At 57.7% G+C, this 244,564-nt stretch overlaps 9 protein-coding genes, 1 long non-coding RNA gene and 1 pseudogene across 22 annotated transcripts; 6 read left to right on the plus strand and 5 right to left on the minus strand.

Moving 5' to 3' along the window:
• Positions 1-3,611: 3,611 nt before the first annotated feature.
• On the minus strand, positions 3,612-18,863 carry LOC112542939 (uncharacterized). Of its 6 annotated transcripts, none has more exons than XR_015795802.1 (7): positions 18,730-18,863; positions 12,478-12,912; positions 12,303-12,378; positions 10,471-10,800; positions 9,601-9,734; positions 5,851-9,011; positions 3,612-3,940 (listed from the first exon to the last, which is right to left on the minus strand). It is a non-coding gene; the product is annotated as an uncharacterized LOC112542939 (long non-coding RNA). The 6 variants fall into 6 exon arrangements; XR_015795804.1 differs by having other exon boundaries at positions 5,851-8,403; positions 8,881-9,734; XR_015795803.1 differs by having other exon boundaries at positions 5,851-5,984; positions 6,432-9,734.
• On the plus strand, positions 17,530-24,714 carry HIC1 (HIC ZBTB transcriptional repressor 1). 3 transcript variants are annotated; one of them, XM_088138660.1, is made up of 2 exons: positions 17,530-17,661; positions 20,672-24,714. In XM_088138660.1, exon 2 carries the CDS (start codon positions 20,680-20,682, stop codon positions 22,831-22,833), a length of 2,154 nt encoding a protein of 717 aa, XP_087994786.1. In that variant the 5' UTR covers positions 17,530-17,661; positions 20,672-20,679; the 3' UTR covers positions 22,834-24,714. The 3 variants fall into 3 exon arrangements, with proteins under 3 accessions (XP_087994786.1, XP_087994785.1, XP_087994787.1); XM_088138659.1 differs by lacking the exon at positions 17,530-17,661 and adding an exon at positions 19,024-19,336; XM_088138661.1 differs by lacking the exon at positions 17,530-17,661 and adding an exon at positions 19,343-20,416.
• Positions 24,715-25,710: 996 nt separating this feature from the next.
• Positions 25,711-100,066, minus strand: SMG6 (SMG6 nonsense mediated mRNA decay factor). Of its 3 annotated transcripts, none has more exons than XM_088138657.1 (19): positions 99,772-100,066; positions 87,905-89,483; positions 86,640-86,832; positions 85,534-85,644; positions 85,067-85,173; positions 82,685-82,763; positions 82,234-82,344; positions 81,967-82,158; positions 77,941-78,002; positions 74,336-74,481; positions 55,444-55,560; positions 53,509-53,671; positions 48,657-48,858; positions 36,114-36,293; positions 34,915-35,061; positions 31,411-31,564; positions 29,184-29,395; positions 27,542-27,623; positions 25,711-26,925 (listed from the first exon to the last, which is right to left on the minus strand). In XM_088138657.1, the coding sequence occupies exons 1-19, from the start codon at positions 99,875-99,877 to the stop codon at positions 26,795-26,797; spliced, it is 4,074 nt and encodes a 1,357-aa protein (XP_087994783.1). In that variant the 5' UTR covers positions 99,878-100,066; the 3' UTR covers positions 25,711-26,794. The 3 variants fall into 3 exon arrangements, with proteins under 3 accessions (XP_087994783.1, XP_087994781.1, XP_087994784.1); XM_088138655.1 differs by having other exon boundaries at positions 53,509-53,668; positions 99,772-99,935; XM_088138658.1 differs by lacking the exons at positions 81,967-82,158; positions 82,234-82,344; positions 82,685-82,763; ... (3 more) ...; positions 87,905-89,483; positions 99,772-100,066 and adding an exon at positions 79,056-79,074.
• A 1,453-nt stretch (positions 100,067-101,519) lies between these two features.
• On the minus strand, positions 101,520-111,915 carry POLDIP2 (DNA polymerase delta interacting protein 2). The gene is made up of 11 exons (XM_088138662.1): positions 111,365-111,915; positions 109,997-110,078; positions 109,247-109,344; positions 108,595-108,691; positions 107,065-107,140; positions 105,866-105,973; positions 104,108-104,244; positions 103,730-103,756; positions 103,478-103,603; positions 102,457-102,536; positions 101,520-101,978 (listed from the first exon to the last, which is right to left on the minus strand). The coding sequence occupies exons 1-11, from the start codon at positions 111,529-111,531 to the stop codon at positions 101,864-101,866; spliced, it is 1,113 nt and encodes a 370-aa protein (XP_087994788.1). The 5' UTR covers positions 111,532-111,915; the 3' UTR covers positions 101,520-101,863.
• A 58-nt stretch (positions 111,916-111,973) lies between these two features.
• On the plus strand, positions 111,974-117,155 carry VMA12 (vacuolar ATPase assembly factor VMA12). The gene is made up of 6 exons (XM_088138663.1): positions 111,974-112,317; positions 113,721-113,794; positions 114,667-114,756; positions 115,420-115,462; positions 116,033-116,145; positions 116,541-117,155. The coding sequence occupies exons 1-6, from the start codon at positions 112,131-112,133 to the stop codon at positions 116,634-116,636; spliced, it is 603 nt and encodes a 200-aa protein (XP_087994789.1). The 5' UTR covers positions 111,974-112,130; the 3' UTR covers positions 116,637-117,155.
• A 6,134-nt stretch (positions 117,156-123,289) lies between these two features.
• On the minus strand, positions 123,290-128,270 carry VTN (vitronectin). The gene is made up of 8 exons (XM_088138664.1): positions 128,148-128,270; positions 127,210-127,329; positions 125,844-126,200; positions 125,105-125,244; positions 124,645-124,801; positions 124,282-124,434; positions 123,894-124,187; positions 123,290-123,460 (listed from the first exon to the last, which is right to left on the minus strand). The coding sequence occupies exons 1-8, from the start codon at positions 128,206-128,208 to the stop codon at positions 123,348-123,350; spliced, it is 1,395 nt and encodes a 464-aa protein (XP_087994790.1). The 5' UTR covers positions 128,209-128,270; the 3' UTR covers positions 123,290-123,347.
• A 5,329-nt stretch (positions 128,271-133,599) lies between these two features.
• On the plus strand, positions 133,600-142,866 carry SARM1 (sterile alpha and TIR motif containing 1). Its single transcript, XM_088138665.1, has 9 exons — positions 133,600-134,229; positions 137,625-138,243; positions 138,799-139,011; positions 139,428-139,519; positions 140,422-140,657; positions 141,240-141,342; positions 141,778-141,967; positions 142,104-142,225; positions 142,603-142,866. The coding sequence occupies exons 1-9, from the start codon at positions 133,796-133,798 to the stop codon at positions 142,730-142,732; spliced, it is 2,139 nt and encodes a 712-aa protein (XP_087994791.1). The 5' UTR covers positions 133,600-133,795; the 3' UTR covers positions 142,733-142,866.
• A 1,377-nt stretch (positions 142,867-144,243) lies between these two features.
• Positions 144,244-152,559, minus strand: SLC46A1 (solute carrier family 46 member 1). 3 transcript variants are annotated; one of them, XM_088138667.1, is made up of 5 exons: positions 152,006-152,548; positions 146,558-147,410; positions 146,087-146,170; positions 145,512-145,668; positions 144,244-145,015 (listed from the first exon to the last, which is right to left on the minus strand). In XM_088138667.1, exons 1-5 carry the CDS (start codon positions 152,288-152,290, stop codon positions 144,826-144,828), a joined length of 1,569 nt encoding a protein of 522 aa, XP_087994793.1. In that variant the 5' UTR covers positions 152,291-152,548; the 3' UTR covers positions 144,244-144,825. The 3 variants fall into 3 exon arrangements, with proteins under 3 accessions (XP_087994793.1, XP_087994795.1, XP_087994794.1); XM_088138669.1 differs by having other exon boundaries at positions 144,244-144,907; positions 152,006-152,544; XM_088138668.1 differs by having other exon boundaries at positions 145,015-145,145; positions 152,006-152,559.
• A 19,701-nt stretch (positions 152,560-172,260) lies between these two features.
• LOC148216211 (AN1-type zinc finger protein 2A pseudogene) lies at positions 172,261-172,749 on the plus strand (annotated as a pseudogene).
• Positions 172,750-174,509: 1,760 nt separating this feature from the next.
• Positions 174,510-193,008, plus strand: SLC13A2 (solute carrier family 13 member 2). Of its 2 annotated transcripts, XM_007443010.4 has the most exons (12): positions 174,510-174,657; positions 182,782-182,910; positions 182,996-183,132; positions 184,445-184,653; positions 188,277-188,481; positions 189,032-189,154; positions 189,431-189,652; positions 189,860-189,957; positions 190,823-190,944; positions 191,436-191,597; positions 191,832-191,969; positions 192,341-193,008. In XM_007443010.4, exons 1-12 carry the CDS (start codon positions 174,565-174,567, stop codon positions 192,470-192,472), a joined length of 1,770 nt encoding a protein of 589 aa, XP_007443072.1. In that variant the 5' UTR covers positions 174,510-174,564; the 3' UTR covers positions 192,473-193,008. The 2 variants fall into 2 exon arrangements, with proteins under 2 accessions (XP_007443072.1, XP_025031925.1); XM_025176157.2 differs by lacking the exon at positions 189,431-189,652.
• A 28,786-nt stretch (positions 193,009-221,794) lies between these two features.
• Positions 221,795-242,638, plus strand: FOXN1 (forkhead box N1). The gene is made up of 9 exons (XM_007442974.3): positions 221,795-221,914; positions 222,664-223,170; positions 225,774-225,881; positions 231,603-231,733; positions 232,304-232,400; positions 239,126-239,333; positions 240,555-240,668; positions 240,801-240,977; positions 241,420-242,638. Exons 1-9 carry the CDS (start codon positions 221,795-221,797, stop codon positions 241,695-241,697), a joined length of 1,740 nt encoding a protein of 579 aa, XP_007443036.3. The 3' UTR covers positions 241,698-242,638.
• The last annotated feature ends 1,926 nt before the right edge of the window (positions 242,639-244,564 follow it).

Consider the following 244,564-nt stretch of genomic DNA (forward strand, 5'->3'; position numbering starts at 1 on the left):
GTTCTGGGATTCCCATTTTTCTGAGCACTTTCCACAACTTGATGTGATCGACACAAAGACTTTTCTATAATCGACGAGGCGCACACTGACTTCTTTTTGGTATTCTTTGGCTTTCTCAATTATCCAGCGTGCATCAGCAATAATGTCTTTTCTAAAGCCAGCTTGAACATCTGGCATTTCTTTTTCCACGTAGGGCTCCAATCTGGGCTGGATGACCCTAAGCATTATTTTGCTAGCATGTGAAATTAAGGACCTTGTATGGTAGTTTGCACACTCTGTTAAGTCTCCTTTCTTTGCTACTGATATGTAGACTGATCTCTTCTAATCGGTTGGCCACTGTGTCATTCTCCAGATCTGTTGGCATAGTTTGGTTAGAACTTTAACTGATTCTCCTGTTGCTTGCCATATTTCTGTAGATATACTGTCAGTCCCTGTAGCCTTCCGATTTGATAATGTTTCAGTGCTGATCTAACTTCATTTTCTCATATTCGAGGTTCTTAACATCTCCTAAGTATATTGCCATCTTCTAAATATGTTGGCATCTCTACTGTACAGAATTTTAGTACCTCTTCCTTTGATCTTCTTTGAATCGGTTACTGTCTGTCCATTGACCTCCTTCAGCATATCAGTCTGAGGCTGGAACCTCCTTCTGAGTTCAGAGATCTTCTGGAAGACTGTCCTTGCTTTTTGGTGTCTGTTTCCCAATCCTAACCTCTTGAAAACGAAATCAAGAACAGGCCAGTCTCAAACAAAACCAGCGAGGGGGAAAAAAGAAACAGAACAGAAGACACCTTAAGGAGACAATGAGCTTCATCAGGCAGCTCATGAAGAAGCTGGGGGTAAACAAGGGGGCTTACTGGAAATGGAAGAACCAAAGAAGCTCCAGCCCAGAAATGAAGGAATGAGGTCAAAAAGGCAAAGGTAGGAAATGAAGTAAGGCTAGGAAAAGAGGCAAAATTCAGCAAGGAGGGCTTCTTCTGATGTGTCGACAGCAAGGAAAAGACAACAGACATGGTGGGCTCACTGCTAACTTCAGATGAAAAAAAAGGAACAGGTGGCCAAGAAAAAGCAAAGGAACATTATTTTGCCTCTGTCTGTACAACCAGAGGGTGGGCGATTTGAGGAGCACAGATTAGAATTAAAACAACGGGGAAGTGTGCAGTCAGTGAGGCTGTATGGCATCCTTTCGGGAGTTGGGGTGGGCATCACCGTGCTGGCCGCTCTCCTCCTGCCTTCGAGGCCGGTTCCAGTCGGTGTTGATAGGAAGGGAGAGGTCCAGCCCGTGGCCCCTACTCTGTGGGGCGTGCAGGCTCTCTCCCCTCGTTTAACATCAACGTGAGGCTGCTGGGTGAGGGGTGAGGTATCACCAGGATGCTGACGATACCCGGCTTTGCATCTCCACCCAGGCCGCCTGCGTGATGCTGTGGATGTCCTGCCCCACTGCCTGGAGGCTGTGGGGCCTGGATGGGGCGCAGCAGGCTTTGGCTCAACCCGAGCAAGACTGAGTGGCTTTGGGTGTTTGGGCCTCCCATCCTTGGTTCGGGCCGGGGTGGCGCTGCCTCAGACCCCGTGCGCAATCGGGGGGTCCCCCTGGACTCACAGCTCCTGCTGGAAGAGCGGGGGGCAGCTGCGGCTAGGAGGGCCTTTGCGCACCTTCGGATTCTGCGCCAGCTGTGCCTGTTCCTGGATGGGAGGCCCTGCTCACGGTCACTCAGGCCCTCGTGACCTCCTGCTTGGACGACTGGAATGTGCTCTACCTGGGGCTGCCCTTGAAGAGCATACAGTAACTGCATGGATAGCAAATGGCGCCGGTTATTCAGTGCATGTACCACCACTACTCCATGAGCTGCGCTGGTTGCTAGTGTGCTTCTGGGTGCAGTTCAAGGTGCTGGTTGTCACCTTTAAAATCCTTCAAGGCTTGGGGCCGGGTAACTTGAGGGACCATTTCTCCCCAGTGGTTTCTACCTGTCTGGTCCAATCCGGTCAGGCAGGACGGGTTAGGGTTAGGGTCCGGTCGGCTAAGGAATGCCAGTTGGCGGGGGCTGGAAGATGTGCCCTTCCTGCTGTACTGCCCGCCCTCTGGAGCATTCTCCCTCTGGAGAGCAGGGTGGCTCTGACCCTCCTGCCTTTCCATAAACCCTTAAAGATCTGGCTCTGTGCCCAGGCCTGGGGCCCTGCGGGGCCCCGTTATTGATTACAGTGTATAATTTATTCTCGTCTGCTATGTCTTTTAATTTTTGTATTATTGTGATTGTTTTTATTTTATTTTTAATTTTTTTTGCCACCCAGAATCACTTGTTGAGATGGGCAGCCATACAAATTGAATAAATAAATAAATAAATAAATAAATAGAATATGGTAATTTGTTTACTTAAACTGAAGCTCTCTAGGTGGTTTACAATATAGCCCATCAGAAAAAGAAAGCAAAACTGAGTTTAAATATATACAATAAAATAAAATCAGCTATAAAATAATGGCACTGTACACATTAGGCAGCATCAGGGTGGTTGACAAAATCTAAAACAATAAAAATTTAAATATAATTAGAATAGGATTAAAATACAATTAAGAAGCCTGGGAAAATAGCAAGGTCTTCCCCTGGCACCCAAATGATGCTAATGTGGGTGCTTGTCGAATCTCTCTGGGGAGGGCATTCCATGGGGGCCACCGCAGAGAAAGCTCTCCCCCTTGTTAAGACCTCCTTTGGTGGTGGTGGGGACCTGGAAGAGGGCCTCCTTAGACGGTCTCAAGGTCTGGCTAAACAGCACTTCCTTCCTGAGCCACTTGAAGCCGTTTTGAAGGTCAAAACCAGCCCTTTGAATTGGACCCAGAAATGGACCAGCAGCCAGCATGGATGGGTGAAGTGCTGGCAAAATATCCTTGTATCTGCCAATCCTGGCAAAGGAGCTTCTAGTTAATATGAAGGTCCTCAAGTCCCCAGGCCCTTCTGATGAAAGGCCCTCCAGAATCTTGAAGGAATTGGCTGAAGAGCCACCAGGACCTCTGTCACTTATCTTTGAGGAGTCCTGGAGAACTGAGGAGGTGCCAAAGGACCGGAGAAAAGCAAAGAAAGGGGGGGGGGAGGTTTCCCAGTAATTATGGCCCAGTGAGCCTAACATTAATTAATTAATTAGAGCAAGTAATAAAGCAGGCCATTTGTAAGCATCTTGAAGACAAGGCTGTGATTGCTAAGAGCTAACATGGCTTTGTCAAGAATAGATCATGTGAGACAAATCCTGCCTCCTTCTTTGACAGGGTAACCACTCTAGCGGACAAGGGGAATGCTAAAAATGTAATCTCCCTTGATTTCAGCAAAACTTGACGTGGTTCCATGTGACCCTCTCCCTATAAGCTGCTGAAGTGCGGTTGGATGGCACTACAGTAAGATAGGATCCCAACTACTAATGACCTGGATAACGGGGTTGAGGGCCACTTACTAAATTTGCAAATGACACCACATTAGGAGATCTGGCCAAGCCTCGCATGACAGAATGGGATTGCAATCTAATACAATGGACAGGCTGAAGGCCTGGAGAGAGAGGAAGGAGATGTCCTTCAACAGAGAGAAAAGTAAGGCCTGACATTTAAGGACGAAAAATTTAGGGCATACATACAAGATGGGCGATTTATTGCTTGATAGCAGTACATCAGAGGGACATCATAGACTACAAACTGAACATGAGTCGACAGTGTGAGAGAGCTGCTAGAGAGGTTACCACCCTTCTGGGCTGCATCAGAAGAGGCATTGTGTCAAAGTCCTTATTCCTCTCTGCTCTGCACTGAGGAGATCACCCCGGAATACCGTGCATGATTCTGGGCACCATATCTTTGCAGGAATATTGGCAGGTTGGAACAGGTTCAGGGGAGGGCAGTGAAGATTATGCAGAGACTTGAGGACGTGCCCTTTGGAGACCGGCTGAAGGAACCTGGGGTGTCCAGACTGGAGAAAAGAAGAAGTAGCTGAGACATGATAGTCATGCTCGAGTACAAAAAGGGAAGCTACAGGGTCAGGAACTCTTTTCTGTCGCCACTGAGACCAGGACCAGAATAGGTTGCAGCTATCTAGATGTTCTTTAAATGTAAGGAAGAAATTCCTGACAGTAAAATCCATACAACAGTGGAAAAGTTTACCTATGGAGGTTGTCGATTTTCCATCTCTGGAGGTTTTCAAGAAGAGCATTGACAGCCACCTCTCAGGAATGAATGACTTAGTTGATTTCTGCACATTATTATTATTATCATTATTTATTTAAATGTATTTTGCAGGGGATTGGACTAGTTGAACCTCATGGTCCTTCCCACTCTACACTAGTATGAGTCAGTGATTCCATGAACACAGTGTAGCTCAAAAGCTGTAGGAACTGTATCAGAAAGGCCAAAAATCAGAATGAGCTGAGGGTTGTGAGAGGTTCCAGAAACAACATAAAAAAGGGTTTATAAATGAAAGGAAAGCCAACATGGGAGGAGAATGTGGTGAAGCAGTAATGGGTGACAGCGAGAAAGCAGAACTGCTTGCCTCCTATTTTCCCTCTGATCTTGATCAGAAGGGAAACATAGCTCTAGCTGGTAACTTCACTAGAGGAAGGAGGGAACCGCAGCTTAAGACAAACAAGGAGAAGGTAAGAGAGGACATAGATAATTTAAATGAAATCAGGTCTTCAGGATCAGGTGGGTTGCACATCAGGGTATGGAGGAAACAAGCAGAGATGATTGCAGAACCAAACTCAGTAACTTTTGAGATCTTCTGGAGGATTGGTGAAGTCCCAAAAGAGAAGAGCAAGTGTGATTCCCATCTTCAGAGAGGGGGAGGGGGGGACCCAGGCCTGTTAGCTTGGCATCTACAGTGGGCAAAATCCTTGAACAGATTATCATGCAGGGTTTGGATAGGCATTCTACAATGAACAAGATCCAGCAAGGGTCTGTCAAACATAGATTGTGCCATACTAACCTTACTTGCTGCCCAGAGTCCAATGGAGTTGTGTGGCTAATAGATTTGAAATAATAGCAGTAGCAGTAGCAGTAGCAGTAGCAGTAATAATAGTAATAGTAATAATAATAATAATAATAATAATAATAATAATAATAATAATACAGTAACACTTGCTTTTTCAGAGAGTCACTAGTGTAGTAGATCTGGGGAATGCTGGAGACATAATTTACCAGGTCCTCAGCAAGGCCTTGGACAGAACACCGCATGAGGTTCTCCTTCCTAGAGAAAACATTTTTCTTGGATGGACTCATTAGGCTGGAAGGCCACACCCCAAGAGTGTATATTAATGGGTCCACTTCAGCTCGGTGAAAAGTATTGAGTGGAGGGCCAGAGAGGTCTCTCCTGGGTTCTGTGCAATTCAATATTTTTATCAAGGGCTTGGAGGAGGGAGTTTGTCACGGAAAAGGTTGAAAGGAAGGCACACAACACAAAGGAGAAAGAACCAAACTTTTATTCAACAATTGTTGCTTCCCAGCTCTATGAGAAAGAGAAACCTGGGACAATAGAGAAGCAAGATTTTTATAGAAATTTGGGGGCTGCAAGGTGGGAAATCCTGAGGGGCTGATTTGCTGGACAGTTTTCAGGGGGAAAGACAAGCCCTTGTTGATGCAAATGTTGATGCAAATGTTGCAAATGTCCTGTTGTTGGGCGGAAGCCGCACTTTCAGATACCTCCCCTTGTTAACCAGAGAAAATGGCTGTCTCCAGTGCTGCTGCCACCGCTAAAACATGTGGTTTTCCTTAGCAATAACACGGGAACCTTCCCCAGTCAGTTTTCCTTATAGGTTCCCAAGTTCCTGATGGCAAATCAGAGCCCTAGAATTTCCTGCTCTACAATTAAATTATTACAAAAAGTCTTACCTTTCTATTGTTCCCAGTTCCTCTTCCTTTGTAAGCTGGAACGCAACAACTGTTGTTTCAGTAAAGTGTGAGCCTCCTCCTCAGAGCTGAGTTTGCCTTCCGTGACACAATTAAAGGATCTGCAGAAGAGGTGGCTGAGGGGAGAGATGATAGCAGTGTTCAAACATCTGAGGAGTTACTGCACAGGAGGGGGAGTGGGCCTGTTCTCTGGGGCCCCGGAGGCCGGGAGCAGAGCCCGGGGTTGCAACCACAAGGCAGGCGGGACACCAGGAGGCGCTTCCTGGCCGCGGGAGCTGCTGGCCGGCAGAACCGGCTGCCCCGTGGGGGGGGGCGGAATTTCCTTCACTGCAGGACTCCGGGCAGGCCGGACGGTCGTCGGCAGAGATGCCCTAGTGGGGCGTTTCTCCACCTCAACGACTGGAAGACGGGTGGACTTCAGCTCCCAGAATTCCCCAGCCAGCAGGAATTCCCAGAATTCTGGGACTTGAAGTCCACCCGTCTTAAGTTGCCAAAGTTGAGAAACGCTGCTCTAGTGGATCCTGTGGTGAGCAGAGAGGTGGACTAGGTGACCTCTGAGGTACCTCCAACTTGATGTTTCTGATGGGAAGCGTGCCTGGTAGAACTAGGAAGTGAGGGAAGCTGTGGAAGAGAAAAGAATCCATGTAAGAGAAGGTGACACAAAAAAAGAACGTAAGAAAGATGCGTGATGTCTGCAGAAAGAAAAAGTTGTTTAAAATTAATTTAGTCAAAGAGAGCAGGACACATTTAATATTAAAAGGAGCGGAAGGGGGCCAGATAAAGGAGTTTCTAGCAGAGGAACAGAATTCACGATCCAAGTGGTTGGATCATTTGGGATGAAATCGAAGTGCAGGCATGATCAGAGCCGAAAGGAAAGCTACCTGTGCTTGTGTCCAGGAAAAACGGGATGAAAAGAAAATCATAAATGCTATGAGAACATTGGAAACAACGTTGAGGTTGCTGGTGCGGACTAACGTACAACAGGATTTAGCTTGTTTGTGGAGTGGCGGTGCAACTTGCTCAACGTCCCCTGCGTCTGGGAAAAGGTTGCTCTTCCTCTCACCAGGGGCAGCTGGGAAGGGGAGCAAAAGCGAGTACAAAACTTGCTGCGGGATCCGCTGTGGGAGAGGAGGCAACTTTACCTGGACAGGCGTTGCCTTTAGCAGGCCAGAAAGAAATGTACGAACGTTGTACATGTCTGGTTTGCAGAAAGAATGTGATAGAATGAACAGGCTTAAATTAAGGAATATTTGTATGAATATGGCATTGAAAGTTGGCTATTGAACGTGATAGTAGCAGTGCATTTTGAAAGCCAACCATCATATGAGAATATGAAATGGTTCAGCACTGAGCATGGAGCAAAACGAGGCTCTGGTGGTCTCCGTGGCTGCTTGTGTGTGTCCTGACAAAAGTATAAGAAATTCCTGTGGTGATAACAGGGGATATGAACATACATGCAGTTTTTTACGCAGATGGTGCCACGTTGCTGGTTGAGAATCTGACTGATTTGCAGAAAATATTAAAGCGAGTGTAGGATGCAGCCAGGAGACTGACTCTGACAGTACCAAAGGCCAAGGTAATTGGGTCTGACTGTGACAACCGTTTCAAGGTACACAAAAGGAGAGCAACAGAATCCGTATACAGTCCCTAAGAGGGGAATGGATAGAGAAGGTCAAGGCGTGGATGAAAGGTAGAGGAATGAATGTTGGTTGGAAAAAACAGAGCTGTCTGGGTACGAGGGTGCGTCTCTCCCCATGCTGTTACAGGGTTGTGAGAGAGAGGTATGTCGGCTGAAATATAAAGGCCAGTAAGTTGAGCACATTGGGAAAAGGGTACTTGAGAAGCTGCGTGATGAAACAAGAAGAGCTTTTATTTCTTTCTGAAATGTGTACATCACCACAATCCAACTGGACTCTAAGTGGTTTACAGTGTAAATGATCGTCATCATCATCATCATCATCATCATCATCATCATCATCATCATCATCTAATATTTACACTACATGTAACCATGACAGGACTAACAATTGCATTGATGGCTCCAGAATCAGTGCCCAAAGGCCCTCTGGAAAAGCCATGTCTTTACAGCTTTCTGAAGGGGCATAAGAATGGGATCCCTCCTCACCTCAGAGGGTGGGATTCCACAGAAGGGGAGAGCACCCACCTGGTCCCCCTCCCATCAAGCCCCCAGGCTGGCAGGTGCCATCTTCACCAGCCAGGTGGGTCACGGGCCCAGCGCACAAGTCCCAGGGCACCTCCAGAGGCTCAATAGCCTCCAAAGAACATCACGAGGCATGACCTCCGCCATCTCAGCCGGTTCCATTCATTGGTCCTCCACCTGGGAGCAAATTTTGCACAAAAGGCTTGCACCATTAGGGTCAAGACTGAACAGATGATAAATGAATGTAGATTGAATACAGAAGGAGTGACCAGGATGGAGTTCCACTGAGGTGACTTGGCCAAGGAGAGAGAAGGCATCAAACTGCATTGCAACACCAACATCTGAAGGCAGAGCGAATGGGTGGAGAAGGAAGACTGAGGAAGTCGTGGTTGGGTGGGGTTGATCAGATCCGAGAGAGAGACAGACAGACAGACAGACAGTGAATGGTGTAGACCGATTTTAGCTTCTTTTTTTTTTCCCTGGCCTTTTTCATTCCTTTTCTTTGCTATTTCTTGCGTGGCCCAATGGGCATAATACTGCTTACCCCCAAGGGTATTATTCCTCCAAAGGGAATAAATAATATTGTGATGGGCATGGATGATGGAAGGGCAAGGAAGGTGCCAGGCTGGCAGAAGACCCTCGCTGCCCGGAACAGCCTTGGCTGAAGACTGGGACACACAGCTCAAGCGGCATTCCTTAAGCACTCGCTGGAGACGGTCCGGGGTCCGGGGTCCGTCCATCGGCCCTGGAGAGGCCAGGCAGCCTCTCGGCCGAGGGTTCCCCCGAGCCCCTCTGCCCGGGTGCGGCCTCTCCGCACAGACATCCAGGAGCTCTGAGGGGCTGTAACTCACCGCGAAGAAGATCCCGGGGTCGTAGCGGGGGCGCGGGCGCGGCTGCGGCGGGAAAGCCGACGGCCAGGCTCGGGAGCAAGCCTCTCACGCAGATCCGTGGCAGGACCGCGTCTGGAATACCCTCGCCGCGTCTGAGCAGGAAAAGGATGGGGAAAGGCCGAGGGGGGTAACGCCGCCTCCCCTCCCCCCGGCCCAGGAGACGCGGGGGCTCCCGAGGCGCCCGCCAAGCGCGCGGCTCCGGCTCCCGGCGGCGGCCCGAGCGCCAAGGCTGCCGCCGCCCGTCCCCGTCCCCGTCCCGTCCCCGTCCCCGCCGCGCGCGCCAGGAAAGGGCGCCCGCGGGCCGCCCGGCCGCATCGGCGGCGTGTGCTGCCCCCCGGTGGCCGCAGCGGGGCATTGCGGGCGGGGCGGGGCAGCCCAGAGAGGGCCCGCCTGCCCGCGGCCGGCCGAGCTTCCGGGTGCTGAACGGAGAAGCGGCGGGCTCTTGGCTCTGGGTCAGGCCGGCGCTGCGGGCTCCGCAACCTTTCCTTCCTCTTGCAGGGACCGAAGATGCAGGGAAAAGGTCTGCACCGTCCTCGGATGGCAGGAAAGTGGGAGCTTTCTGCTACCCCCTGGGGGCCGTCCGGATTTTTTCACCTCCGGTCTGGGAGCTCGACTTTTATCCTCTTCGACAATGTTTCAAGCCCGTGTCCGATGCCCTTTCACGGGCCCATTTCTGCTCACCTGGAGATGCCTTGAGATACAGCAGTTGCACCAGTTGGGTTTCTGGCTGATAGCTCTCGGTGAGCGGGGGGAGCAATCTCATTAAAAAATGGGCCTTTACTGTGGGATCGCTCACTGGATGGCCTGGCTTGAATCTGGAACGAAAGAAATAGCAGGCCGCCCCTGAGCATACCTAGAGTAAGTCCCACTCCCCATGAATGGCCGCGCCTGCCGCTGGCCAGTCTCTCCTTCCCGCGCGCCATCTGCAAACGACGCGTCCTCACACGCATCCCGAGGCTCAGCAGCCGCCAGGAGAAGCAAGCGTGACCGTGGCTTTACACGCACAAGCCAGAGAAGGCCCCCCAAACATTCTGCTGCGCGAGGCCCACCGGGAAGGGACGGGCACTTTGCCCAATTCATCAGGCCTCACGCCCTGGCCGTGGCAGGGCTTGGCCTGAAAGGTTGCCCAGCGTGGGTCAGCGCTTGGAACTGGCTGGCCTCGCCCCTCGCCCTCTCCTGCTCGGTGGCCCGTCCAACAAGCCCTTTGTGGGGTCTCCTTTCCCCACCTCCCGGGCCCAGGTGATTCAGAGTGACGTGGCGGTCCTTGCTGGGTCTGGAAGCCGCTTTCTTCGGCAGAGGACCGCGGGTGGTGGTTTCATGCTGTTGACGCGGAGGGCTGAGGAGGGCCGAGGAGTGCAAAAAGCTCAAAAACATGGAAGCGCTCTCCCTTCCGGGCTAATCGGCCAGTTCCCAGGGACTGTCAAGGACAGGTGGCCTTGGGATGTGCCTGGAGCATGCCCCAGTCCCAGAGGCCTCCCCTGGGAGCCTCCCTCCCGGCCAGTGGCCCTCGCTTCCCCGGCCGGCCCTCCTGCTCCCCAAGGTCTCTCTGACCTCCGGATGCATCTGTCTGGCCGCAGCCGCTCAGCTTGCGCACTCCTGTTCCGACTCCCCTCGCCAAGGCCCTGTCAGCTCTGCGGGTGTGAGCCAAGTCCAGAAGATGGGCCTCTCCCTGGAGAGCATCAGGCTGTGACAGTGCAGCGGGAACGCTCCTCTCCCCGCACGCGGAGCCTCCCTCTTTCCGAGAGTCTTGGAAGCGGCGGGAGCTTTCTGGGTGCCCAGAGAAGACCGTCTTGGTCCGCGCTCTTCCAACCCGGGGCCAGCTGCGAAAGGATTATGTCACAGGGATGGGGGGGGGGCGAGGGGAGAAGCGATCTGGAGGTCCTGGAAGAGAGGTGGGGGTGGAGACGGGGAGTGTTGACACATCGGAAGCCAGCAGGCTTCCCCCCCCCCCGTCCCCCCCAGAAGCATCCAGCCTCCTGGCGTTGTGGGCTCTGATGCTGCAGAGTTATCCTGGCCGTGGCTGGGCTTATCCGGAGCAAGAGCACCAGCCGGGCGACGGCCCTTGGCATCACCTACACAAAAGCTGCCCTCCCCCCAAACAGGGCACGCCTCCGCTGGCGAGGCACCAGGGCAGCCAGCAGGAAAATTAACAGCGCGTTGCCCCAGGGGCTCCAGCCTGGCTGCTCGCGGAGAGCGGTTTGCTGCGGGCAGCCAAGGCGCTGTTAATCGAAGCCAGGTGTGGGGGCTTTGGGGAAAGTTCGGAAATAGGGGCTTGTATCCTGTCCAAGAAGGCTGTCCGGGCTGACATCGGAGCATGCGCCCCAACCACAGCTGGCTGAGAGGCACAAGCTCCCGGCATCTGGCGTGGGTTGCTTGCGCTTTGATTAATTGTGGGGAGGGGGCAGAAGCAGGAGTCACTCCAGCCTAGACCTCCCCACCAAGAGTCGCTCCAATGTGCTGAACTCATTACAGAAAGCGTGCCCTCCCTGTGCCCTTCCCAAAGCGAGCCTCACTCCTAGTGCAGACCACGGCCAGGGGGCAAGCCTCCGCGTCCGGACCCTCCCCTGCCCGTTATTTATTATCACACAGTTGTATCCGCAGACTCATAAAGGGCTAGTCTCCCCCCCCCCCCCCACGTATGCGTGTGTCCCGGAGCTGGCTTGCGGGGCGGAGGGCCCCGGCCCATATTCTGCAGCAACGCGGGATCCCCTTGGGATTGTTGGGGGAATCGCCCTTTGCCTGGGGAGGGGAAGTGCTGCTGTGATGGGGGGGGGGGGGACCACCGCGTGCCCCAGGCCCGGCTTTGGAGGAGGCAGATTCTCTTCCGCGCTCCAGAGAGACACAGGGAGAGCCGGCTCTGCCTCCGGAGAGAGGGAAGCCAAGGGCGTGAGCCCTGAGCCCGGCCTGCCCTTGGCACTGCCAGAGCCGGGAGGCCTTTTCTGGCGGCTTAGGGTGGCCCGTTGTGATGTGTGTTTGTGCGCTTTGCTCTTGAAGCTTGGGGCCGGTTCAGACCCTCCAGGAGCATGCTCTGCCCCCACCGGCACCCCTTCCTCTCCCACCGGCCTCCTACCCACAGCCCCTCCCGGGCAAAGGCGAGCCTCTGCCCGGCCAACCTTCCCCTTGGAGGGGGGGGCTCTTCCAGTGATCCTTGACGCTGCAGCCTTGTAGTTTCTCCTTGCCCCCCGCCTCCTCCCCAGGAAGCAGGAAGGCATCTGGCAACGGGCAGGAAGCCTGCTGCGGGGTGCCTCCCCCTCCCTCACTCCCTCCCCGAGCAGGGCAACCTGAGATGTCAGTCAGGGGGCTCCACAAAGCCTCCGGGAGGCAGCTGTCTCCAAGTTGCAGGAATGGGGGGGTGATTTATACATAACAGGCCAATAAATTACCTGCACGGGGCCTCGGGGAGCCATTCCTTACACCAGCCGCTGCCAGACCTTTCCAAGGATTGTTTCCAACAATTAGCTGAAGACGAGGCAAAGGCAAAGGGAGGGCGAAATCAATTTCCAAAGGAGTGTGGGGCTAAGCCCATTCCCCCCCACGCACTTCGCGTCTTCAGCTCACACTTTCGTTGGCTTTAAAATGGTCCTGCCACTTGTCACATGCCTACTGGTCATTCCTGCCAACTGGACTGTGTGGGTCAGACCTTCGGTGTGTGGGGGTCTTCCTCAGAACCCCTCCTCCAGGAGCGTTGCTGGTACACAGGATTCAGCCAGTCATCTGAAGCGGCCGCTTCTTTGGCCCGTCCCGAGATCAAGTAGTAGAGGTGCTGTCCGTCGGAGCCCGAACCTCGGGATGCTTGGCGGCCTTGGTGGCGTGGTGCCCAGTAATGTTGCCACACTGGCGTCTTTCCAGTCGGAGGAAGTCTGTCTCTCCTGCCCTCTGCCCAACTGATGGAGCCCTGCTTCACTTCGCTTTCTGGCTCCTTCACCCCACGAGGCTCCCCGCAAGCTACAATGAGCTCATAGCCAGAAGGTGGTATTCAAAGGTAGGCTGCTCCTAAGGAAGAAGCTTGATTTAAGCTTCTGTTATGGAAGATGGGTGACCAACTAGTGTTAGCAGATCAAGAAGACTAGGTGAACTTTGACCGTTGGAGTGAAAGAGGTTTTCCTCTGCACGTCCCCCACCCCCGCCCAATAATTGGGACTTTCTTGCAGTATTTCAGATGTGATAATGTTGAGTCTCTCCAGGTCAGGGAAGAGGGGCAGAGAAATACCCCTGAAGCCCTTTGTTGTCTGAATCCAGAGACCCAGGGGCTGATTCTGCACTTCCAGGCCCATTTGACCATTTGCAGGGCTAGAAGCCGCCAGGAGCCAAAGTGCCACTCTGCTTCCAATAGCGCCTTTATTTATAACCAATATTTACAATCAGTATTAAAAACACAACCCGCTTCTCCCAAAACAAATAAGCCATCCAAATCACCTCTTTGCTTTTTTCCCTCTGTTTTTTCAGGGTCAGAAAAATAAGAAGTATGGATCCGACGCAAAGTGAAAAAGAAGAAGAAGCAATAACATGTTCCTATGGAACATCCTGCCTCCCGAGGTCCGGTGTGCCCCCTCCCTCATGGCCTTCAGGAAAGGGGTTAAATCCTGGCTCTGCCAGAAGGCCTGGGGGCCGGAGGGGGGCCTGCACCTGTGGAGATGGCTGGTGGGGTGATGGGTTTGTCCCCCCCTCCCAGCATCTTGCAGGTTTTTAGGGCTAAAAATTATAGGAGGTTTTAGGGCATTTTTAAATTATTTATAGATTTTATCCATGGTTGGAGGGACCTGTGTTTTTTCTTTTTTATTATTGTGAGCCACCCAGAGTCACCTGTTGGGGGAGATGGGCAGCATACAAGTTTGATAATAAATAAATAAATAAATAAATAAATAAATAAATAACCAACCAACCAACCAACCAACCAACCAACCAACCAACCAACCAACCAATCCGAGTGCTTCTTTCCAGTGTTGTGAATATGCACCAACACACACACTCACCCACATATCTACCACTGAGGAAATATGCACAATTTTAAATATCTCCAACTGTGCAGTATTGTGCAGCTGAAGATGCTCTAAGAAAAACGATTAACAGAGCTAGAAAGGGATAACCAGATTTGTCCCTCGTGTTAGACTTTTTCAGAGCTCGTGGCTGCAGTCTGCTTTTTCCTCCCTTCGAAATACTCCTGAGCGGCAGGGTCTGGGACACCTCTAACGCTGGAGCTTGACAGGGAGGAAGAGGGGGTGTCCCCCCAGGAGTTTTCCTTCTCCCCCAGGGCTTCTGGTTCTTGCTGCTTGGCTGTCCACAGCTTCTTTGCCAACAGCCCTCCCAGACCCAACAGGCGGCAGGGCAGCCCAGCGCCGCTCAGGAGAAAGAGCCCCGATCCCAATCCTGTACTCAGGTCAGACTCGAAATGAGGACAGCTGAAGCCCCGCAGACCGGGTGGGCTCCCTCCCTCCTGGCAAAGTGGTGGGGCTGCTGTCCACTGTTCAAGAAAGCAAGGCAGTGGCAAGATGGGCTTGTGGCCCAGCCTCGTAGAGCGAAGCAGAGTGGCAGTGGCGAGGGGACGTGGCACCCCGCCTCGGCTCACCTGGAAAGGCCAGCAAGGCCAGAACCCCCGGGGGCTCCCGGCGGTGTGGACTGGGGGGGGGGAGGAGGAAACTGCCCAAGAGAAGATGGGGGAGCCATCCGAGAAGAGAAGAGAAGAGAAGAGAAGAGAAGAGAAGAGAAGAGAAGAGAAGAGAAGAGAAGAGAAGAGAAGAGAAGAGAAGAGAAGAGAAGAGAAGCCTCCGGGGACCCCAGGGGCCGGGGGAAAAACTTTCTATTGGAGCCCTCCCCCTCCCACCCCCGGGGCTCGTGCAAGCCCCTTCCCCTGGAGGAGGAGGCTCTTGCTGCCTGCCTACCCAGGATCTGAAACAGGCCCGGAGCGGACTCCTGGGGTGCCCTCAGAGGTCCCTAGGCTGAGGGAGCCCCACGATTCTGCTTCTGGTTTTTGGGGAGCCTTCAAGGGACTTGTCTGGACAAGTCCCTGCAGTTTTCTTGCCGCCTTCTTGCTGGGCCGGCCAGTGCCCAGCTGGATTCAAGCCTGCAGCCAGACTCCCGGCTTCTAGACCGGCGCCTTAACCACCTCACCAAACCGGCTTTCCCGGGTTGTGCTTCGGAGAGGCGAAATCGAGGTCTGGGCAGCGTCCCACGTGCAACCCGAAGAAGTGCGGTCCTTTCCCCCGCCGGCGCTGATTGAGCCGCCTGGTTCATCGCGGCCCTCCCAGGTGGCCCTTCTGCGTCTCGCCATTTCGGCCACATGGTCGGGAGGGGCGGGGGGTCAGTGCCGCCTCGCTGCTGGGCATAGATGCGCGCAGAAGAGGCGGCCCTTTGCCTTCAAGCGCTGCGTCGGTACAAGAAGCGGTGGGAAAGGGGAACGAGAACCGCGCGGCTGTGGAAAGCCCCCCCCCCCCCGCCGCAGCTTCCTCTGCCCAGCCCCAGCCTCCCGCCCTCCTTCCGCACGCCCAGCGCTTACTTCCGCAACGGGTCGGGGAGGGCCGCAGACCAGGCGACCCCCAGCCCCGCGCCCGCGGGGTCGAGACAGCCGGTTTTGGGGAGGCCGGCGGTTTCCGCGGAGCCCTCTCCTTCCAGATAAAGTAGGAGAGCGGGGAGGCCACGGGCGGTGGCGGTCCGTAGAATAAAGTGCGTCTGAAGCCAGACAACCTGAGGCCATTGGAGGATGATCCTGCCCTCCCGGGGCTTGGGGGCGACGGAGGCGACTTGCCCCCGCAGGCCCTGCCACTGGCTGAGACTGAGGCTTTTCACTCAGTGGGAGGCGGCTCCCAGGGCTGCTGGCTGGCCGTCCCGTCGGCTGCCTAGAGAGCATCCAGAGCCTGGCGCAGTATACCCGCCCGCTTGGTGTCTCCCGGCGGCCCTGCGAAGCACCCGCAGAAGTCTGTCCCGGGGTGGGGTGGGGGCTCGACCTTGCGCTCTCGCCAATTCCTGTGGCCCAGAGGCGAAGGGAAGGGGGCTGCCGGGCCCCGAGCGGAGGCTTCTGCATTCCACGGTCCTCGGGTGCACTCCCGGCAGAGCCCAGCCGAGGGAGAGGCCGGGACTGGAGAGGGCGGGCCCCCGAGCGGGCATGAAGCGGGGGAAGCCCTCCCGAGCCCGGTCTTCTTCCCCGACGGGGCCCAGAACGGACGCGCGGAAAGAGTCCCTTCAAGGAACTCGCTAGCCAAGCTCGGCATCGGCCGGCCTCACCGCTTCTCTCTCGCCTTGGCCCAACGCGGGAGAACCGAGGCGCCTCTTCGGTGCTCCTTCGAGAAACGGGCCGTTCAGGCGCCAGACTCCTTTCACCTGGGGAAACTCCGAGAGAGGAAGACGAGCAGAAGGCCGGCCCAGCCTCCCGACCGGCGGCCCGCCGTTGAACGGAACCGTAGCTCTCCCCACCCCAGGCCAGAAGGACACCGGAGGTCGGGGGCCAGGCGAGCATGGAACCCACAGCCCAATCCATTCCCTTATTTATTTAGCGATGTATTTATTTATTGAGGAGCGGCGTTGCGGGGGGGGGGGGCGGATTCTGGTCCGGCGGGTCTGAAGAGTCGGTGGGAAGGGCTCGACCGCCGCAACGGTTATATTCGCGTTACAATCGATCGGAGCCGAAGCCGCCTTTGGAGTCGTATTTAACGTTTCAGTTAACGAGGAATTAGAGCAGCGGAGCAGCCAGAAGTCTGTAGGACTCCGACAAGCCCGGAAATTTTCTTTTCGCCCCCCGAACCCAGACCCCCTTCAGAACCGCATCTGCGGTTCTTCGTTTCCTTCTAAAACCTTTTTTATTCTCTGGGTTGGATTTTAATTGGTGTTGCTTTAATGCTACTTCTTAAAGTTATTGTAAGAAACCTTGTTTGTATCGGATCGAAAGGCGAGATATAGAAGTTCCTAAACTTCATACGTTTTAAAAAGATTACTATATTCGACAATATTTGGAGGGCATCACGGATGGGAATAAAACTTAACCCCCCCCCCCCAATAAATTAAACAGGCCACGAAACTGGAATCGGTTTTTATCCGTTAAGCCCGGAACGAGATTTGTTTTCGGTTGAATAAGATTATTCCGCTTTCCGGTTTTAAAATTTAATATACTTTTTTTCTTGACTGCCGGTGAAGGCGACTGGTGGGCACCTTGAAATAGGATTCCCAGTCAGAAATGAGGACGTGATGGAAAAATATCTCAATACCAGAAAATCAGGAGTTATGTTTACTTGTTGCCTGTCCCCTGTTCTACGACCCAGAACATCGAATGACAGCAGCAGCTACGCAGCAAAGAGGTTCTCGTTTTCATTCTCACCACAGGCCTTTGTGGAACTCTCCGAAGTCGGGGGGAACCCGAACCAACTCTATCGTTTAAAGGCCCTACTAGCGAGCACGGACCCGGAAAGCGGGGTGGGGGCAGGGATTTATCAAAGCTTGAAGGGGTCTTTCAGCCGAAGGGAGTGGGAGGCGGCGATCCTGTCCTCGCGGAGAAAGCGAAAGCGAAAGCGCCCTTTTCTTCGAGTCCCCCGGCCAGGACGCCTCGAGAGAGACTGCTGCCCACTCTTCTGCGGAATCGGAAGCCCGGGGGCATCAGCCACAGACCCCCCCCCTTTTCCCTTCCGAGAATCCATTTAAGGAGTTTTGTTATCAGCTTCGTAACTATTTTGCGCAGAAGCTTTCCTTTTTCTTTCTTTCCTTCTTTAATTTCCCCTGGAAATGCGTGAAATCGAGGAGCCGTTCGCTCCACCGCAGGTACGCTCACCCGACGCTCCTTGCCCTGCTGCGATATTTGGGCCTGAAAACGAGGGAGCCCCCCGAGGCAGGGCATTTGCTCCAGACATCGGTGAGGCCTTTTGGCTGGAAGGAGCCCCCGCAGCGCCTGGCTGCGCTGTGCCCTCCCATGGAGGGGTCCCGCGGCGTGGCCAGGCAGGCATTGCACGTTTTCTGCCCTGGCAACGTTCCGCGATCCTCGCCTTCGCGGACGGAGAGGTAAACCGCCCGGAACGGGGAGGGAGGCCCGTCCAGCGGGACAGAAGCGAAGCGAGAGCATCACCGTTTGGTCTCCGCAAGCGACTTCCGTCGACTTGCTCTTTGAAACAGTCCGGGGAGGGGGGGGCAGGAAGGTCTGGCGAGGCACTTCAGGTTGCCGGTCCCCTCCTTGCCGCGCCTGAAGCCCCCTGCCCTGCGCCGCGCCTGTCAGGCGACGTTGTCCTGCTCCTGCAAGGGCCTCGTGGCAACGGAGGGCGCCTGGGTGCGACGTCGCCAGAGCCGGAGGGGCCCCAAAGCGTCCGGCAGATTTCCCAGCGGGCATTGGAAGGGACACGGGGAGCCGAGAAGGCCCCTCTCTGCTCAGCGGCCTCGTCCGCGCTCTCCGCGGGCACGAATCAAGCTCGAAACGCCGGAATCACTGGGCTCGACCACAGAGGAATAGCTCCCGAATCAAAGCCAGCATATTTGGATGGGGGGAAATTCCGCCTCCCCCAATTGTCCATTTCCCTCCAACCTGCATCGCCTCTTGGCCCCGGGAAGCGCAGCCGGGCCTCCAAAGCGGCCCAGAGCCGGAGATGCCGCCGACCCACCGAGTCCCGCTGTGGCCGCCAGGGGTCGCCGCACCGGCAGGAATTGGGGGTCCCTGGGGGTGGGCGGGGAGCGAATTTCTTGGACGGAGGCCGCGGGAAAAGGCAAGACCACCAGGGCCCGAAAGGGAAAGGCCTGGCAGAGGAAGAGGCAGGAGGGAAAAGCGGACAGGCCCAGACAGTACCAGGCGGGGGAGAGGTCTTTGCCCCGCTCCGCCTGCCCCGTCCTGTCCCGCAGACCCACCTGGTCGCCGAGCAGCCGGGCGCCTTGGCTCCCTCCGCGCCGTCCCAGTCCGGCTCTCCCGCGCGCTGGTCCCCCTCGACGGGGCGGTCTGGGATCCCAGTAGAGCGCGGCGGGTCCTGCTCCGATGGGCGCGCCGCACTGGCCCCGCCCTGCTCTTGGGGGCCCTGCCTTCCCCTGCCTGCCCCCTTCGCCGGGAGGGGGGTCGCGGCATCGTCTCCTCCTCGGGGCTGCTCCTCCGGGACCCCGCCGGTAGCTCCTCCTCCTGCCGCTCTCTTCCAGCCCCGCCGCCCGCCCGCTCGCCTGCTAGCTCGCGCGCTCGCTGGCTGGCTGGCTCGGAGGCGGAGGAAGCCGCGGCGGCTCCTTTAACACGCCCGAGTTCAGCCCGGGGTCAGGCGGAGTTCGCGGCCCGGCCTTTACCTTTTCCGCCGCCGCTGCGCTCCCGGCACATGGGGGCCAGCCGGCGCAGCCTCCACCAAGCGGCCTGAGGCGCAGGCGAAGGGCGCAAAGGAGCCGCCGCCGCCGCCGCCGCCGCCGCCGTGGCAGCCGAGAAGAGCCATGCGTGTCCACACGGACCTCGCCTGCCTGGCGGATCCGACGGGGCTCCCAGGTAAGCCGGGGCCGGGGCCGGGGCCGGGGCCGGGCAGGCAGAGCCGGAGCCAGAGCCAGAGCCAGAGCCACCGGACTTCGCCTCTTCTCTGCTGTCCAAGGCTGACTCTGCCGGGCAGGAAGCGGCCCGGGCGGGAGGTCTGGCGGACGGATTCCGAAGTTAGCAGTAGTGAAAGGAGCGGCGCGTAGCCCGAAATCTCAAGGGTTTGGCCCGTCCCCAAGCCGCGGCTCCCTTCCGGAGAAGCGGGTTTTGTAACGGGACCGGTCCGATGGGTGGGGGGGCCTTACGCCCTTCCTCGTTCGGCCGCGGACCCCCGGAAGGACCCGTGAGCCGCCCTCGCTCGCGCCAAGGGGCTGCTGCGGGCCGTGCCTCGGCTCATCCACCCGCCGTGCCTGTGGCGTTGTCGCCCGGCCGAGGCGGCCCCCCAGTCCTTCGCCCCCGACTTCCACCCGGCGAAGCTTTGGACCGCCGGCGGCGGCGGCTGCTCCGGCTTCTCCGGCCGTATTTCAGAGAGGCTCTTCGGGTTTGGGCGGCCTTGTCCGGCGCCCGGAGTCCCTCTGCGCTGGCCACCCCGCCCTCTCCCGACGATCCGTGTCCTGGGCAGCGATGCCGGCAAGTCGGCGGGGCTCCGGGTTGGGGGTGCCGGAGCAGATAGCGGGGGCAGGAGACTTTGGCGAAGAACGGCCTCAAAGGCCGCCCGGCACGGGTAAGAGGAGCTGGGCTGCCCACCCGCCGGGCCAGGGCCGCAGGGCGGTTCCCTAGGCAGGCCGGTCCGGGCCTTGCGAGCGCAGAGCCACCCTGGCTGCCGGGGCTCTCCCGTTCTTCCCCGCTCAGGCCCGCGGCCCGGGAGGGACCTCTCCGGCCCCCCAAATCCGGCAGCTGAACCTCCCAGCAAGAAGCAGAGGCCCGCGAGGCAAACGGCTCTCGCGCTCCTCGCCTCCGGAGGGCGACGGGCAGGGAAACCCGCGTCAGGATCCAGCTCCTGAGCACAAGGGGTCCGCGGCGGTGTGTTTGGCCCAGCCAGCGGCGGAGGGGGCGGGGAAGGCGATGCGTGGAAGCTGTACTGACGCTGCCCGCCAGGTGTGAAGCCCCACCCGGAGGAGGGCGTGCGAGGCTGTGATCCGGGAGCCACCGGGGCTGAGCCCCCTCCTCCTCCCTTCGCCGTCTGCGCGGGGAAGCCCCTCTATAAGGGGAAGCCGGCGGGGAAGGCAAGGCGGAGAAGAACAGAGAGGCGCCCCGCTTCCTGGGCCTCCGCGCGGCGGGCGAGTGCGGCCAGGCCGGCTAAGGCCCGCTCGGCTCTCTCTCTCATCCTCCCGCCCCCCCCCCCCCCCCCAGGCGCAGCGATGTTGGATGCCTCGGAGGCGACGGGCCACTCCCGACAGCTGCTGCTCCAGCTCAACGCCCAGCGGACCAAGGGCTTCCTCTGCGACGTGATCCTGGTGGTGCAGAACGCGCTCTTCCGCGCCCACAAGAACGTGCTGGCGGCCAGCAGCGCGTACCTCAAGGCCTTGGTGGTGCACGACAACCTCATCAACCTGGACCAGGAGATGGTCAGCCCAGCCGTCTTCCGCGCCGTCCTCGACTTCATCTACACGGGCCGCCTGGGGCCGGGGGCCGAGGGCGAGGCCGACGCGGCCGGCGGCACAGTCGCGGAGCCCGCCTTGGGAGCCATCCTGGCCGCCGCCAGCTACCTGCAGATCCCGGACCTGGTGGCCTTGTGCAAGAGGAAGCTGAAGCGCTCCGGCAAGTACTGTCAGTTCCGCGGCGGTGGCGGCGGCGGCGGCGGCGGCGGCGGGAGCTATTCGGCCTCCGCGCCCTTCGGAAAGCTGGCCAGGGGCCTCCGCGCCGCCACGCCGGTTATCCAGAGTTGCTTCGGGGCGCCGCCGCGGCCAGTGGAGCCGAGCAATCCGCTCAGCACCCACTGTGGGGAGCTGTACGCCGCCGCGGCAGCTCAAGGAGCCACGTTGCACCCGCACGGCCTGTGCCCCCCGCTCTGCGGCCTCGACCTCTCCAAGAAGAGCCCGAACGGGCCTTCCCCGCAGCTGCCCCCGCCGCCCCCGCCTGACAGCCGCCTCCGAGCAGCAGTGGAGAACCGCGAGAACGTTCTGCCGCCCCGGCCAGAGAGCCCTGCGCTGCTGCCTGCCCACGCGGCCTTCGGGGAGCCGGCCTCCGCTGCCCCGCTTCAGGCCTCCTACCCCCACCTGCACCACCGCAGCGGCGGCAGCAGCCCCGGAGCCGAGCCGAACGCTCGTGTCGAGGTGGCGCCCGAATTCCTGTACCGCTGGATGAAGCACGAGCCCCTGGTGGCGGGCTACGTCGAGGACGAGGACGAGGACGAGGACGAGGACGAGGGGCACTGTGGCGGCGCCCGGCGGGACCAGGGCGGCGGCGGCGGCGGCGGCGAGGGTGAGCTGGAACAGCAGGCTCAGTCCCCTTCCGGGCCGCCGCCGCCGCCGCCGCGCCACTACCTGGAGAGCGCGGAGCCCGACGGGGAGGCCGAGGACCTGGAACACGACAAGAGCACCAGCGAGGAGACGGGCTGCAGCAGCGGCGGCCCTTCGCCCGCGGGGGGCAGCCTGGAGCGCTACCTGGGCTACGAGCCCGAGAGCTTCGGGGGCGACAACCTCTACGTCTGCATCCCCTGCGGGAAAGGCTTTCCCTCCTCGGAGCAGCTGAACGCGCACGTGGAGGCGCACAACGAGGAGGACGAGCTGTACCGCAAAGAGGCGGCCGAGGCGGCGGCGGCGGCGGCGGGGCAGGGCTCGCCCTATCTGGACAAGGCGCCCCCGCTGCCGCCGGCCCCGCCGCCCCCGCCGCCCTCGGGGGGCCCGCCCGGCTGCGACCTGCTGCGCCCCTACCGCTGCGCCTCCTGCGACAAGGCCTACAAGGACCCGGCCACGCTGCGCCAGCACGAGAAGACGCACTGGCTGACGCGGCCCTACCCCTGCTCCATCTGCGGCAAGAAGTTCACCCAGCGCGGGACCATGACGCGCCACATGCGCAGCCACCTGGGCCTGAAGCCCTTCGCCTGCGACGCCTGCGGGATGCGCTTCACCCGCCAGTACCGCCTGACCGAGCACATGCGCATCCACTCCGGCGAGAAGCCCTACGAGTGCCAGGTCTGCGGGGGCAAGTTCGCCCAGCAGCGTAACCTGCTCAGCCACATGAAGATGCACGCCGCCGCCGCCGCCGCCGCCGCCGCCGCCGCCCCCGACGGGAAGCTCAAGCTCGACTTCCCGGAGGGGGTCCTGGCCATGGCGCGCCTGGCGCAGCAGCCCCCCGCGGACAAGGAGCTCTTCCAGCACACCTCGCACTTCCTGGCCGCCGCCGCCGCCGCCGCCGCCGCCGCCGACCCCAAGGCCGCCCTGGAGAGCCTCTACCTCGGGCTCAGCCCCGACAAGACGGCGGAGGTGCTGGCCCAGGGAGCCGTGGCGGCCGCCGCCCACCTGCACAACGACCACCACGCTCGGACCATAGGCCGCTTCTCGCCCCCCTGACACGCGCTCTCCCTGGGCCGGGGGCGGCTCCCCTTCTGACCAGGGGAGCGACTCGCCCTCCCCCAGTAGCTGGCCACCTCGGGGCTACCACCAGTGCCAGGGGCGGCCCTCGGCTGCACGCCCGGCTCTTCCGCTGCGCTTCAGCGCTGCTCTCCACTCCTCTCCCCCCTCCCGCCCAAAAGCGAGGGATAGCCAATTCGTCCCTACCTCAAATGCTCCCCTCCGCCCCACACCTCTTCCGAACCCGGAGGTCTCTGGCGGCAGAGGAAGGGGCGGCGGGCGGCGCCTCTCTCTCTGGCAGTGCTACGGCCAGAGCCTCCGGCGCGGGGCAGCTTTGCCTGCCGGGGCGCGGTGCGGGCAAAGCAGATGGGGCCTCCCTCCCCCGGGCGGGTGGGAGAATGACCGTTTCCACGGGGCGGGTTCACCCCTCCCCCCACCGGCTGGAGGACCCTCAGCGGTTAAACTTGTAGGGGATGGAGAACCTCAAGGTATGGGACTGGGGTGGGACTGGTTCTGTTCCCCGGAAGCTGGGCCCCCCATTTCCGCTGTCAGGTCGCCCAGCTGGGGTTCGGAAGCTGCAGCCCCTCTCTGGGGGAGGGGTCTCTGAGTCACAGGGCCAGCCACTTCTGCCTGGGGGAGGGTGGACAGGTGTGTCAGCTGGACCCTTGGCGGACCCCTGCTCAGAAAAGCTCCTGAACAGGCGTCCCCTCCTCCGGAGGCAGAAAATACCCCAGGCAAGGAGGCGATTCTGGGCCAGGGAGAGCCGCCTGCACCGCCCAGGAAGGCCCTCCGGCCTCAGAAACGCCGCCATGAGCCCGACGCGCAGGCGGAGGAGCCTGTCGAAATGGCCCAAGAGCCCTGCCAGCCTCACGGCCTGAGAAACCCAATTGGGGGGGGGGGGGCGAAGCGGGGCAGGCACCCCGGACCGGAACCAGCCGACGGCCGGGGCGCCTGGAGGGTGCTTGCCGCTCGGCTGGAGCCGGCTGCCTTGCAGGGAGGGAGGGGCTCCGGAGCAGCAGCTGGTCAGAAACTGCTCACCGGGGCTTCGGGGGCGTCCCAAACCTGTCTTGCAATGTGAAGAGGAGCGGGTATCCCTCCTCCCCCAGCGGAGATTCCCCGGACTGTGGATCAAGGGGACAACGGGGGGTGGGGGGCATCTCTGGCTGCCCCGGAGGTGGCAGCGCCTTTCTGTGGGCTGGAAATAGAGCCCTTCCCCGGCCTGAACTGCCCCTGAAGGCCCCGACTTGCTTTTGGGATGGGGCACCCAATTCCGTGCTTCTGCCCCTACCCCAGGTATATTTGACAAAGACAAAATTCCATCTATTTGTCAGCTTCGTGGAGGACAGGAGAGAGATCCAAGCTTTATCTGGGGCTGCAGGTGGGGCAGCCTGGGGCTTCTTGCCCCACTCCCTGGGCCCCAGAAGGTCCGTGCCTTACCTCTGTGGCGCTAGTAGGAAGCCTCGCACCTGCCGCCCGGCCTCTGCTGCACTTGTGGGAGAGGGAGGGAGCTCTAGGAAGCCCACCCAGCTGCCCTCCCTCTCCCACTCTGCCCTTGAACCCCAACCAAGGAAAAATGTGAAACTACTCTGTCTTTGCACACACCACCTTGCCCCCTCCCCCTTGGGCTGTGTCTTCATCTGAGCCAGCTGCCTCTCCCCCCAGCCCTGAGAGGACCTAGCAGGAGTCTCCCCCCAGGGGGGACACCACCACAAAGAAACTACGTACCCAAGGGGTGCTCTATTTGCCTCTTGTAGCATCTGGGACAGGGGATGTCTTTTCTTTTGTATCAGATTCAGAGACCAAAATAAAATTTAAAAATCCCAAAACAAAACAATAAACGTTTTTTTAACACTGCTGCCACCACAAAGCCTCTGCTTCCTTGAGTGGGTTTGGGATAGACTGAGAAGGGGGTACGCCCAAAGCTGGGGTGCTGCTGTGGAACGGAAGCGCCTTTACGGAGCGTGGGACGGAAGCTGCTTCAGGGGCCCCAGGAGAGCCAGCGGAATTGCAGGCACCACAGCCGCCCTCCTGCCCTCCTTTTGTGTTGTGCCCGACAGACGAGGTGCAGAATGCCAAGATGGTGCCCGTTGCTGGGATAGAATGGTGTCTTTTCCCTTCGTGCCAGGAAAAGCTTTGGAGCCCCTCCCTCCAGGACTGTTGGGAGCCGTGCAGGTGCCTTGCCCCCTCCCTGTTTGCACAGCTGACACAGGAAATGGGAAGGGGGTCAGTTCTCCCTGCGGACCCTCGTGCCTAGCTGCTAAGAGGAAATTCTCTTCCATTTCCTTGGGATGCTGAAACCTCCTTCTGGCTGAACTGGCCTTGGGCACTTTCAGCCCGAGCACTGCCGGCATCGGCCACCACCGGCCACTTCTGCGCCGCTCTTCTGTGTCCTCACCCAAAACGGGGCGACGTGCTCCTGTTTGACGTGTCTAGCACGAAACTCACGGCGCGCATCACTCAGCCACGGCTTGACCATGATGGCTGCTGGCTCGATTCACATGGTCCGTGGCATTGGGTGCTTCAGCCTGATCTGAGCAGCTATCCTCAGGACTGGGTTCATTTATTGCAGCAATCCAGTAGTTGGTTGGTTTGGTTTGGGCTCCGCATGTTACACATGCCAGAAACCATGGCTAGGAAAATGGGCTTTCTGCTCCCGTGTGCTGTACAAACCCTGCCAACTGCAGCTTGGTGCAACTTAGGGTGTGGAAGCAGCCTGATGGCGCTTTCCCTTCAGCAGCGGACTGCAGAGGGGCTCTCGGTTCCCTCAGACCTCCTCCTGGAATCGCCTCTCCCCACAGGAAACTTTTCTCTCTCTCTCTCTCTCTCTCTCTCTCTCTCTCTCTCTCGGCCCCACAGCCCCAAAGGAAGCAGCAGAGGAAGGTTTCCTACCAAAAGTTTATTAAGAAAACAACAGAACAAAAGTGGGCATGAGCCCTCCATCCAAGCCAGTCTGGAATGGGCAGAAGAGACCTCCTCTCCCCTGCAAAGGGGCTGTACCAAGGCTGGGGGGCACTGGGCGCAGATCCCATCGAAAGGGAAGACGGCTGGGCTCTTCCGCCCTCCACACATCAGCCCTGCAGCAAGCCGGTACTCCCGCTCGCAGTCCCTGTACATGGCCCCATGGGGGCACTCAGCCCCCCCCACGTCGGCAGGAAACTCTTCCCATGGGGAGGGAGCTCTTTGGGAAAGCGTCTCTCCCCACCCACGGCACCACTCTCAGAGCACCAAGGGGAGATGCTGTGCCATGACCTTGGCCCTCCTTTTCTGCCTGCCCCTCCGCTCTCCTCCAGAAGGACTTGTCCGGCCTCCTTGCTCCCACCCTAAGAGTTGTTCTGATTCTTGACTTCTGTCTTCATGCCCCACGACAGGTGACCCCACGGCAAGAGCTGGCTTGGTTGGAAGGTGCGCTGGGTGGGGGTGGGGGTCAGTCCATGGCACATGGGGAACGAGGGACTGGGAAGTGGCATGGATGGGGAAGGGGCTGAAAACCTGAGACAACCACAGACAGACGGGCAGGGAGGTGGCCGCTTGGCCCCAGGCGGGGGCAAAGAGCAGCAATGCTGGCTTCAGGCAGAGGGCGGCACTCTGGGCGCCCGGTTGCTGCAGCTGCTCCAGCTCAGCCGGGGGAGGAGAGGCCCACTCGGGCTCCTCCGACCAGCCTCGCCTCTCCTCTCCCCCTCGCCCCAGAGGCCAGGGACCCTGCTCGTTCTAGCCTCCCTCCACAAGACCACCTGCCCAGGGGCCTCCTTCTCCACGCGTGTGCTTGCACCCACAGCACGGCCATTCCAGGTGGAGTTGAAGACGCTGCATTTATTGTTCTTGGGGTCTCCTGGAACGATGATGGTGGCGGTGGGGCAGCAGCGGTAGCAGCACAACAGCCCTGGCATGGGGCAAGGGCACGCCCTGAGGCCACCCTCCATGTTGGCAAAGAGCTGCACGGCTTCCCAGGGAAGGTGCCTGCTCAGCCCTCCTGGGCCCACCGCAGGAACGTGGGGATGTCCCTCACGGGCACGTTGCGGGTCAGGGCTTTCACCCGCAGGTTCCGGTCATCTGTCAGCAGCACCACCTCCCGGAGCAGGCGGATCGGGTCGTCTGCAAGAAGGCGGAGAGCGCCGATGGGTCCCCGCAGCTCTGCCTGGTCCTCACCGGGAGCCCGCACGGCCCAGGATCCGGGCCCCCCTCGCGGAACCCTTCTAAGGGCTTAACAATAACCATCCCCCGGGCCAGCGATGAGGCGGATTGTTACAAACCAGAGGCTGTCAGATTGTCAGGCCCCATCCACCATAATCCCCTGATCGTCTGATTCCGCCCCAGCAAGGCATAAACACTCCGAAACGCCTTCTCCGTCAAGCTGACAAGTTAAGCTGCTCAGAATTTGGCCCGACAGGCACAGGCTTGGGCTGAGCAGCGGCTGCCCCCACTTCCAGCCCCCCGGAAATGGCTCCACAACAGCCAGGAGGCAGCAGAAGGCAACGTGGGACCGGAGGGGCCCCCTCAGCCCAGCCACGTTCCAGAAAGGAGGCGGTGGGAATGCCCTGAGTCTGGGGACCAAGGACCGGCACCGAGCAATTAACGCCCCGCCTCACTCTTCCCGGCAGCCGTAAACTGCCCCCCCCGCCGCTTTCTGAAGAACGGCACCTCTCCCCCTCCAAAGCGAGCCCTGCAGCGGGGCCTGGTGGCCCCCTGGGCCCTCCTCCACCCCGCGCACCTTTCTTAGCTGGCATGAAGTCCTTGGCTCTGTCGTTGCAGTAGTGGAGGCAGCAGGAGAGAATCAGGTCATCGTTGTTCCCCTGGGCCAAAGAAGGGAAAAGAAGAGAAGAGGCTGAGCTTCCGGGCAGGCAGAGGAAAAGCCATTCTTCTTCCTCGAGAGGGGAGATGGCGCGGCCTGACGCTTTGGCACGTTACGAACGACATTTTGACCCACGCTGCCTCTCATCAAGGGACAGCCGAGTGGCCTGCTGGGGGTGGCTCCTGATCTCACGGGTGAAAGCTGCTGCTCCTGGTTAGGGGCCCATCCAAGGCACGCCCCAGGCCTCACCCCGGCCTCACCCCCCAAGCAAGAGTGAGCCGTGCGGGATGCAGCGGCCCAGCAAGAGCCGAAGGGAGCAGGGCGCAGCTGCCCACGGAAATCGAAGGCAGAGCCTGCCGGGTGGGGCCCAACTCAACTCTCGCTGGTGCAGCAGCAGGGAAGCCCCACTGCTGGCGAGGAGCAGAGGGCTTCCCACCAATTCCCAGGGTCACGGGGTGACCCTTTGACACACCCCAAGGACAGCCCTGAGCTTCCAGGGTGTACTTGGAAGAATTCCTGCTCCGGGGCAGAGCAGAGGCCCCTCAGAAGAAGCTGGTCTTGATCTGCCCCTTGGGAATGAGAGCAGGGGGTCCCACTGAACCCCCCAACGAATGGGAACAGCTTCTTTGTTGCCCTTCTCCTGGCCTCCAGCTGAAGGCAACTTCCTTGCCATTTAAACCCAGTTTCTTGCCTTGTCTTCCGGAGCGACCCCGAATGTTTCCACCTCGTCTTCTAACGACACTGAAGGCAGTTATCGGGTCCCCCGAAGACTTTCCTTCTCCAGCTAAATCTACCCAGTGCCTCCAATGTTTTTTCCCTCCAGGCCCCACCACCTTGGTTCAATCCTTTGGGTATGCTCTAGTTTCTCCTTGACCTTCCAAAAAGGTGACGCCCAGACACAATATTCTAGGTGTGGTCTGACCAGCCCAGTACAGAGGAACAACAGACCCTCTTGATCTTGATGCTACGCTTCTGATGATGCAGCCTAGAATTGCATTTGCTTTTTTTGCAGCAGCATCACACTTCGGGCTCTTGTTCAAGGCGTGATCCAGCAAGGCACCCAAATCCTTCTTTCATGTACTCCACACAACCCTGCCATCCTGAACTCACGCCTTCATATTTTCTATACAAATGAAGGACCTCAGTTTGTCCCTGTTGCAATTCCCCTTACTTGTTTCTGCCCACTGTCCAAACCCCCCGGAATCTTGACAATGACCTTTGAGGAGCTTGCTATCCTCCATCTTTGTGCTGTGTGCAAATGTGACAACTGTATTTCCTTACCCTTCATTCAAGTCATTCATCGCTATAGTGAACAGTGCAGGGCTCTTCAACCCTTCCCTCCAGCCAATGCAGAATCTAGGTTTAGCAGTTCGGCCTAGGGCCTTCTGCACACAGAGCAAGGTTCTTCCCTCGGGCCATCGGTGGCTACCCCATTCCCACAGCCTGGCTTCTGCCTGCCTGCCTGGCAGCTCCAGGTATCTTTTGAATTGGAGGTTCCTACTCAAGGCAGCCATTCAAGGGTCTTCCGCCCCTTTTCCCACCGTGCCAAGCTCCCAGGTACCTGCTGCCGGGAAATGTCCTCGCTGCGGAAGGAGATGGACTCCAGCTCGTTGCCCCGGCTGGTCAGGGCCCGGATGTAGCTGTCGCGTTTCTCAAAGCAGGCCTCCAGGAAGTCCACGGCCTTGCGGGCGCGCTCCTGCAGCGGGCGCGTATAGCCCCCAACTCGGTGCTCTGATTCGGGGCCTTTGGCCAGCCCGTCCAACTCATTGATGACTGGCAAGAGGAGAGAGCGGGAGGGAGGATCTGCGTTCACGTCTCACTTCCCTCCCGCCCCGGCAGCCCTAAGGCGAGGGGGTCCTGAGGCCAAGCGGCCGTTCCAGGGGCGGGGAGCAGCAGCGAGAGGAAGAGGGAACGGGGCTGGCCTCTGGAGAAGGGAGGCGAGGGGCCTTCAGGAGGGCCTGATGTGTAAGGGGGGGCAATCCAAGGGGCCCGGGCGCGTCGGACAAAACCAAGGGCCTAAGCGACCCTGCTGCGCCCACGGGGAGCCTGTTGGGCCCCCCCGAGATGGCGAGGCCGCCTGCCCTCGCTGGCAGTCTGGCCAAGAGCTGAGATCAAGTGGGAACTATGCGCTCCTTGGGGGCGGGGCCGCCCCTCCCGCTTCTGGGGCCAGTGATGCTGCCCCTCCTGGGACGGCTTCCACAGGGTTGTCCCCCCACTCCGCAGTTCCCAGCCAAGGCACGGCGGCCCGCTTCTGAGCGCGGGAGGGAGCGCCGCGCACGGGACATCAAACGGCCCCGAAAACGGGAGAAGCGGGCACTGCATCTGAAGTCTGTTCGGCAGCCGCGTCCAAGCCAAACAGCCTTCAAAGGGAGGTTTGTTTGCGCTCCTGCCCAGGCTGGCTTCTCCACAGCGGGGTCGAGTTGAGGGGACACGGAGGAGCGGGGGAAGAGCTGGGGAAGGCGGCCTCCGCGGGCGGGCGGGCGGGCGGGCAGCGGCCAGGCTTCGGCTCTCGGCCGCCCAGCCCGCCTGCTGGCAATACATGGAGCCCTGAGCCGGCACCCAGGCGCGGGGAGGAGGCACGGGGAGCACGGATCCTCCCGCAAGGGGCCTGGGCTGGGCTGGCTGCCTGGCAGGGGGCAGCGCCGGGGGCAGAGTGGCCGCCGGGAAAGGAACCCAACCGCTGCAGGGAGCTCTGCCTGGAGCAGCCTGGGAAGAGGAGTGCCGGGGAGCCCCGGGCAGGGATCAAGGCAGGGGAGGCCACGCTCCCCACCCCAGGAGCTCCCCCCGCCAGGCAGGGGCTGCCTGCAGACCAGCCGGGGGAGTGCCTCGTCCCCACAGACAGAGCTTCCTGCCTCCCGCGAGAATGGCCGAAGCCCAGTTCCCTTCGCACTTCAGGGGAGGGAGCGGGACAGGAGGGTGCCCGGCGCTTACCCCCCCAGCTGCAGACCACCCAGCAGCAGGCTGTTATCTGCCCAGGCCGGGTGTTTACCACTAACAGGAGCCAGCTCTGCTGAGTCGTTGGACTGCAGCTTTATAAGGAGAGAAGGGAGAGCCGAGCCAGCGGCAGGCCACGGGCTGGGTGCCCCGCCTGGCTCAAGCCCTCCCCTCCGGACAGCTCCTGCAGAGGGAGCCAGCCCAAGGAGGTCTCTGCCCAGCTGCAGTCAGCCCGGGGTGCCTAGCAGGAAGGGGTCCAACCCTGCCCGTCTTTCGGCTTTAGCATCTCACGAGGCCTGCCAGCCCACCACGCCCCACGCTGCTCCCGCAGTGGCCAAGTGGAGGCCCTCTGGAGGAGTCACCGGGGAGGACGGTTCAGGCAAGGGTGCTCGGAGCAGGGGAGACGGCAGGTTCCCTTAACAGCCAGCTCCGCAGGCTGACTTTGCACCCCACGTGCTCTCTGGCCTAAGGAAGGAGGGTCGGACGCCGGGAGAGACGGGCAGCTCTGGAGCTGAGGGTGCCCAGGATAGCGGGGCGGCTGCTAAGGCCACTGGGAGAATTAAACCTCTCCCCGCGGTGCAAGTCAAACAAGGGTTGGACGAAGCAGCGCCACTGGAGTGGGGAGCACTAACCTGTCCACCAAGGTTGTGGCAGCGAAAAATATGGGTGATGGCGCTGCTGCACCTCCTTTCGAGTTTAACAGGCAGGAGCTCGTTGTGCACGCGCACGCTGAGCGACCATGCCAGGAGGATTGTGGATAAGCAGGGCGAGCTCCTGGAGGCATCGGGACGCCTACCACTTGGGGACATGACCTGTGTGTGCCTGGTGTGGGACTGGGCCCCCTGCCGACTTACCAATCAGGGGCACCACGAGGATGAACTGCCTGCAGTCCAGAAGCTTGGCGAGGCTGCCCAGGTGGTCAATGAAGCCGTTGGTGTCCGGGACCAGGAACACGGGGCGGATCTCCAGCTCCATCTGCCTCACCTGGGCCTGGTCCTTTAGCACCGCCTGCAGGAGTTGTGGGGGAGGAGGCGCGTTTGAGGTGGGGAGGAGCACGTGAGCCGCCGTGGTCTCTCGGGGAACGCACGATGCAGGAGGCTGGAGCACGAGCCCCTTTACCCTTATCCAGACGGGACAAGAACTGGCTGGGAATGATGGGAGTTGTAGTGCTCCAGAATTGGAGGGTCCCAGGTTGGGGAATACCGATCTGCCCTCTCCTTCCTGAAACCTGGAGGGTGCTCTTGCTGGTTGTGCTGGCTCTAGCGTAAAGTACTCCTGTGAAGCCCCCGAGACCCTCAGTTCTGAGTTGGGCTGGGAATCCCCGGGCAGCAGAGATCAGACTCGTGACTCACCGCCCCCCAACCCGGGGGCTTGCAAGGTGGCTCTGGCGATGAGTGCCTGCCGGCTGTTTCGTTGGTGGCTTTGTGAGGATCGTGAACAGGCTGGCCTTTTCACTGTTTTAGGGCTCCTTGCGCCCCAAGTAACCCACAGATGGGCTGCCTGGCACGCGTGGGGGGAGTCGAGATACTGTGCGTTTTCATGTTCCTATGGGCAGGAACATGCCGCGTGCACACGTGTTGAAAGAAAAGACACGGCACGCTCCCAGGCGTCTGCATCAGCCGGCTCATTCCATCGCCACGGTGGACAGCTATTCCTCTGGGATGGGCTGAGGAGACTGGCTAGAAGGCCTCCGTGTCCCTTCCAATCCCAGGATGCTACAGTGGCCGCTCGCCCAGCCCCGGCACGCCTTCCTCTCCGGGGACTCCTCTGTGGGTGCCGCGACCCATGTGCCCAATGCCCTTCCAAGGCTCTTGGCCCGACTCCTGGGCTCCTGGCGCTGGAAGCGAGGTCCGTGCTGGCCGTCACGTCCCATCCTGCTCCCCTGGGCTGGCCGAAGAGAGGACGACAGGATGCGAGCGGCTGCGGGGACGGTGCCAAGTCTCCCTCCCCCGCCGCAAGGTCCAGCTCGAGGAGCCGGGGGAAGCTGGCCTCAGGAGAAGGCCGTTTGCCCTGGCAGTGGCTGGCTGAGGGTGCGAAGACAGGGGGGTCCGAATGCCTGGACGGAGGTCAGAACCCTCCCGCGAAGGGGGCAGAAGCCGCAGAGTGTGTGCAGAACCGCTGCGTTCCTCTCAGGCCTCCTGAGCAGGTGGGGCCCGGCTGACGCCTTCCCCTTCCCCTGGGAGGCCGGGAGGCGGCCAGCGGGCAGCAGATCTCAACGTGTCCGCTGCCCGGTAGGACTCGTCTGCCACCAGCGCTGTGGAGCCGCCGGGTGGGGGTGCCCTTCCGCTGCTGGCAGGTGCGCAGCTGTGCACGGGCGCTGGCTCATTGTTTCCCAGCGAGGGGCCAGCCGGCCAGGGCTAAATTTAGACCGCAGCCTCTCCCGGCCCCGCGGCTGCGGGAGAGTGCTGGGCCTGAGCGCAGGAGCTCCCAGGGGAGGGACTGCCCCCGCTGCAGTGCCCAGAAAAGAATAGGGCCTGCTCAGAGGAAGGCATTGTTATGCTTCAGGTGGGGATGTTTTCTCCGCGCAGGAAATGCCGCTTCTCTCGCCTCTAAGCAGGCCGGGCAGCCTCGGCAGCATCTGGGGGCTGGGGCGGGGGACAAGGTCCTCCCCTGTTCCTGGCTGGATCCAGGCTTGCCGGCCTGCCAGGATGGTGGCTGGAGGCCAGGGAGGCCTTCTCAGCACCCCGAGCCCTGAGGTGGCCTACGCAGCCAGAGGTTGCGAGAGCCCCTCCGTTCCAGCAGACCGGCTGCCTGGTCACCCGAGGGGGCAGAAGCCGGCCCTAGGCAAGCCCTTTTCCCTGCTGGTTTCAGCAGAGGGCCCGGGCTGAGAGGAACCTCCTGCCTGGAGCAAATCCCCGCCAGCCCAGGTGCCCCAATTTTCAGCTTGCAAGCGCAACCCCTGTAAGGTGCAGAAATGCCGGAGCTGAGCTGGGAACAAGGGTGGGAAAGGGCTGCGGGAGCGCAAGTGAAAGGGGGCACGTGCTTGTGTCCCTGGGCTGAGGAAACTGCCTCCTCTGGGACCAGTACAAGGACGAAAGGGGTCTGGAGGCCAAATCCTGCGCAGAACGGCTGGAGGAACCGGGCACGCGTAGCTCAACGAAGAGAAGATGGAGGGGAGACAGGATCGCCGTCTTCCCAGCCTTGAGGGGCTGCCCCAGGGAGGAGGGCCTGGGCTGATTCTCCAGCGCCCCGGAGTGCAGGGCGAGGAGCAACAGGCGGAAGTTCATCGGAGGGAGATCGGCCATGGAACAGAGTTGTGGGTGCTCCACCGCTGGAGGCTTTCAAGAAAAGACTGGACAACCGTTTGTCCGGGATGGTCTGGGGACTCCTGCCTTGGGCGGGGGTTGGACTAGAAGACCTCCAAGGCCCCTTCCCTCCCGAGGATTCTATGACTCCACGACCAGCACACCTCACTTGCGCTGCAGGCTGGGCCCTCTGCTGCCACCAGACTGGGGAAGGGGCCCCCGAGGCCCCCACCCTTGTCCTTTTCCCTCTCGCCCCTGCAGGCCGGGCCCTCCGCTTGCCAGAGAACCCAGGCGCTGTCCTGCTGGCAGGCAGCAGGGCTCTCGCTGTGGCTGCAGCAGGCAACGGTGGGCCTGGAGAGCGAAGAGCGGCGGTGGTTCTGGGCCCGCAGCCAACAGCCGGCGGGTACACATGTGCACGCTCTCCCAGTAGGGCCTTCAGCGGCCCTGTTTTACAACCACTTCGGCACAGACTCCAGAGTTCACGCATATGGCTAGACAGATGTGTTTGGCTTGCGTTCAAGGCTGGGAAAGGAAGAGTTATGGAAGCGAGAGGGCCCTGGGCACTGCTGAGGGGGAAGGGGAGGGGGATTTTCCCTTGGCTGTCGGGAACCAGTGGGCCGGCAGGGCCGAGAGGCGAGCCAGGAGCCCACACGTGGGACGTGCTCCTCGGGTCCGGCCCAGAGAGGCTTCCCAGGACATGTCTGTCGCGACACCCCGGGCAGCGGCAGGAGGATCAAGCGGGCTGGCCTGTCTCTGCGAGGACCACGGTGTGAACCTGGCTTCCCTCACGCCACGGGGCAGGCGGATGCTGGGGGCTGCTCAGTGCGACGCCTGCCCAACCAAGGAGCCACTTAGGAGAGAAAGGGGACGGGCCTTCGCACGATCCCGGAGCGACTGAGGCCCTGGCGCCCTGGGGCCAGCCGGGGGGCTTCACAGAGGCCGGGGTCCCGGGGCATGGAGCACAAGGCGCCGAAGCTGCCGGCCCGCCTCAGGAGGCCCCGCATCCTGGCACCGGGGGCTGTGTGTGTCTCAGCCCTCTTCCTGGGGGCCTCCTGGTGAGAAGCGCTGGGTCGGCCCAACAGCCCCCTCCTCCCTTGGCAGGGCCGCACAGACCTGGATCTTGTCCTGCCGGCGCTGCTGCTCGGCCACCTTCCTGGCCAGCGCTTGCTTCTTGGCCCGCAGCTCCCTGATGTCCAGCTCGCCACCGCTGCCTTCCGCCTCTGAGTCGTCCCGCAAGGCCTCCATCTGGACGTCGTCCTCCTTCATGCAGATTGGGCAGGGAAGCGAAAACGGAGGAGAAGCACCATGGCAACCAGCACAACACTGAAAACGAATAGTCTGCCCAGCGCTTTTGACAAATGCCTTCCCACCATGGATCCTGGGAGTGTCAGCACATGTTCCTGGCTGGAGATTGCACAACCTCCAGGAGATTTTGGAAGCGGGGCTTACGCTCAGTGGACCCCCTGCCCTAAATGGAGGGGAGGCGCCACAAGTCTGTGTGCCAACCAAGCCTCTTCACCCCCAGCTCCTACGTGGCTCGCACAGGCAGGGGCCCCTGGAACCACCCCACACCACCCGCGCAGCAGAATAGTTCTGAGGGCAACATGGTGTGTCCAGACCAAAGAAGACTGTCGAAAGATCCCCCCTGGGCTCCAGGAGCCTGGGACCCTGGGCCAAGCGGATTCCGCAGCCCCTGCACGGTCCTCCCCAAGGCAGACTGGGCCTTGCAAAGTGGCTGCTGGGGGCGCTGAGCACACGCTCCCTCGCACACACACTCACACTCAGCCTGCCGAGAACCCCGGGCTACAGGAACAAGCTGGGGCAGAAAAACAAGAGGAGAAATTCCTTAATCACATCAGGATGTGAGAGAGGCGGGGGGGGCAGGGCGAGGGGGGAGAAAACCAGCACAGTCCCTCTTCCTGTACGTGTGCTGGAGGCTGCTGTGCAGCCTGCTCTCCCATCTCCCCCCAAACTCGATCCTGAGCCTGAACCCTAACCCCCCCACCCTGCTCCCCCTTCCCTCCCTCCCACCCCCTTCCTGCTGGGCCTGAGCTCCACATTATTAAAACTATGCCCCCACCCACCCCCGAACTGTATTTGCAAAGCGCATCTGGAACTCATCGCTGTTACCAAGAGAAGCGATTGGGTGGGACTGGCAGGAAAGGGCACCAGCGCTCGGTGCGCTCAGGGGACGCCATGCAGAGACCCCCACTATAAATAGCGGGAGAGTGCAGGCCAGGCCAGGCCAGGCCAGGCCAGCCCCCCCGGGCAACTGCTCCTCCTGCCGTGCGCACCCCCCTTCCTGCCACTACCTGATCTTCCAGTTGTTTTCCCTCCTGGCTGGCCGCCGCTTCCTTTCCCATGGCGTCTGGGACGGGGGCCACTGACACATACTTTCCACCCTTGAATGCCAGCAATGGCTCTTCTTGGCCACAGAGGGCTTCCAGGAAATACTTCAACACCGTGACCCTCTTGCAGTCGGCCGCAATAACCTACAAAATCAGGGTTGGGAAAGGCAGAAGAGAAGGGAAGGGAAGGGAAGGGAAGGGAAGGGAAGGGAAGGGAAGGGAAGGGAAGGGAAGGGAAGGGAAGGGAAGGGAAGGGAAGAGGGAGAGACATTGCACCCCCACCGTTAGAGCACCTCGAGGCTGCTGTGGAGAGGGCAAACCCAGCAGCCCCGCGTCCGGGATCCCCTGCGCTTCTCCCTCCATGGCCAGCCCAGAGACCCCAGGAATCTACTTCTCCCCATAGCTGCAGATGGGTCCCTGCCAGGACAGGGGGAGAGCCCAGCCCGCCCCCTCCCCAGCACCTGCCCTCAAGGCTGGAGCTCTATGGCTGGGAAAGAGCACCCACCCCGCTCAGAGACCCCTTTCTGCAAAGGGCCTCTGACCAAGCTCGGTTTAAAAATGCACTGAGACACCCAATGCACCCACTACAATAAGGCCCTGCCCTGCTGCGGGTGTGTGCGCATGGGGGGGAGGCCAGGGAGGCACCAGGAGGACCCACCCGTCTGCCTCTGCAGGAACAAGACCCTGCCGGGGACAGGATTGCCCACAGCAGCCCCAAGAGGACAGCTGGCTGAGGAGGCGCTCCTGGCATGGGGGAGCTGGGGAACGTTCTGGAGAAGAGACTCCAAAGCAGGGGTGTGTGCCTGTGTGCCAGTGCCGCCCCCCCAGCTCCTTTTCTTTCTGGGACCCCCAGCGGCCTTCTGATTCTGCAGGGCACCAAGGAGCATGGAAGGAACTGTCTGAAAGTGGTGCGGCACGGCGCCCCAATTCCTTTTTCTGCAATGCCGTGAAATTCTACCTTCTGCCTTGTATCTCCCACCCTCAGGTTCTTCTCCCCCTTCACGAGGAACCCCCCCCCATTTTTTCCACACCAGGCCTCCTACATCTCCTTGCTCCCCTCTTCCAAATCTAAGGACCCCTTCAGGCTATGACCTGCATGTTTTCCAGGTCCACAGATGCTTTTTCAGAGCGGGACTCACATGCTCAATATGGCCCCACCGCTGGTTTGCATAAAGTCCTTGCAACACGCAGAGGTCGCCTCTTTTACAGCAGCAGCAAGATTTTTCTGATCACTGCCAGCCGAGGTCCCCCTTTGCTGTGCTTCCTCGCTTGCCACCTGAATTCCCATTTCTCCCCTCCGCCCTTTTTGGGAAAGTTCTTCCATGAACTAGTCCAACCCCTTTTTAAGCCGTCTAAACTGGTGACCATCACCAGGTCCCACCATTTCCCTCTGCCTCGTGTCCAGATGTGACTGCCCATGTTTGGCCGAGTGGTTCCAAGCTCCACCCGAGAGCAGAAGACCCTCAGCCAGCAGGGGCTCCCACCACTCGCCTTGCCAATCTCACGGCCCCTGGACCGCGAGGTCCTCCAAGGAGCAAGAGCGCAGCCTGCCGGTCAGCAGGAACAAACGGGGGAGGCCCGTCACCCCTGCACACAGCCTCCCGTCCTCCCTCGGGGCCTGGGCGACAGAGGCTGCGCTGCTGAGTGAGTCACAGTGGTCAGGAGCACTGGCAAAGCAGCTCCGGGGTGGCCAGCAAAGGATGTCGCTGGGCTCTTCCCTCTCCGCTGCCAGCTTCCTCTCTGCGTGCAAGCCGGAGCTGCCAGGCATGTGGCGCATTGTTGCCTGACCCCACCATCACCCCAACCTCGTGCTCCTCCCTCCCGGCTCCTGCAGGAAGCAAGAGACGCTCCATGCTGCAAGGCTGGACCCCAGCCTCCCTGTGACCAGGCCACTGTGTCTGTGACATGCACACACTCACACGCACGCACACACACACGGGCTGGCCTGCCTTAAAAGGCTGAGGTAAGGAAAGCTATTTTTATATGGCACATTTCCTATTGCGTTTTGAGATTATCTCCCATTTTGATGCTGCAGTTGTCAAGGCCACATTCAAAACAGCACCAGCAACAATCATAAAAGCAATATGATCGAGTTCCTCTGAAAAAAAGCAGCAGCAGCAGCCGGGATGGGGGTGGGGGTGGGGGTAGGTTGAACTCAGGGACCTAAAACAGTCTGAAGGGCTGAAACACTTGCTCAAATCAAAAGCAAAGGCTTTACCTATCCTCTGAAACTCCTCGGGAGGCAGCTGCTCTGGCCGGACTGCACGTGCGCACGCGGAGGGTGGGAGAGCAGGCCTGAGGTCCCTGAGCTGCGCCCGGGGCCAAGAGAGAGGCCGCACGCCTGGAGAGGGGCTGGGTGATGCTTGAGCCCCTCTGAAGGGCGGCCTGAGAGCGAGGATGGAGAGGAAGGGCCAAGCCTGGCATGGTGCGGCTTCACTCTGGGGCAGCGGCTCCTCAGAAGTTAAGAGGAAGCTTGATGGGTCTGAGCAGGCCCTCTTGGGCAAGAGGGATACACTGTTGGCCGGCCAGCCAGCCGGCCCATCCACAATCTCCTTGGAGCAGAAGCCAGCTGGGCAGTCTCCGCTAACTCCTGGCTGGTGCCCTGAACTAAGGCCTGGGCATCGCTCCTCAGAGAGGCCATCCTGAGGTGCCAGCCTTTACGGATCCTGCCCAGATTGGCTTCCCGAAAGGAGCTGAATTCTGCATGGGGCTCCAGCCAACTGGAGAGCCCAGCTCAAAACTCCTGGGGACTCAGAAACAACGGCCCCTCTTCTCTATGGAAGGCTCTCTCATTAGGGGTGTCCAGGGAAGGGTCTCCAGAGGGGGCCGAATCTTGTCAACTGCTGTGGCCCTTTTCGGCACCACTGGCGTCAGAAAGGGGGGATGACAGAGGGAAATCTAAGCCAGACGCATTTTGCCCAACGCATGCCCTCCCAAGAATTTCCTGCCGTGGGACCAAGGCTGCTCTGTGGGGTGACTGCCGTCCTCTACCGGGAACCGAAGAACCGGCAGGTCTTCTTCCCCCGCCTTGGGCAGGATTCACCGAGCGTGTAACAGAGGCCCACCCGGTGAAGCAGAGCTCGCCTCTTCATGGGCCAGCCTGTTCTAGCGGCCAACAAATCATACAGTCAAAGAGTCAGAAGGTGCCGGTGGCTCTTCCAAGAGCCACCTGTACCCCCACTCCATGCCTGTTGCACCGACTGTGCCCAAACAGGTCCCCCCTGTGCATCTTGCAGGCACTGAAAACCAGGTTCCTGGGAACTTCAGCATCTCCTTTTAAACCAAGTTTGGCCTCTGTGGGTAACACCCCAGGAGCCAGAGAGGGAGATGAAGAAGTTTGCCAGTGTCGAAGGTGACCAGGCGGGGGAAACGGGTCTTCAGTCTCTTTTCCTTCTCCGACCAGAGAGGTCAGACTGACGCAAAACAGCAGACCGCCGACTTGTGCAACGGGCGCGCTTCCCTTCCTGGCCCGGAATTTCCTTGGTGCGGAAGGCGCAGCGCAAAGCGCGGCCTGACTGGAGAAACTCCCCAGGACGGCTCAGGCCTCTGCCCTGGGCTGCCCAGCTGCTCCGCAGGAGGCGCTGGGCGTCTCTCAGGGGACGACGGTCTTCTGGCACAGGAAAGGCTCAGCCCCTTTCAGGAGAGGGGTGCTGATGGCCGCCCAGAGAAGGGGGCCCTCTGACGCCCGGCCGGGCCCTGGTCCAGGAAGGACCATCTTCCGCTGCGGTGGCAGGTGCTTTTTACTGCCCTGGTCAAACCCTGAAAGTGCAAAGCAAGCCTGCCTGCTTGTGGGGGGAGGGTGGGGGGGCACCGAGGAAGTGCCTCTTCTGCCCAGGTGGCAGGCAGGCCTGGGCAGGGAAAGGGGGCTGAAGGCCCATGGGGGCAGACAGGAGCAGAAGGGGACAGCGAGCCTGAGCGAGCAACCCCTCTCGCTTCCTGCCAAGAGGCCTCAAGCAGCGGCTCCAGCCTCAGCGCCGAGGGGCATTTCCTAATCTGGGCATGGCCGCACCTCCCTCCCTCCCTCCCTCCCCCACCGGGCAGCGCGGTCTGCCCAAGGCACGCCTCTCCCAGGATTGCGGCCGACGGGGGCACCAATCCACCCCCTCCAGCCGCTGCCTGCTCTCCAGCAGCCCTAGAGAGAGCAGCTCAGACCCCGCCTCCCGCAACGCACCCGGCGTGATCTGGCTTTTGGCGGAACCACCGGCCAGACATGACCAGCGCTGGTGGAATTGAAGGCGGGCGGCTCCAAGAAGCTCTACGGAGACCCAGAGAGGCGGCGGCGGCATGGGCCGGGGGGGTGGGGGAGGCAGGAAAGAAATGGGGAGAGGCTTAGCTCGGGGAGTTCAAGAAGGGGTTGACGGGATCCCTCTGCTCCAAAGATCCATCCCACATTTCAAGCCGCAGCTCCACGCTCACCAGTCGGAAAGAGTCATCGGCAAAATAGCACCCCCCCGCAAATCTATGGTCTTGATCAGAATTAGCTCAGCATTTCCAAGCTCTGGAACAGAAGGGGGGGTGGGAAGGGGCTGCAGCTGGCCAGATGCAAGTTGGGTGGATTTTATTCCACTGCCCGTGGCCAGGCAGGACTGTTCCAGACAAGGCTGCTCTGATGCCAGCAGAGAGATGCGTTTTTCCAGCCGTTGTCTTTCCCGGGAGACACAGATTTTCCCTTGCTTTCCGCCAGCTCTGTTTCTCGCTTGGCCAGGAACAGCTTTCCTCCCCCAAATGCAAATACCTGCCATGGTGGCAAGAAGCTCAGGGCACAGGTTGGCGTAAAGGACTGAGCTGTGTGGACGATGCCAAGCGCAGAGCAGCAGCCCCAGCGCATGGGCTCAGAGGTTCCCTCTGGTGCTGGGCCAGAAGGACGCCCTGGGGTGTCCTGCTGCTGCTTGGCACAGGCTGCTCCATGCCAAGATGACACACGCTCTGCCTGGTACCTTCTACCAGCAGGCAGTCCCAGCTCAACAAAGGGCCACAGGGGAGGAAGTCCTCCTCAGCCACGACTCCAAAGACCAGATAGCAGGACTCTGCGGAAGGCGGCTTCCGGGTTCCCGTATTTATTCTTCGTGTCTCAATTTGCACCCCTGCCTTTCCATGAGAAGCACACAGCATAAAAAGCACACCAACAGTAGCATCAACCAGCTGAAGAGGAAGACCTTGACTGTGCCCGTGCGACATTCCAATGAAGTCGACCCCCGCAGGGTGCCCTGCCCTGGTGGAAAAGCTACCGAGCGCCCCTCGCTTTTGGGGAGGAAAGGAAGCGGGTGCCTTGGTTTAAGATTCAGTTATTGGCCGGGGGGATGGTTTATTGATGATTACAATTATTGGTGCCTCACCTATATGAACAATTCTAGGGTGTCTTGCTGTCTTTATACTGTCAACCACCAGGAGTCAACATGCTTATGGCAGCAGGCAGTAAATAAACTCTGGAGTACATTCTGTAACTTTTGGAACAGCTTCAAGGTAACCCCTCTTCCTGAGGGCCCCTTGCTTTACCCTTGGAACAACCCCACAAGGAGAGGCCGAGTGGCCCAAAGTCATCCAGGAGGCTCCATGGAAAGTGGGGACTTGAAGGCAGGTAGAAAGGAGTCATAATGATGACGATGATGACAATGGGAAGGAACTCGGGGAACAGCCCGAGCAACTGGGTGACTTTCCGGGTCTCCAGAAGGGGCATTTCACAGAGGAGAGCCTCTTCCTTGCCTTGAGAGCAGCCTGACTGCCAAGGCCTCAGAAGAACCCGCTGCTTTTCCTAACAGAGAGGAGCTACCTCTGCTAGAGAGGTGTGAAAAAGGAAGCACCCGTTAGGAGACGGGGCTGTTTCTCGACACTTAATTCATCGCCAGGCTGCACACCAGCAAGCCACCAACACGTTGCAACGTGAAGGGCAGGGAATGAGCTCCAGAGGAAAAACAAGAGCTCCCTTTCCTCCTGGCTGAAGCTCCAGGTTTATTCTGGGGGGGGGGAGGGGGGCTGCATGCAGTGGATGGGGACTGTTCTCAGCTGCATTACATAATTGATTCCTGTCCCTTAGAAGAATATTAATTTTCCCCAAGGAAAAGCCTCTAAATAAGCTCACCTTTCATTTTGGCAAGCGTGCTGGTTTCTGACATTATCCAAACTGCCTCTCAAGGAAGGCAAAATTACAAAGAAGAACCAAAATATGGCCCAGGAAGGTTAGGAACAGCAGGCCATCTTTCTGCATCCCCAATCAGCGCTCCTTTCGTGCGCAGAGGGGCGTCAGGGGCTGGGGGGATTCAGCCGGGGCTCCCCAGCTCGGGCAGCCTCTGGGGTGCGGAGAAAGGTCTTCTTGTTGCTCTTTGCAGGGCAGGCCCTACGGGCGGTTGGAGAAAACTCTCCTTGCACCTGCTTCCCTTCTGGGGACCCTGGCCTGTAGCAGCCCCCAGGTGCAACCCAGAGGCATCCCTGCTCCATCGAGGAGGCACCTCGAAGTGATTCCAGCCGAGGGAGGGCAGCGAGCTTCCAAGCGCAAGCCTGCTCGACTCTCGGGGGCTTTTCCGCTGCTACTGGCCTTGCTGGGGCCGAAGGACAGCGGAGGCTCCTCTGAGGTCCCCCTAGCGACGCTCAGGAGGGCTCCTGTGACTTCACAGCCCCCGGGCAGAATGAGAACCATAAGGGACCCAAGAAAGCCAGAAGGAACCTTTGTGCCAGAAGGAGCCACGTGAGGCAGCTGGCCTGCCTGGCTACGGAGCACGGCGGGTGAGCATGGCCAGGGTCCACGGCGGGGGAGGAACCTCTTCCCTGTGAGTTGCACGGGGACAGAAGCGCCTGCATGAAGGGGCCTGACTCCTGGAAGAGGGCGCTGCCTTCTCAGGAGAGCCTGGGTAGGTGGGCATACAGCTGCAGGCCAGGGGCCCGGCTAATATATGCAGGCGAGGGCCCTCCAGAGGCGTGGCTGCCAAGGGCCGGGCTGCCTGCTGTTCCTAAGATGGACCGGGCATTCCAACACTTGCCTAGGCTTTGCCTGCTGCCCTGCACCCTCAATATGGCCACCTGCCGGTATTTCTCACCGCCAAGGTCCCAGGGGCAGTTCCGGTCTGGCGGTTCCAGGAAGACCCGAGCATCCCCTGCTTCTTGGGAGGCTGAGCGATCAGCGGCAGGCTGGGACCCTCTCGAGCCAACAGGCCTGAGCGGCTTTGTCCTCTGGGCCGGGGAGCTGCCCCAAAGCTTAGCGAGGCCGGGAGCCAGTGGGGGCCTCGGCCTCCCCAACAGCAGACGCTGGGGAGACGGTGCACCTCAGTGGATCCAAAGGGCTCCGGAGGGGCAGGGGAGCCGCTGCCTTGGCGGGAAAGGCCCCAGGCTGTCCTTGGCAGGTGAAGTCTGCTGTCCTGACAAGAAAGCGCTTGCCAAGCCCATGCGCTCTCGCTCCCACGCACCCCAGCTGAGCCGCCTCCCTTCTGGAGCTGCTGACCACTGCCCGCCCTCACTTTCTCCATCAGACCATACCCGCTCTTCTCCTGGCACCTCTCTGATGGAGCCTCTCCTCCAGGGCAGGTTTCCAGCAAAGAGCAACTGATTCGAAGCTATTGCTGCCTCTGTGGCGGTGCCACCGTCAGAGGCTCGGTGGAGTGAACCGGCGGCATGCCTGCCAATGTCCCTTCCACGCCTTGAGCGGCCGGGAGCCTTGTGGCAAGGCCCAGACGCCCCAGAGGTGGAAAGACAGCTCGTGAGATGTGGCGGTGAGAGCTGGGCGCTTCTCAGGCTCAGGGATGGGAACTCTCTGCCATCGTGGGCAGGCGAGGGTTGGGGGAGACTCCGCCACCCTGAAGAGGGAAGAGATCGGCCGCAGCCGCTTGCTCCTGGCACCGGGAACCGTTCCCCCCTCCCCGAAGCCTCCCCTGGCCCGCAACGCCCCGGAGGATGCCGAAGGAGCCGGGTGCACAGAGACGCTCTCCAGCTCACACCTCAGCAGACCCAGGAAAGGGGGCACGGGAGGGGCCAGGGCCCCTCGCCTGCCCGTGTGGCAAGGGCTGGAGGCCGGTCGGCTCCCGAGACTGGAAGAGCCCCCTTGCTCTGCTAACTCTCGGGGGGCACCTCTGGCCACGGCCGCCAGCTCGGCCCTTGGAGGCGCGACGCGGAGCTGCATATTTTTTTAATTTGAGGTAATTATCTCCTCGGAATTACTGCACGCAGCCTTGCAGGATCCGAGGCAATTAAGAGAAGATAAATTTTGTTTCATGGAGCAAGCTGTCAAACGGATGAAGCAATTTCATTCCCCATTTGAAGTAGGAGCTTTGGGTCATGCCTGGCTTATTTGAAACGGTGCCATCACCTCAAGCGGCTGATCTTATCTGCTCCCCTCCCGCTCCCCTCCAATGGCAGGGCACTGCCGCGAGGGACGACACCTGGCTGGCCGCCAGCTCCTCCCCAGACAGTGCCGAGCAGGATGGGACCCAAAGGGGAAGCGGGGCAGGGGAGGGGGGGAGCCCAGAGCTCTCAGGGACCCGAGGACGGGCATCCGCGGCCAGGCGGGCACGGCTTCCTCTGAGCCCAGGCTGGGCTTCACACGCCCTGGGGCTGCCCCGGCCTCAGCCTCCCTTCCCGGCTGCCCGTCCCTCCCTGCCCCAGGGAGAAGGACAGGGGTGCCTCTGCAGCTTCCACCCGGCGCTCCCCCTGCCCTCCCCGGCTCGGGAGACGGAGTCTGCAACGCAGGGCTCCAGCTGAACTGCCCTGGTCATCCGGTCCTTGTTCAGGAGCAGGCAGCCTTGCCCCCAAGAGCTGGGCGGAAGGCTGGGGAGCCAAGCGGCCGGGCTAGACCATCGCCTCCACAGCGGCCTCTGACCAAGACGGCTCCTGCCAGAACCGAGGCTGCAACGACATTTCACAGCAGGCCGAACCCCAGCAGGGGGTCGAAAGGGAAGAAGGGGGGCAGGAGACTCCTCCTGCAACATCAGACTCCCCTTCGCTTTCACTTCCCAGAATACAGAAAGGGTCCCCCATTGCTCAACCTCTGTGCTGGGGCCCATGAATAAAAACGCACTTTTGGAGAAAGAAGCAAGAAATGATCACCAGGAGCACAAAGGAGGCCTTTGCCTGTTGTATCCAAGAGTGGTTGGGGAAGGCCTCGTCTAAGATGGAGCCTTCTGCTTTCTATCATGACGTGCGTTTATTTCTTAATTGTGTTTTTTAGCTGATGGCAATATTTTTCACTGGGTGGTTTGATAAATTAAAAAAACATTGCATTCCTGCCACACATCTACTTCTGATGTTCAGCTGAGACTGCCGTTGCGTAAATTGCCAGAAAAGCACCCTGCACGCATAAGGGGGAGTTCCCACAAACAATTCCTCCCTTTTTGGGTGGGAAGGGAGGACCCTGATATTTGAAGATGCCAGAAGCTTCTACAGAGAGAAAAGGGACCACCAAACAGACCACGGAGAACCGAATGTTCTTGCTTGGGACGGGACGGCCGGCGGGGAGTTGGGAAAACAGGCAGGTCCCACTTTCCGCCTGAGGTTATTGATCCTTTCGGTACCACAGCTGAAGACTCCCGGGTAGTCTGAGGGACTGAGCTTCGTCAGTCCAAATCCAGAGCTTGGTTTTGTTAGCTGAGGATTTTACCTGCTTGCGTTTAGGACGAGCGCTGAGAACCCCAGAACTAGATTAATGGGGCAGCAGAGGGGCCTGGTCTCCTCCGCAAACAGAGGGCCTGCCCCAGGGGGCCCCGGCAGCAATGAAGTTGGAGACCGGGCTGCCCTTCCCTCTTTGTGGACAGCCCCATCGTTCTCCCCACGTCAGACACCATCTGGCCTGCCTGGAGCAGTTCTGCGCGGGTCGCTTCCACAAGGGCCTCTTTGGATCTGCCAGGCCAGCAGGAAAGAGGGCTGAAAGAGAGTCCAAGGCCCCCGAGGCTGACGGCCACTCCTGTTCCCCCCAGGACAGGCTCCTAATCCAGGAGCTGTGGCGAGGGAGGAGGTGGGCTGATTCCTGCTGCCCTTTCCATCAAGGCTTCCATCCCGCTGGCCAAGGGCGGAGGGGTTTGCAGGGGGAAAGGCCCTCTCTACTGGCTGGGGGCCACGGGCCTAACCTGGAAGTTCCCTAGAGGCCGTGCCCCTTCTTCTCTTGCCAGGGCCCTCTTCTTGCTGTGGGTGCCCAAGGCTGGGATCCCCCAAAGCACAGAAGACGCTTTCCTCTTGCAGGTGCTGGCCTGGTGGAGCTCCAGGTGCCCCCTGGCAGGAAGGCAGCATTGTGTCATCACACCTGGATGGGGCTGCACAAGGGGCGCCCCTTCCCGTCCCCAGCAAGAAGCGCTCCGTTGCTGCCGGGCGACTTCCTTTCCCTGTCTACCTGCACAGCTGCTTCCTTCCTGGAGGCTTCAGCCCCCAGTGGGACGCAGGAGGCTTCTGTAGGTGCTTGGGAACAAGACGGAACAGACATCGCTTCACACCTGGCTCCGAAATTACAGAATGCTGGAGCGCAGCCAACACAAGCTGGCAGCGCCCCAGCTCCAACGGACATCAATTAAGCAGGCCGACAGCGACTTTGCTCTTCGCAACCTGCAGCGCCCCAGAACCCTTCAGCAGCCCCGGCACGAGAGACTTCCGGGGGGAGGGGAGCCCCAGATTTATCGCTCCACTCCATCTCCTCTCTGCACCGAGCCCCTCCTTCCTCCGCTTCCCTTCTGAGTTGGAGCCGCTCGCTCGGATATCTGCCCGGCCCAGCTGGAATTCTGCAGGCCTCTTTGGGCCCCGTGTGGTTGCTGGGGGAGGCCGTGCTACCCTGGCCAGCCCAGGCCCTGAGGTCCGAAAGGGGCTTGGTGGAAAGGCGGCGCTCGGCCTTGCAGCCAGACCTGCTACCTCACCAGCCTGATCAGGGCATAGAGGGTGCTCACTGGGAACCATCTCCACATCCTGCAGACCCCTTGTTCTTGGACACCTCCCAAGGGGGTAAAATCAGCCGAGGAGCCAATAAGCCTGGTGGAGAGAATTCGGATTCTGGAGTGCGTGAGGCTGGCGTGCGTGAGGCTCCGGGCAAGGGCAGGGCAGGGCAGGGCAGGGCAGGGCAGGGCAGGGCAGGGCAGGGCAGGGCAGGGCAGGGCAGGGCAGGGGAGGACGTATTTGGCAAAGGCTGACTGGCCAGGGAGGCCCACCAGGGGCCCCAGCACAGTCCGCTTTGCCATTTGCATGGGCCCAGGGAGTCACCCTGCCCACTGGCTCTCACACTTGCCCCACAAGCAGCTGCCGCAGGCTGATGGTGTCACTAGGCAGGGAAGAGCAGGGAGAACAGGAGAGCAGATCAGAGAAGCGCATTTCTCCAGGGTGTTTGCTGGGACCTGAGGGCCAGGCCAGATAAGAGAGGGCGGCAATTAAAAGCCTTTAAAAACCGACCCTTACGGGAGGGTCAGGTTTCAGCCCCCCGCCCAGAGCCAACTCAAGCACGCCTGCCAAGAGCATTAACCACTTCTCACCAAGACCAAGCTTACCCCCTTCAGCGGTGCTTCTCCTATGAAAGTCAGGCTCTGTCAGCTGCCCTGCCCACCCCCTCTGCGCCCGCAATCGTCTGCGCCTTGCCTCAAGGAGAGCACATCCGTTTCCCCTGGGGCTGCAAGGGCACAGCAGGGCAGGGACTTGCTAACCAACCAGCAGCCGCCAAAGGCTGGCAAAGGAGCGCAGCCTGCTCTGAATCCCAGCACCTGGTTAAGAAACAGGACTTCTTCCTGCCCCAGATCCTGACCCCCCATTGCCCGGGGCTGTGGGGACTACGCACTGCCAGGCTCCAAGTGAGCCCAAGCACCTTGGCCGGGAAAGGGGAGTTCTCCCATCGCCCCCCCGCTCCGTTCAAACTCACTGCTGGTCAGAATCGCAGGAGCCCTGCCCGCACAAAGGGGATGCAGAAGCTGTGTTGTGCCAGTCTCTGGCACGCAACAGTGGGTCCAGCTGCTCTGTTGGAGGGAGGCACTTGGGAGGTCCTCCCCCCACCCTCCAACGCGGGGAAGGGCCACAAGGAGGGCCAGGAGGTGGGCAGCAGCTTCCTCTGCCCGGCACAGGGTGCCCGTTGCTTCCCTGCCGGCCGGCCTCTTCGTGGCTCAGCTCTGCAGAGGAAGCGGCCCAGAGATCTTGCTGGCTTCCTCTCTGCAGCCAGCCCGGGCGGGGAAGGATAGGATGGGGTGGGATGGGGTGGGGTGGGGGAGAGCAGAGGGCTGCTCTGAGCATGATGCAAGCCATTTGGAGCCGAGGGGGAGGGCTGCCAAGGCAAGCTGTGCTCTCTAAACAAGGGAGGAAATGACCGTAGACACGGCATGCCAGCAAGCAAGCAAGCGATCTCTCTCTCTCTCTCTCTCTCTCTCTCTCTCTCGCACACGCAGCAAAAGGAAGTCAAGAGGGGTTTTCATGACACAGAGCTGGATGTCAACGGCTAAAAGGTCGATATTTTCCCTTAACACCCTTTCTCAATGACTTAATCGTGTTCCGTTTGTACAAAAATGCTTCCCAAGAAGAGGAGCCCAGAGGGCGGAGGGGGGAGGAGGGGCAACGTGCCCCAGCCCTGACCTTGTCCGAGGAGTTCTCCACGTAGCAGGGCTCCTGGGGGGCAACCAGCAGCGGGACGAAACCCGAGAGCAGCCGATCCTCCTCCAGGCCCAGCTGGGCCAAGTCCTCGTCAGGGTCCTTGTAGAGGGGCACCTCCGACTGGTTCACGGTGGTCAGAATGTTGCAGAAGTCTGCCAGCGTTGCCCACACGTCCACCGAAGCCCTGTCCGGGGGAAGAGGAGAGACCTCAGCTGCTGGGGGGCCCCTGTGGCCCCCAGCCCCCACTCGCTGCAGCGAGGAGCCTGACCCCCAGAGAGAGAGAGAGATGGGCCTGATCCTTCACCCACCACCCTGGGCCAGTTTCTGCACGAGGCACTTATAGCAACAGGCCAGTCCCAGCACTGTGAAGGGGACCCTGGAGACCTGCATTCCCCCACCAGCTGCCCCCTTTCGCTCAGTGCTGCCCCTAACTCTCAGAGAGGTTCCTGCAGATTCCTGAGCGCACAGGCTGTGTGCATGCCAAGCCCAAACCAACTCCAGGAGTAACTTTCTAGTCCTCACTGCCCTGAGAAAAATCCAGCGTTCTTCTGTACTCTTTGTCTGCCCCTCCCTTGCTCCCTCACTTTAGAAAAGTGTCCCCAATGCTGAATTATCAAAAAAGGAGAGAGGAGTTTTGAGAAGCAGACAATTCTGCACAAACGTAACCTGCTGACATACTATTAGTATAATATTAAAACATTTTGACATCAATAGAGATGATTCTAGCCCAGCACAGACCGAAGAGCAGCCTGAATCACTCTGGACAGCTGGAGAGCCACGTCCCGGGGGCCTTTGGGGCAGGCACCTGAAAGGCATGGGGGCTTCAGCCCCTCCCCAGGAGGACCTTCACTGGGCACCTGATGGAGGCGGGACCATCTACCGGTGGACAAGGAGCATGGTCCCAAAGCACCGGCACTGGGGAGAAGTGCCTGGCGACACAGGGCAGGGGAGCTGCCCCCTTCTCTCCCCACTTCCAGCACTGCAACAGAGCCTTTGGGGCACCCCCAGTGTTGCTTCTGTCCGTAGCTTCACATTTGACAAGCACCCGGCCAAGGTGGCTTTTCCCACCTCGCTGTGGGCAAGCTGAGAGTGAGAAGAGGGCCTTTTTCTCACAAAGGGGGGCGGTGGATGGGGGGTGGCAGGCTGAGGAAACCTCAGAAGTGGCTGGGCTGGCGGGGGAGGGAGGGTTTCCAGCCGTGGTACAGTGGGAGGATGCTGGGCCTTCAACGCTAAAATAGAAAAAAGAAAATGAAACGTAAAACACACTGAAAGCGTAAACATAAGCAGAATGAGAGAAATAGTGAAAATTTGCAAAGCGGGTATAATTTGCCCAAGGTTGTTAAACTCAGCACTGCCCCATTCCAGCTGCAGGGCGCTGCTGGGGACAGGCACAGGAGCTGGCGACGGCTCAGATGGGCAGGGCAGGGGGCTCCTCAGCCCCAGTTAAAGGGGGGAAACTCAAGAGGGGCCTTTTCACTGCAAGGCGGAGGGGGCAGGAAAGGGGGCTGACTTTGAGCTAACCTTCTCTGGGACAGGCTGGAAAGGCAGGGAGGAGGCTTCCAGCCAGGCCCCCCCCCCGCCAGAAAGCTGCTCCAGGTGGACAATCTGCACTCATTTATTTGCTGGAATAAATGTGCAGGACGGGTGGGGGAGCATCGTGCTGAAACGAAACATCTTGCATTCACGATAGTCCTGGGAGTGGGGCGGAATCAGCTGCCATAAATCAAACCCCAACTCTGCATCTGCACACCCAAGCCAGAGGGCCCTGGGACCCCTGCCCAAGCTGCTCCCTTCTCCCAATGGGTGAGAAGGCCTGGATGGTGGGGAGCAGCGCAGAGGAGGAGGGACGCTTGGCTCGGACACTGCAAGGGTTAAAGGAGAGACCCCCTTGTCTCAGGGTGCGCTCCTGCCCCCTGGCCCTGAAGCGGATGGGTGAGGAGGCCCAGGCAGGACACGAGAGCCCGTGGGTTGTCTGCCCGGGGACCTGCCTGGCCTTGGGAACCTCGCCTTTCATCCCGCTGGCGGTGTGACCCAGGGGCCAGGCTCCCTGCTGAACACCCCCTTCAGGAGCCTGGGAGCAGGCTGCAGGGCTATGGCTCCCTCCTTTTCCACTTGGTCTCAAGCTCTGGCTCGCCTGGCCACCAGCTTTTCTCTTGCTCTTCCTTGGTCAGAGAAGAAAAAGCCTGGGGGCCATAAAGTGCCTCCCCCACCTGACAAGCAGCACCCCAAGGGGTCCACTAGGGCCCCGACCGGGAGCCCCCCATGGCAAAAGCCAACCTGGGGGTGGAACAAGCAGGACCCAACGGCTTGGTGCCAGGAAGGGAATGTTGCATGCAGACCAACGTGGCTGGTGCCCCAGCGGCGTCTCTTGGCCCCTAGCCAGGTCCCTCGACATACCAGCTCCCGGCTCCCCAAATGCTCAACCAGCTGGGCCAACAGCCTGGTCCCCGTGATGTCTCAGAGCCACTGGCCCAGGAGAGAGGCCTGTCCCGGGAGAAGGCCGCTTCCCAGCAGCTCTCTCCTTCCGGGGCCCCGGGGGAGCCAAGCCCTGCGCCCCTGCCACGGACAGACCAGGCGCTGCAAAGGCACCCTCCGCTCTCCTGACTCCTGCTACGAGAAGCATCGCTGCCTTCTGAGCAAGCCTTTCTTTTCAGGCATCTCCCACCAGAATGCGGGAGACGTGGATTTGGGGACCGGTTGTGAGAGGCCTTGATGCCACAGGCAACGTGGCCTGAGGCTAGAGCAGAAACCAGTTTCTTGAAAGAAACCAGGCCAGGTAGGATTCGGTGGCCCCCGAGCTTGGCAGCCGGGGCCATCTTCCGTGCACCTCCGCAGCTGCTCAGTGCTGGGAGAAACCTTGACGGTCCATCCAGACTCCATGTCTTTAGATTCTGCTGTGAGGATGCAAAGTGGGGGCCGGAGAGCTCCTCCCACTTGGCTCACCTGCCTGCTACCCCAAACACAGGCTTCCCTCCGGAGCCCTGGGAAATGCCTGCTTCCCTTGTGCCCCACACCTGGCGTCAGCAGTGCCACCGCCCCCCTCCAAGAGCAGAGCGGGAGGGAGTGGAACGCAGCCCCTTTCCAGGCCGGGGAGAGATGCAGGCCAGCGCCAATTAGGAAGATCTATAGCATCAGGACACGGAGGGCCCGGGCAGCCTGGTGAGGCGCGGAGGGCTCTCCAGAGTCCCAGCTATGTTTCCCATTATGTAACCCTGGTCATGGGCAGGCCGCCAGGCTCCAAATGAAAAAGAGACTCTGGCTTGGCACGGGCTCTATTTTCCTATCCTCATTCAGGGTCAGCGGAGTGTCATACAGCTGCAGAGAAAGCTCCGGGGATTAAACCTGGGCATGGCTCCAAAGCCCGAGACCCGGGTTCAAGTACCAGCTGAAAGCAATAAACCAACTGCCGCAGCTGGGCTGAGTTTAGCGGCCACGGAGTCGCGCTGGCTCCCTGGGAACCGACTGCCAGCCGGGGGACAGGAGAAGCGGCTGCTGCACCAAGGCTGTGTTGGGCCGGCCACAGAGGGAGATCTGCTCTTTGCCCCTTGCTTGAGAGTCCCCCCCTGCCCTCCCCAGTGTTGTTGCTCTTCAGCGGGAGGCAGCAATGGGAATCAGCTCTATCTCAGCTAGCTGAGGAAGAGCAGGGGATGTCTCAGGTCCTCCCCCTCCAAAACCAGGGCAGGGGGGAGAAACGCACCCACCCATTCCTACAGCCCAATGCAGTGCCCAGGGTGAGGAACCAGGGGCTGCTCCGATCCCAGGGAGTGCCCTGACCGTTCCCAGGGCCCCGTCATCGGTGGTGTTGCAAAGGAGACCGAAGGGGGAAGAGCATGGAGATGAGGGCACCCAGACCGAGGCAGGCGGGCAGGCTGGCCCTTCAGCTTGAGTTTCCTGCCTTGCCAGGCAACAGTCCTCCCCCTCTCCAGACAGAAGAGCCTGGGGAAGCCCCTGGCCAGCCCACAATCTGGGTGGGTGGTTGCCTGCTGATGGGAGCCAGCTGTACTGGCCCCTGGGCCCTTGGAGGAGCAGCAGGAAGGCGCTGCTGCCCCACACCTGGCACCCCGCCTCTGCTCTGGGCCTGAGCTCCTGCCTAGGAGGGCCCACCGTTCACAGGAGAGGGCAGCAGCCCGCCCGCCCTCCCTTCTTCCCAGCCAGCCAACAAACAGAAAACAGACCCGTCCTTCTCCCCAAAGTGGGGCCCGGCACTTCCTGTGTGAGATTTCCATTTCCTCGGCCAAAATGAAAAAAAGCCAAAAGTGGCAGCGGGAAAAGGGGGAAGGAGCTGGGGCTGGACAGATATCCTGCCTGCTCTGCTCAGGAGGAGGAGGAGGACCCTTTCTCGCTGAAGCCCCCCAGCCTTCCCTACCACCCTGGGGGGGGGAGCACCAAGGGCATGCCTAAAAGGAACTGGGGAGGGGGCTTTGCTCCCCAAAGGAAAACTGAGTTCAGCAGAACAGTTAGCCTTCCCTAAGCAGTCTGGCAAGGCTCTCCCAGGACGACCCACCCCAAGAAGGGGGAACAGCCTTCCTCCTCCAGTGAGGGTGGAGTGCCAAGAATCACCTCGCTCTTCCAGGATCTCAGCTGAGAGGACGGGGCGCCATGCTGGGCTCAGAGAGATCGAGTTCATCCCCATTTACCCACAAAACACACAGTGGGTGTGGGTGTGTGAACAGAATGAGAAAGGGGGAGCATCAGCAAGGTTCAAATGGGCCAGGTCAGAGGGAGCAGCTGCTCCCTGGTGCCCATTCAGCGGGGCCCCAGGACGCCTTTCTTCTGGACCGGCCTAGAGTTGCGGAGGGGGAGAGGTGCCCAATTCCACAAGGAGCCAACGTACGACTGGGGAAGCTCCAGCGCGCTGGGTGGAGGATTCCAGGTGTCCGAGTGGCTGAGCATCCAGTCCGACCAGACCTTGATGCTGGGAAGGAGCTCTCTCAGATCCGGCGGAAAAGCGGAGACCTTGATGTCACCGTCTCCGGCGTCTCCCTGGGCTTGAGCTGCTGCAAGAAAGGAGGGGGACAGATCAGAGTGAGCCCTCCCCTGGCTTGTTGAGGCATGCAGGAAACCCTCTGGGGGGAAACTAGCACAGGGGCTCCCCAAGGCTGCGGTCACACAACACCCTTGACCAGCTGCCTTCCCACCACAAGGTCACGGGGTGGGACCCAGGATGTCAGTGCCTGCCCTCTGCAATACCCCTCTGAGATTCAGATGGCGGCCACCCCAGCCCTGTTTAAGTGAGCCCTTAAAACCTGCCTGGGTCAGGATGGAGGGGAGACCCTTGTGGGAGTCCTTTTGGATCATATATTCAGTCTTTTTTCTACAGTTAAATTCTGCAAGCAGCCCAGAGTCATACAGACTGGGGCAGCCTAAGAAATAAATACTTAAACAAGCAAGCAAGCTGGATGCTCTAAACAATTTTTTTTGCATGAACCTGGCTCAACTGCTTCCTTTGTAATTCAGAGCACTGAGCAGACCAGGAACCCGATTAAGCAGGTTGTGTGAGCAGCACCGTACGGTGTGGCTGGAGAGGGTGCTGAAGGCTTAAGCCCCCGTGCTGGAGCTGCCTCTCCCCACCCAGAGGGAGACTCACTGGCTTGGACAGAAGCGCCCAGCTCTGGCCATGACCGCTTGGGCCAAGCACAAGGCAGCAGAAGCACCAAACCGAAGGGAGGGACCCCCGCTGGGCTTGCAGGGCGCCGGCTGCAGAAAGACGAGGAAGGAGCAGTCCTCTGCCTGATGCTGCTGGGGGGGCAGCCCCCAGGGTCCCGGGGCTTGCTTGGTGCTGGCTGTCCTCGGGCCCAAGGAGAACCTCTCCTGCCCGGCTGGCCACGGGGGCCCCGCCCATCTGGGCTGGGGAATATGGGGCTGGTGGCCACTTCCTCACAAGCTGTTTCTACTCCTGAGCAACTGAGGTTGCTGTAGCTTCAATGAGAACCGCTTTTAAAATGCACTAAACCGAGCCGGTAGCAGAGCCCGGGGCTATTTTTATCGCGGACCTGAGAAAACCAGACTCCGCCAACTGCGTTCTGTCTGTGCTGTGTGGTAACATATAAAAACATATAGTTTTTAAACTTAAACAAGCAAACATTAGGCCGAGAGCAGGATGGTGTTTTCGCGCCTTCCTCTGCAGGTTGTGGGGAAAACACCTGCTCTGCAGACTCTGGCTGCAGGTTTGTGCCAGGACAAGATGGACTTGGGAAGTTGGTTGTGGCAAGCCGGGCACACCAGGCCACCGCATTCAGCCAGACACTGGGCACAAGGAAGTTACACAAGTGCAGTGAAGTCCGCTCTGCCCAGGTTTAGGGGCTGGCCCGTTGCATGAACACAGCTGCGGCAGTCCCAGCTTCCTCCTCGGCCTTTCCAGCTCAGGGCGTCTGGCCTTGTGCAAAGGGAAAGGGCCTCCTCTCCCTGGGCCCTGGAGAGGTTCACTGAATGCCAGAGGGATCTGATTCCCAAGACGGGCCCCACAAAGAGACTTCCATGTTGGCCTGACCCGCTGCTGCTGCGGGTTCCTCTCCAAGGCTGGATCTGTACTCCCCTGCTAGAGACCAAGACCCCCTGGCTAAATGGGTCCTGGACAGGCTGACCGGCATCTCTGCCCTTGCCCAGAGCGTTGGAGGTAGCAGTGAGATGGGGGTGGGGAAGTCCATGCCACTGCAGCCCCCCAGAAGAAAAGCACCAGATCTGCAGCACACAGGGCAAAGGTGCCCGAGGGAGTCCAAAGCAGCATCTCCTGAAGAGATGCGCTGGTGCCACCCGCCCCTTGTCTTACCCAGGGAGACGTCTTGCAACAGCCGGGCGCACCGCTTGACCAAGACGGCAAACATGGCGAGGCCCAGGGCGGAGGCCTGCTCCTGGATTACAGAGCGGCAGTCTTCAGAGAGGCATTCTAGGAGGCAAGCAGGAAGCTGGTGAGCAGGGGGGAGGGAGGGAGGCCAAGCCCGGTGGGCACTGTTCCCTGGTGGAAGGGCCTTTCTGGCTGCTGGATTCCGGCCCACCCCACCGGACCTTTCACCCCATCCAGGCTGTCAGCCCTCAACTGCCCAGAGAGGAAAGGGGAGCAGCCCCCAGCAAGACCCTACCCTGCGCCCCACTCTTTCTCAACCCATATCGCTTCTGGGGTGCTGGGAGGAGGCTCAGCTGCTTTACAGGGCATCGTATGGGATCGGCGTGCTGCCTTGTTTAATTGCCTTCTCGGTGGTTGCTGTCCTAAGATCTCTGACATTCGGCAGATAAAGGAATTTTTTAAAATTAGCCCTGCTAGTTGCCTAAAAATTTGCTCCTCCTCTGTTCTTATGAAGGATGGTAAAAGTGGGGAGGAAGAACCCAGATTAGCTCAGAAGGAGCACTTTGACCCCCCCAAGAGATGGGCCACCTATGCCCACACGGGGGGCAGGCACAGAGACAGGAGAGGCAGGCTTGGGGCTCCCGTACGCCACGTCGGCCCGTGAAGCACATGCGGGACGAAGCGCCAGCTCTGCCCCCAGAAAACATGACCCGCAGCCAGCCGTGGGAGACGTTTTATTATGATGAGTGCTCCTTACCGGTATTATTTATTGATTTAAACTCAGGCAAGACAGTTAGCATTTTTTTATATGCCGAAAACTAAAAAGTAAATATTGGTCAATTCAGTTAAACGCCAGACAAAGGCGAGTGGACGGAGCCAAAGCCAGCTCCCGAGGGAGCACAGGAGAAGGGAGAACGCCCTCCACTGCAGGGGCTTCTTCAAGAGGGCCTCTCCGCCGATATCCATCACTGGACAAGTTTGCAAGACCTGACACTCAGGCCCTCGGGTTTTCAGCGCTGAAATGATTGATTTCTGAGGATGTGCTCAGCAAACAACTGGCAACCAGGACAGATGTTCCAATACAGGTATCGCACTGTCCCTGGGCTCCACACAGGCTTGCAGCCTGGCTCCCACGTTTTCCACCAGATCCAACTTCCAGAGACTTTTCAAGGGGAGCCCCACGTGGACCAGGTTGCAGTAGCCAAGACAAGATGCAATCTAGGCGTGGATTGCTAGCCATAAGTGTGCAAAGGTGCTCCCTTGGAGCGGCAGGGAGAGCAGGATCCAAGGAGCATCCCAGGAGGAGCAAGCTCCATCCCCAAGAAGCTGGACCGCCCCCTGCAAGTCCAGTGTCCTGCCCCTTCTGCTCTGAGTTCCAGCTTCTCCCCTCTCCTGTTTCCAAGGTGAGGAACCATGCCAGGGACCGACTGCAAGCCACAGAGCTGGGTACCTTCAGCATGTGGATGGAATTGCCCCAGTGCCCCTTGCTAGCTGTTTCATGTAGCTGCCAGACAGCAAACCCCCCAGTGCTACTTTCTGGACATGGCCAGGAAGAAGGGCCAGAAGCACTTCAAAATGCAGCCCCACCAGCGTCCTGAAGGTTACGATACTGAGCCAGCTGCGTGAGAAGCCAGTTCTGGGCTGCCTGAGAAGAACCATTTCTATCAACGGGAGGGAAGTCCTTATGCCACCGAACAGACCACGCTTGGGGTCCTGCAAACACTACTGTCTTCCCAGAAGGACCCTGACAGGTTGGAGAGGACTCGGAGGCAGCCACAAAGCTGACCCAGAGGTCAAAGGACAGATTGAAATAAAACTCTTTTCCACAGGACCAGAAATGAGGACCAGAAATAATGGAGGTAAACTGCAGGTACCTAGATTTTCCTTAACTATAAGGAAAAGCTACTTGAGAATACGATCTGAACCCACCTCTGGACCTTTTTAGGAAAGGGCAGGACAGCGATGTCTCAAGGATGGCTTAACTGCTTTTTCTGGTCTTTGGGGCTTCCTCCGACTCCACAATTCTCTCGGTACCCGGCATCTGCGGCAGGAGGACTTTGAGTACCACTCCTCAGCCAAAAGGCCAACAGAAATGGGCCCAGACCATCCGTACGGCGGTCACCCGGGGAGTTTTCCCCAAGGGGGCTGGGAAGCCCACCAGCCAAGGGAGCCCAGGGGGCACAAGGGGGGGGCTGAGCAGCAAGCTCTGGGACAGGCTAAGAGGTGGCTCAAGCCATCCAGAAACCCCAGTCCTGCCCCAGTTGGAGGGGCTGCTCCCCACTGCCAGGAGAGAGGGGCCAGCAGCATCTCCCTCAGCCTCTGAAGCTTGAAAGGGCACCCTTACAGCAGAACAGCACGACTGGAGGACCAGATGCAGCGCCCCAAACTACTGCTGTCAGCCTGCAATCTTTAAGGGTAGCTGGTAGGAGTGCCTAGCAACTGAAGCATGGAGGAAAATGGCCAATGACACATAAATAATGGGACAGAAGGGGAACATCACTGACTATGCAGGAGGTAACTTCAGGAACTTGTATTGTATTGTATTAAGACACATTAAATCAAAAAGTGTGGCTGTGGCCCTAACCTGACCCTAGGACCCAGGGTCTCTCTTGCCAAACCGCCAGAGCCCAGGGGTGGGGCGGCCTTCCTCCACGGACTACTTCTGACCACGTAAAAGCCATTCTCGCCTGAATTTAATTTCTAGTACCTACAAACCAAAGAGAAAAGCCAGGCTGGGTGACTTGCCTCTTCCTTTCACGAAGTAGCCGCTTCCTAAAGTGAGAACAGCCCAATCTAGCGCAGCAGCGCTTTTTATGGGAGCGCCACGCTCCTCGGGGGCTTGGCTGAAAACCTTCCGAAGGCCACGCAGGGATGGGCAACTTTGGGAACGTGGCAGGGACCTGCTACAGGGTGGCTGGCTGCGCTTCTGGGCTTGGGGGAGAGATTTTGGGGTGGCGGTTATTTTCCTTTCGAAAACCGCTTTAGGCCTGTTCCGTGACCATCTCTATAATTCTGGGGCACCTTCTGCCTCAGAAAGACAGGAAGGCCGCTTTCATTTTCAACTACAGTGGCTAGGGAGGCCCGGGTGGTCTCGGGACCGGCGGTCAGCCCTGCCAGGCTGCCACCCGCCCGGGCAAGGGGCCGCTGGGCTGCAGCAGCTTCCTTTTGGCCCCCGCCGTGGAGGAGCAGCGGCCTTCCGAGCCAGGCCTGGGAGTTCCGGCCGGTCCAGTGCCCAGTCGAGGTCCCGCGCCCCTTCCGCCAGGCTACCTGGGCTGCCTCGTGCTGCCGAGAGGATTCTGGTTTCCCAGAGAACAAAATATTCGTGGAAAACATAAACCAACTGTCGTCAAAGCTGTCGGGTCTCAGGAAGCGGATCGGCCGGGAGAAGGCTGCCATGTGGCCGGATGTTATGCCTTTCTAATTAGCGCTATACATCTTTCAGCGGCAGCCGCAAGTGTCCTTTTGCTGGGAAACAGAGCGCCCAGCCTTGTTATTGTAACTGTCAAGGAGCGCTGAAACAGATCATCGTCTCCGGGAAAAGCGATAAGCGCTTTCAGCCCTCCCCAGCAGGGTGTGCTGGACTCGTCCGGGAGGACGAGGCGCCCTGCCTGCCGAAGGCACCTCTGCCAGGGAAAGGGAGCGGAGCTGGATGCCAGCTCAGGCTTCCCCTCCGAAACAGGAGACAGCTCCTGCTGCCGAGGCCCCTCCCCGGCTGGCCGGGGGGCAGGCGAAGAGGAGGACTCTCCAGCCGACGGGAAAGGAAAGGCGAAAGCCCGGCGCGCAGCACCCTGCTCCAGACCACACCAGCCCCTTGGAGCACGTGCCAGTCTTCAGGCCGCCTGGACCGAAGCAGCCTGGAGAGGGTTGCGCCCCTTTTGCAGAGCCCTTTGGCCACCGACCGGGCCTGCAGAAACGTCCTGGCACCCGCAACCTGATGGCAGGGAAGGAGCGCCCTGCTCCTGGAGAGTCTGCAGGTCCTGCCGCCGGGCCGGGTACCCGTGGCATGCCCAGAACTGCTGAGGGACCCTTTCTGCCCGCCAGCTGGCACGGCGAGGCAAGAGGAGCGTGGCTGACCCCTTCCCTCCCGAGCTGACACACCACCTGGAGGCAGGCGGCTGCTGCCGCTCCCCTTATCTCGGCCTCTCAGACGCTCCACACGTTTCTCCTGTGAGTCACTCCCAGCCAGACACTCCAGCCCGACACCCGAGGCTGCCCCCTTTCCCCACGGCCGGCCTTCCTACAGGAAGTGGGCAAAAGAAGATCCGAGCGGGGGGGCGGGTGAGCTGGCCGATAGGGTTCCCTCTCCCCGACACACCAATGCCCTGGGAAGGGAAGGGAAGGGAAGGGAAGGGAAGGGAAGGGAAGGGAAGGGAAGGGAAGGGAAGGGAAGGGAAGGGAAGGGAAGGGAAGGGAAAGGAGGGGGAGGAGAGGCCGGCGGGTCACCCAAGACAGACTGCAGGCCCTGGGGTGGGGGGGCGGAGGAGGAAGACTCCCAGCCAGGAGCGTCCTTCCACGGGCTCAGCACCGAGGGATGCTGCTACCTCCGCCCTGAAAAACGGGACAGGCCTGAGATGAGGCCGAGGCAAGCGGTGTGAGGAAGACCCCTCGACCACCAGAAAGGCAGGGAGGCCGTGGGGAGAGCAGGGCCCCCTGCAGATCCAGGGCAGCCCTGCCCCCAAGCCAACAAGGCTGACTCCCTCCCGAGAGAGGACCATCACAAGACGCTGCGGGGGGCTCCGCGCTGCCCCCAGCAACCTCCTTTTCGGATCTTCCCCAAAGTAGTGGGGCACAGCGCCAGCCCTGCTGCCCCGACCTTAGAACAGGTCTCGTCACTGGCCCCCAGGCAGCCCGCCGACCCAAGCCCTGGGCGGGAGACCAGCCCTGCTGCCAGGCCCCCTTGGCCGTGCCCGCAGACCTGCAGCCTGCTGTCCTTTCCAACCATAACCCCTGAGCCCAGCTGGCCCTAATTCCGGGCAGGGCCTCGCCGCCCATCCGGCTCGGGGAGGGGGCGGTAGAAGTGAAGCCTGCCAAAACCGGGGAAGGGGCAAGAAGAAGGACGGTGCTCCCAATGGAAGCCATTAGACACTCAACACTTCATTTGTTTCTTTCGCCCCCACCCCCGGGAGCACAACTCTCAGCTCAGGACGTAAGCTCTCCTCTGACGTAGCCAGGAAGCAGCTGCAAAATTGAGGAATCCCTCCTGACATCATAAAAAGGGCCGACGGTTTACAGGAGAAAGTCTAAAAATTAGCGTTTTCCCAGCCATGCCCAGGCTGGGTTGAGGCCTGTGCTGGACGCCGAGCTGCAGGAGGAGCTGCTGCGCCCTCGGATTGCCCGGGCAGGAGCTGGCCCCTCATCCGCCCCCCCGTGCCCTCCTCAGGGGCTGGACCCTGCCAGCTGGCTTCCTTTCCCCCGGGCTGCCAAGCGCAGAACACAGCAACCCCCCGACCTCCCTGCACACACGTACATACCGGCCTCTGGTCCAGAGGGCACGCTTTCCCCTGGCAACGGAATTAACACAGCCTTTTCCCGGAAGTATCTGTGGAATGAGGCTCCCATTTTTAGAACATGTTATTCCCAGAATTTCCTGAAAAGGCTCCTGGAGACATGCTGAGAAGCCATTTCCACATGCTGTGGGCAGAAAGCTGCAGCAGAGAGGGGAATAGCTGGTTCTGGGACGAGCAGCAGTAATCCTGGATGCCAAGGGACCTCTGCGCCACACGCACGTGCCAATCAGCGGGCAGTCCGGGCTTTGGGGGCCTTCTTTTGTTTGTTTTGAAAAGCTGAAGTGCATTGGGAGGTGCCCTCACCCAAATATTGTTAAATAATAAATAAAGTAGTACTCAGTAAGAACAGAAAACAAACCTATTAAGAAGTTAAAACATTCAGAAAAGCAGCAAATATATCAAAGCCCCAAGTAAAACACCAGCACCTTGAAAAGGATGGGGTCCTGTGCACAACCTGTGAGTACCATGAAGCCCCTGCAGCCCCCCAAGCTTTCAGAGCCCCCGTCTGCGAAAAAGCCACATTTCAGGCTGCTTCCGGGGTCTTGGGCGGAGATGGGAAGCCTCCCAGTCACACCCCCTTCCTAAAACGCCAAGGCCCAGCTGGGCCAAAGAAATCTGTGCCCCTCCAGAGCAAGAGGTTTGGGATCTTCCAGGTCAGGCTGCTGCCACGCGGAGCCAACACCTGCCGGAACCCTCTCGCTCTTCCGAGTCCAAGCCAGGGGGTCCTGCGGCTTTCCCAACGCGCCCACCACCACGGTTCGGCTGGCGGCCCAGCTCACCCACGACGACTTTAGCGGCAGAGAGGAGGAGATTCGGAAGGCGAGAGTGTCGAAAAGACAAGGCGAGGAGACAGCTGCCCTCTTCAAAAGCCTGAAGGAGGGTACGAGAGCAGGGCGGGCATAGAAGAGTCACGGGCAGGAAGGCCGGTTCCCATGGAGAGTTTGGGGGAGAGCAGCGGCAGCCTCTTCTTGGAAAGGTTTGATCCGGATGCCCAAGCGGCGCGGGGGCTGGATCCAGAGACCCTCTCCAACGTCAGGATTCTGTCCCTATGGATTTCCCTGGCCTTATGGCTGAAAATCAAGGGCACAGGCACCGGGCTGGTTCTGGTTCCCCTTACAAATTAAGCTTCTATTTATTTATTTATTTATTTATTTATTTATCTGGTTCCCCTTACAAATTAAGCTTTTATTTATTTATTTATTTATTTATTTATCTTGTATGCCGCCCATCTCCCCCACGGGTGACTCTGGGCGGCTCACAATAAAAACAAAGAAATACAATTCTCTCCAAGATGGCTAAAAACTATAAATAATTTAAAAACATATTAAAATACCGTAAAAAACCTCCTCTAATTTTGGCCCTATAAAAATCTGTAAGATACTGGGGGGGGGCAACCCATCATCCCACCAGCCATCTCCACAGGTGCGAGCCCCCCTCTGGCCCCCAGGCCTTCTAGGCCTGAAGACTCTTGAAACAGTGCTTGGACGAGAGCGTTCTCTGACGAAAGGACTCGGGGGTCTTTCTGAGCCGCAGAGATTCAGGGGCTGGAAAGGGACCAGGAGACAGGCTCAAGACCGTCCTCAGCCGCGAAAGGTCCCCGAGTGGCCCCGGAGCGGTCAGCCTCCCTCAAAGCCTACCCTCCCTCACAGGAGAAGGGAGCATTATGTACACCACCTTCAACTCCTAGGGAAAGGCAGGACATGCACCTTACAAACTGATAACAAAATTTCAATAATCATAATTCAATAATCGTAACAAAGCATGCCCTCGTGACCTCCTGCTTAGACTACTGCAATGCACTCTACGTGGGGCTGCCCTTGAAGAGCATTCGGAAGCTTCAGCTGCTGCAGAATGTGGCTGCGCAGGCAGTTAATGGTGCCAGCTATTTGGTGCATGTGTATGGCAAGCTGCATTGGCTACCATTTTGCTTCTGGGAGCAATTCATGGTGCTGGCAGTCACTTTTAAACCCTACATGGCTTAGGGCTGGGACACTTATGGGACCGTCTCTTCCTGGTTGTTTCTACCCGTCCTCTCCGATCCGGCAGGAGAGGCATGTTGTGGGTTCTGCCAGCCAAGGAGCGTTGGCCGGTGGAGCCCCAAAGAAGAAGAGCCTTTTCCGCCGTGGCGCCCGCCCTTTGGAATGTCACCCCGCCTGACATTAGGTTGGCCCGTGGCCTGCTGGCATTTTGTAAGCCTTTGAAGATCTGGTTCTGCGCCCGAGCTTGGGGCCCTGGAGGTGGAATGGAGCCTCTGTCTTGGCCACATTGAGGGCTGCTTACAATTCCCCGGTTGCTGTGCATTATTTTTTTTTTAATTTATTTTAATATCTGTATATATTTCAATTGTTTTAATCTTGCAAGCTGCCCAGTCACTTATTTGAGATGGGCAGCTATATAAATTGAATAAATAAATCAGTATTAAAATACTAAATAAACCCCACGATTCCACAACCTGCCCATCTTTAGCAGCCAGCTGTTGCAGGAGAGGCGTGTTAGTCTGCGACGACAAAAATCAGGAGTCCAGTACCTCCTTTTCCAACTCACCAGTTTGATCCAAAGGCAGAAGCATGCACAATTTCTTGGTCAGGAAAGCTTCCCCCCCCCCCAGCACCTCCTGATTTTTAGCAGCTATCCAGTGAACCCTGGGAACAAAGACCCCTCAGGCAGGATCTCTGGTGACGTTGCAAGAGAGCAGAGCAGTGGGCATTGGGCACCTGGCACAACGGACCCTGGGCTCACACTGCGCTTCCATTCCCCTCGAGAGGGATCCAGAAGGCAGAGGCCAGGCCAGGTGAGTCCACCTGAGCGGAACAGCTGTGGCTGGGGCTCGCTTTGCACCACTCCCAGAGACGGCCCAGAAGGTGAGGGCCTCTTGATACTACACAGAAACCACCAAAGCAATTATCTGGTAAAAGCAACTGCCTTCACATACTGCCGCAGCAGTACAGGTAGTCCTCGACTTACGACCACAATTGGGCCAGCAATTCCATCACTAAGGAATGCAGTTGTTAAGTGAGTCGTGCCCGATTTTACGACCTTTTTTGCTGTGATCATTATGTGAATCCAGCTTCCCTCACTGATTTTGCTTGTTGGAGGGCCCCTGGGAAGATGGCGATCACATGATCTTGGGATGCTGTAACTGTCGCAAATATATGTTGATTGCCAAATGCCCAAATTTTGATCATGTGATCGTGGGGATCTTGTGATGGTTGTAAGTGCGAGGACCAGTCATAAGTCACTTTTTCCAGCCCTGTTGTAACTTTGAATGGTCGTTAAATGAATGGTTGCAAGTAGAGGACTGCCTGTATGGTTTTTCAACCCCAGGCATGTCATTTAGAATGGTTGCTTTGAATATTGGTTTTATAATATATTTTATTTTATTTTTGGTTTCAATCTTTATATGCTGCCTAGGGTCACCATAGTGAGTGAGGCGGCTATATAAATACAAACAAACATGCATTGAGATGGCTCGGGGATCATCTGCAGAAAGGTGCCAGAACCTCTGAGTCCTCTGGGGGGTGTTTTACCCCCATGAGCAGCACTTGGGGGCTGGTGAGAAAGAGCAGCATGAGATGGGCCCGCTCTGGGTTGCCCCAGCAAAGGGGAGCTCCAGTGGTTACCTGGCAAATGGCTGGGAGCTCCGGGTGAATTGCATGTGCTCGAGGCTCTGGTCCTATGCCCGTCCAAGCTGCTGCTCTCCTGACTGCCAGGAGTCAACTGGTTCTTGTGGAAAGGACAGTCCTCGAGGCTGGGGAGAAGGGGCCTCCAGGCCTGGCCTGACCCCTTTCCTGACCAGCCAAACTCCAGGGAAACGAACACAACGACCACCACCTCAAGTAGGAGCCTCTATCCTTTTTGAAAAGGAAGCACACCTGTCGAGTTCCCACAGCTTATTCCTGGCCAAGAGTCTCGGGGGGCTGGCCATCTTCCTTGCAACCGGGGGCCAAGATTACCCAGGCGGCAGAGGAGGCTTTCCTGAGGCAGCCAAGCGCAGCCCAGGGGGCCCGGCTGCAGGCCAGAGGCAGGGGGAGCCCATCCTGCTCCCTGGCGACCGGCAGCATCCCGCTCTGGGCAAGGACAGGAGCCGGAGGAGCTGGCTGCCGGGGCTGCTGGCTTCTCCGGCTAGCTCGGGGAGGCCGTTCCAAGCCGGGCTTCAATTTCAACTCTGACCAGCAGCTCTGAGACTCTCCCTCCAAGTGCATGGCCGAGTAAAATATTTTTTCATAAATTTAACGCCAGCATGTCTGTGTTTGGAAACTCTGAAAGCCCATGTTGTATGGTTTACTGCACTGGAAAAGGTGCCAGCAGAGTTTCAAAGGAAGGGAAGTATATAACTGTTTCCTTTCAAATGCTTTTTCCAATGGGATCCATTGAGGGAAAAGGCTGGAACTAACTAAAACATTATTAAAAACTGCTATGAAGAGAGGGACGGAAAAAGATAGTCAAAAAGAGAAGCAAAGCCCACTGTGGAACTGAAAGGAGGAGTGGAAAAGCAGCGGATCTCTCCCTCTGCTGGTGGAGCCGAGGGGCCGGATGGCCTTCGCCCCGCTGCAGAGCCAAGGGGGACCCAGCAGCTGCGCAGGGTGACACGCGCACCAACGGCGGAGCCTTCATTTTTCAACCAACCTCTTCGCCAGGAGAGGAAAACTCCCCAGATCTCAGCTCAACTGCCGAAGGGGGATGGTCTGACCAAACCCGGAACTAATGCCCGAAGGACACGCCTTCCCTCAGGCCGTCACTCTGGGTCAGCTTGGGCAGGAGACCCAAGGCCCACGCTTGGAGCTCAGCAGGCTGGCCAGGGCAATACGTCAGACTGGTGTGCAGAAAATAACTTTAAAACGCTGCATCCTGAGGTGCCCATTTGCCACTTGCCCAAACATTCTTTGTGCCAAAGGGCAGGACCAGCCTCTGAGTGAGCTGGGGCCTGAAAGCTGCAGAGGTACACTCGCATCGACTGCCTGCCGCCATCTACAGCCGCACGGGAGCACAAATGCTTGGCCTCTGAGGCTACGAAAGGGCATCCCTCGCCTGCTTTCAGATCCATAAGCGCCAGAACTCTTTTTTGCTGTGACAGATAAAGAGATAACCGGCCGCTGCCGACTATCTGCCTTCTGAGACTTCCTTTCTCCTACAAGGCTGGCCTAACGCTTCACATTCACCAGAGCTCTTAAGGGCCTTCTGGCATTTTTGTGCTCCCTGACAGGAGGGTGAGAACGGGGGAGTCTGCAGAAAAGTGGGTCTGACAGTGCTGAACCAAGGAGGACATTAATACAGCCTGTGGCTATTGCACCGCTTGGCATCGTGAGCAGCAGAGGAGTCAGAGGAGCCAGTCAGTGGTGAGGAGAAATCTAGCGAGGTGTGCTTAACACAACGGTGGGAATCCACCACCACCTTCTGCCGTGCCCTGTGAACGTGGCTCCCCTCCAGAGTCGCCAGGGAAAAGAGGCACACCCCTTCCCACGGCCAGCAGGACAGAGGGGCAAGACCGGCCGTGGATGCGAGTTTGCGGCACTCCGTTTCTCGAGGGTGCCTTGGCTGCGGGCTGCAGCACACATGTGGAAGGATGAGGGGAAAAATAAACAGGCAGACAAAAGAATGAGGACGCCCTGCCAATTCCAATCGAGCAGCGTTTCGTTTAAAGGCTTATCAAGCTGAGAAAGAGCAGAGTTCTTGGAAGCCAGCGCTTCCTTTCTTCCAGGGCCAGCGCCAAACACCCTCAAGGACGGGCACAGGCCAGGCACAGTGGCAGGCAGGCAGGCAGGCAGGCAGGCAGGCAGGCAGGCAGGCAGGCAGGCAGGCAGGCAGGCAGGGGCCCCACCCGCGCAGCCAAGCCACCCTCCAGGGGAAGCTGGTTTAAAAAAAAAAGGGACACACGTACACAATTTTACAGTTATGAATCTCAGTTCTGGCTGCTGTTGAAAGAAAAAAAAAGGCTTTTACCAGCCCCAGCACAGGCACAGGACGCCTGCCATGGACCAGGAAGCCCAACGTGCCACCAGGCAAGGGGGGCCCCGCCTGCCAACCGCAGAAACCTGCCCCCTGAAAACTGGCACAGGCCTAAAGCCCTGGGCGGGAAAGCCAGCCCGGCAGGGGGGTGGGGGAAACAGACCCCCGCCTGCCCTCCACCTGCAGCCCTCCTCCAAGCAGAGGCAGCCCTCGGACAGCCTGTCCCAGCCGGCCCTCGACTGGTGGCCGGAGTTCAGGCTGAGGACCAAAAAGCCCCCGGCTGGGAGCCGCCTGGCAGACGATGCCGGGAAGGGCGGCACACTGCACCCAAGGCCCAGGCAGCCTGGCAGACCGAGGGTACGCGCCTGGTTCGTGACCAGGATAACTTTCATTTGCAAGTTAACCGGCTCCAGCTGCCAAGAGAAGGAAGGAAGGAAGGTGGACGGCAGTTACAAAAGCAAGCCCCGAGCGAGCGCTGGTATGAAGGCCAGCCGCCACCACCGCGCACACACGCAGCTACACGCGACGGCTGTGCTCCCGTTCATTCAAGGCCCGCAAGACCCGCGCCAGCAGGTCGATCCTTCGCCCTCACACCCTGTCCGCCGTTCTGGCTTCTTAAGATCGGGGGAGAGGGAAGATTGTGGGGGGGGGCGGGGGGGGAGAAAAACAGCAAAACAAAACAAAACTCCTGGCTGATAAAAGGAAACGAGGGAGACACGAACAATTGAAAACTACCTAAAAGCTCAAGAGAGGTTTATTTTATTAGTTCTTAATAAATATCTTGCAGATTTCCTGCAGGAAATACACCAGATCACATGTAGAATAGTTTGATACTGATGTCAACGGCATCAACATATGAAATCTATTAGGGGCGAAGCCACAGCAGGGTGATCAGTTGTGCAGAAAAGCTGCACGGCACCAAGGCAAGGGGGGGGGGGATCTCACGGCCCTTCCAAATTCTTCGAGAGGTAAAAAAGTCAGCCAAGACACAGGGAGAGAGAGAGGGAGAAAAAAAATCCCACATCCTGCTTTGGGCTGCCAGCAATCTGAAGTGCCCAGAGATTAATTCTTTGTCTGGCCTGGAAATGTGACTTTAAAGGGGGGGGGAGGGGGGGCTGGGGCTGGCACTGTGCCACTAACTCTTCCACCCCCAGCCATGTTTCAATGTAGACAGCAGTAAACCCCAGCAGACAGCAGCTCTGTGCACTGCCAGCGACTCACAGCCCCAGCAGCTGCAATGCGTCTTGCTCAGCAAATGCAGATGGGCCTGAGTGCGCTGCTTCCGCTCTGCACGCAGGGAAAGGGCGGGCGCCTTGCTGGCCCTTGCCTGGATGCTCACACCCCCTCCTCGCACCAAGCCCCCCCAGGGCAGTCCCCCACCAGGAGGCACCTTTGCTGACTGACCTGCAGATCCGGACAGGCAGAAAAGGCAGCAGGGGAGCACGGGGAAAGCATCTGGGGGGAGGAGGAGGATGCGGGAAAGTTCGCTGCTGGAAGCGATCCCTGGGACTCAGGCCCGTGGCTGGCTCCGGGCGGCCCCCCTTCCTCCCCCTCGAATCTGGGCTTCTCTGCTGGGGAAGCACAAGTCCCACCGCTGCGTTCTGGCTGGCCGACCCACACCACGACCCGCTTCTCGGCCTTCTCCAGCCCCAAACTCAGCTGGAAGGAAAGGCTGGCAGGGGAAGCTGCTGTTGGGTCACCCAGCTCAGCACATCCTGCTCTGGACCAACTCTGCACAGCCAGAGGCCTCCCCTTCCACAGCTTTGGGGGAGCAGTGGGGACATCACTGGGGTCTGTGTGTGTGAGTGTGTGAGAGAGAGTCGGGGGGGCATTTTCTTTTGTCTTTATGAAGCAGGCGGGATGATGGAATCTCTGGGCCCAGGTGCTCCCACCCAGCCTTTACTATCATTAAAACATCTCAGGCTGCTGAGTTTCTGCAACATGGCAGGGATGGGTCACGTGTAGCAAACAGGGCAGAGCTGCCCACCTACTGTCCTTGCACCGTTGGCCGCTCCCTTTCCTCCAAAGCAACTGGTGGAGCCATGTAGCCCCAGGATCCCAGGCAGCCTCCGCCCGAGGCCATCCCAACTCGCAGCCCGCATCGGTCTGACGCTCTTCCCCAATGGCGCCCGGGCTACCAGACGTCAGAGCAACGGGCCCTCCAGACCATCACCTTTGCCTGGCAGCCACCGAGCTGCTGACTTTCAGGCCCAGGGGGGACCTCCTTCCAGCCAAGGAGGGCTGTCCCACCAAGCTACACACTTCTCTGACTGTCCCTGGCAAGACAAGACTGCAAAGGGTTTCCACACCTTGAAAAGAAAAGATGCAGCACGCGATGCCAATTCGACCCGGCATTCATTTATTTATTGCACTACCGACTGCTCAATAACCACAGTTCTCTCCGGCGATGGTTCCGCTACACCAAAATTGCTCAACCAGCACAAAACTGCATGCCTTCACCTCACATTGCCCATGGCGTATTTCAATTGTCCTTGCTGAACAAGCCACAATGCTATGCCGTGGTCTAGGTTAGCTTAATGCACCGGCCCAGACGCCGAGAACTGCCTCTACCGGGTTCAGCCTCTTGCGTTCCTCCTGCTAGGCTGGCTCTTGGGTTGGGGTCCGGTCATCCTGCCAGGAGGCAGAAAGGGCAGGAAGGCTCTGGGTGCTCTCCTCAGCCAACGCCCACCAGCGACTGGAACCATAAGCTGTCTGGGGAGCTCCAGAACCACGGAGAAGCTGTGCTCTGAAGGCTTCTGGAGGGCAACATCCGGGCAGCTCCTTCCAATTAAGGGGTGGGCTTTGGCCGAAGCAGCATCCGGGGCTTGAAGCCCCCAGGGAACGGAAAACAAAAGGGAGGGCAGGTGTTGTCACTGCCTTGGAAGTGCTCCCATTTGCCACAGACAAAAGGGACTCATAAACTCACAGACCTCTCTTGATTCTGAAAACTGGTTTCAGCGCTTTTCACCCAAAGGTTCCAACATGCCTCACACCATAAACGACAAGCCATAGAATTAAGGGACCACAGAGCTGGAAGGGGGTCTTAAGCCCGGAAGCTGCACTGAAGCCCCCATGAAGCAGTGCGCGTGGCTCTGCTCCAACACCCCCAGGCAGCGCCGGGGAGCCCTACACCTCTCAGGGTCAGCAGTTCCCCCATTCACCGGCTCCCCATCCGCAAGGCTCCGCCAACTTCCCAACTGCTCTTCGGTAACCGAGGACTGGGACTCCAGAGAACAGGGCCTGACCTCCTTCTGCGTAACGTCCTTGGGCCCTTCATATTTATTTATTTACTTAACCAACCCCTTTATATGGCTGCCCACATATCCCTTCAGCCTTCTCAAGGCTAAAGACTCCCAATTTCTTCTCTCTCTCTCTCCTCTAACCACTGTTGTTGCTGTTCTCTAAATCAGATATCCAGTCTTTCCCAACCTTGGCCGCTTGAAGATGGGTGGACTTCAACTCCCAGAATTCCCCAGCCAGCATGGGGACCTCTGGCCAAGGCTGGCCAAGGTTGAGAAAGACTGGCTATCTGAAGACTCCAGCCCTGACAGGGCATGGACTGGAAGACCTCCAGGGTCCCTTCCAACCCCGGCCTTCTGGGAAATCCTTCCCAAAGGGCCATAGTCAGAGCTGGATACGGCATTCATAGAATTATTTACTTTATTTGTATTCCACCCATTCCCGGGCTCAGAGATGGGGTAAGCACACAAAATAAGCAGAACAATCACCTCCCGTGATTTGGGAATTATGTCCTTCCGTTGAGGCAACCTAGAATTGCATTTGCGTTTTTTTTGTGACCACAACGCGTTGCTGGCTCATATCCAGTACGCAGTCAACTCCTCTTCCGAGACCTTTTTCAGAAAGACCGTCCCCGAGCCAGGTATTCCTCATCCTGTCTCTCTCTCAAATTTTATTCTGTTGTATTTAGCACCTTTCTCTATTTTATCAAGGCCGTTCCAAATAAATTTGTCTTCCCGGTTATTGGCTCTCTCACACACCGTTGTTATCTGCAGACCTGATAGCCTTCCCTCCACTTCTTCAGTCACGTCATTAATAACTCTGAGGCGTAGCAGGCGGAACCTCGCAGCAGCCCATCCAGAGGATTCCCAGCTCCAGCTTAAGGAGGAACCCCCGGTAAGCTCTCCGGATGGTCCAGTCGCCCAGCCCGCAGCTCACAAGTTGCACTACTGTGAATGGCCCTGGGGGGGTTGCCGGCGGGGGGGGGGGGGCTGGAAGCAGAGCCTTAACAGAGAAAACCAGGTTCACCACCCAGGAGCCAATTCTGTCCCAGCGCCTGCAGGGTCACCCTCCGGACAAAGAAGTTGGCCGCTGGGGGTTCTGGTGGCTCTCCTGAGGATAGGTAGGGAACTGCCCTTACTGTATGCGCTTCCCCTCAGGACAAGCAGTCTTGGCAAAGCACAGAAAAGGAGAAAGGAAACAGAAAAGCCACCCAGCGACCAGCACGCCCTGCAGCCCGAGAGGACGTTGGCATCCCCCAAAGGCCTCCTCCTTTCTCAGTTTCATGTTATATCATGAGGATGTGCTGAACGACAACGCGGTCCCGTTATCTCCCCGATGGGCGGAACTGCCTCTCCCACCAGCCACCGGCCACCGTGGCCACCCTACTCCATCAGAGGGTGCCGGGTCAGAGAAACCGCTGTCCTTTAACGAGCACCCAGGAATCCCCCCTCCCCCTTGGGAGCCGGGCCCCAGCTTTTAGTGCTGAGCTCTGCAGGGACTCTGCAGCCAGGCCGCTGCACTTGACAACCATTAACGGGAGTCCACATGATGGTCAAAAGCTGTTCCTTTTTTCCCCAGGTGCAGCTGGGAAGACCACATAAGATACTCTCCCTTTAATGTTAAGTCAAGTCATTTAGGTTGACTAAAGCTTAATGGACCTATCCACCCACCAGTGAAAGAGCAAAAAAGTGCCTGACTAGGGAGCACCGCTCAGAGCAGAGGCCCTCCAGAGCCCCCTCCGCCTGGAAAGAAGGATGCTGCTGGGGGGGCAGCCCCCAGGGTCCCGGGGCTTGCTTGGTGCTGGCTGTCCTCGGGCCCAAGGAGAACCTCTCCTGCCCGGCTGGCCACGGGGGCCCCGCCCATCTGGGCTGGGGAATATGGGGCTGGTGGCCACTTCCTCACAAGCTGTTTCTACTCCTGAGCAACTGAGGTTGCTGTAGCTTCAATGAGAACCGCTTTTAAAATGCACTAAACCGAGCCGGTAGCAGAGCCCGGGGCTATTTTTATCGCGGACCTGAGTGAGCCAGACCCCGCCAACTGTGTTCCGACCCTGATATGCGTTATGTGGCTTCACGCCGAGCTACTGTGGGCAAAAAGAGGGTTAGAAGCTTCTAGGGAGCCTCATGAAGGAAGGATCCCTCTCTGCAGTGCCTCAAATGCCGTGATGCCAAGACCTGCCAGGCAGAGGGAGGCACACCATGCCAGTCAGAGCCACGCAGAGGCAACTGCAGGGCTGTGTCAGCTGCCGTCCCTCCAGCACGCAAACAAGGTCTTCTCCTCCAGGAGCAGCAGCATCTGTGCATACAAACCTTGACCCCTCTTCCCCACTCCTGCCCCCATGGGCAGAAGAAATGGAAAGGGTGCCAGACTGAAGATGGGGGCCAGAGAGCCCCCCTTGGGTCTGCATGCGCATCCTGGGAGGAAGACCCAAAGGGAAACATGCAGTTGCCCAGATGTCGTGTCAAGCCTGTTTGGACTTCCACTTGAGAAAGAGGCAAGGGACCCCCCAGGACCATGGCATGAATTCTGTCTCTGCACAGTCTCGGGGGGGGGGTCCTTCCCAGGAAGTTCAAGGGTTAAACCTGGGACCTTCTGCGCTGCCCTGGGAGCCTCGTGATTCTAGGCCCGTGCTCAGGAGGGGCCTGCACAGTCTCCTTCGAGGGCAAGGGCCATCAGCAGAGGAACACGGAGGGCTTCCACAGCTTCCTGCCCGAGGGGCGTTCGTGCTTGAGCTGTGCAGGGCATCCCTGCCTTCCTTCCATTAGCAAGGACAGGAAGAAGTCAAAGTGTGCCCCGAACCACCTTCCCAAACCTGGCGCCCCTGACTGAGCAGGCCCCAGTGGATCTGAAACAGACCCCCTTAGGGAGGCCGAGCCAAGGAGGACACAGCCGCTGCAGCCAAGCTCCCGTTCCAAATGCAGCCCCCCCCCCCCAAGCACTGCCAAAGAATGGCCAGGGCGGCCCACCCTTAGCCCCTTTGGGGGGCTGCCTCCTCCCCAGCTGGGAAGGCACCAGAAGACCGGAAGGGAGATCCAGAGATTCACGGCTCTGTGTGGGGAGAGATCCAGAAGAACTGGGGTGAGGAAGGGGGGAAGGAGCAGCAATCCCAGTGGTGGCCCATAAGCTCATCGTCCCATGAGTCATGTAAACCATAATCCAATAATATAGTAAAACGGAACAGTGCGCCTGAGATGGGTTTGATTCACACAATTATAAAACAAATTATTAAAGCGGGGGGGAGGAAAGCCCCCGAGTCCAGATCTGGATAAATTGGGTGCAGATGGGTGGGGGAGGGGGCTTCTGTTCCCCTCTCCAAGATGCCCTGCCACAAAGGCACGGCTTCAATTAACTAGCTTGCACACCAGAATGAGACGCCCCACTTCCCCCAAAAAAGCCCCCCCCAAAGGAGCATTCTCCATGCCTCTGTGGTCAGAAAAAAGGGGCCCCCAGTTCTCCTCTGCCCGGAGTTCACCCAGGCTGCTGTCGCCTCTTTCCAGAGAAGGAGGGAAAGGGGCCAAGGAACACAGACTGGGGGGCCGGGGAGGTGGGGCGGGGGCAGGGCTGTCCACCACTTCTAAGGAATTTGCAAGGGCACCCAGGCAATCCCCTTCTCTGGGTCACTTCCTCGGCCCTCTGTGGCGTGTGCCCACTGAGATGAAAGGGTGCTGCTGGAGGACCAGAGGCTGAGCGCAGAGCAACCTCGTGGCTGCAAGAGGCCCCGATCCAACCTCCAGCAGCCCTCCGGAGCAGGGCTGGGAACCAGGGAGCACCTCCAGAGCCAGACGGCACCTGGGTCTGGCTTGGGGAAGCTGCTTCCTCAGGAGCCTTTGAATCTCCTGGCAGGTGGGCGCCTGCCAGGCACCTGCCCACCACGATCAGAGGATCTGCTGCCAAACGGGGGGGGGGGGTACCTTTCAAACTAGATGGATCTCACCCACCGCCCAAGGCTTTTAGGTCCCCAAGAGCAATTTTACACACCAGAAGGAAAGGGCACCGAGAGAACCCCAAACTTCCAGAGCGAGGGGGGCTTCCAGAACTCTGCCCGCTCCTGGTTAGGGTCTTTCAGACGCACAAGGAGCCCTTCCCACCAAGCATGGGGACAGCACCACAGCCAAGGCCTCATTCCCCCGCAGGCACCAAGCCTGGGGAATCTTTTTGGGCTCCCGCCCCCGGCCTGCCTGTACCTTTCGGCTGAGAGTTGTGCACGGCGAACATGTTGATGGCCACGAGCTGCAGCAGTCGGGTGCTTCCGATCGGTGGGGGGCTGTGCTCCAACAGTGCCTGGAACGCGCTCAGGACCTCCGCTGCCACAGCAGGGAAGGTCTCCATCCTGAAGGGGTGCAGAAAGGCAAGCGTTAGCCCTGGAGCCAGAGGCAGGCCGAGAAAGATCTCAGGCGCTCCAGAGGCCACTAGCTTGGCCTCACCCAAAGAAAAGTGGGGGTCTCTCCCATCCCATTGCAGACAGAACCTGAGACATTCCTAGGAAGGCGGGGGGCTCCTGCTGCTCCTCTGGGCTGCCCGGGCCCCTTCTCCTTCTCCTTCTCCCAAGCCTGGTGCCTCGGGGCCCTGGGTCAGGTCAACGGAAAGGCAGCCTCAAGCCCTGTGACTACTACAGGCAGGGCTGACCCTGATGGGAGCCAGCCAGGCAGAATTTAAGCTGGAGGTCCCGCATTCACAGCCTGGGGGGTCACATGGCCCTCCCACGACAGTCTCCTCTTCCAGTGGCCAGTCCCACCCGGGCACAGCGCCACCCTTCTTACTCTGAAGCCACTGCAAGGGGCGTGGGGTGGCAGCGGTGCAACCTATGCAGCCTTGCCTGCTCAACCTCACCCCCAGACGCCTCAGGCAGTGGGGAGACCCCAAATCAGAGTGGGGTGGCAAAATCCACAAGCCTCTGCCTTGTGCAGGAGCCTGGAGTGGCAGCAGGGGCTCCAGGAGGGTCTGCTGCAGAGGCAAGGGCTTTGCCATCCCAGCTGCCCTCCGGGCAAGAGCCCCCCAACCACCCCCCCAACTGTCCCTGAAGAGGGGTGTGGGCGCTGCAGAGTCAGTGCGGGGTTCTTGCTTCTGCTTTTGCTCAGCAGGACACGGGCCCCCATTTGAAGTGAATAAACAGGGGGCGAACAGTAAAATTATAACCCTGTTTGACAAAGTAAAACTAAATAAAGCCCTGGGTCCAGATGGTATTCACCTGAGGTTTTAAGAACTGCTGATCTTCTGACAAAAATAAATGTCTTTTTAAGGTCGACATCTGTTCCAGAGGACTGGAAAATACCAATGTGACTTCAATTTTAAAAAAGGGAGTGAGGGGAGCACCGGTTATGTCAGCTTTGTTAGCTTAACATCCAACCTGAGGAGAATGCTAGAAAATACGAATCCGGCACAGAAGAGAAGAATGAGCTGCGCTGAACACGAGCCAGCGGGGCTTCGATGAAGATGCGACTCACCTCTCTCGTGCTCTGCAGACTTTGGGGAGGGTCACCAAGGGCGCATCCAGCAAACCGCACATACCTGGATGCGCAAAGGCTCCTACAAACCCTCCCAGGGATGGCTGCTGAGCAGCTGCAGAGCCACGAAGTAAGAGGACAGGCTCCTCTGGACTGGAAGCAGGAAACGCAGGGCAGGGGAAAGGGGCAGTTTGGAGAGACGACCGAAACAAAATCCATCGGTCTGAGGCCAGTTATTTGAAGCTGTGGCTGACCAGAAAGACGGCCAAGTTTGTCGATGATACCAATCAGCTGGAGGAACGGAATCAAAAAGGAATTGCAGGAAAGCTCAAAGGGATCTCGGTCCAAGATCGGGGAAACAGGTCTCAGAACAGCCAATGGTTCAGCGTAAGCAAGGGCTGAGCAAGGTAGAGGAACCCCAAGTTCACGTATACACGAATGGGATCTGGACAGGCAGTGATGGATCGGGAATCGGGTCTTGGAATCCCGGCGGATCGCTCGGCAGCAGTGTCAACTTCTTCATGAATTGCACTGGCTTTTAAAAAAGCAACTGCCCTGTCTTGAATCATGAAGAATGGGGTTGAAAATAAAGCGGCTGCTGTAACTGTGTATTTATATTTATCTCGGGGGAAACCAAGTTTAGAGCAGTGTATATTTGAACGAGGATACCGTAGTGCTGCAGAAGACGCAGAAAAGGGCAATCAGAATGATTAGGGGGCTCAAGCAGTCAAGTCTGAGGCAAAGGCACGCCGGGGAGACCTAGAAACTCACACACAATATGGAAAATGTGGGGAGAACTTTTCAGAACCAAATGGGGGAGCCACAGGGCTGGTGAAGGGAAGGGCCTATTTATGCAGCTTGCTGCTGGCAGGGGTGGTGATGGTCCCGAAAAAGAGCTTTAAAAGGGAGTGGGCCAGGGCGCTGAGGGTTGGGCTACTGACAGCTACTAGGCTGGTTCGGTCCACGGTCCTAAGCTGGAGACCCGACCTCCCCCTTGCCCCCTTTCCGCGTCTGTGAGCTTCACAGAAGCTCCTGGGGGGCCACTGTGGGATGTGGGGCACTTGACTAGTTCCTCACACAAGAGCGGGGGAAATGGGGAATCCATGGGGCCAGGGATCTCCCAGTCCAAGCCCTTTCCCTGCTGAGATGCTGGAGGGCAAGATGCAGTTCAGTGGAGAGAAAAGTCAGGCAGGAAACACCAGGTGCAGAGGCACAGGACAGGCAGCTCCCGGCAGGGATCCAGGCATCCTGGTGGACCACCGCGTAAGGATGAGTCAGCCGTGCGCTGCAGCTGCCCAAAGAGCCAGCGCGGTCCTGGCTGCATCCAGAGGGACAGGATCAAGATCAAGGGAAGGGATGGTACCACTCTGCACCGCACCGGTGAGGCCAGGTTTGGAATCCTGCGTCCAGTTCTGGTCACCACAATACAAAAAAGATGCTGAGGCCCTGAAAGAGTGCAGAGAAGAGCAACGAGGATGACGAGGGGTCTGGAGGCCAAATCCTGCACGGAACGGCTGGAGGAACCGGGCATGCGTAGCTCAACGAAGAGAAGACGGAGGGGAGACGGGATCGCCGTCTTCCCATCCTTGAGGGGCTGCTCCAGGGAGGAGGGCCTGGGCTGATTCTCCAGCGCCCCGGAGCGTAGGGCGAGGAGCAACGGGCGGAAGCTCGTTGGAGGGAGATCCAACCGGGAGATAAGGAGGAATTTCCTGACCGTGAGAGCGAGTCAGCCGTGGAACAGAGTTGTGGGTGCTCCACCGCTGGAGGCTTTCAAGAAAAGACTGGACAACCGTTTGTCCGGGATGGTCTGGGGACTCCTGCCTTGGGCGGGGGTTAGACTAGAAGACCTCCAGGGCCCCTTCCCTCCCGAGGACTCTATGATCCAGAGCAGCCCAGGCCTGGCTACGAGCAGAAGGGGACCGAAGCAGTTCCTGCCGTTCCCAGAAGTCCACGTGGAGGTGGCAAAGCAGGGTACTCGCAGTCCACCCTGTTTGGGGCCCGCCCCCGTGGAGGCAGTGCTGCTGAGAGATGGCCAGGGAGGGCTGAGAGCTTCCCTCTGAACGTCGGACTGGGGGCTGCTGAAAGCCAACTGCTGGACACGACGGGGTGTTTGCTGTGAGCCGGCAGAGCAGCTGCTGCAGCCCTGCTAGCAGCCCCCGGCCTCGCCCCCCAGGCAGAGCGCTCGGCCAGCTTGAGAAGCGCAGCCCTGCACCCCTCCGCGAGGCCGGTCATTAGCATCACACCCTATGCCCTCCATTCCAAGCACCAGCCCAGTTGCTCACAGGACTGAATTCCAAAAGGCCTCGTAATGTAGGAAAAATAAAACAAACATCCTGCAGGCTTACCCAATCCGGGTAAACAGCTTCCCATGGGCATGGAGAAAACTGAGGACGAACCTTTTGTTCAGCTGCATGGGAAAGAAAAAAGGGGGGAAATACGATGGAGAAGATGAGAAAACAATCCCGGCCCTCTCTCTCCCTCTTCCTGCGAACGAGCCCGGAGTCCCGAGTGACCGGAGAACCTGGCCAGGGACGAGGGGGTGGTACAGCAGATGGGAACCAAGCGGCCGTGCCCCGGCCTCCAGCCTTCGTCCCAGGCCCTTCGAGGGCCAGTGCCAGACAGCTGCAGGAGGAGGGTCGTGGCGCCGTGGCCCCCTCTGCTGGCCACTGGGACCTTTGCAATGGGGCCTGTGCCCCTGCTGCGAGACTGCTCAGGGCCAGAAGCTCCGGGACCGTTGCAGGCTGTGCTGGGGGCTGCTGCCGAGCCCCCAGAAGGCGAGGCCAGCCCCGGCAAGCAGGGATTGCGCCCCTTCTGCTCTGCCTCGACAGCGCCCACCTCCCCCCATCCTCTGAGCTGCAACCTCCAGAATGCCAACCGCCAGGCTGCCAGGAGGGAGCGGGGTGTCCCCAGGATAAACCCCGCTGCGCTCCCAGTTTGTGCTCCAGCCCTCAGCTGACCTGGGCCTCCCCCATCCTCTTCCTGAACAACCTGGTTGTGCTTCCAGGGAGGGGAGGCTGGATCAGCAGCAGGATCAAGGCAGCATCATGCCAAAGGAGAGGCGGGCTGGTTCTACTGCCGGCCCCAGAAACCAGCTTCGCTTCCAGGGACCGGCTAAGTCACCCAAGCCCCATTTTCCAAATGTTTTGGTGGGCAGAGAAGCCCCCGCAGAGCGGGGCGCTGAGCCTGAGGCTCCCAAGTGCAGGCCCCTGCCTGATTCCCCCACCTCCCCTGCAGACCCTCTGCAAACTAGGACCATTTCTAGGCTACCTTTGGCCTAGCCTACACCGCAGGAGCGTTGGGAGGGGGCCACGCCTGCCGTTTGGAACAGAACCCAGAGAGAAAAGCATGCGCTCCTCTCCCCCCGCGGTGCTGCCGCCGGGCCGCAACCTGCCGAGCCGCACCGCCTGAGAGCGCCTGCCGGCGGCCGCTCTCCAGATGACTCAGCTCCTGCGTGACTCACCTGCCAGGCAGGCCTCTGGGAACCTCCGACGCTCCCTGGCCCACAAGAGGAAGCGGCACCAGCCCACGGGCACTTCCTCAAAGTTGTGGCTGCGGCAGCTCCGCTCTCTCACAAGCCCTGCAGACGGGAGAGCTGCCCGTCCCTGCACAGGGGGCTTTTCCCACCTCACCGCTCTTGCCCTCGCGATGACCCTGGGAGGCAGGCTGCCGCAGCCTCCGTTCAAAGCCCTGGGGGAAAGGCAGAGGCTGACGGGGACCTGCCGGGAGGGCCCTGGGGATCCGAGGTAGGCTTCTGAGCATAGCCTGGAGTCCCCTCCGGACAGGCCAAAGAGCAGCTGGCGGCGGAAGGAAAGGACAGGGACCGAAACAGCTGCAAATTATGTCGGCCCAGCCCCAGAGAGCCAAAGGGAACCAGAGGGGCAGGCCAGGCGCCCCAAAAGCAGATATCCATCTGAGAAGGCAGGGGGTCCGGAAGAAGCCACCCAGCCACAGAGAGCAGAAGCTAAGGAGCAGGGGGACGCGGGAAGCTGCATCCTGCACCCGCTCCCCATCCCGGCACGTTCACAGGTGTGAATTTCAGCTCCCAAGATTCCCCAGCTCACATGGATCCGGCAGAGAATTCTGGGACTCGGCCCACGTGCCCAGAGGCAGCCCAGGGCAGGGAAGGCTGGTCTGTCACCCCCACGATGCTGCAGCGACACCGGGGGTGGCCAGAAAGGAGAAGGGCCGGGCAGGGGTACCTGAGCGCGGAGCCCCAGGCGGGAGCCGAGTTCCAGGGGAGGGAAGGACTCCCAGGCGGCTGCTCCAGGGGCAGGGGGCGGCCATTTCACGTGGAAAAGGTTTACTGGGGTCCGGAAGCACCCTCTCCCCCCAGCAGCTGTCATGTCCCTGCAGAGCAGAAAGCAGCGGTGGCGTTCGAAAGGGGCCACGAAAGGCGACCTCCGCAAGCAGAAGAGAGGCAGGGGGCTCCACGGGTCTGTTGGCACCTGGTGCCCCTCCGCACGAGACCCAGAGCTCGCCTGGCTGACAGCCACCCGAGGGCACCATTCTCGCAGCCCGCGAGGCCGCGCTGGGGCCCAAGGGAGCTGGGACTGTTTGCCTGACCCAGACGCAACAGTGAATCGCTTGGAAAGGAAGCTCAACAAATAACTGAAGCTCCCGAGCGCTTCCACAATATGTCAGGAGACAGAAGTCAGCTTCTCAGAAGGAGGCAGGGAAAAGCTGCCAGTCCTCATGGAAGCCTAGGCAGGTGTGATCTGGGGCTCCAAGTGCGCGGGGGGAGGGGGAGGCTTCTGGGGGCCGCAGGCGCAATCGCACGGCTGCCCTGTGAGGGGCGCAGGAACGGAGCCCCCTTTCCAGCAGGTCTAAACCCAGAAAAGGGACGGGCTCTGAACACGGCTGGCCCAGGGCAAAGGGGCCCACGCCTGTTCCAAGCAGGACCCCCCCGCCCCGCCCCGCCCCGCCCCAAGGCTTCCGTCTCAAGCGCTGACGAGTCTTCCTTTGCAGGCCTGGAAACTCAGCGTGAGCCCTACCCGGCCTTGTGGGTGGCAGCGAAAGGTCAGACGGGGTCAGGAGGGGGGAGGGACGACTTCAGAAAGCCTGAAGCAGGGCGCCCTGTGGGGGGCGGGGGCAGGGGCAGGGACACCAGCTTTGAAGGGGACTCCCCTGACAGCCTTTCCGTTCCCAAGCACCAGGGAGGGGGGCAGCCAGGGGTCCGGAGGGCCGTTGCGTGCCGTGTGTCACGTCCCCGAGCCAGTGGGACCGGGCACGTGGTTTTCGCATCTAACCACCCAACTGCAGCCTGGCACCCGCGGCTTCCTCCTCGAGAACTTCTCTCTCCAGTAGAGGAAAGAGATCAAACCTCGCAGCTGGAAACGAAACAGCTCGAGTCAAAATAAGGCTACGGGGTGGTTTTGGTGACCCAGGTCAAACACGCTCCCAGGGGAAGAGGGGAACTGGCACGCAGCAGCGTCGGCGGGGGGGGGAGCAGCCTCTGCAAACCAGCCTGCAGCCTGGGGCAGGCCTGCCGGGGACGCGCGCGGGGCTGGCTGCTCCCTCGCCCAGAGCCCCGACTCCTTGCGGAGTCAGCCGCACGCGGAGGGAGACCGGAGGTCTGGGGGGCGCTCCCAACCACAGCGAGCGATGCTGGCTCTTCCTGCAGCACGCCCGCGCAGGCTCAGGCCCCGGGGCCAAGACCCAGAGCGCCAGCCCCCCGGGCCCCACAAGCCTCCTGCAAGGCCCGATCCACAGGTCCCCCACCAACCCCGACGCCCCGATTTCTGCCACGGGGGAGGGTCCTTTGCATGGCAGGCAGCCCCCCAGCTCGGCACAGATCAGGACAACAAACTTGGAGACGCATACGCAAGGTCTGATTAACCATGGTTTACTGAATAAACCACAAAGGGCTGGGCTCACTCAACATACTCAGACTTTTCCGGAAGTGGGCAGCTCTGTGCAATTTTGCAGGATGTTGTAGGGCCTCAAAAGGTTTGGGGTTTTTTTTAGAAATTAAACCTCGAAACTTCAACATTAGAGCTGACAAAAATGCCTTAAAATCTTAAAACTGTTTCTGCAAGAGGCTGCTTGCTTTAATTTTTATCACACGTTTTAAATAACGTTTTCATGTTTCTGAGGCCTCCCGCCCCCTGGCCGCAGCCCGTCGCACTCCTACCTACGCGAACCAAACCACGTCAAACTTTGAGCGGAGAGGGCCAGAACCCAGGTGCCCCCCCCGTCTGCAAGAGCAGCACCTGCGGGGAAGGGCCGCCGCCATGTCCTACCCACCCTGGAAGAGCAGAGCCTGCCCCCCCCCCCCGCCCCCGGCTAGAGGAAGACTCTCCCGCCAACAAGCTGAGCAGCGCCACCTTGTGGCCGCCTGAAGCGCTGCGCTGCTCCGTGCCCCCAGTACTCACATCGCTGGGGCTCAGGCCCCCGAGCCCACTGTCCTGCTCCGAGTCACGGCTGGACTCGTGGCCCTGGCCGGAGCGGGGGTGGGAGGGGTGGATCCAGAGCTCCAGGCGGGTGGCGTCGTCGCCCGAGGGCCGGAAGGCTGGCCTCTTGCTTCGCCTGCGCTGGCCGGGGCTCTTCTGCTCCAGCTGCTCCGCCTGTGCGGGGAGGAGAGGCCGTGAGGACCGCGGGGAGGGCAGAGATGGAGAAAGGCCTGACCGGCCCCCCCGTACCTTCCGCTTGGTCTCCTCGAAGAGGCTTGCCAGACTCTCCTTGGCGGTGAGGATGGGGTTGCTGGCGGCCAGGCTGCGCATGTAGTAGTAGACAGCATCCAGCTTCCGCCTCTGCGGAGAGAGCCAGACACACGGCATCAGGCCGGCACCCCGAGGCTGGCCCGAGCCCCAGTCCGCCACCCCGCCTGCAAGAAGGGAAGGGGACAGCAAGCCACGGGGGGCGACGGAGGCTTCCGCCAAGCCTTCCGCTGAGGCCCTGGAAAAGAAGAATGAGCCTGGCGCAATGCAGGGTCGGCCTGGGGTCCGGATGTAACTGGCACCCGACACCCTCTACATTTGCGCAGACCATCCCCACCTACAGCGGCTCAAGTAGCGCACGCCTCCCCCGGCACGAGTCGGTGGCAGGCCAGCCGTGCCCAAGCCCCGGGGCTCGCTGGGGCCTCACTCTCACCGTGTAGACAGCCAGGAGAGCCAACTGGTTGTATGGGCGGCCGTTCTTGGGGGCGATGTGCTGGGCCTTCAGGTACCAGCTGGGGAAAGAAGAGACCCAAGTGAGCGACCGGCCGGAGCCGCGGAAGAGCCGTGCCAGAGGGGCACCTGCTGACCGCGAGTTCTGCCAGACTGCTCTGGGGAAGGGGCGAAATTGAAGTGAGAGGGGTCCGTCCGTCACAAGGGCTGCCTAAGGCCCGGGGTCCGCGCAGCTTGTGCTCCTCAATGGCAGGAAGGCTTTCCGAGGCCTCAGCCCTTCGCTGGCTTTTGGCGGGCGTTCCTCCAGGAGGACTCTCGCTGGCAGACCCGACTGCCCAGAAAGAATCGCCCCTTGGGGTTTAGGCAGAGCTGAACCCTCCCCTCCTGCCTCCTTTGCCCAGAGGTCGCGCTCGAGGCCTTCCTCCTGCACAGCACGGCCTCTGCCTTCCCTCTGGCGGTCGACACGCGAACCAGAACTACGCTCGTTCGGGAAGGGACAGCCTGAAACGGAAGCCAAGCTGGACAGAGGTGGTGCTTGTATGCTACGGCTCCCTGGCAGGGCTGGCGCTTCCTAAGACATCAGGTTTAGGGAGCGGGAGCGCGAAGGGTTCGTAAAGCGGCACCCAGCCTTTGCCCCCCTCCACCAGTTCTTGCGCTCGTTGGGAAGAGGCGCTGCCTCAGCGTGTTGCACCCTCCATGGCTGCTGGGCACCTGCAGGCCAAGCGCCAAGCTCCGCTCTTAAGAAACGCTGCCACTGACCGCTCAAGCCGAGCGGGCTGCTTACTGTGGCTTGTGCTCTCGGCAGCTGACCGCCAGCCCTCTTGCGTGCCTGCAGCTGTTGCACTCGCCCAGACGTCACTTCCCGCTTCCTCGCCCGCTTGCCGCGGCTCCTCTTCTCCCGCTCACCCCCCGCGCCCCCCGGCTTTCCCTTTTCTAGGCCAAGGGTGTGGGCGGGGTGAGGGGCGTGCTGACCTGGAAAGGCCAGGCCGGGCTCAGCTAGCCGGCTGGGCACGGATGCCTGTGGGCGAGTTTGTGCCATCCTCTCAGCAGGCTGGGGGGAACCGAGACCTTTCCCTCCCAGGGTCCCAGGATTGTAAAACTTTTACGTCTCGGGGGGGGGGATGAACGGAGATGAGCCTCAGGAAGGTTGGGGGGAGCGTTTCTGCCCAGCTGCAGCATTTTCAGCACTGCTATTCCCAAGCGCAGGGGGCCCTCTCAACCTCCCCCCTCCCTCCCAGGGCGTCCTCCTGGACTCGCAGCCATCCCCGGATGGGAAGGCTGGTCCAGGAGGACCTGGTGACAGTAACTTTGGGGCTCACCTCCAGCCTGTTCATTAGTCTACTGCAGTGTTGTCCAAACGTGGCCACTTTGAGATGAGTGGACTTCAACTCCCAGAATTCCCCAGCCAGCATGGCTGGCTGGGGAATTCTGGGAGTTGAAGTCCACTCATCTCAAAGTGGCCACGTTTGGACAACACTGGTCTACTGCAACACCCTCCATATGGAATTGCACCTCGTTCGAAGACTACTTGGAAACCATAATGGACACCGTGGCTCTTGTGCTGACACTAGACACCACGAACTGCCGCAGGTTTCCGAGGGCGATTTAAGAGGCACCGAGGTTCTCGGCAGACCACCTCTTCCAACCAGAACTGACCTGACGCAAGCCGCTCAAACCCTGCTTGCCGCCTCCACTACCGGGAGCGCCGAGCGGCACAGCCAGGAAGAGATGCATCTCTGTTACGGCCCCCGGTTTGAAGAGTTCACCAGCACACTTGCTCTTATCCTTTGGCTTTTCAGAAACAAGCCAGAACAGCTCTTCTGGGAGACTTTCAATTAATTGAGACAGCACCGTAGAGTTGTTTACGTGCTCCGGTTTTATGATTATTTTAAATATTTGCTATGACTGTTTCTGTGCTGTGGCGATTGGCTAATTAATTATGCACCATCAAGTCAGCATCAGCTCTTAGCAACCACCCAAACGGATTTTCTCCAGGACGATTTCTCCCTAATCCGGTCTTTCGACAGTGCATCCAGTGGTGCTGTAATCAAATCCACCCACCTTCTGCAGGTTGTTGCACACGATGGACGTTTTGCCTTATAAACTGCTGAGTGTCGCAATCGGGGTTTAAGCGTCTATTTAGGCAAGCAGGCGCTAAAGCAGAACCATGCCGTGACCCCCCTTTTCTGCTGAAAAGTGGCATTTGGTAAGTTGAATGAAATAATCTCCCCAGCATCTCTAAACCCCATCTTCATCCCCACCCCCAGCTCCATCGAAGATCCGCTCTGGCTGCCACGCCCCTTGTGGACCCCCCCCATGACCCAAGGCAGAGAGGCGGTCCCTCTGCCCCGGGCACGTGCCCTACCTGCGTGCTTTCCCATAGTTTGCCGTGTCACTGCCTTGCTCCCGGTACCTGCAGATGTCGCCTTGGCAAATCAGGCTCCTCTGAGCACTCAGGAGCGCGTATTTCACCTGGGAAAGGAACAGCAGCAACCCAGTGGAGAGAGGGGTCCTGGGGGCAGCTGTAAGCCTTTCCGGGGCAGAGCACGGAGAGGCCGGAGAAGCCGCTGCCCGCTTTCAGGGGGGTCGTGACCCCCGCTCCTTTTCTTGGCTCATGGCAAGGTCAGGGCTGTCACCCCTCAAGAAACAGCTTATTTCTTCAGCAGAGAACAAGGGGGCCTGCCGTAAGAGAGAGATTTCCAGCCCCCAACCACCCAAAACGTGGGCCCCACCATCATGCAGCTCTTGTGGCTCAGGGAGCTCCCGGGGTGCCCTGAACGCCCCACTGTTTCTTGTGTCATCCCCCCAACCCACTGAGGGCCTTCTTCTCACCATCTTCCGCAGCGGCTTGCTACGAACAGCCATGCCATCCATGTAGTCCTCCAGCTTGAACTGGTAGGTGACTTGCAGCTTCTGCAGCAAGCCATCGAAGAAAACTGTGCCCTGCGGGGGGAGAAAAGGCAGCAGGGGTGAGGGCAAGAAGCATGAGCCTTTGGGGGGGAAGAGTCTACACGACCTCTAGTTTGGGGATAAGGGAGGAGGGATTCAGATCTTCCATGCTGTTCCCCACCGCGGCAGTAACGGGAGAGCTGGAGACAAGATGGGCGGCCAGGTGATTCCTCGGCCCCGGTCCTTCCAGGGAAATCTTGCCCGGGCACATTTCACAGGAATGTGCAGGGCTCTGGATCAGGAGACCAAAAAAATCTTCCAGGCACACAGGCGCACCAACACAGCCCCTGCCTGCCCCTTATTAAAAGAGCTGCAGAGAATACTGGGGAAAAACGCAGCCGCTGAAGGGCTAAGCCTGCCCTCCCGAACGCAGACAGCATGTCCATCACGCAAATGGGGGACAGGCAAAAGTGGCCGGCAGGCTTCGCCTTGCTGCGGGCAAAGGGTAGAACGTTCTTCCCTTCCGTCTTACTTAAGGCAGTTGTCACCTTCATCTAAGTTTTTAAGCTCAGCTTTTGCCAAGTCCAGATGAACATGACATCAAAAGATACTATACTATCTTTAGCTATTGCCTCTTCCCAGGGTTTCCAGCATAGTTCTTACGCATCTCTGTGGACCTGAAAACATCAGCTCCATCCTCTTGCAGATTTTCTGCTTTGACTTTTGGTTAAAAAACGTACTTGCTCCCCAGGTAAATCTGTAAGTGCTGGTGCTGGGGAGCTAATTAATTTGCCCCTTAAGCCAGCTGCCTCATAGTTTTGAAAAGCACGTTACCCCCCCAGCCGTGATAGGGAAGCCAAGAACCACATTCTCTTCGACAGGTTCCCCCTCCTTCCGGGCCCCTCTGCGTTCACGCTTAAAAGCCACTTTTCAGGATGACTCACTCCACACCCACACAGGTATCCATTCAGCTTTCTGCTTCACTCGGGACAATCTGCCGGACGGAGTCCCAAGACTCTGGCCACCCCCCCACCAAACCACCACCTTACCTCGTCCAGGATCTGGAGCAGCTTGGTGCGGATCTCCTGGGCGTTCTCCCCAGCAGGGTCCTTGAGCAGTTGCCGGAACTTCTCAATCACCTGGTAGAAAGCATTCTTCCACAGCAGCGGATCCACGTTCTGGGCATCGGCCAGTTCAATGTCAGTCAGGAGGCAGTGCTCGTACAGCTGCAGCATCTCTGCCCTGAAACGGTACATGCCAGCGGTCGGTGGACAGGCTCTGCTGCCCAGCCACGGCTCACAGAAAGCCGCCTTCGGGCGTCTGCTGCACGACACACGTTGCTCCAGAACAGACCCTGATCCTGCAGCAAAGGCGCCACAGCTCAGTGATTCACAGAGAGAACATCTGGCCTGGCCTCTTCTTTCTCACAGGCCAACAGTGGCCCTCAAGAAATCCACAGGCAAGAGTCCCCTAGAAGCACCAGCAGCTCCCGCGGCTAACAGCTGCTGGCAAACCCACGCCCTCCCATCCAGCTGCCTAACATACACCGGGCCCTCTTCCCTCTGTCTCAAGGAAGAAGCCAGAGCTCTTGTGCTCCAGGTGGGTTTGCACAGCATCCTAGGCTAGGCTAGGCTAGGCTAGGCTAGAACAGAACGGGGTTGCACGCTTTCCAGTCGGCTGCGTGGCAGGAACAAGGCCCTCATGTGCAGCTGCAGTCCGCTTCGTTCTTTGGGCACACCATGTGGTGTGAACACAGAATTGTGCCATATTAACTCGGATACATTCAGGCTTTCGTGTGTTGTTCAAATCTAGTCACCTTGTTCCTGGCCAGAAAGCCCAGCTCTGCAACGTCCTTGCTGACCATTTCGGGGGCCGTTCTTGCCATACTTCCCAGGGGTTGACAGGCAGACGCCCCCCGGCCCCCCGCCCGTTAATCCTAGTGGGGTCAAGTAATGCTTCCAGAGCTAATGAGGCTCCTGCAGCACGGCCTGGGGGCCTCTGGGCAGCAGCTGCCATGACCCAGTGTTCAAGGGCCCACCGGAAAAACCATGGACCGATTGCCCTGGGCGGCCTGGCACAGGTCCTCCTCCCTCCCTCCCTCCCTCCCTCCTTCTCCTCCCCCTCCTCCCCGCCCACCCTGGAGCTGCGTCTTCCAGACCTTCCGAGGCAGCCTCCCATAAAGGCAAACCCTCTGAGCCCCTGAGCACTGCTCCTCTGGGAAGAGGTACTCGGCACAGCTGGGGCAGCGCCACAAGCAGGCTGGCACTCCCCAGCAGAGGCGGAACGCCTATGGCTGCCCCTCCTCCAGCCCCACCTGAGCTTCCCCATCTTCTCCAGGCCCTCAGGACTCAGCCGGTCCCGGGACAGAAGGTTGCTCAGCTGCTGCTCCAGGTGCCCAGCTTCTCGGAGGGCCTTGCTGAGCTCCTGCTGCTGCAGGCTGCGCTTCTGCTGCTCCACCTCAGGGCTGGGGGGCTCGGCCTGCTTAGGGTAGCCAGCGGGATAATAGACGCCAGGGTAAACCTCACTGCTGGTGCCCACCGGATAGGGCAGGGAGTATCCTGTGTAGGGGTATGGGGGCCCTCCATAGTAATATGGGTTGTCCGAGTTCTGGAACCGATAGTAGGAGGCTTGCGCCTGGCGGGCGTCCCCTCGGGGCACGGGGGCCACCTCATCGTCCGTGTCCAGGAAGTGCAGCTGGGCCCCCTGGCTCTTCAGCGCCGGCTTCTGCTCTGGGTTGTTGGGGTCCCAGAGCCGACGGGCTGTGCCCCCCCGGCTCCACCCTCGCGTGCCTTTGCTGCTGCCAAAGAGGAGCCTAGCCCCCCCCGCAGGGGGAGCTTCAGGAGAACCAGTGCTGCTGGTGGAAAGGTCTGTGTTGGCTGGGAGTACCAGGATGCCGCGGCCCCTGGTCTGGGGCTTTCCCTCCCCAGCCTCCGCGGAGTCCCTCAGGCCGGCCCCAGCGGGCTTGCCCTTTCGCCAGTCGGGATGGGAGGCTGAGAGACCCCTGCCTGTGGCCCGGCTGCCCCCCTGGGCTCCTCTGGCCTCTCTCCCGTCCAAGCTCCGGGACAGCCAGCTGTGCTCCGGGGGCCTCCTTGTCTCCTGGGCCTCCTCAGCTCTGTCCTCTTCGAGGGAGTCGGTGGAGGAGGCCGAGAGCTGCTTCTGTGGACGGGGCCTCTCCTGGGGCTTCTTCCCCGCCTCAGCCTCTCCACGGGCCCCGTCGGTGCTGTTGTTGCTCCCTGCCGAACTGGTGCTGCAGGTGCGGTAGCGGCTGCGACGCTTGTCCGAGCGTGAGTAGCGCTTGGGGGGGCTGGCCTTGCCATGGCCTGGCTCGTCCCTGGTCTTCCTGGGCCGCTCAGCTCGCCTGCCCTTCTCCCCCCACAGAGGCTTGGCCCCTTCCTGGCTCAGGTCTCCTTCCTGGTCCCCTGGCCTCCTGGGGCCCTCACCGCCCCTCCCAGAATCCTTTTCAGAGTCTGCTCCCCTCTCCTCCTTCACGGGGAGCTCCTCAGCTGCCAGTGGGGCAGCCACCGTCTCTCGGGACGAGATCTGCAGGCGTTTGCCAGGCTGGTAGATCTGCTGGTCGGGCTTCTTGGCCCGTCTAATGATCCGAGGGCACCAGTCCTCGGGGGTGCTCAGGCGGCCTTGGGGAGACCCTTCCGGGAAGCCATTTGGCGGCTGGCTGCTTCCCTCGAGCGGGGCCTGGGCGGGACGGGAATCCTCCCTGCAGGAAGCAGCTGAGGGCTCCCTGTGGCCAGGATCCTCTTCCTGGGCCTCCTCCTTCCTTGAAAGCTCTTGCTTTGCTAAGGCAGGCTTGTTCCGGAGGCGGGAGAGGCCAGGCTTATAGATTTCGAGATCTGGACGCCGGTTGTCTTTACGATGCCGGGGCTCTTTCATGGTCTCTGCAGCAGGGAAAACACAAGATGACCGTCAGTCCCACAGTAGGCAATTAAAGCAGCTGAGGTGGATGGAGGGTGAGGCTCACCAGGGAGCAAACTGGCTTATACAGGGGGTCCTCGTTTAGTGACCACAATTGGGACCAGCAGCTCTGTCATTAAGCGAAGCAATCACTAAGCGGGAAATCACATGTCCATAACAGTGCTTTCCTTTTCCCAACTCCCCTGCCCTTTGGAATGCTCACCCTGGCACTGAGATAATTAGCAAGGGGATTAAGGTTTGTATTTACATTCACTGGAGAGGAAGGGATTACAAGAGAGTAAGTAGGCACACAATGGGGAATACACCAGGCTGAGTGTGCCACCGCATTCCTTTCAATGTGTATTTCCCACTGTGTGCTTGCTTACTCTCTTGTAATCCCTTCCTCTCCAATCTCTCCACTCTGCAAGGGGAGGAAATATGATAAACCACGGGTCAAGCACAGGACAATGCATACTGACTGTAATGGCAATCACATGACTGAGGGACGCTACGAAGGCCGTAAATGCGGGCATTGGGCATAAAGTTATTTTTTTCAACACCGTCATAACTTCAAACAGTCGCTGAACGAGGCAGTTGGTAAGTGAGGTCTACCTGTAATGGCTTTTGATAGATTCAGGACATGACATGGCTTTATTAATACGAAAAGGTAGGAGATGCAACCCTAGGAAATTTCTGCTTTTTAAAAGTAAGTAAGTAAGTAAGTAAGTAAATGTGTGTGTGCGTGCGTGCGCGCGCGTGTAAATTGAAACAAACAAAAAACAGAAAATCAAAGATAAGCAAAACAAAGTTATGAAGAAAGAAAAAGCCCACTTTTGTGCTTAAATAAAGATTCTGAAACCACCAATGTTTCACCTCTCTTCCCATATTTATTTATTTTATTAAATTTAGATAGTTCCCCATCTCACACTTGTGACTCAGGGCAGTGCACACTATTAAAATAAGAAAAAAACCAAACAATGAAAAGAATTTAAAAAGCCATTAAAATACAATTAAAACGACAATAATAAAAAAAACCACAGGAGATGTTTTATGCTCTGTCTAGTTTTCTGCTATTATCTACTGCGTGTCCTGCGTACTTTTAAGCCAATAAGACGATTGATAAGCATTCACAGGCATTCTAAATAGTCAATACCCCTTCTGCTTTAAAGTCAGATCAGTGAAGCAACATGGGCGTTAGAGATCTACAGAAATCTATGTCAGGTAAGAGTCTCTGAGGCTCAGAAGTTTTCAACTCCGGTTGGCCCAAGGAATGGTATCTGCTACCTGATGGCACAGGCGGTGTCAATTCTGCTGGGTCCAACGTGCGGGTGCTGCCAAAAGCGAGAGAGGTCAGGGAGAGACAGGCTCCAGGGCTTTGCCTGCTCCTTCTTGAGTTACCTGCCAGCACCAGAACACTCCCTTCTTGCTCCCACCACGCTCATCCCTTCAGCTTCTCTTAACTTCCTCACCTGGGCAGCCATTGCTACTTGAACTCCTTAACAACCGAATGGTGGCAGTTATAAAACTGAGTCTTTTTTCCCCAAAGCATGACCCTGAGTCAAACGCTGCTGCTGCTTCTATTATTAGATGTCTAGCCTGCCATTAATTAATTAATTAATTAATTCATGTGGGCATGCTAACCAAATTAGCGACACGTATATTCACATCGTATTCCATGCTGAAACCTTTTAGAGTTTGACTTTTGGCCTGACTCACATAATCCGCCACTGGGTAATTCATTCTATAGGAAATATCAGCTGATCCAAAACGCAGTGGCCGGGAGGTGCTGACTGGGCAGCCCACCTCGCTATGGGGGCTGCGGCTGGGTTTCCGAGTGCAACCGTAGGGGCTGGTAACCCCGTTAAGCAGGGTGAGGTGCTTTTGCGTACCGTGTAGATTCTGTTCTTGGATAACCTGGGAGCGCCTGCTGAAAGTCCCTATTTTACGTGGTACAGCGGGAGGGCCTGATGGCACGCACTCTCTGTGGGGACTTCCCTGCTTTGGCGCAGCTTGCCCCCCCAAAGGAAGACGACCCTTAGTCTGGAGCCCTTCTGAAGGATAGTGAGACCTGGCTCTTTCAGAAGGCCTCTGGAAGCTGACTACACGGAGCCACACACCCCCCACTCGGTTTTTGTAGCGACTGCATCGTCACCCTCCCGGAGCAGCTAAGATACCAGGCACCAAGCAGTAACTCCCTACTGAGGCGGAGCCCCTCGGAGACCCCCCCTTAACCCCAGCGGCTGCTCCTTCCCAGGGCGGGAACAGACCTTCTCCGGGGGAGCACATCCCCACCGTGGCCGAGGACTCCCCCCGCTCAGCTCCATGGGCCATGGCAAGTCTGCGGGCTGCAACCAGGAATGCCCAGCCTGCTGCTGGGGGGAGGTTCCAGGTGGGCAGGCATCGGAACGCTGGGAGCTGCTCCCGCGGCAACGGAGCCTTGGCAAGACAGGCTCCGGAACACAGCGCCTCAGCCAGGGTGGGCAACGGAACCAGACGAGCCGCGGGTACTCGCCTGGCTCCCGGGCACGGGGGTCCGCACAGCCTGGCTGCCGGATCAGGCCAAAGGTCCCCAACCCCCAGCTAGAGTCAGCCGGCGTGCCGAGCACCAGCACCAGGCCTTAGCTCTACAAGCAAAGAACAGGAAGGAGCATCACGCAAGGAGGCCTTTATGTCCCTGCAAGCAAGCACAGCTAACTTCCCACTCAGTGTGCCACATGCCTGTCACATTATGATGAGGTTGATTTGATGGGCACAGCATTTTGTTAATTTTTCCTTTTCTTTGTCTGTCAGCCATTTGGGTGACACTTTTTACTAGAACAATAAGGTACCTCTGGATTCGGGAAACATTTTAGGCCAAGCTGGGCAGCCGGCCGAAACCCAGCTCATCCGAGAATCTTGTGCGAGCCAAACCAACCCACTCAGCCATCGAGTGGCTCCTCTGTTTGGGCACAGCGTGCTACGTGAATAAAGCTGCTGTATTAATTCATTAATTAATTAAACCAATTTATACAGCCGCCCATCTACCAGGAGGAACTCTGGGCGACAAACAGAATAAAAACACAGACCATTTAAACCAATAAACCATGTCGAGGCCCCGGTAAAACTCAAATTCATCCATCGACCACCCTATGCCAGCCCCATCAACCACCCTATTCAGCCCCAGTGCCCGGGAGAAAAGCCAGGTCTTCACCGCTTTTCCGAAGGCCAAAGGATCGGAGCCACTCGTATCTCCGAGGAGAGGCTGTTCCACAAGGCAGCGAAGACATGCTTCTGAGGCCCCACCAGGCAAGTCTGCTTCATCAAGGGGACACTGAGCATGCCCACCCTGCCAGATCTAGTGGAATGGGCAGAAACCATCAAGGATAGGTGGTCCCGCAAGTAACCCAGCTCCGTGGCACGCAGGGCTTTAAAGATGACAACCAGCACCTTGAATTGCACCTAGCTTACTGGAAGCCGGTTCAGCTCACACAGCAGTGGGGTTTCTGCCCATGTCGCTGCATTCTGGACCTACTGCAGCTTCCAATTGCTCTTCAAGGGCAGCCCCACGGAAAACGCATTGCAATACTCCAACTGGAAGGTGACTAAGGCATGAGTGACCATGAGCAGTGCCCTTTGACCTAGGAAAGGGCATGGCTGGGGCACAAGAGGTATTTGTATTTATTGGCCAGAGAGAGCAGAGCACTAGGTCGTAGCAGCTTCTTTGGAGTTTAGCCCCTGAATGTCACCCACTTGGATTTCCAAGTATAAATGTGTTTAAGGCGTTCTCTCCGGCCACTGAGGTTGAAAGAGGGAGTCCTTGGCCTGTTGTTCCATGCACTTGAACCCAGTATCTATCTCCCCCATGACTTCAACCTGTCCCACCCGATCACACAGAGAGGGCATGCTTCGGACCCCCTCAGTAAAAGAACTCCGATAAGCGGGGTCCAGAAGACGGGCCTTCTCTGTGGTAGCCCCCGCCCTTTGGAACATTCTGCCCTCGGAGGTGCGATTGGCCCCCTCACTCCTGGCCTTCCGTAGGGCTTTGAAGACCTGGCTCTGCCACTTGGCCTGGGGTGGGGAGGGAATACTTCAAGCGTGGGGATGGCTAGCCCCATAGAGGTCTGCTGTGTTCAGCCCCAGATTCTTCATCTTCTTGGACTCTCCTTTTCCTTTTTTAGTAATGTTTTTAAATTGATGTTTTATGTATTTATATATATTTATGGTTTTAATGTTTTGTGTGAGTCGCCCTGAGTTCCCCCATTGGGGGGAGATGGGTGGGGGAGAAATCAAATAAATAAACAAATAAATAAATAAATAAATAAATTTGTGCAAAGGCCCTTCTAGCCATGGCTGAGTCCAGGAGGACGCCCAGATTATGCCCCAGCTGACTAGGCGAGGGTCATCTTTGTTATCCAGGGAAAGAGTTTAGCGCAGGGCCGCCTCCTGCCTCTCTGAACCTAAGGAGGTGGCCAAGGGGCCTGGGAGAGTGCCACCCTCTGGAAACATGGAGGCGGTGGGCAGACTATTCCCCAGAAGCTGGTTTCCAGCACAGCCAGCACAGCTCTTTTCATCACACGGCATTTCATTAAGGAGCCCTGAAGCTGAGTACCGGGTTCAAGCGCATGGAACAGCAGGCCAAGGACTCCCTCTTTCAACCTCAGTGGCCGGAGAGAACGCCTTAAACACATTTATACTTGGAAATCCAAGTGGGTGACATTCAGGGGCTAAACTCCAAAGAAGCTGCTACGACCTAGTGCTCTGCTCTCTCTGGCCAATATCGTTCAAGTCAGGGGTTAACCGCTGTCGGATCCAAAGCCACCGAGCGATTTCATTTTCTGTCACTCCCACTGCGAAAGGGAACCACACTTTTAATTTCTTTTCATATATTTGATGTCTTTTCCTTTTGAAGCGAAGGGGTAACAGAGTGAATATAAAGCCATATTTGATATTAAAAAGCGTGTGCCTATTAGCTTTAGTAGACTTCTTTAGACTTGATAAAAATACTAAATGCAGCTTGCATTTTATGAACAGGACTAGAGACCGGCCCTGGGGAACCTCTCCCTCCTACAGGGCCTCCACCTCTTCTGGACCAGCACACCAGCATTCACTAGGAAAGGACCCTGAGGTCTGCGCTCCCAGCCATTAGGACGTCCTTTCTAAGGTCTCGTCTTTGCCAGCATTATCACCTTGCGGAACACACACAGGTGCTCTCACCGCTTTTCCACCAGAAAAGCAGTAGCGGGAGGTCAGGCAGAATACTCCAGGCTTTTTTCAGTTAAAACTGCAAGACAAAAGGCTTTGTTTCAGGCCTCTTAGAAAGGCCAGGGCATGCCTGGCAAATGTGCTGAGGAGCATCCAGGGGGCAAAAATACTTTTGGTCCTTTCGTAAATGAGGCCAAGCCTCAAGGCAGAGCCTCCACAAGACACTGCTGCCCCTCCCAGAGTCAACGGATGCCCCTCACAACCCGGGTTCAGGCCTGTGGCAGCCATTGCTTCAGTCTCCCATGAAGAGTCTCCTTTCCGGACAAGCGCGACTGTCTGCTGCTTGCCTCGCCTCCGGCCACTCTCCTGCCCTCAAGGGCCCTCCTCACTGCCTGCTGGCCCAGTGGCAGGTCTGTGACTTGCTCACACTTCCAGCCCCATGCCCGCCAATCCTTTCAGGTGCCTGTTGTGGCTAGCAATTCCTCCGCTCTTGCTCTCCTTTGAAGGTGAGGGTGGTTCAGTCTCAGCTTCCTCTGGGAAACTGCCTTTATATTTAGGGATTCATAAAAGCTCTCTTCTCCTTTGACCCTCTTGGCTGGCAGCCCACACTCCTAACCGTTAAGATGACCGGCCTTTACCACCAACGTCCAGAGATACCTGTGGTGACGGCTGCCCTCCCCAGCATCCCTTGGCTTGACCTGGCTGCCAGGTGTCCTACATCCCTCCTGCCCATCTCCTTCTAGTCTGCAACTGCCTGCAATGATTTCTCTACCTAAAGGGGACTTTGATTTTTTATTCAGCACGGCTTTTCGTTCTCCACTGAGCCTTTCTATTCACTGGCTCCATTGCTTCAGTGCCTCCTTTTTCTTGTGAATGACCACCCACTCTCCTCTTTAGTCAACAGGTTCAGTTAATCAGAAAAAGGGACTGCGCAATGCTAATTATAACCATTATTAATTTTAAACCACGGGCACAGCATGATCACACGTGTCAAAGAGGACAGGTTTATGACTTAGCTATATCCTGATCAGGACACATTTTAAGGACTTTGAGTGTTCAGGAAATATATTGTGGGTGGTCAGTTATTAGGTACATATATACCCCTTTGAGACTCAGCCGGGATCTGCTTCTCTTGGTCTGGGGAACCCTGGCCTGGACAAGTCATCCCATCTAAGTTCTTCAAAGAGCCATACCTTAATTGCAATGTAAATTGCAATCAGTGCACCTTTAATAACATTGGTTTGCATTGTTTGGGTGTCTTTTCAGCGTACCAATGTCCAGCAAACACATCTGATGCTCACATCACTTTCCTTGGCTGCAGCTGCTAGCCAAGGCCACCATTGGTGGGAACCTAGTAGGATAAAATGATTCTATTAATTCTTATGATTGCCTTCCCCATTTCCTCCATTAATTTGCTCTCTGAAGGGGAAAGGGCAGGGGAAAGGAGGGAGCAATCGACGATGTCACCACCATTGGCAGCCTCAAGGAGGAATTGCCCACCTCCATTCCTTTTGTACCCCTCACTCTCAAGACAGAGACAAAAGTTCCTTGATAGCCAAAGGTTCTGTACAGCCTTTCCAAGACATGGGTCACTGGCCAGCATACTATAGGGCACGAGGCTATACACAAGTCTAACTCTCCCCTGATAGCTGCCTGGGATGCCAACAGGCTGATCTTGACCCAGGACTTGGTTCTGGGACACCTGAGGGACCATCCCCACCCTGTTCATGCAGACATGCAGGGAGGGGATGTTCTGGGTCCCATCCTTATGACAATTCAGAGAGATAGGGGCCCAAAGGGCAGTCCTTCCCTCACTTGTACCTTTTCAGGGCCCTACTTGGCAGAGAATGAAGAGCTGGCCCTTTAAGAAGGGGCTCAGCTGTCTCAGGAGGAGGTTGTTAGCAACTGCTGTGCAGTGGCAAAAGGAGAAGTGCAGAAAGTACGCTGGAGGGAGGTACCATGAAAGAATCAAGTTGAACAAAGAAGGAAGGAAGAACAAAAAGAAGTGGAAGCCCAAAGCTGAAGATGCCAGGGAAGAACAGGGTGCCATGAAAGATGGCAGAGGGTGGCTGATGGAAAAGCCAGAAGATAGGCAGTGGCTAGTTAGCTGGGCAGCAGCAGAACCACCACTCAGACATACTGGAAGATGGAGGGACCAAGATGCTGGAGACTGGGAGACTGGCACACAAAGGCCCAGAGCCTGGCACCTGAGAGGGCTACGCAGCGGTTGTTGTAAGCAGTGCTGGCAAAGGCAACTAGAAGCCCAGGTAGTGAGCAAGGGGGACTGAGACAACGGCAGCAACTTGAGAACACCCTGTGGCATGTGGTGGGGAAATCGCCCCCATAAGCAAGGAACCAAAGAGGTTGGAGATAGATGCAACAAAGCGCCTTTAATTGGCATGCACAACTACAGTGATCACTGGTCTCCTTGCCAAAGGAACACAGAAGAGACCCAAAGTGCACAAGGTTATGGGATCTAAACTCTCTGAAAGGGTCAGGTGGTTAGATAAGCTCTGCTGTTGTCAATGGGCTTTTGTTTCTATGAGAAGGGTTACTGTTTATGTTTGAGCACCTGGATTTGTATATGTTTCGGGTTGTTCTGTGTTTTTAAATCTTGTAAGCCACCCAGAGTCATTTGGGTGAGATGGGCAGCTATATCAATCATGCAAATAATCAGAAAATACTGGAAGATTAGCTTCCTCTAAACAGCCACTTTTGGCTGTTGTCCATCTGACCAAAATGCTGAAGGTGATCTGGAGACAGTGAAAGAAATCGCGGAGGTGTACCACTGAGAGGTCATAATAATGGGAGATTCTGTCACAGGGCGTGGGTACAGTCACACTCAGCACATTGCAAAGAAATCTTTCTAGATACCCTAAGTGACTGTGCCTCTGGACAGATGGACTTGGAAGCAACCCGAGGTTTGTTCGCTGTTGTTCGGTCGTGTCCGACTCTTCATGACCCCATGAACCACATCGCGTCAGGCCTTCCTGTCCTTCACTGCCTCCCTGAGTTTGCTCAGTTTCATGCTCATTGCTTCAGAAGAGAGGTTAACCTTGACTTAATCTGAAGTGATGACCGAGACCTGGTGCAAGATGTAACTGTGTGGACCAACAGGGTACAGTGACCACAATCTCACATTTTGCATATAGGCAAGTGGAAAATTGCCAGAAGAGTCCAACAGGAAAAGCGAAGAGGGCAAAGAATTTATTTCAGACAACAAAGATTGAGGCTTAAATAGAATGTATTCCACGATCAACAAGGAGAAGGCCAGCTCAGTGTCCAGGAAGCTTTAAAAGCTAAGAAATCTTCTTCCTAGAAATGGAAAGCCTGTCTTGAGGAGCATAAGCTCTGGACTGAAGCTTGAGACAGAAACACAGTACGTATATCTTTTTACTCTGAAACTCCTTGGCCTAGTCTGGCTAAAACTTAGCATTAAACTTTAAGAAATCCTGGAAAACTGATTGAAAGGGAGCAAATATGGTCTTCAAAAAGGGCAAAACCAGAGACCAGTAAGAGCACATCTAAATCTGGTCAATCTGCAAGCACTGTGAATACCATGCAGTAATTTCCAGAAGTCCAAATGGATTTGTCCAGAACAAATCTTGCCAGGTTAATTTTATAGGTAGTCCTTGAGTTACGGCCATTTGTTCAGTGACTGTTCGAAGTTACGACGGTGCTGAGCAAAGGGACTTATGACCAGTTGTCGAAGTTCTGGCCATTGCAGCACCCCCGCAGTCACATGAACTCTTTCCATGGCTTCCCTGCGATTGCACACACGCACGCGCCAATTGCATGCGCCAACTGCAGTCGTAACTGCAGAGATAGGATACGACTCAGTGGTGACCCAGTATACATGAAAACGAAGCCGAAACTGAGCTGATAAACGGAATGTGAGTCAGCAATGTTGTCTGGCTCCTAGGAAGGCAAACACAATTCTAGGCTGCACTAGGCTTGCCAAGTAAGAGGAATATGCTGCGCTGGTTCAGACCCCGCCCCAAGTACGGTGGCCAGTTCCCGGGTCCCGCTGCAACAGACCCAAAGAGATGGGAAAGGCGCGCGGAAAGGCAAGGGTGCCCAGGGCGCTAGGCGTGAGGCTGCCGGAGAGCGGCTGGGCACGCGCAGGCGTGTGCCACGCAACTTTCCAAACACCCCAGGACCGTCAGTCACGCTCGCTCGCTCGCTCGCTCTCACTCCAGAGCCCGCAACTCGAAATAATAGTGACAGGAGGCAGATTCTGGCAAAAGGTCGGGGAAGACTTCCCACGCGAGCCGGCTCCCCTTCGCGGGTGGGGCCGGCGGGGGCCGGACAGCCACCCATCCCAAACGCTCAATCCGGATTCGCCTCATCCATCCATCCGTCCATCCATGTATTACTTCAGTTTCGAGCCCGGCCAGCCCCCAGCAACTCCGCCTGCCTTGCCGGGAGCAATCAGAAAGAACAGCAGACCGCGCCACGAGGCCGCGGAGGAACAGCCCGGAACAGCCCGGCCCAGCCCAGCCCGCCGCGCGGCGAAGGAGGAAGCCGCCGGGCCCCGAGCCCAGCAGCCCAAGACGGCGAAGGGCTCGGCCGCTTCGGCCCGGGAGAAGCGCCAGCGGGCGACTGCGGAGGGCGGCCGCCGCCACCGCCGCCCCGAGGCCCGCTGCGCGGAGGGGCCAGCCGACCCGGCCGGAGGGCGGCCCCCGGGCAGCGGGCCCCGTGCCGGGCAGGGCTCCTCGAGCGAGGGCCGGCGCCCGAGTCGCCCGCCTCGCCGCCGGACTCACGGGGCCCGCGGAGGCGCCCCGTCCGCCGCCGGGCGAGACCCTCCGGGCGGGAAGCGCCTCCCGGCGGGCCCCGCGGCGGCAAGGGATTGTGGGGGCCGTAGTCCGGCCCGGGCAGGGAGGCCCCTCCGCGCAGCAGGTGCTCCGGGAAGGGAGGGCCCCCCGCGCCGCCCCGCCCCGACCCGCCCCGCGCCGAGGGAAGAGCGCGCGGCCACGGGGCGCGCGCAGGTGGCTTGGCGGGGGAGGGGGCGCCAGCGCGCCACGCCCCCCGGCCGCCCTGCGCCGCCCTGCGCCGCCCTGCGCCGCGCCGCCCGCCCGCCGCGCGCCTCACCTGGGCCGCCCCTCCCGAGCGCCGCCGCCGCCTCCGCCGTGGCCAGGATCCCCCGCCGGAGCTCCGCCGCCGAAACGCGGACCCGCTCGAGCTCCGCCGCCGCCATCTTGGCTCGCCGAAGCCAGGGAAACAAACGGCGGACGGTGGCCGAGCGCGGCCAAACCGGCCAGGGCGCGCCAGCGCGCACGCGCCAGCCGCGGGCGGAGGGGCGGGGCCGGCGCGGCTCCCACGTGCGCTCCCGGTCCCCGGCGGGCCGAGCGCGCTGGCTGCCCGGCCCGGGAAAGCCCGAGCCGCCGGCGACGCTTGCTGGCTGGCGGAGCGACGCCGCGGGCAGACCCCCGGGGGCGGGCCGGCGGGAAGGGCGCGGAAGGCTTGGCGCGGCGCGGCTCCTCCGGGCGCGCTGGAGCGGGGCGACCCCCGCGTCCGGCGGCGCGGCTCCTCCCCGCGGGCTCGGACCGACGCTGGCCCGTCGGGGGCGGCCTCGCCCACCCCGCAGGCCCTTCCGACTCCGACTCCCCGGGGAGGGGAGGGATGGGCCGGCCCTCTGCCCCTCTGGGGCGCGTGCCCGGGTTTATGTAGCGGCCGCGCCGTCGTGCTGTTCCTTAAATCCAGTTGTCGGAGGTGGATGCGGTGCTCTGTAACCAGCCCTCGGAGCACCGGATAAGCCCGATAAATGAATACTGTACGTAGGCGGGCAAATCCAGGATGTTTAGAATAGCCGCTGTCAGGCTGCAGCAAGGGGAAGGGGCTCGTCTCCGGCTCTGCCCTTATTTCAGGCGAAGAATATATTGTCGTTTTCCTGGCTTCCGGGCACGTAAGAACGATGCGGCTGGACGGGGAGCAGGGAGACCCAGCTCGGCCGGGCCGGTCTCCCGCTCAGCCCGGCCCTCCTCGCGGGGCCGCCGTGGGGATAAAGCAGGAGGCAGAGGCGTCGCGCTGGCCGAGCTCCTGGAGGAAAGGCGGCATCGAGCACTAGCGGGGGCCATTCGCTTTTTCTGCACCGATGCACGGGCTGTAGCAGCGATGACAGCTGCAGGTCAGGGAACGGGCTGCTGGTGGGCGAGAGCCAGCGAGCCTTCACCCTTGCTACACCTCTTGAGATAGAGTTCACCTACTTCAGATAGGACCTCGTGTACTTAATCATAGACGTGTCATTTTCACACAGACGTGCCCCTCTGTGCAATATCTAGGAAACTGCCTCTTCAAAAGACGAAGGAAGCCAGACGATACAGACATCCTCATTTTATTACAAGTGCAGAGGCCCTCTCCATGGCACGGTGGACGCCTCCTAGAAGACCACAAAACTGGGGTGGCTGAGGAACAGGCGTCACAGCTGCGCACCCTGCAGTGACAAAGGTTTTCTGTATCTTGGAAACATGCCTGCCTCCAGATTGGGCACTGAGAACCTTTGTTCTGCCAGGTTTACCGGCCGAGGGTAGATAGAGGAGATCTGTGAGGTTTCAGCTGCTTTAAAACGGTCAGTTTCCTGGCTGTGCAGTCAGTCGCCCAGGCAGCTGCCTCTAGAGTCCCACGGCCACGATTTGGAACAGGTTAAGAGGAGGGCAGAGAGACTGCTGAAAACCAGGCTACGGAGGCGGTGGCTGAAGGAATCGGGTGTCTTTGGCCTGGCAAAGAGAGGACAGAGAGGCACGATACTGTTCAAACACCAGAAGGACCAGTGTGGACCCAGGTTTAGTTTCTGCTGCCCTGGGGTGGGACCAAGAGACAAACAAGTGACAAAAGGAAGATGGAGCTGCAACAGGGAGGCCGGTTTATTGAGTATAGAAACACCACCTCGCAACAGGAAGAGTCCACACAACACCTTCAGAGAGCTTTGCGGGTTCTGTCCACAGCAGCTTTGTTCTACGTGTCCCACGTTCGGAGGCCTGTGGCAGGAGGATGAAGACTGCCAAGTCAACTCATCTCAAAGTCCAAATGAGCCCACGTTTCAGCAGCTCTTAAAGGCAGAAATGGGGGTGGGAGGAACGTTCTCTTTAAAACCTAGAACTAGTTTCAGCCCTTGAGGAGTCAGGGTTTACAGGAGGAGAACTGTCCAGAGGGGCATGGGGGCAGCTGGCTTCCTAAGACTGCTCTACCAGTGGAGGCCAGAAGGGGGTGTCTTCTCATCCTTATTGCTTTCCAGGGAGAAGGGGGGGATCCGGACATCAAAATGGGAGCCGTCGGGCCGCTCAAAGCGAAAGGTGCCCCTGTGAAGGAAGGAGAGGTCAAGGTGAGGCCTCCACGAGATGGACAGGCAACGCACTCGGCCACTAAGGAAAGGATGCGATCCATTACCAGGAACTAGTTGAAGGAGAGGGCTACTGTTAGTCCTCACATGCCACATTCCTGAGAAGGCCCTTCCGGCAGCGCTGGATCTAGTCCAATGCTCCGTTCCCATACCAGATGAGGGCGGCAGGAGAACCACAGCCGTTTCCCCACCAGCTGGCGCTGAGATGCGGACCACTCGGAAGGCCCTCCTGCGCCAGCACGTTCTGAGCACCGAGACTCCCTCCCATCCATCCAGGAGTCCCAGTACTGGGAAGGGAAAACCCGCTTCTCTGCTCAGGCGCAGAAGGTTGCAGAGCGCCGTGCCCTGGTCCAGCCCCCCCAGGCCGAGGCAAGCTTTTCCTCCCTTCCCTCCCGAGGGGCAAGGATGGCTCCCAGCGCTGCTCCCCAGAGGCTCACCACATGTGCCCGCTGGATGCCTGCAAGGAGACGTGGCTGCTGTACTGGAAGGCCGGCTGTTCTTTGGACAAGACGGGTTCCTGAGGAGAGAGAGAACTGTCACGGCCAGGAACGGCCCTCCGCCAGCCCCATGGCTGCCGCTGAAAGGGAGAGCTTTCCGTAAGCCAGGGAGGCCTGTCTTCGTCGCAAATTGCCTCGCTCCTTTCATCGAACTCTGAGCCTTCAGAATGACTTCTCAGGTTTAATGGCACCTGGCTGTTTTTAATCTTGTGACCCCTGTGTGCGTCCACTCAACTGTAAATCAAATCCTGATTTATTATCCACTGCTACAACAGAATGCAACAATGAAAGGCGGGAGGGGGCTGTCCCTAAAAAAATTCTGCTTGTGGATGATCTTTTTTTCCCCACCCACATCAGCCCAGGAGTGGGGGGAATTGTCTCTGTCTTCCAGGGACCAACAGACGAAAGGCAGAAGACAAGCCTTCCCTGCTGTGGCCCCAACCTGATGGAATGCCCTGGAGAGACGCTTGGCCCCTTCACTCCCGGCTTTTAGGAAGTTTCTCGAAACCACCTCTTAAGCAGCAGCACGGTTCTGAGGCCTGGAGTGGAGAACAGAGGGCCCTCTTTTTAGAAAATTAGATTAGGAAAAAATAGATTACATAAAAAGAGTGAGTTATGTTGTAACCAGAGGGTAAGAGATAAATTTATGCTTCCTTTATAACTGCTGTGAAGAAAATCAGAAGCTATTTCTTTGTATTTTCTTTCTTTCCTTCTTTCTGCTCTGTTAGCTTTGCCTCTTATCTTTATTCTATATTAGCTTCTGTTCGTTTTTATCTTTCTTTTTAACATTTTTAATAAAAATAATATACATACAAAAAGGAAGCAAACCCATTTCTTCCCATGGAAGAAACCTCGCCAGCCCCGGGCAGGGCCGGGCAGGGCAGGGCAGGGCAGGGCAGGGCAGGGCAGGGCAGGGCAGGCCTCTGCTGTGACGTGATCACCAAGCGCCACCCCTACTCACTCGCCCCACGACTCCCCGGCCACGGACAGTTTCCAGCGTGCCCGACAAGCTGAATATCCTCCAGTGCCGTTCCCGGAGCTGCACAACTTCACTGTCGAGGTTTTCCAGGCGGATGCAGTAGCGCCACTGGACGGGAGACGGAGAAAGTGGGGGCCCCGTCAGAGTAGCCGGGGGCTCCCCTCACCCTTCCGAGGGCAGAGCAAGGCATCTCAGGCCCCGATCCGCAAAGGCAGTCGCAAGAAAAACACTCACCCAGTAGACATGAGAATTCTGTGCTTCCTGTTAAGAGAAGGAGGAGGCTGGTTTCCTGTGGCTGAACCCCAGCTCAGCCCCACCCTGCCACAATCTCACCAGGATGGTGGCGCTGCCCCCTTGACATGTTCAGCCCCACAGAGCAAAACCTGAAAGGGCTCACGCAAAGCCACACAGGATGGGCCAGAGCAGGATGGGTTATTTATTTATACCTTATGTAAATCAATCTATAGGTGTTTTGGTTTGCTGCGCTCTGCTTCTTTGTATTATATTTACTGCTGCCCTTGGTTATTCTTTCCTCCTCCTCCAAATGCAGGGAAATGCCAGGCAAGCAACGCCAGGCCTCTGGGGACCCCAGGCACAGAGACAAGCACCTACCCGCATGCCCATGTAGAAGGGAATGACAGTGACCCGGATGTTTTCGGTGGTCTCCCGGTGCACATCGGAGAGCTCCAGCCACGGGTGGTTTTTCTCCTGCCAAGCACACAGCGTATCCCTTGCCACAAAGGGAGGAACTAAACAAAAGTTTCAAGGGGAAACGATCAGGAGAGGGAACGTTTGCCCACAGAAATGCCCAACAGCAGAAAGCAAAATCCCCTTCGGGAGAAAACCGGGGAAGGCGCACCGGTGCTTGCTTCTTGCTGAGCTGAGGGGAAACCTCATTCCAACAGGATCACTACCACAGCATGGGGGGGAAGCGCTGAGCCATTGATCTGGCCAGCCACATGCTAAAAATCCTCCAGTGTGGATCTCTGGACTGGTTATTGCGGGGAGTCTAAAGGTCCCTTTCAGCCTGAGGGTGTTAAGAGTCTGCGGGGAGTTTATGCGGCACACAGGGGCCCTGGGCTCCAGTAAGCAAAACAGGCTACGCTCAGAGAGATAAACTGTACGATGCCCCCATTGATGAAATGTGTTGACACAAGATCTGGATCCCACAGGACTGAGGAGCTCCCCTCCAGCCAGGAGTTTCTTCCCAATAGATATCTTGCCTTCTCCTAGAAAACAGGTCCTTTTCTCCAGATAACTCAAATCCTACGGTAACGTGCTTGACGCGGGGCTGCCCTTGAAGCTGCAAGTACTGCAAAATGCAGCAGACAGTATGTTAACCGGAACACGTCAGTACTGTCGCATAACACCAGTATTTTAAGAGCTGCATGGTTTGCTGGGTTGTTTCTAGGTGCAATCCAGGGTTCTGGTGGCGTGGCTTGGGGCCTGGCTACCTATTCCACATGGAATCTGTCCACCGAACGTGCCTGTGGAGAGGGTTGTTAAGGGGCTACAGCTCGATGATTATAAACTCTGATTGTATTTGGTTTGATATGTTGATAGTTTTATCACTCCATTATTCCCTATTCCATGCCATTGCTTGTAAGCCCCCCAGAACAAAATGACAGAAGCAGCAGAAAAACACAGGTAATACATTAAATCTTCCCTCCCCGTAAAGTACGTCTCGATGAGCAGCTGCACCTTGTCCCTCCTAGCACCTGCCTCTCCTCATGGAGGCGTTCTGATCTTTGCACAGGTCGCTGCCTTCTTCCTAGCTGGAGGTCTGCCAGCCAGGGAAGACTCCTTTTCCTATGGGCCGCGACCCACCTAAGGACAGGTCCGCCTCTCCCTCCCAAGATCCCAGCCAACTGCCTTTCCGCCATGGCCTGGAGCAGCATCCCCAGGGGAAAAATGCACTGCTCCGGCCACATCTTGAGCACCAGGCCGTCTGCTCCGCGTGGGTGTTTGGGCGCGGTGCCTCGGACACCTTCTGCTTCCACTGCTCCTCTGACTCTCTCCAAGGCCAGCAGGGCACTGCACCTCCCAGGAGACACCTCTCTTCAGCAGGCAGGGAGGCAACCAGCCTGGCTCCAGATGCAGCTCAGGCTCAACTCAGCTTAGCCAAATGCCCCAGGCAGCCCTGTCTACCTGCCCTCCCCGTTTGCACCTCTGATGTTCTTTAGCAGACCCTGAATCAGTACACAGAGCACCTCAAGCTACACTGGCCCGGGTCTCTTCCCACTGGGAGAGGGAACAAGGAACTTTGCTTGGTCAGTGCGCCCCCAGAATCATCTGTCCACATCCCCCCCCAAACTCCTTTCAAAAGCCAGCCCCGCTCCTGGAATTGCGAGGGCCTGGGTGCAGAATTACCTTTTGTCTGATCATACACGAGAAACCGTTCAAAGAGCTCATGCTGGATGGGCACCTGATCCGTGGACGTATACGGGAGAATGTCCTCGTGGCTTACATAGTCAAGTCCTGAAAAGAAGCCCAGAGAAAAGTGTGTCTCAGTCACAAAACAGATTAATTTCTCAGACAGAAAAGTTGCTGTAAGACTTTTAAAGCCGCCAAGTGGGAAAGGCCAGCACCAGAGAACTGGGGCAGGTAAGTACGCATTAATCTCAGCTTCAGGGTATAATCTTGCCTGTAGGTGTAACAGACAGCAGCAGATTCGTAGCTGTGAAATACATATCGCACCTGATGGCACACACTGAAAAACTCTTAAGGTTCAAGTAAAAATCAGCAAGGCCCTTGCATGAAATGCATTGCTTCTCCCCATTTCTTTGTGCAAAAAAGGTTTCTTCTCTTTTCAGGAATCTAGTTACAGAATATTTTCCAGATTTTATAGTTCTACTCTCTAATTGTTTTGGAGGTCGTCTACCTGCCCACTGTGAAATCAGTAGCCCCAGGTTCTCCCCTCGCTCCCATTATTGAACCAACTGCTTCCAATGTTATCCATCTCTGCAACTAGTAACTGGGAACCTGACTAAAGACTAGCATTCACAATTCACTGGGTGCTTTGTCAGCATCTGCACTAACTAGGGCAGGGAGGAATAGTAGCCACAGCAGACAGCGCATCCCCTCACCCCTCTTTCCAGCTTAGAGCAGCAGGGCAGCCCTCTATTCCAAGAAGGCTGCAAACATTTGCAGACCACCTGGGGCAGGGCTAGTAATCTCATGCCCCTCCCCAACCAGCCAAAGGGGGCATTCAAGGTCACAGAAGCGCAGAGATAAGAGGGGACACCAAGTCCTGCTCAGGGCAGGCATCCAATTTTAAGCCTCCCAGCTAGATGGCTGCCCGGCCTCTGCTTCGACATACTCAGCAAAGGGGAGCCCATCCCCTCCCTGGGCCAGCACGCTCCTATCCAACCGCTTCTGCTCCTAGGCTGTGTTTCCTAACTTTCAATCAGCTACTGCCTTCCTGATGGCATCATTCCACATCCTGTGCTCTGGAACAGGTCTTTCCCCGAGTCCCATCCTTTCCGATGTGCGAAGGGCACTACCGCCTCCTTCTCAGCCACCTTTCCTTAAGGGTGAGAGTTCCCAACTCCTCGCCCCCTTTGGCTTACCTGGAATTGCATAGAGAGCTCTGCTGTCATCGTGGTTGGCCAAGAATGTCACTGCTTCTGTTTGGGATCTCTGAGACTGAGGAAAAAACAGGAAGGGCAGGACTTGAAGCTGCACTCCAATGCACGCAGACACAGGGGGACTGATATCTGAATAAACCTGCATGAGACTGATGGGAAAGGGATGGGATAGTCCGGCCGGGTTCCAATCTCGTGGACATCACGTTGTTCTCGCCTCCCGCATCCACCCATTGTTGGGACTAGAGCACGGTGCTAAACAGTCCCCCCCATACCCAATGCCCTCTGATATAGGGGTGAGAACTCCCATGGTATTAGCAGCAGTGGCCCATCACATTGGGAGGGAATGTTGGGTAGGCTGCCAGGGAAAGGCCCACTACATGGGGGGCACCTGCTCATAGAATGCTTTCACCCTGAGAAAGTTCACAGTCTGGCCATTTCCATTGCTGCCTTTTGGGATCAAAGCTCTCAAAATCTGAGTTATTTTAGAGTTCTTGCTTTTTTTAATTCTAACACAGGGAGTCCCCAGTACAAGAACAAGTTCCATTCCCAAGGTCTCTCCTTAAGCTGAATTTGTATGTAAGCCAGAACAGCATTATTGTATAATACGGTATAAGTAATATTGTGTAATGAAGTCGAACCATCATGTATTTAACTCAAATCATTGTGTATTTAACTTGAATTTTGCTACAATAGGCTCTGTTCTTAACTACGGGTCATCTGTAAATCAGGCGTCCTTAACCCAGGGACTACCTGCACCTCGAAGGCTTGATCTACTCCTATCTGCTAAACGAGCTGATGTTTCCCTTTCCTTTCCAAAAACGCCCCACTGCCAAAAGCTTGCCTGCCCAGTGCACAGAAGGCCACCTTCTCTGTGATCCAGAAGTATGAAATGCCCTCCAAAGATGTGTATGTAACTCACCCATCCCAGTATTTTGGAAAATGGTAGAAACCCTTCCTGTGCCCTGAAGCATTTGTTAGTTAGTTGTTAGCTGAAAATTTTGATTTTAGTAATACTGATTGCAGTTTTGCCTGAATTTAAATTGTACTGTTTTGTTTCTGTGATTTGTAATTTGCATGTTTGATTGCCATAATCCCCCATGAATACTGTACAGACAGTAAGGCAGGATCTAAATTTTAAAATAAATATATTTAAGCTTTCTGAGAAGAGCAAGAGATGAGGCAGGAGATGTCTTGGATGGGGGAAACTGCATTTCGTTAACATACTGACAACTGGGTCACAATTTATCTCTAATGACTTGATCAACAAGAACATCAAAAGGTGGAGCGCACAGTCCGCTCCAAGGCAAAGGAGAAGAGAGGGACTGCTCAAGTTTCTACATCGCCAGCCTAGGTACCTGGGACTGCCCGGGTAGCGGTTGCAGAATGGCAACGCTCCGCAGCTCAGAGCTGTCAGACTAACTAATTATGAGGAGGGCATCCTCAGTAACAGCTACATACTCCCATCTTCACCCACGCCACCATGAAGGGAAGGAGGAAACCCAAAGCGCTTACTATGTGTGGGCAGTCACGAGCATCAATCAGGACCTGATAGTAAGTATGTGTCTTGCCTTTCACTTCTTTGGACCCATGTCCAGCCGCAGTCTCACTCCTGGAACAAGATGGGCTGGGCTGAAAAAGCTGCTTTGTTAGCAGACTGACAGCAACTACGTTTCACCTGCAACAAACCAGCTGTACTTTGTGTAGAGCTGGATGTCACAGACACAGAACTGCCCCACGCCTTAAGGAAGCACACACGTTTCCCACTTCATATATAGGAAAACCCCACCTATTAGTATTTTGTAGTCTGAAGGAACCCAAACAGATCCCAACCCAGCACTGCCTGAAGTTGCTCCTACTGCTCCCTGCAAGAAACCCCCACTGCCTCTGCCCTCTGTCGAAATTGAGTCAGCAAGTCCCTGCAGGAATAGAGACTGACTCTACAAAAATAAAAAAAACAAATTGTGTCACACAAAGATAATAAGAGGCCAAACATTCGCAGCTTGTTATTTGCTCCGATTTCAAAACCAGTCATTCTCATCTCTGCAGCCTTCCTCCATCGCTCTCTTGAAAGCCCATCACAGTATGGTACATGGAAGCTTCTAAATAGTCCCCCTCCTCTGCTAGGTCAATGGCTGGTGGCTCCTGAGCGACCGCAAACTCTTACTTTTCAGGTACAGGGGAAGCGACGTCTCTGTCGTACAACCTGGCCTGCCAAGGAAAGAGGACAATCCCCCGATATCCAAATATACTGTGGAGAAACAACTGCAAGAGAAGGTGGGAGAAAGGGGTCAAGACAAGCCAGAGCAAGGGAAATGGGGGTCTTAAGAGGCAGAATACAACATGCCTATATTGAAAAGGGAAGAAAAACACCTCTGTGAAGCTAATGGTAGGAAAGGAGCCATCCAGCTTTAACGGAGCTCGCTGTTGCCTCTCCAAGGTTGGGAGGCACTGAAGGATCAAGGACTCCATTCCTGTTAGCTGAAATTTTACACAATGCAGAGGGTCAGAATTTCAGCTTCTGACAAGACACACACAACTCAAGGCAGCCTGGGGAAGTTAATACCCTTAAACCTTTCACTTTCCTGACAACCCTCCCAAACCTATTCTAATTGCTTTAGACAGTCAAAGTTTTAAAAAGCCATAATGTTATTTTCAGCTGCAACTTCTTCACTTTCCGGTTGCAATTTCTACTCACCACGGACTACCAAGCCAGGAGTCGTTTACAAAACATGTTATACAGACTGTCAGAAGATGGCTCCTCTTTATAGTGCCAACCAGGAAATCAACAGACGCATTAAGAAAAGTACTGCAGAAGCTTCTACTTGGACTCAGCTCAGAAAACCCAGAGACCAAGAATATCCTGAAACATCATAGTCAACCCAGTGACTTTGCTCCATCCACACAACCCACTCACCTGTCCTGTCTCGTATTTGCCATGCTGCTTTGGCACTTCAAAGACACCCACTGTCTCCAACACTTTGCCCTCAAGACGATTCCTAGGGGTGGGGGTAAAGGAAAGGGTGACGTCAGGCTCTCCTGGCATAGCTGCAAAGGATGATCGAGCCATAACAGAATCCCAGCTGGCCTTCAAGGCTCAAGTTCATCATTCAGACCCCAGCAGTTAAGCTCAGTCTGGCAACTGGAATACCAAGAGGCCATTGTGAAAGAAGCAGTAAAATAGCAGAGTTTGTTAAAGTTTAACCACAAAGCTAATTGCAGTCACAACGGCCACTGGCTCAGAATACATTCACAGAGCAGCAATCGCCAAACTCTTACAAGATCATCAGTAGCTTCTGAAGATCATGATATACATCGAGGATCAGCAACACAGCACTTGCGAGCAATACGGCACGCTTGCCCACCACCTCAACGTTAACATTTCTTAAGAAAACTTTAAATGGCCAAATCTAGGAAAACCACCAAACGCTATTCTACAAACCCTTGTGAGATTTGGTAATCTTCCAAAATTTGGAATGCTTAGATATTCATAACAGTTAAATGCAGCCTCCGCGTGGAATAGCCTCATATCTGGACACCCGGGGCTGGAGGCGAATGAAAGGACCATTTGTGGCCAGCTCTCCGCAGCCTGATTTTCCATCTTCTTGGATCTTCCTTTTTTTAGTATTGTTTTAAATTTTGGATGTATTATGTGTTTTAGATATATTTATAGTTTTAATGTTTTCTGTAAGTCGCCCAGGGTCCCCTGTTGTGGGGGAGGTGGGCGGGGGAGAAATCCAATAAATAAATAAATTTGGGAGCGTTTCAGTATTTCCCTCAAGTCCGCGGGGACCCCCGGCGACCGCCTGGCCGAGTCCCCGCAGCCCTCCCGGCCAGTTCTTCGGAAGCGTTTCGCCGTCGCCTCCCTCGAGGGCTGCGAGAGGACCGGCCCAAGGTCACCCCGCCGGCTCCGCACGCGTTCGCTCGCTCGCGGCCGCCCGGGGGCGGCCGGACGATGTTGCCCGCAACTGGCCCCCGGACTCGGATCGCCCTCCCGGAGGCGGCTGCGCCCAACGCCAGGCCGCCCGCCCGAAGCAGCGATCCGGCCACGGGGCGGCCGGGCGGCAGCGCCTCGGGGGCCCAACGCGAGAGGAGCGCCCGCGGCCAACCGGCGGGAAACGCGCTCGCGAGGGGTCCGTGCGCCCCGAGGGGGAGGGCTGGGCCGGGCTGGGCGGCCTAACCCCAACCCCTACAGGGCGGAAGGAGCGGGGGCCGGGGGGGCGCGGAAGTCAAGCGGTTGCCCCTGTCCCGGCTCCTGCCCCGGCCCGCCCGAGCGCGCACCCACCGTGAGGAGAGGCAGCGCCGCGGGGGCAGCTCCGGCCTCGCCCCCAACGCCGCCCAGGCCGGGCCCCGCAGTCCCCAGCGCAGGCAGCAGGAGGAGGAGGAGGCCCGGGCCCGGCCCAGCGCCGCCCAGCACCGGCTCCGCGCCGCCGCCGCCGCCGCCGCCGCCATCGCGCGGCCCGAGCGAGGAAGCGACTCTGAGGGCCCGCCGCGGCCGCCCACAATGCCCCGCGCGGCCTTCCGGGCCCCGCCTCGCGGAGCGGCTTTGGCGCCGCCGAAGGTAGAGCGCGTCTCGGCGGCGGACAGGCAGCTTCCGGGTCCGCACCAAAGGAAGCGCTTGCAGCCGCCGCCGCCGAGTAGGCCGCGCTCGCCCTCGCCCTCGGCGCTGATTCCCTGCGAGGTTCGTCAGCTCAGCAACGCCTGAGGCTCCCAGCACGGCGTGGGACCAGGAGGGATAATTAAACGCGGCTCCACAAGGGGGGCCAGGAAGAAGTAGCTACAACAAGGGCACCCGTCGCCGCCCCCGCGGCGCCCTCTCGGCGAGACCCGGCGTCGGGCGCTGGCCGCGGGTGCGTCTGGCGGGCACTAGGCCGGAAAGCGCGGCTCTCTCCCCGCCCCGGAAGCGGGCACAGCGCGGCCGAGGGGACCCGCGAGCTGCCTCCGCGCGAGGAGGCGTCCCCCTCTGCCTCTTCTCCGCGCTCCCGTCTCCCCGGCAACGCCTCCTCCTCGGCCGGGCGGCCCCGCGGGTCCCACGTGACCAGCCCGCCAAGATGGCGTCGTCTCTCCGCGCCGGGGAGCCGCTGCGCCGGTTCCTGTCCAGCCCCGCGCCGGGCCGCGTCCCCGAGGCGCTGGGGACGGAGCTGGCGGCGGCCCTGGCCGAGGGCGGCCGCGGCCTGCCTTTCGCGCTCGTCCGGAAGCTCCACCGGGCCCTGCGGGAGGAGGGCCCCCCGGCGCCCGGTGAGTCTCGGCGCCGCCCCCCCCCGCGCCGGGGCACCTCGGTTCCCGGCGGCCGGACCGGGCCGCCCCCGGCTCCCTCTGCCGGCGGGGAGGGGCCGCGGAGAGCCCGGGCGCCCGACCCGGGAGGCGCGGGAAGAGGCGCCGCCAGCCGCGGCGCGACCCGAGAGACCCGAGCGCGGGGCGGCGCCTTGAGGAAGCGCCTCAGGCGGGGCCGTCCCGGCGCTCCTGAGCGCGAGCGGGAGGCACCTCCGGGGCTGCCCGGCTCGGTAGCCCTAACGGCACTTTCGGGATCTCTGGCTCCCGAGCCTGGCGCGCCTCAGGGCCGGCGCCGCGAAGGGCGGAGCGGGCCAGACGGCTCTGAGCGGCCAGCCGCTGGGAGCAGCGCCTCGGAAGGAGCCCCTCGGAGGCTCGCGGGGGCTAGAGGCCGGGGGAGCGCGAGGTCTCGCCCCGCCTTGGGCACGAAGCCGGCCGGCCGGCCGGGCGACCGCGGGCCCGCCCCTCTCCCTCGGCCCCAGGGCCAGCCGCTCGCGAAAAACCCTGCCAAGAAAACTGCAGGGGCTCGTCCAGGCGGTGGCCGGGAGTCCAAAACTGGCTCGAAAGCATCCCCCCCCCAAAACCCTCAACGATGGGTTTTAAATTGCAGCTTTGTAAGAAATTGATACTTGTATTTTTTTAAGTAGCCCTCTGAGAAGGTGGCCTAGGGTTCATATCCCTGCAATTTAAAATCAATACCTTCGAGAATAGGATTCTTTTCCCTTTTCCTACGAGATTCTGTAACATGCTGAAGGGTTCATCCTGCCGGCCGACCACTAAGAATTCCAGGCTGGCGCTTATCTGCTCTTCAGGGCGGGCTTGTTTCCAGGGCCTAACCCAGAAGCCCCCGGCCTTCTCCATAATGGTCCCCAGGTAGTCAGTGGCTCTGCAGATGTCAAAAATGTTCTGCTTTCTAGGTGGCCTGTGCTTTAGTTCGCTGTACTTGTTTGCTGAGTGTTGTATTTTGAAAAGTAATTAGGGCATTGGGTTAGTTTAAGGAAAGCTGGTCTGATACTTTGAAAAAGTAAGCTATGACTAACAGCCTTGCAGACACAGCAGTCGGGAAAGGCCTCGCTTTTCATCATCTGGCTGTCCGGGGAGGCGTGAAATTTGGGGGGTGACTCCTTCTAACGTCAAAGGCGTATTCTTAATTGCTACACTTGCTAATCCCTAATCACAGTTTTCATTGCGTTCCACGGACTGCTGGGTTCAGGTTCTGCTTGATTATTAACTTGGAAGTATGCCAACCGGGTCGGCATGAGAAGACTCCCCTTGTGCGCCGGCATATTCCGCTGTCTGCCCTGCAGCTATTAAGGACCAGAATTCTTAATGGAAACATTTGCTTTAATTTTGTTTTGTCTTGCTCCAAGGTTCTCAGATATATCTTCACGAACTGTTGGAAGGCAGCGAAATCTTTCTTCCTGAAGTGACAAAACCACCCAGGGTAGGCCTCAGGCGCTATTAATTTTTTCCTAATGTCCAAGGTGACAGAAAAATCACCAGTTACTGAGTTTCTAGGTAAAATAAGGGAGGAGGACAACATCGGACCCCAAGGCTGCGCGAGTTTCTCTGCAGCTTCTGTGCCTTCAGACTACAGCTAACAAAGCCTGCCAGTAGAGTTTCCCCTGCTAACCTGAAACAGACTAAGCATAGTTTAAAACAAACCCTCATAACTGCCTCCAGAACCAAGGGGGCAAAAAGAAAGAAAGCGCAGCCCACCCTCTTTTTCTTTACCCCCCAAACATGCAATCCAGCTCCTCCGTGCCATCGCCAGGCACGTCACTTTTCACCATAGGTTGGAAGGGATAGAGGGTTCCTGACAAATGACTCTGAAGCCTCCAGTGAAGGAGACTCACCGCATCACGTGGTAGCCTGTTCCACTGGCTGACAACTCCAGTCTGACAATTCCTCCTGATGTCTTGGCTGAACCTTTTCCTTGCAGTTTTTCCCCCTGGTTCTTGTCCTGCCCTCTGGAGCAACAGGGAATGAGACCACTCCCTCTTCTGTGTGACAGCCCCTCTGATATTTGAGCATTGTTATCGTGTCTCCCCTCGGTCTTCCCTTCTGCAGGCTAAATTTACCCAGATCGTTTAATTGTTCCTCAAAGGGCTTGGTTTCCAGACCCCTCACCATCTTGATAGCGTTCCTCCTCCTCTGAACTTGCTCCCATTTGTTACTGCCCTTTTTGAACTGGGGTACCCAGAACTGGACCGAGGACTCCAAGTGGGGTCCGACCAGGGCAGAATAGAGTGGAACAATTTTCGTTAAACGTGTCTTTGTTCCAGTAATCAGTTTGTGTTTGTCTTTCTGTTTCAGAACCCAGAATTAGTGGCCAGGCTGGAGAAGATCAAAGCTAGGCTGGCAAATGAAGAATACAAGCAGATGACAAAGAACATCAACTGCCAGGTCAGGGTGACTTGCAGAGCTAAAGTGATTCCCATAATTGGTCCAGAGCACCAGTGTTATCTCCCTAAGCTCTCTGCAGACACTGAGGTCATCTGTGTTTGCCTTTGGGAAACACAAGGCGGCCCCTTTGACAAGGGCTGCAGAACAAAGAGTACGTATTTGGAATGCAGCCCAGCGTAGAGGAGAAGAACGCCCACGGGAGCCATAATCAAGCAACGCAGCCTGGACCAGTCTCCAGTCTCCTGTGAGGGCTGGGGAAATTGGCCCCAGAGAGGCTCCTCCATTCAACACGGTATTGGCCTTGGCCATCAGAACTGATTCCGCGTGAGGGAGCTTCCGTTGTTGCAGAGCCTCCGCTTTTCATGCAGGAAGGCCCATTCAGTCCCTGGAATTTCCCTGTGCTGATGCTCCAGAGTGTGACCTGTGATCTGCATCAACCAGAGATAGGGAATAGAGTGCCCACAATGTCTGGACCAGCAGATCCCACACACCTGACCACTGAGTGTGCGGGCCAGGGCATCTGGGGAAGAATTGCTCCTTGCGTGGGCTCTTGGATAGATCCGCCGCCTCATTCAGGATAAGGCAGAGCCCTGGGTTCTTGGCTAGCTGGAGTGAGGGCAGCGGGCTGAGAAGTGACAGCGCTGTTCTCCTTTTTCCTTCAAGGAGCTGAACCGCCATGGCACTCTGTCTGATCTTGGAAGGCAAGGTGAGTCCCCGTTTGGAAAGCAAGCTGGAGAAGCAGACGGTCGGGTAAGCCATCTGTCTCTTCTCAGCGAAGATGTGCTTTCGCCTCCCCAGGTGCAAATAACATCCTTTGGATGCTATTATAACTAAAGCTCCAGCACGTTTAGGAACCCTTTAGCAACTTTTGGTGGGGGTGATCAGGGAGAGCCCCTGGTGAATTAATACTTGGTGCAGTGCATTTCAGGATCAAGACCCAAAGGATTAATGGGAAGAAAAGGAGGACCACGGGGGTAGACAATATGGTGTGCAGCCTAATCCAGGGGTGGAGCATCTGCGGCTGCCCCAGGTGTTGCTGAACTGCAGGTCCCAGCATCCTTTGCTCTGGGCTGGGCTGCTGGGAGCTGTAGTTCAGCATCCTCTGGAGGGCTCCTTGGGTTTCCCTCTGAAACAGGATAAGGCTCTTTCGGTTCTGAGCTCAGTCACAGGCCTGGCCGCCAAGAGTTTGTCCGTCACAGGTGGAAGTGTGGCTGCAGAGGGACCCCGGTTCTGTTTCCTGGGCTCCTCACTCCGTTTCTCACCTCTCCTTTCCCAGTCAGGTCAGCCAAAGCTTTGATCATCACCATAGTCAACTTCCTTGTCACTGTGGGAGCCACATTTGTCTGTGCCTTTCTGGGCAGCCAGTACGTCTTCACCGAGATGGCAGCGGTGAGTAAGAACAGTGGCTGGCTGGAGGGGATGCTTTGAGCCCCTTTGGGGTGAAGGCAGCTTTTTACAGCCTCAGAGTTGGACGTGCCTGCGGTGGTACAGGAGGGGTGAGCATGAAGCTCTTGCAGTCCTTGTGAGTACACCCCACTCCCCAGCTACAGGACTGTATTTACCCAACTGAGCCGTGGTTTACTCCCTTAACCCAGATGCGGCAGGACGCCTGCTGCTGCCCCGCCAGCTGGTTTGGACAAGGCACGGAGCTAAAATGCAGGTGGCTGGTTTACAGTTCATTGTGAGGGTGGCCCGTGTGCCTTTGCCACCAGCACAGGGGCGCCTCCTGGCAGGTGTGCAAGAGGCAGAACTGATGCCCCTCCGCCCTTTCCTCTTTCTTCCAGCGGGTGCTTTCAGCTGTGATCGCAGCCTCTGTGGTAGGCCTGGCAGAGCTGTACGTGATGGTGCGGACTCTGGAGGGAGAGCTGGGGCAGCCGTAGGCCCAGAGCTGGCTCCAAAGGCCGCTCCTTTGGCTCCTCCCTGCGCTCCTCTTCCTAGACTCAGGGAGATGGGATCAGCATCTGCGACCATCCACAGATCCCCGAGGGGCCACTCAGGAGGGGGAACCCTCTCCCCCAGCAGCTTCCTTTGGGCAGAAAAGCAACTCTGCCTTCACCAGTCCTGCTTCTACGCCAGACGGGCCCGCGTCCTCCGTCTGCAGTGAGATGTCTCCTCCCCAGGGGAGCCCACAGCTGTGTGGGGCTTTTTCCTCTGGTGCTGGAGCTGGTGGACAGAAAAGCAGCTTTCCAGCTTAGCGCTCACATCTGTTGTGGAGGGGAGGGCCATCCGTAAGGGAGCCGCTGCCGCCCGTTGGGCCCTTGGGGACTTCTGTGTAGCGAGAGCCTCGCCTTCTTACCTGGGCAGGGTCTCACCACAACTTCATGCTCCTGCCACCAGAGTCTGGTTTCCTGTGATGACAGCGAATCTTTGTTGTGTGCAATAAAAAGCAGCTCGCAAAAGTGACGTGTCAGCCTCTGCAGGAAAGCTGCTGTTGCCTGAGGGGAAGGGACTCGGGCCCCTTCCAGGCCCTTCCTTGCGATGTTTAGCAACCCTCAGGCAGAGAAGAAAACAAACGGAAAATTCCAAGGGTGAGTTCTGGCGCCCGTCAAACATATTTCCTATTAACCCTCTGGTTACAGCAGGGGGCAGCACCTAGCCATCCTTGGCTGACTCCAGAAAGCTAAGCAGGGTCCGACCCGGTTTGTTCTCCAGTGGGAGGGCATCAGGAGATCCTGAGGTGGGAGGTGAGACTGGCAGCAAGAAGACTGCTAGGACATGCTGTGGGTCAAAAGTGCGTTCTTTCACTGATTAGGGCGTTAGACTTCAAGGAAGGGTGCTCACGCCTTTAGCTTGGTGGGATCTCCCCAGGAGAGCAGACAGGGAGAGCTCACAGCTGTCGCCTGGGAGGAACTCCCAGTTTTCCCTCTAAGCCCGGGAGATGCGCCTGGCTAGCGTGAGTGTTTGGGAGAGGACCGGGGGGAAAAGCAAAGCTGCTCCAAGAGGAACATCCAGAGATGGACAGGCAGGAGTTTCTAGTTGGCGACCTATATGTCACCTTGCCTGAAAACACCTGGGGTATCCTGAGCTTATAGCAGCCCTTGAGGAGAAAATCAAGGGGCTGAAGCAGCGAGTGGGCACTTGTTAAAAATGAGAAAAGGCCGTCAGGAATAAAGGAGGCTTCTCTGCGGCACTGGAACTTGCAAAAAAGGCCTTTGCCAACGCAGCAGGCTTCGAACATTCAGGAAAGACAAAGACCCCGCAGAATGGGAGATGGTGCCACGGGAGGAAAACGGCAGGCGTGTCATTTGTGATCCACCGCTGCCAAGAATCGAAACCTGCGTCAGCTGGACACATTGGCCTGTGAAGTGCGCTGCCTGCCTGAATGAATGTGGCAGGCCAAGTTCCCAGGCTTAGGAAGCCGAGTGACAGTCGCTGCTTCCTGGTGAGACGATGCCGGAAGGAGCAGTTACTGCTCTGTCCTTCCAGTTCAGGAAAGTGGAAAGAGGTCTCTGCAAGTCTGGTAACTGGTTACATACGTGGTATCAATGGGAAAGATTTGTTTCTGGGACTGCGTGTGAGTTACCCAGGTGGGGGACAGCTGGCCCCTTTATAAGGCCACCCCAACCCACATGGTAACCCTGGGTGGCATACCAATTAAGAACAAAAACCCTAAATCGGTTTTTCTGAAAAAGGCCATAGGCAGGGGAGCAGATGCACCCAAAAGACGCAGAACATCATCTAATACAGGTGGCTGTGCACCCACCCCAGCCTAACCCAGAATCTGGAGGAAACGCACTGAAAAGAAAGGGTTGGGCGGTCGGTACTGTCTGTCGCCCTCCTGACCAAGGAGATGCAGATGACGCCTTCCAAAAGCAACTTGTAGCACTTCCAAGGGAGTGAGAAGTTGCGTCACGCCCTGACTGAAGGCTGCTGTGACATCTCCCTTCAGTCTTTCCTTCTGCAGGCTACATGCACCAAGATCCTGTGATCGTTCCTTGCCCAGCTTGGTCTCCAGACCCTCCGCCCTCTTAGTCGCTCTCCTCTGAACTGGTTCCAGTTTGTCCCTGTAGGAAAACTTTCCCTTTAATCCCAATCAGCTAAGTCTTACTGATATGCAACTGCGGTGCTGTTAGAGGAGAAGACAAACGTTAGAAGGCAAGCCTTGCAGACATCACACCACCTTTTCTGGGAGCAAAGCGACTGACTTAGGGCAGCGGTTTTCAAACTTGGCAAGATGCGTGCGGGGAATTGATGCTGGCCAGGGAATTCTGGGAGCTGGTCCACACATCCTAAAGCTGCCAAGTTTGAAAAAAACTGATTTAGGAGAAGAATAAACTTGCTCTTGGTCACACAGAGTTATTTCTAACCTGATTCTTTCTCTGGTCATCGTGCAGTCAGCAAACAGAGCAGCGGCCACTGGTTTGTTGTGTAGCCTGGGCTCTGAATCGCCTGTCGCCTTCCCTGCTTTGGGCGCCTTCTCTGCTATCCAAGGCCTTCTGGCTGATCTTACAGGGTCTGCAGTTTGGCTTCGTCTGGTAACGCTCACTGACTTGGGGGTCCTGCATTGCTGTCTTTTGGAGCTGCAATGCTCAGAATGGCACGCAGGACTCCAGAGCGATTGGCGAATTAACGGGCCAGCAGTGTGATGAGCTACAAAAAAGGGCGGTGCAGTTTTACACTCCATCAGCGGAAGTGTAATTTCAAAATCATAAGTAACCTCCTTGGCTGAGGTCAGACCCCAACTCAAACACTGCCAATTGCTGAGACCATGGTTCAATAAGCATTAAACCATGGGGATGTGGCAGTTGTCATCTGGGAGTCTCTTACGGCTTTCGGGGGCGCTGCCCCACAAGTGGCTGGATGTGAGACCCCATTCCAGAAGTTGGGCTCTAGGGAACAGCTGGGATCGCTGCTCGTGCGCCAGCCTCCGTGCTGCCCACGTACGGCCTCCTTCCCTGAGCTGCTCGACTCGACCTCTGGGCTGGCGGTGGAGTTTCCCAGGCTTATGGTTCTGGGAGACTTCGATCTGCCCTCTCAGAGTGGGGTCGGAGACAGCTCAGTCGCCATGGTCATCCAGGGCCTGACTCGGGACAGGGGTCATACCCCTGACCTGGCGGCTTATCAGAGCAGCGGCAGTGTGATCTGCTACTGGGAGAGCTTTTGGTGGCTCCTCTGTCACGGTCAGATCGTACCCTGATAGCCATGAGATTCAGTGGCATTGCCCCCTGCTGCGGGGAGGCGGGACCTATTAGATCGGTCTGTCCCCGGCGACTAACGGGCCTGGATTCCTGATGATCTGCTGCACAGTCCGGCTGAGTCCTTGGCCGTTGCTGTGTTGGCCACAGGGTGACCAACTGATCGGGGCACGTTTTTACCCAGTGCGAGAAAGGGCCAAATTATGCACAGAGTAGAGGGAAGTCTTCCACACTTTATTTCTGTACAGAAGCAAAGAGGTGCACTTGGGACCAAAATCCAAATCGAGTGCGCAAAGGGGCGTTGTCCAAAGGTTTTTATACATTTCACTAAGCAGGTAACATTCATCACAATTCTTGCTGGCTAAAACAAATACGTGGGTGAATTACATCATGCACATGTGTACTACAACTGTGTACCCCATAATAAGCCATGAGGGGGGCTCATTAGCATCTCATGTTTACTCCTAGGGGTGTGTTTTTTACTATTATAATGAGGCAAAGAGTACTATAGTTCAGCGTTTAACTAGTCCCCTATCTAATCAAAGCAGAACAAGCAGGAGCAACACAGGAAATTCCTAATCCGTCGGGGCCCCACAAACACAGCTCCCAGTACACAAACAGCCCGTCAGGCCCACAGCTGGAATGAAAGGGCAGCCGAGGCTTCAGATCGGATCGTGCCCACGTGACCTCTCCCCTCTCGTGGATCCTGTCGCTCTCTGTGGTTTACGGAAAAGCTTAGGGAGTTGGAACGAGAGAAGAGATGTCTAGAGGGAGAGCTGCTGTTAAGGCCCATCCTGTGGCTTCCACGCTTCTCTGCCCTTATTGCGTCTGCGGATAGCCGCCCGACAGCCTTGTTTAAGGCGACACGAGCCCATCTGGGAAAGCAGGGCTCGGAGGTTTACTTGCAAGACCATTCAGAGGAATCTGCATAACACTTGATGGACAAAATCGCTCAGATTTGTTGCAAGCTGGACTCCAGGGTTAACACAGGTCCAGTAGAGGTGCCCAGAGCACAGTCTTGCCGTTATCTGGGGACAGTTTGATCCTCCTGGACCTGAGGAAGTGGAGAGGGTCCTGGGGACTGTGAGCTCAGCCATCTGCTCCTTAGACCCCTGCCCCTCCTGGCTCATTAAGGCTCCCTGGAGGGTGTCAGTGCCAGATCCAAGTGATGGTGAATTATTCTTTGAGAGAAGGGGTTATCCCATCGCTTCTTAAGCAGGCAGTGGTTCACCCCCTCCTCAAGAAGCTGTCTCTGGATCCAACCATGCTGGACGATTTTTGTCCAGTGTCTAACGTCCTGTGAGGAACATACATTTCCGGGTGAAGAAAGTAAGTTTTTAGAGGCCTCAGACGAATGGGAACGCCTTAATAAAACTGAAACGGAAAGGAAGGGCCGGCACCCCTGAAGCCGGTGGGAACCAGGCTGGCTGTAAATTCCTTACCTCAGACACCCCAGGACAGCCAGCCGAGGCGAGGCATCTGTCTTGAAGGAGGATGTGCCCTTCCTGGCCTGAGGCCCCCTGAACTGGTCTGTTTCTTCATCTCAGTCAGGCTGTTGTTTTCCTTTAGACAGCAGATAGCAGAGGGGCAGAAAGTAACTTGAGACCTGTTGCTTGCTTATGGACACCTGCATCATCATCTGAATACGCATGTATGCATCCTTTTCCCTTCCCCTTTTCTGAATGCATAAATACCGGGGCACCCCTTTTGCCCGCAGGGGAGCGTCTCCCACTAACCCTTGGTGCGCACTGCCTAATAAACAGTGCAGTGAAGCCTCGATGGTTTCGTTTTTGGGTCCTGCGTTTTGATTCCACGCTCCCTTTTTGGGGGAAGGTTGTGGAAAAAGTGGTTGCACAGCAGCTTCATCGGGCCCTGGGTGAAGCAGATTATCTGGACCCCTTTCGGCCAGGTTTCAAGCCCGGGTATGGGATGGAGATGGTGTGAGGAAAATATATCTTTGGGTGAAAGAAGCAAGTTTTTAGAGGCCTCAGACGAATGGGATCGCCTTGATAAAACTGAAACAGAAAGGAATGTGCGGCACCCTTGAAGCCGGTGTGAACTAGGCCGATTGTAAACCCCTTATCACAAACATCCCCAAGAGCAACGTAAGGGAGGGCGCCTTCTTCCTGGCAGCTGGCACCCTGAACCATTTGTTTCTTCCCCTCTGACACTACTGCTCTCCTTATAGATAGCAGTTGTCCCGTCCTTGTAGATAGCAGAGAAGAGAGGGCCAGAAAGTAACTTGAGAAGAGTCGCTCATTAAAACGTACCTGCATCGTCATATGAATACGTATACATATGTGCTCTTTTCCCTTCCCCTTCTTGTAGAACTGTATAAACGTCAGGGCGTCCATTCTGCCTGCAGGGGAGCGTCTCCCACTAACCTTCGGTGGGGTCCCCCTCCAGTATGTGTTGCCTAATAAGCACTGTAGGGAAGCCCTGGTGGTTTTGCCTTTGGGTCCCGCGTTTTGATTCCACAATGGCATTAGTCCTACTCTTGGATGATCTCTGGCGGGAGCAGGACGGGGTTATGTATCTGTCCCTGTGCGAAATTTGGCGCTCTCTTGTACCAGGTAAAAACATTCCCCAATTAGTTGGTAACCCCGTGGCCAGCACTGGCTCTTCTTGACCGTGGTATCCTTTTGTATCAGCTCCACAGGGTGGGAGTGGGTGGCACAGTATTGCGCCGGTTCTCTTCCTTTCTGCGGGTTGGTACCAGTTGATGTCGGCCCCCGCTGTGCGGGGTTCCACAGGGTTCAGGAGCACCGCAACCAGCATCGTTGGGCACAGGCGGGGTGGCCCTCCTCCCGTCCCGCCTCCTCCACGTACCGTACCTGATCCAAGCTCCATCGGTTGCTCTGCGGCCCGCGGGTCAGGGCAAAGGAGGGGTGGTGCCAGAGCAAGATGCACGCCTTCTCTCTCTTCACCATGCCCATCCCACTGACAGTTGCAGCAACGCTTTCCATCGCTGGCACCGCTTCACCCTTTTATCCCTTCTCGTCAGCCCCGGCCCCTGCTGTCCAGCTCCTTGACCTGCCCCTTGACCTGGCTCATTCTCCTATGGAAGTGGCCCCCACCGCTGGTGGCTTTGCCCTCGTCCCAATTTTGGACCCCTCCCCACCGGGACACTTAATTCTGCACCACCTTTTCTAGCTCAGGAGAGGCAGGAACTGGGAGCTGGGGAGGAAGGCTACTCCCAAAGGCAAGCTTTGGGCCACCCTATGAATGCGGCCCGGCCTGGAGACCCTCCTGTCCAGAGAGCACGCTTGTCATTGTTGCCAAGCACCCCCTGGCTCCCCCCAAAGACGGGTCCTCTTTCTGAGGCCCCAGTGAGGTGCGCAGGGGTCATTAGGACCCACTCTCTCCCCCTTGCCCAAGGAGCAGACACAGACTCAGGCTGGTGGGCACAGGCTTTATTTGTCGAATCAGCAGGTCCGGAGGGGTCTGTGGCTGGGCTCAGGCCAGATCCTCCGATGAGCAGCCCAGCCAGTATTTGGCGATGGGGCGCGGATACCTGGGGTATACCCAGTCCACCCGCTGAGTCCGCAGGTTGAACCGGTAGTAGTGGTCTGGAGGAGAAAGGCAAATGGCGGTCAGCCTCAAGAGCTGCGGGTCAGCAGCGCCCCTTCCCCACACCCCTCCTCCCCATCTGTTTGTGGCCATCTTCCCTCCTGCTAAGTTAGGCACTGCAGGGTTTGGTGTCTGTGGGAACGCGGAAATGCCATAACCAATATAAAGATGTTGAGTGATTGCGGCCTTTGCCATTACAAACCTGGGAGCATGGATGCCCCCCCTTAAGTCCAGCCAGCACATCTGTTGCACATGCAGGTGGGAGTTATGGGACTTGTAGTTCACCACCTCTGCCATGCAGCAGCTTCGGGAAAACTGGTGATCTTCCCAAGTTCTTGTGGCAATGAATTCCATAAGTGAATTAAGGAGACTTTCAAGGGGTGGGGGCTCTTGCTCTTTTTGCCGGTAGGAGGGGCCGGAACCTCGACTCACCGTCCACAAAGAAATAGGCACTCTGGAAGGGCTGGCACGGAGAGCTGCCCAGCAGCCAGTCCTGGTCCGAGGAGTCCGAGCTGCCCCCGCCCAGCGACTCCCAGATCTGTGGCTTCCAGCGGCCCCAGCGCCCCCGGTGATGGTACTTCTTGCGGTGCCGGCGGGAGGCCTTCTGCCTGGCGAGCGTCCTGGAGGGGCTCTGGGCCAGGTAGATCCTGCCCAGCATGGCAGCGTCCAGCTGGCCGGGCAGCCCTCGCCAGTTGCGGCGGATGGAGTGCGGTCCGCTGACCTCGCCTGGCAACAGGGAGGAGGGGTGGACGGAGAGGGGCTGGTGAGGAGTGCTGCTGGCAGGAGGGAGAGCAGCCGCCGGCCCCTCCGCTCCGCTCACCTGGCTGGGGGCCTTGGAAGAGCAGCCGGAAGAACTCCTCCCAGCTGTCGCGCTGCAGCACTGTGTAGTGGCCGAAGACCAGCGAGGGGGACGTCTGCTCGCAGTCCTCGCGGCTCGGCTGGTGGGCGAAGTGGTAGGACCAGTACCGGCTCCCTGCAAACGGCACATGCCCGAGGGACGTTCAGCAGGGCCGGTGGAGCTTGCCTCGGGAGACCGGCCAGGTGCCGTTCGGGGGAGCCACCGGCTCCCGCAGTGCCTGGCGCATCCTTTCGGAAGCAGGCTGGGTGGGGTGGGGTGGGGGGTGCACCAGCCCTTCGCTCGACCCAGGGGCATCAGCCCCTTCCACCCGCCGGCGACAGGCACCTTTGAAGAAGTAGACGTGCTCGCTGGCGAAGTAGTTCTCGGCGGGCAGGGCGAGGGCGGCGTCTAGGTCGTCCGGTATGCCCTGGAAGCCGTCGGAGATATTGCGGGGAAAGCCGTCCTCCAGGACGCCGTCGTCGAAGCGCCAGTAGAGGTTCCCCTGCAGGAGGGAGGGGAGGCGAGAGGGGGTGGGGGGCTCAGCGTGCCCGATCGAGCGGCCCCGGCCCCGCGCTAAGGGCCCGGGCTCGCCATCGCCTTCCCCGCCCGAGGCAGCCACCCTGGCCCTGGCCCGGAGCGGGAGGCGGGCGCGCAGCCCAGCCCAGCCTCGGAGCGGCGGCTGGGGGACGGCGGGCAGGTGCCGAGCAGGCAGCCTCGGGCTGGGCGTCCCACCGCCCGCCTCCCCCTCTCGGGCCGGGCCAGCCCTCAGGCTGCCTCTGCCGCGGCGGCGGGGTCTCCTCCGTACCTGGAAGAGGTAGGTCTTGCCCTGGCAGTTCACGCGGGTGAAGGCGGCATCGATGGGGCCGTCGATGCCCCACACGTCCGAGATCAGCTTGGGGTAGCCCGGCCTCACGCTCTTCTCGTCCAGCTCGTACAGGTAATTCCCTGCTCCGAGACGGGCCGCGGGTGAGGCGGCGCTCGGGAGCCCGCCGGAGCCCGGTCTCTCCCGAGGGGCCGCGACGAACCGCGGGCGGCCCCCTTGCGGTCCCGGGCCAGGCGGGCCGAGCCCGGCTCTCCTGCCGCGGGGAGCGCCGGCGCCGGCGCCCCGCCCCCTTCTCAGCTGGGCGGAACCCAAGCCGAGGGGTCGCCGGCCAGCTGGCTCCTCCCCCGGCCGCCCGCCCCTCCACCCCCCCCGCCGGCAGGTTTCCGGAGCCGCGCGGGCCGTTCCGGACTCCGCAGAAGCAGCTCCCGGCGCCGATGGCGAGGCGAAAGCGCCAGCCTTGGCTCGACCGGGGCTTGCGAGACTGCCTCGCCTGTGGCTCGGGGCCAGGCCGAGCGCCTTCCGGCAACCCCCCTCTAGCCCGCGGGGGGGACAATGCAGAGGGCGTGCGCCCCCAACAGGGGCTGCCCCCTCCCTTCCAAGAGGCGCTGCTCCTCAGGGGCGCTAGAAGGAGAAGGGCCGGGCAGCGGGCGAGGCAGCGGGGAGGGGCGTTTTCGTGTGGCGGGACTGGCCTGCCCTGGCCCCTGCCCTCCAGCTCGGGTACCTCGGAAAGCAAAGATGGAGCCGTTCTTCAGGCTGGTGAAGGCATCAAAGGGCTTCCCGCTGCACAGGGTCTCCTCCTCCTCCTCCTCCTCCTCCTCCTCCTCCTCCTCTCCCCCCTCCTCCTGCCCCCCACTTGGCAGGGTTGGAGGCAGAGGCTCTGCCTGGCCCCAGGTGGGGCCCTCCGTGGGGGCCTCCGACCACGCCTCGCCGCCTTCTGTCCAGGTTTGCTCATCCTCACTGATAATATACACAGTGGACTCTGGGGTGGGGCTGGTGGGCACCGAGCCATTGCTGCTGGCCAGGTCGTAATAATCCAGGTAGTCGTCCTCTGGCTGGACGAAGACATCTCCACGTGTCACTGCAAGGGGGGCGTCCAGAAGCAGGAGGTTGGCAGCCGGAGAGGCCCTGGTGACCTCTGGCCTCAGAACCCCCCTGGGCAGTTTAATTTGAGCCCGACTGCCAGGACTGGCTCCTCAGGCCCGTTTGAAGCTGCGTGGCCCTCTGAACCAGGGCGGGCCAGAGTGCCAGTCTCACGTCCAGAGGGGGAATCCGACAACAACAAGTGCTGCCTGGAACTGGCTTTGAACAGTTTTTTAATTCGTATTGTTTTCACTCTGCTGCCGCCTGGGGCATAGAGCGCTTCCATTTTGCCCCAGCATCTCTCCCGAGCCCATTCAACCGTTGGGCACTGCCTCCTCCCCGCGTGCTCCAGCATTAATCGGGACCTGCCACGCTGGGGACAGAGCACATGGCGCAGCGGGTGCCCTTCCTGGGGGAGAAGCCAGCGATGTTCCAGGCCGCTGCTGCCGGCTGAGGAGAGAAGGGAGGTCTGACCCAAGAGATCCAAATCAGGGCTAGGTAAGGAATGGGCAGAGCAGGAATGGCAGCCAATGGCAGCCCAGCTGGCCGGGGAGGGGGCCGCTCTGCTGCCCTCCAAATCCGCCCATGGCGAAAGAGCAGAGACAAGCCAATGGGGGCATCACTGGGGTCTGGTCACCGCTGGTCCAAACTGAAAGGCCGAGTCTGGGAGCAGCATGGCAGACCTGGGACCGTGCCCAGATGGTGGCGCCGAGAAAGAGGCACTTCCCCTCCTTTCCCCAGCAACTGCTGCATTTTGCCACCCTCCTAGTGGTGGCAGAGCCATTCGGCACGGAAGGGGTGTTCTTCCGGGAAGAAATGGGGGCCAGTTCCTAAGCCTGGGCCAAGAGCAAGGAAGGGGACACTGGCGCTGCTCAGTTGGCAAGCAAGGAAAGGCATGGAGCTCCCCCCCCCCCCAGCTCTGCAGTGTGGAATCGAGTCCTTCCCCTGCCAGGGAGCCCAGTCTAGCTGCAAATCCTGGTTCCGCAGGGGCGTATCCTGACCCCTACCTTTGGATTTACAGGTGCTGGCATAGTCACTGCAGCAGCTCTGGTAGTATATGCACAGGTCGTCACACTGGCACTTCTTCTCACTGTCAAAGCCCTTGTCACAGCGGCCCTCGCAGGACTCTGGAAGGAGACCGGAGAAAGGGGGCAGTCAGCAGCGGAGTTGGTCAGCCAGGCGCTCAGTCAGCTGAGCTGTTTGGCTAGGAATGCCTTGGGCATTTTGTGGGGAGGTCTCCAAAGCCTTGGAGCCTCTGAACCCGCCTCCTGCTTCTGGGGATGGTCAAACCCGCCAGGAAGCCCACCAGCCCAAGACCCTCCTTGGCAGCATGTCCAGGCTCCGCTGAAGCTCTCTTGACGCTGATCTGAGTCCTGGGGACGAAGGGCTCTTAGCCCTGCTGGCGGTGGGACTGCCCCTGAGGGCCCTCTGCTGGAGACTCCTGGTGGGCTTCCTGGCACAGTTGGCAGGCCACCGAGAGAACAGTCTGCTGGGCAAGATGGGACAGCGGTCCCGCCCAGCAGGACGCTACTTCTGCTCCAATCCAGCTGCATTAGGAGAGATCCTCCTGGACTCCCACAAGTCTGACGTGAAGGCAAATTTCCCCACGGGCCCTGATGCTCTGCTTTGGTTCAAACCAGGCTGCCTCTGAGCACCAAGGTGCTGTTTGGCCGCTGCAGGGCAGATGGTGGACTCCAAGGAGTCACCAAATCCTGAAAAAGCCAAGCTCCCCGAGCTAAGGGCCACCCCACCCCTAGTAAAACATCCATTTAAAAACAATGGGGGAAAGGTTGTGCTGATCAAAGGCGCTGGGACGGCGTTGCTCTCCGGGTGGGACGTGCAGAGGCACCCAGCTGCTCCTTCTTGTCCTCCTGAACTCCACGGAGGCTCCTGGGTGCCCAGACAGGGCAGGGGTGGACAGAGAACGGGGTGTCTGGGTACTCACCTTCAGCAGCAAAAGACCCGCAGAGGCAGCCCAACAGCAGCGCCAGACGCAGCAGCCTCATGGCGTCCGGATGCCAGGCCCTCTGCTTCTGACTGGGCTGCAGAGCCTCCCCCGGCACCAAAGGCTTGTTTGCTCAGCCCGCCCCTCCTCTTCCAGAGGGAGCAAACACGGCCGGGGAGGTCACTGCCCCAGAGTCTCTTGCTCGCAGCCCTGCCCTGCCCTCCTCCTGGCATCTCTTGCAGTTGGGGGCCAGTCTGTCTCCAGCCCAAACCCAGCACAGCAGTAGCCCTGGCTGTGGGTTGGTTGCTATGGGGAAGCTGGGGTCTCTGCAGGCCATTCGCCGTGCCCCTCCCCGAACCTCTCTGGCCCTCACAAGAGAAGGCACAGGCAGCAGTTCCAGGGAAGACTTTGAAAGGATCATGAGTTAGAGTTGGCCGGGGGTGTTGGGGGCTGCGGTCCTAGTCTTCTGCCGGCATCAGGGGTTGGGGGTACAGAGATCAATTGCACACCCACACCCAGGAGCCCAGGAAACGTAGGGCTCCTTTCTTGGCACCGAGCATGCAGCGAGGATCGTTGGGCAGATCTCTTGACAGCGAGAGGCTCAGTGTGTCCCCAGCTTTTGTCTCAGGGGATGTGGCGGAAACGAGCTCCTCCCTGCCCAGCTGCGCTGCAGGAAGCCCAAGGCAAGGCACCGCAGGTGGCTGGCGCAGGACCCCGAGAGGGGCCCAGCAGGATCCATGTCTGTGGCGCCGTCCTGACCTGAGGCTTCCCTTGCCAAGACAGACAGGCTCCCCGCTGGGACCCTTCCTTCAGGGAAGGGCCTCGGCAGGGCTTCTCCAGGCCGGGAAAAGTCGCTTGGACGTTTGGGCCTTCGGAGGGAGTTGCAGGAGGTGGGCAGTCCTGGAGAGAAGACGGAGCAGGCGGGGGGGGCTCTCGGAAGACCCCAAAGGAGCCAGGCCTGGCGGCGGAATAATGGTCTGAGGTCACAGAAAAGTAGATTCTGACGCACGGATTGGGGGAGAAGCCTCACAAGAGCAATTGGACGGTGGAACCGCCGACCCAGAGAGGTGGAGGACTCCCTGGGCTGGAGGGGCCCAAGCAGAGGCTGGGCAGTGCCAGTCTGGGCAGCTCTACAGCAGAGGGTTGCTCCAGGTGGCCCCCAAGATCCTTTCTATCGCTATTACTGATTTTTCTATAGGCCGAAAATTAATTCAACAAAAGGTCTTACTTTGTGTAGTTGGACACCCAGGTGTATTTTCAGGAAGAGAGCTGGGGGATTCAGCTCATGGTCGGTTAGCAACATGAATTCATCGGATGCGATGTTGCACTTGCGGTTAGAAAGTATGCAGATTTTGTCTCAGACAGCTCAACGGGTTTGTGCAGGTGTTCATTTATATATGTCCCAAGGGAAATGGAGATCATTTACCCTGACCATTGCCAAAACATCGGCATCCCTGCTGGATGTCAGTTTTATCCTGGCCTGCAGAAGCACCCTCTCTTCCGGAGGAAGCCTTCTGTCTGCAGCTGCGGGACCATTGAGAAATGTGATCCACTCGTGCCAGTCTATGTCTTTAATCGTCCACTTGCTTTTCTTTTTTAAAGGTTACATTGCTTTAAATGCCAACGCATTGACTATATTGTACGATATGAGCATATGGGTAAGACTTGAGTAGTCCTCGGGGTTGAATAGCCATGCCACTTCTTCCTTTTTCTTCTTATTTTTCATGATGTTAGCCTTTGCATACATTAAAAAAGGGATGAATGGCACGGAGGGGCCCTCCGCGCACTTAAGAGGCATGCTGGCACAGTGAAGCCTGGCGCGCTCTGCCTGAAATAGTGTCCTCCGGAGGCAGAGGTGGGACCCATCACAGCTGGCCTCCGAGCAGCAGCTCCCACCCTAAAGAGATGGGCACGGATGGGGGTGTCTTCCCTGCTGGGAGCCTCAGCACTACAGTGAAAGAGTGTGCAGCGTGATTCACTTTCTGTACAGACTGCCCCCCTCTCCCCCCCTCGGCAAACAGCATGCAATGGAATTTGCCCTGGATCCTCTCCTGGATCAGACCTGCTCAGTTATTGATTAATATGAACCGGTTGCCCGTCCAGCTCCTGCCTTGAACGTGTCCCCCTCTCCCCCGTGACTCCCGTCCCCGCAGACTCTTACTCATCTCTGGGGAAGCTGAGTGAATCAGCCCGGTCTCGTGGAAGTGAAGGCCAGACTGCCCACCACGGTGGTCTGTTTTGAAAACGGGGCAAGGCTCTCTCCAACCAAATGGGTCAAATTTTAAACAATGCCTCTTCCAAAACAGACTCCAGAGAATTTTCTTTTAAAGAGGAAGCTTAGTCCTTTGAAGTGCCCTGCAAACCAGGGTGATCCTTTAAAGTGTGATTAACTCACAAGGGCTGATTTGAAGCGATAAGGTGGTGGTGGTTGCCATCATTGTTGAAGCTAGAGTGGAGGTCTACTTCATACGTTCATTTTTATGCCTTAATCGAACCTCCGTGAGATTAAATATGGCATTCCTGTATCTCAAAAGCACAGTTTAAGAGCAATATCAGAGTTGGTGTGCAGAAAAGTCTTGCCACTGACTTTAAAAGGAAGGAACACGGGGACGTCCTCAGAGCTAAACTGTTTGGGAGGTCCCAGTGAATCTCCCCTTTTGAAACCGGCCTTTCCTGTCAATACCTTCTCCTTCGGGATCGTGATTGTGGCTCAGATTCTGTCACACTCGCTGTACAGCATTCGACAGTCTCCTGATCAACTTTCCTGCATTTGCTGTGCATTGAGCTCCCTTTTGCGAGAGCAGAGAATAAGCCCACTCCACCTGTTGCAGGGCGGCCCTGCAGAGAGTTGAGCCTTTTCTCCCAGAACCAACAAACCAGTGGCTTGGTCCAAAAAAGAGGCAACTGGTCTGGCAGGACTAATTCTTGGTAAGCTCCTTGTAATCAGTGGATTTTTTGTAGAGGCTGATTTTGAATTTTGCCCAGTACCTAGAGCAGTGTTTCTTAACTTTGGTAATTTTAAGATGTGTGGACTTCAACTCCCAGAATTCCCTAGCCAGCAAGGCTGGCTGGGGAATTCTGGGAGTTGAAGTCCACACATCTTAAAGTGGGCAAGGTTGAGAAACCCTGACCTGGAGTATCTCTTGGCATTGCGTCAGGAGTGGGTGGTGACTTCCCAGCACTAGGTTTCTTCTGGTCATGGAGATTAGGATGACATCGCTCCCTCCCTGTTTGTCATCTTTCTCTCTCTCTTGGCATCTAGACAACTGGGCCCTTTCTTGGATGGGGTGGGATTCCTTCTTTTGAATCCGCTTAATATATAACCGGGGGCAGGAAGGTCATTCAGAGCAGAAGAGAAATCTGGGTCAACAAATAACATTCCTACCTAGATTGGCCTGGGTGTAATAGACATTTGAAAAACCTCTAGTAAAAAGAGTAATCCATTCTACGTGGGGTGCGGGAAACGGCACCCCCTTCTTGGCCCAGAGTGTGTGGCTACGGTAGAGGATTTTTTGCTTTAGACAGGGCACAGCCATCTCCTGGGAGGGTCTGCAGCTGTGACCTCCAAATGCCTTCGGGATGGAGTGGGCTGGACCCACAGAAACTCCTCAGCTAAGCCCTTAGGCCAGTGTTTCTCAGCCTTAGCAACTTTCAGACATGTGGACTTCAGCTCCCAGAATTCCCCAGAAATCCACACGTCTGAAAGTTGCTAAGGCTGAGAAACACTGCCTTAGGCTGCAGAGGGTTTAACCCCGGGCACTTCAGGGACCCCTCCCTGTGCTCTGCTTGGGCCCTTCTCCCAGGGTGGCCTCCTTTTCCCCAACTCTCTAGCGGAACCAAGAGCCCTGAGGGTTCCTGGAGGTCTCCCATGTAAGTACTGACAGAGGTGACCCTGCTCCGGCTTGGGGGATCAGTCAAGGTCCCTGGGTGCTGCCGCCGGCTGTGGGGAAATCAGGCTTCCCTCAAGTCGAGCTTGACGCCGGGGCACTTCAGGGGCCCAGCCCCCTCGCGGGACAGAACAAGGTTTGTAGAATCCTTGGGGTTCTCTGAGATTGGTTGTTTTCTTGCCCTGTCAGTGTTGGAGGGGGCGTTGTTTTTTTCTACCAGCTACCAGGAAAAAGAAAACCCCCCTCCCACACTGGCAGGGCAAGCTACTGTATATAGACAGGGAGGAAACCCCACTCCCTTCTAGCACTGAAGGTGGTACCTGGCTGGGTAACGAAACGTCTGCAAGAAAACAGCCAAGCTCAGAGGGCACCCAGGACTCCCCAGTTCAACCCTGAGCCACGGAAATTCTCTTCTATTGGAACAAGGTTTATATCACTTCTGTCAAGCTTGTCCTTTTCTGTTGTGATCCCAGCCTCCTTGGTGGCATAGTTTATTTATTAAGTTGCTTATTAACCCAATTTTCATGGCCACCCATCTATCCAGTGAAATTCTGGGCGGCAAACATAATAACATCCGTTAATAACCAAAACAAACCCGAAGCTGAGGCCCTTCTAAAAATCTCAATTCCCTCCCCGCGCCCCCTTCACCCATGCCAGCGCTCCGTCGGTGAACAGCCTGCCCCCAATGCCTAGGGGAAGAGCCTGGTCTTACTCAACGGCGTCTGCATCTCCAGGGGGAGGCTGTTCCCCGGGGCAGGCGCCATGACGGAGGGGCCCACCAGACCTTCACCAAGGGTGAGCGTGCCCAGAGTGCTGGATCCGGGCCTCCTGCTGTGCAATCCTAGGCATGGGTCCACCCAGGTCCTGGTTACCTTCGGACCGACCGCTCCAGGTGGAACCTGCCTGGCTGGGGTGTGGGTGGAGGTCCACCAGGAGGTGCGGGTAGCTTTCCCAGTTGCAGCCCCCCGCCCCGGTCCACCCTGTTCCTCCTCTCCCTTCCCCCCGCATGGGGGCCCAACCTGTGCACATTAGGCTGCACGGCGCCCTCCGCGGGGCCCCTGGAGGGAGAGCTCCCCTTCCGATGGGGAGGCAGGCGCCGCGGCGGCTTCCATCAGCTTTGCCGCCCTTCAGCCGCAGAAAACCTACGAGCAAGCGCATCGACGAAGGAGTGAAACTGAAAGGCGAACTCAGGCTGCCGCCAGACCCGCCGCGCTGGCGCTCCCGTCTGCGAAGCGCTCCGGCGGCTGCCGCGCTTTCCCCGATGGGGAAGGGTCAGAGGGCGCGCGGGAGGGGCGGGGGGCGTCGCGCCCCGCTGGCCTGTGGAATTCACCCACGAGGGGAGAGGCGCCGCTGCCCGACCTGGCGGGCGCATTAGAAGGGGCTTGATGGCGAACGGCGGAGGGCCCCGCTGGCTCCCTTCCGCGCCAGATGCTGGTGCCGGCGGCCCGACGGGCGCGTCTGCGCGCGCTCCATCCGAGCCGGAGGGCTGCGCGCCCATCGCCCGTGCAGGGCTGGGGCGGGACTGCAGCGCGCTCTCGCTTGCGGGCACGCGCCGGGGCGGGCCGTGGGTGACGTCATGGGAGGGACGCGCGGCGGCGGCGGCGGCGGGATGGCTCGGCGGGCAGCGCTGGACCGGCGGGCATCCTCGGCGTCCCGAGGCGCAGGCAGGCAGAGCCCGGCGGCCGGGGCCCGGCTGCGCTCCCTGCGTCCCCGCCCCGCCACGCCCGGCCGGACCCGGCTGTAGGAGCCCCGCCGCGCCCCATGGTGCTCAGCCTGCTCGTGTCGGCCTACGAGCTGTGCCGCCTGGCCATGCCCAACCCGGAGGGCCCGGCGGGCGGCGCGGGGTGGTGGGTGGAGCGGCTGGGCGTCGGCGGCCCCGAGGTCGCGCCCGGGCTGGGCTCGGACATCCAGGCCGCCCTGGAGCGGGCCCTGCCCGACCTGCACCAGGCCGTCTCGGCCGCCAAGCAAGCGGCCGGCCCCGACGACCTGCAGGCCAGGCTGGCCGAGATCCTGGCGCTGGTGGAGGAGGCCTGGCAGATGCCGGCCGTCGGTCGCGAGGTGGCCAAGGGGCTGTGCGACGCCCTGCGCCTGGAGGGCGGGCTGGACCTGCTGCTGGCCCTGGTGCAGGGTGCCGAGCCGGGGACCCGGAGCCGGGCGGCGCAGCTGCTGGAGCAGGTCCTGGTGGCCGAGAACAGGTGAGCGCGCGGCGCGTCCTCGGGCCCTGCGGGCGGGGCCCTGGGCGCCCTCGGCGCGCCCCAGCGGGGAGCTGCGCCTGGAGAAGCCCGCTCCGCTCCGCTCCGCTCCGCTCGCGCCGCAGGGCCTTGCGGGGGGCGGCTGAACAGCGCCCGGCCCCTTCCAGGAGCGGAGCCGCGGCCGCGCGGGACGCCGAGGCTCCTCTGGCGGAGATCCGGCCAGTTCCGGGCGCACCGAGCCTCCAGTTCACCCGGGGCCGCTGACGGGATGGGGGCCCACAGCCAGAATCGGCTGCTGGTCGCTGAAGCCCCTCCAGCCCCCTTGGAAGAAGGCTGGTGGCCTGAAAGGAGGCCGTGGGGCTTTCGGCTGGATTGCAGCTGGGTGGGGGGGGGTGTTGTTCGTTCTGCGGGGCATGCCTGAAAAGAGGGCCTCTCTGCAAGCGACTGCCTTCTGCGTATTTCCCAGACCACGCAGAGTAACTGGGCTTTTCTTCTCTGCCTTAAAAGGGGAGACATGATGAAGTCGCTCTTTTCCCCACCAACCTGATCTCTGTAGGGTACAAAAAGCCGCTGGCTCTCTCTGCACAAGTCTTGGCGGCCAGCCTGGCCTTTTCTGCCAGCAAGTGATGCTTCTGCATCTCTGTGTCCAGGGAGCCGGAGCCCACCCTGGCCTGAGATTGCCTCGCCTAAGAAGGGAGGCAGAGCAGTGACTCATCCAGAGAGACAGCAGGGTGCCTACTGGATTTCCCTGCATCCTCCCAGCCCTCTCGGGGGCGGGGGGGGGGGGGACCAGTCAGTGGGAAGAGGAGGCTGGGCCTGGGTTGGCTCAAGGTAACTTTTAGGCAGCACTAAGTGGAAGATGCAGAGCAATTTTCTCCATTACTCCGATTTCATTGGTCACGTGGGCTGCGGATTCTGCCTGTCATGGTCCTGGCATCTGGGCAGCTGGCTGAGCCAGAGAGGGGAAACGTATTTGGGGACCGATTTTGTGCAAATATCGATAGTGGTTGCACACGTGCTTGTGGGAAAGCCCATCAGTCCCTCCTGCTCCCCGCCCCCCAGAGGCCTGCCGGGTCCTTCTGCTCAGCTGCGTGTCCTGCCTGGGGGCGGCCAGGCTGGCAGGTGGCGTGGATCGTCCTGGTCCTTGGGTGGCTGTGCTGCGTCCAGGTTGCTGCTTGCTGGTCTTTCAGCTTGTGTACTGTGCCAAACGGTTGCCTGGGTGGATTTTTGTGCTGCTGACCTGCTTTTAATCGATTGCCTGGAGAACTGAGGTGTTGCAAAGTACAGGGAAGGAAGGTACCACACAAACTGGGGCCACCCCTCTTCCTCACTGCACCCCTTTTTGATGCTTTATTCTCTCATGCGGAGGGGGCATTAGCGTGAGGGGAGCCGGACGGACGGGAGCTTTTTCCCGTGGGTGCCACGGGAGCCAGCCGAGCACGCGCCCTCTGGCTGCAGGGCAGTTTCCAGCAGGGCGGACTGCTCCTTCGGGGGCAGCCGGGGGCTTTGCTTGCCCCTGAGCTGGTGCTTTTGTCTCAGAGACCACTCTGAGGGCCCTCTCTGGGTGGACTTAATTGGGGAAATGGGTTAGGCCCGTTAGCCTGGCCAGGAAATGACCAGCGCCCCTCTGAGAAGGCTGAGCGGGGAGCCAGTACTCTGGGACAAGAGCAGGCACACCTTTGGCTCCAGGGGTCCCCTGGCTGCGGTTGCGGCTGCTCACCCCCCCCCCCCCACTGGAGAAGGCTGATCCTCAGAGCAAATGCCTCCGCGAGTCTCTCCCGGGGAGCCTGGAAGGAAAGTGACCCGATCTGCAGTCTCCCCTTGAGATTTTGGCTGCCTCGGGCCCCCTCCCTACTCAGGCATAAGGGAGAAGGGCCGTGCCAGCCAGCAGGCTGCTAAGTGGGTGGCCCTGTGCCATCCGTCCTCCCAGAAAGGGCGCTGAGTGCTTAGGGACAGTCCCCCGCCTTCTGATTTCTGCTGGGAGCAAAGAGCGGAAGCTTTTGTAGGGGAGGAGGTCCTGCAACGGCAGCCATAAATGTGGGGAGGGGCCGCAGGCAAATTTCTGGGTGAGATGTGCTGCTTTTTTTTTTCTGATAGTTTTTTTTCCCCAAAATAAAATCTGGTTTTATTGTGATGCTCGGGGACTGCCTGACTATGCTGATGTCTGGGAATGAAACCTACTCAGAGCCTCTGTAGTATCTAGAAGTAGAAACGGGAGGAGGGCTGTGTCGGCCGCCTCCCCTTGGAGCCGAGTCCCCAGAAGTTGAGCTCAGGTGAGGGGAGACCTCAGGAAGTTGGATGGGGGGGCAGGCCTGGTGGCTGGCTGGCTGGCTGGCACGACACCCGAGGAGGCAACCGTCAGCGGAGGAGAGACAGGGGACTGGCAGTCCGTGCCTTCCCTAAAGGCTGCAGACCGTGATCCTGAGGAGGATTTCGGAGCAGATCGTGATGAGTGTGATCCAGAAGCCCCTTGGAAGACGTCTGGCAATTACAAGAAGGCAGTGCGAATCCAAACAAGCCGTGCCTTATTGCTTGGTCAGATACCTTCCTTAATAGGTTGTGGGAATGCTGCATAAAGCCCACAGAGGTGGTGGCAAATGAATACCCCTAAAATATAAATAAGCAGTTTCTCTCGACTTCGAGAAAGCATTTGACAGAATCGCCCGATGTGGTGATTAGCAAGCTAGCTAATAACCGTGGATTAGAGTGGCCCCAGGTGGACATGTAGCTGGCTTGAAAATTGGACATCTGTGCATCTTCATCAAGTTGGAGAGGCCCCCGGCCGCAAGTGCTGGCTGGGGAATTCTGGGAGTTGAAGTCCACACATCTGAAATTTGCCCGGGTTGAGAAACACAGGGGTAGATGAAAGGGTTGGAGGCAGTGTGGATGAAGCTTGCAAGTAAGACAAGATCAGGTGGGACAGCGGAGAAGATAGAAATAGATTCGAAGTCATCGCGATAGGTTGGAGACAGGTTCTCTGCTTAAGAAACAAGCATCGGGTGCGTGGCACGGGACGGGGCTCGTTAGGTGCCAGGCAGCTCCACCCAGAGCACTGTGGCCAGTTCTGGGCATAGCTTAGCTTGGAAGAGAGAACCCCTTGAACCCCCTGTGGGCTGCGATGGAGAGGAAGACGCAGGCTGCCCTAGAGAACAAGCCCAGGGCAGATGGGTTAGCATGGCGGGGGGGCGGTCAGTTGACCATTGCAAGCATTGTCTCAAAATGAGTGTTTGGAAACGGAGCCAAAGGCCTGGGAAGGGGCGGACGTGAGGCCTCCAGGCGGAGCTCTCCGGGCTGCGTGAGCCCCAGCTGGATGCGGTCGGTCTACCCGGGCCTTCAGCGGCTTCCCTGGGGTCTCAGCTTTGGTGCCGCTGCTAACCTGCCCTCTGCTCGCCTGGCAGGAGCCGCGTGGCTCGGATCGGACTGGGGGTGATCCTGAACCTGGCCAAGGAGCGGGAGAGCCCACCTCTGGCTCGGAGCACCTCGGGCATCTTGGAGCACATGTTCAAGCACTCGGAGGAGACCTGCTTCCAATTGATCTCCAACGGGGGCCTGGACGCCATCCTCTACTGGTGCCGCTGGAATGACCCGGTGGTGCTACGCCATTGTGCCACGGCCCTGGCCAACTGCGCCATATACGGCGGGCAGGCCAACCAGCGGCTGATGGTGGAGAAGAAGGCTGCCGAGTGGCTCTTCCCGCTGGCCTTCTCCAAGGAGGATGACCTTGTCCAGTTTCAGGCCTGCCTGGCCATCGCGGTGCTGGCCACCAATAAGGAGATCGAGAAGGAGGTGGACAGCTCGGGCACGCTGGCCCTGGTGGAGCCCTTCATTGCCACCCTCGACCCGGGCCGCTTTGCCCACACCTTGCTGGGCAGCAGCGACAACAGCCAGGGACGGACAGCGGATGACCTGCAGTGCCTGGTGCCTCTTCTGGACAGCTCCCGCCTGGAGGCGCAGTGCATCGCGGCCTTCTACCTCTGTGTGGAGGCCGCCATAAAAGCGAGGCAGAAGAAGACAAAGGTGTGCAGGGCGGGCGGGGGTGGCAGGGTTAGCGCCTCCCATCCGGGGCTGGGGGCAGGAGAAGCCTTCCTGCCGGCCAGGGTGGCACTGCCCCCTTAGGCTGTGCAGGGCCAGGACACAGGTTGAAAGGCCCGATGCCGCAAGAGACAACCCGGCCTCTCAGTCTGGGGCAGAGGAGCCCCTGCTGTGCCGAGAGAGTGGATTGACCTCGGCCCTCTTCCTCCCCCGTCCCCAGCTCCAAAACCCTGGGAGGTGCCCCTGAGTTTCTGGCTCGGAGACGGGAGGCAAAGGGACGCGTCTGGCTTAGCCCAGCCTCAGGACTCTCACCTTAGCAGGGTCTGTCCCAGAGCAGTCCGACTGCAGCCAATTTCTTGTCTTCCCCAATGTGGCGCCCGTCCGTTGTGCCACAGCTGCAGCTGCCATAGTTCCCGCTTGCTTGCGATGGCACGGCTGGCCCTCCAGGACAGAACCCAACCCACCGGGGTGGGCGCCACTTGGGCCACTGCCACGTGCTTTCCTGCAAGGGGTGACCGGGTGCTGCATTGTGTCGCCCAGATTTTTGCGGAGATCGGGGCCATCCAGAGCCTCAAGCGGATCGTCTGCTACTCGGCCAACGGCACCACCTCCACACTCGCCAAGAGAGCGCTTTGCACCATGGGGGAGGATGTGCCCCGGCGGCTCCTGCCGACCGTGCCCAACTGGAAGCCCCTCGAGGTGCAGAAGTGGCTGCAGCAGATCGGCTTTGCGAAGTACTGCCCTCGCTTCCTGGTAGGGGTCCGGGGGGCAGCAGGGCAGCGGGCGGGAAGCCACACCCAAGCGGTGGGGCAAACTCCGAGGACAGGCGGGCGGGGGCTGGGCGCGAGGGCCGTTGGCCAACCACCCCGCGGTGGGCTTCCTGCTCCGGCTGTCATCATCTGGAGGAGGTGACGGGGCCCGGCTGCTCATGGAGCTCTGGGCTGGCGGTGCGGGATACGCAAGTATTGAGACTTTACAGGGGTCTCGTCTTGTTTTTTTGCCTTCGTAACTGATTGTAATAATTGTCCTTTGGTTTCTTTGCCACCTGGACTAGTTACACGGGTGGCCGTAGAGACTTATTGATTAAATAAAGAAGTACGCCGGTGAATAGAAGCGCCGGGCAGCGCAGTCCACAGAATAAAACGACTTTGGACGTCTTGCCTCTGCAGGAGCACCAGGTGGACGGAGACCTGCTGTTAAGGCTGACGGAGGAGGATTTGCTGGCAGACCTGGGCGTGAGCTCCAGCATCACCCGCAAGCGGTGAGAAGGCAGGCTGGGGGCTGCTGGAGGTGGGGGGGCGGAGCACCTGCCCCCCTCCAGTACCTTGGATTTGGATAAATATCCAGGCGTTTAAATCAACGGCACCTATTTCTCGTCCTGGTCCCGCTTCCTTTTGGAGGGCACCTCTTGCCCAGAAGCTCGGCTTAGCTGAAATAAAGGGGAAAGTGCAGCTCTTGGCAACCCTCTGGGCCACAGGAGCTGCAGGCCGCGCAGGAGCTGCACGTGTCTGATGAGAAGCGCAGCCTCCACCTTGCATCGGGCGCATTAAGGGGACCAGCGAGGGAGGTGGCGGTTTCCCAGCTGCCCTGTCCCCGAGTGGCCGGAGGGGAGCTGGCCAGGCCTCAGCCGTAGCGTTCCTGGTTGGGCTTCTCTCGCCTCGGCTGCTGGGAGGCTCCCCCAGCCCTCCCCACCCATCCAGGCAGGGTTGGCTCCAGGGCGGCTGCTCCCGCCTGCTGCCCGTCCATACCGGTGGGCGCCACAGGAAGAATGGCGATGACCTTGGAGGAGCCACCCAAAGCCATTCAGGCCACAAGGGGGGAGCAGAAGCAGGGCTTTGGCCCAGGGAGGCGGGAAGCGTTAGAGAAAGACTCGGACTGGCTCTCCCCGACTCCCTGGGGGAGAAGAGGGAGGGAAGGAAGTCACAGGAAGACTCGCAGGGTTCTCTCCCTGTAGCCTCTCTCGGTGAAGCCGGTTTCCCGATCTGGTCTGCCTCATAGGGCCGGCACCCTTCTCCTGCTCCCACGTAGCCTCGATGAGGCTGACTGGACGCGCCTGCCTGCCCGCCCGCCCCTTGGATCATCCTGGTCCTGCAGGAGCAGAACTGGGCGGATGGCCCCTCCCCACCGGCCTGCTCTCCTCTGACCCTCCCGCTGCTCCCCCAGATTCTTTCGGGAGCTGACAGAACTCAAGACCTACGCCAACTACTCGACCTGTGACCGCAGCAACCTTTCGGACTGGCTGGGCAGCATCGACCCCAAATTCCGCCAGTACACCTATAACCTGGTGACCCGCGGCATCGACCGGAACTTCCTCCACCGCGTCACGGAGCAGCAGCTGGAGGAGGACTGCCGGATCGGCGTGGGCTTCCACCGCGTCCGCATCCTCTCTGCTGCGCGGGGTAAGCGGGGGGAGGCTGCCGTTGGAAGCACCCAAGCTCGGCTTCTGGACTGCAGCTGCAATTACCCATGACTTGGGAATTGCACCCAAGGCTCACCCGGTGGGCCCAAATTCAGGGGGGCTGGCTCGGCCCCTCCCAAGACGTGCACCACTCCAAAGGGTGTTGGGGGGGCAGCCAGCAGCAGCAGAGCAGGGCACGTTGCTCCCCCAACTTCTGGGCCCGGCTGGCTGCTGAGCAGGCCTCTTCCTTTGCCTCCGAGGGGCAGAAGCCCCTATGCCTCTTCCCTGATCCTGGAGTTGGAAGGTGCCTGGGAGCGAGTCCGGCCTGTTGCCCAGAGGAGGAGCCCAGTTCGGACCTCCCACCTCCCAGCGGAGTAATTCGCAGAATATGCTTGACTCGGTTCCTGGGGTGCCCGTGATCTGTCGAACACAAATTTCAGCCGAACGCACCTAATCCTGCTCGGCACTCGTGTGCACGCAGCCGCTGGCTGTCTGGCTGACTCACCGGCAGCCTTTCTGGGCGGGGAGGGGCCCCAAAGGAGCCCAATCCAGCTCTTTGTGCCGCTCTCCTTGCTCCTCCCAGAGATGCTCCACTCTCCCTTGCCGTGCAGCAGCGGGAAACCCACCTCGGAGGGGACGGACGTTTTCATCAGCTACCGGCGGCGCACAGGATCCCAGCTGGCCAGGTGCGTGGGGGCTGCCTGGGGTGGCACCCTACGCCTGCGTGCAGTGCCTCCTGAGAGAGGAGGTCAGCCCCCCCCACCCGCAAGTGTCTCCGGAGGGCAGGGCGAGGCGCTCCCAAGAGGAGCCTCCCTTGCTAGGGCGCGGTTGCACCAGATGCCGGGCACTCAGGCGGCCCTCGGTCGCTTTTTCTTCCGGAAGCATGTGTCCCTTATGAGAATAAGCACAAAGGCAGTCCCCGCCCCCCCGCCAGCCTGTGAAGGGAAAAGGCAATCCCCACAGCCCTCTGCGTGCTTTAAGTCAGCCGTCTTTACCACAACCATAGCTAAAAGCAAGCACGGGCATGTCCATCGAGGGTCCAGAACGTGGGATTGGAACTGCCACGGGAAGAGCAGAGCAAAGGCTGCCCCTAAAATGCCCCCCGCTGTTCCCTCCGGCAGCCTCCTCAAGGTCCACCTCCAGCTCCACGGATTCAGCGTCTTCCTCGATGTGGAGAAACTGGAGGCCGGGAAGTTCGAGGACAAGCTGACCCAGAGCGTGATGAGTGCCCGGAATTTTGTGCTGGTCCTCTCCTTCCAGGCCCTGGATCGCTGCATGGGGGACGTGGCGTGCAAAGACTGGGTCCACAAGGTGAGGGGGAGCGGGAAGCAGCCGGGGGGGCAGGAGAGGGCTGGCACAGTGGCCCCCACAGGGGGAGCGGGGGTCCCGGCTGCTGCCCGGGGAAGGGGGGCGTCCAGGAACTGGCTCAAGAACGCTGCTCTTGCAGGAAATAGCCACTGCCCTGAGCTGCAGGAAAAATGTCATCCCGGTGACCGACCACTTTGAATGGCCTGACCCGGAGGTGCTTCCCGAGGACATGAGAGCCATCCTGAAATTCAACGGGATCAAGTGAGTGGGGGACTGGGGGGGCAAGGCCTTCCACGCCCCACGCTGCAGAACTGGGCACTGAATGGCCATCCTCCGGGTCTGCCCAATGCTTTGAAGAGCCCCCAGAGCTGGGATCACGTATTTATCTATCTAAACAATTCATATGGCCGCCCAGCTCACTCATGGTGACTCCGGGCAGCTTACAGGAATGAAAGTCCCCACTCCACACACCCCCAAACTCTCAGCCACGAAGAGAAGCGTAAGCCTCGGCAGGTCGTGCAACCGCGTTGCCAGGTTTGCACCTGGTTGAGCGGCTTGGAGGCTGAGGCCTCAACGGCCGGGCTGGGTTCCTGCCCCGGGCCTCACCCCGCCTGCGCTTGTTTCCTGTCCCCCCCCAGGTGGTCCCACGAGTACCAGGAGGCCACCATCGAGAAGCTCATCCGCTTCCTGCAGGGGCGCTCCTCCCAGGACTCCTCCGCCGGTTCAGACAACAGCCTGGAATGCGGACCTCCGCTGGGGCAGAGCTAGGACCGGAAGGGGGGTGGCCTGCCTCCTCCTGCCCCTCCCCACCGGGCGGCCTTGGGATCTGCCTTGGCACCGCTACCTCTCCCTCCTGTGCCCTCCAGCAGATGCCAAGGCCCCCCCCCCGTCCCCTCGCTCTCCTTCGGCTGCTGCTGGGCTTCCAAGTGATCCTTCCGGGGCAGAAGGCAATTCTGCTTCTCTCGGGGATTCAGCCGTTAACGCCTGGATTTCCCTACAGGGCAGGCCACAGGGCTTAGGGGCAGGGATGGAGGATCTGGGCCACCCAAAGGGCTGCAGCGAGCAGGGGCCTTGTGAATGGGGGGGGCCTCCTCCAGGGATCAACTCGAACGGCAGCAAAGGAGGGCCTTGCCAGCAGGTTCCTGGGTCCACCCGCTGCAGCCCAGCCCTCCTCCCCGGCCAGCCGCTGCCCCACCTCCGGTTGCAAGGGCTCTACTCTCCAGCTCCCCGCAGCTGCCTTTTCCTGCACCAGCCAGAATATCCAGCAAGAGGTTAGGCACCCCTGCCTGGCGCGCCCCATGTGCTCGGCTCTCGTTGCTCTGGGGAGATGGGCATCACTGCTGCCCCTCCTCTGGAAGCAGTCTGGGAGGTGGCTCTGCCGCTTGCAGAGGCAGCCACATGTCCCTTTGCTTGAGTCGTTCCGAGGGGGTCTCTGTGCTGTGGCCCTGCAGTCTCTGTGGCACAGCCAGCCGTCCTCGGAGCGACGGACGGAAGGGACTGAAGCCTGAGAGCATTGCGCCACCCAGTGACGCCGCGGCCCGTGCCTTCTGCCTCTCTGCCCCCCGCTTGTTCTCTCAGTTCCCACCAGTCGTGGGGAGACAGGCCCTCTGGATGATGTGCCTCACAGCCAGGGAAGCCTCTGACAGTAAATGCCAGGCAAGGTTGGCATAGGGACTTGTGTTCAAGAAGGGGATCCCTTGCATAGGATGGCAGGATGCCGACGGGAGCCCTGCTCTGCTCTCTCTTCCTCATGCAGTGAAAACAAAATAAAGGCTTTTATAAAACTTACAAATGGGGATTGTTGTGATGGCCTGTCTTCTCGTTTTCCAGTCTCAATCTCTGGGGCACGGGGTGGGGGGCAATTCTAGAACTACCGGAAGCCACCAAGCCTGGTGGCCTCTCTACCCCCTCCCACCCCGTGGGCAGCGGGGCAGGGGGGAGGCAGAAATGTCTTTTGCTCTGCTCCGTGGTGCCACGGAGGAGGCGGCACACACCAGCAGCGAAGTCCCACTAAGCCCCCTCGCCCAGCGCAGTGCAGCAAACCCCGAGGCCGTGGTGGTGGAAGGTCAGGGCCCAACGCTGCGGCGGGCAACCGCGAGGAGGGATCCTCCCACAGGGATAATCGGAAGACGAAACATCGAAGTGCCTTCCCACAAACCTATGGCGCACCTGCGCTTTGAAGCTTAGGAGCTGCCCTGAAAGGGGGAGCCCCAGTGACCGGGGGAAAGGCCCGCTGCAGCTCCCCTCCAACGCAATGCCACACTGAACACTCAAGCAGCTGAGGAAACATCCAGGCACAGACTGCGACTTTAATGGGCTGCAGGAAGATGCTCGTGGCACGCAGGGCTTGAGTTGGCCATTGAGGCTGGCTCGGGGGAGGCACAGCGAAGCAGCATGGCTGGAGGAGAGGAAGGGGGCGGGGGCGGGGGGCCATCGACTGCACCTCCCAGAATGCCGCAGCCTGATGCTCAAGCCGGGCATCCCTGGGGAACGGGGCCTCGTTTCAGGCCTGGGAGCCTCACCTCCGAAAGGGTCTTGGCAGTGCCCGGGGCCGGACAGGCCTCCTAGGATTCCTCCCCCCCGCGCCACGTGCAGAGCCCTGTTGGGATCCCTCCGGCAAGGACCAGCCGGAAGAGCCCCGGGCACACCCTCTCCAGGCTGCTTTGTCTCAGACCCCCGGAGTCCCCAACGTTTTGCTCAAGTTTAGACACAAGATGATTCTTCTGTGCATTCACAGGGTCCGCGAGGCCTGAACCCTGATTGGTCCCTTGGTTCCAGCCAGCCAGGCTCGATCCGCTGGGCGCCAGGAGACTGCGGCTCCGCTGCGCCAGGGAGGAGCAAAGGTTTCAGTCACATCTGGCTCACGGCTCGGCCTCTGGCGACGGCCCAGGAACGTCGGCAAAACGCTGGTACCTGGGTGTGGAATCCCGGATCTCTATCCACCTGGGCAGAGAGGAGGACAAATCCACGCGGTGAGGGATCCGTGGGCAGGGCCTGGAAACGGAAGTCGTCCTGCCGAAACGCCTGTTCTGTTTGGCCACTTTTGGAGAGCTGGAAGAGATGTCAAAGAGGGCGGCCCAGAGGGCGTTCAGGGGGCGCCAGGCCCTTCCCTGTGAGAAAAGGCTGGAAGGTCTCAGAGGCTCGGAGGAAGCCACCGGGACAAGGCTGTGGCGTAGGAAGCCTGGGGAAAGTGGACAGGGAGGATTTTTTCTCCCTTTCTCAAAACAGTAACTTAATAAACCAGTTGATTCATTAGTTTTTGTCACTAACTGGCCATCAGCTGTATTTTGGCCAGAAAGTGCAGCCAGGGCACATCATTAACCTGTGGAACTCACTAGCACAGGAGAAGCAAACCGGCCGGCTTTAAAAGGAAATTAAGAGAACTTCGTGGAGGAAAAGCTGAGTCCCTTTGTTAGGATGGCTCTAGATCATCCTAGCTCTAGTTCCCCCAAGGTGTGACTCCAAACCCCATCATCCCCACTCAACGCCACTAGAGTTGGGAACCACAGCCCACGGCATCTTCCCCCAGCGTGACAGGCAGACTTACCCCATGATGGTGGCTGGAACCAGCATGAGGACAGCTCCAAAAAGGAAGGGGAACCCCTTCATGAAGGACAGGCAGGCCGGGAAAAGGGAGCTGAACACCCCCGTGGCCACCAGGGAGCACAGCCCCTCCACACAGGCCACGGCAGCAAAGAGGGCACCTGGGGGAAGCAAGGTGGGGGTCAAGCAGCCTGGAAAAACTCAGCCACAGACGCAGGGCAGGCGTCAAGACCACCCCCCCCCAGTCGCAGCCCCCCCATGAATCGTGAGTCCCAAGGGGCCGGATTCATTCTAACCTTTTTGCAAGGGAGGGGCACCCTTAGGACAAAACATGGAGAGAATACAGAACCTCTCCCCAGCCCTTGGAAAGGACTCTGTTCAGTCCCTGGTCTCGGCACCAAGATTCACGCTGCCCAGGATTTCCCCCTTGCAAATCAAAGTGCAAGGAGAAAAGGAAAAATTTCCAGGTATCCTGCCAGTTCCGCTCAGGGTCTCCTCAGGGCAGCCTTGCTCAGTGAATGATGGCCTTAGCTGGGGGGGGCGGGGGGAGACATGGCCGCGCTTGCGCTTCCACCCTACCTTGCTCGGTCTCGCCAACCAATCTGGAGAGCTTGGAGCGGATCACGGGAGTGACCGTCATCGAGAGGAAGAGAAGCCCGTAGCCTGTTGGCAAGAACGTCCGTCACGAGGCAGAGGGCAGGCACAGAGAACGGGCTCAGGAGTCTCGCCTGCCCCGCCCAGCTCCCCACTGGCCCAGGCCCCAGTTGGGAAGGGGAGCCCCCGGACACACGCGCCTCCCTGTCTGCCACACCAACAGGACTTGGCTCTGTGGCCGCCACCACACTGGGCGCCCTCGGCAGCCCGGGTGGGTGCTGGGTTGGGGGTGCACTGCCGACAGGCTCCTGCAGCACAAAGCTCTGGACCCTCTGTGGCCCCCGTGACCCAGGCCATCAGGAGGCCTCCTGAGGACCCCTCGGGGGACAGGCCGTCACTCAACGTTCGAGGGCCCCCGCCCAGCCTCCTCTTGGCCAGGTTGGAAGCCAGCATCACCTGTGAACATCAGGGGCGTTGTCCCCGCCAGCGCCATGGTCACCAGCCCCAGCACATTGGAGAGCAGGCCCACCTCGGCCACCCAGGTGTCCTCCATGCACATCTGGAGCAGCCGCAGCCCCGCCAGGCTGCTGAGGTAGGTCAGGTAGTGGGCCGCCGAGCCGTAGCCGATCAGCTCCGGCCCCCAGCAGAGCGGGGCGCTGAGTTCGTAGAGCACCAAGATCTCCTGCGCCCCGAAGTGCACCGTGACCACCACGAAGAAAGCGAGCGAGTAAAGGAGCAGCTTCCGCCAAGCCTGGCCCCGGTCAGGGCTGGCATACAGCCGATACACCGCCGCGTAATGGCGGAGTGTGAGCAGCCTCCGGGGCTGCTTCTGCGGCACCGACTCCTGCAGGACCAAGGCGGAGTAGAGGGCAGCGGCGAGGCTCGCCGCAAAGACCAGCCAGAAGGGCGCCAGGTAGCCCTGGGCCTTGCGCCACCGCCCGCCCAGGACACTCGCAGCCATCCCCGCCAGGCCCAGGCAGGCTTCCAGGATGGCCACCCGGAAGGTGCGGGCACGCCTGTCGCTCACGTCGGCCACGTAGGCAAAGCAGCTGGCCAGGACCAGGTTGTAGTCCCCCGAGAGGCCACTCAGCACTCGGCCAACCAGGAGGTATCCCACAGGCAGCTCGGCGTACATGACCGCCAGATAAACGGCCGCCTGCAGGGCCATGCCCAGTGCCGGCAGGATCAGGGCTGGCCGGCGTCCCGCGCTGTCGCTCCAGGGGCCAAAGAGGGTCACCGAGAAGAGCCCCACGAAGAAGCCAGCCAGGTTGAGATAGAGGTTCCAGTGGGCCACCAGGGTCTCCAGCTCCTAGAGGGGGAGAGAGAGAGCAATGGGAAGATGGCACCAGGAGCCCCCAGAGGACTCCGAGCGGCACAAAGGCCGCCGCTGCGGCACCGGTTGTCCTTCCAAGTCCAGGAAACGGGGGCTGCGAAAAGGGCCCCGGAGCCGCCTTAGGCCCAGAGGCCCCCAGCCGGCATCCTGTTTCGGAGGGGGGCGACGAGAGCCCTGCCACCGTCTCACTGCTGCTGCTGCTGCTGCTGCTGCTGCTCAGGGAGGAGTGCTCAGGTCTGCGTTCACACAACGCTCTTAACCTGCCTACCGAATTCTCCCCTTTTTGGAACAGCACAATGTAGGAACCCCGATCGACTGGGCTTGCGTAAGAACGTCCTTCAGGATTACAGGACGAGGTAACGGCCAGCCAGCAATGGCTGCCTGACCACGCTGAGAGGAGAAGCCAACAGGGCTGCAACGTGCTCCTGGAAAGCAGGGGCTGAGCAGGAGTTTTGCCAAGAGGGTGTGAGGTTTGACAGGCACCCGTGGGCAAAGGCTTCCAAGAAGTCTCTGAGGCCCATCGCTCCAGGGGAGCAATTGCACCAACCACCACCAAAGATCGCTGCCTGGGCCTGTGCAGGATCCGGCCCATTCCAAAACGCACGGAAGGGAGCAGAGCAACCCCCTTGGCCGGCCCTCCCGGCTCCCCAAGAGCAGCTGATCCGTGGCATCGGGCTCTTTCCGAGGCCAAGCGGGCTGCTGAACGGCCCAAGGAAAAGAAAACGGTCCAGCGGATGGGGCCAAAGGGCCCCAGCAGCCCGAGAGGGAGGGCCTTGTTCCCAACGTCCCCCTAAGGGACCCTGGATTTGACCCACCGCAGTGAAACAAAACCACTGACTGATGGGGGAGGGGGAGGAAGAAGAAGAGTTAACTGAGCCAGGTTGGGGATGCACTTAGAGAGAACATATTGGACTAATCCTTCTGATGTTAGAGTAACAAAGTCTCCCTTTCAAGGCAGTTGGTTTTCATTATACTCTTTGTAAGGGTATTACCAGTTATTTGATCTGAATAAAAGCCTTTGGCTTTTCATACTGCATGATCGTTACAGGAATCAAGGCTACACGTGTTTGTATATTTAATTTTGCTTCTGCTACAAACGGAACAAGCTTCTTCGGTCCACACAGTACAGGTTTTGTGATTCCTCAGTGGACAATTATCCCAATAAACCTCCAAAACAGAGAATTACTTCCAACGGTTTTGTATGGATGCGATCTACCTCGAGGCTGGAAGGCGTCGTCTTAATATGAACGGCCGAAAAGGAAGTTTGCACGGGACCCAAATGCTGGACTTGTTCATGTCACAGAAGGTACCGGGTGGGAATTGGCCCTCCGAGGTGCCCCACTAAGGACACAGGGCTCCACCTTTGCCATTGAGGCCAGAGGGAGAGATGATCTCATCAGGCACATTGCATCGATTGGGAATAGGTGTGGGGGGCACTCACCCGGGTCGCTGTAAAACTCACGCACCCGAGGGACTAAGCCGTCGTTGAGCCGCTGAAGAATGCAATGGAACAGGAAGGGTTACAATCGCTGCATATCACACCCATCGCTAGCACAACAGTTCCTCAAATGCAAAATCAAATGTAGAAATGGCCTTGGACTTTCCACGCCGTGGAGTCAGAGTCAGCGCAACGGCCTCGCAGCCTGAAGGAACAACGCCGACGTTTGCCTTCGCAGGCTTTAATGGACCCTACAGACCGGCCGCCTGGTGCTCACCCCAGAGGGGCAGCAGAGAGAACAGGCGGGCAAGAAGGGGTGAACTCAGGTCACAGGGACAAGGGTAATGCGAGCTGCCAGCGGCCAGTGAGATGCCAAGGTCATGGCGTGCCGGAGATGTCCCCACGCAACGGAGACCCCTAACTGGGTTCGGCCCTGGGCCCGTGCAGGATTTGGGGTCCTTGCGTGAAGAGAGATTACGCCACAGCCCCACTGTGGGAATGAATGCGTAAAAGGGGAACAGGGAGAAAAGGCATGGCGGGGCTACTTTTGCCTTAAAAGAAGTAAGATTACATTCAACCTTTTAACATGTGTGCTGTGCTATTGTGTCATATGAAGAATAGACGCAGGGTGAACATTAGGGGCGGAGAAGACGGCTGGGCACCTGGTACGTGAGCCTGTTGGCTACCCACAGTGAAAAAGCGACGCTCTTAGACCCAGCTGGTGACACTCCTTCAGCACTTGGACTGAGCATGCCGGAATGCTGGGGAATCCTGGGAGTTGAAGTCCACGCATCTGAAAGTTGCTGAGGCTGTGAAACACTGGCTTAGACTGCCGTGCTCATGACGTTCGGCCTGGTGATTTCCAGCCAAAAGCAGCCCCTCCCTTGATAGAGGGAGGCGTATCTTTCAAAACAGAGGTTTTGAATATCCTCATTCCTCGCTCATCTAGCTCCCCTGCCTGTACAAGGAGCCCCACTTTCCCAGGCGTCTAAGCCTTCTGCACAGAAGGTTACTTCACCCTGAGCTGGCTGCAGTTTGACAGGCTGTAGGTACAAGTTAATAACCTCGAGGCTCTCTCGTTACCTAGCTGAGAGGTGGAAACGTTTATGGAGCAACACAGCTTTGGATAGTGTCCCACCGGAGCAGGTATTTTAAATCTTTTCCTTCTTCCTGGAGTAATTACTGCAGGTTTTCAACACTGTCTTAGTTGCCCTGCATGGATGTGTAGAAATCACAATGTTACACCTTTAAAGCTTTTATTGACTGATCATGTGTCACCAAGTTGGCACCGACTCTTAGTGACCACGCTGATAGATATTCTTCACGACGATCTGCCCCTAACCTGGTGCCCCCATCACCACCATGACTGAGTCCCTCCGCCTTGCTGCTGGTCATCCTCTTCTCTTCCCATCCACCTTCCTCAGCATTATGGACTTCTCAAGAGAGCTGGGTCTTCATGTGGATTGATTATGTACCGTCAAGTCACACAGATAGATTTCCTCCATGACAATCTGTCCCTAACCTGGTCCAGTGGTGGCCCCATCACCACTGTGACTGAGTCCATCCACCTTGCTGCTGCTCGTCCTCCTCTTCTCTTTCCTTCCACCGTTCCCAGCATTATGGACCTCCCAAGGGAGCTGGGTCTGGGCACTGATGGACTGATTACGTTCTACCAAGTCAGTTTTGACTCTTAGCGACCGCAGAGATAGACCTCCTCCAGGATGATGTGTGTCCAGCCTGGTCTCTCAATGGTGCACCCATCGCCATTGTAACTAAATCCATCCACCTTGCTAAAACTTTTATAGAACTTCTATTTGATGACTATTTAAACACTTTTCACATTTTCAAATTTTGACATTTTATTTGACTACTTAAACTACTATTATTATTATTATTATTACGATTACAATTACTATTACTATTATTATTCTGCTTTGGATTACAACATACTGGAAATGATTGTGATGAGTGAATGACTTAGGATAGGTTGGTTGTATGTTTTTATATATACAGTAATTCAAAGGTACGAAGAGGGGAACATGTTACAGGAAAAGCTAAGACAATAAAGGGTTAAGAGAAGCGTCACTAGAAAGGAAAAAAAGGTTCTGAGCCAAGTTATGAGAAGAAAGAGAATTCCTGAAAACCCTTTTCTGATCAAGCCCGTAGACTCCCTGCGGCCATGGAAGGGAACCCCTCGATCAGGCGGACAGTGACCAGGCCTTGAGGAATGGCCAGGGCAGCATCTGTGATGCTGAGGCAACCCAGTGGTCAAGCTGAGGTCATCCAGCATTGCTTGTTACAAAAGAGGTGGAGAGAAGTCCCATCCTCCACTCCATCTAGGTCAGTCTTTCTCAATGTTGGCCACTTGAAGACGGGTGGACTTCAACTCCCAGAATTCCCCAGCCAACATGGCTGGCTGGGGAATTCTGGGAGTTGAAGTCCACCCATCTTCAAGTGGCCAACATTGAGAAACAGTGGCCTAGATTCATCTCACAGAGTGCTCAAGGGCACAGAGGGGCTCGGGTGGGAGAGTGAACGTGAAAGGCTTATGCTGCTAAAATAAAGCTCTTCAGATCCACCAGGAGACTCTCCTGTCGGATGGCGTCTACAGAGTTGGACTGGCGCTGCCTAAAAGGCTCCTCTTTGCCACGAAGCCACCTCAAACAAGCTTCACTGAGCTAGTTCAGTATGTGGCATGAACGCGGCCACAGATAGCTTGCCTCTGAGCATGGAGGTTCCATTGTTACGGGGGCTAACAACCCCAAAAGGGAGCGCGTGAGGGAGGGGGACGCCCCGGCTGGTGGGGCCGCCTCAGGCCTCGCTTCTGACCACAGCAGCAGCCCGGAGGTCCTTTCAGCAGAGGGAGCGGCGCCGACGGGAAAGCCCCACTCCCCGGCCAGCCAGGGCGGAAGCGGACCGCTCCGGGGCCGAGCCCCCCTCCCTCGCCCGGCCCTTCTCGCCCCCCTTCGCGGCGCTGCAGGCGAGAAGCCCGGAGGGCGGCCAGGTCAGGGGAGCTCCCTGTTCGGGGGCAGTCTACCCTCGCGGATCCGGGGGCAGGCAGGCAGGCAGGCAGGGAGGGGCGCGGCGGGGCGGCGGCGGGGAAAGCGGGAACCGAAGCCACGCGCGCACGCACCTGCTGCCCGGAACCGGTGTCGTTGGGGCAGCCGCCGCCGGGGCCGGGGCCGGGGCCGGGGCCGGGGCCAGTGCCGTTGCCCGCGCCGAGGCGGTCCCACAGGAACTGGGTGCAGAGCGGGCTTTGCAAGCCGAGCGCCAGCGTGGCCAGCAGCAGCACCGGCTCCACGGCGCGCAGGCGGCGGCGGGCGCAGCCCCGGAGGGGGCACTCGGCGGGGTTCGCCGCCGCCGCCGCCGCCGCCGCGGAAGGGGGCTCAGGCGGGTCACCTGCCTGCAGGTCGGCCATGGCGGCTACGGACGGGGCGGGGCGGGGCGGCGTCCGGCTCTCCCCGCCCCGGCAGCGCGGCGGCGGGGGTGGGGCGAGGGCCGCGCTCTTGGGGGCGGGAGGGGCTGCACGGCCCCCGGCAGGCGGCCCCCGATCGCTCCGGCGCAGCGAGGGGCCGGGGCCGGGGCCGGGGCCGGGCGGGGGAGGCGGGCTTCGGCGGGATCCCGAGGGGCCGCGGTCGGAAGCGGATGGCGCCCAGAGGCGGTCGCGCGTGGCTCCGGGCGGAGTCGCCTTGCCCGGCGGGGGGGCCTCGGCTGAGGGCCCTCCGGCTCCTGCTGGGCCCGCCCGTGGAAACTGAGCCGGGGCCCCGCGCAGCCGCATCCGGGGCGCTCCCGAAGGCCGCCCAGAAGCCGCCGCTGGGGCACCGGGCAGCGGTCTGGGCGGCCGCCGACTCCCCGAAGCTCGGTTCGGGCTGCATCGCCCGGCAGGGCGGGGCCCGATGTCTCCGGCCGCCCTCCTCTGAGTGGATCCGCCTGTGCGGAGGTCTGCCGAAGGTCCGCCCAGCCAGGGAATGCCCCCTTCCCGGGCCTCGCCCTGAGCCTTCTTGCTGGGGGCCCTTCTCCTTTGAAGAGCTGCCCCCCCCTCTCCGGGTCAGCCCGGCCTGTAGCCTTAGAAACCGGGCTGCTCGGAAAAGCGTCTGGGGAAAAGCGATGGGGGCTGCTCTGAAGGGGGACGCGCTGGGCCGATGGACTGTAACTGTATTACAGCTGATTTTTGTCTTTAAACTTATATCGATTATATAAACTTTATTTATTACATTGTTGTTGTTGTTCAGTCGTTAAGTCGTGTCTGACTCTTCGTGACCCCATGAACCATATTGCGCCAGGCCTTCCTGTCCTTCACTGCCTCCCTGAGTTTGCTCAGTTTCATGCTCGTTGCTTCAGTGATGCTCTCTAACCATCTCATCCTCTGCCGTCCTCTTCTCCTTTTGCCTTCAATCTTTCCCAGCATCAGGGTCCTTTCCAAAGAGTCCTCTCTTCGCATTAGGTGACCAAAGTATCTGAGCTTGAGCTTCATTATCGATCCTTCCAATGAGCAGTCAGGGTTGATTTCCTTTAAGATTGACTGGTTTGACCTCCTAGCAGTCCAGGGGACTCTCAAGAGTCTTCTCCAGCACCACAGTTCAAAGGCATCAATTCTTCGGTGCTCAGCCTTCCTCATGGTCCAGCTCTCACAGCCATACATTACTACTGGAAAAACCATAGCTCTGACTATGCGGATCTTTGTCGGCAAGGTGACGTCTCTGCTTTTTAATATGCTGTCTAGGCTTGCCATGGCCTTCCTCCCAAGGAGCAAGCGTCTTTTAATTTCATGGCTGCAGTCTCCGTCTGCAGTGATCTTGGAGCCCAAATAAATGAAGTCTGTTACTGCTTCCATTTCTACCCCTTCTATTTGCCAGGAACTGATGGGTCCAGATGCCATGATCTTAGTTTTTTTAACGTTGAGTTTCAAGCCAGCTTTTGCACTCTCCTCTTTCACCCTCATCAAGAGGCTCTTTACTTCTTCTTCACTTTCTGCCATGAGGGTGGTATCGTCCGCATATCTGAGGTTGTTGATGATTCTCCCTGCAATCTTAATTCCGGCTTGTGATTCTTCCAGCCTGGCATTTCTCATGATGTCCTCTGGATATAAGTTAAATAAGCAGGGTGATAGTATACAGCCTTGTCGTACTCCTTTCCCTATTTTGAACCAATCGGTTGTTCCATGACCGGTTCTAACTGTTGCTTCTTGGCCCGCATACAGATTTCTCAGGAGACAGGTAAGGTGGTCTGGTACCCCATCTCTTTAAGAACTTGCCACAGTTTGTTGTGATCCACACAATCAAAGGCTTTTGCATAGTCAATGAAGCAGAAGTAGATATTTTTCTGGAACTCTCGTGCTTTCTCCATGATCCAGCGAATGTTGGCGATTTGATCTCTAGTTCCTCTGCCTCTTCGAAACCCAGCTTGTACATCCGGTAGTTCTCGGTTCACGTACTGCTGAAGCCTAGCTTGTAGGATTTTGAGCATAACCTTGCTAGCATGTGAAATGAGTGCAATTGCGCGATAGTTTGAGCAGTCTTTGGCATTGCCCTTCTTTGGAATTGGAACGTAAACTGACCTTTTCCAATCCCGTGGCCACTGTTGCGTTTTCCAAACTTGCTGGCATATTGAGCCAGCACTTTAACACCATCATCTTTTAGTATTTTAAATAACTCAGCTGGAATACTGTCATCTCCACTAGCTTTGTTGTTAGCAATGCTTCCTAAGGCCCACTTGACTTCACTCTCTAGGATGTCTGGCTCAAGGTCAGTGATCACACCAGCGTGGACATCAGGGACATTAAGATCTTTCTTGTATAGTTCTTCTGTGTATTCTTGCCACCTCTTCTTAATCTCTTCTGCTTCTGTTAGGTCCCTGCCTTTTTTGTCCTTTATCATGCCCATCTTTGCACTAAACATTCCTTTGATATCTCCAATTTTCTTGAAGAGATCTCTAGTCTTCCCCATTCTATTGTTTTCCTCGATTTCTTTGCATTGTTCATTTAAGAAGGCCTTCTTATCTCTCCTTGCTATTCTCTGGAAATCTGCATTCAGTTGCTTATATCTTTCCCTTTCACCCTTGCTTTTCGCATTCCTTCTTTCCACAGCTATTTGTAAGCCCTCATCAGACAGCCATTTTGCTTTCTTGCATTTCTTTTTCCTTGGGATGGTTTTAGTTGCTGCCTCCTGTACAATGTTACGGACCTCCGTCCATAGTTCTTCAGGCACTCTGTCTACCAAATCTAATCCTCTAAATCTATTCATCACCTTCACTGTGTACTCACAAGGAATATGATCTAAGTCATACCTGAGTGGTCTAGTGGTTTTCCCTACATTCTTCAATTTAAGCCTAAATTTTGCAGTAAGAAGCTCATGATCTGAGCCACAGTCAGCTCCTGGTCTTGTTTTTGCTGTCTGTATAGAGCTTCTCCATCTTTGGCTGCAAAGTATGTAATCAATCTGGTTTCGGTATTGACCATCTGGTGATGTCCATGTGTAGAGTCATCTCTTGTGTTGTTGGAAAAGAGTGTTTGCTATGACTAGCTTGTTCTCTTACAGAACTCTATTAGCCTTTGCCCTGCTTCATTTTGTGCTCCAAGGCCAAACTTGCCTGTTATTCCGATTACTCCTTGACTTCCTACTTCAGCATTCCAATCCCCTATGATGAAAAGGACATCTTTTTTTGGTGCTAGTTCTAGAAGGTGTTGTAGGTCTTCATAGAAGCGGTCAACCTCAGCTTCTTCGGCATCAGTGGTTGGGGCATAGACTTGGATGACTGTGATGTTGAATGGTTTGCCTTGGATACGCACTGAGATCATTCTGTCGTTTTTGAGGTTGTACCCCATTACTGCCTTCCCCACTCTCTTATTCACTATGAGTGCAACTCCATTTCTTCTAAGGGTTTCTTGCCCACAGTAGTGGCCAGATATAATGGTCACCCGAATTAAATTCACCCATTCCCATCCATTTCAGTTCGCTGATTCCCAAGATGTCGACGTTCAATCTTGTCATCTCATGTTTGACCACATCCAGCTTGCCTTGGTTCATAGATCTTACATTCCAGGTACCTATACAATATTGTTCTTTGCAGCATCGGACCTTCTTTTCGCTTCCAGATACATCCACAGCTGAACGTCCTTTCGGCTTTGGCCCAGCCGCTTCACTCTTTCTGGAGCTACTTGGAAATGCCCTCCGCTCTTCCCCAGGAGCATGTTGGACACCTTCCGACCTGAGGGGCTCATCTTCCGGCGTCCTATCTTTTAGCCTGACTTCCGGAGTTCCAGTCTGCGGGAGGAGTGGATGTGTGCAACAGGAAGGCAGGTTCTGATTGAATGCTGGGAGAAACTTCTTAAGTGGAGTTTTTGGTTCTGTGAATTAAAGCTAAATTGCCCAAAGGTAACTCTGGTTTCAACCCTGATTGCTCATTGGAAGGATCGATAATGAAGCTCAAGCTCAGATATTTTGGTCACCTAATGCGAAGAGAGATCTCTTTGGAGAAGACCCTGATGCTGGGAAAGATGGAAGGCAAAAGGAGAAGAGGACGGCAGAGGATGAGATGGTTAGATAGCATCACTGAAGCAATGAGCATGAAACTGAGCAAACTCAGGGAGGCAGTGAAGGACAGGAAGGCCTGGCGCAATATGGTTCATGGGGTCACGAAGAGTCGGACACGACTTAACAACTGAACAACAACAACAAGTGGGGGGGGGTGTGAGAGAGAGAGAGAGAGAGACGTAGGCACAAAGGCTTCCAGAATGTCCCCCCCCCATTATTTCACCTCTAAGTAATACAGGGGTCGGGAACCTATGGCTCGCGAGCCAGATGTGGCTCTTTTGATGGCTGCATCTGGCTCGCTGCCAAATCTTTAATAAAAAGAATAACGGGGTAAGGCGTAGACCACGCCTCCTATCCGCCCAGCGCAGGCCACGCCCTCCTCCGCGTCGCATCCGCGTCCGGCATCCTTGGGACCCACCCTACCTCGCCCCGCAGCATCCGCGGCCGAACGGGCCCGGAGCCGCATCGTCCTCCACGGGCGGCCGCAAATCGAGGCCCCGGCTTCGGCCTAGCTCCCGTCGGCGGCCCACGCGAATGCGATCCGGGTGCACCGCTTTGCATCCTGCTTCCGCTGCCCCTGCTCTGTTGGGCGAGTCCTCATCTTGGGCTGGCCCCCTGTGTGTGGCCCCAACGAGGTACGAGACATATTTCAGGCACGGTGCCGCTTTCCACCCGTGGCCGAAAATCGAGCCCCCGGCTTGGGCCTAACCTCCTTGACGGCCTGTAAGGGTCCATCCCACCGGCTACCCCCGCAATTGGCCACCCTGCCTTCATTACCTCTGCCCTGCCCCACGGACCACTACCTGGGGTGGTATCCTCCTCACCTCAGTCAGCTAGAGCTAACCAGACTACAAAGCCACCAGCAAAGCCCTGCAGCACCAGAAGTCGCATTAATGGTGAGAAGTACTTTATTCATCATTGGTTAGCAACAGCATAACAACGATATTAAAAAGAATTCAGAGGCTTATTGTACTTTAAAAGTGTTGGTCTTACATAAAATGCACACATTTACTTGTATTTAGTTTTAAACCTATTGTATGGCTCTCACGGAATTACATTTTAAAATATGTGGCGTTCATGGCTCTCTCAGACAAAAAGGTTCCCGACCCCTGAAGTAATAGATCAATACCTTGACAGTTAAGATTAGGCGTAGATGGAAAATCTGTCATTTTGATTCACTCTGTCATTTTTTCTAACTTTAAGTTCAATTTCTGATATTCCTTCATCAGTTTGCAAGTATCCGTGTTCATGTTTGCATAAAAATGTGCATTTACATACATTTCTTCTTGAAACAGATTTATATAACAATGGATTTTTGTTTGTTATTTTTAATAGCATAGAATTATAGAGGTGGAATTGTCCATAATCAAGTCCCACATCTTGCTCAATGCAGTGTTTCTCAAACTTGGCAACTTAACGATGTGTGGACTTCAACTCCCAGAATTCCCCAGCCAGCATGGTTAGCCGGCCTGTTTGAAGACCTCTAGTGAAGGAGAGCCCCCCGCGTCATGGGGCAGCCTGTTCCACGGGCTGGCAGTTCCTGCGGTCAGGAAGTTCCTCCTGGACTTCCCTACGTCACTTCACGTCCCACCTGAACCTCCTGCTTGTGGCTTCAACCCACTATTTCTGCTCCTGCCCTCCAAGGCCCTCCCCTCCTCTGGATGGGAGCTGCTATCGAATCCACCTCAGTCATGCCGGCTGCAGGCTAAACTTGGTAGCTCTTTGGTCCTGCAGTTTGTCCCTGTCCTCTCTGAACTGGGGTGCCCAGGACCCCATGAGGGGCGACCCAGGACCCCAAGTGGGGTCTGAGCAGGGCAGAGTAGAAGGGGACAGTCGCTTCCTGTGATCTGGACTCTGCGCTCCCATTGAGGCACCTGAAGAGTGCATTAGCCCTGTTGGCAGCTGAGACACAATATTTAACGCAGGATCTACAAAGACACTTGTAGATACCCTTTCATGTGTATCCCTGCCAAGCTAGGTCCCCCCATCCTTTATCTGTACCTTTCATTTTCCTATCAGGTGCAGAACTAACATTTCTCCCTGTTCAGTTCAATTCAGTCCACTGCTAAAGACTTTGAATCTCCTGTCTTGGGTCTAAAATATCAGCCATCTTTCCAGGGTTTTTTGCATCTTACGTTATCATTTTTTGTATTTCATTGTTATAAGCTTTTTATAACCTGAACCGCTGCATTGCAAAATGTAGAAAAGTATTAGAGCGTGGCTGCCCGCATTTAGATTCATGGACTGACAGATGGGCAGGGGCTGAGGTCGCCATCAATTATTTCTCCCCCAGAACAGCTGGGGCCAATGTGTGCAGAACAAGGACAGTCCCTTGTTCAGCCCAGAGACGTCTTTGCTCCTGGTGGTGTGCAGGGCTTTGAGTGGGAGAGGAAGAGGCGGTTCTGCTGAGCCAAGGGTTCCCGGGAATCAAGGAAGTGGAGAACTTCTGCCAGACGACGGATGGGCTGGGTGTGCCCTCTAATTGTTCAACTCTAACCAGCTAGCGTAGCCGAAGGTGAGGCATGGTGGGAGTCACAGCGCAAGAACATTGGAAGGGAAGCAGGTGGTCCCCCTAGTTTAGCCAGGGGTGTTAGGCAAGCAAGAACTCCCACAGCTTTTGCCAGAAAGCTGATCTCATTTTCCTTCAGCCCCACTGCCTTGTGCACTGTGCAGATTAGCTGTGGAGTCCAGTGTCACTATGGAGTTGGGTGGCCTTTACATTTAATCAATCAGTCAATCCATGCCCCCCAGGCTCTGCAAGACCCTTTGGTCATTCTTCTTGGAAGGCAATGTACGGCTACACCATCCTCTTGATGGCAATCCTCCGGTGCCCCGAGAGCCTACCACTGGCCATCACTTCCCCATCATGCTCTTTCCATTCAAGGGAATAATGGAGCCAACCAGGAGGGAGGGCAGCATGGACAACCAGTGGACGGGGGGGGGGGGGGCTCACATTGGTCATCTCCACCATTCTCCAGCTGGGCTTTGACCCTGACCAACACAGGCAGGGCCTCCGTGCTGATGGCCCCAGCCTTCCCCTCAGGTGTGCGTAGAGTACATGAAGGACCCAAACTTGCTCTTCGTTGGGGGGCTGTTGGTAGCCACGGCTGTGGAGCATCGGAGCCTACGCAAGCGCAGCGCCTTGAAAATCCTCCTGATCACTGGGGTCCAGCCAGCCTTGTGAGGATCAGCTGGAAAGAGGAGAGGACACACACGGAAAGCTTCAGCATCCATCTAGGTTTAGGATGCCTCCTTGCGAATTAGACTCCCCCTTGTGTGCTGCCTTCAGCTCCCAGCCAGCCTGGTTTTCTCTTCTAACGTAGGCAATTGAGAATGAAGGTTTGAAGAGAGGCAGGGAACGTGTATGTGCGAAAGCACATAACAACGTGGTTGTGGGACTCTTTCTCAACTCCTTGACTCCTGCTCGGGGCACCTGGACCTTGTTCCTCGTGGACTCTTCCTCAGCCGACTCCTGAGCTAGATGGATCTTTTCGAGGGCCCTGAGAAAGGCAGGCCCATGGCAGAAGGGGCAGCGCTGCTCCGCATCCTCTAGGAGGGTGTTTTTCAACTTTGGCTGCTTTGAGCTGTGTGGACTTCAACTCCCAGAATTCCCCAGCCAGCATGGGGAATGGCTGGCTGGGGAATTCTGGGAGTTGAAGTCCACACAGCTCAAAGCAGCCAAGGCTGAGAAACCCTGCTCTAGGAGCACCAGGCCAGGGCATGCCAAGGAAGGCCGCCCAAGGACCAGGACCATCAGGACCATGGACAGATCCCTGGTCTCGGCCAGCTGTTCCCTCCAGCAGGCTCTCCCCCTGCGCCCTCCTTGCTTCAAAGGGGAACGTTTCTCAGCTGGAGGAGAAAAGTGCTGACTGCTCCCCACCGTTGGTGGCAGGTGGGGCAGGAGACTGTGAATGAGCTGCAGATGTTTGAGGAGAAGAAGAAAATGTTTTACAGAGGGATGAGCCTGGTAACGTGCTGGTCATCAAGCATTGGTGGGATCGCCATGCTCATGGGCACCCCCACAAATGTGGTGCGGAAGGGGCAGCTGGACAGGTGAGTGGGGGGGGTGGCAAAGGTGTTCATTGGCCCCATCGGGGCCCTGGAATATCTGGGCCCTCTCCATCATAGCCAACCAAGGGAAGGAGGCAGGGGATTTTGATTGACTGCCTTGTTATCTACCCAGGAAGTCCTCCCCCCACAAATAACACACTCCTGAAATGTTAAAGTCTTTCTAAAAGCGTCCAAATGAGGCTTTCATCATTCACTCATCGAAAGGGTTTTACAAGAGACGATTTGTTTTTCCATTACTTCTTCCAGCACTGATCTCTCCCCAGAAAATCTCAGGAGAAAATCCCTACGCCAAACCTTTGGACAGGTCCGCAGTGAGCCTCCCCTTCTGAATGCACCTTCTTCAACAGGCAGCTCTTCCCTCCCCACTTCCCATGTGACTTCTTTCCAGTCTAGGCAGGAGGAAGAGGGCAGTCATCCCCCCCTCCCCAAATCTCATAGCACCAAATCGATAGCTGTGTCTTTCCTGAGGTTGTAACCTTGGGACCAAACCTTCTCTTGAATGATCAGAGAACAGTCCAAATGACTGTTGTTGGAATCTTTCTGGAAATGTTGGAGAGAGCCAGCTGGTGTGACTTCCAGGGCGTGGGGTATCCCTGCTTCTTGCCACAGTGAGACCACGGGATAACCATTGTTTATTTATTTATATTTCAAATTGGTCGCCGCCCATCTCACTGCAAAGATCTAGATAGCCATCCTTTCTTATGGCCAGGATCAGCGAATTTTGCTTTCCCCGACCTTCTCCTGGCTGTGGCTGATGCTGATGTTCCCAGGCTCCAAGGAAGGGTCTCACCCTGATGAGAAACCTGCTAGATCCTATGTCCTCTGAAGGGGAATCCCGTGTAAGTCTGGGAAGTACCATTAAAAATGGAGGGGAAAATGACGTCCCATTTCTGTTTCTTTGTATTCAGAAGACCCCAGGCTCAGCCTAGGCATCTGCTCCCTGGGTCTGGGCGTGTGCCCAGGCTTTGACCCCTCTCTCCAGCTGCCTTCCCCAACCTGGCACCTTCCACATACGTGCAGCCACCCATCTTATGGGCACGCAGACTAAAAGCGTTGAAGGGGATCCTGCACTGAGCAGACGACTCTGCTCAACAGCCTGCATGGCCCCTTCCAATTCCACGCTGAGGCAGGCCCCTGGGAGGTTGGGCCCTTCAGGGTCCATCAGTCAAAAGAGTTAAGGCAGCAGCTACAACCACGCAACCACACCCGCCCCCCTTTTGTGTCCATGGAAAGGGTGGGATTATCATCTTATGACTGAGCCTCCATCTTGACTTTCCTGACCCTGCAGTGGGTGTTGGGGAAACTACTGCTCTACCTGGTGGCTGGCGGGCTGAAGGCCGGTCTCCCTCCTGTCACCGTGGCTGGACCCTCTCGCTGCGCGGGCCCAGTTTCCGGCCTGGGGATGGGACCGAAGCAGCAGTGGCTACTCTGGTGGATGACCTTTGCTGGGGCCCGTGTGGGGAAAGTGCCCCTCCTGGGACCTCTCAGTGGCCTTCAGAGTTCACGGTCAGTGGCATCAGTGACCTCCTCCTGGATTCCTGGTGAGGGTTGGGATGGAGGGGCTCTTCTGAAGGGATCCAGCTCTTCCTCGGTGGCGAGGAGGAGGAGAGGTGGGCCTGATGATCCCTCACAGCAGTCTGCCGCAGGGTTCGAGTCTTTCCTCCTTGTTTCTCAGTATCTACATGACATGGAGGTGGTCATCCGTCAGTTTGGGATTTGTTGATAATACCCCACTGTACATTACCGCCCTAGACGACGGAGACCTTTTCTGACGGCCTTTAGGCCGTGAGAGTCTGGGTGGGAAGACACAAGATGAAGCTGAACCCCTGCAAAACAGAGACTCCGCTGATCCACTGCGAGCGTTGCCTCCGGAAAGAAGGCGTTGCCCCGAGTTCAATACCCTCCTGGACTCACTCCTGTTGCTCAAGGGGTAGGTGGCAGCTGTAACCAGGGCCTTGGCTGGCGTGCCAAGTGTGGCCTTAATTGGGGCATAAGGACTTGAGTCACTCATGCCCTCATCACTACCGTAGACTAGATGACTGCAGAATGCTCTACTTGGAGCTGCCTTTGAAGACTCCTTAGGAACTATGATTAATGCAGAATGCAGTGCCGTGAACATAAAGCCCCAGTGCCCTACATGGGCTGCCTGCAGGTTTCCAGGTACAATTCAGAGTCTGGGTTTTGACCTGTAAAGCTTGACATCCAGATACTTTACAGCGTTAGCAAACTTTGAGAGTTTCTGACTTCCAACCAGAGGGGACCAGCCTGGGAAAAACCTATTAATAATTCCCCGATTCCATGAAGTGAGGGAGGCCCCCAGAAATTAGACTGGCCGGCTGGGCCTTCTGGCTCTTGGGCCAGCTGGCAATCGAGCAGGCTGTGGAAGAAGTCCTGGCCGGCAGTGGGCCTGGGCTGAGGCTGGACCTATCTCCTCCCCCTCCCCTCCCTTGGCCAATGAACCCAACCAGGGGTGTTTATAACCATAATTGTAGCTTGTAAAGGTGGCAAATTGACTCTGGCTGTTGTTATCAGTGCTCAAGAAAAGACTCAGGTGGCAGATTGAGCAACGGCTGGGTTTCCTGGTTTCCTTTGGGATGGTTGGCTTTGTGCCCGTCCTGTGGACTCTGATGCCGGGCACCAATGCCACAGTAAATGGATGTGGCTTCCTGGTGCTGTGAAGCATGGCAGGATCAGGTGTCAGAAGGGGTCTTGAAGGCCATGTAGTCCAACTCCATTGAGGACCTGCCAGGGTCCATCCAGCTGGAGAGAAGGGCCAGCTGCCCCTTCAACCTGATGGCCTCTAGCAAAGGAAATCTGCCCCCCACCCCCACCCCCAGGCAAGCTGAATGCAGGGTTTTCCCCCAATGTTGAGCCTGTTCTTCCCTACAGGGTCTACCAGCTCCCCCTTTGCAAGGCAGCCTCTCAGCTGTTGCCAGGCTGCTGGGAAGATTGAAGATCTTCCGCTGTTGGAGGTCCCAGCCGGCCCCTCCAGGGCCGACCCTCTGGAGCTCCCTCCCTCCCTCCCGCCCCCTGGTCAGGACTCCTGGAGGCTCTCTGAAGAGGTCGGTCAGCTGAGGCTGTGCCTCTCGGGGTGAGGGTGGTCCGGGAGGCTTGGCTACCCTAAACACTGTGAAGCAGGAGCGGCCCCAACCCAGAAAGAAGAAGGCATTTAAGGAGGCAGACAGCAGTCCAGCATTCACGTAGCCACCACAGTGAGAGCGACTGGCCAACGGGAGCAGCCGTTTCTCAGAAGAAGTTTGGGCCGGCTGGGGAGGGGGGAGCCTTCCTCTGGCACCCACAGTCAGCCTGGAATCGGTCTTGGTGGCCCGGAGGAGGAGGAGGAGGAGGAGGAGGAGCGGTGGGAAGGTAGAGCGTCTCCTCCAGTTCGGGCCACCGACGGTGGGAGCGCAGAGCAAAGTCGGAGCGGCTCGCCGGCTTTCCTCGCCAGCTGCACCTTTGGTCAGGCCTGGCAAAGTCCGTCTGTTATTCCTCCCGTGCCGCCCCATTCAGCTGCGAGAGATAAGAGGCTCCCGAGCAAGCTCCGGCTTTCTCCGAGAGGCGCTTCCTGACTGAAGGCTCTCGAGCACCCTCCGTCCTCCCTCGGGGCACGACGTGAAAGCGCCGGCGACGATGACCGTACGGCGGAAGGCGCTCCTGGGGACGGCCATCGTGCAGAAGGGCCAGGCCCGTCCCGCGCGAGCGAGGGACGGTCTGTTCTAACGGAGGGCAGGGCTGTGCAGAGGGAGGGCAGGGCTCTGCTCTGCCCCTCTTCGAAGCAAGCTGGCCGGTCTCGAAAGCCCCCCAGTGGGGGACGTGGCGGAAGCTCCCGGAACATCTGAGTCCATCCGCGATTCTGGGCATCTCAGCTGAACAGGATCGGCGGGGCGGGGCGGGGGCGTCTTTGCGCCTGCCCTCCTGGAGACCGACCGCCGGGCAGAGAAGGCAGTGTGGGCTGGAGGGGGCAGAGCAGGAGACGTGGCGGAGGAGGAGGAGGAGGCCTCTTTCTGCGCTCTGGGCTGAGCACCTGGCGATGGCTGGACGCAGCTCCCGCAAAGGGTGCAGTCAGAAAGGAAGGACTCGCAGCCTGGGAAATGCTCTGGGGAGGATGTCCCCCCCCCGCCCCCCCCTGCACAGGCCTCCTCCTCCTGCTTTGCTCCTGGCCTGCAGGCCTCCCTTTGCCCCCCCCCCACAAGCATTTCTTGGGCCAAGCATTTAACTGCTAATTTATTTTAGTATTCCTGTTAGTGTTAATTTTAATTTCTGTTTTTAAATTTAATATGCTATCTGCGTTGCCTAAGTACACATGTTAGTTTGCTTAGTTGCTTTGAATACTTGCCAGGTAGAAAGGCGTAGTGTGAAATACATCAACCAAATAAATCACACTTGGACTACGTTTAAGGACAATAAAAGACAGGGCCTTACAGCCTCTCACAATAATTAAATGGTAAAATATGGGCCGGATGACACTGTGGCTAAAAGGGTCCACGTGTGATTAAATGACTGCACCCAAAAAGTGCTCAGGAAAGGCGCCTGGAGGACGTCTCAGCTGGACCTGCCCGTTCAACCCTCTGAGCAAGGAGTTGGCGTTACGGGGATGCGCTCCACGCTTGCCCACGAGATAAAGCGGGGAGGACGGCTAAGGCTTTAGCGGGGAGAGGTCAGGCTTGAGCGCTGGGCTAAAATGGACAGGACGGAATTGCACAAGGAGAAGCGTCAAGTACGAAAAATGCATCTGGGTAGGAAAAACGCGAGGCAGAAGGATAAGGCGGGGAAGTCCGGATCCAGCAGGAGGACTTGTGAAAGAGATCTGGACCCCTTTGTCGCCTGCAATGGGACACAGCTGCTATCGTGGGGTGTTAACAGGAGCAGAGAGCCCAAATTGGGGAAGTAATGACTCCCCTTTCCTTTGCTGTGGTCGGAGCCCACTTGGGGTCCTAGGCCCAGTTCTGGGCACCCCCCTTCAAAAAGAACAGCAACCATCTGGAGCAGGTTCAGAGGAGGAAGGCTACCAAGGTGGGGAGGGGTCGGAAACCAAGCCCTTTGACGAGCAGTTGAAGGATCTGGGTAAGCTTAGCCTGCAAAGAGGTGACTGAGGGGAAGCCCAACAGCACTCTTGGAGCAGATGGACAGTTGGATGAGGCCTTGGAGTCCAGCCCCTGCCCACGGCAGGAATCCTCAGGCCAGCCCAGACAAACGGTAGTCCAGCCTTGGCTTGAAAGCCTCCAGCGGTGGAGCCCCCATGACTGCAGGAGGGAGGCTGTCCTGCTGCCTGGTAGCTGTCAGGAAGTCCCCCCGCCTTCTCCGTTTGGTTCTCTCCCTGTGGAGCTTCCATCCGTTGCGTCTCCTCTGACCTCCAGGCATGACGGAGAATAAGCCCCTCTTCCTGGGGTGGCGAAGGGGAGACAGGAGCAGTCTTCCAGTGCTCCTGCCCCCCCTTCCCCTTCTCTTCCTTCGGCTAAGCAGACCCAGTTTCTTTAAGAGGACACAGGAGGTCTCTGCAGACCCTGAACCCGCCCAAGAGCTTAGGTGAGGGGTTCAACACGGAGAAGGAAGCTGCCCCCCCAGCAGAGATTCAGAGGTGAGCAAACCTCCCCTGAAGCATGGCTCCTCTGTCCCTTTGGGAATCTCAAACCCTTCAGTTTCCGGGAAGGGGTAAGGAAGGTTGGGGTGTGTGTGTGTGAAAGTGATGGGGGGGTTGTCTTCCTTTGAAAAGGACCATTAACTCCCTAAAGCCCTCCTTCTGACTTTGATTTCCCCTCCCTCCTACAGACGGACAAGAGAGGAGCAATCGCCATCCCCACCCCAAACCTTTACTTTGGCCACAGACCAGCACAGACCAGGCTATTCCCACCTGCAGCAGGACCTTCTGAAGTAAGGGGGCTGGAAGGTGGGGGAGGCTCTAGGGCCAAGCTGGGGTAAAGGAACAGCAGTAAGTCCCAGGCCTTACAGGAGAGGGCTGAGGAAGAGCCGGGCCAGCACAGCCTCCGGGGCAAACAAAGGCGGGCAGTGAAGAATATTCTTGTCACTTACAGATACAGCATAAAGCATAGGAAGGAGATCAGTTTGCGTGTAGTAGGCTTGATACACCAGGAGTGCATAGTCTGTGTAACACGCCTGCCTTTTGCCAGCACCAGAGGAGCTTTCAGCCTCCTGGTTTGTGCCCTCCCTTCGGGGTAATGCAGCCACAGCCTCCGAGCGCTTCGCCAACTTGGTCGCTCTTCTCAGCTCCCTTTCCAGTTCCTCAGCATCCTTCTTGCAGCGTAGCGAGTGAAACCGGACAAGCCTCCAGGTGTGCTCTGAGCAGGGCCGGGTGGTGTGGAGGGAACTGCCACTTCCCAGGATCTTGACTTTGCCCTCCCTGATGCCGCCCAACGTGGCACAGCTGCAGGACACTTCTGGCTCACACTTCCTCGGCAGCCTCCCAGGACACCCCCAAGTCCCCCTCTGGGGTGCCGGCTGACTGTGCGTCTGGTTTTCCTACTTAAGTGCAGGACCTTATATTTGGACGGGGTCAGGCGTTCAGTTATTTACAGGTCTGATTAGCACCCTTTTAGCCCCTCGTGGAAGTCACCTATGAAGATGCTGAACAGCAGCGGGCTCAGGACAGAGCCCCGAGGTGTCACCCTGATATGCCCTCCATGTTGGCGCAAAACCATTGAGGATCACATGCCGGGTACAGCTGCAAATCATTTAGTGGTGGGACCGTCCATCTCACACTGTTCCCTTTTAGCAAACACCTCCCTGAAGCACACTGCACTAATGCTCAGAGTATGGGGAACAAACAGGGAGAAGTCCTAGTACACGAGGGCAGGTATGATATTGTTGGTATAAACAAAAGTTGGTGAGATGGAGCCCATGGTTGGAACAGACTACTGGAAGGATACAATCTGTTTAAAAGAAACAGACCCAACAAAAGAGGAGGAGGAGTCGCATTGTATGTAAAGAATTGCTATACCTGTACAGGAATACATGATACCAAGGAGGAAAGCCTTCTTGGAAGTGTTCGGGTGAATATTAGGGGGGGAAATGACATTGCCATAGTGTGTACTACACCCAACCACGCAGAGGAAGCAGATGAGCTTCTTGTAAATCAGCTGAGGTGTCCAGGAAACACACCACTGCAGTAATGAGGGACTTCACCCTGGCATCAACTGGGAAACAAACGCCACAGCCAGCGGGAGATCAAGCAGCCCCCTGACCTGCCTTGCTGACAACTTCATCACCCAAAAGGTGAAGGAGGGAACCAGAGGGTCAGCTATACTGGACCTGGTACTTACTAATAGGGATGACGTGGTTGAGGGAGTGGGAGTTGTAGGAACTTTGGGAGAGGGTGACCAGCTCATGTTAGGACCCGCCATAATGCAGGCGAGGGTCCCTGGCCAAAGTCAGACTGATGTTGAGAGAGCCGACTTCAACAATAAGAGAAAGAATAGGAAGGACCCCATGGACGGAGATCCTAGAGGGAAAAACAGTTCAGGATGCTTGGGAAACTCTGAAAAACGAGATAATAAAGGCCCAGACCAAAGCAATACCGCAGAGAAAGGAAACCAAGAGACACCTGACAAGGCCAGCGTGGTTGCACAACGAGCTCTCTGACAAGCTGAGGGACAAGAAGGACAAGTACAGCAAAATGGAAAGAGGGGCTTGTCACTAGAGCCGGATACCAGCGAAGAGCCCGAATCAGCAAGGACGGAGCCAGGAAGGCTAAGGCTCAGAGCGAGCTAAGACTTGCCACAAATGCCAGAAATAACCAAAAAAAGTTTCTTTCAGTATGTAAGGAGCAAGTGGAAAGTCAAGGAAATGGTTGGTCCACTAGCAGGAAAAGATGGCAAGAAGGTGTTGGCAGCAGGGAGAAGGCAGAATGCTCAATTCTGTTTTTGCATCTGTCTTTACACAAAAGGAAAAAATAGTCCAGCCTGTCAAAAGCAGCACCGGGGGAGAAGGCAGGTCAAAATGGGTAAGGGATTGGTGAGAGAACACCTGGCTGCTCTGAACGAGTTCGTCTCCCGGACCGGGGTGCTGGAGGAGCTGGCAGATGTGATCCTCAGAACCACTGAATGAAATCGCTGAGAGCTCCTGGGGCACGGAGACTGGAAAGGAGCGGATGGGGTTCCAACCTTTAAAAGGGGGGGGGGGAGTGGGTCCAGGAAACTACAGACCAAGCAGCTTGACATCAGTACCTGGGAAAACCCTGGAAAAGGTCATCAAACCCGTCAGTGGGTTTGTGAGCACCTAGAAATGAACAAGGTGATTCCTAGAAGCCAGCATGGGTTTGTTAAGAACAGGTCATGCCAGCGAATCTTGTTCCTATAGTGGCTAAGTTAGTGGACCAAGAAAATGCTGTGGATATAGTATACTTAGATTTTAGCAAGGCATTTGATAAAGTAGACCACAGCCTACTTCTTGGCAAGATAGAACAATGTGGGACAGACAGCATCACTACCAGATGGATTTGCAGTTGGCTGAACAACTGCACTCAGCATGTGGTCCTTAATGGAACAACATCTACGTGAAGGGAAGTATGCAGTGGGGCACCTCCAGGTTCTGTCTTGGGCCCAGCGCTCTTCAACATCTTCATAAATGACCTAGAGGAGGGGACTGAAGGGGTGCTCATCAAATTTGCAGAAGAGACAAAGCTCGGAGGAATTGCTAATGCTTTGGAAGATAGATTCAAGATTCAGAAGGATCTTGACAGACTTGAGCATTGGGCCCTATCCAACAAGATGCAGTTCAGTGGAGAGAAAAGTCAGGCAGGAAACACCAGGTGCAGAGGCACAGGACAGGCAGCTCCCGGCAGGGATCCAGGCATCCTGGTGGACCACCGCGTAAGGATGAGTCAGCCGTGCGCTGCAGCTGCCCAAAGAGCCAGCGCGGTCCTGGCTGCATCCAGAGGGACAGGATCAAGATCAAGGGAAGGGATGGTACCGCTCTGCACAGCACCGGTGAGGCCAGGTTTGGAATCCTGCGTCCAGTTCTGGTCACCACAATACAAAGAAGATGCTGAGGCCCTGAAAGAGTGCAGAGAAGAGCAACAAGGACGACGAGGGGTCTGGAGGCCAAATCCTGCACGGAACGGCTGGAGGAACCGGGCACGCGTAGCTCAACGAAGAGAAGACGGAGGGGAGACGGGATCGCCATCTTCCCATCCTTGAGAGGCTGCTCCAGGGAGGAGGGCCTGGGCTGATTCTCCAGCGCCCCGGAGCGTAGGGCGAGGAGCAACGGGTGGAAGCTCGTCGGAGGGAGATCCAACCGGGAGATAAGGAGGAATTTCCTGACCGTGAGAGCGAGTCAGCCGTGGAACAGAGTTGTGGGTGCTCCACCGCTGGAGGCTTTCAAGAAAAGACTGGACAACCGTTTGTCCGGGATGGTCCGGGGACTCCTGCCTTGGGCGGGGGTTGGACTAGAAGACCTCCAGGGCCCCTACCAACCCCAGCATTTTATGATTCTAAGTCTAGGCACACGACACCCACAACGTTCCCTTAGAAGACCAATGTAGTCACTTTGTCAAAAAACAATCAGTAAGTGTTGTCTGACCCAACTTATTTTTAGCAAAGTGATGCTGGTTTCCAGCAATCACCTTGTTCCTTTCTAAATGCTTGGAAACCACTCTTTTGTGATCTTTTCTAGCATTTTCCCAAGGAATCACATAGATCTCACCACTCACACAACCCACAAACTTTCTAGTTCCAAAAAGTCCCACAAGTAAAGCATCCAGAAATAAATATCAACAACAAGTAGATGAACTAATGATGGACCTTATTGTAGAAGTCAGTGTTAGGTCTGTTGGGAGAAACATAAAAGGAATTTGAATGTGGTGGGAATGGGATACAGGTAGTCCTCACTTAATGACCATTCACTTAGCAACAGTTCAAAGTTATGACGGCCTTGGAAAAAGTGCTTTACAACCTGTACTCACACTTATGACCATTGCAACTGTCACACCCCCGCCACAGTCACATAATCACGATTTGCAGCCTTTTTTATGACAGTCATTAGGCAAATCATCATGGTCAGTAAGCGAATTCTGGCAAAAACATATTGGAGAAGCTGGATTTGCTTAACGACCATGTGATTTGCTTAATGACCATTGTAAAAGTCGTAAAATCAGGGCTGGTCATGTGGTGACTTGCTTAATGACCACCCTGCTTAATGACCAATTTTCTGGTCACTATTGTGGTTGTTAAGTGAGGAGTACCTGTACTTCGAAGAGTAAGTGGTAAAATAAGAGGACAGGGGGCCCATGGATGGACACACTGCAGAGGGTAGGACCAGACGATCCCTGGGGGTATCTCCCAACTCCACAACTCTGTAAGAGGAGGCAAGAACTTTAGAAACAAGAGGCCAGGCGTGGTGCAGCGTGTCGACATGGTGGAAACAAGGGTGGTTTGTGAGGACAGAAAGCCGTGGAGCAGTTCAGTAAATAAAGTTGCTGTGAAGTGGAGTTAGTTACGTTTCCTTTTCTTTTTCTTGTCTGCTGCCTTCGATTTCTTTGACTTACTATTTCTTACTCCTTGCCTACACTTGTGTGATGTTGCTTACCCTGAAAAAGGAGCCCCTAATGGGTCTACATGCCCGTCTGCGGGCGGCAGCAGCAGTTTCAAAAGTGGCTTTTCGAAGTGCACGAGTGCTGCCATTCTGCTCCTTGATCCAAACGGCTGCTTCGCTACGGGAGCGCGCATTTTGCGTGGATCCACGATGGCCCTCTTTGGGAGGCATCTGCGCAGAAGCTGGACGGGCCGGCTGAGGGCATTTCCAAGGCCCTTCTGCAGCTCGACATCTCCGGGGGCTGAGCTGCAGAGGTGTCCTGCGAGCTCTCCTGATCTCCCTTGGGAAAGAAAACCGTTCTTGGGGGTGCAGCATCTCGACTGGGGTCCAGGAGGGGCAACGGGACCGCTGTGCTCCGTGGCGCAGCAGTTCCTGACCCGGAAGTAAACACGTTCCTGCCAATTCTCAGCACTTCAGGGTTGTCGTAAGCGCCTCCTTCCTGGCTGGCGTAACCTTTTTCCACCCGGCTCCTTGGGAACTTGAATTCCCGCGAGGGAGAGGACAGAGGTGTGAGTTCACCCCGCTTTATGATTAAATATTGTAGGGTGGATTTCTTTTTATGCCTTTATGATCTTAAGTAATGTGTGAGCTTTGCACAGCCTCCCAACGAGCAGCAGCAGCAAATAGCAACGATGATCTCCAACCAGGGAGCGAGGGGTTCCTCAATGGGATCTGGCCTCACGCCGCCAGAAGTCACAGCTGTCTTCTCCCACCACCAAGGCCCCGTGCAGATGAGGATGAGGCCAGGTCAGCCTGGCACAGAGACAGCGGAGAGGAGGCGAAATCTCGCCCACCCCCCGTCTGCAGCAAGGCTACTATTAGAGGCCCAGGAGTGACTCAGAAGGAGCATCCCAAAGTGGGTCTGGCTGGTGTGTGTGTGGGAGGCTGCAGGCTGGCCCTTACTCTAACTTCCACGAACAAGAGGAGCAGAAAGTTCTGAGTTTCTGCATTTCTGGCAGTAAATAAATGCTGGCTTTGATTTTCTGGGCTGTTCTCCTGGGCCTTGAGTGCCACCCTGTCATTATTCTGCTCGCAGGCAGGATTCAGTGGCAGTGAACTGATAGTTGTGCTGCCCCCTCCCCTCTCTCCCCCTCTTGGGTCCCCCTTTCCAGACACCAGAGTGCTGCCCATCTGTGGGAACAGGGATGGGCAGAGCTCCCTTGCTTTTGAAGAAGAATTCAAATGGACACTGGGCACGGTGGTGACCAGTTAATTCTGAGAAGTCGGGGGCTTCAGAGTCATGCAATTCCCACAGCTGGGAAAGCCCTGCTGTGAGAAGACCTGCAAACAGCTGGACTTTCTCCCCCTGAGACGTGAGGCCTGTGAGGGGCTTTTCTGTCAAGACCGCCCGACACGAGCGTTCTTCAGCAGACAAGAAGGATGTGCAGTTCCAGACTGTCCCCTCTGCAGCTCTCCCACCCCAGAAGAAAGGGGGCAGATGCCAGGCGTAGCTGGGGGAGCCCACATGGCAGGATTCTGCCCAGCCAAGCAGAAAATCCTCACCCACAAATGCTTCAGATCAGGCTGCAAGAAGGACGAGATGATGCAGCTGGTTGGGGGCCAATGTCACCAGAACTTGGGTCTTTGACGCTGGCATCCTCTGCAGCACGACTTGGCCACTCGGCCCATCTCACAAGCAGGATGTGCAGCTGTGAGGAGGTCCCTGCAATCCAAGAAGAGTTCTCCCAGCTGCAGATGTCTACAAAACGGGTGCCAAGCAAAAAGTTGATGTCTACCTGGATCTAAAAGTGCCCCAAGCATGTCTATTGCTGCCAGTCTTCAGCTTTTACAAATCCACGGTACGATTTTGATAGTACTTTTGCACATTTTCCAATTAAACAAAAGAAGAATCCTGCAGCCGAGGCCAATGGGAAAGGATCACTCGGGGGATGAGTAAAACACATGCTTAGGAGCAAGAGTGCCTCTGAGCATGCCTCAGCCTCAGCTCTGCTTGCTGATTTAATTCAGCTCTGTGTCAGAGAGTGTGAAGGCTGATAATTCTTCTCCATGTTGCTCTTCCATTAAGTGCTGTGTCTGAAATTCGGGTGGGAAAGGAAAGCCGCCAGTATTAGAGGCTCCTCCTTGACCGGTCCCTTCCCTGTTTAAAATCATGGAATTGATGGTCATCTCAACTCTCTTCTGATGTGGTCTGACGGTCACACAAAAATCTAAAAAAAACCCCAAAAAACTGTGTTTTTCTTTTCAGATTTAGAAAATAAAAGCATCTTCCTGCTGTGCTTAATCAATGGGTAGTAACAACTATTGTTGATTTATTGGATATTGCTAATGGCCTCCGCCGGTAGTCAGCAGTGGGAAATGTGGCTCGTGGAGGCCGCTCACAGGGACTTCTCCGGCATGCCTGCCTGCGCAAGGAGGACTGGACCTGGGCGAGCTGAGCTCCCCCTTTCACTCACCCAGATGGTCCTGAGCAATTCCTGTACTCCCCTTTGGCCTCGCTGGGCTGTGAAGAATGAAGGGTGCTTGGAAGGAGAAGCGGAACAGGTGTGCAGGTATTCTGGGGAGCCACGTTTAAGAATTCTTGCGGGAGAGCTCTAATGCAGTGTTTCTCAAACGTGGCAACGTTAAGAAGTTTGAAAAACACTGCTCTAACATCCTGTGCCCCCCTCCCCCAGGCCATCACCCTGAAAGCATTGTCCAGGAGGAAAAGCACAGCCAGGGGCCCAACCTAGCACATATACAGAGAGTCCCCAGTTCAAGAACGAGTTTGTTCCCAAGGTCTGTCCTTAAGTCGAATTTGTAAGTAAGCCAGAACAGTATCATTGTATAATACTGTATACGTAGTATTGTGTAATGAACTCCAGCCATTGGGTAATTAACTCAAACCATTGTGTATTTAACTCGAATCATGCGACAATAACTCATGCCACAATAGGCTCCGCTCTTAACTACGGGCCGTCTGTAACCCAGTATTCTTAACCGGGGGACTACCTGTACACACATCTATGACACATTATGTGTTATCTATGGGAAAAATTCCCATCAGGATGGGACAGAGATGAAGTCATAATTTTTCCAGATCATATCAACATGGCACGCAATCCGCAGGCCGTAAGAGAATAGATCCGGCTCAGAAACGGTGCATGTTTGGACACGTAGACAAGAAGGGAGCCTGCCACGGGGGGTACATTCGCGTTCCCAGGTGACCCACTGTGGAAGAGGCTCCGATCTGCAAGGAGAAACTGGAGGCTGCCCAGCAAGTGCAACCTGGAGAGCAAGATGTTTGTTTCTGAATCATTTGAATGCCAGGGAGGGAGGAATGAACTGGGAGGCACCGAAGGATTAACTCAGCAGCTGCCAAACAGCCGACGTGACTTCATTCTGGGCAGAGAGGTTTCAGAGGATCCTGGCAGGCCCTTCCTTCTCCTTTAACCCCTCCCTGCATAGTGCGCCTCAGCCATGGCTCCAGAAGCAGCAGCAGCCAAGGGGCCAAGGTCAGCCCCGTGTGCACCCGAGGCTTGATATAGCCTGGAAACGCTGCTGGAGCTCCTTTAACCCCGGGGCTGGCTTGGGCACCATCTCCAACATGTGGCGAGAGATCGTGGCATACAGGAACTATCTGATCACCGTGCTGACTCCCCTGGTCTTCCTTCCTTTGCCGCTGGTTCTTCCTCACAAGGTACGTCGCTTTCCAGATTTGTGCCATGGGGGGACTTGAGCCGGTTTAATTCCAAAGAAGGAAAGCACTTTAAAAGAACAGAACGATTCGCTTTTGTGGGCATACGGGTGTGTAGCAATGCTTTCTTTGAACAGATGGGGAAGGTGCAAAATTGCTTCTTGGGTTTTATGCGTAGGTGGCCTCCAGGACTGCAGTGAAAGATAAACGAAAGCACATGCAGGGGAAGAAAGCTTCCTTGAGATTTCTAGTTCATGCTGAAGAGGCAAGCCAGGTTACATGTGGGGGATGAAAAATGGCTTTTCTCTTCAGCAGAATGAGAAGCTGTAGGAAGACATTTCAAGGGGGTTCTGGTTCTTTGTCTGCTGCTCCTTAAACGGTGGCTATAAGAGACAAATCAGGATGAGAGTTTGGAAACTTTCCAAGCATCTGCTGGTGACAGTGAGAGAAAACTCGGTGCCCAGGCAGAACAAGCAACCCGCAAACACGGCAAAGCCACAGAGCCAAATATAGGGAGCAAACATTCGTTAAAGGTGCCACTTCCCTCTGGCACTGGCGTTTAAGTTTCATTGGATCAGTTTAGTTCCTCAGCGTGTACTACACGCTCCCAACATACAGGCTGGCCCGGAGCAATTATCCTTAGAACCATAAACGACCTCGGAGACAGAAAATAAAGTAACACAGAATATAAACACAGGCTCATAAACCTGTCTAAAACCACAAACAGGCCTCTCAGAATGAAACAGCCGAACATTAAATCCAGAGGTAAATAAAAGATGAAAGTAATCCGCGGGGCTGTGCTGATCCACGGGAAAACTGCCGGCGAGAAAGCCAGCGAAGCTCCGGGAGAGGCCAAGCCCGGCGGCAGGCAGAAGGCTGCCCGGGGTCGGGGTCGGGGTCGGGGTCGGGGTCTGGCTGCGCCCGAAAAGGCCCTGGCCCCCTCGACTGCGGGCCGGCCCCACGCTGGGCAGCACCGGAGAGCACCGGGGCAGGGAGCGGCTCCTCGATCGGCGGCGGCGGCGCGGCCGATCTGGGGCCCCCTGGCCCGCGGCAGCGGCCTCACTCGCACCCCTCCCGGGAAGACCGGCGGGAGGGAAGAGCAGCCGCGGAGGGAAGCCAGCTGTGCCCGGGTCTGCCGGCCGAGCTCCCTGAAGCTCCGCTTTAAGCGTCGCTGTGGGACTGCTGGGGGAGAAGGACGCGCACCTTCCTTCGGCGCCGGCGGGGGGGAGCCGACCTGCCTTGACAGCTGCCCCCGTAATAGCTGCACGCCCTTGATGGCTCCTCGGCGCCCGGGCCCCTCCGTGTCTTTGCAGTACCATTTCCCTCGGTCCTGCTCGCATTTCGGCGGAAATGCTTAGCTTTTAAAGGCAGCTTCCAGACTGGGGAAGGCTGGCGCGGTCTTCCGGCTGAAGGGGGGCTGAGGCCGGCGCTTGCGGGCCAAGATTCGCCCCGGGCTTTTGCTTGCCGCTCTCCATATGCTTGCCACCCTGCGAGGCGAGAAGGCGCGCGTGGAGCCTGACGCGTGGGACTCAGCTCCCGCGATCCCCAGCCAGCGCGTCTGCCCCCTCCGGAGCTCCAGTCGTAGCCGAGGATCACGGCTGGGAGAAAAGCCCCTCTACGCAGGTTTAATTCATAGATATGGCCACACATGAGCATCATTGCCCGCCACTCTCCTTTTCTGGCTTTGAGGGAAATCTGATGTTAAAAGCTACATTCCTCTTCTTCTTCTTTTGATGATGATTTCATTCTCCCTTATTTTTGCCAGACCACCCCCCCCCCCACCAAAAAGGAAAAGAGTATAAATAAAATACACAATACACCAGTCAAAGAAAAAGCCCAGGGAACATTTTAAAAACTACAATGGATTCGGAGCATTTAGAGTCATCCCGGAATCAGAGGGGCTTCTCGTCTGAGCCCTGCATAGAATGTTCTCTGGGTGAGTGTTGATTCCAGGTTAGGGAATAACTAGAAATAATATCTATATATGTATATACGTAGATATGTAATCTTGGAAGGTAGCATGCTTTACTTTTGGACAGGAGTATTGTATAAATGTTCATATAACCACCACATTCAATATTCCCGCCCAAAAGAAAAATTGAACATATAACCTGTTAGGAAAAATATTAAAACAGTTAATAAATGATGGTGTCATTTGACTTCCTTTGTAATGTCTAGGTGGCTGTATTAATTTTTGGCCAAAGCCAGTTTGCATGTTCTTAAATACTACAGCTCCAGCAAAAGATAAACTTTGGTTTTCAAATGTCTAGCAGTAAACACCGAATCTTTTTCTTCTGCTGGCCTGATTTATACTAATTCTTCTTCTTCTTCTTCATCATCATCATCATCATCATCATTGCTACCGTTCATTCAGAAGCTCAGGGTGGCCTGTGTAGTGTTCCTTCCTCCTGTCCTCTCCCACTGTAACCTGTGAAGGAGGAAGGGGTTTGTTAAGGAAGGGACTGCGAGCCGGTGCAGTATTAAACAGACTGCAAGTCAACGTCAGGATTCATGATAAAGTCTCAGGATCATAGAAGGGTAAGGCTGGAAGGGAATGGACCTTACAGATCATCTAGTGAGAAGAATTCTGGGAGCTGAAGTCCACACATCTTAAAGTTGCCAAGTTCGAAAAACACGGATCTAGTCCAACCCTCTGCCCGGGTAGGAATAGAGTCCTTGGTTGGTGGCCCTCCAGCTTCTGCTTAAGGATCTCCAGTCATGGAGGGCCCACCACTTCCTCAGGCAGCCAGTTCCACTGGTGAACAGCTCTTCCTGTTAGGAAATTCTTCTTGGTGTCCAGCCAAAATCCATTTCTCGTTTAATTTAATCCCAGCGCTTCTTGTCTTGTCTGCTGGAACAGTTCTGTCCCCATCTTCTGCTTTGGAGGCACCCGTCAGGCCTCCCTGCCTGCAGTTTTCTCTTCTCCAGGCTAAACATACCCAGGGCTTTGTGAGTGTTTGCGTCTGATCCTCTTGGCTGGTCTCCCCTGGACGTGCTCCAATTTTCCTAATGTCCCTCCTGAACTGAGATGCATTATTCCAGGGCAGTCTCACCAACGCAAAATAGAGGTGCATTGAGGGGAAGTGTCCTCAATTCCTAAAAAGCACATTTGACCCAGAAGCTTTTGCCACCAGAAATAATCATATATTTATACTTTTCTGTCATGATCTTAAAGAACTGCAATTGCTATAGTTTTCTCTTAATGGAATACAATTCTCTCTGTGAATTATTGTTCTAGTCCCTTGAGGTTCTTGAAGACTTTCAGAAGAACCCGTTGTGCTTAACACAAGGATGAGATTTCCTTTCAATAAACAAAATAGAGACTTCCCTTAGCGACCCCTGACCGCCTTGGTGTAACTTAGAAACTCAGCAGATGGGAGATCACCAGGAAGTCTGCAGGCTAGGCTGGGAAGTTGAAAAAACATTCTGCAGGAAGGCAGACTGCCTGGATGAATCATGGAGTTACAAAATAATGGAATCCTCCAGTGGGAATCTTCACACCATCCCGGACAAAAGGCCGTCCACCTTGGCTTGAAACCCTCCAGGGCTGGAGCGCTCGCGACTCCAGGAGCAGGCTGGGCCACTGCTTCGTAGCTCCCACAGTCAGGAAATTCCTCCCGACCTCAAGTTTGGATCTTGCTCTATTGGTTCTCGTCTTACCCTTGGCTCCTCTGGAGAATAAATCCATACCTTCTGCCCTGTGACAGCCCTGTATGTATTGGAAGACGTGTCCACGTCTGCTCTGTGGAGCCACCATGCCTGGAGTCCAGCTGGAAGTAACAACCCCTTTCGGACATGCATTGTGGCGCAGGTCGTGGCCTGTCTTGCCTAGGAGTTTTGAGAAGAATGGAGGCCTGAGCTCAAAGCTCGGTCTGTAGGTTTCCCTTTCCCCATTTACCTTTCTGAGCAGATCTGTGTGCCTCTTCCAGAGCTGCCCCATGGTGTGGAAAAAGCCCTGCCAGGTGGACCCCAAATCAGCCGCCTCCTGCGTTTTGCACATGTTGGCTCACTGCAAAGGGTCCTGCTCCTCTTCTCGCGGTCCACAAATGATTAACTGCAGATCAGGAGCAAAGGCACTTTAAGTCTGCCCCTCCAATCCACCCAACCACGCTCCCTTATGTAAACTGGTACCCGTGGATCGGCCGGCACAGTTCGAGCCACCGCCACGGCCACAAAGCAGCCCCCCCGTGCCCCTGCTGCTTGTGCGCCGGTTCTGCTCCGCCAGCTTCTCCTGGGCTGCTTTCCCCACAACCCAGCCCCCCTTGCCCTCGGAGATCTGGGCAGGAAGGTTTCCCAGCGAATTGCTCCTTGCAAGGTGGCATTGGAGCTTTTCCAAAGGGAGAGAAGCCTGCCTGGCCTGGCTAGGGTGACTTTCTGGCTGTGAGCGGAAATAATAACTTCCAGCTTCTAATCGAGGGGACACCTCCAAGCCCTTTCCAAGAAGCAAAGTCCTGGCGAGATTATGTCTCCTCCAGCTCTCTTTCGCAGCTATCAATTTTTAAGCTGGGGGATTGCCTTGTCAACTCATCCAGGAACTGGAAGCTGCAACGGGCAAAGTCCACGCCTTGCCCGAGGAGAAATCCAGAGTTCGGGACAATCTTCATCATCCTTTCATCATCATCTCCTCAAACCCTCCGTTCTTTGTCTAGGCCTTCCTCCACGCTTCCCAGGTTTCTGAAGTTAGGGAGAAGTTAGGTGAACAAAGGGTCAGGCTGAGCTTCCCCTGTGCCGTCATTCCTTAAGCAAGTGGAAACAGGGGACCCCATTCCCCCCTAACAAGGATATCTCTTTAAATACCTTCTCAGTGCCAACTCCCCATCCATTCCAATATCATTTGTACTTGGCTTCCTACTGTCTTTCTGGCTTTGCCGGAAGCTCCTAACTTTGGCTGAGGCTCCTGCGTTGTTGTGGTTCTTCTGATCTAATTGTAGCTGCTGAATTTCTCTTTGCATTGCAAAGGGGCCCTGAGACTTTTTCCGAAGCTTATCGGTTCCTACGTTATTCGAGTTCATAAATACATCCGGGGAAATGTGCCAAGGAGGACAGTTAACCTGCCAATGGGTGAAACGCTTCTCCTGAAAGAAAAGAGAATCCACAGGCAGCTTCTTACATTAGGAGAAAAAGAGCCAAGGAAGAGATTATGAAGATTTACGGAAAGATGCATGAAAGTGGGGAGGGTTTTGCCTTTGGCTTTTGTTAAACCCAGCAGATTCTGGAGCCTCTGACTGATGCTAAGTTTGGTCTCTGACTGAAGGGGAGGTTTTTCTTTGTCCCAGGACATGAAGAACTTTTATAAATCTCAGAGAACGCCTACTAATCCATAAACATATTTGCAAATATAATAAAAGCATCAATAAAGCCGTAACAGCCCATAAAAGTACAGCAAAGCCACATCCACCTTTGGTCTGACCATCAGGCCTCTTTCTTTGTGTGTGTGTGTGTGTGTGTTGTGTGTGTGTGAGAGAGAGAGAACACAAGGGCCAGGAGCAAAGGCTTCCAAAGTGCAAGCACACCCCGCCCCCGCCCCCCCATGATTGCTACACCTCTAAGTAACAGATCAATGCCCTTAAGATTAGGGTTACATAGACAATCTGTCATTTGGACTCAGTTTTTCATTTCTTTCTTTCCCAAGCTTAAATTCAATTTCTGATGTTCCTTTATCCATGTGCAAATATTCAAAATGCTTGTGTGAAAACGTGCATACATTTTCTACAGATTTCTTCTAATGCTGTGTGTGCATTTTTGTCTGCATTTTGCTTAATGTGTGCATTCTGAAAGAAGAGTGATGGATTTTTATTACTTTCACAGAGGTATGGATTCCCATCCCTCAGTACTCTGCATTCTATAGGCTCTTTTGCAAAACCTGGTGAAGAATCAAAATATAGCTGAATTTAGGTTCGTGTCTTATTGGGGGGGAGGCAAAGAAGCTACAGTGAAGAGAAAACGTGAACCAAGGGAGGTCTCTTCCACGCCTGTGAAAGGCTCCGTTTCCTCCCTGCCAACCAGGAGGAAGAAGGAAGAGGAGCCAGCTTAGCTTTGACCCCACCTCCCTCCTGCCAGGAAAGGTGGCTTCTGCAGCAGTCACTGGGGCAGAACTGCGGTTACCTGGCTAATGACGGGTTTGGTCCACTCCTTCCGTCTCCACTTCTAACCCAGGAAGCAGCCCAGGTGCTCCACCGGAGCAAACACACCCAGGATCTGGGCACCGTTGTTTGCGACTGAAGAAGAAATGGGTGCCTTTGAAAGCAGACGATCACACGTGCACACACACACGCACACACACAGAATTGTAGCCTTAGAGTCAGCAGGAGCAGCGGGGCTGCGGCAAAGAGAATCCCGCAGGCAGACCGTGGCTGTTCCTGCCCTGCCCACCCGCCCCGCTGCTCTGGACAGGATTGCCACTCTCGGAAGTGGGGTGTTGCCCATCCTGGTGCTCCTCAGGGGCGTCTGCAGGGGTGCTTCAGAAAGCCAAGGCGGCAGCCGAGGTGGTGCCATCGGAGTGCTGCCCGTTCTTTAGGCGCGTCGCCATCTTGACCTTTTCAACCACACCTCGTGGACACCCCTGTGGCCGCTCCGTCCTTCTTCAACCGTATCAGTAGCAGATGCTCTGGGTGTTACTCACCCGTAAAACTCGCCTTCCGCCCTGCCTGGCTCAAGGGCTGCTCCGGCTCGGACTGAGGGGCTGCTCGGGAGCACCCGGGGTTGCAGATGGGGGCAAACAAGGCTGGCTTGGGCAGCAAGGGAAAGGGACTCTCCTGGCAAATGGGCCTGGCGCCGGGTGGCCTCATGGAGACACGCCATGGTGCAAGGTGGACGTGGGCCTCTCCCTTCTTCGGGGAAGTTGCTTTTGCCTTGTTCTGCTTGGCTTTCTAGAGAAACTCAGGCTTTGCTGGGACTCTCCCCTCCGTGCACCAGCCTGGCCCGATCCTGGTTAGCTCTCTGAGGTCCACCAAGGGCTGCCACCCAGCCGGACCTTCCGGAAACTGCTGCAGTGGGCAGACGCAGACCAGGGTTTCCCAAGCTCGGGGATTTCCAGATGTTCCCATTTCAACCCTCAGAATCCTCCGCACGGCCTCTGCGTCTGGGGAATTCCTGGAGCTAACGCCCTCATCCGGGGGTGCCCCGGTTACGAAAGCCTGCAGTAGGCAAATACTCTGCCTGCTCCCCAGCCCTGGGCCTCCGGGCGTTGCCAGGCACCTGAAGATCCCCAGTTTGGGACGGGCGCTTGTTCAGCCTGCGGCTATTCAGGCTCCCGAGCGTCCAGGGAGACCCAGGAGATCGGGAGGAGTCCGGCAGCCCCTCGTCCGGCCTTATTAAAAGGCAGAAGCCTTCGTGAGCAGCATCTCTCACGCCATCAGAGGCGGTGGCCCGGTTAGACTCACGCGGGACTTGGGTCGTACTTTGTTATTAGGCATTGTCCACCTTACTACTCTTTTGGAACAACGGTTCGTAATGGCTTTGCAAAAACCTGGAGTCTGGTAGAGCCTTTTCCCACTAGCAGATTTTATTAAAAGACAAGCTTTTGAAACTCATAAAAGCTTGCGTCTTTAATACAGTTTTAATAACATTTGTTAGTTGGAGAAGTGCTGCCCGACCGGCTCTGATTGCTTGCCATCCGAGACCGACACAGTTCTCCTCCTACAATGCCTCGATAAATCAAGGGTTCCACCTTCTTGTCTCAACAACCACTGAATGTATACTGTGGTTAATTTAATGCGCTTTAAAGGTGCATTAAAAATCCCCGATCTTCACTTTCCCCCTCCTGCCGCCAGGCCTGACTCGGAGACCAAGCCGGTCCTCGTTCTTCCTCCTCCGGTGGCTTCCTTCCTTCCTCCTTCCCCCCGGCCAGCCCGGGGGGTGAGGGCGGAGGGGCAGAATGCTTCTTAACCGGGAGGGGGGCCAGGCATGGCTTTGTGACGTTGCCAGACTCCAGCTCCCATCGGGCCCGCTCAGCGGGGCCAGCAGCAGGGGCTACGGCTGCTGCCAGGGCGCAAGTGTTCCTGGAGCGCCGGCTGCCTGCCCCGGCAGCTCGGCGCTGCCCCTTCCGTGCCCTGCAGCTCCGCAGGCCTCAGGCGTCCACCCGATGCCTCTCGCCGGACTGATCCTCTTGGTCCTCCTTCCCCCCAGGAAGCCCAATGCGGCTACACCATCATTCTGATGGCCATCTTCTGGTGCACCGAAGCCTTGCCCCTGGCAGTGACCGCTCTCATCCCGGTCCTTTTCTTCCCCCTCATGGGCATCATGGACTCCACGACGGTAAGGAACGGCAGCTGGGCAGAGGAGTGGGGAGGGAGGGAAGGAGCCCGCCCCAGCTGATGACGGCCTCCCCGCTTCCCCGCAGGTGTGCATGGAATACCTAAAGGACGCCAACATGCTCTTCATTGGAGGGCTGCTGGTGGCCATTGCTGTCGAGCACTGGAACCTCCACAGGCGCATCGCCCTGCAAGTCCTCCTCATCATTGGGGTCCGGCCTGCCTTGTGAGTCCTTCAGGAGATGGCCCTGGCGTCCGTCCCAGGCCAGGGAGGTCCTTCCCCTCCCATCAGTCCCTCTCTCTTCTGCATCCAGTCCTCAGAAGAGAAGCCCGGGCTGCTGCGTTGTGAACAGGCTGGCGGGCATCCTCCTGGCACCCTGCTCCTCTTTCCCGGCTGCCCCCGCCCGCCCACTTGGTGGGCCCTGCAGCTCTCCTAGGGAAGAGCCTCAGCAGGCCTGAAGCATCCGTGGGGTCGTTTCCATTGGGCCCCAGTGGAGCAGGAACGGTGGGGCTGGCCAGGTCTGGGGGGTCTGCAAGGCATGGTCAAAGAAGTCAAGATGGCGTGGTTGAACTCTGCTTGGTATTTATTTATTTATTTATTTGTTTGTTTATTTATTTTTCAAATTTCTCACCGCCCATCTCACTGCAGAGCAACTCTGGGTGGTTTAGAGTAAAAAGAATAAATATTCGTTAAAATAGAATACATACGAATTAAAATGCATTACAAGAAGACTTCCTATACAAATAATAAATACCTTAGATTCGGGGAGCGTCTTCAAGGCGCCAGCCGCCCCTCTCGCCCCACGCGAGTTGGCAGAGCCAGGCCTTCAGCCCTTTCCGGAAGGCCGGGGGGGCGGGGGCCCGCCTCACCTCTGGGGGGAGAGCGTTCCGTGGGGTGGGGCAGCGGCGGAGGAGGCTCTCCTCCTGGGCCCCGCCGGTTGACCTTCTTTCGTGGACGGGGTCTGCAACTGACCTCCTCTGCCTGACCGGGTGGGACGGGTCGATGTAATGGGCACCAGACGGTCCCTCAGGCATGTGCGCTGCGGCCGCCATCTTGACTTCAGACCATACCCTGTGGACATCCACGGCCCATTTAGGGCAGGGGTGGGCTGGTCTGGCTCCCTGCTTGGGCTGGCTCCCTGCCTCTCGTGGCCTCTCAGCAGCAGCCGGGATATCCGTGGCCCCCCAGTCCTCCCACTGGTCCGCTGTCTGCAGCCGGGAGCAGGAACTCAGCCACGCAAGGGCAGAGGAAGCCCGGCTTCCCGTGCAGGATCGGCCCTGGGAGCGCTGCCTCCCAGGCCGCCCCTCTGGAGTCTGGTGCGGAGCTTGGCGGCAGGATCGTGGCGTTCCTTGGGCCATTCGTCCTGCACGGTAGTGGCTTCCCGTGCCTGCAGCCCCGGCCCCGGCCCCGGTCCTCGGCGTGGGGCCAAAGAGAGCCCTGTGGCCGGGCTCCCAATCCAGCAGACGAGGCAGCGCAGCTCCTCGAGGGGAGCCGGGCCAGGCCCGCCTGGACTCAGCCCACGCCCTCCTTGCTCCAGGCTGCTGATGGGCTTCATGGGCATCACCGCCTTCCTCTCCATGTGGATCAGCAACACGGCCACCACCGCCATGATGGTGCCCATCGCGCACGCCGTCCTTCAGCAGCTGCACAAGTCGGAGCTGGAGCAGAGCGCGGCAGAGCAAGAGGGCGTCCCGAACGGGACCATCAACCGGGCATTTGAGTTGCAGGAGGCCCCCCACCCACAAGGTAGGAGCCCCGCCTGCTCCAAGGCTTCCTCCCTGGGCTTCTCGGTCTGCCGGGTCGCAGCCAACGGCTGGAGCAAGGTGGGCTGATCGGCCGGCCGGCTGGCCTGCTCAGCAGGGCACAGCGCTCGGTGAGGCTCAGCCCTGGGCGGCTGCAGTACTCCTCACGGTTCTGATTCGTGCCTTGCACTGGGAAGAGGAGGGGAGGCTTATCCGGTCCGCAGATGATAAAAAGGGAGCAGGATTGTTTAACCCCTAGAAGGCCAAACCCGTCAACATCATCGTTGCTAGTTTAGAGAAGTGGACCAAAAGCAGCTGAATGAAATTCACAGAGACAAGCGCTCAGGAGAAAGAAACCAGGGACACAGGCACGGGACGAGGGAGGCCCGGCCCGGTCACGCTCCCTGGGGCTCCGTAGAAGCACTGAACGACTTAGCTGCAGCTGCAGAACAGGCAAAAGTCCCGTTAGGAAGATCCAAGAGCTGGGGACAATGTAGTTTATTTTCATTCGTTTTCTTGTCCTTGTGTAGTCGGGAGAATTGGCTCCTCACCTTCTATTCATCCTGGATATGTATCCTATCCAAATTACCCTGGGGAGAAAGAAATGGGTGGAAGTAGAAAAGGGCATCAGGGTGGGGGAGCGGGAGGCTCCCCTGCTATAAACTGGGGACGGACAAAATCGTCTCCAACGGCTGGACGGAAAGTGGACTTGGACCCCGGTGGCAAAAGTCCCCCAGAGCTTGATGGAACAGTCCGTCTCTCTGAGAAGGATGCTCAGCCTACGAGACCTCGCGACGCCCTTTCAGGCCACAGAGCTGAGCCTTTTATTAGGTTAGGGCTATTATGACGACATCTCGCCCCTGGCTTGGATGAGCTCCCCTCCTGGAACGGCCCCTGCCTGATGTGTGTTCGCGCTGGCAGAACCGGAAGCCCCGAACCGCGCTTGGCGGGCCAGACGGCCGCCAGGAGCACCTGCAGCGGGCTGGGGCCGCTTAGCTCGGAGCCGTGAACCGTGATTTTAACCGCTGCTCCTCTGGCCACTGCGTGTCTTCGGGAGTGTCGCTGTGGCAGTTCAGTCAGTCTGGGCGCCCGCTGTTCCCTTTGGTGATCAGCCACGCTGGCAAAGGGAGTAAGGAGGAGCAAGCCGAAGAAGGAAAATCCATGCCGTAGGAAAAGAAAATGAAATACGGATGAAACTAGTTTACATCAACACCACCGGCTATCCTGCTCCGTACCTTTTCACGGAGAGGTTTTCCACCCAGTTCAGAGCAGGGCTGAAGGGGCTGGATTGGGAACCGGGGGGCGGGGCGGTGAGTTCTAGTCCCCCTCAGCTGGGGGGCTTTGGGCCAGTCCCTCTTTCTCAGCCCAACCCACCTCACAGGGGTGTTGTCGCAGGGAAACTAGGAGGAGGGAGCATTATGTACACCACCTTGTACAAAAAAATAAAGATAGGATATAAGTATCATCATTGGCCTCACCATCACCCTTGCAGGCCATCTTTGCTTGGACCACCTCCACCCACCCACCACTTTGAATGTGGCCTTTGCTCTTTGCCTTTCTCAGTGGTCCTCTCGCTTTCTGAGGACCTCATCAGCTCCTTCCTTCCTTCCTTCCTTCCTTCCTTCCTTCCTTCCTTCCTTCCTTCCTTCCTTCCTTCCTTCCTTCCTTCTCTCTCTCTTTTTCTTTCTTTCTTTCTTTCTTTCTTTCTTTCTTTCTTTCTTTCTTTCTTTCTTTCTTTCTTTCTTTCTTTCTTTCTTTCTTTCTTTCTTTCTTTCTTTCTTTCTTTCTTTCTTTCTTTCTTTCTTTCTTTCTTTCTTTCTTTCTTTCTTTCATTTGATTTATACCCCATCTCACACAAGTGAGAGGCTTACAAGGATTAAAGCACAGAAAAGCCCAGAAGTCCTAACCCCCAGCACCCAAGGGTTAGGCTTAAGGATAAACAATAACACACACACACACACACACACACACACAGAGAAAAAGCACACTAACCACCTGGCCTGAGGAAACAGCAACGTCTTGCTAAAGGCTAGCAGGGTCAGGGCCACCGAGATCTCGGGGGGGGGGGATGGTGCTCCGTAGGGCAGGTGCTGCCACAGAGAAGGCATGACTCGGTCCCATAAGGGGGCATGGCTTGACGGAAGGGGCCCAGAGCGTGCCCCCCTGCTAGATCTGTGCGGTGGGCAGAAACAATGGGAGAAAGTTTAGAGATCTGTTCAAGCACATAACGATTTGTCGTAAGAGTGGAGTTGGAACGGATGCCGTAAAGGTTAGTGCCCAAGAGAAGCATGAGTGAAAAGGAAGCAAGGATACTGAAAACGAGTTACGAATGCCCCCGTGCCCGCTCACCCAACGTGCGCTGCAGGTCAGCAGCCTGTCCTTTCCGAGTAGGAGCATTGCCCTGGCTCCCTTTCTGCTCGGCTCTCAAAGCCTACTTTAAGTGCTACGTCCCGTTTTGGGTACCGATTTTAAGAAAGAGCCCGAGAACCGGGAACACTCTAAGAGAAGAGCAGTGTGGTGACCCTGCGGACTGGGAATGAGGAGAAACTGAGAGGATGTCTGATGTTCAGCCTCGAGAAAAGCTGGGGGGGGGGCAGGACAGGCCGGCATTTTCAAATATCGAAATGGAGGCCATCCAGAAGAGCGTCAAGACCTGTCCTCTGTGACTGCAGGGGGGAGGACACAGCGTAACGCCTCAGCTTACGGGAACACAAACTCCAGTGGAGGGTTATTTCTTTACTGGTGGGTTAAAGTTACTTCCCGCCTTTCCTACGGGACCTCAGGGAGATGTGCTCGTGCTCCCTCCTCCATTTTTCCCCACAACAAGGCCCCGGGTCGGGCGGGGAGAGAGGGACTGGCCCAAAGCCACCCCAAGAGCGGAGGGTGGGCTGAACCGGGGTCCCCCCAGCCCCAGCCTGGCATCAAAACCAAGCAGCGAGAAAGGAGTGAGAGCGGTTCTCCTTCTGGGGAGGCGCCACCACCATCTTTTGGGGCGCTTTAATTTGGATTGCTGCACGAGCAGGGGGTGGACTGGGGGCCTCAAGGCCCCTCCCAATGTGAGACTCTATAACAGACAAGGAGACCCAATTCCTCATCTAGCCAGGAACCGGGATGACGAATCGTATAGACCGGGGCATCCTATAACCTAAGCAACTGTAATGATCGCAATCCTTGCCGCCTGTGCCCCGGGTGGCCTTGAGGAAGGCAGCGGGCTCCGCCACCCTCCTTGTCTGAGTGGCCAGGCTACTGGGAGGCCCCGAGGGATGTCCGTGGGCATCAAGAGGACTTCTTTAGAGCTGGACCGGATGCCCGCTGAGTGTCTCCACTACTGGGCGTTGGCAAGGCCTCCAGCCTGAATCTGGGTGAGCATCAGCGGGGGACGGATGCGCCCTCTCGTTGTGTGTGAGGAGGGGGCTCCTGGCATCCCCCCCCCAGAAGCTGGAAGCTCCGCGGTCCGTCCTGCCTTGGGACCAGAGCAGGGCCAGCATGTCTCCCACTGCCTGCTGCCCGAGAGACCCAGCCTGCCCTCCTCCCTCTTTGCTCATGCCCAGCTTGCTCAAGGGACCTTCTCCCCCTCTTGTGAAAACACTGCGAACGCAGCACACGCACATATTATATATATATTAGTGCAGGTGGTGGCAAAGGGGAAGGTGCCGGAGGAGCAGCAGCAACTTGGGCAGAAGCTGCAGGAGGACCAGATCCAGCTGCAGCAGAAGCACGAGACGTTTTGCAAAGGGATGAGCCTGGCCGTCTGCTACTCTGCCAGCATCGGCGGGATCGCCACCCTGACGGGCACCACCCCCAACCTGGTGATGAAGGGGCAGATGGACGAGTAAGGGTCTCTGCACCGGCCCTGGGGTCCCCGGCCACCCAGGCACGGGGTCTGCTTCCACCCTTTTTCCCACGTCCCCAGGTCTTTCTGGCCGCTGCCAGTTTCCGCGTCTCTTTCTCGGAGTTTCAGGGGAGACTCCAGAAGGGTCTCCCCACCCTTTTTCCCCATCACTTCTTCCCAAACAGCTGCCTGTGGCTCCTTCACACTGTCCGGCCTCTGCCTGCCAGCACAAGCCCCTTTGTTGAAGGGTGGACGATCCTTCACTTCTGGAGATGAGACCCCGCCGCTCCCCCAGGACTGTGTGTGTGTGACTGTGTGGTGCATGTGTGCGGGGCGGGTGTGCGTCCTTCCTTTTAATAGCTTCTCTTGCGCCACACCAGCTGTTTGCTTGCCCAGCCTCGGAAGGGCCGTGGACAACTCAGGGCTGCGCATTTTCTGGCACTGCCGTTGTATGACCCGTAGACAGTTTTGGGGGGAAGAAGCTGGGTGGGGCGCACTTGCAGAGGAAAGGCTCCGCTGGCCAAAGTGACAGCTGGTTTCTCCTCGCCAGGCTCTTCTGCCGCAACAACAACGTGGTGAACTTTGCCTCCTGGTTCACTTTCGCCTTCCCCGCCATGGTGCTGCTCCTGAGCGTCTCCTGGCTGTGGCTGCTGCTGCTGTTCCTGGGCTTGGAGTGAGTTTCTGGCATGGGCGGGAGGGTTCTCCTTCTGCCCAGGGGGCTTGAGGGACAGGTGACCTGGGGGGCCCGGGGGGCCCTCAGGCAGCACTTGGCCTCTCCGTCACCAAAAGATGCTGGGCCAAGGCGACTCGGCTTCCCGCCAGAGAGCCTGACTGGCCCAGAGAACCAGCAGGTGGAGAGAGCCCCTGCTGGCCCAGGGAACCTCCTGCTGAGGCCAGCACCCCAAGTGGCCCTTCCGGGGTCGCATCCTTTCCCCCTCTGGCCTTTCAGCTTCAGGAAGAATTTTGGCTGCGGCACCAGCGAGTCGGAGCGGCTGAAGTCTGCCAGGGCGTACGACATCATCAAGAGCGAGTACCAGTCCTTGGGCCGCATGAAGTTCTCCGAGGTGGCTGTCCTCGTCCTCTTTATCACCTTGGTGGTGCTTTGGTTCACGAGGGAGCCCGGCTTCATGCCCGGTTGGGCAAGTGCCGCCTTTAGCCACAAGGGGAAGAGGTGAGAGAGCGGCCCGTGTGGGAGGCAATGCGGGGCGGAGGCCCCTGAGCGAGCGGAGCCCCCGAGCTCTGGAGAAGCCGCCTTTGGTTCCCCCGCGGCTACGTCTGAGGCAGCTGCGGCCCCCCGGCACTTGGGCAGAAATGACCTCTCCTCCCCAGCCCGTGTCAACCGGAGGGGGCTGACTGATGCTGGGCTCTGTCCTTACAGTTACGTCACGGATGCCACCGTGGTCATCTTCATCTCGCTGCTGATGTTCCTGATTCCCTCCAAAATGCCCGGCTGCTCTTCCAGGGGCCAGCTGGAAGGTAAGCAGAGCAAAGAGTCCCAGGATGGCAGGAGGTGGGCAGGGGGGAAGGAAACGGCCAGGAGGGAGCCCTCATGACAGACCTTCTGGGAAGGGCCTAGCAAGGGCGTTGAGTGCCTTTCCCCTGCTTGCAAGCCCCTTACGACCTGGAGATCGGAGGGATCTGCCCGCACCTTCGCCAGGAGCCAGGCCTCCTCCTGCAATGCCCAGCAGCCGAGTAACACTTCAGCTGCCCCTATTGCACTGGTCTCTGAGCAAAGAGAGAGAGAAACCCTTCTAAGACCCGCCCTACCCGGGGAGAGGAGAGGGGAAAGCCTCAGCACCAGAATGCTGAGTTTAGATTTAGGACAGTCCCAGGAACAAGCTGTAAACTACATTGACTTATTCCCCCCTCTTCAAAAAAAACCAACAACCTCTAAGAAAAAAATTAGGCTACTTCTGACCAAATCAACCCAGTTTTGCCACTGGAGGAATGGAAGCTGGGAGGTCAGGCGAGGCCAGTGGCTTTTTCCATCTCTGCTGGCATGGCATCAGCCTCTTGCGAGCCCCCCCCAACACAAGATAACCCAGTACTACAAGGGGGAGGGTCAAAGGGAATTCAGTTCCTTGGGGGGGGAGATGGCCTCTCCAAATGAAGGCCTGGCTCTTCCCCCCGACTCTCTGGAGCAGAGCGGCAGCGGGAACAAGGGGCCCTGCCCGTCACGCCTAGCCTGTGCCGGTTCCGACTCTGCGCCCCACCTCCGCATTCCACCCCCGGCCCATTGCGGGCAGGTGGGGCGGCAGAGGGAGGCGGGCGCGCCCTTGTCTGCTTCGGCGCATGGGAGGAGGGGCTTTCTCCCCGCTCACCCCGCCCGCGTCTCTTTCAGGCAGCCCGGGGCAGGTCTGCGCGCCCCCGGCCCTCCTGGACTGGGCCACGGTCAACCGGCAAATGCCCTGGAACATCGTCATCCTCCTGGGAGGAGGGTTCGCCTTGGCCAAGGGCAGCGAGGTGAGCGGCTGCCGCTCTGAGAAGCCCAGCGGTGGGGCGGCCTCTCCTTTCCTCTGCTTGTCCCCGGCGGCAGAGGCCCAGGTGCCCGCACAATCCCCGGGCGAAGGGCCGGGCACGGCCTGCCGCTGGAACCCGGAGGGCGCCGCGAAGCAGAGCCCGGACTCGCGAAGAGAAGCCCTGCCCGCCACCAGGGGGCGACCGAGCCTCGCCAAACCCGCGCCCGCTTGGGCGCGCCGAGGAGCCCGCTTGGAGCTGGGGCGCTCGGGCGGCTGACCCAGCTGCCGGGGGGAGGCTGGAGCTGCGGCCCGTTCTCTACCCGGAGGTGCTCCGCAGTCTGTGCGCGGGCTGCGGGTGCATCTCCGATGCCCCGTTTTGGAGCAGCCTGACCCAAGCGGGCGCCTTCCGGAGGGGCAGCGCCGCAGGGGGTGGAGCGGGGCGGGGGGACGGATGCTTAGCTGCCATCCCCACCACTCCTCTCCGGACTTTTCCAGGTCTCAGGCCTGTCCAAATGGCTGGGGAGCAAGCTGGCCCCTTTGCAGACCATTCCCCACCCGGCCATCGCCTTCCTGCTCTCCCTCCTGGTGGCTGTCTTCACCGAGTGCACCAGCAACGTGGCCACCACCACCCTCTTTCTGCCCATCCTGGCTTCCATGGTAAGCAGAACAGGAGCTGCTGCCCCCCACCGGGGGAAGACCCAGCCCCTCTGTCTCTCGGCGCAGCCTTCCCCAGCTTTTTATGGAGGGGCTCAGGGAGCTGCCCCAAAGAGGGCCATGGACCTGCAGGCCCTGGATTGCCCTCTCAGCCTGCTGGGAGGGAGGCCCCCGGACCAGGCTGGCAGCCGCTGCCCCTCTCCCTGCCCCTTGGTCAGGCTCTCTCTGCCCTCGCAGGCCCAGGCCATTGAACTCAACCCGCTGTACGTGATGCTGCCCTGCACGCTCGCGGCCTCGCTGGCCTTCATGCTGCCGGTGGCCACCCCACCCAACGCCATCGTCTTCTCCTACGGCCATCTCCGGGTCATCGACATGGTGAGCCCCACCCCCTGGCGGTGAAGCTGGGGGCCTCCTCTCGCCCGGCAGGGGCAGAACCCTCAGCGTGGCCCAACTGGCCAGCCTTGAAAATCACAGGCCTCCCCTGTGGATTTCCCACTACTGGCCCATGGCTGGCAATACCATGGAGCCTCCAGCAATAGGCAGCTTCCCCTAAACATAAGATGCTGAGGAGCCACCGCAGGCGAGAGCTGCCACCTCTCCGTCCTGCCTGTGGGCAGGGCAGGAAACTTTGCAGGAGGAGCTGCCTTCTTTCACTCACAGAATAGCCTGAGGTATACTGCCGCTGGATATGGAGGCTCTGATGGCCTTGCATGTGGGATTCTAAGTGGCTCTTTCTTGCCCACCAGGTCAAAGCTGGATGTATGCTGAACGTCCTGGGCGTCCTGACCATCATGCTGGCCATCAACACCTGGGGCATCCCCTTGTTTGACCTGCACCAGTTCCCGTCCTGGGCAAGCAGCAATGCCACTCGCTGCTGACTGGCGAAAGAGGGTTACTCTGACTCTGAGCCTCTTCCCAGGCTCCCTGGTTTCTCGGGCATGGCATTGTCTCACCTCTGTGGCACAAAAGTAGCTCAGACCGACCCAGCCGTGGCACTGGTACGCTGCAAGCCCTTGTGGATGGCACCAGCCTCCCCGGCCCTGAAGGATCCCAGGCACGTCTTGTGAGAGCGAGAGAAAATGTGCTTCTCCTCCAAACCGCTCCTGTAAATGCAGCGCCCCATTGCCAGCAACACCGAAGACGGCCTGGCCCTGCTGATGCAAAGCTTATGGGGGACATTGGTGCACCAGCTCATGCACCAGCTATTGTAGCGCATTTCTGTGCCAGCCACAATCATTCTAATTGATTCTAATCCCCAACCACTGGATGCCATCTGTCTGCAGCTGCATGTCCAGAAACTATCCCTGGCACTTCCTGAGCAGCTGGGCTGCAGGTCCCAGGCCAGGGCAGGCCCTGGGGTCTCTCCTGGGCATAATGGAACCGTACCTTGGTGAAATAAAGTGGTTTTCAGCCAGTCCTGCCCCCTGCAGCCTGGTTCCTGGGCAGACGCCACTTTCACAGGAGTTTGGGGGTGTCGAAAGTGGACCCGTGGGACGCACGGGACCTCTTCCTTGCAGCCTCGCTCAGCAGGGGGAGTGGAAGCCCCAGCGATCGAGGTTGGGTCAAGCAAACGTGCCGGGGGGGGCGGCTCCAGCCCTGGCGGGGGAAATCTGGTCACTGTTCTGGAAGAGAGAGCTGGCTCTTGGCAGCCCCGAGCCCCTTTCCTGCTGCCCCTCTGGCTCCCCCAACTCCAGCTGAGAGCAAAGGGAGTCTTGCTGGCTTTGCTCTGGCCAGCGGAGGGCTGGGGGTCCAAATCTGCACCCTGGGCCCTGTCTGTCACCCCAGGGACACCCATCCCTGGGTCTTAACGCCTCTGCTGACCTTGCCGTCTTTCCCACTTTCCTGGTTAGGCTCAGTGAGCGGAAAGTCAGAACTGACACAGTCACACCCACGTACAATGAAAGGTGTAACACAGCCCCATTTTACTCTTTTGGCCCATTTAGTTGTAACAGATTGGGGTGGCCTATAAATGTGATAAATAAATTTGAACACCCACTTGGCCTTATAACATTCATTCCTGCAGCTCCAATTCTCGGCTCCGTTCGGCTTACTCCGCCATGGGGCTTTTTACATAAATATTCCTGCACGGGAATGTTTGCACTGAACCACACCCTCCCCCCCCCCCCGGCTTGATCCTAATCACACTTCTAGGCTGGTTGAACAAGTCCTTATTTGGCACGGGGAGAGTGTGCAGTGCCCCACGGGGAAGCAGCAGGTGCCTCCTTCGGAGAACCCCGGGCACCTCAGGAAGTCCCGCTGCCCGTTAGAAGGTCAGCCGCGTCATCCAGAAGCTCCCATCTGAAGGAAGCCTTGAGCAAAAGGTTTTGTAAGTCCATGAAGGGGAGCAGGACCAGCCCCACCATTCAGGTTGCCATCAAGGCCTCCATCTCTCCCAGTTATTTGAGGGCTGTCAGATCAAGAAAATTAGAACCTGGGTGTCTCCATTGGAAGGAAGTCCTTCTATGATGGCATCAGGATCCTACCAGACCAGTCCCTGGGAGAGACCTTGGAGAAGGAGAGGGGGACCTTCTGCCAAAGGACCCCCTTCAACTCAGCACCTGGGAGACAGTGCTGTAGAGCTCACAGGCACCCCATAGGATTCCCCATGTAAAATGGCAGGATTGGGAGGGGCACTTGAGGCACTTGAGGCCCCTATTTTATCCCCCCTCAATCATCCTTTCTCAAGGCTAAGCAGTTCTAGCCCAGTCGGTCATAGTCCCCTGGTCATCTTGGTTGTCCTTCTGTGATCCACTTTCTCTGAGTCCTTCTTAAAGTGTGGTACCCAGAACCAGACACAGGAGTCACGTGGAGTCTGATTAAAGCAGAGTTATATGGAACAATTGCTTCCCATGGTTTGGAAACCAAACCTCTACTGATGCATCAAGAGAGTCAGGATTTTTCTGGAGAGTTGTCTTCTCCTAAACGTGGCCGCTTACGGCTCCATTTCCTTACATTTTCTTCAAGCACTGCTGACAGCTTGCATTTGCTACAAAGACATGCCACGTTGTTTTCAGGCAGGAATACAAACATATTGCAAACTGGAGACCGCAGTGACTGCAGAATGATCTCCGTTTATCTACTGCTCTGTGGCTAGTGTTGATACTATCAAAAAAAGGCTTTTATTCTTCTTTTTCCATTCTTAGGCTCTGAGATTTACCAAGTTAATGACACTGTAATTTTAGAGGGGAAAACATGTAGGGACCCCTCCTTTCCCTCCTTGAACTTTACCACTGACTAGTTTTCAGGGATCTCGATTGAGAACCAGGAGCCTTATATACCTTCTATAATCTCTACATAACCTCTGCTTACTCAGGAGAAAGCAGTCACTCAGATATCCGTAATGGCAGTCAGCATTCTCCAGACATTTCCCTGGTCGTCAGAAGCTATTTCAGATTACTTTCACTCTTCACAGCCTCTTAATCCACGTGGCCGCTTTCTTCTCTCCCTTCCTCCTGATGAGCTCCACTGTCGACCTATCGGTTCAGCCCAATGAACTTGCCTCCTGGACACCCGCTGATTTCACTAGAAGGAAACTAGGGAGACTTGGCTCAGTCATACAGCCTCTGCTGCACAGTCAGTTCCGCCAAGGGCTATTGCAAAAGTCTGGGTGGCTACCAGACAGCAGCAAAGGGTTAAACCTGCTCTGTCTATCTCTGCTGCCCCTGAGTGATCATCCGGATTCTTGCAGCCCAGATCTAGGCGTCCTAGTTCAGCCTTTGTGGGATCTCCGTGCGGGGCTCCTTGTAGAGCTCCTTCCAGTCAGCTGACGCAATCCAGGGCCAGATGCGCAGTCTGACTTTTCAGTGGGGTTTCAGACCAGGACAGCACTGAGACAGCCTTGGTTAAACTTCTTGATGGCTTTTGGAGGGCTCAAGATGGGGGTGGTGCAACCATCCTGGCCCTCTTAGATCTCTTAGTGGGGTACCATGGTAACCTCCCGGACTGGCTGCAGGGTATGGGGTGGGGGGCACAGTGTTGTGCTGGTTCTCCTCCTTCCTCTGTGGCCAGTCCCAGTCGGTATTGACGGGGGAGTGGTCGAGCCCCAGACTTCTGATTTTTGGGTGTTTCAGGGTTTGATGTTCCCACCTCTCCAATTTAACATGAGGCTGCTGGGTAAGGTCATCTGTAGGTTTGGGGTATGCTGACAATCCCCAGCTGTACATCTGGACCCCAGGCCAAGCAAGTGATGCTGTTGAGGTCATGTCCCATTGTCTGCAGGCTGTGGAAGATGGGAAGAGAGGAACCCTACCAAGTCCCAGTGGCTATGGGTATTTGGGCCACCCAAAAGGAGACTTTCCATCTTCAGTCCTGAATGGGATTGCACTTCCCTGTTTGGGGCTGGTGTGCAAATTGGGGTCTTCTTGGACTTTTAGCTCCTTCTTGAGGAGCAGGTGACAGCTGTGGCCAGGAAGGGCTTTGGGGGCTCAGCAGGTGCACCGGTTGTGCCCATTCCTGGATCAAGGGCCTCCTCACGGTCACTCGCGTTTTGGTCACTTCATGGTGGAGCTACCACACTGCACTCTGTGGGGCTGCGCTGGCTTCACAGAGCGCAGGCGCCACCACAGCCCACCCGTGACTAACTACAATTTTCAGATTTTAATTGACTACAAATACTTACAGTTATTTCTGTCTGGATTAGGAGGCTGCCATGGCCACCTCACGGTTGGGCTGCTGCAATGCACTCTGCGTGGGGCTGCCCTTGAAGAGCACTCAGAAGGTACAGCTGATCCAGAGCCGCTTTGCGTGAGATGGGCGGCTATATAAACGTGACAGACAGACAGACAAATGAATTTGAACAGCGAGGGGCAAGCCTTGCTATGCCCTGCGTGAGCTGCATTGGTTGCCAGTCAGCTTCTGGGCGCGATTCAAGGGGCCGGTTGTCACCTAGAAAGGTCTCCGTGGCCTGCGGCCTAGCTAGCTGAAAGGCTGCCTGTCTCCCACAACGTCAGCCCGTCCTGGGCAAGGTTGGCCTGCTTCGGGTCCCTCAATTAAGCAATGTCTCCCAGCCAGACCCTTCTCTGCTGCGTTCCCCCCCCCTTGGAACAATACCCCCCCCCCAAATCTGCATGGCTCCCACTGTGCTGTCTGCAAGTGCTCTTTAGGAACCAGGTTGCTTCTCAGGGCCTGGCGGGGCGGTTTAGGTGGATCCCCCTTCCGGGAGGGCGTAGCAGAGGCACGCGGTGCTGTTAATCACAGGTGCAGATTTTCAGCACAGGAAGCTTTCCTCATCACCATCTGGCTCTCCAGACTCAGAGCTCTGAGTTATCCTAGCCCTTTTAAAACCTGCGCCTGCAAGTCAAGCTCACCCTTTTATTTGGTCAAATATCCCACCCGCACACATGTGCACGTGGGCACCAGAGAGGTGTCTGGAGGCTGCTGCCCAAGAACGCTTAGCTGACTGCAATTCCTGGATTTTGGGGGCATGGGGGAAGGAACGCACCTGTGTGCCTCACTGTCACACACCCAACTGTGAGACTGAAATGTATTTTTAAAGCTCTTCCTCTCAAGGAAATAGCTCTTCAGGAGGGGAGGCAGACCAAACTCAGTGGCGCTCACTGGGTGACTCCTAAAATGCCGCAGGGGCATTTTTCCCTTCCCCCTGGCAACGCCATGCCAGTCTCCCCTGCCCTTAACCACTGCAAGCCAGGAGCGCAAGCCAGGCCAGACGAGGCAACGGGGCTGCGGCTTAGCTCCTCTGCAAGCCGAGTGGCTTCGGGGAAGAGGGTCGGCCGGCCGGCCAGCCGGCGAGAAGGTGGCTCTTCCTTGGCAGGGGTTTCCCAAGGGGGAGGAGGGGGGCCCCTGTGGGAGAGCGGCCGGCATCTGCCTCCCGCCCAGGCGAAGGAGGGCAGAGGAGCTGCAGCGCCCCTCTCCCGCACAGCACCAACCCGCGCCCTTTGCCACGGGGCCGTCCTGACGAGACTCGCAGAGAATTCCAGAAGACTAACCTTGCGGCAACATTGCTGTGCGTCCCCCAGAGCACCCTTGACTTATGTCTTGTCTTCTTATGCTTACGACTCCCCTCGCTCTCTTTCCGCGCCTGCTGCAGAAAACACACGTCCATAAATCATTTCAGTTCCTGGGACCGGTTCCCCCCCTCCCCACCCAGCCCCAGTTCTCACACCTGGTGCTTCCCCTTCATTTATTTATTAGACTACCATTAATTTGTTAAATGGATTTATATGGCTGCCCATCTTGCAAACGTGGCTCCAGTGGCTAGCGACACGTTAAACCACGCAAACCGGTGTCAGCCAAGAATAAAAAGCCAGCAGTGGTCACCGGGGATGAACCCTGCAAGAGAACCACAGAGATCTCTGGACGGGGTTCCCAGCGCCAGGCTCTGGAGCACAGACGGTGCAAGGTGGCATTTTGGGACGGAGGGGGCCGGGCCACGCCCCTCCTGTCATCCCAGCGGGATGGGTAGAAACGCACAGCCTGTGCCATGGAGGGCTTCACAGTGAGGACCAGCGCCTTGAATGCCGCCCAGAAGCACGCCGGGAGCCCCTGCAGCTCACGGGGCAGAGGTGGCACCAGGCGTTTCAAAGGGCCCCTTAGCTGCTCATGCTGCTGAATTCTGGACCAGCTTCCAGATGGGCAGCTCCACGGAGAGCACATTGTAGTAGTCCACCATCCGGAACCAAAGATGGAAAACCCTGGATCCAGGGAGCCCCAAAACCCACACCCTCCCCTGAGCCCCGTCAATCCAACAAAGGCTGAGTGGACCCTGCAGGGGGAAGTTCCACCCGCCCAAGCGTGGCTGTTCTCCCCAAAATGCAACGTTTGTGCTTTAGGAAGAAGTAAATAAAGTACTGTTTCCCCCTCCCTCAGTTGATCTAAATCCATTGTTTCTTTGAAAGCAAGCCTCACTTAAGTTTACGCCTTTGAATAAAATCTGTTAGTTTGAAAAAGAGCTCAGACTCTTCTTGACTTTTTGCCACCATAAACTAATGCGGTTCTCCTCCTACATTGTTTAACTGACTCTTCCCTATGTTTCTTTTAAAATCACAAGCCTCATGACAAGCAAGTTATTGGCAGAGTTTTACAGCTGCCGTTGGCATCCGCAGCTGGCCATGACTTCCAGAGAAGAGGCCTAGGACTGAAACTTTGCAATAGCAGGAAAACTTTCTTCTGTCTCCTTTCCACGCCTTTCCCGTTTCCCCCAACAGCCTGCCAAGCTCCCAAGCTACTGAGGGCGCCGCAGTGCCCAGCTGGCCCTGCCCCTTTAGGCATCTTTCTGAAGAAGCCGTTTCTGACTATGGCTGCAACCCCTCCAGACAGGCGTGGAGCTGCTCTTGGTCCTGGCTTTGGCCCTTTCAGCCGTCCACAGCCACGGGGACAGTTAGAGGGAAGCATCTGGAACCTCCTTCTCGGGCCTCCCTAGCCGAGGTACCCACTTCCCCCTCGTGGCGCTGCTTCCCCTTGCCCACAGCAGAGGAGGAAAGTTAAGTTCACCTGTAACTGCTCTCGTCGTATCTTCTCTCGCCTTCTCCCCACAGTTGGTGCCACGGACGCGATCCAGCGTACCACTTCATGGTCAGGGGTGGCTTCCGGCCACTGCAGCGCCCTCCAGCCTGGCTTGGGCTGGGAGAGAAGCAGGACTCGTGGCTTGCGCAGAGGAACCGGGGTGTTTCCAGAAGTGCTCAGGTGACTCACGTTAGTTGTCTCTTGAGCACCAGAGCCGTGCTTGGAAGCAGACGGCCCGTGCACTGCAGGAGAGAGAGGGGGGTCCTGCCAGGTCCACGTTGCTGGCTGGATCACCAAGGTGGGCATTACAGGGTCCCTGCCAAGAAGGGGCTGTATGTGAGCGTATTTTTCTGTTTTTTTAATTTGGGGGGAGCAGCAGTTTGCCCACTCCACGGGCTCCTTCCTGAGACGGCCAGCCACGGCTGCTCTCTGCGAATGCTGCTGTTCCCCGCAGCACTAGTGGAGGACGGAGATCGCTTGCTATCGGGTGCCCGGCTCCAGTTGCTCCTCTACCCGGCTGGCTGACCTGACAGGTACGGAGGACGGACGCAAAGGAAAGCAGACGGGGTATCCTAACAGTCCGTGCAAGCTCTTCTCCACACCTGTGATCTTTTAGTGGGCTGTTCCTGAAGGGGGTCCAGCGCTCTTCTGAAAGAGCACTCAGCCCACCTCCCATTACGGGTGCAGGCCCAGGATGCAGCAGAAGGGAGTTATGGTCAGAAGCAGCCCAAGGGACGCTCCCAGGCACAGAGCACTTCCGCACCTGCGCATCAGGCAGCTTGGCAGGTGGCTAAACCTTCCTCCAAAGCACCCACCTAGGCCCACCCACTGAGTCTCAGAAACAGCGACTGGAAGTCGTTTTTCCCACTGGCAGGGGCACTCAGTGGGAGGGGAAGGGAAGGCCGGTTACCTTCCCGCCCCTGCGCCCCATTAAAGCTGCAAGGAGAGCAGCCCTCGCCAGCCTCGTTGCCGAGGCTGAATCCAGCTTGGCAAATTTGATGTGGCACGTGAATTCCATTTGCTTTGCATATGGAAGATCTTTGGCATGAGGGCCACCAGGCCGGAGCTGCCTGATCCACCGGAGCCCCGGGGGCCCAGAGGGTGGTCTCTGCTGCCCTGTGGGGGTCACCTGGGGGAAGCCCTCCACAACGTCCCCCCCGCTTTCCATTGCCAAAGGCCAAAATGGGACTGTTGGTTTCTCACAGGCTCCTCCAAGCATTGCTGTGTGGCTCTTTCAGCCACTGTTGGCACTTCTTTTCCCGAAGGGCTTCTCCTTGTGTCCCCTGCCATCCGAGTACCCTCCCGGCCTGAGATGGGGGAGCCACATGGTGGCCCTCAGAGCCACACAACAGGAAGGCTGGCAGGCCCAGCAGCAGCTGCCAGGCTCCTTCTGCCTTGGCTGCCGGAAGGTGCTGCTGGGGGCTCGGCAGAGCCCGGCTCCAGGAGGGGGGAGGCTGAGTCTGCTTTGTTGCGGTTAGCTTCACCTGTTGCACCAGAAAAAGCAGCCGGGGAAGGGCAGGGCAGGGCAGGGCAGGGCAGGGCAGGGCAGGGCACGGAACTGGGGCCTGCCTGGCTCCTCCCGGCCGGCATTTAATCACAATAATTACAAAGGCAATAAACTCCTTGCTCAGAAAAGAACAAATGGCCTGCTCCTTTGAATGTCGCACTGGCCCAGGCACCAGCGCCAACCCCCGCCCTATGGAGGTCCATCAGGGGCTTTGATACAGGACAGCTCTGCTCTGTAGTGGGGAGGGCCAGGGTGGGGGCTCTGCTTGCAGCTGCCATGAAGGCAGAAGCCCTCCCCAGGTCTCAAGGGCCACTTCAGTGACTCAAGGGGTCAATGGCTTCTGGAGGGAGGGAGGGAAGGAAGGAAGGAAGGAAGGAAGGAAGGAAGGAAGGAAGGAAGGAAGGAAGGAAGGAAGGAAGGAAGGAAGGAAGGAAGGATAAAGGAGAAGAGGGAGGGAGGGAGGGAAGGAAAAGAGAGAGGAAGGAAGGAAGGAATGAAGGAAGGATAAAGGAGAAGAGGACGGAAGGAAGGAAGGAAGGAAGGAAGGAAGGAAGGAAGGAAGGAAGGAAGGAAGGAAGGAAGGAAGGAAGGATAAAGGAGAAGAGGGAGGGAGGGAGGGAGGGAGGGAGGGAGGGAGGAAGGAAGGAAGGAAGGAAGGAAGGAAGGAAGGAAGGAAGGAAGGAAGGAAGGAAGGAAGGAAGGACGATGGACGGACAGACAGCAGGCGGGAAGGCCAGCCGGCCCCACCGGGCTCCGGAGAGGGCGAGGCTTGAAGGAGCGGAGTGACTCCGGTGTGCCGGAGTGACTCTTGTTTGCTTCCGGTCCTCATCGGCTCCCTTTGTGCCTCCCTCACTCCCTCCTTCTCCTCCGCCGCAGGCAAAGCATCTGAAAGATTAATTTTAATTCATTAAGAAGAGCAAAGTTTCTCAGGGCGAAGGGGTGCGGTCACCTCTCTTTTTCCTGGGTCTAGCAGTTCGGCTAATTCCTTTGGCAGGAACCGAGCAAGAAAATATGGTAGCAGGAGCGCCGTAGAGCAGGCTCAAAGCAGAGAGGCCGGGGAGGAGGGGGAGGAGGGGCCTGCCGCTTCCAGCGTCCCACAGTCAGCCCCCCCCGGGAAGGCCCCCCCCATACTTTCAGCACGCAGACAGAGATGGACTGCCTCGGTGGCTGGAGGTTCCATGCCTCACTCTCACTGCTTAGAAGAACTGAGTCACGGGACGCAGGGAGCCATCCCCAGCTCGTGGAGCTGCGGCCTCTAGTGGGAGACGGCCTCTTGAGGGCCCACCCCACCCCCGAGCGGGCAAACGTCCTTCGAGAGCCCTCCTTGTCTGTCCCACTAGCCAGGATTGTCCAGGACCAAGAATCATGGGGTTAAGGTGGCTCTTCACCAGTGGCAACCGGCAGCAAGACAGAACGTAACGGTATTCCTAGAAATGGGGGGGCAGAGGGCAGGGCTCCCCTGTGACTCCCCCCACTACTTGGAGGGTCCTCCTGTTCTTCCTCCACCCCAGGCGTAGCGCTGGAGGAAGACGCAGGATCTGCCGCCTTCCATTCTGGAAGGAAAGGGGGGCGCCCAGCTTGGGGTCTCTCCCCCCACTGCCAGCACTTTGGGGTTTCCTGCCTCGGGACTGCTCCGAAGATCCCTCTTGGGACCGAGCAACTGGACTGTAGAGAGCGGAACTCCCAGGCACAAGGCTTAGCGATGCTGCTGGCTTTACGAGGGAGAAATTCATGGGCTCACAGAGTTGGAAACGACCCCAAAGGTCCTCTAGTCCAGCCCCTCTCCTGGGCAGGGTCCATTTCTGGCCGATGCCCGTGCGAAGGCCCCTTTTACTCTCCAGGAGATCCTATCCATTGGTCCCCTGAAGTTGCCAGTGACCTGATGGCATATAATCAATCGATCTGAAGTAAAAGAGAACACCACCCAAGACTTATCAATGAAATGGATCCACAGAAGAGTCAGGTCCCCAGGACACAGGACGCCCCAGACTATCCCCTGCGGCAAGAAATGGGCCAAGAGGGCACCCCAGTCCTCCTGCCCGGCTAGTGGCTTCCTGTTGGTGACCTCTCGTTTGACTCAGTCCTGGTTTCTTGGATCTACTCTCAGCCCCCCCCCCCAATCAAACAGTGGGTCTTCTCAGGTAATGGTTCCCGCCTGGGCAAGGATCACCCTCTCGCTCGGAGGCCAGGGGCCTGTGGGTCCGGCTGGGGAGCTGAAGGCCAGGAGTACCCTGGGAAGGGCCTTGGTGCCCTGCCTCCCTTTCCTTTCTGGCGAGAGGCGCAGGTGCCACAGGGTGCCCTGACCTGAGGCCCACCCCAGCTGCCTCAGGCACCCCGACTGGCTACTTCGCCCAGGATCAAAGGGAAAGACCTGGTCTGGCCCAACTGCCAAGACACTCCAAAAGAGAAGGCTTTTCTCGTGGGAATTTTTCCATGGTGGAAAGAGGCTGGGAAGCTGGGGCTGGCACCTCGCCGGCTGGATTGGGACCCAGAGCGCCACAGTCCCCCTTTTCCTCCTGGCTGTCTGTCTGCTCCTCCTCCCTTGCAGCTCCTTGATTTATCTGTCCCGGCTCCACATCAGAGAGATGAGTGTCAGGAAGAAGACCTGGTAGCAATTAATATTAAGAAAAGTGGTAGGTTATAATTCCAGCTTGTTGGCAGGGATGCAAAGGGAGCTGTGTGCAAATGTGTTCCAGAAAGACAGACAGATGCTGGCAGAAAAAAAAAAGTGAGGTTACTAAGTTAGTCTAGTAACTTAGTCGTTTCTGTTAACACCCACAGAGGTTAACATTCGGGGAGAATTGCTTTGATATACTCAATGTCCAGTGTTTAATGGGAATCAGAAATTCTACCCCTATGAGTTGCCCCAGCCGGCCGTTCCCAGTCTGGCTGGCTCTGCCTTCTTGGCTGAGCAGAGCAGCAGAACAGATGGGTCTCCGGCTTTCTGGGAGGGCTGACCCAACCTGTCCCGGGCTGTGAGGGGCAGTGGAGGAAGGGGCGCTGAGGATCCCTTTGCCCATAATTCCGACCAAGAGTCCTTGCCCATCGCTATTAACGGTGCATCTCCTTTAAAGAGATGCCTTTCCAAGGCAACAGGTGAGGCGGTGGCCATGTTGGTGCAAAATGGCTAATTTCGCACACGATTCCCCAGCACACCAGAGCTGAGACTGATGATGGCTTAAGCACACATTTCACCTGCAGGAAGTCACAACGAGCAGACAGACTGACAGACTCAGAACTGGGATTCTGTTCACGTCTGACTGTCAACTGCAGGGACTTCTGCTGCGGCTGCCCCACCCCGAGCCCCCGTGCAGCAGAGCGCAGGGCAGACCCTGTTCTGGGGGGCCAGGCAAGGCGGAGCGGGGCTGTTCCCCTCCCACAGGAGAGGGAGGCCTCCCGGGGCCCCGAGGAAGGGCAGGCGGCTGCCTGGCTTTGAGAGCAGGCTTGCCGGACAGGGCGGGCTGGGCGACGGGTCAAGCATCCTCCCGCCCGCGGGGTTCTTGACCAGCAGCGGAGCGGCTGGCGGGTCCCTTCTTTGGCTGGCCGGGGGCAGAGGGAAGGGGCCACCCTCCCAGTTCGAGGCCTCCTTGGCTCCTCAGGCGCAGGGCTGGGGGGTCGCCCACCGCTGCCGGTCCGGGTGTCCGAGCCGGAAAAGGGGCTGACCCTTCCGTGAGCAGATTAAGCGGGGGAGCTTTCATTTAAAGCTGAGCAAGCCCAGCGTTAATGCTGGCGAAATGCCCCCCCCAATTTAACTCTTTGCTGGGAGAATCTCCTGCTGGGCTGGTCAACCCGTCTGGAGGGCACCAGGTTGGGGAAGGCCTGCTTAAGTGAGGGGTCTGTGACAGGCAGTCCCTCAAATAACCAGGCCTTATGCCCTGTAGGGTTTGTACTCACAAGCAGCACCTTGAATCACACCTGGAAGCCAACTGGCAACCAGCACAGCTCACCAGGCAGGGGGGTCCCATACCAAGGCCTGCCCGTCACTGCCCACACCAGGGTGTTCTGGACCAGATGAAGCTTCTGGTAGTCTTCAAAGCAGCCCTCGTGGACCGCAGCGTCGTGGTCAAGCCGTGAGGTGAGCAGGGTGTGAGTGACTGGAGGGCCTCCAGACTGAAGGGCTGCCCAGCCCAAACCCTGGGGTGTCGAGCGTTTCAGACCCCCCTCCCGCCAGCCCCCTCTGCTCCTCTGTAGGCGGATGCTCTGGGCGGGGGCAAGGCCGCAGGGCTGCGGGAAATCCAGCAGTTGCCCTGGGAAGTGCCCCTGCCCTCCAACGCAGGAGATCCGCCTAAACGTCCCAAAAAGAGTGAAAACATGGCTATGCCAGATGGCCGGGGGCCTGATGGGGGCTCGCGTTGTTGGGATTGGCTGGTGGGATGATCAATACTGCTCCCCCACCATCCTGAATTGTATGTAGGCTAGTTATTTTAATGTGGATATTTATACTTCTATTGCTTTTATTGTTTCAGATTTTAATTGTAAGCCGCCCAGAGTCACCCTCTGGGGGAGATGGGCAGCATATAAATTTAATAAAATAAAATAAAATAATAAAATAGTAAATTAGACTCTTGTTCCCTGGGCAGAGTCTGGATCGGGTCTGCGGTGGAACTTGGGCAAAGGTTGGTTTTCTGGGCCTGGTTTAGGCTGCTAATAGCCAAGCTCTCCGGCAGCTCTGCAGCCCACGTGACGTGGCCAGTGGGTGGGAAAAGCAAGAGGAAGACAGGTCAAAAGTCCTTCCGGATATCCGGCTAAGATGCGCTGTCGTCAGCCTAGTTTCAGCTTAGCGTTATGGGGGATAGTTTGGAACATCCTGGCTTAGCTGGCTGTGGGAACCAAGCCAGCCGTGTCAGGGAGCCTGGGAAGCGAGGCGGACCAGTCGGCGGCTGCAGGTCTGCAGAGGGTGGGTTGCTTATGCCAAGCTCCCAGTCCCTCTGCTGCTTGCCCAGTGCTGTGGGTCAGAGGTCGTGCCCAGCCTGCAGGCCGTGTGCCCGGATCCAGAGACCCTGGCCCGGCTAGGCCTTCCCTGCACACCCAGGTCCACTGGCCTGACGGGTGTGGAGCGCCAGCAGGACGGCTGCGGGCAGGGGGAGCCGGGGGAGCGGAGCAGGGCCCGCACGGCCAGGAAAGGGGCAAAGCCTTTCACGCTCACAGCCCTTTCCCTACTTGCTATTTAAATGGACGCTAAACCCATTTGGGAGAACCAGGGATCCCTCTGGATCACGCAGCCTAAGGTTTAATGATGAGAATACGGGAATACTCCCTCCCACCCATCCCTTTTTTTTTTTGCTTAAGCCTTCATGGAAACCGTGATGTGTAAACTGTATTGTTTTCTCTCTTCCCCTCCCCACAGTGCCCACACTTTCTGGAAGGCGTGTTCGTATGTCCAGACTAATCTTGATAGATCATTGATTGATTTAATTATTTACTGGGCTTATAGGTTGGTCTAATGATAGCAGACTCTGAGCAGCATATATTATGAGATAAACCCAGCGGATAAAAAATACCTAAAATAAAAACCAAAATACCTCAAGCAACATTAATAAACAGTTCATTTACAGACATGCTTCTGCAGAGAGGAACAAGATCACCCACCGTCCCCTGAAGGCAGACAAAGGACCAGATCTTTGGGGAGGCCCAAAATCTCATTGGCCATGGTTCTAGTCCTCAAAGTTTGAAAGGCATGAGTGCTGGCAAGGCCAGGGCTGAGAGCCTTGGGCCACTGACCATCTCGAAGCCCTCTCCCGAATCCATCTCCTTTTGCCCCTTGCACCTGCTGTGCAGGAACAGGCAGCTTGAAGCAAGGGGCTCCATGAATACATAAAGCACAACAAAACTGGAATGGAGAGGGTGCTTTTTAAAATTGCATTCGCTTCTAGTGCAAAGATGCAGCTGGGAAGGGCCCTCACACTCCTGCTCCAAGCTGGAGTTGCTCCGGCCTGAAGCCCCAGAGGGGGCTGCCAGTTGTACCAGCAGGACCAAGTGGACGAAGCAACGGTTCAAACTGGTTCCCTGCCTCTCCTCCCGTTCCTGTGCATGTCTGTGCTTAGTTCTAAAATGATTTTTGAGTCTTCTAATTTAAAACTTCTTTTTTAATTTCTTAAATTATTGGTTTTAAACTTTGAGGACTAGAACCATGCTTTTTTAAAAGGTGGAATTCAAGCCCCGGAAGCATCAGCTGGAGGGCCTCGCTGCTAACCTGAACTAGCAATTACAAACTTACAGAAAAAGAGATCATCTCCGCTCTTCTTGGCAGCCGAAATCATGTTCCAGAGCATTTCCCAGAATGCATTTCATCTTCTCAGTTTAACCTACAACTCTGGGCTTTTCTGGGGTCCCTTCCAAGTCCAGACCAGATCTGGCCCTGCTTAGCTTTCTGAGATCGGCCAAGGAGGGAGGCAATTCCTGACTGGGGAATTTAATCCAGCAGATGGGAAGAGTGCTGGCTTCCAGGCCCACTCCAGATGTCCAATGTGTCATCTTTGGTCTTTTTCACTTTAGATGCAAATCGAAGGAGATGCTCTTTCAGACGAAATGCGGTGGGACCTGGGCGGGGGGAGCGGGTGTAGTCCTACCCTTCTTGTCTTGTTAGCTCTCTCAGGGGCAATTGATACTGTCAGCAGCGTGTCCCCTGCCAGGGTTGGGGATCAGAGGCCCTGCTCTGCTGTGGTTCAATGCACATAAAAAACAGGCAATGCTTTGATTTCATCACTGCAGGTGCCATCTTGACTTTTTTGACCCCCCCCCGGACACCCCTGTGGCTGGGGGAGGTGATCAGTTGGTCTGGGGTTAGGCATCATCAGTCGGTTGGTGCCAACAGGCTTTGAGCTTGACCAGGCTAAGCAGGAGACATGGAGGATAAAGTGCTGAAGGTGCCGAGGAACCATCGGGACCTGCCCGGAGCAGAAGAGTTCCTAGCAAAATAGAGTTCCTGTTGGCAGAGAAACCCTCTGCCTCTGCGGAGTTTCCGCCAGCTGTCCTCAGTGGGGTGGTACTTCCCCTGAAGGAGAGTGTGAAACTGGGGGTCCTCCTGGACGCAGACGGGTGGCAGCCACAGTCAGGAGACACGGGGGCCACCCTGGCAAGTGCACCAGTTGCACCCTTTCCTGCGCCAGGAGGCACTGAAGAAGGTAACTTACACCTTTGCCACCTCTTAGACCACACCAATTATGTGGGGCTGCCCTTGGAGGGTGCTTGGAAGCTGTCGGCTGACTGGTGTTAGCTGGTATGGCAGGAGAGCGCCTGCTCCGTGAAGTTGCACGGACTGCTGGTGGGCCTCAAGGCCCCATTCAGGGGGCTGGTGAGCCCCCCAAAGGTTTCTCCTGCTGGGGCCCTCTCCTCCACGGAGAACCTGCCTGCCTGCCTGCCAGGGTGCTGCGAGGGACAGATCCAGGGGGCTGTGCTTGAAGGATGACCTGTTCAGTGGCCGGCAGTTCCCCCTCCCCAGAAACGGCTGGCCGCTGAGGTCAGGTGAGCAGCCCCCTGTTGCCTTTGGGAAGCTGGTGGGAACAGGCCTCTGTTGTGGAACTTTGGGGGAGGGAGCCTTTGACGGGGAGGGGGGAGGGCAAGTGATCTGTTACCGTGCGGGGATGCTGTTCTAAGCCACCAGGAGCCTGGCGAGGCAGCCTGAAAGGGGTCAGTCGATCATCAAGGCCGGCTTGCCTGACCTTTGACTCTGCCCCGGGGATTCTGCAGTTCCAACACAGGAGAAAGGGCCAAAGACGGTGCGTGTTGGGGGGGCGTCACTGAGCATTTGGAGCAGCTACGGGGCCCCTGCCCGCTCCCACCTCAGCGAGCGCCCCCCGCCGAGTTCCCCAAGCCAGGACGGCGGCGCCCCTCGGAGTTCCGCTGCTCCCGAGTCAGACGGAGACCCCCGCCCCGCCCGGGCCGCCGCTTAGTCACCCCGCTGCGCTGCTGCTGCTGCTGCGCGCGCGCTCCCTTCCTTCCCTTCCCTTCCCTTCCCGGCCCTCCTAGGCGCGGGATGGCCCGAGGCGCGGCGGAGCGGCGGAGCTCATAATTAGGGCCGGCCTGCCCCGCCAGGTGCCTTCCCGCCTCCCAGGATGGGAAGCGCAGCTCGCGCCTGGCGAGCGCCCGGACTGCGCGCCGCGCCGAGCCTCCGTCCGCTGGCCGGCCCCGCGGGGCCCCTCTCCGCCTGACTCGCCGGACCTGGAGCCGCCGCACCGCACGCTGCAGCGGGAGGTAGGGGAGAAGGCGGCCCGTGGCTCGCAGGGTTAGGGCAGCGGGCGGGAGGGGGCAGCGCCGCCGCTTGACCCGCCGGCTTTCCCCGACGGGGACGCGGAGGGCGCAGCGCAGCGCAGGGACTCCCGGCGGGGAGCGGGCAGCGGGCATCGCTGAGCGGCGGGATTGGCAGCGGCAGAGCGCCTGTCTCCGCGGGAGGGAGCAGAAGCCGGCGGCAGGCAGGCAGGCAGGCAGGCAAGCAGAGGGCGGCGGGCGGCGGGCTGGGAGCCGGAAGCAGGGCGCGGAGTCCCTCGGCCCCGGCGGCGGCGCCCGGGCTGGAGGGGCTGCGGTTCCTGCCGGCGGCGGGCAAAGGCAGCGGCGGCAGATGTCTGCCGGGAGCGCCCACCAGCGGTGCCCGAGCGCCGAGCCTTTGGCCCCGCGAGCCAGGAAAGCGGGCGCGCGCCCCTTCCTCCCTCGCCTCTGCCCCCCAGAGGAGGCGCGACTCGTCTCGTCTCGTCTCGTCTCGTCTCGGCTGGCACAGGGCGGGCGCCAAGATGCCAGCGGGGGCAGCTTTTCAGCGGTACCCCGCCAGAAGCCGCCGTGCGGCCCGCGAGAGCCGGGGCTCGTCCCAGCCGGTCCTTCCAGGCGGAGCGCGCCGGAGAGCCTTTCTTCGTGCCCGGCTTCTCGGGCGCTGCGGGCTGAAACGGGCCCCGCGGGCGGCCACGGCCTGCTGTTGCGGGGGGAGCGCCGGATCGAGCCCCGAGTTGTCTGATTCGGCCGCTCCCCCGCCCCCCCTCCACAGGCAGCGTTCCAGCGACGGGCTGGGTGGCGGCGCTCCCGGCTTCCCCCCGGGTGCAGAATTCCCCCTTTGCTGGGGTGCTTTGCTCCCCAGAGCAGGGTGGGTGGCAGACCTTCGCCCTGCTCCCAGCGGAGCCAGAAACGCAAAGCAGAGGAACCGGACAGGCCTGCACGGCCCCTTGCCTGTCCACGCCGCCAGTGCTTGAGCCCCAGAGGAGGGGGGCCGCACCCTGACGGCTTCCCTCTCGTTGCTCCTCTGCCAGAGGGCGCAGCAGGCGGGGCGGGCAGCAGAGGGAAGCCTCAGCTGGAGGGGCCCCGGTGCAAGGGGCCCCAGGGCCTGGGGAGAGGGGCTGCATGCGTGCCTGGGACTGGTCTTCCTGGGAAAAGAGCAGCCCCTCCCTGGTCCCCGAAAGGGAAGATGCCCCCTGCCTCCTCTGTTCGCTCTCCCAGGGCCAGCCGAGAACCTCTGGTCAGGTTAAGGAAGGAAGTGTCTCATTGCACTGTCTGGAATCGGGCAGAGTTAATGTCAGGTAGGAGGCTGATCCAAGGGGAAAGTTGAAAGCGGGCCACGGTTTGCAAAATTAAGACATCGGGGCTGTAAACCAATACATTGCTTCATGTCCCTGGCAAAACGCCCTGCCAAAATTCGTGCCAAAACAACTCTCACAGAAGGGAAGCTGACAGGGCTGGAGGGAAGACGAGAGGATAACCGCAGCGGTCTCTCCGCTTGCTTATCAGCTGGTTCACGTCCTAGACGGTTGCCTTCCTTGGCTGCCTCTGATTTTTGCTCTAGATGACCATTACGGCTTCTTCTGGCCTTCCTCAAGCTGCTGCCCCCCAAATGTACTAGACTGGCGTTGTGGTCCCACACATCTGGAGGGCACCAGGTCACGAAAGGATGGCTTCTTCTGTGGAACCGAGTGGCATACTAAGCCAAATGCACGTTTTCCCTTTGGTTGGTTCTGAAGGTGCCAGTTTGAAATACGGTGGAGTGCCAGGTTATAAATTTTGGAAGCATGTCCAATGAGAAAAGGCACTTCGTTGTTTACACTGACGGATGTACGGTTCCCCAAATGGGCAGTTTACACAATGGCTAGCCATCTTTAGGCAAAATGGCTTTTGCTGGTGGGAGGGGCCTGGATCCTTCCTCCCAGGTCCAGGCTTCTGAAGTCTGTGTGGAAACGCTTCCTGGCCAGCTGACAGGTGCCTTCTCCGGAGGAGGCGGCCTGAGAAAGCCCTGCTCTGGCGAAAGAGCGGGCCTGTTCTAGTCCTGCTGTCCAGAAGGCCTTGTGGGCTGGACACATGGCCTGGTTCAGGGCTCTATGATGGGAGAGCTTTGCTTTGGCACCTGGGGCCAGCTGGGGCAGAGAGCTGGGCATCCCCAGGGCCTGTCCTCTGCCTCTAAACTAGGCTGGCACCTGCTGGGGCAGTGGAGGGGCCTGGTGCTCCTGAGTGGAAGAAGAGCCTGGGGCCTGTCTGTGGGACTGGGGGGGCCTTGGACATCACAGCCCTTGGGCCCCTAGCGCCAATTCGCCTCATCCTCCTCCAGGCCTGAGTCAGCCGGGGGCAGAAGAGTCTGGGAGAGCCTGGAGTCTTGCCTTGGCTGCAGGAAGAGCCCCAAGTGTGGGCCGCTGCTTTCGGACGTCAGTGCCTCACGTGGGAAGCTGCTGGGATCTCTGTGTGCTTCATCCTTCACTGCCTGCTCTGACTGGCAGCCAGGACCCTGGCCCAGGAGGGTCTCCCAGCCTTCAGGTGATGATTTCCCCAAGACGCTGGACTGGAACCAGCAGCCCCTCCCCGCAGCCCAGGTGCTCTGCTGCAGAGCAGGAGGAAAGGTGTGCAGGACCTCAGCAGTGCAAGGCCTCCAGCATCGGGGCCACGATCTTCTTCCTGCACCAGAGACCCAAAGAGCCGCGGCCAGCGGAGAAGGTGCTGAGGCTGGCAGCAACTTCCCTGCAGGAGAGAACTAAGTGGAAGAGGCACAGTGTTAATCCTGGAGACTGTTCATGAAATCTGTGGCAGAGAGGAAGACAAAGTTGCCGGCTTTGATATTCCTTGTCTGATGTGCACAGAACGTTCCGTCTTGCCCAGCCTCCCTCCAGGGAATCTCGCCCTAGAATGCACAAAAGGAGCTTGTGATTTTCCCAGGTTTCACTGAGCAATTAGCCTTTCTGATGGAGGCGGCCCTTTTTCTCCTATGCCTCAACTTACCCAAAGGGAGCCTTGTCTGGGGGTGAGGGCAAAGTGCTGAAGAGACGGAAATTGTGGACTGCAGGTCCCGTCATCAAAGAGGCCTCTGCTTGCTCCTCCGCACTGTGCTTTAGGGCAGGCTTGGCTTTGCCAGCACAAAGGGGGGGCTGTGCCCTCTGCTCTGCTCCTGCAGGGGTTCTGGCACTGCTGGCGAGGTCTTTTCTCTGCAGTGCTCTGAGCTCGGTTGGGAGGGCTGCAGGGCCCTTGGCAACTGTGCCCAAACCTGGGAGGGGGGTGCCAAGAGAAAACCACAGGCCCCACCCAGAGAAAGGGCTCAGGGGGGCTCTGGGCATCCCACCATCCCCTTGGCTTTGCTTTGCAGCAGGTCGGGCCTTCCTGCCCTCCCGGTGCCAGTGGATGCCAGCTCTTCAGGCCTGCCAGGGCAGGCCCTGGCAGCATTCTCGTGCTCTGAGCGAGGGGCAGGCAGGAGCCCAAAGCAGGAACCTGTTCTCCCAGGAAAACAGCCAGGCTTTCCTTCCACTGAAGCCCTGTTCCCTGCCTGTGAGGAGCAGAGGAAGCCCTGCTAGGTTGGCAGAGCCTGGCTGCTCCAGGAGATGCCAGGACGGAGCCCAGGACGTTGCATGCAGGGAATGGGCTCCTCCTCTCCAAACCATCGGCACGATTCTGACCAAGAGGCTGGTCTGGCCTGGGAGTAAGACAGGCCATCCATGGTTTCTGACCACTCCCACCCTCTCTTCCAAAGGCAGCTTCCTGCAAAGTTCGTATCTGCAAGCCCAAAGCAGAACCTTGGGCACGTGGATCCACTCTCTTGCAGCTCTGGAGTGCCCACAGATGTCCAGTGGCCAAGAAAACACCCTGTGCCAGTCCCCCGTTGATTGCTCTGGTTTATTATGGCAGCAGAGGCGCTTCCGTCATTAAAAAGAGGAGAAAATAAAGCTTGGTGTTCTTTGAAGCCACCACCTCCCCTCCAGCAAGTCTCTGGAGGGAGGGAGCCTGCCTTTGCTTACTCACCCGCCCAGCCAGGCTTTGAGGCTCCTGCCAACCAACGGTGGGGCTGGGGCTTTTCTCCCTTCTGCTTCTCTCCTTCCTTTCCTCCCCAGGAGAAGCTCGAGCCAGAGAGAAGTGGGAAGGAGCAGGGAATCGGCCCTGGGGCTTCCCTGCCAGGCCTGCCGGATAGGGTCCCTGCCCCAAATGTCAGGAAGGCCTCCAGGGAGTGCCAGGGCAATGCCACTCCCTCCCGCTTTGGTCTGGCTTCTCCTTGAGCCCTGTGCCCAGTTCAGGCGAGACCTGGAGAACCCAGAACCAGCTCTGAGAAGGTTAATGGGGCGGATCGGGGCCTGCGAGAGGAGCTGCTGGGATGGACAGCCTTGAGAGAGGGAGTGGAAGCACCCCCCCCCCACAAATACCCAAAAGAGGGTCAAACCCTGTTCTCTCGAGACGGGCATGCAGTCGTGGATTTAAGCTGCGGGAGGCAGATCCTGACTGAACGCCAGGGAGCAGCTGGACAGCGGGGGCCTGAGAGAGCCACCTTCTGAGGAGGATTTCCTTGGGATTTGGGACAGTGCGAGAACTGGCCCCCTCCAACCCCGATTCTGCAGTGCCTCTCTTTCCCTGCTGCTTGCAGACTGGATGAGCAGAGGCTCCATCGGGTCCAGAGGCCACTGGACGGAATGTGCCCCCACCGCAAAAACTCCTCTGCAGCAGGAGTCCAGTCCTGGTGACGCGATCTGTGGTGGCTTTAGCTTTCGTGGACCAGAGTCCCCCCCCCCCCCGCTGGAAAGTGTTTTCTGTTGGCAGATGGCTGTATGGGGAGATGGAAGGGGGGCAGTGGCGTGCAACGCACCAGAACAAGCATAGTCTGTGACTGTTCTGTGCAGCTGAAACGTTTGCACGCTGGCAGTGACCCTGCTGGGACTGACACCTCCTTCTGGCTTTGCTTCATCCCTCAGCCAGTTGCCAATCCTCCCTGTTGTGAGGTTTTGTTCCCTGCTAATGGTGCGTGCCGGCCCGGCACTTCGCGATTTTGTCTTCTTCCACCTGCGGAACCAGGAATGCAAGAAGAGAAGGGGCTGAGCAGAGTTCCCAGGTGCTCCGGGGAACCCAAGGACACGTCCACAGAGCTCTCCTCTCCTCCTCGCACGTCCCGGAAGCCGAGGCTGCAAGGGTGGAAAGTGCGAATCACGTTGTCGTCTGCAGAACCTTTTAGGCAAATTTTATCCCAGCCTGGGAGAGGAAGATGGTGTCAAGCCACAAGATAACTGGGAATCAGTGCTTGAATGCAGGTTTGTGTGCCAGTGGCTCCTCCTGCGAGAAAAAGAAAACACAGTTAGGCTGGACGCGAAGAAAACACAGATCAGACGTGCAAGCGGTTGGCCTCCGGAGTATCTTCCTGGGTCAGGCCCAGGAAGGTCTGGAGGATTCTTCGGCCCGGCAAACTGGCTGCCCTTCCTCCATCTGTCCGCCCGGCCACTGCTTTTTCCTGGCTGGCCGAGATCTTTTCTCCTCTCCCTCACCCCGGGGCTCCTAGTCTGCTGCCCTGGCCTCCTCTCTCACTCCCCCAAATGTGGGCTCTGGCCTTCTGTGCCAAGGCTGGTCCTGGTGGCGCCACGCGGGGAGGCAGGTATGGCGTGTTGGGGCTGCAAGGGGTAGAAAGGGACTCTGCCAATCCCAGGGTGATCTGGGAACGGATGGGCCTTGGAGTCCATTCTGCCTCGGAGCAAGGGTGATGGTGTGGCCCAGCCAGACCCGGGACCCTGGGGATGTCCATCGCTCTCCTGTCCTGTCCTGTCCTGTGCTGGGCAGGAGCCAGGAGCCGCGTGGGGTCAGTTTTGCTCTGTGAGACCCAAGATGGGCGGCAGCATTGGGGGAAGTCGCTGGGTCAAGCGGGGCTGAGAATTGGAGCTTTCGGAAGTGGCACGCAGGGCAGAGATGGCGTGTGGCCCTTGCCAGTCTGAAAGGCTGAGGGAGGGCCGAGGGCTTTGTGGCCTCGAGGGACTGAGGGGCTGAGAGACTCCCTCTTCCTCCGAAGCAGCCTCTGGATGCTCCTACCAGTCTCAGCAGCCACCCCCCTCTGCATGCTGCCGTGGCTGATGACATGAGGGGCGGGGGTGAATTTAGCCCTCCCCTCCCATTGCAGGTTTCTGAAGCATTTGGCAGTTGACAAATGTTAGTTTTCATCTGTGGGACAATGGATAGCCAAAGTCTTTCTGTGTAGCAGCCCCTCCCTCACACCAAGCTGAGCAGGGGACCGTGGGAGGATCTGGGCACAGTTAAGTAGTGATTTTTTTGCTCAAACCTAGCTGGAAGGCCCATCCCATAATTCGACTTACTTGGGGTTTGGTTCCTCCTTACCTAGTTGTGGGGGGGTGGGGGTGGGGGGAGAGAAGCACTCTGCACGTGCTCAAAGGCTCCCTGTCCTTCCTATGCTCAAGCGTCCCTTGGCCCTACCTGGAAACGGACTGCAAGGCTCAGCCTTTCTCCAGGCCGCCTGGCTGTGCACGTAACCCCCACCCCCCGCCTCATCTTCTGCTGCTCCCTGAATCAGCCGTCCAGGTTTTCTACCTACTCAGCTCCTTGCCCATAAAATTCCCAAATCCATCCCGCAGATCAAATAAAGGTAATTACAAAGCTCCTTGTGGGCGATTCCCAGTGGGAGGGAAGGAGTGGCCACGGGTGGGGCTCCCAGGAGAAGGCAGTAAAGGCACCACGCCCAGCATGAAACAAGCCAGGAACAGAAACCATTTGGGTGGGTCACCCCACACGCCTTCCTTGTAAAAGGAGCAACATGGCACTGGCCCAGCAGCCGCTCGGGAAAACAACGGTGGGCAGGACACCCACGGCAGCTGAGCGGCAGGCGCTGTCCTGGCCGGAGGCTGACACGGAGGGAGCCCTGGCCCAGGCGCCGTCCTTCTGGGCAGCCGGCAGGCGGGTGCATCGCCGTGCCCTGTTTATTCGGACGCCGAAGGCACCGTGGGTCACCCCTCGCTCCAGCCTCCCAGCAACCGTAGGAAGCAGTTGGTGAGTAGGAACAGATCTCCCGGTCAAGGCCCGTCCTTCCCACCAGCCATCCAGCCTTGCCTGGGGCCGGAACCCAGAGCACTTGCAGACCTCAGGGCCCTCCGCTGACCTCCCCCTCCAGCCACACTCAGCAGCCCCCGGGAGCCCCTCCCCATGAAAAAGCAAGGCCCAAGCCCTCTACCTAGCCAGAGCCGTGCTCCCTTCCGTTCGCGTCCACTTCTGATGGCAAGAGTTGACTGTAAACTCCTTGGGGCAGGGATCCTCCGGCCGAGGTGCCAACAGCAGCAAGGGGTGCAAAGGGAGCTGCCTATGCCAGCATCACAATGGGTTCCCTTGCTACCCACCTTCATTCGGAATTAATTAACCTACCCGGGGGTTACAGGGCTGGGGAGATCCAGGCCCCAGGTGGCCTCCTGCCATGGGCCGAAGCCAGCGTGGCTTTGGGCAAGGCATTCCTTCAGCCCAGCGGACCTCACATGGTGCTGGTCCTGGGGGAAACCAGACGGGCAGCACATGGAACTGGGACGATGTAAGTCCAGGGCCTCCTTATCAGCTGGGACTAAAAAGCTGGGTTGATTCTGCCTGGAGTCACTGGGATTTGGGTGCCATTTAAATGTCGATGACGATGATGACGATGATGATGACGATGCTCCCCCCCATGTCCCACCAAGCTCCTGCTCAGAGACTGGCCCGGCCTTCCGCAAGTGGGGCCTCGAGACGTTTGGCCTTCGCGGGGAAGGCACGGGGAGTCTCTGGGCTTCCTCTGTAGCCTGGCACGGTCGGCCTGGTCCTCCGTTGTGCTGGCGTGGCACCGAACGGGGAGGAGCCAGGGCGGCTCTCCAGTGATGACCTAAGGGGAACGGGAGAGGATGTGGTGGTGCAACAGCTGGGCAGAGGTTTTCCCTGAGGAATGCAGATATGGATCCCAGATAGGGCCAGGTGTGGCAGCAGCACCGGCAGTTGGTGGCCTCCCTATCAGCACATCTCGGCTGCCCACTCAGTCCCGGCTGTGTTCTTCTGCAGAAGCTGGCATGGGCCAAGCTGCCTCCAGGGGCCACTTCCACCCGTGCTGGAGCAAACCTCTCTGGAGCAGCACGGGGTGTCCCCAGCACCCAAGGGCTGGGCCCCCTTGTGTGAAGCCAGTCCTCTGCTCGGGGCATCTCCCAGCACTGGACTACTCAGCTCCTGTTCCAGAGAAGCACCCCATGGGTGAGTCAGAAGGTGGGGCCCGCAGGGGCCTCCTACTCACTGCCTGCTCACTGCAGCAATCCAAGAAACCACCTGGACAGAAGTCCCCCCCCCCAAAAGGAGGAGGTCAAGGATAAAGAATGGCCAGACCAGAGGGCAGGAGTGGGCCTGGAAATGTCTCACTGGCATGTAGAAACTGGAGCCCCCATTCTCTCTCTCTAGGATGAAATTTACTGCACTTCTGCCTAAATTGTACAAACGGCTTGCCTCACATTTATTTGGAACTGGAGCATTTGAGTGCCACTGATATGCACATGAGAGTTCTCTTTTAGTGGCCCCTTTACACCAGGGGCCCCCAAAGCGAGCTCTGCCCAGCAGGAAGAAAAGCAACTGCCTCTTCTCAGCAGCAAGCAGTGAAGACACTGGTGCACAGAAGACCATCAGCTGCATTCACACAGCTTGCTAAGCCTGGCCAGCATCAGTCTTGTTCCTTTCCTTCCTTTCCCTGGCTTCGGGTGCTGCAGACTCCGGGGCCCTGCATTTGTTGCAGAGTCAGAGGCAGGGGTTAATTCAGGAGCTGCGTTGGATGAAAATTGCCATTCTCTGCCATGCCCCGGGACCTCCCTAAAGGAAGCAACCTGCGGGCCCCTTGAATCCGGGGGCAGCAGTGGCGGCCGTGATATTTCCCCTGCCTTTGTGCTTTTAAGCTGCAGAGCCTCTGGTGGACGGCCAAGGCCACAATCTTTTTCAGTGGAAACGGCAAGCTGGGCCTTCTGTGGAGGCTGCAGTTGTGGGCCCCCCTTGCCCTTGAGACATTTGGCACTGTAGACCCTGCTGGCATTTCTCTCCCGGCCGCCCCTTGCAGTTAGGAAGGCAGGAAAGTGCCCCCCCCCCGGGGCCTGACCAGACTAGGGATCCTGTGTGGACATTTGGGGCCCTGATAGGAAACCTGTGCCTGCTTGCCCAGGTTGGGGCCACTCTGTAGGAAAAGGGATCCAAGTGGCAGGCAATTGGTGCCTGTAACAACAATTGCAACAATAATGGAGACAGTCATATTGTAGGAGAAAAGCCCCCTGTGTTAGTCTATGGTAGCCAAAAATCCGAAGGTAGCCCCCCTTTCCAGCTAACACGTTTATTAAAGGGGACACGCTTTTCTGAGCTGTGGGTGAAAAGGGGCTACCAAACTGCAGTAACAGTAATAGTAACAATAATGCGATCCCGGCCTGGGACAGGGAGGCTTTTCAGGAAAGTTCCTAGGGACCCCCCCTCCGGTCCACACCCTCGCTTTCTGCCCCCTCCTGGTGCCCAGAGGTGGGAGCCAAGCGAGGCCGGAGGGGCGTGGGGAGTGATTTACTGCCTGGGCTCGGAGCAAAGGCGCCAAGCGGGGTCCCGCCGCTCCTCCGGGCACGGGGCGCAGGGAGCGAACGACAGGCCGGGGATGCTCGCCCTGACAGGGAGCACAGCCCGGGGCACCCGGCCGCGAGAACGGAGCGCTCCGGAGGCCGGGCCAGAGAGCAACCCGGGCGGTGGGCTCTTGCAGCCGAAGCCCGGCGCCAGCAAGGCCCGTCCCTGCCCGTCACGCAACGCTGAGCCCGGCTGAGGTTTCCTTCTCGCCTCCCGGACGAAGCGCGGCAGACCGCAGGCGACCGTGTCCGCTGGGAGACTGGATGGCTGCGCGCCATTTGCGGAGCAGGGAGGGAGGCAGCTCCGCCGGGCGCTCAAAGGGCCGCGGTCGAACCCGGCCACCGGGGAATCCTCCCGCCGCCTCCGGGCTGCGAACGACGGGGACGGGGCAGTCTTAGGTCGGAGAGAAGGATCGGCCGAGGCGCTGCGAGTGGGTCGGGAGCGCAACGCAGGATCTTGCTCACCGGGGGAGAGGGAATTAAGGCCGGAGGGGCCCTGGAGCCCAGCCCGCTCGGCGCAGGGAGCCGCGTTGAAGCCCCCGTGAAGCAGCGGCGCGGCTCTGCTCCAGCACCCCAGGCAGCGCCGGGGCGCCCCACACCTCTCGGGTCCGCGGGTCCCCGTCCACCGGCTCCCCCTGTTAGCAAGGCTCCGCCAACCTCCCAGCTGTTACCGAAGACCGGGATTCCCGGTTCTGGAACGAAGCAGGGACACCCGCTCAGCTTCTGAGTGGAGGCCGCGGAGTGGAGACGTCAAAGTCTCTTTCTAGGGCTTCGGTTCTGGCCCCCTCCCCCCGCCCCCTCTCCAGTTTCTCTGGTGCCCAGAAATGGGCGCGATTCACAGCGGAGCCTGGCCGACGCAGAAGAAGGCGGGCGATTCCTTCTCCGGGTCGGAAAGCCGCTGCTGCAGATGCATTTGATCTCATTCTCCGGCAGGTAGAGGGGAAGTTCCAGGCAGCGCCGGTGAGGGAAGCCAACCGATCGCCCGCTCTTTTTCTGTTTGATCGCTGCCCCCCCCCCCCCCGTTCTGCAAACGGCTGTGTGTTCCTGGGCCTGGATTAAGCCCGCCCCCTTCTTTTGCTCAGCTGGCCGGCCAGGTGAGCGGGGCTCCCCTGCAACTGCCTGCCTCGAGAAAACGGGCGGGGGGCGCTTTTTCATCCCCGCCACCCTTGTCAGCGGGAGCTGGATCCAGAGGCGAGCCGCCCCCTGGGACAAGTGGAAGCGTGTGCGCACCGCCGCCAGCTCCGCCGGGCAGCTGCGCGCGGCCCTCGCCGGCTTGGAATGCGCCCCCGCCCGCTCGCCCGCCTTCGGGGGCTTCGCGCGGGGTTCCGATTCTGTCCTCCCGCTTGTGCTGCCCCCGGAGGCAACGTCGTCGCCGCAGACCTGACTCAGCCGTCCCCTTTGAACTACAAAAGCGGGGGGGGGGAGGGAGGACTTAGCCCCCTAGTCCCCTCGGGGGAAACAGGGGGAGCAGCAGCGAGCGGAGCGCCAGACTGGCCCTGAAGGACTGTCTCGGGTCTCCTCCCCGGTGCGCCTCGCACGCGTGAGGAGCGCTGGCGCTTCTATCTCCAGCGCAGCCCCGAGGAGTCGGCCGTCCCTGCGCCTCTTCTCCGTTCCCCATCAGGGCCGCCTTCTCCTGCGGCTGGAGGAGGAGGGCCAGCCGAGCTGAAGGCTGCGACTCCAAGGACTCCCTTGCGACACGCTGGGGGGTGGGGGTGGGGGTTTCCACAGGGAATTTATTTTATTTCTTCTGCCCTATAGCAGTGGCATTGTATAAGCCATCCATGTGTTCAAGAAGGTCACTGTTGCAATTGAAAAATCGTGCGAAAGACCCGCTTCCAGACGGCCGGGCTGACCTAAAGCCCTCGGAGGACCCACAAAGGCTGCGCAATGTAGCCGTACCAGCATTCACTGATCCTTGTGCCGCTGGTGGTGGTTCTTGTGCTGCCAGACGTAGCACACCAGTCCTCTACACAGCAACGGAGTTCAGGAAACAGGCGGGCACGGTGAAGTCCATAAATTCCATTTCAAAGGCGAAATGAAGGAGTTTTGTATCTCTGGGAGTTCTGAAAGTGGAAGCTGGGTGTTGGCAGGTGAAGCGATGTGCCCCTCAGGATTTCGTTCATAGCACTGCAGGGTGGGATGGAGGCAGAGCTTCTACTCCAAACAGTTGCTCCATGAAGGAAATCTGGAAGTGAAGCTTGTACCCTCCCCCAGATGATAGTCTGGTCTCTGCTTGCACAGCAGGCACCCAGAGAGAGAGCCCTTTGCTCCCCAAGACCAAACCACCGTTGCTGTGAAGATATTTTTGATGCTCACTCTTTCCTGCCGCTGAAGCCCCCCATCCAGGATTAAGGCTATTTGCTGAGCGGCAGCAGAGCTGAATCTGGGCCCCCTTCTGGGTCAGATTCAAGAAGCATTGATTTGCTCTGTCCTCTTTATGAAGCTTTGATTTTGACTGGGTGGTTCTAATTCATACAGGAAGGTGCCTATTAAATGCTGCATTTTTAATACTATCTTTCTTAAAAACAAAAACAAAATCTGGTCTCGGGAGCAGAGCTGCAGTGTGAAAGTTTTACACATGGAGAGAGAGAAGTGCTTGCAAATAATACCTCTGTGATCCTCAATCTGTGTCCCTAAAAGTGAGTCCTTTCAGTGAGGAAGTCTTGCAGAAACTGCCTTCCCAGCCTGGAAACACAGATCAAAAAGGATGGGGGGCTTTGATCACATGGTGTGCACCAGTATTTCTCAGCTTGGCAACTTTAAGACGTGTGGACTTCAACTCCCAGAATTCCCCAGCCAGCATGGAATTCTGGGAGTTGAAGTCCACACGTCTTCATGTTGCCGAGGTTGAGAAACACTAGGGTAGAGGCAACTTGCAAGTTTCTGTTATTATAGCCAATCTTAATAAAAGTAGTTTTAGTCTTCCTGTGGAGGGCCATCCTTGGTCTGGTCTAGCTAAAAGGACTGACCTCAGTCTTGCACGTCTGACTGCGTTGCACCCCCTCCCCTCCTTCCTATACCTCAGTGAATTGGGAGCCTAATGTTAGCTGGCTGTTGTGGACTTAAACTACGTTTTACCCCTCGTCGCCTTCTGACCCCCTCCTTGCAATGCCCCCGCCGCTGCCTGTCATTTCCGGGGGCCCTCCTCTCTTCTGCCCTCCACGGGACCCAGGAGGGTGGCAAAGGGAGGCCTTGCCTCGACTCTCAGCCTCCCCCTGCTCTGCAGCTGCCAGGGGCTTGGTGGCGAGACGACGGAGAGATGGGGGCTGCCTGCCCATGCAGACGGTGCCGCGGGTCAGAAGCCAGACATGCTTTGCCCAGAAGGGCCTTGCGCGGAACCCGTGGCGGCAGAGCCCTTCTCTTCCTTTTCCCCCCAAAGCTGATTTCGTTCTCTGATCCTGTGGTGTTTTTTCCTTGCCCCAGATCCCTGGTCGAGTGTGGCAATGGTTTCCTTGCTCCAGGACCAAGCGAGTATTACGTTTCCTTCCTTGGATCCTCTGGAGAGCGACCCATGCGGTGACCGAATGCAGGCCTGCGAAGAGTCAGGATCCCCTGCCCGGCAGGTAAGGCTTGCTGCTTTGCCTCTTTTCCAGACTGTACAGTGATGGAAAGCGGGGGGCCCTTTGAGCTAGCTAGCCAGCCAGCCAAGGCAGGTGCCATGGCCCACCCCAAGAAGCGGAGCCCTCCGCCCTTCCTCTGAGCCGGAGAGGATGACGGGGTTGCTGTAGGCGGGACATTTGGGAGAGCTGGTGGGGAGGGTGCCCTCTGGGAACCAAGCGGGGTGGTCCCGGGTGGTGGAACATGACCAAAGGTTTTGGCACTGCCTGACCCTCCCGCAGTTGAAATAAGCCCTCCCCCTGCTCCAAAGGAATTGTTTCCCCAGGTTTCCACCCCCCAGGACTGTGGGAGATCATGCAGCCTCCTCCAAAGAGGAAATACGTGGCGTCCTTCTGTTCTGCAGCCACATGGCGGAAGCAGGACTTTCAGGCAAGGGGGCCTGACAGAGGCCTCCAGGTGGTGGGAAGAGCTCTGTGCAGCTGGACCGAGTGTCCAGGTCAACAGGAAGGAGCCCCCGGCTGCTCTAAAGAACGCTGGGCATCCGAGCACTGGGAGAGGTCAGCTCCTGCTGGGTCAGAGGGGGTCTCACTCGGGGCTCCTTTCCCCTCACTTGCCTTGCTTCAACCGGCAGTCCCAGGGATGGACCCAGTCCCATCAGCGTGTGGCCATCAGGGTCCCTTTGGGGGCAGGTCCATCCGAAGGACCAGAGAGCTTCTGGGGGCCCTTCACACACCAGCATGGCTCTTCCCCACAGGAGCATCCAGGGTTCCACTGCCAGCCATCTGATGGACGCCGCCGGCCAGAGAGAAACCCTTCTGGATCCCCCTCGAGCTCCTCCGGTGCCTCTTCTCCATCCCCCGAGCAGCTCTATGCCCGGTTTCCAGCAGGCCAGCCCATACCCCCGGAGACAGCTGCCTACAAGGTCCCTTCGCCGGCAGAGTTGTTCAGGCGCTCCAGCTACGAGGAGAGAGGCCCCTCTGGCCGCTTCCCCAGGAACGCTCTCCGGACCCCTTTCCACCCTTACAAGAGGCAGTTCCTGGAGGAAGCCTTCCCTGAGGCCCACCTGGCCCTCGTGCTGGAGGCCGGGCTGCCCCACGCTGCTGGCCAGGAAGGCTTTGAGGAGATGGCTGGCCTGCCAGGGACCAGAGAGGCCGCCGAGGGGTTTCCTGCACATCTTCCCCACCTCGGCCCAGAACCAGCCTGGAGCAATGGGCTCCAGTACAATAGTCTGGGGCAGGAACCCCATATCCAGCAGGCCATGGTGAGTCCTCTTGACTTTCAGCCGAAAGCGTGTCTCTCGGGGAGCCCCAAGAGCTGGGGAAGATGCTCTCAGCCTTCCTGGTCCACCCTTGCGGCCTCCAGCAGGCCTGGAGCTCAGCTTCCTTCATCCCCCGTGGGAATCAGCTTCTCACCCCCCCACCCCACCCCAGAAGACTCCCTCCCTCTGCCCCCCAGCTGCTGAGAGTGGTAGAGTGCAGGAGACTGGAGACGTTTCCTATTCTTTCTATGGACTTAGCCATTTTTCCCCACAGCATTTGAAACCTGTTTCCAACTCTGGTTCACAATATTCCTGGTGTGGAATAATCTCCTTTTGACACTGTTTCTTGGGTTGATATTTGAATGATAGTTGAGATGATAATTGAAGGACGGGGTGGAATAGAGTCCCCCAGATTGGGGAGGGGGGCAACTTCATTTCCGATTCCAGAGGAAACACAGCCAGGACCTGGGTACCCCCTGCTGGAAACGGGGGAAGCTTAGCTGGGCACCTGCTCCTTCTGGCTCGTCAGGTGCCCGTGGGTCCTGGAGGGCCCTTCCCGCCCCTTGGGACCAGGCCAGTGAAACGAAGCTAGACTTTCTGTGTGGCGAGGAGGGGTCCTCAGGATCTCTTTTGTGAATGGGGTGGGGGCATCTCCCCCAACCCCCGTGTGCAGTGCTCCTGACCTGGGCTGGGCCAGCAGGCATTTGCTCTGATGCGAACCCAGAACCTGGAAGGGTGGTTGCCCCCAATCCTCTCCGTGTGGACTCCACCCAACAGCCCCCTCTTCCAATCTCAGCCTGCCTCTTTTGCAGAGAGGCAAAGAATCCGGCTGGGCTGAACACAGCCACTGAGTCATCGTAAACTCCGAGCAGAGAATGACAGTTGGCAAGCCATCCTGACGCGCTGGGCCTTCCACCCAGGGAGGGGAAGAGCAAAGGGAAAGACGTGCGTGTTCATGCCGGAGCTCCGGTTGTGTTTCACCGGAGAGGGACCGCTGGTCTGTTCCAGCTCCAGGCCTTGGAGCAAGACTGGGCAGAGTAGCTGTGAGGAGAGGGGAGCTCCTTGGCCCTTGACCCAGGGTTTGTCAGTGCCGGATCGGGGCAGCAGCTTGGAGGGGGCGGCCTAAAGCCAGCAGCTGAGGCTCCTCTTGGGGTCAGTGCAGAGGAGTGTGGAAGGGCCTTGAAGAAAGCCTTCAACAGCCATCAGGCAAACACCAGCTCAGCCCCAAAGGGAGGAGCGAATGGGAAAGGAACTCAGGATTGCCCTGCCTTGATGCTCTTTGGTCTAAGCAGCGGGGAGAGGGAATCTGTTGTTCTCCCCTGCAACAACAGAGCTCCAGCAGTCCGTGCGGCTGTCTCCTGACCTCGCCTGCCTGACCGTTAGGTTGGATAGCAGGGATTACAAGCCAAAGGATTAATAAACACTCTGATGTTCTGACCTGGAGATGATTAAAAAGAGCTTCTAATTGCTTAATGAGCAGCATGAAGCAGAACCACTGCTGTGCTGAGGCTGTCTGTCTCCTCCCAGAAGTTCTGCAGGTGGGCTGGGGGAAGATGGCTCTGACAGCTTCAGGCCCCAGATCAGTCACTGTATCTGCAGGGCATTTTGCAACCAAATGGGCCACCATGACATGTTCAGGCTAACGGGGACTTGGCCACGCTGCCTTCAGAATAACTGATCTGGAGGGGTCAGATCAAAATAAGGGAATCTGGAGGGGTGGGGAGCACCCTTGGAGACCACCTGGTTCAACCTACTACTCCATGCAGAAAAGCCAGGGTTGGCGCATTCCCTCCCCAGCAGAGGCCTCGGAGGCCTCAAGAGTTCCCAGGCCTTGGCTCTTGATTAGGACACTGAACTGCTATCACCATTAAGGTATTTCTTCTGCACCCATCTTGCCCCCAAATCCAGCCAAACCAAGTTCAAAAAAGGTGAAGAAACATTGTCCTGCCTATCTGAAGAGGTTCTGAGAACATCAGTGGGGTGCTGGTGGAGCCACAGCTGACCCATGTATGTCCCATTCCCAGGGTAGTACCGTCTTTCCTTCCAAGGCTGTGCAAGACAGGCCTCCATGTCGCCTGTTCCCAGGAAAAGAGAGCTGGTCAAAGCAGTGGGGAAACCCAAGCCCCAGGGTTTTCTCCCAGCCCCAGGGCCTCTGCAGTCCCACTGACACCATTTCCACCCTAATCCAGGATAAGCCCTTGTGTGAATAGGGAATGCAGGCGGTCAGGGCTGAGAACAAAAGGGGGGCCAAGCAGTGAAGTTAGTCTTGGGATGGCAGATGGGCACAGCACTGCAAGAAAGGGCAGGGGGGCACTGATCCCTTTATGGGCCCTCTTGGCTGAATGAGCCTCAGACCACCATAGAACAGATGTGGTAGTAAATGTCCCTAAACCTGCGAGCAAGAGCAGTGGTTGATGGAGGCCAAGAAGCAGAGTGGGCTTCCTCCGTGCTGCGGGGCCCAAGGCCTCTGCCTGGTGGGTCTGGGGAGCCCAGCCGGGTCAGTCCCCCACTTCTGCAATTCTCTGGCCAGCGCAGCCTTGGGAAGAAGAAAGAGGACTCGGTCCTTTGGGGAGACAGCGTGGGCCCTAACGTTCTCATCCCCCCAGGAGGCAGATGCCAGGCTGAAGACACCCCCCCTGGAGGAGCAGCCCAGCCTCTCCTGCTACCAGCCTCACGGACTACCAGGGTACTGCGCCTCGCACCCCTTCCACCAGGTAAGGGCAGAGCTGGAGGTGGTGCCCTGGGCCAGCTTGGGGTTCCAGGGAAAGCCTTGGTGCCCGTTTGAAGTCCGTGCCCGGTTCCTTTGGAGGCCCTTTCTGCCTCTTGCGTCTTGGAAGTTGGCTTCCAAGCACTGGGGTGGGGAGGGGGGTCCCTCACTGCTGCCGTCCCCAGATCCTTTGGACTGATTGCTATTTTTGTCTGCACGGCCTTCCCCAAGTCGGTGTCTTCGGGATGTCCTGGGTTTCAACTCCCGTAATTCCCAGGGGGCAAGCCAGGGCTGTCCTGGCTGGGGATTATGGGCCAGGAGAGCAACACTTTTGTAGGGCAACAGGTTGGGGAAGCCTGCTCCAAAACACATGGGCAAGTAGGTATCAGCGGCTGGGGTAATACGGAATGGCCTTGGGCCACCCCCACCCGCCTGAGACCATCACATCTCCCCTGATTATCTGCTGCCCCATCAAACTGTTGTCCCTCCCGAGTTACCGCTGGCAGATGCCAGCCACCGAAGGGCCAGGGGCTGCTTTCAGGGCTCCCGGGGCCACCCCTCCCCGTCTTCATCATACTGCCCACAGATTTGCAGAGCTGGAAGGCATCACTTGGGCCATCAAGTCCCCAAGCGGGCTTTGGGCAATGCGGGATAAGATGGCTCGAAGTCATGTGCCCCAACTTTAGCCGGCTTAACCAAGGAGCTGGGCTCAAATGTGGCAGAAGCCGCTCAGATGCTGACATGGCACAACCTGAAGAGAGCCTTTGTCGCAACCAGAATGGCACCGTGTGACCGGTTGGTCGTCCTCAGTCAGTGGGAGGTGTGATCCCCTTTTGCGCCCCGCCAGTTTAAGCCCCGTGCTTTCCCCCCTCCCTTTCCCACATTACAGCAAATGTTTGGCTCTGCACTTTGTAGCAACCGGGGGCTCTTTTCATAACTGATGTCTGCACTGACTGTTGGAAAATGTTTGTTTGTTTGATTGATTAATGTGCCATCAAGTCAGTGTTGACACTTAATGAGCGCATAGATTCTCTCCGTGAAGTCAGTTGGCTGAGATGGGTGGCTATAGAAATTGAATAAATAAGTGAATAAATAAATAAAAATGATCTGCCCTAACCTGGACTTTCAGGTGTTCCAGCGGTGCCCCGTTGCTGCTGTAACTGACTCCTTCCACCTGCTGGCTGTCCTCTCCCTCTCTTTCCTTCCACCTTTCCCACCAAAATGTTTAATCCCACAAATTAGAAACTAGACTTCAGCTGATGCGGCCAAAATTGCACTGGCCTTTTTTGAACTCCTATTACAGCGCTGGGTCACATTCAACTGGCAAGCCAAGATTTTTTTCACAAGTGCCTTTACCAAGCCAAATGAACGGGCTCGAACTGTCATATTCTGGACACATCACGCAAAGACCCAGCGTCCTTGAGCAGCCCGTAATGCTGGGAAGGGCGAAAGGAAAGAGAAGCAGAGGATGACCAGAACCAGGTGGATGGACTCCCTGGCAGGGGTGATGGGTGCACTGTGGGCGGACCTGAAGAGCCAGGCTGGGGAAGGGTCCTCCAGGAGACAGGAGAAGAAGGCCTGTCTAGGTGGCATCTATATTACGTGCCGTTAAGTTGACCCAGACTTGATGGCACAGAATATAATCAATCAATCAATCATTCAATCAATCAATCAATTTCCCATCCTATACTTGTGCAGTTAAGTATTGTTTCCTGAGTGAAGAACTTTGAATTTGTCTTTTAAATGAAATTTCATTCTGTAACTTCCAGCCCATTTCCATCAAGATTTTGAATTTTATTTGTGTCTTCCAGGGCACTGCCTATTCCCTCCCAATTTTGAGCCACCTGCAGCTCTGATAAGCATCTCATCCACCTCTTCATCCAAATCATTAATAAAAATACAGAATAGATGACTTGGGGTTGATCTTTGCTGTGCCCCATTCAGTATGTCTCTCCAATTTAATGAGGAATCATTGATGATTTTTTTTCAGGATAATTTTTGAGTCAGAGCTGTGTAGTCACTTAATTAATTCTGCTAATCAGCATGTCATTTAGTACTTTGTCAAATGCTTTGCTGAAATCAAGGTATATTATATCTATAGCGTTTCCATAATCCATTAACAGACGTTACTCACTCAGAACATGAATCTGGCAAGATTTGTTCTCCAAAAAGCCACGCTGTAAATTCTAATAATGACCACATTGCTTTCAGGTTCCTTATAGAGTGATCTCTTTATGGCGCACATGCTTAGAAGCTTGCTAGTTATCAATATCAGATGGTTTTGTAGTTTGTTCGAACATCTTTTTCCTCCAATCCAGCAGGATCCATGGGGAGGGGGTCAAAACAGGCAAGATGGAGGTCATGGTGATGCAATTGAAGCCTTCTTCCCTTTGAAAGCGCATGCCACGTTGGCGCACGCACAGAAGGGGCGGGGCCTGGGTCCCCTTGCCGCAACCACCTCCTGCCTGCTTTGACCCTCCCCGGAAATGCCACTCTCCGACCATCTCCCACTTGGCAGGGTTTCCCCAGGATTTCTCAGGCCGTCAGCTGATTCCTTCAGCTCCCTGGCACTGGAGAAACCTTTCTTTCATTAAGGCTCATTAAGGGAGGAATTTCCTGACCGTGCTTCTACCGGTCTCTAGCTTTCATCCTAACCTTCATCGTGCTGTTCAGTTTTCTGGCCGAAGAAGACTGAAACACACCCGGAGGCTTCTGGCACCTTCCTTCTTTGCGGAGCAGCCGGGATGCTGAACACAACCCTGTCTGACAGCCTCGTCTGAGAATCCTGAGCTTTGGCTTCTCTCTGTTTCCAGTGGGGGTCCAGGGCACCCTAAAACAAGCCCCCAAGCTCCTTCTGCTGGGACTGTCACAGGGTATGGCCAAAAAGCCAGCTTGGCCGCCCCCATGGAGGATCACACCTACCACACACATAAAAAACAGGTGGATAGCCAGCGTCTTGACTTCTTTGACCTCCCCCTGCAGACACCCCTGACTCCCGCGACTGAATCTTCTACTGGTTGGCTTGTGGTGTGATGCGTGGCCCTGAATCGTGCCTTGCTCCCTTCGGCTCTGCATGACCCGCCGTGGCTCCCTGAGCTCTCTCCCTGGCCCCACGATGATCTGGGGGGCTGGCTTGGGCCCCGTTTCCTTCAGCATGGAGGGGTGGCCCCACTCCCTCCCTTTGGCTGCTTCACCCTTCCTGTGCCAGGGACCTTCATGCCCCTTTTCGGAGGAGGCCGGCGGCTCCTTGCCTTCCAAGGGACCGGCAGCTTCTCCCAGCGCCCAAGAGCCGGTCACTTCCTCATTTCTCCGTGGGGGAAGAATCCGGAGCTGGCTCAGCCGCAGAACTGCCTTGTGGCTGCCCCTCCCCAGCTGCCTGCCAACCGTGGCTTGCTAATGCCAGCCTTGCCTCGTAAAAGTTTCAAAAGCCGGGCATCACTGGGCTGCTGCTGCCTGTCCTCCTTCCCTAAAAAAAGAGGTGAGAACAGCGAAACCAATAAAAGCAAATAGCCTTCAGACTTCTGGGGCCCCTCCTGGTGGCCTCTGCCGGCTCCTCCCAGGGACGCCAAGGAGACACCGAAGCCAAGAAAGCCAAGCTCCCAACCCTGGCAGGCCAGCCAGGCGGGGTGGCAGCCCCAGGGCGTCCCTGGGAGCATCAGGGTCAAAGCTGGCTTGCAGGGACAAGGGGGGCTCCGGGGGGCTGTTCCGGAGCAGGGCAACCCAGGGCCAGGTTCTCTGTGACCAGTGGCTGCCTCTCACAGGGGCCTCTGGGAAGCATCCAAGCGGGAGGCCGGGCCCCGGGCCCCTGCTGTCCCTGGAGGGCGGAATCCAGACTCCACAGCTAGACGGGTAGCTGGTGCGTCCAGGAAAGGGGAGCCAGGCCAAGGGATCACTGTCCAACTGCAGCTTAGACGTTTGGACGTTTTCTCTAGCCTTCTGCCAAACTTCGCCTTCCGGAGCTTCAGTCCGCTCTTCCTGGAGCGAGAGGGCGCAGCGCTTGGCCGCGCGTGCACGAGCCCCTTCCAGGCGCTGGGCGGCCTTCGTCCTCCTCCGTCACCCCCCTTCTCCTTTCCCAGCCTGATGAAATGGGAGCGGAGGGTGCCCATGGATGCCCTCGGAGGTCCTCTGGTTTCTTTGAGTGGGACGGACGTCCCTGCCGGGCCCTTTCCAGACACGGAGGGAGCTGTTGCAGGAACCTGTCCTGAGGGCGCCAGGTTGGGGACAGCTATACGAGAGCAGGCGGCTGAGAGACAAACGCCAAGAGGGAGCAGAAAGGGGGAATTGGGTTCCTTCTTTAAACCTTGCAGGGTTTGAGAAGCCAAGACAATCTTCCCACAGCCAAGTCTTTTAATTCCTGACACGGACCTTTAAAAAGGCTGGTCGCTTGATGAGCATCTGACCATAAAGGTTTCTTGCACTGAGTTGTTTCGACAGCAAAGCATATTTGTAGCTCAGGGCTGAATTGGGGTTTTGGTCTTCCCCGAAACAGCTGTTTGAAAATAACCAAGCTCAGGGAACACCAAGAACCCAACTGAGCTGTTTTAATGACTACAATTTTGATATTGCTGTATTATTGTCGGTCACACAGTGAGCCAGATGCTTAGGCGGGATCTGGCATTTTTATCTACCCATCGAGTCCTTCCCAAGGTCTTGTTCGATGGTGTTAAAGGCATCGTCGCAGGATGGAAGCTGTTCCAAGTAAAGCCGCCTTTTGCAATGGACAGGTGGTGATTTGGTCAGTGCCGATGGCCTTCCAGGGGTGCTCCAGGTGTTTTGGGATGGCACCCGAGGTGCCTATTACTACTGGGACTTCCTTTTGCCGCAGTCGTTCTACTTCTATTCGCAGGTCTTTGTATCTTGTGACTTTCTCCAGTTCTCTCCCTTCTCTTCTGCTGCCTCCAGGCATTGCAGTGTCCATATCCAGACCTTTTTGTCTTTCTTGTCAACAACTGTTAAGTCTGGGGCGTTGTGTGGCAGGGGCTGGTCTGTCTGGATTCTAGAGCCCCCGAGCGCTTCGGCCTCTTCGTTTTCGATCACTTCGTCTGTTCTGGGGTCCCACCAGTCCTTGCTGGCAGCCCAGTGGCATTTCTTGCAGGTATCCCAATGTGTCACTGTGGCCACTTTGTCATGCCGTTGTTGTTGTTGTTGTTATTCCTGGTTGAGAAATGGAAAGTTGATAGAAAATCCTGGAGAAAGGCAGGGGAACGGCACTTCCCTTCTGCCACCTGGAAGGACGTGCCCATGAAGGACGAGGGCACCCTTGACTCAGAGGAGCCTCCTGTCACGCCAGCGAATGTTGTGCTAGGTTTCTGCTCCGGCTGGGCGTGGAAGGAAGAGAGCCACGTTGCTCTATTCTGGCCCAAATCAGAAGGAATCGGATCACGCCTTTTCAGGCTAACCAATGTTATTAAAAGGCATAAGCTTTGTAAGCCGAAAAGTGTGGCTAGACTCCTTTGTATTTCCAGTTAACACAGACCGACGTAGCTCTGTCTTCCGTGTCCCGCTGGAACAGAACCCTAAGGTTTCAGACCGGAGGGGAAAACAACTGAAAATAATGTTTAAATATTAAAATAAGGGAAAGGAAAAGGGCGTAAAATACAGTTCCTCTGTTGTTCTTGCAAGAGGCAGACCAGCCTGAACTATCCAGAGCTTTGCTCTGCCCCTTGGGGAGCAGAGCCCCCCCCCAGAGGAAGGCCGTGCTGCATCTCTTCTCCTGTTCTGTTTTCAGTACCTCGCCAGCAGCAGCTACCCGGTCCCGCTCCTCTCAGCTCCCCACCACCCCTACCAGAGGTTTGCACCGCCTGGCCCCCAGCAGCTGTCACCGCCATCCCTGTTTCCAAAGCCCATCTACTCTTACAGGTACGCGTTCCCCACCGCCTTCCTCCCGGCTGCTCCAGCCACCTTGGCAGGCCCACCAGGTTTTTACTCCCAGCTGGGGCAGGAGCCTCCTTGGGAACATCTCTCAGCTCCCACAACAGGAGGGGGGTGAATTGGAGAAGTATCTGCTACAAGTGACAACAGGTGTGTACATGCACCGACACACAGACCCCCACAATTCTTGCAAAATGAAAAAGGGCTGCCCCAACAATGGCGGAAGAATGAGCCATGGCTCTCCGGGGCAGAGGCTCACCGATCCCAACTGAAGGGCAGATTGTGTAGGAAATGGGGGAAAGAGAGTGGGCAAGGATCTCATGGCTTTGCCGAGAATCAACTCTGTGCGCCTGTAGTGCTATGTGGGAATGACCTTGGGAGACAGGGGGAAGAGGCACAGACTAGGCAACGGTCAGATAAGAGGCGGCTGAGGCCGCAGAAGGAATAGGAAAGTGGCAAACATCTCAGAAGGGAGGGTCCCTTCTGAGACATTGGCCAAGCCCCCATTCCTTGCTAAGATGGCCTCGCTAACTGTGGTTTGTTCTCTCTCTTCTGCAGCATCCTCATATTTATGGCGCTCAAGAACAGCAAAACTGGGAGTCTGCCCGTCAGTGAGATTTACAATTTCATGACCGAACACTTCCCTTACTTCAAGGTGAGCTCCCCCACCCCTGGCGCTTCTCCTCCTCAGCAGAAATATAAACATGCCGGGGGAGGAGGGCACAGTTCAAGGAGTGCCAGCAGGGGTCAAAGAAGTCAAGAGGGGGGCCACAACTGCGGATCGAAGCCCTGCCCTTCGTGTACGTACCACATGTTAAAAAGGCACGGGACTTTGACCACGTCGTCATGAGCACCATCCTGACCCCCTCGAGCCAGCTGCAGGGGCAGAAAATTGGTGTTTTTGTGGGGTGTCTGCAAATCAGTGGATGAGCCACGGAAAGGCCTTTGCAATAGAAGCAGGATTCCTAGGACGGAATGGGAAAAGCCTATTGCTGGGAGGGGACTTTGGGCAGTCCGTCGCTGCCCGGCCCTGCTCAGTTCAGGAGGCCGGGCAGAAGGCCAGCGGGCAGCAGAGTCCCGGCAAGCCCTGCTCTGCCTCTGCCCACCAGGCTGCTTTTGGACGTAGGCCTGGCGCTCTTCTAAAAGAGCGCTAAGCCCGCGTTCAGAAGGAGCCTGGCAAGGTGCCTGCGGCTTGTGTCTCGGGCCACCGACCCCCGCCATGGCATCCGCCTCCACTCACCCAGCCCTGCCCCCCACTGGTGAAGGAGGGACCGCTGGTGCTTGTTTCTCCCAGCAGCAGATGACGCTCGCTCGGTGGGAGGGGAGGCAAACTCGGGGGATCCCCCAACGCCTGCCTTTACTCCTCCCCACGTTGACACCTCAAAGACAGCAGCGCTCCTGAGGGAGGGAGAACAGGAATTGTGGAGGCAGCACAAAGTGCGCCAGCCTGCTTTTTGGCTGGTGGATCGCACTTTGAAAAGGTGTCTGCCCAGGTCTTCTTTCTCCATGGCACACGCGTGTGTAAACCCTGTCTCTCGGCGGGCCTTGAGTGGCTCTGCTGTTCTTCCTTCCAAGCTCCCAGAGAGCAGCGCCAAGGGGTGGAGGAGCAATTAACAGGCGCGAGAAGAAAACACGCAGGGCTGGGGAAAACACCCCAATGACACAAGTCGGCTTCAATTAATGCTTCCTGGCTGCCACGGCCCTCGCAAGGGTGCTGGTGATGCAACCTGGTCCTCTCCCGTCAGAGCAGCCCAGATCCACTCCTACGCCCGGGAGCCTCTTTGAACCACCCATCCCTGTTCTCTGGCACTGGCTGGAAAGAGGCGTTGCGCAAGAGGCCGTCGCTGTCTGAAGATGAAGCGGTGGTCACCCGCTCGGGGCGCCGAGTGAGCGACAGGCAGAGGGTGAACATGAGCTGGCACCCGGCTTCTCCTCCCTGGGCCCACCCCTCTCCGCCGCCGAGGTCTGGGGGGCCCGGACAGCTGGCGGTGGCTGGCGTAATGCCAGGCTGCTGTGGCTGTGCACGCAGAAAGGCAGACAGAGGTCAGGCCGAGGTTTGGTGACTGGGCATCGGCAGCCAGGCCAGGCGCCCTTCTGCTTGGCCTCGACCGTTTCCTCTCTCTTGAGGTTCTCCCAACCCTGCTATTTTGCCCGGTTCTTTGCTGCACAAAGGATCCCAAGGCAGAGGCAGGACGCTGTTCCTGCAGAAGGCCAGAGAGCACTTCTGGGCACCGGCTGGGGGGCTCAGACCCCCTCCCTCTCTGGCTTCTTGTCCAGACAAGATGGCATCTCTCTGCCGGGGAGCATGCCAGCAGCCGGAAGGAGGGGATGCTCCCTTTGCCTGCAGGAGGCCCCCCTCCATCCTCTGCTCTTTCGGTTCAGTCTACCCCAGCCTCGGCCCCAGCAGCCTCCGGCGCTCCCTGCGGCTGGAACAGCCCAGGAGGGCTGCAGCCAACTCAGGGCCACAGAGCCGGGCAGCTCCTCTGATCCCGCCCAGTGGTGCAGCAGCAGGCCTCGAATCCTAGGATGCGATGGTGGAGGCAGCAGAGAACCCCCCTGGGCAGTGCAGGAAGGTTTTTTCCTCCACTTCCCAGTCTGGCCTACGCTCCTGGGACTTCCTGCTGGTCTCCCATCCGATTACTACCTGCTCAGACCCTGCTGAGCTTTTCCAAGATCCCGAAGGCGCTTGCCTCCTGCCGTGATCTTTGGGAACGACTAGAGGCTAAATCTTACCCTCTGAGACCTCACCCTAAAGGAGGACCATGTTGGCAGCCGGCCTTCCTTCTTTCTGAAAGCGTGCCAAGGCCCCACCCTTCTTGAAAAAACCTCTGGGAATCTCTGAAGGGCACCGCTAGCCACCCCTCCCTTCCTGGGGCTGAGCGCGGTGCAGAAACGTCCAATTATCCGGCCGAGGAGGATCCGGGCAGCCGTAATCCTGCCTTCAGAGGGCCCGGGACAGAAAGCGAGCTCTGCCTGCGGAGGGCTCCCCTTGAAGCCAACATGGCTTTGTGAGGGCAGGGGGCAGGCAGGGCTTGCTAGGCGAATTCCCCGAGGAGAATTAATTGGTTCCTCCAGGCATGGGAGAGAGCGATCGGCAGTTTGATGCTCAAGTGGAAAAGGGAAAACCTAGCCCGCAGACCGTCCCTTTGGGGAGAAATCCTCAGTCAGCCAGAGGCCACGAGGACGAAGCAAGCTGATTCCCCACTGACTTTTGGCAAAGCATAAAGCCAGCATGAGACAGGAGGAGGGGGTAGAAATGGGCCATTTTGCAGAAAGGAGGGTACGGTGGGCTGAAGGGGAGCCCAGCACGCTGCCTCCCTCTGCCGCAGGTCCCGCTCGGGCTCTCCAGAGGCGAGCCGGGGACCCCGAAGGGAGCGTTTCTGCACTGCTTGACGGAAGGAACCCTCCCATCTTCTGTTGCCCGGCTCTCGCACGACGCTGCGCTGGGTGCATCGGGTTAACCATGCCAAGTCTTGGAAGGGCTGATGGCAGAATAGCCACGAGAATGCCTGAAACAACTGAGCTCTGCAGAATCCTGCAAGGACTGGCAAAACTGCAGCCTTGTCCACTGGAGCGTGGCCCATTAAAGTTCTCAGAATACAAACCACGTTTCAGTAAGCATTTGTTTACCCAGAAGAAGGCCTGGGATCAGCAAGCATGGAAGAGAGATGGGTTCATGCGTACAAAATTACCGCATCTGGAAAGGGATAGGCTCCCCCCGGCCCCCAAGAAGGGGGAGAGGAAGAGAGTGAAGAACAGGCTTTGTGCTCCAGACCAGGCCTGTTGCCTCCCAGGGCTCACCCTGGAAGAGAGGAGGGAGCTGGAGGGCAGAGGCCTTCGCCCCCCCCAGCCGAAAAGGGCTCCCACAGTAGAAGGTGGATCTCAGCAAGTGGAGATCTCTGGCTGACTTTGGATCTGGAAGCTAAGCCGCATTGAGCCTGGTTAGTCGTTGGATGGGAGACCAGCAGGGCTGTGAACTCGGATCAGACTGCCTTGCGAGGCAGCTTACGTGCAGGCAAGTTGGCACTCAAGACCCCAGGAGGCCCGTGGGTTGGGGGGAGGTTCAGTCCTTCCTGTTCGTGTTCCCAGCAGGGCTTGGAGGGGAGAAATTGCTGTCAAAGTGCAATCCCTGTTTAAAAGCACAGGACCCAAAAAGGGGCGTCCCAGGATTACGCATGACCCATCAGCCAAGCTGGCCTTTGACTCCGGGTCCCCTGAGCCTTTGAACTCTTTCAGCTGCCCACCCCTACTGGGAACAACCAGCCTGTTGACGCTCCTCTGCACTGGAACAGCATTAAAGCACGGCCGGAAAACGAGGAAAGTGGAGGAATTCGGTAACCTGGTGAAAGCAGCTTCCAGCGGAGCCGCGGGGCGCCCTTCACCGAGAAGCAAATGACGACCCCCTCACTCTGTCCGCCAGCGTCTTCCAGAGGAACTGGGCTCGCCCTCCAGAGCTCCCGAGAGTAGGGCAAGAACCAGCAGCTGGCAGCTTTACAGCAGAAGATCCAAACTCGGAAGGAGGAGGAATTTCCAGACTGGGAGAGCCGCGAAGCAGCGGACCCGCCTGCCTCCTGGAGTTGTGGGGCGCCATCCCCGGGAATGTTCAAGCAAACCCTTTGCCTGGGATGGTCTGAGGATTCCTGCCCCGGGTAGGGGGCTGGACTAGAAGCCCCCCGAGGTCCCTTCCAGGGCTTGGATTCTGTGAACAACCTGGAGCGGGTGCCAACCACCTCAGCAGGAAGGGCTGCTGGGCACACCTTTGAAGGCCAGGTCCAGGTCTGTGTTGAACGCGCCCAGAAATGCCAGGCGAATCTTTGCTTGTGGAGCAGGAAGAGGCCTCTCTTGTTAAAACCCCGCCTGGTGGAAGGCGAGGGGAGGAAGGGGCAGTCCTGGTCATGGCTGCCCAGAAGAGGGGAAGGCGAGCGGGCGGTTGCGCACATGGCCTTTCTCTGCACATGCTTGCCACGCTTCTGCATTCAGGCCCCACTGTGGGAAAAGGCATCCCCGCGTTGTGGGCGTGGGCGGATCTCCAGCTGGGGAGCCGGCCTGTTCTCGCCCCACCTTCCCTCGGGGTGACTTCAGACCATATCTGGCTGTTAGTTTTATCCCTCTGCAGCGGCATCGGTCTGCATGCAGGGCGTTTCTCGGGGGGGGGGCAGCAGGATGAGAGACAGCTCCGAGGGAGGGGCCACTTGAGAGTTCGGGGAGGGCTGGCTTGTAGGGGCGGCTGCAACAGGCTGGCGTGGCCTTCCCAAAGTTCGGTTGGCATTCTCTTCCGAGGAACGGCTGGGCAGGAACAGAATAACCGTCAGCTTGCCACGGTCACATTTTCAGGTTTTGGAGTTATGGAGGACTTGAAAGGAAGATTTTGGAAGATTGTTCTCTGAGTGGTTTTGGATTCTTGTAAACTGCCTTGGGTCGATCTGATTGAGAGGTATAAAAGCTGATAGAATAAATTAAGAGTTAATCGAGAGCAGCAGGTTTCTGGCATGGGTGCAAGGTTGGACTGGATGGCCTTTTAGATCCTCCTGTGATCTTTTAAAATGGGAAGCAGCGCTAAGGAAAGTAATAAAACTCTCCTCCTCCAGTGCCAACCTGAAGATCCGGACCAGCCTTAGTTAATTGTTTTAAGCTGACTGGCACTTTGGATCCTAAGCCTTTTATTTTTTTTAAGCATCTTTTTTTGCCGACGAGGGTGACTACTTTCCTACTAATTGGCTGTGTGATTAAGTTTATAGTGAACTTCCCACAGGGGAAGGAGAGCCTTTGTTGATCTCATTAACCAGGAAGAAAACGCATTTTAAAAGGGAGGGGGTGTTTTACAATCTAGGTGTAATTAGCACACCTTGTTCCAGCAAAAACAGCCTTCTGGTTTTGACCTCGACTTAAGGCAGCGCAGTTGGCACGCTGCTGCCGTTCCCAGGGGAAGCCAACGATTTTCCGATCCCCTGCGCGAAGTTGGCAGCCAACCTCCAGGAGCCGTTGGCTGCAGATGGCAGTGAGAGCCAGGAGGCCTTTTGTGCCCGGAAAAGCGGTTTTCTGAGGGCCACTGAGATTTTGCTCAGCCTCCAGGGCTCGCAGCGGGGCAGCGGGTCCTGGGCAGCTGCATTGCCCATGGAAGGGGCCCAGGGTGCCAGGAGACCCCGGAGGCTGGGTCAGGACCTTGGCCTCTCACAGGCCTGGAGGGAGGGCATCAGCGCAACCCCCCACAACCGGTCCGGAAGGGCTGCCGCTGCCTAGGATTCAGCAGGGGCAACGGCCTCCCCCAGCCAGGGCCGCAAGAGCCCCATCCTCTGCTGAGGACCCGTCCTGCGCTCCTTTCCGTCCTGCTGGCCGTGGATCCCCCCCGTTAGCTATGCGCTGGGTGCAGAGGGGGCCCCTCTGTGGCCCTGCATTTGGCTGGACGGCTGACCTCAAGGTCTAGCCTGCGGGAGGGGGAAATCTTCCCTCCCTCTGCATTCCTGTGCCTTGCGTGATTTTATGCCCCCCTCCTGGTCTTCCTTGCCCTTCTTTCTCCCACACTAGAGAGCCCCTGTTGCTGCAGGGGAGCTCCCCACAATGACCTCCGTGTCCCTCTGCTGCCTGTAAAATATCCTTCTTAAGTGCGGTGACCCAGACTCCCCACAGTGCTCCGAGCGGGTCTTTCCATGGGCTTCGTGTGTGATTACGAGGTCGACACCCCATCTCTTCTCAGGGGCCAAAGGCCATGTGCCTGGCACATCGCCCACCCTCCCTCCCTCTGCAGAACGGCTTTAGCTGCAAGCAGTTTGCAGTTCAAAGAATAAACTTTGGGGAGCAAATCTTTAAGTCGAGCCCCTCTGTGTGGGGGGGGTGAAAACAACTTGGGGAGGTCAATTTTTTGGGAATCTGATTTAGCTCATGTAGGCAAAGGGGGAGGGTTGCCAAAACCGCCTCTGCCTGGGCAAGGGCGCTTCAGCAAAGCAGGAGCAGCGTCTGGAGCCACTTCTAAGCAATGGCCAAGCACGTGGGCCCCACAATCTGTAAAAGCGCCCCCCAGTCACAGCAGTTTTATGGGTGTTTTAGGTCTAGTTTTCTTCATGGGGGGGTTGCACACATTCATTTACCGTTTGGGGTAAATGAGGTACTGAAAACATGGAAAACTTCTGCTCTCGAAGCAGGGGCATCTGGGGGGGTCAGCAAAGTCAAGATGGTGGCTGCAATAGCAGACCCATGGCCGCCATCTTTATTTCTTACTCCCCCGTGTATGCTCCTGGTTCTAAGTATCGATACCTGCACGTGGATGGTGAAATAAAGACGCAACCACAGAGAAAGGGGAACAGGAAAATTGCAGTACATTTTACACCGTTTCTTCCCCAAATCACAGCCATTTGAAGGCGTGTTTCTGGTTTGTTGCTCTAGACAGCTCCAGATGGTTGGAAAAACTCAGTCCGCCACAACTTATCTCTGAATAAATGCTTTGAGAAAGTGGAGAACAAGTCTGGCAGCTCCTCGAGGAAAGGCTGCTTGTGGGCCCTCAACCCAGCCAAGATTGATAAGATGCAGGAGGAACTGCAGAAGTGGAAAAGAAAAGACCCCGTGGCTGTCCGGAAAAGCATGGCCAAGCCAGGTAGGGGCTGGCTTCGCGGGACCCCTTCGCAGAGCCAGCCGACCCGTCTGCGCCAGAAGGCCCTGCTGGAAAGCGGCGTCCGAGGGCAGCAGGCTCAGAGGCAGATCAACAGGGCGGGCTGGGCTGGGGGGCGCAGGCTCTCCTGCTTGGCCACCCCAGTTTTGACAGGAGGGGTCTCCCGCTTGGGGCAGGTGGCACAGCAGGAGAGACGGGTCGTCCCCCGTCAGTGCAGTGCCCCTGGTCAGCCTCGTTCCTGCCTCACTGGCCTGGTTGCCAGATGGTTTCCCGCTGGCTGGGGGTGTCCAGGAAGAAGCCGGGGGTTGCTCAAGAGGCATCCTGCAGGCAAAATCAGGATGCCACCATTCAGCACAAAAGATGCGCAGCAGGGCGACAGCAGCTGTTTGCCAAGAACGGTTTGCCTCCCAACCCAGGGACGGCCGGATAGCCCTTTCCCGCGTGAGGCAAAGGGCTTATAGGCAATATGAGGGGAGCGGCAATCCACTGGAACGTCAGGATATGGAGAGGTTCAAGTTAGGGGAAAGCAGGGGATCAGCCAGGCTGCAGCCACAAAGTACAGTAATCCCAATTTTCTGATAAGTACCTCTGGCAATAGCCCACCAGGGAGCTAATCTGGCAATAGCCAACCAGGGAGCTAATCTGGCAATAGCCAATCAGGGAGCTAATCTGACAATAGCCAATCAGGGAGCTAGTTTGGCAATAAACAATCAGGGAGCTAGTTTAGTAATAACTAATCAAGGAGCTAATCAAGGCAATGCAGCAAAAACAGAACACATTCAACATGTAACCCAACTTTCTTTGAATTGTCAGTTAGTTAAGATTCAAAAGACAAAGGTGTTTGCTGTAGAAGTGTAGAAAGCAGTAGGCGGTGCCCCTGCAAAATCTTGGGCCTGGTGCCCCGAGCGTCTGGCCGGTCCTCAGGCTGCCGGGGGAACAAAGGGCCACGAGGGACTTTTCAGCCTAGAAGAAAGGCCAGTCAAGGGGGAAAGGGGAGGAAACGCTGCACGATGCCGAACAGCCCTAATCCTGGGCTGGGTCGTGCAGGGCTGCCCCACGCTGGGCGCTTCCGAGGGGGCTCCGGCGGAGGAGCAGGAGGCGCTGAGGGGCAAGAAGGGGGCTGGACCCACCCTCACGGCCGGGCTCATGGTAGGTCACGGTGCTCCGAAGGGCCGTCTTTGGCTGATGGTCTCTTTCCTTCTTTAGAAGAGCTCGAAACGCTGATAGGCGAGAAGTCGGAACAGCTGCTGGCCTGCAGTCCAGCTGGAGCTGGGGGTCCCTCCGTCTCCGGCCAGATGTCGCTCCAGCAGCTGCCTCTGTGTGAGCCGCCACCCCCCCTCGCCAGCCCCCAACCCCTCACGGCACAGGGAGCAGGGGGGCCGGGCCCACCCACCTCTCACGCCCTCCCCCCAACGCTGCCCCCGGGCACTCACCGCCTTCTCCCTGCTGCAGATGCCCAGAACGGACAGGCAGCCCTGGACTCCCCTCTGCCCGCTCAGAGCCCTCCTGGGTGCGGGATGAAGGCGCACGCGGCATCCCGCCCCGTGCAGGAGATGCTGCTGCTGGAAGGCGACCTCAGCACGGATGTCGATGCCCTGAACCCGTCCCTTACCGGGTTTGACCTCCAAGGTACCCCCTTCACTTTGGACAGACTGGAGGGGCCCCCAAAGTCCGCATCCCAGCCCCGCACGCTTCCAAAATCAAGCAGCGGGGAGCAGCTGAGAGAAGGCGGCACGGCCTGTCTCTGCCTGCCAAGGCCCAGTGGCATCTGGTCTCCCCTGGGCAGGGGCACCACAGGGTATGGTGGCACAATCCAAGCTCTGCTTTTATGTGTGCCGCAGATGCAGGCTGCCCGTCACTCGTTTCTCCTGAAGGGCTATCAGCAAATGCGCTTAGTTCCCGAGTAAGGGTGAGGAGGGCTGACAGAGTCCTCCCGTTCTGAATGCGCCTCCCCCTGCCCCGCCAACCCCCCCTTTCTAATTCTCCGGCCTTTCTGGCTTTCCCTGGAAGGAGGAGGCTGGCAATCCTGGTCCGCTCCTCCTCCACCTGCTCTCGCTTGCCTTCCTCGCAGGGAACCTTTGGGAGGCGCTGAAAGACGACAGCCTGGCGACGGACCCCCTCGTGCTCATCTCGGCCTCCCCGACGGCGGCCCAGGGGGACTTCCCGGCTCCCTGCCCGGTGGATGCCAGCCACGGCGGTGGCAAGCTCCACCCTCCGAGTGGCTCCCAGCACCACAACTTACCTGATGTGCAACTGACCACTCTCTACTCTGCCTTCATGGAGCTGGACACAGGACCGGGCCCCTCCTACCTGAACCCTTCGGGGTCCAAACCTGTCGCTCTAGTTTAAGACACCACATCAGACAGTGGGTTGGGCCACGGCCGAATTGTGCTGAGATCCCGCACGAGGCCGTTTGCTCTGAGTGCCAGCCAGCAAAACCAAGCAAGGCCTCCCAGCAACGGGGCCAGGGAGCCTCCAAACACGCCTAAGTGCCACTTGAAAGCGCCCTGTGGCATCAGCCCCGTGGCCACAGGCAAAGGAATGGCTCACCACAGCCTGAAGGGTCATCAAGAAAACGCTTTGGCTGAAACATGGTCGGAGACACCAGACTAAGGGCCGTATTGGCGCAACCATCTGAACGGAGCCACATGCTGAGACTGGCATTCTGGATGCACTTTTGAAGCTAGCCCGGGAAGGTGGAGGAGGAGGGCCTGGGGGGATGAGGGTCAGCCTTCCCCAGCCGGTGCCGGGAGCTGCCTCGGCTTGGGCGTCGCAAGCCCCAGCCAAGGCAAGGCAGGCTGAGGGCCGGCGCACCAGGAGGGCTCCTGCTTGGGGAAGGCTGGCACGGAGGAAGACTTAGCCCTAGAAGGACGTCACGCTCGCTTGGCCTAGGGAAACCGGCCCCATGCCCAGCGCCTTGGGGTCCACAGGCAGTCAGCGGGCAGGAGGTGAATCTGCTGGCGAGCTCTGTTCTTATTATTTTTGTCGAAAGCATTTTTGGAAAATTTTCTTATTAGCATACACATTAGGAACGTAGAACATTTGACCAAAGTATTCACTCTTCTGGCAATTTTAATCCTACAAAGTCAGAGAAAAAGTAGCTGTGAGACGAGCTTTGAATTGAGGGGCTGAAGAAGGTGGGCCAAATCTTTGGGAATGTAACAGGTCGTGGGGTGAACCTTATTTATGCAAGACACATCTCCAAAGGGCATTTACACCCAAGCTATGCTGCGATTCAAGGCCCATTTATTTGGGAGGAAACCCGGTGAGATGTGCTTCGGGGTGGGCCTGGACAGGATTTCACTGTGCAAATAAATGTTGTGGGGGGGAGGGGAGGGGAGGGGAGGTGGCAGGGAAAGGCTTCCCAAATCCATATAAGACAAGGCCTTTTTTCTAGTGTGCAAATGCCAGTTTTCACCTTTTTAAAAACCATTCAAATGGTATTCATCTCAGAGCTAGGTTCCTTCCACTTCCGGGCACTCTGGATGTCGTTGTGTTTTAATAAATCATCTGTTTGCACAATTCATGTGGAAGGGAGAGATGCCCTCCAGCTGGGTGCTTAGCGAGGCCACGGCACCGGCGTGGCTGTTCCTCTGCCTCCCTCTAGTGGCTGCTCTCGGGAAGCCTCACAGGAGTTGCTTTCCTTCGGCACAAAGCAGGGCGAGAGAGGGCGGGGCGCACCCCTTCCCCTGGAAGGAGCAAAGGTTCGTCCTGATGTCCCCCTTCAGGCAGGCGAGGGGTCTCTCTGCCAGGCTGGGAGGAGATCTCAAGGGGGATCCTGGAGTGCCCCCTCAGGCCAGGGTGGCATGCTCTCTGGCCTGGCACCCCCTTCTGAGCAGGAGGGCGAGCCCCTCAGGTCCTGGGCTGCCAAGGCTCCCCTGAGGAGGGCCTGCCCGCCTACTGGCCTCCTTGCCCAGCAAGCCTCTTGCAGGCCTGCATCCTGAGCCTTGGGCAGGAGCGGACCAGTGTCGGGCACCGGGGTTGCGCTGCTGCAGTGGCACCCGCAGCTTCTTGGTGACGTTAGAGGCCTGCCCAAGCCTGCCCTCCCAGCTAGCAGCCGAGCCCACCTGGAGCTCAGCAGACTGGGCAGCGGTCCTTCCGCCCGCGCGGACTGCTCCGGTCACCAGTCCCAAATCTCTTCCAAGCACAGTCCTGCATTTCTCTGCCGGGAACAAGGCCGCTGTCCCACCCCCTTTATCCCAGCACCTGCAGGAGGTTGGACCCCGCACACCTCTGGAAGCCCACAGCGTCTCCCAGTGACCTTTGAAAACCCGCTTATAAGTATGCAGACATAGCCAGCTTTGCACTGTCAGATAATACATACATCGTGTAATAAGACATACCAGAGTCCTCTACGACATACAGTGTAAGGACTGTAACAAACTCTACGTAGGACAGGCAGGCAGAAGACTGGCAGAGCGCATCCACGAGCACCAACTGGCAGCCAGAAGACACGATGAAAACTCCTTAATCTCACAACACGGACAGACTTAACCGTAGTTTCAGCTGGGAAACTCTCCGCATTTTAGGCCAAGCTAAATCCAAATATGCAAGAGAATTCTTGGAAGCCTGGTATGCAGACAAGGCAGCAATTAACAGACGCACAGAGATAAACAGCATCTACACACTATTCAAAAGAGACAAGAGACCAGAAGATTGCTTCACCAGCAGTCATCACCCAGATAAGCAAAGGCTACCACCAGGCACACAATCAAGCAGCAAACAGATGCCAGTCAAAGAACTACCAGAGGAGCAAAGCAAAACCCCCACCCTCTCACCAGCACTGGCAAGGCAGGCCACAGCACATAAACAGAGAGCAAACCCCTTCCCATTTTAGCACTGAAGTTGTTACCTAGCCGGGTAACGAAATGTTTGCAAGAAAAGAACCAAGCTCAGAGAACCCCAAGGACTCCAATACGTACATCAGAACTCAGGCAAAATGGAGAATTCTGTTGAATTTTGCAATGCACTTTGCTGATAATGATTTAGAAAGATACATTAAGGGAAAAAGTCAGTGCAAAAGGTACATAATATTAGATTAGTTATTTCCAAAAACGATTTTGGGTCAATATATTTGGGAAATGTGAACCTAAGTAAGTAGAAATTTCAGTGTTAACATTTTAAAAAGCATATCGTTTGAGAAACTGTATTTGTTACGTTTGCAAAAAATGAGAAATGGTGAAAACCCAAATTTAACCCAAAGTAGCAAATATGAG

This window comes from Python bivittatus, unplaced genomic scaffold, assembly GCF_059951505.1.
Source record: "Python bivittatus isolate LINGU-HERP-01145 unplaced genomic scaffold, Pbiv_v1 ctg000240_np1212, whole genome shotgun sequence".
Classification (NCBI taxonomy): domain Eukaryota; kingdom Metazoa; phylum Chordata; class Lepidosauria; order Squamata; family Pythonidae; genus Python; species Python bivittatus.

Excerpts from the sequence above, each read along its gene's own strand:
- HIC1 (XM_088138659.1), top strand. The coding sequence starts at position 19,285 with ATGCGTGTCCACACGGACCTCGCCTGCCTGGCGGATCCGACGGGGCTC. Across the intron at positions 19,337-20,671 it reads GGATCCGACGGGGCTCCCAG|GCGCAGCGATGTTGGATGCC; the intron begins GTAAGCCGGGGC and ends CCCCCCCCCCAG.
- SMG6 (XM_088138657.1), bottom strand. The coding sequence starts at position 99,877 with ATGGCGGCGGCGGAGCTCGAGCGGGTCCGCGTTTCGGCGGCGGAGCTC. Across the intron at positions 29,396-31,410 it reads CCTCGTGGTGCCCCTGATTG|TCATCAATGAGTTGGACGGG; the intron begins GTAAGTCGGCAG and ends TCCTCTTGCCAG. Across the intron at positions 26,926-27,541 it reads CTTCATGCCAGCTAAGAAAG|ACGACCCGATCCGCCTGCTC; the intron begins GTGCGCGGGGTG and ends GCCTTCTTGCAG.
- POLDIP2 (XM_088138662.1), bottom strand. The coding sequence starts at position 111,531 with ATGGCGGCGGCGGCGGCGGCGGCGGCGCGGAGCCGGTGCTGGGCGGCG. Across the intron at positions 109,345-109,996 it reads GCAAATACGAGACAGGACAG|TTGTTTCTCCACAGTATATT; the intron begins GTGAGTGGGTTG and ends CTTCTCTTGCAG. Across the intron at positions 104,245-105,865 it reads CGTGTATGATCAGACAAAAG|TTCCTCCCTTTGTGGCAAGG; the intron begins GTAATTCTGCAC and ends ACTTTTGTTTAG.
- VMA12 (XM_088138663.1), top strand. The coding sequence starts at position 112,131 with ATGGCGTCGTCTCTCCGCGCCGGGGAGCCGCTGCGCCGGTTCCTGTCC. Across the intron at positions 114,757-115,419 it reads CAAAGAACATCAACTGCCAG|GAGCTGAACCGCCATGGCAC; the intron begins GTCAGGGTGACT and ends TTTTCCTTCAAG. Across the intron at positions 115,463-116,032 it reads GTCTGATCTTGGAAGGCAAG|TCAGGTCAGCCAAAGCTTTG; the intron begins GTGAGTCCCCGT and ends CTCCTTTCCCAG.
- VTN (XM_088138664.1), bottom strand. The coding sequence starts at position 128,208 with ATGAGGCTGCTGCGTCTGGCGCTGCTGTTGGGCTGCCTCTGCGGGTCT. Across the intron at positions 126,201-127,209 it reads CAGCACCTGTAAATCCAAAG|TGACACGTGGAGATGTCTTC; the intron begins GTAGGGGTCAGG and ends CCCCCCTTGCAG. Across the intron at positions 125,245-125,843 it reads CTCCATCTTTGCTTTCCGAG|GGAATTACCTGTACGAGCTG; the intron begins GTACCCGAGCTG and ends GTCTCGGAGCAG.
- SARM1 (XM_088138665.1), top strand. The coding sequence starts at position 133,796 with ATGGTGCTCAGCCTGCTCGTGTCGGCCTACGAGCTGTGCCGCCTGGCC. Across the intron at positions 139,012-139,427 it reads AGTACTGCCCTCGCTTCCTG|GAGCACCAGGTGGACGGAGA; the intron begins GTAGGGGTCCGG and ends TTGCCTCTGCAG. Across the intron at positions 139,520-140,421 it reads TCCAGCATCACCCGCAAGCG|ATTCTTTCGGGAGCTGACAG; the intron begins GTGAGAAGGCAG and ends CTGCTCCCCCAG.
- SLC46A1 (XM_088138667.1), bottom strand. The coding sequence starts at position 152,290 with ATGGCCGACCTGCAGGCAGGTGACCCGCCTGAGCCCCCTTCCGCGGCG. Across the intron at positions 147,411-152,005 it reads ACACCGGTTCCGGGCAGCAG|GAGCTGGAGACCCTGGTGGC; the intron begins GTGCGTGCGCGC and ends CTCCCCCTCTAG. Across the intron at positions 145,016-145,511 it reads GTTCCAGCCACCATCATGGG|CTCTCCAAAAGTGGCCAAAC; the intron begins GTAAGTCTGCCT and ends CATCTCTTCCAG.
- SLC13A2 (XM_007443010.4), top strand. The coding sequence starts at position 174,565 with ATGTGGCGAGAGATCGTGGCATACAGGAACTATCTGATCACCGTGCTG. Across the intron at positions 189,958-190,822 it reads TTCCAGGGGCCAGCTGGAAG|GCAGCCCGGGGCAGGTCTGC; the intron begins GTAAGCAGAGCA and ends CGTCTCTTTCAG. Across the intron at positions 190,945-191,435 it reads CCTTGGCCAAGGGCAGCGAG|GTCTCAGGCCTGTCCAAATG; the intron begins GTGAGCGGCTGC and ends GGACTTTTCCAG.
- FOXN1 (XM_007442974.3), top strand. The coding sequence starts at position 221,795 with ATGGTTTCCTTGCTCCAGGACCAAGCGAGTATTACGTTTCCTTCCTTG. Across the intron at positions 232,401-239,125 it reads AACACTTCCCTTACTTCAAG|ACAGCTCCAGATGGTTGGAA; the intron begins GTGAGCTCCCCC and ends TTGTTGCTCTAG. Across the intron at positions 239,334-240,554 it reads GAAAAGCATGGCCAAGCCAG|AAGAGCTCGAAACGCTGATA; the intron begins GTAGGGGCTGGC and ends TTCCTTCTTTAG.